The sequence below is a fragment of the Panthera leo genome, chromosome B1, assembly GCF_018350215.1.
Source record: "Panthera leo isolate Ple1 chromosome B1, P.leo_Ple1_pat1.1, whole genome shotgun sequence".
NCBI classification, from domain to species: Eukaryota; Metazoa; Chordata; class Mammalia; order Carnivora; family Felidae; genus Panthera; species Panthera leo.
The window spans coordinates 12816024-13104381 of record NC_056682.1 but is presented as its reverse complement, the minus strand read 5'-3'; the positions used below and the strand labels follow the sequence as shown (position 1 = coordinate 13104381).

General features: G+C 39.4%; 1 pseudogene; it reads left to right on the top strand.

Moving 5' to 3' along the window:
- Positions 1–11321: 11321 nt before the first annotated feature.
- Positions 11322–11436, top strand: LOC122218717 (annotated as a pseudogene).
- The last annotated feature ends 276922 nt before the right edge of the window (positions 11437–288358 follow it).

The window sequence follows — 288358 nt, the reverse complement described above, 5'->3', positions numbered from 1 at the left end:
CCATTTTAATTTTCAAAAAAGAACTGTATGTTTATTTATTTATTTAAAAATTTTTTTAATGTTTATTTATTTTTGAGAGAGAGAGAGAGAAAGAGCGTGAGTGGTGGAGGGGGAGTGAGTGGGAGACACAAAATCAGAAGCTGGCTCCAGGCTCCGAGCTGTCAGCACAGAGCCCAATGTGGGGTTTGAACTCACAAACTGTGAGATCATGACCCGAGCTGAAGTCAGCGGCCCAACTGACCGAGCCACCCAGGAGCCCCAAAAGCTGTACATTAAAAAAAAAATAGTTCACAATCAAAAAGTGAAAACAACAGATAAAACATGAAACATACAAGGAAAATAAAAAATCATAAGCAAGAGCCAGTAGAAGTTAACAGCTGATTCAAACTACAGTGTTCAGATATTGAAATTCTCAGCCTCAGAATTCAAAATAGATATGTTTAAAATGTCTCAAGAAATAAAAAAGAAAACTACGAAGAACTCTCAACATTAAACGTGCAATAACTGAAGTTAAAAAAAATCAGTTGATTAACAACAGTTTAGATGCAGCTAAAGAGAGAAGAGGTGACTTGGAGATAGAAGTGAAGAATAGATACATATGTATGTATCCTGTAGAAATCCCTCTTGAGACATAAGACAGTGAAAATATGAAAAGAGATGTTTAAATATATTGGAAATGGAGTTAGGTCTAACATAACTCTTAGTGAAGTTTCAGAAGAGGAAAAGAGAGCAGGTGGCAGAGGCAATATCTGAAGAAATAATGGCTGAGAATTTTTCAGACCTACTGGAAATATATCGATCCACCGATTCTAGAATTCTGATGAATAACAGGTATTGTTAAGAAGAAATCTATGTGTAGACATGCCATAATGAAACCGCAAGATACCAAAGACAAAAAGAAGATCTTAAATGCAGCCGGAGAGAAAGGACAGACTAACTCCAGAGAAGCAAGAGTTAGAATAACTTGCGAATTTTCATCAGAAACCACACACTGGAGAGGACAGTGATATAATATCTTTACTGTGCATAAAGGAAAACAAATAAAACAAAAACTTCTCCATCTAAAATTCCAGGTTTTAAAAGACAGAGATGAAATAAAGATTTCCAACCAAAGACTGACTTTGTTTACTACCTACATACCTTCAACAAAAGTGATGGTACAAGCATGTGTGTATACACATATGTAATTAGGTATGTAATATATACAAATGCACATATGTCTGTATGTATATGTATATATGTGTATGCGTATATATTTATATTCATAGATATGCCTGGTTATATATTCATACATATGTATGTATGTTTGTATATATACTCACATATATATCTACACACACATATGCATACACAGAGAGAGAGGAAAAGAACAATGCTAACAACTACTAAATCTGGGAAAGATGAAGGAGAGATCTTTGAAGTCTTCAATGTTTATATTGGAAAAAAAGAAAGACTAAGAACTAATGAATCAAGCATGCATTTGAAAGAAATTATAAAAAGAACAACAAAACAAGAAAAACACAAACCAGTAAAGAACAGAAATAATGAAATAAAGAAAAATCAAAAGGGAGAAACATTACTTTTTCTTTAAAAGACTAATAAAATTGTCAAACATTGGGGGATTTTTCAGCATCAAGAATGAAAAAGAAAATAACAAAATAAAAAAAGAATGATAGAAATATTTGATATACATGAATAAATTATGCCAGTAAATCTGACAATTCACGAAATGAAAAAAAAATCTCCTAAAATATAACTTATCCAACTAACCTGAGAAAGAAGAGAAAATCTTAGTAATGTTATTAATCTTGTAAGAAACTTATTCTGTAGTTAAAAATATTCTCACTAGTAAAACTCTAGGTCTCGTTTTTTATATAGATTTCTTCTACCACACATTCAAATAACAGAAAGCACCTATTCTATACAATTTACTCCAGAATGTAGAGAGGGAAAAATACTCACACCCATTTTACAAAGCTCACATATCTTTGATGCCAGAATCTGCCCCCAAAATATCAGATCAGTTTCATTCAGTAATGTAGATACAAAAGGCATCCAGTAATGTACAGAAATGTATGTCTTATGACAAAGCAGAGTTGTTTCATAAATGCAAATATAGCAGAGGCTTCTTTTCTTTTTTTTTTTTAACATGTATTTATTTTTGAGAGAGAGAGCACAAGCAGGGGAGGGGCAAAGAGTGGGAGACACAGAATCTGAAACAGGCTCCAGGCTCTGAGCTGTCAGCACAGAGCGTGATGCAGGGCTTGAACCCACAAACCACAAGATCATGACCTGAGCCAAAGTCGGACATGTAACTGACCGAGCCACCCAGGCGCCCCTGTAGTGGAGGCTTCTAATGGTCACTCGGTCCAGGCTTCCCACTTCTTTTTGGGTACACAGGAGAATTTCATTTCCCCACATTCACGGAAGTAGTTTAGGCAAAACAGGTTGTGTGCAGAAGTGACATGAACTGCTTCTGGGTGAGGGCACTGAATGGCCAAAGAAAGATCTTTTGATGCTCTGTGACTGTGATATGATGATCACTGAAGCATGTGTCAAGATGCCTTGCCCACCAGCTCAGGTCTTAGAACAAGACTGAAATAAACATAGGTCACTTGTTAAAACCTGTTGGACATGTAGCCATTATTGTTTCCATTGAGATTTTGGTGATGCTTATTAATGCAGTGCAGCCTAATCCATAAAAACTGATACAATATGGTTGATTTAACATCAGAAAATCTATAAAAAATGTAATTCACCACATTCACAGACTGAGGAGGAAAATAATAAACCTAATAGATGTACAAAAAAGAAAGAGCCTGTGATAAAATGGAATGGCCGTTCATGATAAAAAAACAAAAACAAAACCAAAAACCAAAAAAATAAAACCTCTTAAAAACTTGGAGAAGTACCTTAAAAAACAGTACCATACAAAAGAGTGAAACACTGAAAATATTATTTTTAAGACTATTCCTTAAGGGTAGCTGCTAATACCCCTTTCATTCAACATTGTATTGGAAGCTATAGACGGTCCAGTAAGACAAGAAAGAAAAACTAGTTTAAAAGTTGGAAAAACAAACAAGCAAGCAAAACCATTCCTGTGAACAAATGACACGATAGTCTATATTTCTTCAAATATAAACTATTAGAATAAACAAGAGGTCTTAGTAAGCTTACTAGAAAGTGAGTTGGTATATAAGATTGTGCGTATTTTTAACACTCCAGCAAATAGAACAGAAATTTAAAATATACCCTTCACAACAGCATCAAACACCTATAAATCTTTTCTTAAAAAGTTTTTTTAACACTTACTCATTTTTGAGAGACAGAGAGAGACAGAGTGCAAGTGGAGGAGGGACAGAGAGAGGGAGACATAGAATCCGAAGGAGGCTCAAGGCTCTCAGTTGTCAGCACAGAGCCCGAGGCAGGGCTTGAACTCACGAGCTGCGAGATCATGATGTGAGCCGAAGTCGGATGCTTAACTGACTGAGCCACCCAGGCGCCCTGAAACACCTATAATTCTTAAGAAAAAGTATAACAAAATACACGCAAAACTGTTGTGGAAAAATATCCAAGAAACAGAGCCCTATATAAACAACTGACAAATGAGACGGTAGGTGGAAATCAATGAGAAAAGGATGAACTTTCAATACATGATATTGTGCTAAGGAATTTCATATGAAAAAGAAATCGGACCCATCCCTCATACACAGCACACACAATCCGATTCCAGATTGATGAAAGATCTAAACGTATTTATGCCATATATTATCACAAAACTTTAAACGCTTGTGGTGTTTTAGACCAGAACTTGAGGAGAAGTTAGGATTCAGGAGTGGTATGTGTACGTAAAATTATAAATGGCTATGATTTCATCTTAAATATAGACAAGTATGTCAACTCATTCAACAAGAATAAGGGTATTGTCGTTAGAATTAGTATTACTCAGGGAATTTCTAAAGGGAAGGTGGAGTATATGTGTAGGAAAGCAGAGTGTAACAAACTCTTTTGTTTGTGATGCTAATGGAAAAGATTCTGGGAAGAAAAGGATGAATGAGAATCAGTCTTGCCCTCAAGCTGTTTACGTAATACTCCTGAAACTTAACTGGCTATTTTTATCATCACCGCCCTCCCACACCCTCCATCCTGCCAGAGGCCATATAGAAAGGGGAGACGGTCAAAGGCAGTTGCAAAAGTTAAAAAGTCCAAGGATTTGGAATCACCTAGAATAGCTCCCTGAAAATGTAACCTCTCAAAGAACCCTTTTTGAAGAAGAAAAAAAAAAAAAATGAATCCATTGTTTTGAATTCTTAATCAGACAATTAACTGAGTGTAATCACTGGCTACTGAATAAGATAACTTGTAGTATTTATAGCAATTACATGCACATCCTTTTAATTCTTTTAATTATGTACCTTAATGGTCTCAGTACTGATAGCCAGAAAACAAGGTTTAGTAAACATGCCAGCCTCACCATGTTCTTCATTAAATAAGTGGAGTATTAGATCCTTAGATCCGTCCAATTTCAGCTGAATGTACAACATACTTTCCTGAATCACAGAAAAACATCTTTAAATGCATACTGAGCACACTGAAACCGATTACGCTGGCCACCAACAGTGGTTGACTTTGCCCATCACCTACAGGAAGTCATCTGTCTTTGATCACTTGAGCCTCATTATTCATATAATTACTGTAATCATTATGACACTAATGACTGTTGAAGTCTAAATGTGTGAAATTAATTCACTAACAAGTGTAAATAAGTGTCCATGAAAGGACAGTATACAAAATGGGAAATGAAACTTTGGTATTCTGTCGAAAATGAGAAATTAGCACCAAGAGGACAACCCCAGTAGGGTATACGCGGGGCCAGGGAACATAACCGTAGTGTGACCATAGTTAGATTTCCAAATAAATTAATTCATAAAGGTGACCTAATACGCTGACGCGTTCTAAAATTTGAGGGTGACCTGGCTGTGACAAGACACCGCACTGATCACCCGTGCTTTTTCAACAGATCTCGCTGGCTTGCTGGGTGTCTCCTTTCTCTTCCACAGTCCAATCTCTGTCCTCCCTGAAGCAGAATGCTCGGTCAAATGAGACACATGTAAAAAAATAAAAAATAAATCACATTATAGAACTCTCTGGGTGGATTTCTATGTTGATTTCTGTTTGGGTAAGTATCGAATTTCTGGCTCCTCTGAATTGAAAAATGGCACTCGGAAATTAAGAGGAAGAATAAGAAATCATTTTCTTAGGATTCTCCTTTACAAAAATCTCTTTCTAAAGCAACCCCCCGAATCTGTCCCCATCAGGCTCACTGAGAGCTGGTCTGCAGCCCTCATTTTCTGATACAAGGAAAACCACCCGCCTGACTCTTAAATCCACCTCATAGAAAGCGTGGGCACCTGACAAGATCGCTTACAGGTTGGCTCAGAGGCCAGCTCTTCCCCCCTCCCCATGTCAAGGCTGAGGGCAGGAACTTGAGTTTGTCCTGGGGAGATGGGATCCCAGGTGCAGGTGTCTGCCTGCCAGCCACATGCTGCTTGTATGCCAGTTGGCATCTCTGAGTCCCACACACACACTTGCTGTGATTCTGAGCCTCCCTGCACCCCACCTCCCCATGCGGTAAGCTCCCCGGAATACTGGTGATTAGGCCCATATTTAAAACGGTTTGTGACTGACAGGACAGAAAAAAACAATGCCTTTCAAATAACAGCACAACGCTTCTTTACAGATTTAGTCGAGTAAGCTGGGCATCTCTCTTTAGTCTAAAACAAACAAACATGACATGGGAATATGTTATTGAAAATGCCATATGTCTGCGCTGGAGAATGAAAAGTTTGCTTCAATAATAAGTAGAGCGACCACCATGAGCGAGGCAATTTGGGTGAACGCAATGGACAACACAACCCCTTCCGTCCTCTGTCGTTTGTTTTGGCATATTTAGTTTTTGCTTTTAAGTTCAGTCTTTCTCCTGCTGCCTACATGAATCCAAAATGCACATCAGGGGGTAATACAGTTGGTCTTTTACTTAAAACATCTAAAGCGGACCTAAAAAAAAAAATCCCATACTTTACCATTCTCCAAGTTGGAGTTGCCTTAACGAATTAGACAGATTTTTAAACCAAGGTTTAATAAGTTCTCAACCAGGTGCCAGGTGCTGTGTGAGGAGTCAGGTAGATAAAGAGAGGAGGGCACCCCTTGCCCTTGAGAAGCAAAGTGCCTGTGGAGGAGACAGATAACCAAGTAATTCCAACCGAATCAAATACACGGGTCAGTGCCAGTTGTTCAGGACGTCAGTGACTGTGTCAGAGAGAGCCAGAAAAAGTTCTGAAAGGAGGAGAAAGGCATAGAAGACCGCGGGGAGAGTGAACAGAAATGCATGGAAGTGTAAAAAGAGGGATTTTTCCCTCCTGTTAGAAGTGTGAATGTGTCATGTTTGCATGTAAAAGAAACGGGAGCTAGGACAGCAGGGGCCATGCTGGAAGCACCGGGAAAACTTGTAAGGGAGTTGGATTTTTATCTGAAAGATACAGTTTGGAACTGATCTGAGGTTGGAAGCATGGGTGGGGCACGGGAAGTTTTGGTTTTTTGTTTGTTTGTTTGTTTTTCTCTTTTACTGAGATAACTCATCATTTTTAGGCTAATGTGAATAAAATGGAGGCAGAGCCCAGTTAGCAAGCCAGTATAATAGCCCGGGTGGATAATAAGTAGAAGCCTGAATTAAACCAGATGAAGAGAACAAGGAAGACAGAAGAAAGGGATTTATCAGCCAGAGCAGCCAGATCTAATAATCACGTGGTTGGAGGCATGAGAGGCAAAGGAGGGTAATGCCAACTCTGAGAATCTCTGATCTACTCTCTCGGAGTCGCCACCTCTAAGGTCAGGGAGTTTATTCCATTTTTTTCTTTTCTTAACATTTTTTAATGTTTGTTTTTTTGTTTATTTATCTAAAGGAAGAGAGACTCTCAAGCAGGCTCCGTGCTATCAGTGCAGAGCCGAACTGTGAGATCATGACCTGAGCTGAAATCAAGAGTCAGGTGGCTTAACCAACTGAGCCACCCAGGTGGCCCACATTGCACTCTCTTTTGACATCATTTAAGTCTTTTGTGAGTTTGCTAGAGAAACAGAAAACAATTACTCAGCATGCTCATGAAGACCAGTTGAATAATCGAAGCCATTTAATGGCATCTGTTTTTAACTTTCTCTTGTGTAGATTATACAATCTCAGTTCTTTCAAACCTAGGGCACAGTGTATTGACTTTGACTTTGTTTTGTTCTTTGTCTCCCAATGCTTTTTGCATATTCACATAGTTTTTCAAATGTCCAGGTCAAATTTGCAATGATTGCCTCTCACCCTAATTTGAAAACATTCTTCCTTTTTCACATCACCGTGCCTTGGAAAAATCTCATGGTTGAGTGAAGGATACTGATTGTCCACTCCATATCTCTGCCTCTCTTCAAGCACCGGCCCACCCTCAGGGCAACCCTGTGCTTCAGATGATGCTACCTGTTTCCTCCGCCCCTCAGCCTGTCCCAGGGTTCTTGCCCATTAATCTAAAAGTAATTCCATCCCAATGGCCAGGGGTTGGTGTCTAACAGCATGAGATATGATTTTCTAGGGGCGAGAAATAGCAAGTCTCTTAGTGTTCTATGGATGATACTTCAGGGTCATGGAGGTAGATACGTCATAGACATAAAGCCTAGAAACAGCCTGCTCACTCCTGCCCCAAGGAGAAGCTGGTTTATGGAGGCAGGGAGAGCTAAGAGGACTGCAGAAAAATGTACCCAGAACTACAAGGCTAACAGAACACTGAAACTCCACCCTTCTGTGCTGCTATTTGGTGAATCAATTGGTTTTCTTATGCTTTAAGCTAGTCAGAGAGGTTCTCTAGCAGGCAGCTAAAAGAAACCATGCTTTTACGTATGAACACATGATGATGTCTGATTTCCTTTTTTTTTTTCTTTTTTAAGAAAATTTTTTTGGTGTTTATTTGTTTTTGAGAGAGACAGACAGAGACAGAGGGCAGGGTGGGGGGTGGGGAGCAGAGAGAGAGGGAGACACAGAATTGGAAGCAGGCTCCCAGGCTCTGAGCTGTCAGCATAGAACCCGACGCAGGGCTTGAACTCACAAACTGTGAGATCATGACCTGAGCTGAAGTCAGATGCTCAATCGACTGAACCACCCAGGTGCCCCTCCTTTTTTTTTCTTAACAAAGACCACATTATAAACCTCCTATTTCATTGCTTCAGCATGTTTACAGATTTTTTTTTAAGTTTACTTATTTATTTCGAGAAAGAGAGACTGAACACAAGTGGGGGAGGGTGGGGGGGGGGAGAAAGAGGGAGAGAGAGAGTGAGAGCGAGAGCGAGAGAGCATGATCAGGGAAGGGACAAAAAGAGGGTTGGGAGAGAGAGAATCCCAAGCAGGCTCCATGCTGTTAGTGCAGAGCCCGATGCAGGGCTTGAACCCACGAACCACCCACGAACCACGAGATCATGACTTGGCTAAAACCAAGAGTCAGACACTTAACTGACTGAGTCACCCAGGCACCCCAGATAGAATAGATATATTTTGATCCAGCACTCTGGCACCTGCCGTGGAGAACACAAATGAAGCAGAAAAGCCATGGGCTCTACTCTGAGGTCATAACGTAGTTTGGAAGACAAGAAACACACCCGTTGTTCACCATACATTTTGCAAACCGCATAGGACGGTTTGTGGCTGCTCAGAGATGGAAGGGATCAGTGTAGGATGATGACTGGGATGGGGGTAGAATTTGCTCAGCTAGGATACTGGACGGTATTTCAGTGAAGGGAGAAAGAAAAACCAAGGCATGTTATGTTTTTGAGGCAGTTGGGAGGTGAACTTGTCTGCAGCAGCATCAACCACCTGGGGAAGCAACAGAAATAAGGCTGAAGGTCTGGAGAGACAGGCGGGGAGGTTAAGGAAGGCGTCATGTAATCAGAGTACAAAAAATACACGAAGTCTCCTTCCCATATCATTGCCAAGTGTTTCGTATTGTTTCTTCAAATTCCTCTGTACCACGAATGACTTGGAAGCAGAAGCCAGGTCTTAATCACCTTTGTATACATACGTGTATATTTGTGTATATGGCCCATGCTCCAAACAGAACCACCCCAGAATGGGCTGGGCTAACTCCGGGATCCCTGTAGACTCTTGGCTACTTGCTCCTGGGAAATAGCTTGTCTCCCTCTGTAATATCATCTTAGTAGCCCCTATTTTATCCTTTGTGTAACGGATTAAATATTGGCTGGTTTCTGGACCAGCAGTACTGCTTGATAAGTTCAACCAGCCTAGCTGAATCTGTTCTCTACAAAGCTTTGTTCTTCCTTACCCAGTGCCCTGGGATTGATGTGCATGAAAGTAGATTTTTATGACATTTCCCTGTATTTTTCAAAATATGGAAATTAACCAGTAATCTTAGAAAAAGACTGGGATATCTTATTTTAATTTTTTTATAGTAGAGATAAGATTCCTTTATGTCTAGTCTTTCATAACTCTCAAAAAAGAGTTTTACTGGCACATTAGGCACATGTTAATTAAAATGGTGGGTTAATGCTTTAAGGGTCATAGAACTGATGGCAAAAATATTAAATAATAACCATTTGGATTTTCGAACTTCTATAGCAGGAAATCAAACTGGGAAAATAAAATTTCTACGACTATCAGCTGGACCCATTAGAATTATACCTACACATAATAAAATCACCTTGTAGTTTTGTAATCTTTATTCTTAAGCTGGGAAAAATAGAGAATTTAATCACAGATTCTTAAAATTTGTGGTGGGCAAGGGGTAAGAATGATACCGTTATCTCTAAGTCATAACAAATTTCTTTTAAATAATATGCAAAATAAAAACAAAGTTTATTTCCTGCTTACCTTTGTGTCATTTATATTTAATCAGAAAAACATTTTTTTAAATTTAAATTCATGTTAGTTAACGTATAGTATAGTATTGGCTTCAGGGGTAGAATTTAGTGATTCATCACATTACATATAACACCCACTGCTCATCCCAACAAGTGTCCTCCTTATGCCGGTCACCCATCTAGCCCTTCCTCCACCCACCTCCCCTCTAGCAATGCTCAGTTTGTTCTCTGTATTTAAGAATCTCTTAAGGTTTTCCTCCCTCTCTGTTTTTGTCTTATTTTATTTTTCCTTTCCTTCCCTTATGTTTATCTGTTTTGTTTCTTAAATTCCAAATATGAGTGAAATCATAAGATATTTGTCTTTCTCTGATTGACTTATTTCACTTAGCATAATATATACTAGTTCCATCCATGTTGTTGCAAATGACAAGATTTTATTCTTTTTGATTGCCAAGTAATATCTCATTGTGTGTGTGTGTGTGTGTGTGTGTGTGTGTGTGTGTGTGTAATGTATATATACATATAATGTGGGTGTGTGTATATATATATATTATATATTATATACCACATCTTCTTTATTCATTCATTTATTCATTCATTAATTCCTTTCATAAGCATTCCATAGTTTTCAGCATACAGATCTTTTACCTCTTTGGTTACATTCATTCCTAGGTATCTTATGGTTTTTGGTGCAATTGTAAAAGGGATCGATTTCTTGATTTTTCTTTCTGTTGTTACATTATTGGTTTATAGAAATACAGCACATTTCTGTATGTTGATTTTATATCCTGCTACTTGCCTGAATTCATGTTATCAGTTCTTTTGGTGGAGTTTCAGGATTTCTGCGTAGAGTATCGCATCTTCTGCAAAAAGTGAACGCTTGCCTTCTTCCTTCCTAATTTGGATGCCTTTTCTTTCTTTTGGTTGTCTGATTGCTGATGCTATGACATCCAGTACGATGTTGAACAACAGTGGTGAGAGTGGACATCCCTGTTGTATTCCTGACCTTAAGGGGAAAACTGTCAGTTTTTCCTCATTGAGGATGATATTAGCTGTGGGTCTTTCATATATGGCCTTTATAATCTTGAGGTATGTTCCTTCTATCCCTACTTTCTTCAGGGTTTTTACCAAGACTGGAGCTTTATTTTGTCAAATCCTTTTTCTGAATCTATGGAGAGGATCATACGGTTCTTATCCTTTCTTTTATTAATGTGGTATATCACGTTGATTGATTTGTGGATATTGAATCACCCCTGCGGCCCAGGTATAAATCCCACTTGATCATGGTGAATAATTCTTTTAATGTATTGTTGCATTTAATTTCCTAGTATCTTGTTGAGAATTTTTGCATCCATGTGCATCAGGGAAATTGATCTATAATTCTCCTTTTTAGTGGGGTCTTTGTCTGGTTTTGGAATCAAGTCTACGGCCATACCACCCTGAATGCGCCCGATCTCGTCTGATCTCGGAAGCTAAGCAGGGTCGGGCCTGGTTAGTACTTGGATGGGAATCAAGGTAACTCTGGTCTCATAGAATGAGTTTGAAAGTTTTCCTTCCATTTCTATTTTTTAGAACAGTTTCAAAAGAATATGTATTAATGAATACTTTAAATGTTTGGTAGAATTCCTCTGGGAAGTCATCCAGCCCTTGACTCTTGTTTGTTGGGAGATTTTTTATTACTGATTCAATTTCTTTACTAGTTATGTTAAAGTCTTCTATTTCTTCCTGTTTCAGTTTTGGTAGTTGACATGTTTTTAGGGATTTATCCACTTCTTCCAGGTTGCCCAACTTGTTGGCATATAATTGCTCATAATATTCTCTTAAAATTGTTCGTATTTCTGTGGTGTTGGTTGTGATGTCTCTTTTTTCAGCTGTGATTTTATTTATTTGGGTCCTTTCCTTTTTCTTTTTGATGAGTCTGGCTCGGGGTTTATCAATTTTGTTAATTCTTTCAAAGATCCGGTGCCTAGTTTCACTGATCACTTCCGTTGTTTTTTTGATTTTGATATCATTGATCAGGAACACATTTTTATAGATTGTGAAAAAACACTTTTTTGGTGGGAGATTTTTAAGAAAAGTTTTTATTCCCGTTAAGCTAATGTCTATTGGAGATTGCATGTGAATGAGAACTAATAGGGGAAAACTCCCCCCCAGAATTTAGCCACAAAGTTGGGAAAATATCCTGAAACTGAAAAGGGTTAAAAAAATAAAGAAAGAAAGAAAGAAAGAAAGAAAGAAAGAAAGAAAGAAAGAAAGAAAGAAAGAAAGAAAGAAAGAAAAGAAAGAAAAGAAAAAATCTAATCAGTGTGGATAAGCTTAATGTCCACAGGAATAGCCTTCTCTGGGGAAACCTAGTTGATGGGACGACCCAAGGAGTCTTTCCAGGACTGCCAAGAATTTAGGTATTTTAGCCCATTTGAGAAAGACCAAGTTATGAAACATTTGTTACATGTTTACTATGTGCCAGGCACTATGCAGGCAATTTACATAACATGATCTCATTCAAACCTTATCTCTTCACTCTGAGGCAATATTATTTTTCCTAATTTACAGATGAGAAAACGGAGATTAGAGAGAGTGAAAGAACAAGGTGTGCACTGCATGCCATGGTTTTTGTAGGAAAAACCTACCATGCTAATGTAGCACCCTTGGAAAGGTTGTCCAGACAGCTTTCTTTGAAGACCAAGATGCTCATCAACATTTTCCCATAGCACCCTCTGCTCACACTTGTGTAAGAATTTGTCCCCAGGGTCTGAATTACCAGCATAATATTCTCTCTTCCACTAGGACACTGAAGGAAAGGGTTGAGTCTTGGTCCCCATGGAGCCAAGATGCACACCTCAAGACAGTGATTCAGTGTAAATCCTTTCCCTGGGAAGTGAAAAAAAACACTGGAAGATAAGGAGGGGGATATAACTAGTACAAGCTGCATTATCTGACTAGCCAGCTATTACTGTGAGGGACTAGAGCTCACTTATGCTGGGGAACTTCTAGGAGTCAATGTCCAACACACAAGTCCATTACCCACCCCCACTTCCACTGGGAATTGATGGAGGGTTGCTCTTATGTGGCAAGGAATACAGCTACTGGCATTTGCAAGGGGGTGGACAGTAATATCAGTGTCTAAAGTGGTAAGGGGGAGGGGTGGGGAGGGCCCAGCAGCATCTGCTAGACGATCCTCCACACTCAGCATGGAACCAGTCGCATCGTAGGTGTGCAGTGAAAGTTGAGTAAAATTGTCATTTTGATTTACCAGTCAATATTTTGTGCATGTGGCTAGAGTGAGTCAGTCCTCCTAAATCTGATCAACTTCAGGCCAACTGCCAAAATCAAGTTTCTAAATATTTAAAGCATAGAACGAAACCCTAAACAATTGTGATTTTTACCTACAAACTATCTGAGGCCAACAGTTGAAATTCCCCTTTAACACATATTTAGCCCCATCAATATATCTCTTTTGCTCCTATCCATGTATCAGTACCTATCCAACACAAGGTTTTAGATAAATGCATAGCGTTTTGCATCCTGACATACTAGAAAAAACAGGTCCACGTCACAAACTCTGTAAGTTGAGAAGGATCCAGTGTGGTTGTTGTGCCAGTGAGAGCTTCAGATGCAAACACAGAAATAATTCACCCTGTAATGGTCTGATTATAGTGAACAATCCAAGGTGAATCAAGAATTTACTATATGAATTCAAAGCCCTATTTAAGATAAAGTGGTTGTTTTGTGTTTGTGTGTGTGTACATACGTGTGTATGTGCATATTTGTGTGTGTGTGTGTGTGTGTGTGTGTGTGTGTGTGTGTTATTTAAGCTGTTATTTCACCTAAGAGTTTATGAGGTGAATAAGGAAGAAAAAATGGATCTAAGTTGTCTTGGCTGTAGAGAAAGACTACACCTCTCTGCGCGTAGAACCAGGTGGTATCGCCACAGCGTGGCCCCCTTGAGGGACAGAGTGGAATTACAGGAAGACCACGGAATTTGAAATTAGGAGTCGCAAGTTCAAACCCTGTTTCGTCAGCTACTAAGTGTGTAACCCTGGACAAGAAACATGAACTCTTGGAGCCTTAATTTCCTCATCAATCAAATAGGATAATAATGGCCACTTCATTGGGATGTTTTGGGAACTTAGGCAAATCTTGGGCTTTGTAAACTCTAAAGTACAATACAAATATCATTAGGATGAGAAGAAGTGAGAAGAAATGCCGTTCAGTGTCTTCCAAATATCAAAGAGAGCCAGAGGAGCTTTCCTGGAACAGGAACCTTTGGTCTGGACCATTCAGAGGGTCCACTCATCCGGAAGGGTTGACAGGACTGTGCTCTTGGCAGTTCCTGAAACTCATCTATGACCATATAATTGCAGGAGCTACTCTGCTTGAGCCTGCTCTCTTGAAACTAAACCATTCACCAGGAGACTGCAAACAATTGCGGTTTAGTCAAGGAAAACAGCTCTGCCCCTTTTCCTATAAAAATAGGTTCAAGCCCTGGGTCTAAGCTCCCAGAAACCAGTTTCCAAGCAAGCAGTCCTCTCTTTCCTTCCAGAAGCCCTACTGGGGTAATCGATACCAAAGCTGATATCCTTTACAGGGAAGACAAAGGAAGGGATCTCTTTGCTCTTTTAATTATTTAGTCATTATTACCATTCCAAACATAAACACTCCTGTCTTCCTGTCTTCCCTTGTGTTCATGCATGGAAATAATCAACGCGCAAACAGCTAGCCTACTTTGCAACAGCTCTCACATTTGCTCTGTCTCCAAAAGACTTAATTGCTTTGTTAGGCCTTGTCCCATTCTCTGATTATTGTATTTGGGTTGCTTCATTCCATGGTTAAGATTTTCCCGTCCCTGGAGTGAGATGCTCTGCCACGGGGCCTCCTCTATCAGCCACAGAGCCAGGGGAGGTGTGGGTCTGTCATCTCATTCTCACTGATCAGCTGACACTCTGTTTACAGTCACCTTTAGAGAGGCAAGAGCTTTAGAAAGCATTGCTCAGACTAGACTATTCTTTACAGAAGAGAGCACACCGACAAAGGATTGGTTGTGCTCAGAGGGCATTTTATGGGGAAAAAGTGCGGTTCCCGTGCAAGTAAAGCTTCTGTGTGAGCTACTTTTAGACCGCCCCCACCCCACCCTCACCCCGTGGTGGCACAGAGGGGAGCACTTCCTTCGGCTCTGCAGAGCGCTCCCAGCTGTTTGCGAGGAGAATGGAGCCAGACTTGAACCCTAAGCACAGTTTATTTCTCCTTTGCAAATATGTGTGCCCTGAATTAATAGAGACAGGGCCAAAAGACCTGACGAAGTACTGTATTTGAAGAATCGCTGGTGCTGATTTTAAAAAGTTATCCTGTGGGGCACCTGGGTGGCTCAGTCGGTTAAGCGTCCGACTTCGGCTCAGGTCACGATCTTGCGGTCCGTGAGTTCGAGCCCCGCGTCGGGCTCTGTGCTGACAGCTCAGAGCCTGGAGCCTGCTTCGGATTCTGTGTCTCCCTCTCTCTTTCTGCTCCTCCCCCATTCATGCTCTGTTTCTCTCTGTCTCAAAAATAAATAAAAATTAAAAAAAAAAAAACAATAAAAAGTTATCCTGGTCTCACAGGGTCCTATTACACCTGTCAATTAGCGCTGGTGATGACTGAAGTGATATCCTGTTTCCCGATTGTGACTTGCTAGTGACTGGTTAGGCAGAAGCTGCGTGGGAGACTAATCACAGCTCTGCCATTTCCACAGGGTTTTCCTATATATGACCTTGTTTGTCTTAATTCTACGCGAAATCTTGGAATGTGAGGGTGAGAGGCATCCCTGTGATTCCTGCTGTACGGGACTCGCCTGTCCAATGTTACCCAGCTGGGAAATGACAGAAATGAGATCAGAGCCAGGCCTCCAGGTTCCAAACTGTATGCCATTTCTACAACTTCATGCTTTTTATCCTGGGAAAGAGAGGAGTGTCTGAGAGTGGTTCAAATCTTCCATTTTCAGTGGAGACGAACAATAGAATCTGCAAATGTTATCTTCCTTTAGAGCGGTGGTTCTTAACCTTGCTTGCACATAAAGCCATCTGGGAGCTTTTAAACAATACCTTTGCTGGGAGTCCACCCCAAGCCAATTAAGTCCAAGTCTCTCGGGGTGGGCCTAGGCATCTGTATTTTTCAAAAGCTCTCCGGGGTGCCACTAATGTGTAGCTAGGGCTAAGATTCTCTGCTTTAGAGTCGTAATCAACAAAACACTGATTGCATTTTTCCAATTTCAAGCCACTCTGGGAGTGTCGTAATGAAAAATCCTAATAGCAACTTTCCTGGCAGCCTCAGGAGATAGGTCGCGGCCTTGGCTCTTAGTAGGGATTCAAATTTACCCAGAGATTGACTGACAGATGAGCTGTTAAAGAAACACTTTTATTGCTTGGATCTGTAACCGCAAAGCTGTCAATCCAGAAACTCGGCGGGATAAATAAATTACATTCTGATCCCTTCGCACCTTTTAATTATGTTACCTTAATAGTTTTACTACTGATGACCAGAAAATGATCATGTATCATTGATAATGCTATCAACATGTAACCATTGTTTCTCTTTGATAAATGAGTGGTTGATTTTTCCCTGCTTACTTTTTTCAAATAATAATAATAGGCACTTTTATTCATTTCAAGGTTAACTTAGTAAATTAGCTTTTGCATACATCCCATTCTTTAAGACTTAAAACTTTGTAAGAATATATATATATATATATATATATATATATATAACCGAAATGCCTTTATATTTCTTTTATAGTTAACCTATTACCAACAAATATGTGCTGGGTATTTACATGAAAAATTCCCTCTCCATGACTTTAATTGCATCTCGTTATGGAATTTGAAAAAATATTCATTAATTGGCAAGGTGATTTCTGTGTCAATCCCTGTCCTAGGTGCTAAGATCCCACATAGACATATGCTATGAATGTCTCCTTACAAGAGGGAAATGCTATCATACAGATATCAGAAAGTACAAGTGAAAAAAGACAGAAAGACATTAATAAGGACTTGATTTTTCACTGAGTCTGTACAAGCCATTTCTTCATTAAAAAGCAAAAAAAAAAAAAAAAAAAAAAAAAAAAAAAAAATACAAAAACAAACAAAAAAAACCCTTTTGGTTTTGAATCTCCAAAACATGACATTCATTGAGTTGTAAGACATATGTTTTCCAATTACATGCAAAAAAAAAGGAAAGTTTATGAATTGTTTTGTTCTTTTGAGAACACTGTGTTAGGTGTATGTTTTATAACTGGGGGTATTTTACTGGCAATAGTATATGATATTACATTTGCTGAATTAGATTTCCTTTCTAAAGCTTACTAAATATCTAAACATCAAGTTAATAATACCTTTTCCAATAGACTCCATTTAGTACTACAACCTGGAATGACTTTCCAAATCTTTGTATGTCAATTTCTATGCCAATAAACTGGTAGATCGATACCTGATATCATTTTCTCACAATAGTTTTGGAGAAAAGAATATTAATATCAGCTACTCTTAATGTTTTATTTAATTAAAAAAAATAATCTTTACACTCAACGTGGGGCTCGAACTCACAACCCCAGGATAGAGAGTTGCAAGTTTAACTGACTGAGACAGCTAGGTGCCCCTGAATGTTTTAAAATAGTAGTTTCATAATGCTCGTCAGACTCTACAGATTCTTATGTTAATCACACATAGGAAAACATACTATTAAGGCCCTTGAAGTCATTGCTGAGAATTGAATTAAAGATGTGACAGGTGGCCCATAATTTTACCTAACTGTCAATTAAATGGACGCTATATGCCCTGTGACTAAGTCTGCCCTCAAACGTCAGTGAGTGCCCAGTGGTCCTAATGCCCTGCAACCTACTGGCCTGAAATAATTAATGTCCCTCCCTAAGCAATCTACTTCCTGTCAGAGCACGGCTAGGGCACTGAGAATAGAGTCCAGTGAGGTAGAGGATCGTTTTTCATTAATTTTGATTTTTTCCCATTGTTACAGGTGCTTTGAATATTAAGTCTTGGCCTGATCGGCCACTCATGCTGTTATGATTTAGCCATTTTTCACTCTTCCCCCTCATGACATATAAAAATGGAAAGAAATGACATTTAAGTGTATATGCTTTTCTGGTTGTAGAATCAAGACACTTGGGATTACTGTTTCACATCGTGCTGTATCTATTCAAAATGTTTGCTGAGGGACCGTTCTCAGCAATGTGCATATTGGGCTAATAGACTTGTGTCATTATTAATGGATGATATTATTAGAAAAATATGAAAAAGTCAAAGACAGAAGCCCTTTGTAAAACCAAGCAGGATGCTCAGCAAAAACTCTGTCTTTAAATGTCTTCATATAGCTGTATCTTTTAAAAATGCAACACTCTTTAAAATGATGTTGTTTCACCTTATATACAAAAGCCTTTGCTTCAAAAGCCTTTGATTAATTTGAGTACAATCAAGGGCATACGAGATAGCTGTCATTTAGTGAGCCAAAGCAGTCCAATGCTAACTGCAATAAACCCATCAAGCTGTCATCGAGTCAAGCTGTGAGAAAGAGGACGATTACAAGCAATGGTTTCCTTCAGTGGTTTCATAATTTCAATTTTTTTTGTTACATTTCCAGATTTCCAATAGTTATAGTAAGAATGCTTGAGTAGAGAAACATTTTCCCCAGGAGTTACTATCAACAACTTAGTGTATTGGTTTTTTTCCCCACCATTGATTCAAGTATCGGAGCTCATCAGGCAAGAAATATTGTGATTACAAGTCATACATAAATTATTTAAAGGGATCCAGCCAATCAAAACAGAGATCTAAGTGACTATTTTTCTCTTGATGCCTTTGTGACTCCTACTCAAAAAGCAAATTTCTGATTGATGGAATAGTTTTGAAGTTACTTCAAAAAGGCCATTCTGTTGGATGGGAGGAGGGTCTCGGTATGAATGGTTCACATACTTCAACAATAACTCTTTTATGACAACTTTACAGAGGAGAGAGAGAAAAAAACACCAAAATAACACCAAGCAGGGGAGTAAGGAGGTGGGGGTTGGTAGGGTGGGTGGGGTGGGGAGACAGTGATGGAAGACAAAGCATGTAATTGAGGCCCATCCCTGTACAAAAGAGACTCAGGTATTTGGTGCTTCCTCACTTATTCTGATTCTGGCTAAAGAAAGTAATCACTGTTGACTAACCTGTTACCCAAACACTCTTATTCAGTAGACAGCTTTGGCTCATGCCTTCCCAATATTTAGCACTACATAGACAAAGTCACCATGTTGCTGGACTTCATACTTTGAAGATCACCTCTAACAGGCAAAATGCTAATTGCTTCTCACCTACCTCAATTAATCCCTCTACTGCTCCTCGAGATTTTTCTTTTCTTTTCTTTTCTCTTTTCTTTCTTTCTTTCTTTCTTTCTTTCTTTCTTTCTTTCTTTCTTTTCTTTCCTTCTTTCCTTCCTTCTGTCTGTCTTTCTTTCTTTCTTTTTTACCTTTTCTTAGATGGTATACGTTCTGCCTCAATATTTACAATATTTACACACAATGCTATGCCCATACTCTAAGGAAACCTAATAATCATAGGACAATTCATTATTGTATATAGAATTAAGGGAAATATATTTTCTTGAAACGCATCGGAGGGCTAGCACTCCCTCTTTTATTTCCCAAATTTAAACACAGAAAATCCGGAAATTCCCAAGAGCTCAAGTTGTCCTCCAAAACTGCCAGCAGTAGATGCCTTACACGTAAAAGTGCATTAAAGAAAATCATTCCCTTCTCCTCAGAGGTCATCCTGCAAATGTCATACTACACAGTTCTCCTATGTTAGGCACTATAACAAGGAGAGAAAGCTGCATCTCCTAAATTAGGGCATCAGTGGAAAAGTGAAAAACTGTGTCAAACTATCAGTCTGAAAAACATGGAGAATGAGTACACTAGCTTGAGGAAGTTTTTATTTGTACGATAGTTTTTGTAAGGGGCCAATTTGACAAATACACTGAGTTTTGAAATTACAAAAATGTGGGGATTACAAATATCAGTGACACTCAGTGTCTTCCTTTAAATCAACCTCTCCCTTTAAAAGCTCATAATAGAGTATAAAATTCCCCATTTTTGTGACTTCAAATATTTCTCACATACATGCGTGCGCGCGCACGCACACACACACACACACACACACACACACACACACACACCAATCAATTATGCAGTCTCTATTGCAAAGTTTGAGGATTTTAAAGTATCAAAAAGAAACAAGAGGTAATAAACTCATGATTAAGGCATTTAGCTTGGCAAGTGATTTATCTCTTTCCCTTTATCTGCTTAGGGCTTTTATTTCACTGTGTGAGCAAATTTTCACTGACAAGTAATTTTTGGAGAACAGCCGGAAGTGGGGGGTAGAGAGAGGGAGAAAGAAAGATTTGCTAAGATATCAAAGGCTTGAAGAAGAAGAAAAAAAAAAAACCTGATAGAGTGACATTTATTGTTTCAAAATAATACACCTTCTCCGGGTTCCTGTTCATTTACCAAAGAAGAGCTCTCCTGATTTTCAGCTCTCATTATACAATGGGACGTGTAGAGTAATTCTGACCAAAATAATTTTCTGTACGAGATGTACAAAAGTAATTCTGAGCAAAAAATTCACCTAAATAGTAGAAACATTATCTATTTTTGCGCTGTGCTATCAAAGATTCTCTTGGGGCGCCTGGGTGGCTCAGTCGGTTAAGCGGCCAACTTCAGCTCAGGTCATGATCTCACAGTCTGTGAGTTCGAGCCCCACGTCGGGCTCTGTGCTGACAGCTCAGAGCCTGGAGCCTGTTTCGGATTCTGTGTCTCCCTCTCTCTGACCCTTCCCTGTTCATGCTCTATCACTCTCTGTCTCAAAAATAAAATAAACGTTAAAAAAATTAAAAAAAAAAAAAAAAAGATTCTCTTGATGACACTACCGTGTAACTACGAATTCAACCAACAAAGGCTTGTATGCCATGGTTTTTTTTATGTGGAAACTCGGAAGTAGTCTACACACGTGAGACACTATCATTATCCATGGGCATTTCACCAAATCTTCTGAGTAATTTACACATAGTAGGCCTTCAAGAGATGAATCTCATTAAACTGATTTATCACAGTAGTCTTCATAAGTGATTTTTGTTTCAACACACACATATGCTACTCCTTTTAAGCTCTTTGTAAAACAGCTGTCTAAACAACTCTCATGTGGAAACCGCTTCTTGGCAAATAGAAGGCTGCCGCAAATCGGTAAATTGTGCCCCAAATTCATTTATTCATTCAATTTATAAATATTTACTCAGTGTTCACGAGTACTAAGCACTCTGCTAGGTGTGGTGGCATTTTAAAGAATAATTAAGACAGAGTTGTGTCTTCAAGGAATCTAATTATAGACGAAGGATGGTAATGTGGGGTATGAGATGAGAACAGTGACAAGATCCCAAAGGGAATTCAAGGGAGAAGAGATGATTTCCTTCTAGCACATTCTTGGAGGACTCTAAGGAGCCAGTGACATTTCAGCTGGGCCTGGAGGGATGGGCAGGGGAAGGGAATTCCTGGATAATACCTGGTTCCGATGTGGTGAGTAAAGCCACTGAGGGAAGAAAACACAGAATTTATTCGAAGAACAGAAGGGTGTCCAGTTTAGCCAGTGTGAGAGATGAAAGAAGGGAAGTGATAGGTGGCAAGCCCACGACCATCGCTCTACACACTGCCATCTATCTGTGGCTGGACTGGACCAATGTGAATTTCCTCAGGGAACAGTCTATAGGACTAACAGGCCTGCCCAACCTGAAACCTGAAACAAAGATGACAATGTTATGGCCATTTGTATTCCATTTTGTCTTTAAGGCTTTTTTTTTTTTTTTTTAAAGTTTATTTATTTTGAGAGATAGAGCACATACTTGAGCTGGGGAGGGGCAGAGAGAGAGGCAGCGTGAGGGGGGTGGGGAGGGGCAGGGAGAGAATCCCAAGCAGGCTTCAGGCTGTCTGCACAAAGCCCAGTGCAAGGCTTGAACCCACCAACTGTGAGATCATGACCGAACCAAAACCAAGAATCGGACACTTAACCGACTGAGCCACCTAAGCACCCCCTTTTTTTCTTCAAGGTTTTAAAATATATGCATTTATATCTATTTTTGGAATCTGGGTTGTGTTGAATAGGGTATAAGATTCTACAGGAAAGAAGAATCTAAAAAAGGCAATGATATAAAATACAGAAAAGAAAAACATGACCCACTTAATTGCATATGCTGACAGTGGCATTCAAGAAAAAGCTAAACCAATAATGATAATGATAATGATAATAATAATAATAATAGCTCAAACACCCTGTTGTCCAGCTCTGGCACATAAGAAAGGGCTATTATTTCATAGGACAACACCCCAAGGTTCCCATTAGAACATAAAAATATTGGGACGCCTGGGTGGCTCAGTCGGTTGGGCGTCCGACTTCGGCTCAGGTCACGATCTCGCGGTCCGTGAGTTCGAGCCCCGTGTTGGGCTCTGGGCTGACGGCTCAGAGCCTGGAGACTGCTTCCGATTCTGTGTCTCCCTCTCTCTCTGCCCCTCCCCCGTTCATGCTCTGTCTCTCTCTGTCTCAAAAATAAATAAAAAACGTTAAAAAAAAATTTATAAAAAAAAAAAAAAGAACATAAAAATATTTATAGCAGTGGTGTTTTTGCCATGGGATTGCATGTTTTCCTGGCAAGTGTTTAACTTATGCTTTGTGAACAATGGCACGTGGTATAATCAAAGCTGATGTTGAGGAGTAAATGCATTTTGTCCCAAACAACTGTTTTTACAACATTTGTAGTTAATAGCGCCTGTTACCACTAATCATGGCAACCAAGGAAATATGAAATGTTTATGTACTTGATCTATTGTGAAAGTTTCTGAAGTAAAAATAGCCCAAATTATTGGTATATTCTACTTCTTAATTTAATAAGACTAACATTTGTTTCCCCCATTAATCAAAAACTAAGTCATATTGTTCCGGGAAATAAATCACTTGACCAGTGGAGGATACAGTTCCTTACCATTCTACATGAAAAGCACCACCAATGTTAGTGATCTCAGAGTTAGGAGTTATAAGCCACTCCAGCCTTCTCTAGAAGCCCCACACTCCTGCTGGACAACCTGTACACCACAAATCCAGATACCCACTAGGTACAAAGACGGATAAAACCCATTTTAATAAGTGTGCTTTATATAAAAAGTAACTTGCTCAAGAACTGCATTCATCAATCGATATTTTTTCAGTATTGCTATTAGTAGAGGCTGGATTAAAAAAAAAAAAAAACACACATTACTCCAAATTGCATTTTTGTTGATGCAAATTCTAGGAATCACAGTTATTTCTAGATGGCATATGTGATTCTCCAGGGAAAATTACAAACTATCTCAATAGAGTATGAATGAAATTATAGCATATCTTTTCTCAATGGTGAGGGAAGTGCATTGGCAAAAAACCGTCTCCTCTTTGTCTGTGTTCCTTCTCCTTTGTGAGGGCTGAAATATATTGCATAAGAAATGGGACTTTGTTTCTATGAACTTCTAGATCAATTTTTTTAATGTATACATGTGAAATTAGTAGCTGGATGTCATTTTGGATGGGACTAGACAGATTTGGAATGGAAATAACTTGAGAATGGACAGACCCATCATTCAGGGGGTGGTTTGGATAGATCTGGAAGGTAGGTCCAGAAGGGAATACTGCCAGGTGTGCAACTGACATCAGAAGGAATCTCACGGTAGGTGACAACAGGTACAACAAGGTAGGAAGGTACTGTGTTGGAGAGGTCCTTCAATGGCTGCCATAATGGGCAAGTGGAAATACAGAGCCAGATGATCATCATTAAAGGTAAATCCTAGTAACAGGTAGAGAAGACCTAACCATGGATAGAGAAGTTTAAGGAACAAGACTTAGGTTCAGCCAGAAGAAGAGAACCAGCAGGAGACATAAACTAAGAGATTTATCACAAGGAACTGTCATATTATGTTACTGTGGGAGCTGGTTACGCAAGTCCAAGTTCTGGAGTCCCATCAGGAAGGGAACAACCGAGCACAAACCGACACAGCAGTCCACCCACAAAGCTTCTCCTGGGAAGTCTCAAGTCTACTTTTAAACCTTTCAACTGATTGACACAGGACCACCCAGGTTATCTAGGATAATCCCCCATACTTAGAGTAGATGATTATGGACTTTAATCACATCTACAAAATCCCTTCACAGTATTGCCTAGATTAGTGTATGAATCAGTAACTGGGGAGCATGATCTAGCCAAAACTCATAGCCACAATTCTTTTCTGGAGAAGTGGGAAAGGCAAGGTGGGCTATCCCAATCCTGAAGAAATAGCCCAGCTAAGCTAAATTAGAAAATAATATAGGACTTTTTACTAAGTCTGTTGAGTTAAGGAGAAAGTTCCTGAAGCTAGAAAATGAAGACAGAAGGTCAACAACCAGATATCAAGACCAAAGAGATCAGCAACAAATCACCAAAAAACCATGAAAGGCATAAAACACCAGCCTATGAGAATCTTTGGTCCCTGAGTATTTCTCTGTAGGTGTGGTTTAAAAAGTACAATCCATAGGGGCAAGGAGACCTTTAGGAGTGGGGCAGTAGATCTGAACCAGGGGCAATTTTGTGCCAACTCTGACATATACCTCCCATGTGAATGTTGGGCAAGATGCTTAACCTCTTGTAGCCTCAATGAACATGTCTATAAAATGAGAAAAATACCATTCTCAGACTGTTATTGAAAGAATTAGGGGTATTACCAGGTTAATGTTACTCTTACTTGAAGAAAACACCTCTGGCAATAACACAGCCGACAGAGGATAAGACTGCAAATTAAACGATGACACTACCAACGTGCAGAAGGGATCCAATTTTAGAAATATTTCTTGCAACCTACAAGACTTGTTGGGTGGAGAAATGGTTGGGAAGAAAGGAGAAGAGAAGCCAAGGATGACCACAGCATATGGATGCTGTTACCAGGAACTGAGATATGAATTCACAATGAGGACAGATGGGGGGAGATGATGAATTCCCTTTCAGACACATAATGTCTCGGGTGCCTTCGGGACAGCTGGATGAAGATACATTGGGATGTTTATGTTTTATAAGCTCTTCCACATGTTTTGTTCGATGTGAACGATCTGGTGACACAACGTGGCTTTATTCCCTATATTACTTAGATGAGGAAACTGAGGCTCAGAGAGAGTAAATGAATTATTCAAGACCATAGAGACTGTAGAGGGTAGCTATTCTCCTTGACTCCAACTCTCAATAACAGATTTTAAAAAGGAGTTTTCCAGGTGTGATAGTGGCAAATAGGTGAGGGATAGGGGTTTGTTTTAGCCACTTTGTTTGTGAGGGGTTTCACCTGCTTCTCCAAGGTTGCAGAGGTTTAGGGAGAGTGGAACATTTAGAGGACTCGGGGGATGAGTCCAGCCAAGATACCTTGAGAGGTCAGTATGAATTGGTGAGGACATTGTAAGTGGAAATGCTTTATAGATCATTAACCCCAGGAACAAAGGGAATAGGAGAAACTTGAATCAAAAATATTAGCACGCACTGCCAATTCAAAAAAAAAAAAAATTTGCAATGAAGATAAGTCATCTGTGAAATGATAATGCAAATCAATGGAAAGATATGAATGAACAAATTTTGATTTACTTGTAACTTTTTAGGAACGCATTTACTGAGATACATTTTAATCTCAGAACATTGATGTTATTTCATTCCAATAGCAGTATAGAGCATGCTGTTCTGAGGAAGAACTTTGAAAAGGCTGGGTATTCACAGGTTTGTTTTTCACAGTTGAAATGTTTAAGACTTATTTTTGGACGTGAGACACATATTCAAAAGTGCACTGAAGAGACAAGTTTGATTTCTAATTTAGAGTTCCTGGATCTGAGTTTCTTAAATTTTCATTTAAGCACCCTCCCCGCCCCCCGCCATCTAGTTCCTGGGAGAATGACCAGCTTTGGTACGGGGATGGGGGTGTGTAGTCAGAGCACCTTTCCCTCCTACAGAGGACATCTTTAAGATTCCAAGTCACAATTCAAAGAAGAGATGAACTACATTTCTAATAATCTTCCATATTCTCCTAACATCTTCACTATTCACGTTGACTGCGTTTTGCGGGGTAAGGTGAGTAATTTTTATTTTGTTGGTATATGTCCGTTAGGCTTTCATGTCACTGCCAGAGTTGAAAGTTGCATTCCCTGAACATTTGATCCCTTCTGGATCTCTGGTTATGCCTCTTTAATTTATACCCATAATTAGATATGTTTTCTTATCTTCCCTAATTAGGTGTTAGTCTTCTTGTGTAGGTCTTTTCAGGATTTAATTACGCTTTCTACTCTTTTTGTTTATTCCATTAGCGTCACTGAGTTTCTCTTAGGTTCTTTTTCTTTGTACTTTTGTCCTTTCTAAATTTTTGTACTTTGCCTGCTTTTAAAATTCCCCCTCCCTCTCTCCCATCTTTCCTTATTCCATCCCTTCCTCCTTCCCTGTCTCTCTTCCTTCCTTCCCTCCTTCCTTCCCTATCTTACTTTTTCTTCTCTTTTCTCTTATGCTTCTCATCTGATTACAAATGTTGCTAGGGACCAAATTTTTCATATGAGAATAATGCCAAGATATTTTGGGGGAGGTCATCTTTCTATAAATTTTTGATAATTTTATCTGATCATGACACAGAAAGTTGCCCATATAAAACCTCTACTTAAAAAAAAATGTGTTAAGGCTAATTTTCGCCAAATAAACAATGGATTTTTGTGATTGTTTCATGTAAATGTACACATATATACATTAAAAACACATATTTAAAGACCTTTTTATTTGAGTTCTGCATATATCTATTTAGTAAAGTTTATTAGTTATCTTGTTCAATTCTTCTATGTCATTACTTTTTTTTTGTCTACTTGATCTTTCAATTCAGAAAGATGTATATTTAAAAATGGTCACAAAGCTTCTGTTTTTATCAAGTTCTCCTTGCATTTCTAATTTTTTTGTCTCCTAAGGATTTTGGTCCATGCTGGCTTACGGCCAGTATTTTAAGTTTTGTCTTAAAAATTTTTTTTAATGTTTATTTATTATTGAGAGACAGAGAGAGAGAGAGACAGAGAATGAGCATGGGAGGGGCAGAGACAGGAGAAGACACAGAATCCGAAACGGGCTCCAGGCTCTGAGCTGTCAGCACAGAGCCTGACATGGGGCTCGAACTCACAAACTGTGAGATCATGACCTGAGCTGAAGTTGGACGCCTGAGCCACCCAGGTGCTCCTAGTTTTGTCTTTTAATTGCATATTATGTTGTATCTTTTCCTAACACCCTCTGTCTTGAAGTCCGTTATTCCCTGTGTATCATTAGTACTGCCGCTCTTGCTTTCTTTTACGTCTAGTGTGCATTGCCTTTTCTTTAATTTCAGATTCTTTTATCACTCTGTTTTAAATGTATTCCCTATAAGCAGATAAAGCTGAATTTTCTTTCTTAACCTGCTCTAAAGCCTCTGCCTTTTAATGGGAGGTGTTCCTCTATGCAGGTCTAGTGTAGTAATTGAAATACTTGACTTTGCTCCTTCCATTTCCCTCTATGCTATTATATATTTTACTTTATAGTTCTTCTTCCTCAGTTTTTCAGGTTTCATCAAGTTACTATTTTTTTCTCCAGTTTTTCCCTTATGAGTTGGAAGTTCTCATTTTCTGTTCCCTTAAAGGTTGCTTTCCCCTCCCCAACACTCGTGTAGACTCGTATTTATCTACTGTTCTTTGAAAACAAGATATTAACTATTCTTCTCGACTCCTACCACTTCCGTGAGATGAAGCTTGTAGAATTTTCTCTCTTTCCTTTCTTCCCACCCTTATATTCCCTCCAGGAGAGAAACCCCAAAATTGTAGGTGTTTTTGAAATTTTTTTTGGTACTTCTTTCTTACATTGATTCCTGTTTCATTTTCTGGAATACCACTTAGAGACATTTTGGTATTGCTGGGTCTCACTTCCTGTTCTCTTATTTCTTCCTTCATGTTTTCATTTGTGCACACTGGATCTGGGTTTAAGATAAAAAAGTACCTTTCTTCAAGCGCACTAATGTGGATGTTAATGCTATCTTTCTCTTCTTCAACCGACCTATTGGATTTTTAAGTCATAACATTCATGTGCGATTTATGTCTTGTTTTGCTATCCGGTTGTTGTGTTTGGTAATGTGTTTGATTTTTAATTGCTAATATTATGACACCCATGTGCCCACAAGCCCAGCATTTGCTGGACATGGGAAAGGCAGAGAAATTAGCATTCAGAGTGAAGAGAGAGTGAAATGTTAAGGCCCAGGCACTGCTTCCCAGAATCTTCTCTATGAGATGCTTTTGAAGGCACACACAAAAGTGATCTTTCAAAAAGACCTTTTGTTAGGGTTGATCTCTCTGTAAATATAAATTACCAGCACAACTAAATTTGACCATGTAGGTGCTGAAGTACCATCAGGTCGATAAAAACAATGAGTTACAGTTTTCCTAGAGTTAAAAGCAGCATTGGAAAAAAAAAAAAAAACTAATATTTTATTCATGTTAGTTTTTTATCCTTAGAACAATAACTAGAAATTCTGTATTTATTCTTTAGGATATTGAAAAAAGCAGTATTTCTATAAGTCTTACTATATCTCAAAGTTAATAAAAGCCACCAGCTTTATGGAAAAATTCTTAGGACACTTTAATTTAGCCAAACTGGTTGGTCTGATTTATGTCATTTTGACCTAGATCTCTTGGTTCCTACTGGCCAGAGTGAACAGACAATAAACAAACAAACAAACAAGCAAACAAACAAAAAGGGGTTCACTCCAGCTTGATGCATTATTTTTAAGGGAAAAGAAATCAACCATCATCAAAAACAGTATTTGTCCTGAGCATTACACATTCATGTTTAATCACCCCCCACCTAGTTTTCTGAGAATCTACAAGTAATTCACAGTCCGCATATTTATCACAATGAAATCCACAGTATTCTGTAGACCAGCTTAACTCATAACTCATTTTCTTGACTTTGAAAGTACTTTCAGAACTTTTGCATACATTTATTCCCAGAGAACTTTTTGGCCAAAACGTTGGAACTAGTGTATCTTGAAAGATATAGCCTTAATTATCACTTCTGTGGGGCATAATTGAGACGAACTATCTGATGCGTTTTTTCAATGCTCTCTGAAACAGGTATAAATAACACATGTAACAGTAGATGTGTGTGAAATATTCACAAGACACATAAATAAGAATAATTAGAAAGAAAGGTATTCAGCTCTCGGGGTTGAAAAATAGCCTGTCAAATGATTCTTTCAATTTTGAAGGCTGTTATCTCTAAAATATTCTGTGGTGCATATTCATATAGTTATAGGAAGGACATTTGGTTTGGCAGACAAATTACTTGAGTGAAAATAATCCAACCTACTCCAAATTCCTAACTGCTTGCTGCATATCCCCATATGGTGCTTTTGCCAGCCTTCCAAAATGAAGTCATCCAAATTTGGATACATTTTCTTCTAACCTCTCTTTCCTCATAACTCATCCTTCCTCTAGCAGTCTCTCTCTATGTTGGTAATACCACCTAGTCACCCAGACTGGAAAAGCTGGAAACCCACCTCATCTTCCTGCATTCTTTAATTCCAACCACACAGGACCACTTGCCTGTCCCTGAACACCCTAAGTTCCCGGCTTTGTGTACATTGTTCATTAACCTGAGATCTATCCAATTTTTTTTTTTTCCTTGAGGAAATGCTGCTCCTTGTTCAGGTCTTACGTCCAATGCCACTGCCCCTGGGTTGGCATTTTTGAGTGTCCTAATCGAAATGAACAATTCTGTCCCCTATATTTCAGGCACCCTTGTCAATGCATTGTAACTCTTTCTGCCCACATCTTCTTCATTTCACATGTCTCTCTCTTATGGGATCATAAGCTGCAGTGCCTAAGAGTTGAGTCTCAATGAGCTTTTGATTCTCAAAGTCTAAGCACACAGCCTTATGTGTGTCACATAAGAATCAGCAGGTGCCAACATGTGCCAGCAGCCGGATTTCTCCTGTCTTTTGCAACAATCTTGCATATAGCTGTCCTTGTTATTCTCGTTTCAGAGTTGCAGATACTGAAGTACACAGTTTAAGTGGCTTGCCAGAAGTCAAGTTACTAGTAAATAAACCAAGTGATTTTGAACTAGCTTCTGTCTGACTTTAAAGGGCACTGCTTCTCTGCCACACTCCACAATCACAGATCCCGTGCTTGTTTCCTTTTATATGAATTATCCTATCTCGCCCACTGCCCCTTCCCCTGAGCAGGGTTATGGAGTCCCTGGAAGTTGTTTACTTTTTCTTGATCCTTCTTTGTATCAGTTTCCTATTGCTGCTGTAACAAATTACTCCAAACTTCATAGCTTAAAACAACAGAAATTTATTATCTTAGAGTTCTGGAGGTTCAAACTCCAAAATGAATTTTAAGAAGCTGATTCCTTCTGGAAGTGCCAGGGGACATTCTGTTCCTTGCCTCCTCTAGCTTCCATAGGATAATGGCCATGTCACTCTAGTCACTGCTTTGTCAAAACGTGGCCTTCTGTTGACTTTGACCTTCCTGCCTCCCTTTTAACAAGAACCCTTCTGATTACACTGTAGCCACTTGCATAATCCAGGATAATCTCTCCATTTTCAGATTCTTACTTTAATCACATCTGCAAAATCCTTTGTGCAAATTCCTGGGATTATTGTATGGACGCCTTTGGGGGTTATTACTCAACCTACCACATCTTTATAATTAAAATATGTGTTAGTAAAATAAGATCTTTCTTCAGTATATTAGTGCAGGAAGCTAATTGGTCAATAATAAGGTTGAATCAGGAATTTCTAGTTCTGTAAGTAGCATGATACAACACACGATTGAAGCAAGTGGCCGCAAACAGAGACACTTGCTTAAACAGACACCTAAACTCTGCATAATTGTGGAATGTTACCTAAGTACTATTGACTCTATAAAATTCGAAATCAACTTGACACTACTCCTGGCTGTAAGTGGTCAAAAAACTCGAGAGCCATTATGTTTTAGAAAATAAATGCATGCTATTTAATCCTTTGTGCTCTGGAGTGGTGCTTTTGGAATTTAAAGAAATGTCCTATGGTCAAAATTCCCCACATAAATGCTCACCTTTCCCGTAAGTACACGTAATGTGTTTCTAACTTTGTCTCTTACTCATCGGAACGGTAAAATGGCTCTCTCTACGTTCTTTCTTTGTTAGCTTCTTCAAGTGAACTAATCATTGGAGCCACTCATGTGATAGACTGGCAGTTAAAAGACTCAAATGTCAAGATGTTTTTATCAGTCACATCAACAGTAACTTTCAGACTGAATAGTTCTCTGGTTTATGTCAAATCTTTGGTGTGGATTTTTTTTTTTTCCTTCCTCAAATAGAAACTGCTTAGATGCTAATATAAACTAGCTCGTCCAAATGCTCACCCATCCCATCTACAATACCTTTTCCCCTGTTGGTGAAAAAGGATGATGGGACACATTATCTTGTTGCTGATGAACGCCCATTAGCCTTGAGAAGCAAATATAACCCTTGTGTGCATCCACCATGTGATGGTAATAGAATTCCATTTTGTGGCTTGTGAAAAAAAGAAGTGTTTTAGAGCCAATCTACGTGTGTTTTCAAATTGCATACCAACACGCGTTCGGTTTCTGGGCTGCTCACTTGCTTGCTGGTGTGAATCCCATTTTCACATGCAATTTCTTTATGAATTAAAGGGAATATGTAGGCAGACTTCTAGCTGTTTAGGAAAATAAATTTCTATATTTTGAGCATGTGCCTTGCTGTGGATGCAGGACAAAATGCGTAGCTAGACCTCTCAGAGCACCCGTGAGGCTTTAGTTTTAAAGTTTGATTATAGAAAGTAATATTCTTCTCCATGCCTTCCAACCTCGATGCTTCCATTAATTTTTTCTTTACTATTTAAATACTGCTCTGCTCTATAATCAGTAATATAATGACCTATCTGAAATGCCATATGTCGTCAAACTATTTGCCAGCACAAACCTACTTGAGGCCCATTATTTACTGACAGCAGCGTGCACTCGAATAAACAGACGCCGTCGCCTATGTGCTCCAATCCATGAACATCTGTGAATGAAGAGCTACAGCGCATTGATTTTGCTATGGTCCCTCACTACAATGTAGGTGGTGTTGCACCAGCTTACAATCTCCATGCCGTGCTGCAGTTTAGAAAGAAAAAAAATCGTTATCTGGAAACCTCTCAAATCAACAGAAATGTAATCAATTTTTTATCTGTGGTTAGGCAGTGGAAGTCAGTGGTGGATTTTCTGTCCTCAATACGCTCGTCCTCTTGTTAAAATATTTAGGGAGCCCCCATGGGAAATACTATACCTAGACTGAACCTGTTTACATTAGGAAGTGAAAAATCTGCTCTTTGTATCCTGTTAACCACAGAAGCATTCTTGTCCTCCTAGAATCACTTTCCCTGGGGGATTCTGGGGTAGAGCTCTCCTCTGGTTACTGAACACCCTTTTACCACACGACTGAAGCCAGAGGAACTTATTACTTCAACCTCGATTACTATTTGAATTCAGCATACAATTTTACACCACGTAACTTCAGCTCCCGATCGAGTGGGGACACGCTGATGTGACATCAAGCAGTATTCTCAATAGTGTTCTTTTGATGATTATGAAAGGAAAACAACACTACACTGAAAAATATGATAAAAGCATCCCCATGATTGGCAACACGTCTTAGGTGAGTAACCATCACATTGAAGAAATATTTGCTTTTGATGTTTGTTTACCCATTTATTCACACGTATTAAGGATACGCAAGTGTTTAAACATAGTCACAGGGATGTGAGGTGATGGAATTACATCTTCTCTTATCCAGGAGCTTACTAGGTGAAACTCTTATCTAGTAAGAGGAAAGGGACATGTTTACCAATAACTATATTGCAGGGCAGGGGATGGCAAATGCCATAATAGAGTTATAAATGAAGAACTATCAGTTTTATGGGATAGGGTATCTTCAGAAGAAGAATGGGAATCACACAAGGTTTTATGAAGGAGGGCTGTTTGTGATAAAGTAAGTAAACACTGACTAATCATTGATGAGTACCTACACTGTGTGGCTGGCAGTGCTGGACAAGAGGGAGTCCAGCAGGGGAGAAAGATCTTAAATAAGATTTGAACCAAAAAGTAATGAATTACAAACAGGATAAGTCTACGAGGAATCATAAGGTTTGATGAGCCGTAGAATCAGAGGCCCTAATTTAAGAATTCTCTGATTATGTGGTAGTTAAGTTGGGTGTGGGGATAGAGGAGATTGATAGTGGAGTGGAAAGAAGGTTGGGTAGAATTAAGACCCACTGTGTCCCAAGACACACGTACAAGATGACTGCCATGATCGCTGTAAACACAGCTCTTCGGGGCTTTAATGGATCATGAAATTCATGACTAGGCATAAGAATTTAGGGTTCTGGAATGCAGGACTGAAAAGAGAGAAGAAAGTAAACTCTTCATTACTAGTTCAGCTATAGGGCAGCACTATATCAGGTTCTGTACATTCATTACCTCATTTAATCTACAATTTTCTTATTTTACAGATGAGGGAAATAAGATTTGAGAAGTTGAATGACTTTCCTAAATGATACTGAAGGTATGCAATGGTTCCACTAAGGAGGGGTGAGGAAAAACTTTCCAGAGGCTTTGTCACAGGCTCCCATTTTTGACTTCCGTTACCCCAAAGTACCTTTAAAGTGGTCTGAATTTGTTGAATACTCTCCAAGTATCTGCCTTTCCTACATTTGTTTCAACCTCCCTGGAATTGCTTTTTCCTCTGTATCTGCATTTCAAAATTGGGTTCATTCTAGAAGTCCCAGATCCACTGTCACCTCCCCCGTGCAATCTGACCTAGTTGGAAGTAATTCCTCCCTTCCGCCGCTCGTCATGTCTGCTTCAGCCTTAATAATCCACATACTTCTGTTGATACATTCTTCACATTTTCCCCTTGGATTATTATCTGTTTGTGTGTCTCCCTCCTCCGTAGAGCCGGATGGCGCAGACCCTGGATTTTATCCATCTATGCCAAAGCTCGCGACCAGGTGCAGATGGACGGCAGCCGCATTTTATTTTGACTCTGCGAAAATTTTTGTATTATTTGCCAGTGATTCCACATAAAAACTCAAGATCTGCAGTTCCTCTGGAGAAGCAAAGCCTCAGCCATCGGCTGGAGTAGCCGGCTGCCCCACGATCCAGCTCCGTCTCCCGCCTCACCATTCCTGAATGTCTGTTAATTTACCTTACTAGCCGGCCTGCAGGCATTCGAATTTGGGATGCTGGCTATAAAATTCCTACCGAATTTAACCAACGATTGTGTGTTGAGTTACTTCATGCAGGACTGACTGTATAGTCAGGTAAAATTTGTCAATGAGCCCTGTGAGGTCATTATCTTGGTGTAATGGCGGTACCTTTAACTAGAGGGAGGGGAGCATGTAGGCAAGGGCTAATAGGACCTCTTTGTCCTCCGCGTAAACCTCAATTTCCAGTGTAAAGAAATATAAATGTATGTTAAGAGGGAAAAGAAGGCTGGATAAACTCTTGATTGCATTAGCATAGCCTGCTTGCTTTGTAACTTCTGGGATGTATGTGGTAAACATTAAGTCAGTGGCGGGGGGTTGGGGGGGGGGGACTGGATTCTGCCTGGTGGAGACTGTGTTGTAGATAGTTTGATACGGTAGAGTTAGCATGGCTTACATGCCTGGTATTTGAGACTCAGAATCTCTTACAAGTGCATGTAATAACTCGTTTTAGTGATGGAGACTTGACAGTTTGGAATTCTTCCTAACACATATTTGTAATGAGGAAATAAGGATATATTAATTCCTTGTGCTCCAACGTTATAAAAAGAACCTTTCTTCTAATGATATGCTCATCCAAACGATTCAGATTTAACGCCATCCATTGGTGGATAAAGAAAGTAAAAATAAACCACCCGAAAATGGAGTCATGGTAGAAGGAATTAAGATGATTTCTTTCACATTCCTGTGTATTTAAAAAAAAAATTAATGTTTGTTTGGTTTTGAGAGACAGAGAGAGAGAGAGTGTGTGTGAGCAGGGGAGGGGCACAACAGAGATGGAGACACAGAATCCCAAGCAGGCTCCGAGCTGTCAGCACAGAGCCTGACCCGGGGCTTGAACTCAAGTACCGTGAGATCATGACCTGAGCTGAAGACAGACGCTTAACCGACTGAGCCACCTAGGCGCCCCAACACTCCTGTGTATTAAGCACACTTTCCTGTCAAAAGATGAACTGAGGCATATTACATTTTTAAGTCTTTAAGAATTTGTCTGAGCAAAAACGGATTTGAATAGGGAAGCACCAAACCAAAAAGTGGTTAATGCTCCACTGATAGGAAGGAGGGGAAGACTCTCATCACAGGGAAGATACAGACGCAAAGTAAGGAAATGATTTGATCAGCGGCAGCTTACGTGTTCGCCGTATTAGGAAAAGCCTATTTGGCTGTTTGTAACGGACTGTCTTTAGGCTTTTATTTCTAAACCTTGAGGCATTTGCAGGCTTAGCTTTTGGTTTGCTTAGGTGAGTCAGAGGTATTAGAACGACCTCAGTCTAATGGCTTCCCTGTTTAATTAATTTAACACCTCCATGCATAAAATGGAATGTAAGGCTTCTACATCATGTTTTTGAATCTTTGGGATCTTAGTGTTTTCTGGAAATATAACTATTAAGAGTTCAACTAATAAAAATAGGTAGCTAGAGCACCTGACTGGTGCTCACAAAGGTAGAAACAGATAATTAAATGTGAAAGATTAAAAAAAAAAAAAAAAAATCAACACAGCATGAGTACCTCACTGACAATGCAGAGACCACGGGGAAAATGCATCAAGTCAGAGGCTCAAAAACAATATCAAAAGGGAAAACATGTTTGTGTTTTTGATCACGGAAAATTTGAAGTTTACTTTCCAACTCAAATCTAGTTATTCACAATAAACCTTTCCAACTTCTGATCCAAAGGCCTTTTTTTTTTTTTTTTCCTTTTCTTCTCTCAGACTATTTCTTGGCTCCGAAAACTGTGATCATGATAAGAAGTATTCTGTTACAAAGGGTCTTCTATGGACACAACAGATTTTATGGGCTGGAGGAGATTCCAGTGAGTGCAAAGTTATGGCGAAATCTTGATATCCTGTGAGGTTACATAATTCTTTCCGTAACGTCCCGGCTGCAGACATTTATATAACTTGTCCAGCTCCAGCACTGTCTCAGAGTTCATCTGGAAGGAACACAATGGCCGGAATAGTACCCATTAGAGCCGCTATTCCTCTCAATTGTAAAGACACAGCGAAACCGTGGGGCTGAAGCTGTGCCTTGATTGGCTGTTAAACTGCCATCAATGAAAAGTATTTGCGCCATAATTTTATGACTGCACAAGAACAGGCCATCCTGGTGGTAAGTCAACATGTACATACCATCAAAACTGAAGTCACTTTAAATTTTCTTTAAAACAATCGGGTGCAATAGACATCATATTAAAAAAAAAAAATCTGGGCGTTTTTCTGCCACCTGGTTAAAAAGAAATAACAGGTGAACAAGGACAAAGCTTAAGTAAGAACAGTGACTTGTCTCTACTGCATCTCGTTATAAAGAAAACCAATGCTATTCTTCCCTTAATAGTAGATGAAAATGGCAAAGGGCCAGATAGTAAATATCTTAGGCTTTATGGGCCACATATGGTCATTGCTGTATATTCTTTTTCTTTTTCTCTTTTTCTTCCCCACAAGTCTTTAAGAAATGTGAAATCTACGCATTCAGAAACAGACCATGGGCTACCCACTTGACTACAGGTTGCCACCCCCTGGTTTATATGAATGCTTACAGTTGTGGATTTTAATAAAAGTCTCTTTTGATCTCCTCTACACCACCTGTCCCCATCCCCCCGGGAGCAATGATCCAGAGGGTATCTCTAGTGTTAGACCAATGCTTGGAAACAGCACTCAAGGTTATCTGCATGAAGCATGGCTGGAAAAGAAACGTAGGCAATAGTACTTTTCTTATTGTGCCTATCTGCAGACTTTCTTGGCTTTGCACAACCCGTCACTGTTTATCTCTCTTAGTCTTGTAAAGCGTCTTAGAGAAGACAAAACAAATAGAAAAAAAAATCTTTCCAAAAGCCCACACAAGAGTTGAGAACACTCTCTTCTAGACACACACATACACATTACTTGATCACTGCTAATGACTGCGTGCCACGCCAGCCGGTCCACTATAATTACCTCGCTGTCGCTCATGTAACCTCGTACTATTTTGTCTCCCTTCTCAGCGGCTTCCCAACTCACCATAACACAATTACTTGGATATCTTGCTGTTATTTTCTCTTTGGAAGCAGTTATATTTAAGAGGCATTTTTTTTCTTTCCCAGTATTGCTACACGGAGTTGCCACACTCTGGATATGCCGTCTCACTTTTAACATTCAAGGAGCAGACCCACATTCTACTCATTACGGTAAAAGCAATGAAAGTAACATTGAGCGCCTAGTATATGCTAGGTACTGTTCTAAGTGCTTGATATAAATAACTCATATAGTCTTCACAACAGCCTGAAGAGGTAGGTACTACTATTATTTCCATTTTACAGAAAAGGGAGTGAGGGGCAGGGAATCAGCGATCGTCAGTTGAACTTTTCCCTCTATACCATACTATAGGTAAGTTATTCCAGTTCAAAGAAATTTCCCCAAAGCCCAATACTTACTCTGGGTGGGTTGGTGTTCTCCATATGATTGTTTCCAAAATGATTTTGGCCAGAAGTTGTTCCACTAATGATCATGGTACAGCCTATACAGAATACATGTATATCCTGGTTCTATTGTTACAGGGCCCTGAGTCTGCAAACAGGTGCCTCCCATCTGAATCTAGTCCACACTGCTATTATTGCTATTGTTTTTATTTTATTTTATTTTATTTTATTTTATTTTATTTTATTTTATTTTATCTTATTTTATCTTATTTTATTATAAGTTTTTATTTATTTTGAGAAAGAGAGAGAATGAGAGGAGGAAGTGCAGGGAGACTGGGGGACCGAGGATTGAAGCAGGTTCCGTGCTGACAGCAGAGTCTCTGATGTGGGGCTTGAACTCATGAAACGTGAGATCATGACCTGAGCCGAAGTCGGATGCTTAACAGACTGAGCCACCCAGGGGCCCCTCTTTATTTTCTTTTTTAAGTGTTTGTTTGTTCATCTATTTAGTTATTTATTTAGAGAGCACAGGAGGAGGAGCAGAGACAGAGGGAGAGAGAGAATCCCAAGCAGGCTCCACACTGTCAGCGCAGAGCCCGACGTGGGGCTCAGTCCCACACACCATGAGATCACGACCTGAGCCGCAAACGAGGGTCGAACGAACGCTCAACTGCCTGAGCCACCCAGGCACCCCCGTTGTTGTTTTTAATAAATACATGGATTCCACAGGATGAATCTTCATTTCTGGCTCTTCTTCAGTATCAGAAGATCTTGCGACCCTGGACTTACATTCTAGCGGAATGAAAATGGGCTCCATCTAATGCCTCTGTGGCAAGTGCTTTCCAGTTTGCCTGTCTCCACGGACCACCCCGCTCACTGGCATTATCTGCCTGGCTTTGGGACTTTTGAATTTGAGGCTAACAGACATGCTGCTGCTGACTTGTTCACCTAAACAGGGCACATTGTCCTGTGATTCTTGGGGAAAATCTACAGACATAGTCAAAGCATGCCATGTCAGAGACTTGCACCCTAGCAGTATAATTTAACACCCCCCCCCCAAGCTTTCTTTTGTACTCATCTATTATTATCCCAGGCATTTACCAGCTAAGGACGCATTTGGCAGTGTCTTAATGTGCTAGGCTCTTTCCATTCCTTTGCTGTTTTGAATAGCTGTGTCAGCTTTTTATTGCTTACATGGCTTAGGTAATACACGTCGGTGGATATTTTCTGGTATATTTTATGAAAGTTTATAAAAGTAATTGTCAGGAATGATCAGGCTTTGATTAAATAAATATGCTATTGAGCAGTTAGGTACACAATTTAAATATGGCATGAATAATTTGTTACCGTATCTGTCAACCTATTTCAATAGCTTTAAATTGTAGATACATTTGTGGGAGCAAACATCCTATTTTGCAAATTTGACAGCAATAGCTGTTTCCTGAATGTATTTGACATTATTTTCTACATTGTTTTATGCCAATCACACTTACTGCAAACCGCTTATTACTTTATTGCTGAAAACGGCAACGTGTATTTATTTAGCTTTTTATTTTAGAATCAGCAGGCTATCACTTGCTTTATTAATCAGATCCAACCTTGAGGATTATAGCTACCAGTTTCGAGATTATATAATTGCTGCTGCTCAAAATCTGAGAAATCAGTAATGTACTTATACTCTCTCTCTTGAGGAATTATCGTTCCTAAGGATGTCGTATTTGGTATTGGGAAAAAGAGAGGCTTCCGATTTTTATATACATTCTATTCTATTCTCTACTCTGTATAATTTATATTCTATTGACAATAGTGCATAAACGACTTTCTAAATTTTGTGTTAGTGGGTTATCCTCACGACAAGAAGCAGGCTAACCTGTCTTTAAGCATCAGATTGTCTTCCTTTGGTTCTTACTATTTAGAAAGGTTTTCTTTTCTTGTATTTCCAGGGATCTCCCTGGCAGGCACTGTTACATTTCTTACAAAATTAAAACTACATTTGTTAACTCACACACCATTGTTTTTATTAGCCCCGCAGAAAAGTCAATATTTCTAATTTGTTGCCTCTGGATTTATGCCAGTCTTGATGTAGAATAACAACCCAACAAGGCAACGTAATATACACTAACCCAAATCTATAAAGAAGGGAAATGAAAGTCAAAATAATAATAAAAAAAGAATTACTTGGGCACCAGGATGTGAAACGATCTGAAACAACAGTTACATCAGCCCGAATTGATTTCTGCTTGTGAAAAAGAATGCACCTTAAAACATTCAGAATTCAGCAGAGAAAGTAAATGTTTATTTAAGTTTTTCCTGTGAACTCTTAAGAGTCTTTTCCCAAGTACCGTGATACTACGCCAGCAGTGCTGGGAGAAGCCAGCTGGGGGCTCCAACTCAGCATCAGCTGTGGTTTGACTCAAACTGCTTCTCATGGCTGTGCCTCAATTTCCTCACTTGTAGACTGAAGGATTGGTTAAAGAACTAGCTTTTGAACAATCAGCTCCTAACTTCTACAATTTTGATACCTAAGAATGAAACAAAGAAAAAAAAAAAACTGTGCACATGTCCTATTTGTTTTCAATGTTTACATATTTTGGAGGGGGGGGAGGAGTGAGGGGAGAGAGAGAGAGAATCTGCAGCAGGCTCCAGGCTCTGAGCTGTCAGCACAGAGCCCGACACCGGGCTCGAACTCATGGACTGAGAGATCATGACCTGAGCCGAGTCAGACACTTAACCGACTGAGCCACCCAGGCGCCCCATACACACATCCTATTTTAATATATGCTTTCACATATTCTTTTTAAGAGAGGAAAGGAAATGGGAAACAAAGAATAGTGGTAAAAGATGGAACAGTGAGAATTGCTAAAAAAAAAAAAAAAAAAATGTAGATTCTATCATCTACTTCTCCTATTTCCTATGTGGACTGTAAAAGTCTCTAAGAGAAAACACACAGAGCAAAGTGGTTCCCAATTTACCCCCAGAGTCACAGAACATAGGCCGGGTTACTGCCTCATGGTTCTGCCTCTTCTCAAAACATCACGAAGGCCACCCTACGGTTGTGCCAGAGAGAAGCCTCCACACTACAGTATAACGTATGGCAATGACAGAACGCTCAGCGGCATCCCAGCTCTTGCTAGTGTTACTTCATTAAAAGTAAACGGGCACTGCAAAGCCTATGGCGATGAGCTGAAAACACATATTCAGACCCTTCAGATACAGCGTGTCTTCTTGCTTGTTCCCAGTCACCCCTGCAAACGTCACTTCTTAGTGCTCAGGAACTAAACACAAGGTTACAATTTGTTGGATATACTGTGAGGGGGGAAACACAGGCAGAGAGAGGCGGAGCGAAACATGCATTTTGATACATATATACATATATGTATCTGTTTAGCTGAAGGACTGAATTAGGCCCATGGAGTCTAACATACTGAACCAGAAATCAAAAGCAACCAGAGGGAAAAGGAGAGGAAGTAGAAGGTGGGTCAGCTTGGATCAAAGGGCAAGGAGTCCAAGACCCCTTCTCTGTTCTCCTGGGGTGCCACTTTCACCATTATGTGCTAGGCACTCTTTTCTTTCCTGCAGTTCAACCCTTTGAAAGGGATGTTGACCATGGTGAGCAATGGGGTCACATCATCAGTAGCAAGGTAAGCTTCATAGAGTTCTTTTAGGACTGGGAGGAAGGGAGCAGGAAAAAAGAGGGAAAAAAGATAAAAACAGACTTACAAAGAAAAGGGGCGGGAACATAGTTTGAGACACGAAAGGCCCGTGGGGCTGTGCACTATGTGGCCCTGGGGGGGGGAGGGCCCACACTCTGGCTCACTCAGCAAGACAGCTGAACACATGGTAGTGCCTCCAACCCCTGCCCAGGATGGAGAAGTGGCCTGTGACACGCCCCCGTCCAACATCATCTCAAATGCAACAAACCCCAAAACTCCAACAGCCTAACTTCTGAAAATTACTTCACAGACATACAAAAGGCAGTTTCCAGACCTGCCCTTACGTGATGGAAAAATTCCTGAAGATTTAAAAGTCAGAGGGGAGGGGAGAGGGGGATGGGCAAAATGGGCAGGGGGAGAGGGAGATACAGGCTTGCAGTTACGGAATGAATGAGTCACAGAATAAAAGGCACAGCATAGGGAATATAACACAGTCCATGACAGGGTGGTAGCACTGTATGTGACAGGCGGGAGCCACACTTGTGGTGAGCACAGCATAATGTACACGCTTGTTGAACAACGACGTTGCATACCCGAAGCTGATGTAACCTTGTGTGTCAACAATGTTGAAATTAAAAGGCAAAGATTTCAAAGCGGATTAATATCTTTGAGTAAAACTAACTAGAGGGGTTCCAGAAGAGTGGCCTTTTAGAAAGAAGAATAACTGTCACAGTTGTGGTCATCGGTTTGTGGTCACAGCTGTGGACATCAACACCCAATGTCTTTGGTCTAGATCGCTTCCGAACTGTTCATATTCTTCACTTTTTCGTTTTAAGTTTATTTATTTATTCTGAGAGAAAGACAGAGAGAGAGAGGGAGAGGGAGAGCGAGAAAGCAGGGGAGGGACAGAGAGAGAGGGAGAGAGAGAATCCCAAGCAGGCTCTGCACTGACAGTGCGTAGTCCGTTGTGGGACTTGAACTTACGAACCTGTGAGATCATGACCTGAGCTGAGATCAAGAGTCAGACGCTTAACTGACTGAGCCACCCAGGCGCCCCCAAACTTCTCATATTCTTGACTTGCTCCTACTGTGAGCAAATTCTTGAATTTGCTCCTACTGTGTGTCCAGGTTGTATCATATTTGTTTTTTTTTGTTTTATTTTTTTTTAATTTTTTTTTTCAACGTTTTTTATTTATTTTTGGGACAGAGAGAGACAGAGCATGAACGGGGGAGGGGCAGAGAGAGAGGGAGACACAGAATCGGAAACAGGCTCCAGGCTCCGAGCCATCAGCCCAGAGCCTGACGCGGGGCTCGAACTCACGGACCGCGAGATCATGAGCTGGCTGAAGTCGGACGCTTAACCGACTGCGCCACCCAGGTGCCCCGGTTGTATCATATTTGAACCACTCCCTTGACTCCTCGTGATCAAGTAATTAGTAACCCTGTTGATGTGTTCCTGTTATCCCACTTTTCTAGTGCAAGAATGGGTTCGTCTCTTTTCTTCTAACCTATTACAACAGACATCAGTGTGATTCCCTCTGCCCAGAAGCTCTTCAGGCCAATGTCTACATGCCTAAGTCCTCTATCAGCTTTAGGGCCTCCCCAATACTATCTCATCCATGATTCTAGCTGAACCTGTAGCTGAAAGTAGCCATTCTTCCACTGAACACCGCCAATTTTCATTTGTGTCTTTCCTGGGTTCTATTTTGCTTGGAGGTATTTACAAATGTGCCCCCTAGTGGAAGGAGGGTACTTGTTTGAGTCATTTGTCAGATCTGCTTTGCTGAGGTCCTGGACATAGTGACCAATATATTTCTGAAACATTCAGAAATGGATGCCTTTCTGTAAGGACTACATCATAGACGATATGGACCTATGGAGCATTTATGACAAGAAGAAATTGGAACTAATTCCTGTTTTAGATGTGTATGTATGTAGGCATGTATGTTTGTAACCTCTACCTCCAAATGAGGCTTGAACTCACAACCCTGAGATCAAGAGTCACACGCTCCACCGACTACGGCGGCCAGGCACCCGGAACTAATTGCTGATTTGATATTAACAGACTCCCAATTCTTGATTCTCTCTGCTGCTGGCATTTGCATCTCCCTTTTGCCCATGGTGACATGGAACCATTTCTGACTACTCCACTTCCTTCACTGCCCAAATCCAGTCAATCGCCAAAGACTCCCGATTCCATCCCAACCCTTTTCCTTCCCATATTCAGGCTTCCATCATCTTTTGTGTGGGTACTACGGGGACCTCCTCCTGGGTCTCCCATCTTCTGTGCTTTGCTCATTAAATCCAAGCTCTGCAGAGGTACCAACTTGACCTATCTAAGGTGCAAACCCAACCCATGTCATGCCGAGGTCAGATTTTTCCACGGTTTCTTCCCATCTAAAGTTATTTTTACATGGCATAAGGTACCCTCTTTGACTGGCACCTTGTCTACCTCTCCAAGTTCACTTCCAAATCCTATTCTTCACCCACGTGCCAAGCCGTTTATTACCTTGACTGTCATCTTACGCTTTCCTCTGTTTTGAGCGCCTGACAACAAATGGTCTACATATGGCTAAGTTCTATTCATTAAGACTCTTACCTTGTACAAAGCTATTCCTGTATACCTCCTATCCTCCATTCCTCAAGACTTCAGACTCCCATGAGGTCCTCTCAATGGCTTTCCTGTACACATATCCATCACTGCATATATCCCATTTATTATAATTACCTGCCTAGAAATCTGTCGCCGGGTTCTTTGATGATATGCTTATGTCTTTGAATAGCTAAGACTCAGGGCTGTGCCTATACATAATAACTTACATAACAGGTGCTCAGTGATGTTTTGCCAAGTGAATGAATGTTAATATGATCTTGTATGAATATAAGCTGTCTAAACAGTGACAATCAAGCATGGCTTTTATTGTTGCGAACCAGCAAACACTGATACAACTAACCGAAAATAACTAGAGAGCAGAGAAAATGAATATGGCTCAAACCAGCCTCACTGGGGGTATTGGACTTTAAGGCAGGTGGACAGGAAGAGCAGAGACTGAAAATGTAGACAGGGGCCAGGTAGTGGTCACCAAAGGATTTCAGACAGGAAGGAACATGGCAGCCTTGCATTTTATTCCCGTGGGTCTGGTATCTGTTGGGAAGATGAATCTAAAAGGGAAAACTGAAAGATGACAGATCCACTGGGAGAGGCCACCGGCATTGAGGCCAGAAGTGAGGAAATACCTTGCAGCAATGGCGATGGTCCAGAAGAGGAAGGGGGTGGGCTTGAGAAATATTTTGGGGTAATGACAGGAGTTGTTGAATTGGGAAATGAAGTATGTGTATATGCATGTATTTATGCATTTTTTTTTTTCTTTTGAGTTATCTCTCAGTTGAGGCAAAACCTGTCTTTACCACGGCCATGACCCTGCGGCACCAAGCACTTGGTGATGGCTCGGTAGCTTAGCAGACGGCACCAATCATCCCTCAAGAGAGTCGTCTGGATGCAACACACAGCTGTCCATTTGGGCCAAAGTGAACACCCAAAGCCAAAGAAGCAACCAATAGGCAGGCACGCAGGGTACTTAACCAGAATAAACCGCCAGGACGACCAATAGTGTAAGGAAGTTCAGGTCACTGTTGCTATCGTTGGTTTAGATTTTAACTGTAGGTTACCTTGCAAACTGGTCAGTGCGTTTCTTCTATTAATCCTTGGACTCATGAAGTTGGGATTTGGGGTGGGGGGCAAGAATCACAGCCTCTGAAAAGTTGTTTCCAAGTACCTTGAACCATCACTTATCAAAATCATTGGGGATGACTTTGGGTTTCATTTCCTCAATGAGATTTCCTTATATCACTTCAATTTCCTTTACCCAACCCAACCTAAACAGAACTAGAACATTCTTCAAAGTACCACATAAACAAGGAAAGAAACTCTCAACTTGGCATTTATTTGGAGAGTAACTAAAATTATTGACTCAAGACCTATAATATATATGGGCGAGGGGTCTGAGGATGTTGCTAGGTTTATTTTGTGATGCTGCCTTTGTACTTATATTAAAATAGATCCAAATGTTTTTGGATGTTGCCAGGTATTATTAGTGTGGAAATACTAAAACGATAGGAGGTATATAAAGTAATAAAAAAGGACTATGGGACCAGCCCTAATCATAAACTAAATAATGGGAAATACAATAAAACAAATGAACTGAAAACACTGAAAATACTCAACAGCATTTCAATTGAAGGAGGCAAGTATTACATTTTCTAAAATGATGTGAGCTTTTTCCCGATTCAGATACTAATGCAAGCACAGCATTTTCTTCTTTGTATGTATGGGAAAAGCCAGCCCTTTCGAGAGTCAGAATAGCTTTCCAGACTCCTGATTTAAATTTCAAACTCTTGATCATAGCTGGGGAGCAAAGGTTTTTATCTTGGAATTGGAAATGGAGTTCTTTAGCTCTATACCAAGTGATGATATTAAGCATTTTGTTGTGTCCACCATGCAAGCCAAGTTCCCCACTGTGCCTTCAAAGCCACAGTGAATGAACCATATTTGGATTTGCTTATCAGGAAGAGACATTTAGAAAGACAATGCACTTGTCCTGCAAGACGGAGACTCCTGATGCTTTTAGATAGGCCTGTGGAGAGCTGCAAAATGGGCCCTAAAATCAGGCTGACATGGTCTCTTAACAAGCTTCAGAATGCTCTGTGGGCTCAGCGAGTTTGTGGGGTCCCCCACAGGGCTGCTGATGGCAGCCATCATAATTAGAACGCATGAATCAAAAACACCAGGTGAAGATTTTGCCTTGGAAGAAAGAAAAGGCAGATGGAGGGAATTACCATGCCCTTTGACTATTAAGCTCTTTCATGCAGCTGGATCGCTGGCCGGCCGGGGCGGCATGAATGAGTCTGGGGGGCAGTTGAGTGAGTCTCACCCTTCCTCCAACCAAGCTTCAAAGTGGCAAAGGGAGCAGAAAATCTCTTCCTTGTCAATTCATTGAAAGAAGTAAAACCTCAGCTTTTCTCTCAACATTTGGTAAAACAGGTAACAGTGTTTGTCTTCTTCTTCTTTTTAATGTGGAAAATGACTTGGCAATCTTTTTACAGGAAGAAAACCTCTATAACTTAGGGATATGACCTTGAAAGAGATTTGCTGAACTTTAATATGACTGGATTTTTTCCGACCTTTATGGGCTCTTGATTTTAAAATCTGCCTAACAAAAGCCCTGCCAGGAAAGCTGTTATTATAAAGATGCTTCTCAATAGGGAGAAGTGGGTTAATTGCACAGTCTCCACTAAAATAAAGAAGGGTTTTGAAAACAAGTATAAAATTGACAAAATGTACCACATTGCTCTTATGGAAAAAAAAAAAAATTAGGAGGGAGAAACATTTGAAATGGCAAAATGTCTAACATGAATAGATGCTATAAAACTTGTTAGAAGAGGCTATCAGGGATTTCAAATTTCTCATAAACAATTGCCCATCTGACCTTGATAGGACTACAGAAATCCATTAGCAATCAAATTTTCAAACATAATTGTATACTACAAAATATTTGTTTTTTTCCTTTATCAATTTATGTTGACAGGATCTAGTTTAACACCAAAACCTAGACTTATTTATGTGTTTATCTTCCTTTCCACGGTAATGCTCTTGAGATTTAGTAAACATAACTCACAATGAAGAGCATAACAGTAAATTGTGAATTTGTGGGGAAGATCTCCTTCTGGCATTCTGTGTGACTTTTATGGCAATTTAAGTTCCTTTTTTTTTTTTTTTTTTTTTTGCCGAAATAAAAGCTCCAAACTACCCCAGGATTTTTTTGTTTCCCTATTTATAAGCAGTTGAGATGTTTTTCTTCTAATAAAGTTAATCTTTAGAGTATTCCCCTGATCTTAACCATTTTAAGAGAAAAATCACACGAGAGTATATCTACAATTTAAATGATAGACAACATCATTGAATCTAATAAAGGGAATGATTTTCAGATTACTTTGATAGTAAAGTTTCATATTTGAATGTGTTTAATGTATACAGGCTAAAAATTCAGTAGGCAACACTGTCCAGAAACAGTTATCCTATAGACTAATAGAGATCTTTACTGAATCCATCAAAGAAATTACATAGAAAATTGCATTTCTGTCCACGTGTCCCAAGAGTGGCTGTCCCTGGAGGACACGTGCCTTAATTTTGCCTATTAAGTAAATGAATATTCTCGAGAATCCACAGAGTCAAGCAAAAACACAACAATGCCCATTGCCTACTTTTATTTCAGTAGTCGTCAGACTAGACATTTCTCTGTCTGATTCGAGCTTCATTTGGAAGCAATTAACTATTTTATATTAGATATAATAAGGGTCTCTAGTGCACGGACCACATTTGCCTACATCAGTTGTTTAAGGCTTAATTGAGTGAAATTGCAGTCACACTCATAGCTCCCAAAGATAACCACGTCCTTAATGCTCAGTGTTGTTTCGAGTCTCATTTCTGATGATGCGTCAGGCAGGTGAAGAGGCAGGGGTAAAATGTTGGCCAAAATCACTAACTGCTCTTATTTTTATTTTACTTTTCTGAGATTGATGTTTGAGCATCAACATGGCCAGAACGTGGGTTGAGTAAAATACTTCGCACGGTATTTACAAATTCCACACCGGATGCCTGGCTTTACCTTCGTGTCTCACTTTTAAAATTCATACTTCTTATTTACGGTTGGCAATTCAAGTTTTGCCGTTACGAACAAGTCGAAGGAAGGTCAGAACCTCAAAAATTATTTTAAATTTCCATTATTTCATTAAGTGGGAAAACTTTGACACATTTAGAAGAATTTATGAAAGGTCTCATGCAGATGTGACAATACAAATAATAAAGACCCAGGAATACAGACAGCAGAAGCTTGAGAACCTGACAGAGGTCCAGGGTGCTTACAAACAACTATGCTAGAGACATGGTTCTTTCATTCCAGGTAAATGCCCACCCTGCAGCTTATCTCACTTATTGAGCTCCTAAGGTTTCATGACTCTGCCTTCTTAGGCTTCTCAGTGTATTCTGTAGATGCCTCCATCAAAGCCTTTATCATGTGGCTACACACTCAGCTTTTACATCATGCCCACAACCAGACTCTTAGTTGCCTAGAGGACAACAGCCAGGTTTTATCCATATGTGGGCCCAGGAACAAGGAAAGGACCCGATACGGAGTAAGTGAGAAAGGGCAACTTGCCTCTAAGTATCACTGGAAATGCCCACTGAGGAACATTCTCAATGACCACTGAAGATGGCTGCCCTTTTCCCACTCCATGAGTGCAGATGAAGGAACATACAGTTCAGCGTAGGACCACTTCCTGATACTGGAAGCCTCGGGACATTTTATTGTCCTTGCCTAAAACATGTGAAGCATCAACTCAGAAAGTCCCGTGTTCCTGAGCCTAGATTGAGATGTCTGGGATGAGATGGATGAGCTTCCTTCCAATAGATTCACTTCTCTATTAAGAAATTCCTCGGTTCTCTCTACTCACAAGTAATCAATTTTCTATTTATATTTCCCTTTGTATCCCTGAAGGCAGGAGTCATACCTTGTAACTTCCATAGTCTTGGCTCCAACTATGGGGGAAACTTAACAAGTAATGCTAACTGATAATATGCATGATGCCATTAATGACTGTCCGAGTTTACTTCTATAAAGCACTACACTGCAGACACTATCTTGGAAATATTTTTGGTAGCAGCTTTCCATTCAATGCTGAGCAAGTCAAACTGTATGTGGAATGAAGTGAGCCATTTCATAGACCACCCAGCCAGCATTCTAACAGTGTTCAGGACTTTCCTGTATCCCTGAAGACCTAAATCAGCAACAGTAGGGAGTGTGCCCCGGGTGGAGCTGGAACCTTCCTTCTGCTAGGGGCTAGGCGGATATGATAGGGTCAGAATTAAAAGATCAGAGATATTTTCTGCATGGTAAGGCAGCCAGCATGGTAAGTGCATGGTAAGAGAGGCAGCGAGAGAACCAGACGGCATCAGTTTTGACCCTGGCACCTCCCCTTACTAAACGGGTTTCCTTCGGCAAAGTTTCCATTCATAAAGTTGGGGTATTAATAGTAACTGATCTCATCAGGTTGTTGAGAAGATTAAATAGGGAGACACGTGTAAAGTGCTTGGATCAGTGCTTGGCAATCCAGCAAGTGCTTTTTAAGTGGTTCCCTTAATAATGAGGAAGAAAATAAAAGATTTACCATTAATTAAGCTCTTATTCTCCAACACGATGCTAAGTATTTAACATACATTATTAATAATAATCACCCAAGATAAGAAGAGAATAAGGGGACAATCAGGATTCAGATTCAGATCTACTTTACTCCCTCATCAGGCCTTTCTTTAATTTAAAGGGGACATGAGAGCATCCTGTGTGGTAAAGGTAATTCTTATTTTTTAGAACAGTCTTCAATACGTAGAAAGCCCCTTTTGGTCAACGGAAAGCTGAAAGGAGATTCATCTCTGTGCAATTTTGTGATAATTTATGGTTGTCAGAAAGAACGCCAGCTACTGATGCCATGTGACCACGAGAAGCAGGCCACGTTTATGTAGGTAACTGTTGAAAGTTTGTAAATACCAGAGTTAATAATAGTTATCAGATTTCTTTCTTTAAGACAGAGGATTCCTCCGAGAATTCAACCGGTATGCCATTCTTCCCCTCATGCTTCTCATGGCTTGGCCTAAGTGTGGAATCACAAAAATGATGCGAGATACAGTTTTTCTTTATAAGTACCATTCCTTATGGTTTATAAGTATGGAGTCACCAAGGTGGGGTAAGGACATCAGTGGTTTTCTTATACTGAGGAGAGCTTCACACCCCTCATGGCATCAGTCTATATTCAGACATTGTTTCATTTATATACGATTACACTTAAGTCATACTTGTTAAGGCCAATTATTCCCTCACTCCTGCAATGAGACATTGTAAGACTATCCCACTTTACTCAGAGGCAGAGCATGTGTGTGATAGGGGCATAGAGCTGCACATATTCATTAAAGAAAGGTTTATGGGTATGCCACAGTCGGCTTACCTCTTGCTGGATCCTGAACGAAGCGCAGTGGAACGTTGGGAGACAGGGACCAGCTGATGCAGGCAGGGGCTGACCTTGACCGCTGGACAGGATTGCCATACCAGGTTTCTGGTATCGTTTATTCAGATTTCTAAAATGCCTCCTCTAGCCTCAGGTAAGCTAGCTTATATATTATCATCTGCCAGAGACTTACTCATTCTTGTTTTCCTGCCTTTTCACATACTATTCAAAATACGGTCTCAGAGCTCCCACTGCATGTGTATCCCCTATTTCAATATTCAGCTCAGAAATCACCTCTCCTCTTAAGTGTTTTCTGACTAATGCCTCTTAACTTTTGTCCCTCACCACTTGGGCACATACTCTCTGCATTTCCATACTCATTTTATGCTTTATCATGAAATATTATGAATACATTTATTTGTACTTTCATTAAATCATTTCAGGAGTGCGTGTCATTTCTCCAAAAACACATTTTAAGTTTCTAAAGGCCAGATGATGTCTTTCAAATCTATCTTAAAGCAATTTATCTCCCACACCTTAAATCCCATTATGATACTGCTTACACAGACTGAGCAATAAGTGTTAGTTGAATAAACTTAGGAATGGTTATGGGGCAATGGGGTAGAGTATATGTATTTTCTAATCATGGATTATCCCCGTAGGGTGATTATTGCTGGCCTGAAATAATAAGACCCCCATGAGAAACTAGCAGGAAATGACTACCTAAAGTAAGGACAGGGAAAAATCCTCCCCATTGAAAAAACAAAACAAAATGGAAAAAAAAGAAAAAACAACTTTTCTGAGAGACTGAAAATTCAAAAAACAAAAAACAAAAAACAAAAACCAGTGAATTTGATGCCTAGGAATCCACAGGAGGAAATCATGGGAAGAGAAAAAACATAAATAATTGGACAGCTTTCCAATTCATTTGACAAGGCTAGAATAACTATAAAACAAAAACACAACAGAGAGAAAAACAAATATGAAAACTATTCACCAATATCACTTGTGAATATAAGGCAGAGAAACTATGAATAAAATATTAACAAATCTGATTTAACAGTATACTGAAGAAAATGTTATGATTAAGGAGGTTTTATTGAGAGAAGGCAGTAAATATGCTTACTGAGATATTATATTAATAACATATTGAGAAGTATAGAGACAGAAATCACCTGATTATTTTCATAGATACTGAAAAAAACCCTTTGGTAAAACTCACCACTCATTTCTTACTAAAATCAAAACAAAAACTCTGTAAACATAAAGAAGCAGCATTCCTTAAGCAATAAAGGGCATGTTTCAGGAAACAACAGTTCACTTAGTGGTAACATAATAGAACCATTCCCATCTGAGTAAAGAACAAAACAAGAATGGCTACTCTGACAGCCATTACTCCTTATTGTTCTGGGTGTCCCGGCCAGAGCAATACAGTAAGAAAAGTAAATTTGAAGTATTAAAACATAATACATAAAAACCACAGTTTTGAAAATGTTATGATTTTGTATTTAAGGAATCATCTAAAAAACCACTAGAAAAATAAGACTTCAATGAGTTACTCAAATTCAGTTTTAACATACTAAAAATAATCGGAAAAACGAGACTCACCACAGTAGCAACAATAACCACCACTAATACAAATGTGGTAATCTAGCAATGATCGTAAAAATTATGCCAGATAAATTTATGCATGGACTTTGAATAGTCTCGGAATATTCTATATTTTAAAGTTTTTTGAGACCGGTGCAGGGAGGGGTAGAGAAAGAGGGAGAGAGAGAGAATCCCAAGCAGGCTCCCTGGTGTTGGCATGCAGCTCAATGCGGTTTTTCAAGTCACAAACCCTGAGATCCTGATCTGGGCCAAAGGCAGATGCTTAATCCATTGAGCCACCCAGGTGCCCCCTGAATATTCTATATTTTAAAGAGATAAATTTTTCCCAATTAACCTACAAAACAGAATGCAATTCCAATAAAATTTAATAGAATACTTGTGGGGTGTATATGAAGATACGATGATTCTGAAATTCATGGAAAAGGAGCTACACGACAATAGCCATAAAGAGAAAGAGTAATTCACACATTGAGAGAAGAAATTCCCTCAGTAGATTTTATTTATTTTTTTAATTTTATTTATTTATTTTTTAATTTTTTTAATGTTTATTCATTATTGAGAGATAGAGAGAAACTGAGCATGAACAGGGGAGGGGCAGAGAGAGGGGAAGACACAGAATCTGAAGCAGGCTCCAGGCTCTGAGCTGTCAGCACAGAGCCCGACTCGGGGCTCAAAGTCACCAACCGTGAGATCATGACCTGAGCCGAAGTCGGCCGCCCAACCGACTGAGCCACCCAGGCGCCCCTCCCTCAGTAGATTTTAAAACGTGTTACAGAGATACAGTAAGTAGAACAGTGTGGTATTGTCACAGGAATTGATAACCAAAGTGCAAAAGAAAACAGAGTAGTTAAGAAGAGACAGATTCAAGCAGAAACTTGGCATATGGTTCTGAGTATATTCTCAATTAGGCAGAATACTCCCTTTCTTGTTTTACAAAATTATATGAATAAAGCGCTGAAGATTTAAATGTATAATATAATAAAATGAAAATTATAATATAAAATTGAGAATGCATGCCAAAGAACCGGAACTGATAGGAAAAAGAGGGTAGAGCTCCATATTCTGAACATGCGTTCCAATATGGTGGCTTTGTACCATGTCAACTTGGCTAAACTGGAACCACACTTCCCAGAATCCACTTCCCTGCATGGTTCTGATTTAGAACAGGCGAAAAGGGAAAACTGATCATGATGTAGAAGGTGGAAGTGAAAAGGCAGCCTTTTGTCTCTAAAGTGCATCCTGGCGAGAGACTGTGAGAAGAGACACAAACTTTCCTTTGGATTCCAGCTTGTCCTTATTCTACCAGCTCCCTGTCTGGTTCCTCTTCCCCCCCCCGGGGGGGCCCTGAGGACCACCAGCGATGCCGCGCCCACCACCAGCGGCACAAATAAAGCCTCCATAGGTCTGTCCATTATTCTCCTCTGTAGAGTAGACCCAATCCTGCAGCTGGATATGCCTGCTTCGGGGCTGGCTGATCCTCCAACTGCCCCCTGCTTCTCCTGTTAAGAAAGGCCTAATTCTAGAACAACCCTTGATTGAGTCCATAATACAGTAGTTGCGCTTCCCTGATTGAACCCTGACTCAGTAAAAACGTCCGCCAACCTAAGGGCAGACTTCCTGGGAGAAGTTTTTGGATAAAAAAGAAAAGGTTAAGGAACAGAGGTAATTTTATTCAGAGAAATGGATATTGCGTACATGAACTGGATTTCTTTTTACATTTCTTTTTACAGCGAGAGTAGTGAGCTAAACTTTACGATCCAGCTCAGAGCAAAGGTTCTGACGATGTTTTTCTTGCCGTGCTGAGCATGTCTCGGCAGAGGAAGAAAAAAACTTTCTGGATCAAATTGTGACCTCCAACTCAAAACTGCCTGGAGAAGTGGAGGCGATGGAATCCCAGGAAAAAGTGGCTATCCCGTTAGGAAAGCACAGAAACCAGCCAAGGAAACAGGGCAGGATCAGACATGTGGCTGAAATGACAGAGCACCGTTTTATTTTTGCTGAGATAAAAGGTTAATAAGCTTTCCTAATCTGAGTCTCTGAAAGGGTAGACAGACCAAAGGAAGGAAAACTTTCAAGAATGGAATTCTTACAATAAAATTACCAACAGTACACATTTCTTCCAGCAAAAGCACAAGTAATAACGTTAAGTAAGCCTATACATAAATAACTGTGGATTTAAACTAAGAATAAGAAATACTCGTTATATATAAGGCTGTGTTAGATTGGAGGCTATTCTTTTCCTGCATCGAGGCACTGTGATTTTTAGCAATTCACTAAATTTCTTGGAAACTCACATTCTGCATAAGTAAGTAAGGAGAGTGATGTCTGTGTAGTAGAAATTTTGTCAGCATTGAGTTAGGTAGTTTATGTGAAAATACTTTAAAACTGTACTATAACCTTTATAAATAGGTGCTATTAAAAAAAACAGTATGCAAATAGGGCCTGCAAGTTTTAAGAAGCTAGATTTCCCCCCGCATGGGTTTATTATCCGTTTCAATGAAAAAAATGAAATTCACTTCTCAGAATAGAACCTGATATAAAAGTTTATTATATGTTGTTGAGAAAATGCCCTTTTTCCCCCTCTGCTTTCTCTCTCTATTTTGGTTTGGCTCCTGTGCAGAAAAGGATTGCTTTAGGGAGAGCTTAGGCCCAGCATAAGGGAACAGCAAGTAAAAGGACGTTTAATTGTATGATCTTCTAAGCCAATTGTCCGGTCCCAAATGAGGTGTGTTGTAGGGCATGTAGATAATTTGCCAGGGAGATTATGAATGAACTACTCAGGAACCATGGGTAACCAGATAGATGCTAGATGGGGTAGAATGGAACCACTGTCATGATTTTCAAAGTGGGAAAAATAAGGATTTCAGAAATTATAGACATCAACTTGACATAAATCATCCAATAATTTCCATATGGTATTATTAAAATATATTCAGTGATTTCTTGGAAACAAATCAATTAGTACTAGGAATCAGTGTGTTTACCCAAAATAACTATGGACTTACTAAGGATAGAAACTAGGCAATTTTTAAAAATCAAGATATCTGGGGTAGTCCTGCAAAACAATCTTGGTGACAACGTGGAGGAAATGTCAATGTAGACTAGGTAACAAAATGGCGAAGGTGAACTTGTAATTGTAATTGCGCAAATGACCAAACTCCAAAACAGGATTGAAATATGGTTCTGTATACACTTGAGGAGTGGAATCCGTAGCAGATTTATAGCCTTTGTCTTCAGCCCTTTCTGTCTGATGGTTTACCAATAACTTGGTTGAAAACATAGTTGGTATGCCTGTTCAATTTCCCCATATTGTTAAGTCAAATTACTATATTACATGACCGATTCACAAATTATAGAAAAATACACCAGCCATTTGAGCTTTGGGGGCTGTAACCAATGAGATAAAATCTGATTGGAATACATATAAAATCCTCTGCTTAAATACAAGGGACCCACTCCAACACAAAAAACTAGACCCACTCTCTATAAAGATACAGAAATCAATCACAGAAGCAACTGTATAGAGTAAGGCAGGGGGAATTGTTCCTAAAAATAATTTGAAAAGAGTTTTTGTGGAGAAAAATTCATAAAGAGTTGTAATCTCAATATCCCAAAACCTTGTGATCTAGAACAGAAGGTAATTTAAATTTGTGAGGCCTCTTGTATAGCATGTATAAATGAAAAACTTGGACCAGATGGCCTTTAAGGTACATTTCAAGTCTCCGTTCTATGAATTTATAAACAGGTCTGTCCTAAATGATAGCTGAGATCCTCGATATCAACTGTTGCAATTACTGATAGGATTATGGGTTGTAGAAATAGGAGCATATTTTATAAAGCAACAGCTCTCACTGTACTGTTATTGATTATATCCTTGAGAGTTCCACGACTCTAAGTAAAGTGAAATGGATAATTTTGAGTCTACCTGATGTTGAAGCGTAAAGGGAAATAAAATACTCCTTAGGCTAAGGAGGTTTTGAAGGAAGGCTGAGGAGCTGTGGTCTAACCCGAAGAAGCAAAGTCTGGGTCCCACTTTACAAAGATAATCAGGTACTCACAGGAAATCACGTGGCTGCTGATAAGGAGATATGTTTTTGTGTTAGATGAGAGCAGAACAGGAGAAATGAATTTAGAGTAATGCAGAAGCAATTTTTTTTTTTTTTTTTTTTGATGCCCTATGTCCCTAAGCGTCTTTGAGATAATGAAATATGTTACCAGGGAATGTTGACTAATCTACTTATCTGAAGGTTTTAAGAAAAGTTGCAGGGCATTCTCTGCCAGATGTAAGTGAGAGTCCTAGATGACCTAGTGATATTTTCTACTGTCTTAACATAGAATAAGGTGAGAATTTGGATAACTTATGGAATCCAAAGTAGGTCCATCTTGAAAAATAAGCAAGATTTGTGGTATAGGTGCGGATGATGCTGTGATTTCATTTGGTTTCTCCAAATACATTTTACAGGACACTGATTGTCTAGTTCTAGTATCTGAGAAATGGTCTGCTCCTCTAAAAGTCAGAACTGAGTATATTTTGAAAAAACAGAGATTACAATGATAACATGTTCCTCAATGGATACTACATGGCATTGCTTCTACATTTTAATTCATGTAACACATTGAAAATTTTCTACAAATCGAAGTATTATATGAGGCACTCTCCTCACATATTTGAAAAAGAAACTCGAGAGACCCCACTTATTTTTTTCCTAGTAGTTCGCACAGTTGAAAATGTTTTCTATTTTTACAATTATTATCTGGTACAGCTATATCACAAATCACTTCCATAGCATACATAATACCTGTTACATAGCACGTGTTATGCCATTTCCATAATTAATGTGATATTAAAAGAAAATCTCAGTGCCTGTGTAAAAATGTCCATCACATTTGAATGTTTGCTATGCTCTCCTGCCTTAAAGAATTTAGAGACATCATTTCAGCATATTAGTCTAAATGTCTTGGGTAGGAACCGGTTCTGACCTTGAGATAATAGTTGGGTAAGGGATCCTTCCTGGTGTACTTGAACCTTGCTTTGCAAATAGGTCCCTTGGAATTGGAAGCATGAGGGTCACCAGAAGCTTGTTAGAAATTCAGAATCTCAGGGGCCCCTGGGTGGCTCAGTTGGTTAAGCATCCAGCTTTGGCTCAGGCCATGGACTCACCATTCATGGCTTCGAGCCCACCTCCGGCTCTGTGTCTGGAGCCTGCTTTGGATTCTGTGTCTCCCTCTCTCTCTGCGCCTCCCCCACTTGCACTGTGTGTGTGTGTGTGCATGTGTCTCTCAAAAATAAACATTAAAAAATTAAAAAAAAATAAATGAAGAATCTCTACTAAAAAGAATCTGCATTTATTTTTTTGATTGGTATGCACACGGAAGTTTTAGAAGCATTATGAGTAGAGGAGAGTTGGTTCTCAGTCAAAGAAGGGCTGAGACGCCCAATGTGCTTGCTGGGCATCTGAGAAGGCAGGACTATAGCTGTCCACAGGAGGGAGGGAGCCACACTTTCCTATCAGAGACACTGGTCCCCTGTGAGAATGAATCTTACACGGAAGCTTCTCACACACTTGGGATCCACTTTTACCAAGCGTGCTTGTCTTTACCCCTTGGGAATCATTGGCAAAATTACATATAACATATATTATAACATGCAATATTTAATAGTTACATTTCCAGAAGCATCACCTATTACCTTTTGACTAACAGATCTTCCGGCAAGATCTTCCGTTCTTGCAAGATCACTCAAAATACTCCGCATTTCCTTTCTATGTGCCTAGCTCTCGTCTTTTCTCATTTTGGAATTCCTTTCTGCCTCTCTACTTCTGTGGAAGTTCCTCACAACTTTAAAGTGACACATTAAAGTGTATTGACACCACAAAACCTCTCCTAATCAGAATTAGTCACATCCCACCAGACATTCCCATAACATGTTCTCTATTTTTGCAGTGTTTAAGAGCTTTGACGTTCCAGGTGCAGACTCTTAAATATTAAACAGAGTTGGCATGTTTTCCCTTAAGTTTATACTCCGTAATTTTTTTTTTTTTTTTTTGAGAGAGAGAGAATGCGAGCAGGGGAGAGGGACAGAGGGGAAAAGAGAGAGAGAATCCTAAGCAGGCTCCAGGGCAGATCCCACAACCCTGGGATCACAACCTGAGCTGAAATCCAGAGTCGGATGCTTAACCGACTGAGCCACCCTGGTGCCCCTATGCTCTGCCAATTTAATAGATGTTTATTAACTCAATAATTATGATTATACTCTTCTAGAATGGGGTATAGTAGATGATTAGACAAGTAACAGTAATATCTGATTGCTGCTGGGGAAGAAAATCTAATGAATTAGATATTAGAGGTTATTCAGGAATGATTTGAGCAATTCAACTGTTTATCTACGAATATGTATATACCTAGTAGGTTCATGTAGACATTTAACATTTTAACCCACTAATGAATGATCAGATTTTAGACTCGAGATGCTTTAATAATAATTACAAATAATTTTTATTAAATGCCAACTGTAGCCTCAATACTTAACAGGCTTCCATGATTTAACTCCATGAGGGAGAAACTATTTATTATTTCCATTGTGCAGACAATGACATGAAGGTTTAAAGAGATGATGTGCCCAGGGTCGCACAGCAATGCAAGTGGCTTAGCCAGGATAAAACCTAGACTGCGTGATTCTAATGTCTAAATTTTAAACAACACCATCTTTTTGTGTATGTGTAAACCAACACCCGGGGAGTGTCTAATGTCTAAAGTCATATAATTTGTTAGTGAAGGACTAAGGTTTAATATATGGTATGAGACTGCAATCCCTATGCTCTTTCCAGGAGATCCTTTGTAAGAGTTGAGCTAGATTCTTTGCATTACTATCTTTTAAAGATAATGAGTAAGGCAGACTTAAATGAGCTCCTTAAAATGGTGGCTACTCTATACAATCCAATCAAACTGTTATCAATTTAATAATGAAATGCACATATCAAAAAGCTTAGATAAGCACCCCTTGCTAAAAGCGGAGAAAGCACTCGAAAATATGAACTAAGTTATAATGAAGGTCATTTTCTTGAAAGCTTTGAAACATTCACAACAAAACAAAATTTCTAAGTCATGATTCAAAAAAAAAAAAAAAGGAAAGAAATGGAAGTAAATGAGAGAGATGGCAAGATGGTCTCATCTTCTCTACACATTTTATGTTTTCATGTTGTTCTTATGTTTTAATTGCCCATAAGATTGTGAAAACATCTATGCCCATACATATTTTATGTCTCCTGCCATCACATGATAATAAATCATTTGACGATTGTGTCTTTGATAGGAAGGTTACCAATGTAATAAAAGCATTCTTATGAATAACTTTTGGTTTGATGGGGGGAAAAGGAATAATATTTTCTACTACAAATTGTTAGCGATATTGCAACACAATACAATACCAATGAGGTAAAAAAAAAAAAAATCCACTAGAAATTCTATAGTAAATATGGCATTTAATTTATCCAGAGTTTGGTTCATCCAGGAAGTCCTTTTACTACTAAATTATTACATTTTTGCCTTTAAAGAATCAGAAATATTTTTCTATAAAAACTAATGAGTAAAGAATCTGAATACTTTGGATAGGATTGTTTTAATATACAATAATTGAAAATGTAAAGCAGAGTTTCTCAACTTCACTATTGATGTTTTGGACAGATAATTTCATGTGAGGAAATGTTTGCTAATTGTAGGACATTTAACATCATCTCTGGTCCCTACTCTCTAAAACTGGTGGCCCACAGAAAATCGTTACCCCACTTGTGACAACTAAAAATGTCTCCAGACATTGGGAGGGTCCCCTGGGGCACAAAATTGTCCCTTGTTAAGAGCCGCTTTAAAGTGTTAGCCTAAAAGATCAAATACTTGCACTTTATGTTCTCTGTCCAAAACTTTGTTAAATGATCTTCAAATTGACTAGTTTTTGATACTCAAGTCTGCCGTCAAGTGACCAAAGTTTAAATGACCTTTTCCAGAGTTTCTAACTGAATGAGCATTTGTTGCCTACATTTAGGATGAAGCTGTTATTTGTCAATATGTATTAATTTAAGTTTATAATCCATTACACACAGAAATGTTTCTAAAATCTGAAGATGCCTCACCATCTTCGTGAATATCCTTCATATGTATGTACATCTTTCTCTTAATCTTTCTGATTCGACCAATATGATTTTTCTCTTTTTCATCTAAATTGATAGACTACATGTAAGTATGCCTTGAGATAAGCAGGTGTGAATTAGTCCTCCCCCCCCCCCCAAAAAAAAATCACAATTTCCTTGAAAAACAAATGCCTGTCTTAGTGTTTCTCAAAAGTATAGTTTACGGACCACCTGTCTGGGGATTTCCTGAGATGACTGTTAATGTTATGGATTATTGGTCCCCTCCTCAGATCTACTAAGTGACACTCTCTGGAAGAGAATCCAGTGTTCCACAGCTTAATGAGACCCACACGTTCAATAGTCATGGACATCGGCCGTTGAAACAAGAAAAGCAATGTTTTTCTGAAATTATTCATTCAATGGAAATGATTATGTATCTCATCTTTTTTAACCCAATTTGAGTCTAACTACTTTATTTCAACTACTTTATGTTGATTAATAATAAGCACTTGAGGTCTTTCACTAGAATTCACCAAATTTTAAGGTAGGTGTCCCTTAGTAAGTGAAGCTGGCATCTACCCTGTCAGTTCAGATCAACCCCAGGCATGATTTGACTGGCCAAGGAACAGAAAGGCCCAGGCTCAAAGGATAGGAATATTTGCTTCTCATTCAAAGAAACCTGTAGGACAAAGAGTTAATTAGCACTGCCCTGGAAATATAATCACCAGTTGTACCTAATAAAATCCCCAACATAAATAATAAAAATATATATTTTTTTAGATTCCAAGTCTCTTGAGATGGAAAAGACCTCCAAGGGACCAGATGATGCTGTATCAGAACACCTGCTCGTGTCACCTCCTGGGCCTTCAGTTAATGGCATCCACCTTCTCAGAAGACCCATACCCCAAATTCTGCCCTTAAGAACCCTCACTTGCAAATCATCAGGGAATTTGGGATTTTCTAGCATTAGCTTTCTGTTCTCCTGGATGGCACCACACCAGTAAATAGCCTGTCTTTGCTCACTGCAAAAGTTTGGTGCTAGTTTTTACTGGGCTGCTGCATGAGGGGTAGGTGAACTCTCATTTGGTTCACTTACATAAGGCTGCTCCTTGGTCAGGTAACATTTGAACTAAAAGTCTTTATTGATCGGCTTAAGGTCACCAATGGACAACAACAGAATTGCTTGTCAATGAGAATTTATGCAATTGATTTATATTGAACTAATAATTACCTTTTCTTTAAAAATATTCATTTGAAAATTCGAAGAAACTAAGAATGCCAAGTTGCAATGTCTGTAGTTTCTATTTTCATGTCACATTTCCAATTTTAAGTTATTTCAGATAATCATACAACAAACTTGATTTTGCTAACTATAATTATGTAAAAATTTTTAAGTGCATAATATTTAAAGCATGGGTGGTTCCATTTATCTTTTTCTTTTTTAATTTTAGGGAGAGAGAGACGAGAGGGAGGGAGAGGGAGAGAGGGAGGGAGGGAGGGAGAGAGAGAGAGAGAGAGAGACAGAGCGAATGCATGAGGAGGGGAAAGGGGCAGAGGGAGAGGAAGAATCTCAAGGAGGCTCCACACTCGTCATGGAGCCCTATGTGGGGCTTGATCCCATGATCCTGGGATCATGACTTGAGCTGAAATCGAGTCAGATGCTCAACTGAGTAAGCCACCCAGGTGCCTTTGATAGGAATGCCCCCCCCGCCCCCCGCCATTTATCTCTTTTAAGTAAAAGAGCAAGACCACATTTACTGCCTCACATTCCAACCCAACAACTTCTAGGTAGCTGTGAGGAAAAGTAAGAGGGTGAGATTTTGCACTTTTTCCTCTTTAATTCCAGTTTACAAAAATGTATGCTTACATACCATAGTAACTTTAGAAACTCAGATAGTTTCAAGTCTTTTTGCTAAAGCTGGTGAGAATAATAAGGGGAGACAATAAACTTTAATCCAGTAAAGGAAGGCACAAACTAAAGTCAATAATACGTACAGGCTATATAATACATCAGAATATAGTATTTCAATACTATTTCCCACATGGGACACCATACTTATTTTGGTTTTTGTTCTACAGTTAAATATATTAAATGTCCGTCATCGATTTTTTATTCATGTTTCCTCAGTTACTTCTTGGTTGTAGGAAAGTTATCTTCAAGTAGTTAGTAAGGAAGGGTTTATGAGTATATCATTCTCTGAGTTCTTATACATTTAAAATTGCTTTGCTATAGTCTAGAAAATCCATAGAAATTAGTATTCTTGAAATTTTGTCTTGATAGTATTTTTTTATACTTTTCTTTGAATTATTTGAAAATGTTGCTCTTCAGAAGTATGGTACTATCTGAATATTTGTACTCCTATTAATGTGATTTTTTTTTTTTTTTTTTTTTGGCCTGGATGGTCTGGGGATTTTCTTTTTAACTTTAAAGTCTAGAATGCTAGAATATGTTTTAGAGTTGATTAATTCATGGAAATTTTCCCAGGTATATATGGTGAGGACTTTCAATTTAGTTGGGTTCAGTCTTCTTTATTTTCCAGGGATATTTTCTTAGATTATAGTTTTGAGTATTATCTCTGTCCCACTATTATATTTTTTCTTATTCAGTTCCTTCAATTATATGTATATTGGATTCCTTTTGTACCTTCCATTTCAGTTACTTTCTCTCTGATTATTTTTTGTTTTTTCATTATTTCAACTTCATTCTATTGGTTATTTTCCTGCCTACCTTAGATATCCTTCATTAGATTTTCATTGGAATATATTCTCCCTGAGGCACCTAATAAGTTAGTCTTTATTTCTAAGATTTTTTTTTTCGATATATTTCCTGAATTTAATCAACCTTCATTGCATTTTTTTTTCCATTTCTAGTTTCAATTTCTGAATTTCTGATTCTAGTTTTAAAAATATCTCCAAAATCTTGTGTGAGGAGCTTACATTCTAATTGAACAGTATTGTATAATCAACACTCCTCTGCTTTGTGGTTGTCTCTCATCAGCTGTAATATTTTGATTCACATCATCTATTTTCTCCTGTAAGTATCTTGCATGGGGTTTTACTTTTCTTTTTCTTTTTTTCTCTTCTTTGAAGCTATGTATCTCATGGCAGGGTTCCTAGTTCAAGGGCACCCTCTTCTGCCAGTTTAGTGTGTGTTTGCTTTTAATTTATGTTTCTGAGGAATCCTTAGTTCTCCTCTAAATTCTGTCATTCCCATTCTTTTGAGGGGCAATACTCCTATTCCCATTCATCTCCTTTTCTTTCAGAAGAAATACATTTTTTAAGGTTGCCATTCCTGCTCTGCTGACTCTTGATCCCCTTCTCTATTAACTGCTGCTGCTGTGAACTACTAAGTTCCAGACCTGTGTTTACTATTTTGGCAACTAGTATTGGACTTTCTGGAGGCTGCTTTTGCCTGTGCTGTTTCTCTTCCAGTTGACTCACTTAAGCCCTGCCCCACTGTCTGCATCCACCAGCTTGTAGCAATGGTAGGAGCTCTGTTAGAATTTGGCATTTACTGTCTGGCTCCCACTAGTGCAAAAAGCATAAATAAAATATAGTTTTCTTCTCTTCTCTTCTCTTCTCTTCTCTTCTCTTCTCTTCTCTTCTCTGTTTTAAAAGACGATTTTTGGAGATCCAGGCAGCTGCTCATATCCTTATGGGGGTCAGCATTTCATAATGAGGAAGGAGTATAATCTCCCTAAAATCCAGGCATGGTGGGACCTCTGGTAGTAACATAAGGAGGGGTCCCTGACACAAGGAGAAGCATAAGAGCACCAACTTATTAATCACATTGGCCCTTTCTGCTAGGATCATATTTTCCAAGCTTCTTTCTGATAATAAACTAGATGGATCAGTTTTTTTTAAGTTTATTTATTTTGAGAAAGAGAGAGCATGAGTGGGGGAGAGGCAGAGAGATAGAGAGAGCGGAGAATTCCAAGCAGGTTCCACACTGTCAGAGTGGGATCCGGCATGGGGCTCAAACTCATGAAACCCATGATCAGGGATCATGACCTGAGCCAGAGTCAAGAGTCAGGTGCTTAACTGACTAAGCCACCCAGACACCCCTAGGTGGATCAGTCTTATTTCAGAAGGAAAACTATCTTTTTAACCAAGTCTTCTGTCCTCCTCTTTCCCTGCAGATCCACTTTTTTCCCATTGTCCACTTGATTTAACATCTTATAAATCCCAAACCCACATACATACCCTAACTACATTAGTCTGTCTTCTACCCTGTACCATGGCACATAGTAACAAAAAGAGCAGTGTATATTCTCCTTTCTAAACCTTTTGCCTCCAAGATTGCTGCCATACTTTATTTTGGCACTGATGTATGGGGGGTTAATCTGAACATAATTTCACAACCTCTGCAGTATGTGTATCTATTGTGTCTCATTATTTATGTGTTTCTCAATCCTTACTGATGAGGGAAGGAAAGCTTTTAACAGTATATTATGATGACTCAACTTGAGAAGAGATAGCTATTTACCCCCCAAAGTTACTGAAAACAGTTTGCTTCTTCTTGAATCAACATTTGTTAAGACGTCTTCAATAATGTGATTCTATGAGGAGCAACCTACTGAGTTTCTCTTTTTTTGTCATTCACGAGTCAGAGATTCATGAAAGATTGCTCTAGTAATCATTAATATCAATGTAGTAATTTTATGAATGCTCATTCCCTTTCAAACAAGCAACAAAGAAATGATTGCATCAAGTAAGAAATAATCCCATGTTTTTCATTATCATATTTAAAGGACTTTGCATCACAGACCCTGCTTTTTGTGTTTATATGTGTGTCAACTCTACACATAAATAAATACTAAACATTTCGCAAGAGATCAATCCGCATAATCAAATAAAAAAGGAAAAGTAAAGAAAAAGCAAAGAGCAGTATTATACACCAAAATAAAAATTTGTGGGGCGGGGGTGGGGGAGACAACGTTCAGACACATCTTTCTGAATCAAACAGAACAGGATAAATTTAAAAATTGCTCATTCTGTCTTTCCTTAAAAAGAATGACCTAAGTAAACTGAACTTGGCAAATCATTCTTAAGAAGTGTGATGATTCTGGGTCATGTGCAAAGTCACATATTTATACTTATTCTCTAATAACAATTTTAGATAAATATGAAATAACCATCTGCTCATAGTTTAGTTGTTATAATTCTTATAATTATGTAGAGAATGTAAATACATTACAGCCACATGCCCATAGAATGACCAGATAAAGTATCAACTCCAAAATAATCACTCAAAGCTTAGACATTCAGAAATTAATGGTCTTTGGTTGTTGTTGTTGTTGTTGTTAAATGAAACCACTGAGAATTGCTTGCAATTCGATGATAGAATATTTTGTGTCCCTACGTCATACTTTTTGAAAGGAAGTAACATGCAATTAAGTATAAGCAGCTAAGTCAAGGGAATGAATGAATAGGACTTCAGAAATTACTCATTTTACTATGTTTGCCATCCATTAAGAGACAGAGTCCTCTCTACGGTTTCTTTTTCTTAGTGTATGTTTTGTAATTCTTAAGACATTTTTAAGTCATTAATATAATATGATTTTTTTCTTTTGTAATAAAAATCTATGACACATGAAACCTTAATTTGAATTTTCCACCTGAAAAATCTTTCTTTTAGAGAAGCAGAATGTTCTAATATAGCCCCGAGTCAAATAAAAATTGTTCCACTACATGTACACTGTTCTATAAGCAAGGAAAAAGAACAATAACAATTATTCATTTATATTTTTCAGTTGGACAAATCAGCTCTAGGCAACAAATGCTAGCTCTAGAGAAAGTCACAATCCAAATGATCTGCAACAGTTCTGCCAGTGTGCATGTCCACATACTGTGTTCCTGGAAGCTTCCACAATTTGATATGAACCCCAATTAAAGTCCCCAAGTAAAAATTCCCAGAATAAACAATAACCTGACTTTACCAAACAATTTTTACTCTGGTTTTGTCTTCACTTGAGCCAATGCTAAAAGGCATAAGACTCATCTAAGACAGAGGTTGTCAATCTTTCTCTGTAAAGGGCCAGACTGTAAAGATAGGCTCTGCAGGGCACATGGTATCTGTTTTAAGCACTCAACTCTGAAGGTGTAGCAAACAAAGCAGCCATAGGCAAAACAAGTGATAGGTATGACTGTCTTCTAATAAACTTTGTCTAGGGAGAATGATATTTGAACTTCATATGACTTTCACGTCACAAGGTATTATTCTTCCTTTAATTCTTTTCAATCATATAAAAATTTAAAAACAATTCTTTAAAAAATATTTTAAATGTGGGGCGCCTGGGTGGCTCAGTCGGTTAAGCGTCCGACTTCGCTCAGGTCATGATCTCGCAGTCCGTGGGTCCGAGCCCCGCGTCAGGCTCTGGGCTGACCGCTCAGAGCCTGGAGCCTGCTTCAGATTCTGTGTCTCCCTCTCTCTCTGACCCTCCCCTGTTCATGCTCTGTCTCTCTCTGTCTCAAAAATAAATAGGGGCGCCTGGGTGGCTCAGTCGGTTGAGCGTCCGACTTCGGCTCAGGTCACGATCTCGCGGTCCGTGGGTTCGAGCCCCGCGTCGGGCTCTGGGCTGATGGCTCAGAGCCTGGAGCCTGCTTCCAATTCTGTGTCTCCCTCTCTCTGACCCTCCCCCGTTCATGCTCTGTCTCTCCCTGTCTCAAAAATAAATAAGCGTTAAAAAAAAAAAAAAAATTAAAAAAATAAATAAATAAATAAATAAACATTGGGGCGCCTGGGTGGCTTGGTCGGTTAAGTGTCCGACTTCAGCTCAGGTCACGATCTTGTGGTCCATGAGTTCGAGCCCTGCGTCAGGCTCTGGGCTGATGGCTCAGAGCCTGGAGCCTGCTTCCGATTGTGTCTCCCTCTCTCTCTGCCCCTCCCCCGTTCATGCTCTGTCTCTCTCTGTCCCAAAAATAAATAAAAAATGTTAAAAAAATAAAAAAATAAACATTAAAAAAATTAAAAATAAAATAAAATAAAATAAAAATATTTTAAATGTTTATTAATTTTTGAGAGAGAGAGAGACAGAGACAGAGACAGAGACAGAGAAGGGGAGGAGCAGAGAGAGAGAGAGACATAGAATCTGAAGCAGGATCCAGGCTCTGAGGTGTCAGCACAGGGCTGACGCGGGGCTTGAACTCACGAACCATGAGATCATGCCCTGAGGTGAAGCTGGACGCTTAGCCGACTGAGCCACCCAGGCATCCACCCCACAAAAAGCAGGCGATGGCCAGATTTGGCCCAAAGACTGTAGTTTGTTGACCCCTTAGCTAGGAAATTATATTCATTATTTTATGAGCATATGAGAGATATTATGCTGATGATTATGATGGTAACAGCAATGATTAACTGATAATGACAACTAAGAAAGCAGTTGGTTTGAACACCAGAAATAATCCAATGCATTCACCATTCATAATAAGAAAGTTAAATTTCTTGAGTTCACGCTACAATTCCCTTGATAGAAATTTCTTATCTTTTTGTTATGGTACCCACTCCTATTTTCATATCAAATATAAACAGATGCCATCATTCATAATTTCATCAACCACTCGCCAAGATACTGTAACAGAAAATATAGTTGTCAAATTTGTTCCACTAATTGTCGGCTATATTCTTTCCATTTGATGAATTCTTTTCCACTAAAAGTTGAATACAATTTGCTAATACACATAATTAATTTGATTTTCTAAGCTCCTTTTGTCTCTAATATAAATATTTTCAGGCAGAACTATTGACATCTGTGAATGTACTTGAAATCTCCCCAAGTACTAATACTTTCCCCACTTTAATTCAAATGCAACCAGAGAACTAAAAACTAAGCAAGAACTTGGTACTGTATCTAGCTAGACCATTTCCCAGATGCAGTAGTCTATTTGTAGTTGGTGTGAGTTGCTAAAGTCACTGGTTAGGAAGAGATCTTCTTTTTTTCAAGGTTATTTAGTTATTTTTGAGAGTGAGTGAAAGAGCAGACGAGAGGCAGAGGGAGAGAGAGAATCCCAAGCAGGCTCTGCACTGTCAGCACAGAGCCTGACACAGTGGGGCTCGAACTCATGAACCCTGAGATCATGACCTGGGCTGAAATCAAGAGTTGGATGCTTAACCAGCTGAGCCAACCAGACACCCTGGTAGGGAAGAGGTCTTCATGATGGGGTGAACATTCAGATCATTTTGCTATAGTGGCCTGATCAGTTTTGATGCTGTGAAGAAAGACACAGAACTCTTTGTCCCTCCCGACTCCTCACCCCAGAATTGGGGAAGCTGGACTTCAGCTAAAGTGAAACTCTTAGCCGTGTCTTTAGTTGGCATAAAAAAAGCTGACCTGGTTGCTTAGGGCAAAACAGTCATCCCGAATCAACTGCCACTATGTTGGAGTCTCAGACCATCCAGTTTCACCCCTTGCTGACCTTCTCTGAGGAAGAGAAGCATTAATAAAGTTAGTTGCATGAAACACCATCACCCCAAAAAAGAGTTTGCAGTGTGGAGGGGAGAAGTGGGAGGAAGTCCAGGTAATATTTAAATGAATATATGTACACTCTAGACCCTCTGCGTGATTCATACATTCATTTGTTTATGTATGCTGTGCTATTGCCTGCTTGGCAGTGAGAAAGAGATTGTCTAGGGTCATGAAATCTAGTTCTACTACTAACCACTTGAACTCCATCTGTAGGAAATTCTATCCATTGGACCAGAAGGTTTTCACTTTTCACCATCACTACAACATGACCTAGGAGGCATTTTCAAACGATGTGCTCTCACGGGATTGTGAGAAAAAAATGCATACTGAGCCCTGATACTAACTGGAGAAGACTGTGTTCCTCAGGTGTTCTGGTAAACAAGATTTTGTTTTTAAAATTTTTTCATGTTTATTTATTTTTGAGATACAGAGAGAGACAGAGCATGAGCGAGGGAGGGGCAGAGAGAGAGAGGGAGACAGAATTTGAAGCAGGTTCCAGGCTCTTAGCTGTCAGCACAGAGCCCGATGTGGGCTTTGAACACACGATCTGTGAGATCAAGACCTGAGCCGAAGTTGGATGCTTAACTGACTGAGCCCCCCAGGCTCCCATGTAAACAAGACTTTCTTATGAGAGTTTATCATCCAGTGATTCCCAAAAGTGGCCACTAAGACTTGTCTATTAACAATTAAAAGGAAGATGTTACAGTAACGGGTCATGATATCCTAGAAATATTTTCTTGAATTGATATTTAACATGATGTGTGACTTATATTCCAAATATCACTAATATATTGGACAATTGCATCCTTGCTTTAAATTTAAACCCTAATGGGGTAGAGAATCTCCTATTCATTTTAGAATAGATTATCTCTAATCTTTCACAAATATAGACATACAGCGTATATACCCAATGCTTTGGAATACCTGACAGGGAAGCAGTGTGTAATTGAACACTTTTTAGGAAACCATATATAGGCTGTGAGGAGTTTTTCAAATATAATTGTGAGTGAGGGGTATTAAAGTCATTAGAGTATGATTTTGGTATTAAAAACAGTTTTTAGAAGTGATCTTAGAATGACATATATTTGTAGATATATACATTGAGTGGAGTACGTTTGTGGAAAGAAGACTTTCAAAATCAAGCTTCAAAACAATGATTTGTTCCCTTAGTCTCTTATTAGCAACAAAGACCTTAGAAAATATGAGATATCTCTCCAATTGGTTTCAATAATGGACTGAGGCGCACAAACTGCGAGTGCTTACCCCACGGTGCACAGAGAAGTGACCTAACAGCAGATGCGACACTGCACATTTGTTTACGTTGGACCTCATTCCTAAACGTCACTCCTCCAACTTGCTATTTCCTTTATATGGCAGTTATGAGAGATGATTCCTCTCCCCTGTACGAACACATTTTTTATTTTAGCCATCAATAACCATGACAATAATAATACACTGTAAGACTGATAATGATGAGTTTTTTTTCCCCAACCAGTTTAGTATAATTGATAGTAAAAATAAAAAGATCAATAAAACTGAACTCTTGCCTTGACTAAGCAATTGATGATACAGAGATGTTTAGAGTGATTTGGTTAAAATATGGACAAGTAAATTAATTATGAATGATTCTTCAAAGACCAGACTTATCAGAAAAGTTATTTATCGTGGGCATACATACATGTGCACACATTCATGCCATATATACATGGCATATATGTGTATATATATATATATATATATATATATATATAATTTACATACATATGAATCTCTATACTTAGATACATAATGAAAAAACATAGTGGAAGGAAAAAATAAAAGAAAGTATAACAATCCACATGGGTCACAGCTAGGAAAATGTGAGAAATGGTGATCATCAGGCATATAATGGACAATCATAGGCTGGCAAATCATAAGAACTAAAAGCTAATTGGCCAAATTTGCCATATCTTACTATCATCAAACTTCTTGGTAGTAACTGAAAAGCCCCATCTCCTCCCTTGACACTGTGAAAAGACTTCTGGAATTGGACTGATTAAAATTTTTAGGTCACACATCCCACTATCATAACTATAATGGATCCAACTTAGGGGAAATTAAATTACAAATAATATATACTTACAAAGGTATAAAATTAATTCTGTGTTAACAGTGGGAAATTATCCAATCGTGGTCTATTAAATTCAACAGAGATATACCTAAGTGACTAGATTAGTACAAATAAAGGGAATTAGGGAGAATATTTAGAAATTTTATTAGCAATTTAAAAACAATAGAATGGTGAGTGAAAAGTGTCATGTATTAAGAGGTATAATTATGGCATATTTAATTGCTAAGTTATCTTTAATCTTAGTTTTGGGATAATTTTTTGATCCTGGAATTAATTACAATAGGTTTTTATACCTATAGGTGGAGAGTTCGTTGTTGTTGTTGGAGGGAGACGTCTTCTGTTGGTGACTTTTGGTTTTACTGGGCTATGGTTAGAAAATATTACCTGTAGGGGCAACTGGGTTTCTCCATCAGTTGAGCATCTGACTCTTGATTTCAGCTCAGGTCATGATCTCAGGGTCATGGGATTAAGCCCTGAGTTGGGCTCCACACTGAGTATGAAGCCTGCTTGGGATTCTCTATCTCTCTGCCCTCTACGCCAAGCGTGCTCTCTCTCCCTCTCTCAATTAAATTAAAAAAAATTGTTTTTAAAGACAATATTAGCTGTAAATTTCTATGTTTTGAAATTTGTTAAAGTTTGTTTTGATCAGTTCATGAGTAGTTTCGCATTGTTTCACCAACTAAGGAAAAACAACAACACACATACATTCTCTGTAGGCAGGATGCTGTGTAGGCCCATAGAGGCCCCAGAGACAGACCAGCTGAGTTAAATCCTGTTCTACTACTCTCTGCCAGGGAACCCTGAAAAGTTGACCTGTCCAGCTGGTGCCTCAGTTTCCTCATCCGTAAAAGGTTGTTATGAGAATTACATGAATTAATATGTCAAACTCTGGAACAGTGGTTGGCATGTAGGAAGCATGATGTAATTGTTTATTAAACATCTATCATTGTATCCACCTACAGCCTATTCATACGCACACACACACACACACAAATTTCTGCTGATTGTATCATTCAGATCCTTGTTTTTCCACTTTACTTAATTATAATTCTTTCAGAATTTTGCAAACCAAATCTCCTTCATCATTTGATTTTACCCTAATGTATCTCTGGGAGTTTTTGTGTTATGTATTCCACAGCGACGTTGGTGGGTACAAAAAAGTTTATAATGCTTCATCTTCCTGTAAATACAAAGCGTTATACTTCCTTCCACAATTACTATTTTGTTCTGTTTAATGGGTATAGCCTGAAATTCCACATTAGGTGATATTGATGAAGCAACCTCAATTTTGTTTTTCTCCTACATTTACCAGACATATCTCATTTATGATTATATTTTCAAATATTGAAAAAAAATATTAGATGTGTCTTTTTAAGCAGTTGGATTTTGCCAAGCTGAAAGTCTGGCTCCTGTTGCAACATTAACACTCACATTTATTGTCATGGGCTGATTTAATTCCATTCCTTCCTTGAACAAGTTATTAACTAATATTATATACATTGCTTAGTTTTTTCATTTTCCTCCCTCATCCATACCTCTGTTTAACCAACCTCTTTTTAAAAAAATTTTTTTAATGTTTATTTATTTTTTAGAGAGACAGAGCGCGAGCGCGGAAGGAGCAAAGAGAGAGGGAGACACAGAATCTGAAGCAGGTTCCAGGCTCTGAGCTGTCAGCACAGAGCCCGACACAGGGCTTAAAGTCACTAACTGTGAGATCATGACCTGAGCCGAAGTCGGCCGCTTAACCGACTGAGCCACCCAGGCGCCCCTTAATCAACTTTCTTCGAGGTCATTTTGTATTCTCCATTCATCTAACCCAGTTCTGCCCGGTGACTCTATCTGCAGCATTAAATACTCAAACTGTATTTCAGATGTTTAAGACCTGCTGCTACAAAATTTTATTTCAAACAGTGAAAACAAGATAAAACATTTAAACATTTTTTGCAAGTTGTGAGCCGCTTTTTAACAATGGAATTGTCACTGATTTTTTAATGTTTTCTCCTAAAATAGAAGTTTGGTAGAAAACACAGTTGGTTTAGGAAAAAGAAATTTAAAAAAAATTTTAATGTTTATTTTGGAGAGAGAGAGACAGAGTGTGAATGGGGGAAGGGGTAGAGAAAGAGGGAGACACAGAACCCGAAGCAGGCTCCAGGCTCTGAGCTGTCAGCACAGAGCCTGACATGGGGCTCGAACCCACAGACCGTGAGATCATAACCTGAGCCAAAGTCAGACCTTTAGCTGACTGAGCCACCCAGGGGCCCCAAGTCACCCAAGTATTTCTTAATACTTTTTTTTTTTAATGTTTATTTATTTCTGAGGCAGAGAGAGACAGAGCATGAGTGGGGGAGGGTCAGAGAGAGAGGGAGACACAGAATCAGAAGCAGGCTCCAGGCTCTGAGCTGGCAGCACAGAGCCTGACGCGGGGCTCGAACTCACGGACCGTGAGATCATGACCTGAACTGAAGTCGGACGCTCAACCGACTGAGCCACCCAGGCGCCCCAAGAAATACTTTTTTAAGAGTGAAATTCCAGAGGGTGGTGATTTTTTTTTTTTTTTACAAACCACTAGAAACAAGAGGAAACAGAACAGCATGCCCCTAAACGCAACCTCTCGGAGACCATAGCTAGGTGCTGTCTTTCAGTCATCCTCTCTGACTAATGACATCATCGGTGAAAGGCAGGCTGGCTGGCGATTATTTACAACCCTGTGCTAGGCTCAAAGTTGGGAGTACAAAAACTGTAGTGACTCTTTCCCTATTAATCTTTTCTGTTTCGTAAAGCGCAATCATCCCGTAAACATATCGTGTTAACACAGCTTCGAAAGCTAATTAGTACAGCCCCATTGGAAATCTTCCAGCATGTTGGTCCTTCCGATCGTTCTGTGTGTCTGCTGCTCCACCGCAAGTTCCCAGGCTGAGGAAATGGAAATCGTTCCAAAAATTCATAAGCGACTCTGATCTGCATTCCCTCTTTGCATTATCTGTAGGCTGTGTGATTTTAAAATGAAATGCATTTAAAAAGTTAAGGACATTAGTGGTTAGAGATCTTTGTTACACTAGAAAGGCTCCTTCTTCCCTCCCTCAAAAGATGTACAAAATCTTTAAAATGTCCTCATCCGGCTGGGCCTTCTGTTCTTTATCCACTCTATGTCCCCACAGGAGCTCATTGGGAGGTAAATGAATGCAAAAGATTCTCACCAGGCATTTTTATTCAAGTCCATCTATGCCACGTTCTGGAGGACACTTGAGAGGTAAGCTGGGGAGCAGTAGTAAATACAGGAGCAAGCTGTCAGTGGCTTACTTTGTCATTGTTCCGCAGACAAAAGGCAGACTGTCACAATAAACAACATTTATTCCTTTCATATTTGTGGCTTAGGGCTGGAGAAGGGGGGTGTCACTGGTGGTAATTGTAGAACACATAAATAATAATAGTGGCTTGCAAATCATACATCAAAGAAAACAGAGGGAGTTGGCAGGGATGAAGGCAAGAAAATAGATGCTTCCAGCACAAGCTAATTTACTACCCTTTTTAAAAAAATATGCTCTCCTTCCTAACAGTAAAAGTGGAATGATTTTGTTTGCCTCTTCAGCTGCAGGTGAGGAAGATGTAACTTCGAAATCATAGGTCTCGTGAATTCTTTCAGGTACATAAGTATGTGTAGATGGTTTTTCATTCGAGAGGTGTTTTATAAATTCGTAGTCATTACTTGTACTAACAAGATATACGTGGTAAGCTTTTTGCTTACCCTAACCATTATTGTGCTGAGTGCCCCGGCTTGTTAAAGCTTATGGCAACAGCCAGGTGAGGTCTTTCAGATTATATTTCTCAGAGAGAAACACGCATCTTCGGATCTGGGAATTCCTAGCTGATATTAACACCTGGACAATCTGACCTCATCAGAGGTAGACACCTCGCACCCTGCAGACCGCTGCCTTAAATCACACCTTCTCCATTGGACTCCCCCAAACGTGAAAAATATGACAGAGCGCCATGCTAAAATTGAGCCCGTGTATGAGAGAGAGAAGGTGGGTAACCTTCTCAGTCCCTTCAACCTATGGAAACTCAATGGGAGAATTCCCATAGGATGACAGAGGCTGAGAAACTCTCCCCATGTTATTACAATGTTGAAAGGTTTCTCATTTACTGCTGGTGAAAAGTGTCTATTGTGGCTTCTAATAAAAACCTGTGAAACCACATGGGTGTAAAGCGATTCTTTTTTCAACTTATCAAGAAACTGGTGAATGCTAAGTTCACTGTGGTAGCTTTGGGTGTGAAGTATTTCACCCTATTTGTGATGGCAGGTTTACATCTGTGCTGTGACCTATTCTTACGCGACGTAATTGGAACTAGATCTCACACGCTGACGGGCTTTCTCTTTGTGGATTGCATACGATGGCTCCAAACGCAAAACACAATAAATTGCACGTGGATTACATATTCGTGGAGGAGTATTAGCACTCCGCGTGGGTTTTGTGATGGTTGCTTAACACTTTTCCAAAGGAAGGTAGGCTCTGTGATCCCATGGAGGGTCGACGATACCCAGAGCACAGACAGAGTCGGCAGTCGTGACGATAAAAACGGAATGCCCTAGACAGGGGCAACAACCTGGAGCTTCCTGTGAAGACATCTTGGCCGCCAGCATCTGAGGGGCCAGGCTGCAAACTTTGCTAGTTGTTATCCCCCAACATTTGCTTCCGTACAGCCGTTTTGACAGTTGCATTGCTCACAGCAAACTGCCACTATACTTTGTTCTGCTTCGGTGCCACTTGACTGTCACAGCCTGTCATGAGGCAAGAAGGCTCTAAACCTAACCCTGTCCGACAGGGTTTAATCATTCCCGTTACTCCTGTCGCCTGCACAGGCCACCTTGAAGCGCACACCATGCAATGTCACCCGCGCGACAACACTTGTTTTCTAGGAGCCCCCTGGGTTTTTAAAAATGGAGGGATAAACTACATTATTTTGAAGAAATTAAAAAAAAAATCAGAGAAACGTATTTCTTTGCTAAAGAAGTAATACGGAAATTGATCAGTTATGAAGCAAAATGAAACGGGGCTGCCTTTTCCTCTCTGTTCAAGTTGTAGCTGCTGTTGTCCTTTCTCGTGCCTCTAAGAAGAAGGGCGGTAAGTAACACTTCTATTCCACCAGGACAACTCGTCAGACGAGAATCGGTTATTTCTTGCTCAGAGAAAGCATTTGGGAAAAGACCTTAGCAGTCTTGCCCCCACTCACCCTTTGTTTGGGAGAGCTTTACATCCATGTGCTTGCTTCTCTGATCTGTGAAATGAGGAGAGTCCCACACCTTGGCCAGGGACCAACTCCTTCGGCACAGAGGAGCTCACTGAGAAGTACTTAGATATTTGGTATGTCATCACATATTTCCCAGGACAGGTCTCTCCACCACAGCCGATGAGGCGACAGACACCGGAGATCACAACTGGCCTGCTTTTCGCTCGTTAAGAGACTGCGATCAGGGGCAATATTCTTCCTCCACAAGGAAGAGAAATCCAAACAGTCTTGACTACACTACCGGTGTTGAACTCATCAAGATCCGACAAACCTTGCTTGATACTTATTATCACATGGACTTCAGCCTATCCTCACCATGATCCACAAAGAACGAGTAGGGCAGAGGGCAACATCACTCAGGGTAACGTGACAGAATTTTACCCATTGATGTCACTTGGCCATGTGGTAGGATCCCTTTTGGACTGCTTGTTTGGGTTAAAATTTGCTCGATTTTGACCAACTAGGCTGATTTAAGGCCATCAATGTAAATAATTGGTCTGATTTCTGAATGGCCACTTCAACCTCTTATTTTTTAGACTCAGCACAGTTTATGTACTCAATTTTTTTAATGGGCTGACCCAAACTTCTTAGCATCCAAGGCTATGATTGATTTATGGCTAAAACAAACTGAGTTTTTTTCCTACAATCATGTTCTCCTGGAAAAATTATTTTTCATTTATATTTGATTGAGTAAAAAAAGAGTGAGACTATAAGAAAGGAAACCATTTTCATGAAGCTAATACTTTCAAAGGTTTAAAAGGCACACAATTCAAAAAACAATGACCTGAACACTCTGCAAATAATTGAACTGTGAAGAACTAGGTACAAGATTAGGGGGAATTCCCCCCCCCCCCCTTTTAAATAGCATCAGTATACACAGCAGTAAACAATGGTGTCTGAGATAAGACCAAGGACATCATTACCCTAATTTACTGGCCTCTTAGTGAGACAATTGTCCAAACAACTGTCACTGAGCTGAACCTGAAATCTGAAGGAGAGAAGCTGGGAAGCACTCACTGGCAACCAAGAGATACCCTGGTTTGCACTTGAGAGCTGACTTCCTAAAATCTTAACAAAGCCCATGACCTTGATAATGCCTTTGAAAAGGTAACAAAGAATGAAGGAAGAGAGTAGCCCCTCGTCCCGTACAATTAGCATTTTAGTTTTCTCGAGGTTTCAGGTGAGTTTTGGAATAGAAATGTCAGACATGGATCGCAATGGGACAATTAGAAACTCCTTCACATCGTACACTGCTTAAATAAAAATTATGACTGTAGTCCTGTTTTCCTGCCATCCACAGCCCTCTGGGACTTGCTCCTGCCTACCTTTCCAGCTTTGCTCTAACCACCTCTCAGCCACAATCCTCCTGTTTCCCCAGATTGGTTTAGCCATTACTTACTAAATAAGTCTGGTGAATTTCCATGGTTATTCCTTTGTTAATGACATTTTCTGTTGGAATGCCCTTCCCTTCTTCACCACGTGAAATGTTATCCATCTTTTGAAGGGAGATTTCACAATTTTTTTTTATCCATGAAAAATTTTCTCAGGGCGCCTGGGTGGCTCAGTCGGTTGAGCGTCCCGCTTCGGCTCAGGTCATGATCTCATGGTTCATGAGTTCGAGCCCCATGTCGGGCTCTGGGCTGACAGCTCAGAGCCTGGAGCCTGCTCCGGATTCTGTGTCCCCCTCTCTCTCCTCACCACCCCTGCTTGTGCTCTGTCTCTCTCTGTCTTTCAAAAATGAAGAAACATAAAAAAAAATTAAAAGAAATTTTCTCATTTCTCCACCCAAATATGTTTTCTCCCTCTTGAACTTTTAATGCATGCTTTTTGCACTTTTCTTACAAAACTAGGTTACTTTGCATCAGTTCATCTATTGTATTATAAGCAAGTTGAGAAAGCACGATTGTGTGACTTTATATATATGTTTGTGTGTAATTATATATATAATATGTAATACATGTGATAATTATATGTACACACATATGCATATGCAAATCACTAGAGATATACTACACAATACAGTAAGTAATAGGCATCAATAAATGACAAAGTGTTATCTTTTTGTTTTTTGTTAAAACTAGCAACAGATAACCGTAATGTCGCTTTTGTCAAACATGCTATTGTGATTGTTGGTCTTGTAAAAAATTCTTCAATCTAGATTGAAGATTTGTGATTAGCAAGCTGATTTATAGCTTGAAAGATAGCTTAATATCTGCCAGTATAACTTCACCTGTAAAAAAGTGTTTTACAAGGAAGGTACCTGTCAATATACGGTTGTTTGCTTTCCCCACACGGCTTCCCTACATAAATGAACCAAGCCTCATTAACCCCCCAAATTCCATTCACTGCAGAACGTTCCCCAATATTGCCTGCTAGCTGAGGAATCCCGGTCAGCACCGTGACGAACACGTACTTAACATAGTGCCTCCTTTGTACCTGTGTGAGGATGATTTGCCAGGAAGTCTCAGAGCCTCTCTGCCATCTGCTTCTTTGAAGTCAAAAACAAACAAAATCACACGCAAGTAAAAATCGGTGCCTAAAACATTTCTTCTGGGACCTAAAATTTTGTCACAGGCCACTAATACAGCCCACAGTATCGTATCATTTCAACAGAGTCTCCTTGCTGTCGATGGCAAAGGAAGTCAGTTTGGGTAATCAGCGAGCGGTCTAAACGTGAGGAAAATGGCGCAGGCCCAAGCACCAACCTGTACAAATATTTTTATATACGGAACTCAGGATAAATCCATCTTTTTTTTTTTCACTTTGGTAAAACAACTGTGGGTATTATCCAAAAATAGCTGACTGTTAACTAGACAACTAGCCAGATCTGTAATGCTCCATGCGGACTCTGGCTGTTCTATTTCCATCTGTACAGCCTGCTGCCTGCCTGTTTTGAATTATGGAGAGCTGGGAGGGGAATCCACGAGACAGGGATTCGATGGCATAGGTTGTCTCTGCTCTCGCTTTCATGGGGGAGATATTTTTCTCTTTTATGCTTTGACAGTGGCTGATTATATAAGATTCCAACCAACCTCCTCTCTTTCAAAGTATTTCTGTGTGAAGAACCTAGAGTTCGCTGAGTACCAGGTGCAGATCTGATTACCGTCAGGTGTCCTAATGCTATTTGTACCCCAGTATTTCCATGCTTTCCTTTCCTTTGTGTCTTATTTTTTTTTTAGACTTGACAACTTGGGGGTTTTTACTTCCTTTACACAAATAGTGTAACACTTATTAAGCAGAGAAATGCATCTGCAGATGAATCCTGATCACATACTTCCATATCAGATGTTAGCTTTCAGCCGTGAACTCTAAATCTCTATCACGTGACTGGCGGCAGGTAAAGGTGTTAAATTCTTTCCGGCAGATGGAATCAGCCTTGTCAGTTATTAAACTGCCACTGAGCTATTTTTAGTTTCTTCATTTTTTTCGGTACTTTTTCTTCTTGGTTATATTATATGCCATGATTTTAAAAGTTATGATTTTTTTTGCCATGATTTTAAAAGATATGATTTTTTTTTTCCTGTTTTCGAAGCCAAAAATAGAAATTTCTAGCAACTGTTGACTTGAGCTTTTCACAGCTTTGCTTTCTGTTCCATGCTGTCTATGCAGCAGGGGCTTGAGAGAATAAAGCTGGGATATGTCATTAATAATTCTCATTCTAAACGATAAGATGATACCATTGTAGTGCAAGATAATAAGCATTCCTTTCTCTACTTTGGTCTTGACTGATACACACATTCCACTTTAAATCCAAATGTAGTCACAAGGAACTCGACAACTTATATGATGAACGACCTTGTCAGAAACAAGGACTCATGTCCTATCCACTGAGTGCCTATGTTGGAGTGAATCAAAGATGGATATAGCCCGAGGTTGTCAATATTAAAATAAATAAATAAATAAATAAATAAATAAATAACTGCCTATAACAGGAGCAAAATTAGGAATATGAGTCCAGGCTGCTGCTTTTAAGTCAAAGACCTCGGAAAGAGCAACTCTGGTGAAGAAAATTGAAACAAAAAGCAGGGAAGTCATGTTGGGCATCAAGACAGGAGTCAAGTTGATGAATTACAAAAAAACATTAGGTAGGTATACCTAACGGGAAGGGACGGGCTCAGGCGCGCGCAAAAACGCTTTGATATGGCCTCTGTCTCTTCTTTTGTATCTGTCCTTACCATACACGTCAGTGTTATTTTTTTCACCAAAAGATTATGACAGGAATAATGAAAACCCCACCCACCCCCATGCACGATGTGTGACACCAGTTCATCCCAATGGACTAAAGCTAAACATGGGTGAAGGTAAGGGATGCTTCTGGTCTGTGGCTGTAGCCGCAGGGCCCTTTCTGTTGAACTGACACTTGGTTCCGGATGTGATGAGGTCAGTACTCATGCCTGTAACTTCATGACTTACTTCTGCCACTGCACTTCTGAAAACGTATTAGGGTCCCGGAGCAGAAAGGAGGTATGAACAACATGTGAGGAGAAAGGTCCTAAAACAGTTACCGGAAGGAATTTAATAGCCCTGGTTTGCTGACTGGTAAAATGGGTTTCTCTGATTCTTTAGAAGGTGTTAATAACGGCTAAATTCAATTAGAAAAATAAATCTGACTCTAACTTCAGCTGGAGACAATACGGTTCACTGGAAATAATTTTGCCTTTCAGATCATGGTCTTGGGTTAAAACACTGGATCCATTGCTCACTTGCTGAGGAACTCTATGAACCTGCGTCTCAGTCTCTAAATGAACACTTAGTCCTGCAATGTTATTGTAAACTTTAGTGGGACAATGATGCAGAGACCCTAACATTGAGACCCAGAAAGTACTAATAATTTATCCCAATAAATGCAAACCTATAGGAAGCAGTTTTGATCATCCTACCGAGTGGTATGGCCACCTGAAATGTAGATGTGGTACGTGTTTGAATAAGCTTGGAGCCCCATATGACAACCAAGTGGCGAGATGATTATATTCACAAATTATTACATCCTAGAATATCTTAAGAAAATTAAGTCTATGTAGCAGTAGATATAGCCTAACTCAATGACAGGACAGTATAAAAATTAAAACATGGTAATTGATGAACTTTTTCTAAAAATTCATAGGTATTCTTCATTTACCCTTGTTGTAAGCTGATGGCATAATTTTCCAATATTGTCCTCTAAAGATAGTTCTATGAATGGCTATTATGCATTTTAAAAGCCACCCATTCATTATACGAGTTGCCCCAAACTGACCCAACTAACCCTGGAGAGGGACTGAAAGTCATGGTCTCCCGTAGCAAGATTTTAAAAGTAAAGTCCTACTGAGATATATTTTCAGAAAAGGATCAATTGAAGCCATTTAGAAGAAAAGTCACTCTTGCCTAATTCAGTTAAAACAGGAACAAACAAACAAAAATGGGCAAAAATGGTTTCATTTAACTATTGTGATAGATCTATGGACCTAATATAAGTTATAAAGTGGGTAAGAATGTTAAGTACTGAAGGTAAAATTTTCTTTGGCTTTGTCCACCTTTTAAATTATTTAATACACAAACTAGCCACCAAATAAGACACGGTCCATCTTTGCCTGAAGAATTCATCCTAGAATATCTTAGGATAGAATATCTATCCCTGACCATGTAAAAAATTTGCTTTCAAGCCACCTTCCAGTACCTAAGGGCCTGTCCCGCCAATATCTTGCCCACGTTTCACACTGGACATTTTCTTGTCTCATATTTATTAAAACATTCCTTTCTTGTGTCTCATTTCCTCTCTGCTTTCTGTCATGGACTGAAGCAAATATAGAGAAATCATCTACCAGTTTATCAAATGGATAAATTAAGGGATTAATGACTGAAAACTGGATTCTCTATCATTAACTTAGAAGAGGTTTAAGTTTAATAAGGGGCTGAGACACAAACACTAATCCAGAGGAATAAATATTAATGGTCCTGTGATAAGATATTAAGGGATATACTTTGGACAGGTGGATGTTTCTTGAACTCTTCAAAGATACTTTCTATATCTTCTATCTATTAAGCTATCTCTGGTTACCACACTTACAGAAAGAGATCAAATTTGCCGATAAACTGTATTAATGTAAAGAACCTGAGACACAATTAACGGTCCCAAGTTGTAATATATAACATCTATCTTGCGATAGTCACAAAAGAAGTCAGAACTTGTTAATCCCTCAACCATCATAAAAGTAGACAATATTAGCATTAGGAGCACAAAATATAAAAGGAGTAGTCTTTTGAAACTCTGCTACCCAGAGTGCTCTACAGATGAAAAGCAAGTAGACTTTCTCTTTATTACAATCACATCCTCACCCTCAAACATTTTTCTTTTGAATGGGCAGAAATGAGTTTTCTTCTTTTTTTTTTTTTTAAAGCAGTTTTTCAAACAATGTGTTTTCTTGTGATAAGAGATCTGTTTTAATGTCTTGACAAAAGAGGCCCTTCAAAAATGGTATGTTAAAGGGAGAAGTGTGAGGATTACAAATCACACTGATTTTAAAGGGACCCAAAATTCTGTAAAATTACTCCATCCCTCGCCAAGTTCTTTCAGGGAGACGCATTTTTTTTTTTTTCTGGAACGTTTATGTTAGACTTATGTGTCAGTTATCATTGTTTTGTAAAGGACAAAGAAAAGCCAGAAAGGACCCCTGTTAACATTTCTTAAAACTTGGCTCCCGTTACTTGTTTTCTAATCATAGGGGTAAATGTCCAATTAACGTATCCTTTTCCTAGAAATCTTCTCTGTAAAAATATTGCTTGGAGGGTAACAAATTATGAGGCTGACTTTACTATATTGTCTTGTTATATTCCCCCCACTGAAATAAATGTTTTCCTCTAGCTTCTTGATTTTACCACATTATAGTAGTCTCTAACACAGAATTTAATAACTTCAATATATTTCTTGTTTTGCAAAATTACTTGAAAAATAATTTAGAATGATTCTATAGAGTTCTAGATCTCAATTACAGTGTAATAATTTATGCATGGCGTATGCAGGGACACCTGCCCCTTGGCCTCTTGTCTAACAATACACTAGACAAGAATTATTACTCCATAATTCACACCCTGTCATGTCTTATTGCTTAATTAAAGCACAACCTTCCTCTACATGACAAGCAATTGGACCGTTAACATTATAGATGATTATCCAACCTAGCATATTTTATTTTTACAACTTATTCTTTTTATGTACACACGATGCTCATTTCAGGTACACCTACCTCTGAAAATATGAAAAAATCTGTTTCTTTACTTACTTTCTGGCGACTGTACAAATTGCCACTTGCGAAAACATGGGCAAAATATTGTATGTTATAAATTAGTAGTTTAGGTACTGAAATAACAGTGCAATGTCTATAAAGCAAATTAATGTATGAATTTGAAGGCCTCCGAGTATACATAGCTTCTTTACTCTGTTCTATTATTGATCAAGTAAACGGTGATGCTTATGTACCTGCACTTGTAAAACAAACTTAATATTTAAATAAATAAATGTGTAGGGTCTATAGAGGAAAACCTTAAAACTCTTCTGAAGGACTCAGAAGAGAATGACCAAATGATAAAACCTAGTATGCACATGAAGTACAAAGCACAAAGGTATTGCTTTTTTTCCAAATGTATCTATGAAAACAATAATAATTCAATAAAAAATTAAAAAGCAACAGTATTTTTTAATATGACAAAATGAGACTACAGTTTTTGGGTTAAAAAACTTCTGCCTATAGGTACCATCTAATTTTTATTTTTGGTTTCTATTTATAGCAAAATTCCTTTTGGGGCACCTGGGTGGCTCAGTCAGTTAAGCGTCCAACTCTTGGTTTCGGTTCAGGTCAAGATCTCTCGGTTCATGAATCTGAACCTCGTGTCTTGGCACTCTCAGTGTGGAGCCTCTCTCTCTGCTCCTTCCCTGCTTTCTCTCTCAAAATAAATAAATAAACTTAAAAAAAAATCCTTCAGAGTGCTCTGGACAGATTACTTCCATTTTTTTCCTCTCATTTTCTTGAGCCAACTTCAAATAGATTTTCTCTTCTACCACACTACCGATGATTCAACATTGCTAATCCCTTCCAATCTTCATGTTCCTTGATGTGAGGACAGCGTTTTACAAATGGCTCCCACTTGGCTTTCAGGAAACCACTCTTTTCTGGTTCCCTCCCCCTTCACTGACCACGCCTCACAACCTTGACTTCTACACATAGGGGTGCCCATGTCTAAGCCTTTGGTGCTCTTTCTGCTCTACCCACAACTGCTCCCTTAGTGATTTCACCCAGTCTGGTTACCTAAACCAGACCTAACACCTTCTTTATTCTGGCAATTTCTAAAGTCCTATTTCTAACCAAGACCTGAATGCCAGATTCTTATATTAATGCTGTTTACTTAGCATTTCCAATTGGACACTTAATAGGCATCTCAGGGTAAATGAGCCCAAAACAGAACTCTACCAAATTTTTCCTGCTACTCTTGCCCATCTTAATAAACTACAATTCCATCCTCCTTTGGAGTCATCTCTGGCTCTTCTTGACCTCTCATCTCATAGGCGACCCATCTGAAAATTTTGTATTACCTCCAGAATATATTTATAATGTGAAACCACATATCGCCACTGCCTTCTCTCTCATCCTGGTCCAAGACACCATTATCTTTGCCTGGACTATTGCAATAGTCTCCTAACCAGTACACCTGCTTCCGCCCTTTCTCCTCTTCCATGTATTCTCAGCATAGCATCTGGGACTGTTGTTTTAAAACACACATCAGGTCATGTCATCTTCCTGCCAAAATCCTCCAATGTTCCACATCCAGAAAAAGAAATAACAACACACATATAAGCACAGAGAACAAAAAACAATCCGTTAAAGGCTTCGCATCTTACATAGATTAAAAGCTAAAATTGATCAGTAGCCTCTAGCTATCCATCTCTGATTCTCCTGTGCTGTTCCTCTCCTACCCACACTCCTGCTTTCCCGCTGTTCACCCCTTTGTGCCATTTTCCTCCAGTAGGTGTGTCCTTTCCCAAAGCTATGCACCTGCTCTTGTTTCTACCTGGACTCTTTCCCCAGCTACCTCCAGATGCCTTCTCTCACCCCTTTGCTCAAATATCACTTCCTCAATAAAACTTTCCTTATTCACAAAAGCACTTTCAAGCATTCTTCCCTGTTTTATTTTTCCTCATAGTACTTCTATTTCTCTGTCTCTGTCTCCCTGTCTCTCTCTCTCTCTCTCACACACACACACACACTTATTTATTCCATCTATAGTGTGTTTTTCCACACAAGAATGCATGACCTATGAAAGCCAGGATTTTTTTTCTTTAATCTATTTTGCTTACTGTTACAACCTTTCCGCCAAAATTAGTTCTTGGCACATAAAAATCCATGGGTAAATACTTGCTGAGTGAATGCATAAATGGTATGCAGATAATTAAAGGTATATGCATTTCTATGGAAGAAATATTGAGAAACTGTAACTAGGAATTATTTTAGAGGTAAGAGGCTTTTTATAAATGTCTGTGTTTTTTCTATCATTAGTTTTTGTTGTTTAAAATTATAACCAAAATGATATCGACACTGATATCACAGGACTTCACAGGCTGTTTGTTGTATTTTTCTTCATACTACTGTCTTAAAAAAAGTAACAGATTTTATTTTAAATAAGTCCACACGACCTTTAAAATTGTTATTAAACTTACAAGCAAGAAATTTAACCAGAGACCAAACACTCGTAGAATAATGAGTTGTCCAGAGACCTGAATAGTCCCACATCTAAAGAATTACATGCATTGTGAATGAAGAAAGAGTATAAGATACCTGTCAAATGATGAAAGCAGTAAGTATATGTAAGTGTTCTGTTTTGAAGACAAGAGAAGAGTTTACTGAGGTTTCCATAAACACCTTTCTCTGGATGTGGAATATTGGAGGATTTTGACGAGGAAAATGGTAACCAACATGCCTCTTGGTAAGTTCATTCATGTATCAAATAATAATAGCATGATTGTGATACAATATAGCAACTGGAACCTTGCATCTGATAGTTCGTGTTCGGCAACAGAAGAGAGTGAGCGCTGATCATATTAGCTTGAGTGATAGGCTATTATATTAATGGTTCCATTCCAGGCAGGGTGGTCCTGGCCCATCACAGTGCTGACTGTGCTCCATTTCGTAATGACTTACGGTTTTCTGTCGGGCATCAGCACTTTGATTACCCAACATATATGAGGAAAAAACAAAACAAAACAAAACAAAACAAAACAAAACACCTTGGTACTAATTCAGGCACATTTTACCAATTTAAATCCAAACGTATCGTTAACATAGTATCATCAAAGTACGTTGGGTTTTTGTGTTAACTGCATTAAAAATATGTGAATTCAACTAGAACTATCTGCCAACTGATGAACATATGGTTACTTTTTCTACTAATAAATATTTCTACAGATATGAGACTAATGAAGCACAGTGATACTGCCTTTTCATGATTATTAAATACATAAATTCTCAAGAGATACGAATAGATTTAGGTCATTCCAAGCACAACTTCATAGAAAACCACTGTATGTACTGTAACTTGCTTAGCACATATCACATGATGAGAGAATGTGACATAAACACATAATTACAGAAAATCAAAATATATGCTCAGGTTTTTTGAGGCACAGGTTTCACGTTCACTATACCTCAATAATTTTTTCAAGCAGAGAATGTTACATTACTTATTGTGCAATGGTCTTGACACATTATATTTGGGGGCTGTTAGCCACCAAATAATAAAAAGATCTTACTAAATAAGATAAATAAATAGATAATAAATAAATAGATAAATAAATAATTTATCTATTAAATAATAGATATATTATTTATTTATATAATAAATAAATAAATAAATAGATAAAAAGATAAATAAATAAATAAATAAAAAGATCTTAATAAAGTCAAGAAGCTGTTCCATCTTTATTCCATTTCAGTCTTAGCGAGATAGTCTTGATGTTAAAAGCATTTTATATTTTTTTTTTACGAGATTATAAGCTCAGGATTCTCTGATCTCTCTCAATTTTTCTCCACTTCAGGTTTTCTCCCAGGTAATAATACAGCTATTTTGATAGAAATGTAGCCATCTTATGATTTTCTTTTTAAGTGGGTCTCCACATTTTTCACAATTTGAAACAGTAGGCACAGCAAAGAGCACTGGAGTGGAAAGAGAAAGTGTGGGGGTAACATGTTCCCCTGAATGTATTAGGAGACCCAAAATCTTAAAAGAACTCCTTTTGAGCTTTGGTGCTAGGACAATATGGTTCCCCTAAATATTTTCCGATCTGTCAGATTTCCTTTGACTGTGCATCGCCTCTGCTTTTGCCAGTACTAATTTTTTGGTGCGTTTAGGTTTGGTACTTTAGTTATTATTTTCAAAACCTACTGCAGTGTTTCTATTGTTTGGGTTTTCTTTCCCTTTTGTTCTGTTTGCTTTCCCACTTCTCATTTTGCTGGATCTGCTTTATGCTTAATAACGTCTCAATCTAGTTTCTTGTGGTCTTTATTCTTTTATACTTGCCTTTGAAAACTGCACAGTGAGTGAAGCTCAGTCCCTATTTATATTTTGTCTGAATCACACATAATATTTTAATGACATATTTTAAGTAAATAATTCAATATCCCAAATTTCCCATATTATTCATATTTCCTTGAAAATAATTGAAATGGTGGGCTTTTCATAACTGTTGAGACAGCTTTAAAAATCTGTGAATAAAACTCTGGAACAGAAATGAAGGAATTTAGTATGGCATAATTGTCTTCATTTTTATCAAGTTGCTCTGTCTCTGAATTTTATTTTAGACTAATAAGACTCTAGATTATACCAAGTGCTTTATTTGATTTCATGAAAGTCAGAGCCCCAGAATACCTATAATAGTGTAAAAGAAATGGAGGAACAGAGAGCCTCAGAATGAAATTAACATAAAAGAAACATTTCGGTATGTTCCCCGGTGAGGCTGGGGGTTAGGTGTACCTACAGTTAGGTCCATTCCTGAAAAACCAAACTCAAGCACTAAGACTGGGTTTGATTTCAAACAATCCCTCCATAACATATGCATCGGTTGCTATGCAACAAAATTTAATATCAACAAATGATGCCAAGTGGTTTTTGCATACTGTAATTGGCTTGCAAGTTTTGCTGCTTGAAAATTGCAAAGAGAGTGCGGTTATTTGAATTTAAATGGCTACGTTAAAAATGCTAATTTTTATAATTAAAAAAAAAAAACCTACAACACCAAACCTACTTCTTAAAACTGAAGAAAAGAACTGCCTTCTGTGATAATAAATGTGCAACAGTCTGGAAAGTTTCTCTTCCACCCTTTGGGAAAGCATAGAACATATTGAAATAACTCTTTATGCTGGTCTACTCACCTAGCTTCTCTGATGAGTTGGCTGTGGAAAGCCTGTATAGAGACGGAGCTCAATTAGTGTAATTTATGTATCCTTGGACGTCAATCATTCCTGTTGAGAGGTGGGACTCCTAAGCTCTCAGTGCATTAATTAAGAGCTCATCTCAACAGAGCCATCTTTCTACCTAAGGACCAAAAAGAAAGTTTTAATTAGATTTTTAAAAGCAAGTATGTCATATATGAAAGCAAGTTTAGTTCTTTAGTTGGTATGCGAAGCAACAACTGGAAAGGGATATTCCAAACAATACAAAGGGCACGCGTTTTCAATCATCTGTGCTGGTGTAAGTAAAGGGGGGAGGGGGAGGCATCCACCTCAAACCTTGGTTTCGGCCCTTGGAAATCCCTTCGTGGAAATAACTAAAGTTTTGACTTGTTGTTTCATTGCCGACGCAATTATCGGACCCCTGTCTAATTATTGATGCAGAGCTGGTGCTGTTGAGGACAGACTATGTTTTTCTCTGATGGCTGGCTTTTTGTTCCAGGCTGGCTTCAGACTGAATATGCAGTGGGCAATACAATGCAAGTTCAGCAAAACAGAGTGAGGGAACTTGCACAACACATCAATTTCATTGGTTCGGTGATGGAGCGAGCATGCCGTTGCTCACTAACCTAAAAATACAAGGACTCGAGAGGGGGAAAAACTAGCGAGGCTCACTGATGTCAGCTGCTTGAGAGAGGCTGTTCTCCTGGAATGGCTTGTGTGAGGCCATCAAACATACTCCTTAGGGCACACTTGGGAAATAATAGATACATTATTGATTAAAATATTTATAAATTAAGGGAGGGAAACAAATTTTAAAAGCCAGTTCAGAATCTAGAAGGGAAATATATCTACTAATAGCTATTAACCCCTCCCTCTTCATAATTAAGGTGGGGAGGTCAGGATGCATGCTTGGGAGAACGAAACCAAATGAGTTTGCCAATATCAAGAAAAAAAAAAAAAAAACTAAATAGAACACAAGGCAGAAAAACAATACTGAGCAACAGAAACACCGTCATAAGTCACAGATCTAATGAATACGTTGCCCAAGCTCAAACATTCCAAAATATCAGTCCCAGAAAAAGTAGGAATGCAAATTCTCTGCTTTCAGAAAGGTTGCAGACAATGGGGAAATATAAAGCCAAGCATAAGCAGCACAAAATAAATGATGTAATAATTATAAGGGGGGTTCTAACCAGGATGACCGGCACCCTGGGCAGATGACTCAGGACACGAGGGAAGCTGAGCTCACGGGCTCCACATTAACACAACGCGTGTTCCAGTGTTTCTCATGGCTAGTATATTTCATTTTGGTTTTCTAAGGGAGGGTGTTTAGGAAATCCAGTTACCGTATATGTTATCAATTTACCACCTAACTAGCATACTCGATGCGTACTGAATAACAGCTACAAACCTGACAGAAGAAACTATAGGTTTTATAGGTATGTGGTGTGTGCAGTGTGTTTCTAAATGATAGCCTAGGAGGAAAACATTCCTATGCAGACAATTTGTCAAAAGAACAAAGCTGGAAAACTGTAACTCATCATTTATGTTAATGTTCATAAAGATATTTTATAATCCTTTCTCGACTCTTTCCCCTCACATATTTTCCCAGCTATTTTGCCTCGTTTATTGTGCTGCATAATGTTTATTGCACAATACATAGAGTAGTACTCCCCAGATACAACTTGGCAATTGTGCTGGTTACACCAATCTCGGGTGCCTGAAAAATTTATGTAATACAATATCCTGTCTTTGAGTACCATTTTTGTGTCCTTCAATGCATCTTTTTATTTGCATTTAAGCCAGGGTAGATTACAAAGCCAAATTACCTCTTTCCTATACTCAAGGATGTCTACATAATATTTATATACATAGTTATTTATGTTTTATGATTGTGTTTTATGATTGTGACCAATTTGTATACCTCAGGAATCTCTTTGTTTTCTAAGCAATGTTTAAATTATCTTTATAACAGACTCAGGGCAGAACATGTTAAAATTAAAGAACATTTAGTACAATTGTTTTCAAAGAAGAGATACGGCAGGATGTGTTTTCCCATGGGGTGTCAGCTTTTTTCATTCCCCACCTCCCCCGAAATTAGGTACAATTAGTTTTGTGAACTGAAGGCAACACTTTTAGCACTGACCATGGCTACTCTGTTATACATTCCCCGCCCGTTCCTATGGGCCGTGTTTCTTAAGAGCATGGAGGAGGAAACAGGCTTCAGAGCAGGTGGTAAATTTTTATGCTTTTAGCCAAAAATATGAATTTTCTCACTACTTAATTTGCAGCTTCACAAGAACCCAACTTTATGATACTTGGAGTAGAAGGCAGCCCTTTCCTAAATGAAACTCCAATGTTTTGATTTAAGATATTTTCTCAACTTAATGGCACCTTTTGAATGTGCTAAAACAGAAGCCCAGCTCACATTGTAACTGGAACAATGTACCCGTACGAGGCTCTGTGATCTGTTCCCTTATTGGTTGCAATGGCGTGATGGCATTCCAAAGAAGAAACCTTGGTCTATGTTTGGAGAATGGCAGCTGACGGAGACCGGGCTTCACCCTCTGCCCCACCCTGATGATGGGAAATCACATCATTTTTCAAAGATTCTGAGTTTGTGTCTCCACCAGGCCATTGACCAAGACTCTCATCTCCTCAGAGAATGATTCTGTGTTACCAACTACCTGCTTCTAATCTGTCCTCTGTTAGCAGCCACCATGACAGCTGCAGGACAAGAAAGTTCATGGCCTTGTCTTTTCTCTAAAGATTTTGTGAGGCTACTCCCCTAGGTTCCTGGCCTTCTGGCAGGGGTCATTGATATGTACCAATTTGATGAAATGGGGGTTGATTAAAAAAAAAAAAAGTGAGCCCCTGTAGTGACATCATAAAGGCTCAATCTGTTGCCATTCAAATTTTAATTCATTTGCTCTTTAAGAATAGCGTAACTGGAGTTGGTATTATTGTTTTGTTAATACTATTTGAGGGAATACCTTCCGCATGAAGCCCTGTGGCCCAGAAAATAAAGACTTAGAGTACATTTACTCATAGAATACTTTCTACCAGGTGGGCCAGTAAATTCTTTTGAATATTTAGCTAATTTATTCAGTGAAATCCGTCAAGCTAGTATATACTAATTTGCCACATTTTTTATACTCATGGGACTCGTATCCAAAGGCAATCTATAATGAAGCTGTCGATAAAATGACCCAGTTCTATGTTGTCTTATCACTGGTGATTAAGTGTGAAACAACAGGTTTATTGTCTGACCTCCTCTACCCTTTTTGAGAAATGATATTAGAAGTGATATAAATTCCTTTTTATATTGTATAGTGAGAAAAAATATGGACATTAAAATACAACATTGGGGTCAAAAATATGTGTATCATTAAATTATAAACGGGGACTTCCAGTAGCCTTTAAATGATGAAAACACCAATTCTGAGTTTATTTTATAATTCAGATTATCAGTTGTGAAGCTCATTACCAGAGATTTTCATATTTCTATTAACGAGATTCCATATAAAAAACTTTACAGATAGTAGTTCAGCCGAGGAATGTGAAGGAAGGACAAACCAAGTCTAGAGTCGTAGACTGTGTGGCTTTGGAGATTAAGACTGGGCTAGTGTTCTGCAAAATCTACTTGTTTAGATAGATTTTTCCCTAAGCCATAGAGGAGAGATGTCTGAGTGGGTTATCAGTCTTTTATCTTTGACGTTTTATTATTTAGTTTTAATGCTGAAATATTTTATTGTACATGAGCCTAGAGGTTTTCTGCTTTGATATGTTTATAAGACAGAATAATAAATAAATGATGATTTAGTCCACTATTGATGTCAGGATTGTAGTAAGCTTCATATTTTTTAAACCTTTTCCCAATTCTGACTTAGGAAAATGATTAGTTTCTAGTTACTTTCTTGACATCTAAATCGTTGGGGGAAAACAGTCCCCTCCAAAAGTTTCCTGGGCATTAGGTTATGTAAGTGGTGTCGACTAATAGGAACTTGTATTGAATGTTTCATGTACCAGATTGTGTCCTTGTAACTTTTCCACAAGTTTAATAATAAAGGGGAGCAGTTATTAATGTACTGTCTTAAGAACATATTCAGATGTGAATTGTGAATGAAAGATCGGTCCCTCAAAATAACAAGCTCGGCAGTTAGTGAAACTATTCAAACACTTCACAGGTAAAGCCACACTGGCAAAAAAACAGTAAGGCAAATCCGTATTCATTTATATTCTTTTTTTTTCATGTTTATGTATATTCTTAAACAGTATATTTTTTCATAGACTCTCTTCTTTCTGTGTTCATGTAGATTCCATACATAGAGGCATAGTAATGTACACTACCCACACATATTAATTGCATTTTTATTAATTTAAATGATTTCGTTTTAAAGAAGATTGAGAGTGGAGAACTTTTTAATATTCCCCAAATAGTCAATATTTCCAAATAAGCTTATAAATGCCATGACATTTGAAAAGTTTCACTCTTTCATTGTGGTATACAATTGATATATAACATTATATTAGAATCAGGTGTACAATATAACGATTCGGTGTTTGTATACAGAAAGTTTCACTGTTATTAGGCCATTGCCTTAAAATCCCTATAGAAACTATACGCAGGACATCACGGGATATTTTTAAAAGAACTTTCTCGTTATTCTATGGTCCATTTCTACTATCAACAGTAACAGTTTCTATCCACTGTTTTCATATTCTCAATAACCCAAATCAAGGAGAAAAACAAACAAGATTTTTTTTCCAGCGATCTAGAAAATCTTGAGACGGAGGGTCATATTTAAGCAGTTACACTTTCACATAAAATACGAATCACTTTGAAAAGTCATCTCCTGCGTCAACATCATCCAAACAATAAGTCTGTAATTGGCTATAGATATGCATATATGTCTGTCTATTTGCATGTATGTGTTCAATGCCAAGTAAAACTCTTTGACATCTTCCTTTGTTGGTCTAAGAAATGTGTGTGAGTGGTGATGATGTGGGGGCGTGTAAATGAGACTTAACCGGTTCCTTCACACATGTATTTACATGATGAATTTTTATTTAGCCCCCATGTAAGTGCCCAGCACTATGCACTGTTCTAGGAATGAAGTAATGAGCAAGACAGGTGAAAGCCTTGCCCTCACTGAGCTTCCCTTTCAGTAGAAGTGTAGATGCAACGATTCCCTAAGACCCCGATACATTTATCCAGTCTCCTCATTTGTCTTTTTTATGAGCCTTGGCAACCTGATACTATCATCAATTTGGTGATTTTCACTTTCCAAAAACATTTGAAAACATACTTTGTGTTGAAGTCTGATTTGCCACATAAGATGATTGAAAAAGCAATTCTAAATTACTTCTAGGCATTCAGTATAAAAGGAAATTTTCAAAGATACGTTTATGGCTTAATAATTAAATCTGGGTGAATATGCCTGCTGGGAACTTCTGCAATAATAAAATAGAATGGCAGGTTCCAAGCCGCAAACAAAGAACTTTTTCGTTCAAAGATCTGAGACACAGCATATTAGTATTTAATAGATTCTACATTTTTTTAAATGCATAATGCCAGAATTTCATGGTAAGGAGTCTTGAATAATTATTCAAGCACAATCCAAAAGATTTTGAAAAACAAAGAATGGGATGAAAATATTCAACAACATAACTATTTTAGAGATTCTAAGTGCCTGAAACAGTAAGATAACGATTGTTTTGATCTCAGTTCTGGAGCTTCCTCTTTACTCCTCCCTCTGCCCCATAAGATATTCAGAGATTCAGTCTCTTTCCGCCTTTTACAAACTAGTTCATACCTGGTCACAACATCCCAATAACTACACGTGATGCCCACAAAATGAAATGGCCCTCTGGGACAGCAGTGATGTTGACCCATGGACCTCAAAGTGCTTAAGTGTATGTATGTAAAGCTAAAAACAAAACCATACAAGCATGCATGAATTAGCGACTTCTCTTGAGACTCTGAATTCAGTCACCCTTTCTTGACAAAATGATCACAGAAAACATGACGCTAGTCTCCAGAGAGAAGCAACAGCTCCTATTATAAAGATAGGTAAACTTTCCAAGGGTTCCAAAGATACACCTAAATTCACTATAAAGAAGACTCGGTAAAAGAACTCCATCTTAAGGTCATATTTTAACATAAATAGACTTCAGAAGATTAGACTTAATTATGCCTTTATATCGATTTCCATCTATCAATATTTAGCTATTTATCTATCTTTAGAAGTCAAAGAAAAATAAAGTTCTACCTTCCCTCCATGGCAATAACTGAAGCAGGAAGAAACTGCTTGCATAATGAGTTTCATTCCAGAGGTCCAAGGACAGAAATGCAAGCCCCAATCATCCTCTGTATTTTCAGGCCATATAAAATCACAACACTTTAGGGTACTCTCAGAACAGTTAGGCGATTCTAATTTGTGTCCATTCTCCTCCTTCACATCCGTCTCCATCAATAATTGATAAAGCAACAACGGGTCTTAGCTGACTTTTTAATTCTAATATACAAAAATTATCTCCTGGAAATAAATTAACACCTATACAATAGTCTGCAAATGGATTGAAAGTAATTTGGTGGTTCTTAAGACGCTCCATGGGTTCTGTTTTATTTTTGAGTCAAGTTTTCACTACACGTATCTGCTCACTTCACCCCCATGCTGTCCCCACCCTGCTCCCACCTCAAAATACAAGTTCCTGTCACACTGAGGCACAGACTCATTCCATTATTTTTGCCCCTTCTCTTGGTTTGCTCTCCAATTTTCTCTTAATTGGTACTGACATATCAACAGTGCCCGTGCAAATGTTATGCAAATATCAAACGGAAAGCTTTTTTTTTTTAATGAGAAACACAATTGATAACTGTGTAAATATAATAACTGTGCTAGTTACAGTTCACCTGATTTATGCAAAGAGTATGTGGGGTAGGTGGATTTTCAAAACAATGGCTACTTAGCACTTTATGAATCATGATGCTTTTATTTCATCTCTTTTTTTGGTTTAGAATCTTAGAAAGAAATGAAGACTTCGCACACTCCTGCACTTAAGAAACTGTCATAGGAAATAAAACCAAAATAACCCGAATTAAGTGAATAGAGGGATGCCGTCAGATGTGTTGACACGGGTGAAACTTTCCTTTTACTACATGGCTTCAAAATCCTGTTTTGGTGTGCTCTTACTCTGTGTGTGTGTGTGGGGGGGGGGGGGGGGTAATTTCCAAGTTCAAGGTCATTTCTTGCCAAGGTGGCTGGGTGTGCTTCTTTTCCTCCATATATCTCATCTACTCTTCTAGCCCCTTCTCCCACCACCCACCCATCCAATCAACTCTCAGTCCATTGCTATTGCTGTTAGGTTTCCTGCCTCAGGCTGTAATTAAAGCAAATTGGAAGAGGAAGTAGGGAAATCTGACAGCTAATTTTGTGTCTGATAAGTAAAAGATATGCAGAGAATTTTTTTTCTTGGACTCATATTCTTCTTCCTTTCCCATTTAATTTTAGATTCCTTCTGCCTTTGAGGTTTTTATGTAAGTTAGAGATTGATATATAAATAAAATACAGTCTGGCCATATCCCATTCATCTTATATACTCCCTTAAGTCACAGAACTGACTCTAGTGCCCAGGGAGGTTAGATCACCAGAACAATCTTGCTCAGTGCAAAGTTTATTGATAATAATGCTCATTTGTCTCTTTACTTTGTTGATATATAGTACAGTGGACTGTAATAATTTTACTTTATTTTATATACGTCTGCCCAGGAAAGAGAACTGGACATTCAGTTCTTTTCATCAACCACCCTCGGAAAAATCAAGCCCATGTGACTGACATCATCCTAGTTCAACATGTTAAAACCACACACTATCTCGCACAGGGTAGGTATTCAATAAATACTTGTTACATTGAACTGAACTTTATAAAATACACCCTTATTAAACAATATTGAAATAATATTTTTAATAATGACTTACTCAGATATTTACTTACTAAAAGGAATCTTCATTAATATTAAAACTTAGCAGAGATTCCTATAAATAGAATATTTGTCCATTTCATGAAAGAATAGAGGACTTTAAAAAAATTAATGTTTATTTCTTTTTGAGAGAGAGGGAGACAGACAGACAGACAGGGACAGAGCGTAAGTGGGAGAGGGGCAGAGAAAGAGGGAGACACAGAATCGGAAGCTGGCTCCAGGCTCTGAGCTGTCAGCACAGAGCCTGACGTGGGGCTTGAACTCATGAGCTGTGAGATCACGATGTGAGCCAAAGTCTGACACTTAACAGGTTTTTTTTTTTAACATGTCTGATACGGTTTTATGTCCTTATCACAAAATGGACACAATCTGAGTTAAAGACTCCGTGCACTCTAAGTTATAATTCTCTCAGATCATTTGTACAGAAGTAATTTAAGTAATCAGAACATGGGGGCGCCTGGATGGCTCAGTCGGTTAAGTGTCCGACTTCGGCTCAGGTCACGATGGCGCAGTCCGTGAGTTTGAGCCCTGTGTCGAGCTCTGTGCTGACAGCTTGGAGCCTGGAGTCTGCTTTGCATTCTTTGTCTCCTTCTCTCTCTGTCCCTCCCCTGCTCTCACTCTGTTTTTCTCTCTCTCTCAAAAATAAACATTAAAAAATTAAAAAAAAACATTTTAAATAATCATAACATGCATGAAGTTCATGCTTTTATCTGGGTCATCTACAACTGATAAACTAGAACAGATTTTTTATAATCTTTATGCCATCTTCAGAAATTTCCATTTTGCACACTGAAAACTGTTGTTTGGGAACAGTCAAAAAAATGCAAGTATCACGGATCTTGCACAACTAGGTATTTATTTACCCAAAAGATACCAAAATGCTTTTGGTATCGAAGGGGCACATGCACCCCAATGTTTAGAGTAGCGCTATCAACAATAGCCAAAGTGTGGAAAGAGCCCGAATGTCCATCGACTGACGAATGGATAAAGAAGATGTGGTATATACACACAATGGAATATTACTCAGTGATCAAAAAGAATAAAATTTTGCCATTTGCAACAAAGTGGATGCAACTAGAGTGTATCAGGCTAAGCGAAATAAGTCAGAGAAAGATAAATATCAAGTGAGTTCACTCATGTGGAATTTAAGAAACGAAATAGATGAACATACAGGAAGAGAAGGAAAACTAAGGAGACAAACCATAAAAGACTCTTAAATACAGAGAACAAACTGGGGGTTGTTGGAAGGGAGGTGGCTGGGGGGATGGGTTAAATGGGTGATGGGCATAAAGGAGGGCAGTTGTTGGGATGAGCACTGGGTGTTATCGTTAAGTGATAAATCACTAAATTCTACTCCTGAAACCATTATTACACTATATCGTAACTAGCTCGTATTTAAATAAAATTAAAACAAAATCAGAGATCTTATTTTGTTAAACATATAAAAAGAGCATGAGTCACATTTTTACTTCGCTGTCTGAAGAGCTTCCATCTCACAGCTTAATTTCGGAAGTTGCGTTAGCCACATGGACAAGTTACACTAGAAGCCTGTTCATAATTACCATGTAATTACAGAATGTGGCCTGCTGTATTGTTCATAAGATTTCGATTATATTAAATGATGAAGGCATAAAAACTGTGTAACAAGTCAATTTTCTACAAATCCTGAGAAATTATCAAAACAAAAGAAAGCAACAAAAACCTGTGGCAGACTGCTTGTTTCCTACTATGTCCCATTCGATTTCCCCCTTCTTCCTGGGGACATGACTGTCTGTCCAGAAAACAACGTTCCAGCCTCTCGAAGGTAGTGTGGCCATGTATTTAAAATCAGGTTAATGGAATGTGAACAGTCACCTTTCTCTAGACACTGGCTTTTCCACTCTTGTCACTGGCTGGAAGACGGACATAGCAATGACCCTGAACTAGCTCCAAGAACGAAAATAACCCCCCTGTGGGCTTGCACATCAACATGGAGGCACATGCTTCCTGAATGACCCAGTGGAGAACAGGCACCCTGCCAGCCTAGACCAGCTGACTGCTGCATGAAAGAAGAATACATCTTATATTACTTACGATGTGGTGCCTAGGAGGTTCCTTTCTAATTTAACGTAAACTTCACCCTACTATATCTGTTAGTGATATGGTCACAAAAGTTTCCTTTATAACATAAAGCTAGTAAAAACCACCCGATGGCATTTTCACAGTCCTCTGAAGAATACATTATGGACTTCCATTTTTTAGACTGCCTCCATTAACAGAAGCTTCTCTTCAGCTATAATCTTGCATTTGTTCTTTGCAGGAAGGAGAGGATGGCTGAGATCCTAGAGGCACCGTGAGAAGCACAGGTAAATCATGTCACTCTCCACTCATCGTTCAGATAACGTCGATGGCTCCTGACTACCTTTTGAGGCCACCTCCTCCAGAGATGCTATTTTTACTTTTCCAACTAGGTTAATAAATTTTCATTTTTCTGAATGCCCACACAATTGTATCTGTGTTCAGGGACTTTCCTGCATTTATTGCAATTACATGTATGTAAATTTTGTTTTCTATGAAAAGGCAAGGTTCCTCAATGAAGAATATATACCCAATCCATATCACTGTAGAATTCAGTGTTTTGCAGGTACTTGAGGCAACTTAAGTATATGTTGATTCTAACGGTGAATAAACAAATTCTCATGTAGTAAGTTATAAAACATCTATTAAGCTTAAGGAAATAATATAATAATGTATCCTGGTAAAAAGACATTCTACTCTAACCGAGAAGCCATATAAATTGACAAGGATAATAATAATAATAATAATAATAATAATAATAATGTATTTTCTGCCATTCCATTAGACACAATTAATTGAATTGACTATCATATGGGAACCGTGATTGTCTTTTAAACCGAACACCATAATTTCTTTTCAACTGTACTAGATAAAATTTTTAAAAGGCAAGAACATGACTCCACTACAAACTCTCGCTACATTATATAGTTAATCACACAAAGACCAGACTGATCTGATTTTGGTGGGAAAATCTATAAGTCATTTTAAAAATCATGTCTGATATTTACTCACTGGCTATCTTATTTACTAGGCTTTATAAGATCAAATCAGGTGTCACCTACCAAATTAAGGCACAGTAGATTCTTGATTGATTCTGAAGTTAACATTAGGGCTAGCCATCAAAACTGTGAGTTTTCAGGTGGTTCTTATTAGCTGACTCCCAGTCTAATTAGAACCTGGAAATGCAGAAAACATTTTCGACTTGTTCCTATTACTTAAAAGTCTGGGATCTGGAAAGAAAAGATCTCAAATAGGCTTAGCAAGGCACTTATAGATTTTTTTCTACTCAGTTCTCAAATGCTCTTACTTGAATGTAACCTAATGTGAAATGTGACTTCAGTAATAAATATGGTAAATATCTTCTCTCTCTAATATTTTAAACGCTACCTTTCACTGAGGCAAAAGAAAACCATGCTTTTAAATAGATTATGTAGATTAGATAGTATTACATCACACAATCATCAAACTTTTTTCTCAAAAACTTTTCCTATCCTTGGGAGACTAGAAGAACATAAAATAGAAATTCAGTACTAATATTTCATGGCTGTATGAATTTCGGCAAGTTATTTAACCCCTCTGAGCCACAGTTTCTATGTATTTAAAGACTGGGATGAGAAATACCTACACACTGTATTAATATACAGAGTAGATTATAAAATTGCATGTAAAATACTCATGATATGACCTAGAACAGAAGACAATCATCGCACATAAAGCCCTGTGATACTTGTACACAGTGGGGAAGAAAACTGGTATTATTCTACTCACTTCACCCTCCCAGAAACCTTATTTTGCATATAGTGGATGGTTAAAAATATCTATTTCTTATTTTTCCAATAAATAATTATATTCTGTAATTTTTCACAAAACTTGGTAATTTTGTAAAACATTTATTTGTCTACACTATATAATTTAGGTAAATAATTTTAGATTTGAATGACTAAATACATTTCTAAAATATTAAGCTCTCATTCTCTATTATCATTTCTTTCTTTCTTGATCCTTTCCTGTTAGTGTTTAAACACTATTAAGAATCTATATATTTTTGAAAGGCAATTGAGAACAATGGCATCCTTCACTTGAGACTTGGAATTCAAGATACAAAGTTTTTTGCTAGAAGCATCGTCGTTAAAATCCTATGGCACTAATATCAGAATTGAGTGAAATGATGAATGAAATGCAATAGGTAGTCTTGAACTAGATCTTAGCTTTTATTTTATTTTTACTTTATTTTAATTTTTGCGCAAGTGCGAGTGGAAGAGGGGCAGAGGGGGGGAAAGAGGATCCAAAGTGGGCTTGAGAGACCCATGCAGGGCTTGAACTCTCGAACTGTGAGGACATAACTCGAGCTGAAGTTGTATGCTTAACTGACTGAGCAATCCAGGGACCCCAATACAATTTCAAATGTATTAAAAAAGTAAATGTTAAAAATCCAAATAAAGAAGTAAACCTGGTTTCAGAGACATACAGCAATTTATATGCATCCATTTAATACTTTCCCTTCCTAAGATCCCCTGAAACAGCAATGAAAAAAAATGTATTCACAAACCCAGAAGAACAGGACGCATGAGAAAGAAGAGAATAGCAAAGGAGGAGTGGTAATGCATTTAGTGGATTAAGGAAGCTAGAACCTAAGCTGACGGCTGAGAAAGCTGTAAAGCGGTCTGTTCTGTCCCGCACTGTGCACGAGGGCCTGAGTCTGGAGATTTACCCTCCTGAGAATAAAACACAGGGTTTCTAGACCGGGGGACAGTGACACAGTTGATGGAGTTACTATTTGCCAAATGAGAATTTAAAAAAATGTGTATTTACTGAAAGCTGAGACTCTCTCTCCCCTTCCCATCCCTTTCTCTATTCCCTGAAAACTGGCAATTTGGACTTTAGCCTCAGGACAGAACACTAATAGAGGATTTTCTGGGGATTCTGACTGGCTCAAGAAGAAATCGGAAAAATGCCTGACAGCACATAGCAATACAAAGCAGTGACATCTCCCTAACATCAAGGCCAAAGTCAACACATTCTACCTAAATTAGTAGAATCTTCACTTAATATTGAATCCCCAGCTTTTAAATATAAACAATCAACCAAAGGTGACCAGAAATCTAAAGAAGGTTTTAATATAGAAGATGCAGATCGAAACAAATTAAAAACAACAACAACAACAACAAATCGAATAGTCACTATCCAGGAAGAAGAAAGCTTTGAAATACATACATTGTCTCAAAGAGATAAGAAAAATTACCGTGCCTGTGAAACAAAACAGGATGTTATTAAAAATAAAGTACGTCTGGAAAACAACAAGCTTTTGGAAAGTAAAAACATGGCAGAAGAAATGAAAAATTTGACAAAGCATTGGAAAACAAAGTTGAGGTGGCCTACGATGGAAAATAGACAATACAATAATAGAGAACCAGTCCAGGAGGTATAATTGCTAAAAGGAAAAAAAAAATGAAGAAAATGGACAATACAATACATAACCATCAAGTCAGAAATAGTGAAGAGGTCAAGATTTTACTCTACTTGAAAGTTAACAAGTTAGTCTATCACAAATTTATAAACATATGTGGATAGAAGACACAATAGCCCCCCATCAGAAATACAAATTATTTATTACTCCAAGCAAAAACAGCAGCAGGAACAGCATTTTGGGTTGGTTCCCTATGCCCCAATCCCCACCGCCCAACACAATGAGGGCTGGATTTTAACTTGTGTGCACCAGCCATGTGGTGTGGCATTGAGGAGGCATCCCAAATTTTAGAACACTAAGCTTTTAGAGGCTGCTGACCTACCTTGCCATTCTCCTCCCAGGAAGAAAGAGATCATGCACTATCCTGGAATGTAAGCAAACACTTCGAGGGAAAAGCAGAAGGCTTTAATCTTTACTAGTCTAGAACATCTCTGGGGAAGCGTACTCCTAAATCTTTCTAGCGTGATACACTCTCTCTACTTTCTAAAACCGCTTATTAAAAATGTCCTCTGCTTAGAATGCTCACACTGTACAGGTCCAAACTCTGAGAAATCGTGGAGAATCGTCTTTCAACAATCATCAATAAAATAATTTAATAAAATTTCCAGAGCCCAATGAGTCCTTAGTCCACTTGATGAATATAGACCCTCACCAGAGCACATCACTGTGAAACTTCCGAACTTGCGGCTATGCCAAATTCTTTAAAAAGTTTTCAGAGAGACAAAAAGTTAATATACAAAGGTATAATAGCCTTTGACTTCTTACATGCAACATTGGAAACTAGAAGACAATGGAACGATGCCTTCAAACTTCTGAAGGAAAATTACTTCATGTTCGACTTCTATCCCCAGCTAATTAAACTATCAACTGAGGATGCAATCAAGATATTTCCAGATATGTAAAGTAAATAAGAACTTTACTTCTCATGTTCCTTTCTGATTTAGCTACTGGAGAATATATTCTACCGAAATAAGAGAGAAAAAAAAAATCTAGAAAATGAAGAAATGGGTTCCAAGAAACCGAAAATCCAACACAGAAGAAAGGCATCAAGGGTTCAAAGCATAACAAATGGAGCTCCTAACAGCTCCATAGTAGGTAACGGGTCTGGATTGCCAAGGTTTAAAAGAAAATGTCGAGGGCTGGTTTCACTAACAAGCCCATGTCACTGTACAATTTTTTTTTTTTAAACATTTTTTTTTTACGTTTATTTATTTTTGAGACAGAGAGAGACAGAGCATGAACGGGGGAGGGGCAGAGAGAGAGGGAGACACAGAATCGGAAGCAGGCTCCGGGCTCCGAGCCATCAGCCCAGAGCCCGACGTGGGGCTCGAACTCACGGACCGCGAGATCGTGACCTGAGCTGAAGTCGGACGCTTAACCGACTGAGCCACCCAGGCGCCCCTGTACAATTTTTTTTTAATTAAGAATGCGATGCCTGGCTGAGTCTGCCCCACGTTATTATCTATACTTTGTCTTGACCATTTGCTGGTGACATTCCTGTTCTCTTCTCCATGTCCCTGCTTTAAGTTAGTTGAATATGCACATTTTACCAAGGCAGTATTCTGTTCTAGTCACATCTGAGGTAGTGGTTGGCCATAGTGAGTTCACCAAAAAATAAAAATAAAAAATTACAGAAAAACTCTCTCACCTGATGGCATTCTCACTGAACAGCTAGTAGCCTGGCCCATGGTGGCCCTTCTGAATGCCCTTCATGTCATGAGTCTTATGCTTATCAGAACTCACCTATTGGGCTTTGCCCAATGAATTTGCCAGTGTGTCCTCGAATATTCTTTACTATTAAATATCATATTTTAAGGAATATTTTTAAAAGCTTGAGATTTTGAGGAAAATTGAGGAAAAACAATCAAATGAAATATAAATAGTAAAAGAAGAAAGGGATGGAAAATTGTGTATATGCTATCATCACTACTTTTTTAAAAAATGTACCATATGGATAAAATACGTATACAACAAAATATGTTAGTATATTATAAATACTTTTAATTTTATTAATTGTATCCTTCCATATTTTCCCATGTGCTACTAAAAACAAGCATTAATTTCAAAATCAGAAAGTATATTAAATACATCTACTCAAGAAATAAATCTCCTCTGATCCTAATGATAACTTCTAGTGACAGCCTTCCTTCGCATTCCCTTTATGATTATGTTTACTTGAAAGAGTGGTCTACAATCAATGTCTCCAATTCCAACCCTCCCATCACTCTCAAATGTCATCGCACTATAGCTTCTGCCCATACAATCCACAGAATATACTCTGGAAATGTCACCAGTGGATATTCTTCAGTCTTCTTATTTCATCTAGGAGTTTCATCCAGCCAGTGTGCATTGAGTGCTTACTATGTGCCATGCTTTGACCTAGGCTTCACACCACTGACCACTTCCTCCTTCATAAAACACTCATTTACCTTGGATTCCATGACACCCTGGTCTCCAGTTCTCCTTTCATTTGTTCATCCCTTCTTGTTTTTTCCCTTTCATTCTTCTGTGTGTCCTCTGAGAGTCGCCACAAAAGCCTGAAAATCTGTGGCTCCCTAGAGACTTTTCATCATCTTCTTCTCCATTTCATTTTACAAATTCTTGAAGTCACAGATTGTGCTCACCACGCAGCTTCCTTCACTGTCTATTGTTGACTCCAAATTTATGGGGCACCTGGATGGCTCAGTCGGTCGAGGGTCCGACTTCAGCTCAGGTCATGATCTCACAGTCCGTGAGTTCGAGCCCCGCGTTGGGCTGTGTGCTGGCAGCTCAGAGCCTGGAGCCTGTTTCAGATTCTGTGTCTCCCTCTCTCTGCCCCTTCCCTGCTCATGCTCTGTCTCTCTCTGTCTCTCAAAAATGAATAAACGTTAAAAAATTTTTTAAATATCCTGTCACATTGCTCCCCAGATCTCCAGACCAAATACTGATCATCCTTAGTGACAATTGCACATGTACGGCCCATAGGTACCATGGATATAACACATTCCAAATTTCATTCATTATTTAACCAAAACAAATCTTATTTTTTCCTACCCTATATTTTCTAACTCGGTGACAGACACACCATCTAACTTGTATTTCAAACTAAGAGGCTGAAGACTACCTTGCACTTTTCACTTTTACTTTTACTTATCACTCACATTTAGCTACCAAGTGTACTGATTTTGCCTTCTTGATTTCTTTGCAATTGTTCCTTTTTCTCCATCCCTACCTCGGTTGGACCTCCATCTTCCTTGCCTACATCACTACCCCTAATGTTACCACTCCCCAAATCTTACTCTATTCATTCCATTTCTACAGGACTGTTAGACTGATTTTTCTGTCATGCAAATTTGATTCTATTAAATGAATGACCTTTCTTACCTTCAAAATAAGGTCTAAATTTCCCACCAGGGCATTCATAATTCTTTTTCACCTTGACTCTGCCTCTTTCCTCAATATTACCTCCTACTAACTTCATGCTCCAGCCTTAAAGAAATAGATTTTACATATTCTCTTGCCTTTCTGCCTTTGTACATAATGCTCCACCCTTCTGGAACGATCTTTCTCTCTCACCCTACTCTACGTATCTAACTGCTATTCATCTGACTGAATTCAAGAGTTACTCCATCAGAGAAGTCTTTCCTGACTCCCCTTTATCCTAGGCTACATTAGGTGTCAAACCTATGTCTTGCATCACGCCTTGTTTTAATACCCCTCTCTTAGAGCCTTATCAAACTCATTGCAAGGCAATCCCACTGGAAATCCCACCTTGTTTCAATGATGTATCCCTCGTCAGAACTCCTCTGGAGAGATTTCCTTCAGAATTAGCTTTATGAGTCACCCAAGAAAACTTATCTTTATGGCTCAACTTTGTTTTTGCTCAAAGTGGTATTGCCCAGTGTGATCACCAAAATTATTGAACAGACTTGACATTGAATAACTTTTGGCTATTTCAAAAAATTCAAATATGCTTTCAAAGGACAAAGACTTCTTCCCACTGAGAATATTTAAAAGACTGTTATCAGATGTAAGAACTCTTGAATGTTTGCTAAAAAAAATAGCCAAGGTACTTGTAGAATTATAGTTTTAAAGGTACGCATATTTTCCAATACATTTTCCACCAAAAAAATCACCAAATCAATAAAAATGCATACTTTAAATGAAAAAATTAAACTATTTCTCAATTTTAGAAGACTGATATCATATATAAATGCTGCAAATCAGTGGGTAAGAAAAAATGATTAAAAAATGCAGCATGCAAAGTCATACACAGAATATAGCACTGTAACACATCAAAATAAGCACATTAAGAAATGCAATGAATAAAAAATGATATCAGATAGAAATATCTTGGGAGAACATTATAATATAGGCTTAAATTATTAATGGGAAGAACATAACAATACTAATATGGATGTCTAATCCATGTTTTATATGTTGATTCTTATACAAATGTCAGAATTATCTTGCCATGAAAGCTATTATTTGTCATTAGTATTTTCTCTCAATGAATAGCATTACGTTTGAAAGAAGAAAAAATAAATAATTTAGAAATATTGCTTTAGAAGTTTTATTGCTCAATGCTGGAATATTTGAAAATAAAATTATATGGCAAATATTAAAATGGATAGACTCCCTAGCCTGATGAAGAGCTGTCCTTAGGAAGTATTCACCTAACACATTAAAGTATCAAGATCTTTTGAGAATGTCACACAGTAAAAGCACCATATGGATATAAAACAAATGACACAATGCATGCAGTAGGCGCTTAATGAGGATTTATGAAATTGAATACCAAATATGAATCAAGGGAGGTAGCAGTGAATCAGTAAAGTGACCCCAAGTTACTTTGATGGTCATTGGTTTCATGATCTCAGACTTAATTTTATTAAAAAAATTTTTTTTTAATGTTTATTTGTGAGAGAGAGAGAGAGAGAGAGAGACAGATAGACAGACAAAGTACGAGTGGGGGAGGGGCAGAGAGAGAGGGAGACACAGAATTCAAAGCAGGCCCCAGGTTCTGAGCTGTCAGCACAGAGCCCGACACAGGGCTCAAACCCACAAACCACAAGATCATGACCTGAACCAAGGTCCGACACTTAACCAGCTGAAACACTTAGGTGCCCCTGAGACTTCATTTCAATGAACATTAAGAAATCACTGAGGGGGGCTCCCGGGTGGCTCAGTCGTTAAGCATTTGACTCTTGATTTCAGCTCAGGTCATGATCTCACAGTCATGAGATTAAGGCCCACATAGGGCTTTGTGCTGAGCATGAAGCCTGCTTGCGATTCTCTCTGCTTCTCTCTCTGCCTCTCCCCTGCTTGCACGCACGCACACACACACACACTCTCTCTCTCAAAATAAATAAATAAACATTAAAAAAAATCATTGAAATTCGAAGTTGAATTTATTATACAGACTATGGTTTAAAATAGTGGGTTGTTTTTTAACACTTGGATATATTTGGTGTCTGAGTCTTTTCAGGGTGACTTTGGGCTTTTTCTTTGTTTTTGGTATAGGTGTACTCTTTTCTCAAGGAGAATTCTGATACCTGAGATATACTTATATGAAATAAAGGAGAAACTATGGTCATATCATAAGAAGTATATATTTCACCAAACTTTTACTGAACACTTAGCTAAGGGCTACAGTTTCTTACAGCTGAGTATAAAAAGATGAAAAGTAAGATCCAATCCTTGCCTTCAGGCATGTCCAGTGGGGCAGCTAAGAATATTCTGTTATAATGTAATGCAGCAAAACAAAGATAAACAACATGGGATCAGATGAGTGGCTGGCTCAATGAAGCCTGAAATTCTGAAATAACTGACTGCATCACACATTTTGGACATTTGCACATTTGTGGACGTAAATGTGCAATTTCCATTGGGAACTAACCCTAGATAAGCTTTGGGTTCATTCTGAATTCAAATCCTGGCTTTACCCCTTATTAGCTGCGTGACTTGGGTATACAGTAGGTGATTTTCAAATAAGTCTGAAACACTGTAAGAAGCAAAAGGAGGTGTAGTTGAGAGAGAGCCATGAGGGTTTGGGAAAACTTAGTAGGTGAGACAGGACCCCAGGTGAACCTCGGGTGCCCTGTAAGAACTAGGTAGACAGTGTTGGTGATGGGAGGAGGCCGTTTGGGCTGTGAGGATTGAAGGAAGTTTCGGAGAAGGGAGTCTACATGGCATGTGATCTAAAGGCAAACAAGTATGGAGGTTGCCCGCTAGGAAGGAAAATAGACCAAATTCCAAGATCATATAAAGGCTTCAAATGCTGTTTCATAGAAGATCCATACCGTCTTCCCAAGCTTATATATGCTTCCATGATCTTATGCTCTCACTAATTTCTTTCAAATACACATTTAGAAATACTTAATTGAATGTAATATTTTGCCGGTATTTATGGTAATTACTTCCTGTTAGTTCTTTTATTAAGAAACAACACAGTTTCATGTAGAATGCATGGCGCCAATTTTCTCAGTTTGTAGTAAGTTATCTGACATACTTTGCAATAAACCAACATCCGTGCGAGTTATTCAGCTCTAACAAGAGGACGCTAGATTTTTACACGTACAACCTTGTACGTGTCTCGCATGGTGAAGGTAGAGCAAGAACTTAATTCATCTTATTCAAATACATTATCTCCAGTCTCTTCCCGCACGGGGTTTTACTTTTTATTTTTATTTTTGCCTACCATTGAATCGGCTTCTGTGCTACACAGTTCAGCGAGAAGGAGTAGGTGCACGTAGCCACATTCTAGACAGAGATATACCAGACGCAAACAATACCTCCCTGCAAAGTTCACAGGAGATTTATCACAATAAAAGGGGCCAGAAGAATCTGGACATTTCTGGGTTACTGTGCTATTCCCCACCGCTATTCTCTAACCATCTCAGACAGGCTGACAGAAACTATTGTTATAACTTCTGCTGGAGCTGTATTTAGACACCATGTTGGTTAGGCTGTGAGACCTCAGTAAAGGCAGGCATATCATGTGCTCTTGCAATTTGCACACAGAGACTTGAAGGGTCTGGTTTACTTACGGTGTCTATCACCACTGCTAAAAAATAAAATAGAATAACGGAAAATGGCACCATCAGGTTGAAAACAGAAGAACGTTGTGTCGAGAATAAAAGGGAAATATTAACAACGGTCTACTGGAACATTTTACACCCCATGACTGTCTTCTGCAATTCTGTCTCTGACATGAAAAAGTTGGTCATGAGCACAATATAAGAACTCCTGTTATAGGGGCGCCTGGGAGGCTTTGTCAGTTAAGCGCCCAACTTCGGCTCAGGTCATGATCTCATGGATCGTGAGTTCGAGCCCCGCATGGGGCTCTGTGCTGACAGCTTGGAGCCTGGAGCCTGCTTCAAATTATGTGTCTCTCTCTTTCCCTCTCTGCCCCTCTCCCACTCACGTGCTTTCACTCTCTCCCTCTCTTTCTCTCTCAAAAAATAAACATTAAAAAAAGAACTCCTATTACATTGTGACTTGTCTATAATTGTGCATCCACATTCAAACACTAGATCATTCACATGCTTCCAGTGTATGATTCAGCAAGGGGTCCAACAATGAAATAATTATGTGAGTCATCTTGCCTGCATAAATTCCTGTTTACTTAGAAGTCAGCAGGCAACCTCAAGATTCAAATCTACACATCCTTAACACATGATATATGTAAGGGATCAAAATCAAATCAAAGCTCTAAGACTCAGTATCAGGAGTGGCTAAAAGACTAGTACATTCTGTGCTTCTGTTTATCCACCAAATTTGGCAAGAATATGTGCTAATAATCCCAAACCGAAAGAAATAGTATGAGAAACAGTTTCTGTTTGTGAGGGGTAGGGGTGTGTGTGTGTGTGTGTGTGTGTGTGTGTGTGTGTGTGCGTGCGCGTTGAGGGTGGGGGGTGAGGAGGAGAAAAGAGATTCCATATGTGTTACAATATCTACCGACGAAGGTATTTTTTGTTGTTTCTCCCCCAGCTTTTGACATTTTTCTACTTTTTTCCACTATTAAAAAAAAAATAAAAACCTAAATCTATAGGATATTATTAACCTTTACTGAGAACTTACTTTGTGTCTGTTCTTGGTACTTTACATACACTAACTCATCTCATTCCCACGAAGCCTTTTGACAGAGACTTTATTTTTATGATCTGGATATTATAGATGATGAAACTGGAGTACATAGAGGGTAGGAAAATAGCCCAAGATCACATAGCTGGCAAGTGCTAGGTCCGGGATTCAAATCCAGGAAGACTGGCTTATGTGTGACTAGAGTTGTACTAACCAGTATGGTTGCCATGGCCACAGAGGGCTGTTGAGCAAAGACAGGGTGGCTGATTTGACCCCAGATGCACTATAGGTGTAAAATATACACAGTACTTCACTTAGTAAGGAAAGGAATATAATAATATTTTTCCTGATTAACATCCCATCAAAAACTTTTCTGTGGATTACAGGCTGAAATGATAATACTTTGGATATATTCGGTTAAATACAAGATACTCTTAAAATTAATTTCACATATTTCATTTTACTTTTTACTCTATGTGGACACCAGAATATTTACAATTACATATGTGACTAACATTATATATATATTTTTTAACTTTTGTAATGTTTATATGTTTTTTGAGAGGGAGACAGAGACAGAGCGCGAGCAGGGGAGAGGCAGAGAGAGAGACACACACAGAATCCGAAGCAGGATCCAGGCTCTGAGCTGTCAGTACAGAGCCCGATGTGGGGCTCAAACCCACAAACAGTGAGATCATGACCTGAGCCGAAGTCGGATGGATGCTCAGCCGACTGAGCCTCCTAAGTGCTCCTCGACTAACATCGTATTTTTCAAGTTGGCTCTAGTCTGGACTCTTAACCAGTCTGCAATATTGGTTTCAAAATCAGGGGCACCTGGGGGGTGCAGTTAGTTAAGCTTCCAATTCTTTTTTTTTTTTTTTAATTTTTTTTAACGTTTATTTATTTTTGAGACCGAGAGAGACAGAGCATGAACAGGGGAGGGGCAGAGAGAGAGGGAGACACAGAATCTGAAACAGGCTCCAGACTCTGAGCTGTCAGCACAGAGCCCGATGCGGGGCTCGAACTCACAGACCGTGAGATCATGACCTGAGCCGAAGTCAGACGCTTAACCGACCAAGCCACCCAGGCGCCCCTCAGCTTCCAATTCTTGATCTCAGCTCAGGTCATGATCTCACAGTTCGTGAGTTGGAGCCCTCCGTTGGTCTCTGCACTGATGGGGAGGAGTCTATTTGGGGATTCTGTCTCTCCTTCTCTCTGCCCCTCCCCTACTTATTCTCTCTTTCTCTCTCTCAAAATAAATAAACTTACAAATAATTTTTAAAAATCAGAATGAATGTTAGCTCAAACAGACACTTTCTTCATTTTACTTTTTGTTTTATTAATTTATTACATATTTAGAGTAATATAATCTCTTTAAGCTTAAAAACATAAACTCAACCTATGTAAAACCACCCTGTAAACTAACTATAAGGACATTAGTTATTTTCATAGGTTTTTGGTGACCCGATGACTGAGGAACAGAGGAGTAGAGCAAGGCCATCAGCACAAGGAATAAATATGATCCAACTGTTACCTGCAGAGCCGTTATTAAAAACAATAATCATGGGGCACCTGGGTGGCTCAGTCAGTTAAGCGTCTGACTTTGGGTCATGTCATGATCTTATGGTTTATGAGTTTGAGCCCCATATCAGGCTCTGTGCTGGCAGCTCAGAGCCTGGAGCCTGCTTCAAAATTTGGGTCTCCCTCTCTCTCTCTGCCCCCTACCCCACACACATGCTCTCTCTGTCTCTCAAAGATAAATAAATATTGAAAAAAAAGAAATAAAAATAATAATATGACTGACATCTGTTAAGAACTTACAATACACTACAATAGTCATTGGGTAAAGTCGGTGTCATTGGGTAAAGTCGGTGTCCCTAATAGGGTTGATGCTGCTCACGAGGGGGCATTTTGGAAATTTGTGGGTCCCTTTTTGACTGTCCCAAAGGACACCGGTGGGACAAGAAGCCTTGGGTCAATCCCGCCCAATGAAGAACGCCACTGGATATTCTCATAGATGAAATATTATTTCAAAGTTAGCTCAGCCCAATCAGCTCAGCCTAAAACCTTACATAAAACACTAAATATTTGTCACACAGTTTTAATATGCACTGAGTTTTCCAGAAATTCAGCTGCCATGAAAATCAAGGAAAGGCTGTACTTTGATCAGAACTTTACAAAAGATGTTTAACACTTCAGAAAATTCCATCACTGGTGTCAACACTGCTCTTGGTATTAGAGTTCAGCACACCTTGGTGTAAATTCAGCACACCTGTATTTATATTACTGTACCTGCCATATTAAAGATGGTGAACCACAAGCATCTGATTATTTCGTATGCTATTTAGATTGGTCATGGGTAGTCATTTACACCTTGAATAAATATTCCTTTATTATAAACCGCTTTCCTTTTATTTTGTCCTTTAAATTAGAGTTAGGGGATTAATTCATTTTAAAAATTTTATATGTAATAGGTTATATTAGGCATAAATTATTTTTCAGAGAGTAAGGGGGGCATTATAATAAATTAATTTAATAAAGGGGATATGGTTCTAGTAAGGATGAGAACTGCTAGGCTAAATTCTTTATATGGATTAACTACTTTTATCTTTAAAAATCACAAGCTTTAGAAAGTGGGTACCTTTTTTTTTTCATCTCTATTTCACAGGTAAACAATCTGAGGCTTAAGTAACATAATGTATTTTAAGTGTTCAAGGTCAACATCTGTGATTCAAAAATTTAAAAAAAATCTGTTAATCTATGTACTAACAAATATCTTATTTTTCATATAAATTATATAAATTTTATATTATAACATATATGACATATTATATAAATGCATTTTAAAATATCCAATCTCAATATATTTTTAAATGCTACATATTGACAACTTGTTGTTGTTTTTAAAGGATTTCTATTCCCAATTAGTGTCTTCGGTATTGTCCACTGAAAGCATAGGAAAGCATTCATTTTGTCATTTGGGGTAGGATCTCATTATCTTAAAGTTTTGAATGCTTATCATTAGGGAAAAGTAAATTGAGGAATAGTGGATTTTTTTCAAAGATATATAACGGATGGAATATTTAAAATTTCCAGCTAATAGGAAGTTACAACATTTACATATGCGTTTACCCTACATCCTGGAATTCCCATGTCTAGGAGTCTGTCCTAATGACTGATTAGAAAGACTGGACAAAAATATTAAAAGAAGTATCCCCAAGACTATTCATCGCACTGCTATTTGTAGTACCGACTATCGGAGACAATTCAAATGTTCCCATTAGGAAACCAGAATTCACTACGGTATCTCCTCCCAATGGAATGCTAAGCAGCCGCCAAAAAAAAAAACAAGTACAATTCTCTTTCTACTGCCGGAGTGACCTCCAGAATATAATCTGAAGTGGAGAAATGAAGTAGAGCGTACTACCCATCGCACTGGTTCTCAAAGTGTGGCCTCCAGATCACCTCCAGCAGCATCACCTGGGGACTTGTTAGAAATGCAAATAATTGGGGGCTGTCCCAAGCCTACTGAAACAGAAACTCTGGGGGTAGGAATCAGAAATCGGTGTTTTAACAAGCACCCCCCTTCCGCCCCCAGTGATTTATTTGCAGCTGAGTTTGAAAAGTATTGCTATTCACTGTCCTAGTGTTTTTCATAGGAAGAGAATATAATAAAGATACAAACATATATAATTACATTACACATATATATTTATGTGTTTTTTTAAAGAGAGAAGATTAAACCAGTCCATAAATAACAGGTAATAAAACTGTACAGAACGGTTAACTGTGAAAGAATCGAGGGGAAGGAGGCAGGCACAGAAGCCAGACCTCTCTGAAGATACTTTGAGTCGTAGATTTGACTTTGGCATCATATTACATACATAAAAATTTTTAATACAAAATGAAACAAATAAGACTATATTTAGTCGGTGGATTAATAAAATAGAATTATTCCTAGTGATTTTAGAGCATAGTAACTTGTACTCTATTAGGGTATAACTAAGTAGAACAAAAACAATGGCAAAGACATCCTACATTATTTACAGTAATAATTTTGTTACCAATAATACTGATGTCAGTATTCTCAAACTATGTAATATTGCATTGATATTACTAGGGGATCAAGGAAATAAGTAACTGAGTATGTCACTAGGAATTTAGAATTTCATTAAAAGAGATACAAATACAAAATCAAGCAACTTAGATTAAAACAGTGTAATTCTAAATTTAAACTGACAATATTACTATGAACTAGATATATGTCTTCCTGAAAAAAAAAAAAACAAAACTTCTTAACTGCTGTCCACAAAAAGGCCCAGAAACAAATGGCCAACCATATAGATCCATGGAACACAGTTGTGATCTCAAAATACCATTTCCCACTAAAAGAAACTTGAGTTCTTGAGTTCCCTGAGAAGTAACTGAATTCAGGGGTGGGGCAGGAAATGCACTAGGTTAAGTCCAGCCTTCCAGAAGCAAGGAAAGACTATCAAAGACCACTGTGATAATGTCCAAGGGACTCAGCCAAACCAAACAGGTTTCTACTGACCAAAGATGAAACAATCTGAACATCAATAAGTATAATAATGGCAATGAATTAAAATATATTATATATGTTAAAAGCCCAATGTCATTTCACAATGATACCAAACTAACACACAGAAAAACTTTGTCTTTGCAGTTGCTCAAAATTCATCTAAAACATCCTGAAAACTGTAAAGGGAAAGAGCCAAAAACTTAATCTTTCTTGCGCTAATTGTTATTTTGGGGCAACCAAATAATTAAGGAGAGAAAGTTTCTCTTAATGGAGTATTTTAGTCAATAAAGAGCATCACCATTTGGCAAAACCTTGATAAAAGAATGAATTCAGGTGATGATCATCATGGTTGCGGCCTTAATGAAAATAGATATGACCTGATAGAATTACACATTGTCTATATATTATCCTTAAATAAAAATAAATAAAATAAGAGAATTCAAAGCAAATTAAACTACAAGTTTACATAATTTAGAGGAGCATAAACTCTACAGAATCCCTTTCAATAGTCTCTCTACTTTTGTAGAGATACAGAATTCTTTAAAAGAGTAAAAAAAAAAAAAACAATGGGGGCAAAATGGATATCTATAAGGACTCAAAAAATGATTTGGATATAAATTATAGTGAGTTATTTTGAGCAGATAAAAATTCATATGACCAAATTCCCTCCAGGTCCTAACACTGTGCTTAAGCTCATACTAGGTACTTAATAAATTATTATATAATAATTACTCTTTTTTTCCACAGCTACTAATGCTCTAAATAATTAAATAGAACATAGAATAAGCATGACATAAATTATTGACAAATACCTTAACTAATATAACTCTCACTGGCACATTTAATTTTTTTAAATTTTATATAACATAACAATATGTTCTGAAAAGACAACAATTGATAAATCTGGTTTAGACTAAGAATTATGTTTTCAAAAAATGTAAATAAAGATTATAAAAATAGTTTTGATACCCAAGACATTTAGTAAGAATTTTTTTTTCTTAACAGCAGATGTTTTTAACTCTGTTCTGAATGTCCCAAATAAATATATCTTTAGAGAAAAACATTAGAAAAAAATCTAGTTCTACTTATGGCGTCTCTTTATGTCATTTCAAAAATACATAGTAAAAACTCTGTGGGAAAGAAATAATCTTTTGAAGCATTTTATTAAAGATGGTTTTTAGTTTTCCTTGGTCACATCATGTTTTCCTTCTTATTATAAATAATAACCATATTAATTTTTAACAAGAATAATGTTGGTGATGCCTATTGCAAAACCTAGTTTGATACCTTATTTTACAGAAATCAGTGTTAACCAAATTGAATTCTGAATATAAACTGGAATGCTCTTAGAAAAACAAACAAACCAACAGAACCTTTCATGGTCAAATGCATTTGAGAGATACCATATACTACCTTCTCTGCACAAACTCAGAGTACAAAGTTATATATATAGTAAAAGGCTCTGAGAACTCGACTAGCAGAGATATCCCCCACAAACTTTGTAACAACACTTTCCCAAAGCTTCCTTGGGATGGAACTCTCTTGTATAACATGTTTCCATGTTCTATAGAACAACTGTAGAGAAAGCTGGCCAAAGTCCAACTGCCATTTTCTAAGCAATTTTTAATTGTAGTATGCAGATCATTTAAAGAAGAGCTTTCCTGTCATTTTATACACATGAAAAAGTTTTAAAAAAACACAAGAAATCAGCAAGCTATTAAAAATCAGAAGCACATTGGGGCGCCTGGGTGGCTCAGTCGGTTAAGTGTCCGACTTCAGCTCAGGTCACGATCTCACGGTCTGTGAGTTCGAGCCCCGTGTCGGGCTCTGGGCTGACAGCTCGGAGCCTGGAGCCTGCTTCCGATTCTGTGTCTCCCTCTCTCTCACCCTCCCCCGTTCATGCTCTGTCTCTCTCTGTCTCAAAAATAAAATAAATGTTAAAAAAAAAATTAAAAAAAAAATCAGAAGCACATTATCACTGACTTTCAGGAAAAGAAATAATACCCCTTAATATACCCCTTAATTCACACACTGGCATGCATGCTTTCCCAGCTTACAAACTGAACTACATTTCTGCTATTTCAAAATGTGATTGAGTGACTATAAAAGTTAACATAGTTAATTTTCACTATGATAGGAAATATGTACTGTATCACTTGGAATAGTTACTCCTACTTTACTATATTTGTTTTCCTTACAGGTAGAATACCGATGCAGTACTAGTCTCAAATTGCTTTCATGTTCCACTGTTTAGCTCCTACGAAAATTTACAATCAAATAATTTTCTATTAAAACATCAAGTGGAACCAAAACAATCCCACACTTCAAAAATCAGACATATCAGGAAATTCTAGGCTATTTATGTGCAAGCTGTGGTTCTCTGTTCTTACGGATGCTATTAAAGTGCCAAGGCCCTCAGTCCCCAAGGAGGTACAGAGAGCTTCTTTCTGTGGTTGGTGTTTGAACCTCAATTTGCGAGGTAAACTATAACTCCCCACCTAGCCATCATGGAGGTTAAAACAGAGAGGGCAATATGATACTGGAAACATGCACATTTAACAAGGGTGCATGACCTAAAAGTACATACAGAGACCAGAACAGAATGAAATAAAGCAAAAAGAGTTATGTAAGAACTTAGAAAAACTTTAATTTCAGACTATATTATCTTTATAGGTAATAATTATTACTTTTTTCAAAAACTCTAAAGCTCCTTTAGAGACAAGAGGGGATAAAGGGAAAAGAAGAAAGAAAAACTAAACTGGAGAGAAACAATAATTTCTTCTTCCTCCTTAACCTCAATTTATCTGCATTGTCCATAAATAAATAAATAAATACATAAATACATAAATACATAAATACATAAATAAATAAATAAATAAATAAATAAATAAATAAAGGGAATGGTGCCTGGGTGGCTCAGTGAGTTAAGGGTCTGACTCTTGGTTTCAGCTAAGGTTATGGTCTCACAGTTCCTGAATTCCAGTCCTGCATCGGTCTCTGGGCTGACGGCATGGAGCCTACTTGGGATTCTCTCTCCCTCTCTCTCCGTCCTCCCCTGCTTGTTCATGCTCTCTCTCTCTCTCTCTCAAAATAAAATAAAAAGAAAATTGTAAACTTATCTGCCTTGTCCATATTATGTTTCCCAAAAAATAATTCAATACTACAAAATGTCTATCAAAGAATGTGTAAAAAGACTCTGGTAGCTTCTTACAAGAGAGTTAGCACAGGCTCTGAAGTTAAAGATACGGGTGCTAGACCCTGCTTTACCTTGTCTCAGCAAAGAAATTAGGCAAATCTTCTAAGGCTTGGTTCTTTTTTCATCTAGAATATGCTAGTGATACTTTAAACAATTACGTATGAATGTATTTTTTAAAGTGCTGTAGATCTGTTGCTTGCTATTGAGTTCATCACCTCTAAGAATGGCAACAGAAATTAACATTTATCATTTTAGAGAGTTTTTTTAAACACTTTGTGAAGTTTCTTAGAATAGAATCTCCTTACGGGTCATAAATATATTTTATTGTCTTTGTTCTACATTTTTTAAAGCACAGATAGTTCTCAATAAATATTCATTAAAAATGAAAGAAATAAAAACAACATAATGGACAGGAGGTGGATCATCAAGAACAAAGACAGTGAAATATATTTACCACCTATAAGGAGAATCTAGTCCAAGAAACTCCATAAAGTGTTTAAAAATCTCTAAGAAGATAAATGTTAATGTCTACTGCTTAAATCATGGCAGACCACATTCCTGTTTACAGTGGAATCTAAGCAGAGATGTCAGTCAGAGGCTCTGCCCGTGTGAAGGGCTGAGCAGGTGGCCGTGTCTGGCCAGAAAGCTCAGTTGGCGGTTCTACTTGATTTGGGTCCCCATTCTGGCCATACGGCCTGTCTAGCACCCTGCCTAGACAGGGAAGCAAATTTGCAACCCCTCCCAATTGTTGAGGAAGCCTCTAGTCCCGTGCTTTCAAAGAGCCTGGATAGAGAACTCGGGCCCTCATGGAGCCCATTTGATAGCCCTACTCAGACAGGGAGTCAAGCCAGCAGCCCTACCCAGCAGTTGGGCATAGCTTTTGGCCCTGTATAGCCCAAAAGCCAGAACAGTGAACCTGGGTAGTCCAGGAGCCCAGCCTATAGTACCATCCAGCTGCAGAGCCCAACCCATGGTCCTGCCCAATTACTGATCACAGCCTGTGGCCTCGCCCAAGCAGGAAGCCCAGGTAGTGACCTTGCCCAATCTTGGTGCATAGGCTTCGACTCCACTCAACCCGGGCATCAACCACATCTGAGCACAAAGATCAGTCTCCAGCCCCACCAAATCGCACCCAACGAAGAATCTACAAAATAGTCAGAAAACAATGAATACAATGGCAGTAGCAGTCCTTATCTATCAACAATTACTTTAAATGTATATGCATTAATTCTCTAATCAAAATATATAGAAGGCTGCATAGGTAAAAAGGGAGTAAAAAAACACAAAATCTAATGATATGCTGCACACAGTAAACTCACTTAAGGTGTAAGAATGCACATAGACTGAGAGAAAAACGGGTAGAAAAAGATATTTCAAGCAAATGGTAACCAGAAGAAATCGGGTGTAGCTATATTTGCATCAGACAAAATAGACCTTAAAATAAAAATAGCCAAAAGAGAAAAGAAGATCATTATATAATGACAAAGGGTCACTTAATCAATAAAAGATAACAAGTGAAGATATTTATTCACCCAACATCAGCACACCTAAATGAATAAAGTAAATGCTACCAGAACTAAAAGAAGAAATAAACGGCAATATAATAATAGTTTAGACTCTAATACCCCACTCTCGACAATGAATAGATGGTCCAGACAGAGAATCAATATGGAAATGGCATATTTGTATCTAACAAATGTATCTAGCAAATATATATAGAACATTCTATCCACAAACAGCAGAATACACATTCTGCTCAAGCATACAAAGAACATTTTCTAGGATAAATTATATGTTAGGCTACAAAATAAGTTTCAACAAATTCAAGAAGAAAGAAATGATGCCAAGCATCTTTCCTGACCATAGTGGTATAAAGCTTGAAATCAAGAGCAAGAAGAAATCTGGGAAATTCACAAACACAAGAAAATTAAACAACACATCCCTGGACAACAAATGGATCAAAGAAGAAATAAAAAAGGAAATAAAAAAAAATAATCTTCAGTCAGTGAAAATGAAAACACAACATACATAAGCATATAAGATGCAGCCAAATCAGTTCTAAGAGAGTTTATGGTGATAAATGCATACATTAAGACCAAAGAAAAATCTAGGGGCGCCTGGGTGGCTCGGTGTGTTAAGCATCTGACTTCGGCTCAGGTCATGATCTCGAAGTTCGTGGGTTCGAGCCCCAGGTCAGGCTCTGTGCTGACAGCTCAGAGCCTGGAGCCTGCTTTGGATTCTGGGTCTCCCTCTCTCTCTCTCTATCCCTTCCCCACGCGCACTCTCTCTCTCTCTCTCAAATATAAATAAACATTAAAAATTTTACTTAAAAAATTAAAAAAAATAAAATGTTAAAAAAAAGAATAAAGAAAAATCTCAAATAAACAACTTAACTTTATACCTCAAGACATTAGAGGGACAAACTGACCTCAAAAATAGCATTAGGAAGGAAACAATAAATATTAATGTTGAAGTAAATGAAATAGAAAATAGGGGAAAAATAGAAAAAGTAACAAAATCCAGAACTGTTTCTTTATTTTTTTCTTAAATGTTTACTTATTTACTTTCTAGAGAGAGAGAGCACAAGTTGGGGAGAGACGAGAGAAAGAGGGAGACACAGAACCCGCAGCAGGCTCCAGGCTCCGAGCTGTCGTCAGAGAGCCTGACATGGGGCTCGAACTCACAAACTGTGAGATCATGACCTGAGCCAAAGTCAGACACTTAACCAACTGAACCGCCCAGGCACCCCTAGAACTGTTTCTTTAAAAAGAAAACAAAATTGACAAACTTTTAGTTAGACTCACCAAGAAAAAAAAAAAGAGAAAATAAAATAAATGAAATTATAAATAAAAGAGGAAAGAATACAACTAATGCCATAGAAATATAAAGAATCATAAGAAACTAACATGAAAAGTTACACATTAACAAGTTAGACAATCTAAAATAAATGGATATATTGCTAGAAACATGAAACATACCAAGACTGAATGAATCATGAAGAAATAGAAAATCTGAACAGACCACTAACAAGTAAGGGGACTGAATCAAAAACCTACCAAGAAAGAAAAGTCTGGAACTAGATGGCTTTACTGGTGAATCCTACCAAACATTTAAATAAGAATTAATGCTAAATCTTCTCACACTTCCAAAAAACTGAAGAGGAGAGAACATGCCCAAACTCATTTTGTGAGTCAGACCAGCATTATCCTGATATCAAAGCCAAAGAGAGATCACAAGAAAAGAAAATTACAGACCAATAACCTTCATGAATATAGATGGCAAAAGTTCTTAACGAAATACTAGTAAACCAAGTTCAACAGTACATTAAAAGGATCAGACATGATCCCTGGGAGATTTATCCTTGGGAAGCCGGGATGGCTCAAACATATGTACATCAATAAATGTAATATACCACATTGATGTGTGAAATATAAAAATCATAGAGTCATCTCAATAGATGCAGAAAAACAACATCAGACAAAGTTCAACACCCATTCGTGACAAAACTTCTAAACAGGGGTGCCTGGGTGGCTCAGTCGGTTAAGCGCCCGACTCGATTTCAGCTCAAGTCACAATCTCATGGCTCGTGAGGTCGAATCCCATGTCAGGCTCTGTGCTGGCAGCATGGACCCTATTTGGAATTCTCTCTCTCTTTCTGTGTCTCTCTCCTTGTGCCACTCCTCCACTTGCTCTCTCTCTCTCTCAATAAACAAACAAACTTCAAAAAAAAAAATCTCTAAAGAAACTGGATATGGAAAGAATGTACCACAACATAATATAGGCCATTTATAACAAGCCCAGAGGTAGCGTACATAGTCGTGAAAGGTGAAAGCTTTTCCTCTAAGATAAAAAACAAACAACAACAACAAACAGTATGATCACTCTCACCTGTCCTATTCAAATTACTGGAAGTCTTGGTCACATCAATAAGGGGGGGGGGGGGGGGAGGAAGACATCCAAACCTTAAAGAAGTAAAATTTCCCCATTTGTGGATGATGCAATCTCATACACAGAAAATCTTGGGGTGCCTGGGTGGCTCAGTCAGTTAGGTGTCCAACTCTTGATTCCAGCTCAGGTCATGATCTCACAATTTTTGAGAATGAGCCCTGCATCGGGCTCTGTGCTGACAGAGTGGAGCCTGCTTGGGTCGGTCTCTCTCTCTCTCTCTCTCTCTCTCTCTCTCTCTCCGCCCCTTCCCTGCTCTCTCTCAAAATAACTAAATTAATTTAAAAAAAATAAAAGAAAATCCTAAAAACTGCACACACACACACACACACACACACACACACACACACACACAGACATGAACTGTTAGAACTATTTAATGAATTCAGTAAAGTTACAGAATACAAACTCAACATACAAAAATCAGTTGCATTGCTATATGCTAATAAGAAACCATCTGAAAAACAAAGAAAACAATCCCATTTACATCTGCATCAAAAGCAAAAAAAAAATACTTAGGCATAAATTTAATAAAGGATGTGAAAAATCTGTACACTGAAAATTAAAAGTTATGAAAGAAATTGGGGAAGACACAAATAAATGGAAAAGTGTCCAGTGTTCATGGGCTAGAGGAATTAATTTTGATAAATGCGAATAGTAGCCAAGACATCTATAGATTCAACATAATAACTATCAAGATTTCAATGACATTTTTTATGAATATTTTTGCAAGAGCCCTAAATGTCTATGCAACCTCAGAAGACCCCAAATTGCCAAAGCAATCCTGAGAAAGCTATAGTAACCGAAATAACATGTTACTGATATAAAAACAGGCACATAGAACAATGGGACAGAATCAAGAGCTCAGAAATGAATCCACCCATATAGTTAACAAGGCAGTCAAAAATGCTTAAGAAGAAAATGCATTTTTTTTCAATAAGTGGTGTTGGGAACACTGATATTTGTATACAAAAGAATGAGATTGGACCCCTATCTTCCACCACATACAAAAATTAATTTTAAATGAATTAAAGACTTCAGTGTAAGACTGAAAGCCATAAAACCCCTAGAAGAAAACATAGGGGAAATGCCCTTAACATTGGTTTTAGCATTGATTTTATGGCGGCCACAAAATGTCATAAAATGAAATCCAAAAGCGTAAGCAACAAAAGCTGAAAAAATATGTGGGGGGACTACCTCAACCCAAAAGGCTTCTGCACAGCAAAAGAAGCCGTCGGCAACCAAAAAGGCAACCTGCAGAATGGGATCAAGTATTTGTAAACCGCATATCTGCGGGGGGTTAATATCCAAAACATATAACAAACTCATACAGGTCAACAGAAAAACAAAAACAAAAGCAAATATTTTGTTTAAAAAATGGGCAAAGACCTAAGTAGACATTTTCCAAAGAAGATCTACAGGTAGCTAACTGGTACATGGAAAGGTACTCGGCCTTAGTAGCCATCAGGAAACGCAAATCAAAATCACAGTGAGATACCACCTCCCACCTGTCAGAATGATTACTGTGCAAAAACACAAGAAAGAAGTGTTAGCTAGGATGTGGAGGAAAAGGAACCCTTGTGCAATGTTGCTGGGTAACAACATTACCTGCACCAAAGGTAAACTGGTGCAGCCACTGTGGAAAACAGTATCGAGGTTCCTCAAAAAAGTTAAAAATAGGCATACACCGTATGAAATAATAATAATTCATTTTTTCTACCTCTGAATGTTCATAGTGATGATGAGATCCCGGGTGCTGAATGGAAAGAACTTGCTTCCTGTATGATGTTATTAGTAAATGAATCATCTCTGAAGTTCCCCTACATTCAGGCTTCTCGTCACATGAGAAAAATAAAACCTCTCTTTTTAATCCACATGGCACTTTTAGTCGAAGCTCCTGTTACTTGCCAAAATCATTCTCACTGACAATGGCATAATTCTTTAAGAGAGATTTTTGCAATTTCTGATTATTGGGGTTTTTTTTTTGCATTAGAGATATAGTTATAATGACGAGAAAGATAAACTAAGATATTTGCATAATATACTTTGGTGTAACAAACCACCGTCTTACTATACTTACGTGCTTTCTAAGGAAGAGAACAAATCAATGTGGGTTAGAGAGTAACCAGGGGCCTTAAAATCTACACGAGCAATGAAAATTACGGGCCTCAGACAATGCTCCTCTCTTTGGTTTTAATTCTGAAATGATGGGAAGTCTGAGGGTGAGTGGTAGTAATGAAATATTTTCTCCTTTGACTTGTTAATACAAAACAAAGACGCATAATACTTTAGCTGGTGATTGTTTATTCAGCGGCACCAAAACCAAAAATAATGGCGATGCCGTAAACATTTATGCAGGGCTTCCCAAGTACCGGGCTCTGTTCTAACTAAGCAGTGTGTGTTATTCATGCATACAATCCCCAAATGGCCCTGTGAGACAGGTGCCATTTGCACCCACCGCATACAGCCAATCAACAAAGGCTATTTGGCCATCCAGCCAAGGTGGAACTTGAACCTGGGGAAATGGCTCTAGCTCATACATGCAGCTGTGGCACCGCAATGCCTTTAATGAGAAGAGGATTGGGGGCGTCTGGGTGGCTTAGTTGGTTAAGGGTCTGACTTCGGCTCAGGTCATGATTCCATGGTTCCCGGGGTTCCTGAGGTCAAGCCCTGTATTGGGCACTCAGCTGTCAGTGCAGAGCCCCCTTCAGATCCTCTGTCTCTCTCTCTGTCCATCCCCTGCTTGTGTGCACTCTTTCGCTTTCTCTCTGTCTCTCAAAAATAATAAACATTAAAAAAAAATGAGAGGGGTGCCTGGGTGGCTCAGTTGTTTAAGTGTCCGATTCTTGGTTTTGGCTCAGGTCATGATCTCACCATTCGTGAGTTCCAGTCCTGCCTCTGGCTCCACACTGACAGTGCAGAGCCTGCTTAGGATTCTCTCTTTCTCCCCACCTCTCTGGCCCTCCCCCACTCTCTCTCTCTCTCTCTTTGTCTCTCAAAATAAATAAATAAACTTAAAAAAAAATTAAAACTGAGAACAGGAACGGATGGAGGGTGTTTGCCAAGTTAGGTTTCCTTTAACTTTGACAGTTAAAAAAAAAAAAAACACATTTATTTTTGAGAGAGAGAGAGAGAGAGAGAGCACGAGTGGGGAAAGGGCAGAGAGAGAGGGAGACACAGAATCCAAAGCAGGCTCTAGGCTCCGAGCTGTCAGCACAGAGCCTGACACAGGGCTCGAACTCGTGAACCATGAGATCGCGGCCTGAGCCAAAGTTGGTTGCTTAACCTACTGAGCCACCCAGGCACCCCTACTTTGATAGTTTGTATACCAGCAAGTAGAGGTCTTAAATACTTCATTTACTTTCTGGATGATATTGTTGAATTTTTATTTTTGGACTGCGACCTCTCATTTCATATTAATTTTCAGAAAAAATGTCAAATAGGATTGTATTGTTTCTATTTAATTCAGATTCAGAGGATCTAAGAAATGAGACAGATCTTGTCGCTCCTCAAATAGTTGGGACTAAGAATAATATTCTTGGCTTCATGAGGTCTGACTCAAACCCAACAGAATTTTAGACAGAGTCTTTCTATGTCCTTGTACACAGTTCTCACGAAGGCACTTAGTGCGTTGAAACTAACATGTGACTTATTGGCTTAAGGATGGCATTTCCGTATTTCCCCCTTTTCTAGGAGATTCTAATTATTTGTAATACTTTCAAAACCATTTATATTAGTTCTTATGGCATGTCACTTGTCAGACAGACCAACCCACGGTAGCCACCACTTTGGTCGGATAGAATATGTAAACCATAGCACGTGGGTTGCTAGTTGTTTCCACCCAAGGAGATTTTTCTAGCACAGATAAGGTAGTGTATACTGTTCCATCCTATCCCAGTTCTACACATTTTTCTTTTTCTTTTTTTATTTATTTTGAGAGAGAGAGAGCGAGTGAGCACATACACATGTGCATCCAAGCAGGGAAGGGGGAGAGAGAGAGAGAGAGAGAGAGAGAATGAATGAATACTAAGCATACTCCTCACTGTCAGATCGGAGCCCGGACACCGGAACTCTAGCTCACAAACTGTGAGATCACGACCTGAGCTGAGATCAAAAGTCAGACACCTAACCAACTGAGCCACGCAGGTGCCCTTACATATTTTTCAATGGATGTTGTCTTCAGACACTGAATAACTTTGGAGCAATTTTGATATTCAAACATTTAACTATTTATAAAGTGAAAAACCATTCTTTGTGTCAATGACGTTAAAACATTTAAGCATGGTTCCTATTATTCTTCAATCATTTTATAAACCTCATTGTCTATCTCTCTTTAGCTGGTGTTGAGGTATCTCTATCCCGACATAATCATTTATTCGAATATACACAAAGGGATCCTTACTATCTGTGGATTTCATATTTATGAATTCACCTACTTGCTAAGATTTATCTGTAAGAAATGTGATCACAGGTTTCCATAACTTTAACCCTGTTTCCTCTAGGTACAATGGTTCAGTAGTCATTAATTCAGTGTCTGTGGCAACTTTATAGAACATAATTTCTGAGAACAGTGAGAGTTGACTGTATTTACTTAAATTTAGTAGACAATATACATTATATTTACAAGCACCCTTGTCTGATTGCCACCTTAGATGGCCCTCCCTGACATCTCATATTGCCCTTCAGCTATGACCCCCTTCAGCTGTAGATCAAGTGTATAAAAGAAAACTTTTATGTGACCAAATCCAGTGTTTTTCAGTCCACATCTTATTAGACCCTTGGCAGTATTTATGAAGTTTACCACTCTCTCCTTGCAATTGTGATTTGACTTCTAGAGAACGCATTTATGGTTTTCTTTGTGCATTACTGGTTCCCTGATCTCATGTTCTTTTGTTTTGTTTAGTTTTCTATGACTCCTCTTGACCTCTAAGTAATAATACCTCAGGGTTCCATTCTCAAACAATTTCAATGATTTCTCTCTAGCTTCTTATTGGGCACCATGACATCAAATACTATCTATGTGCTGACAGTTCCCTAATTCTGTTATGAGGATCAATGTGTCTCTGAGCTTGACAACCAAATGTTAAACTGACCCCCTCAAGATGGGATATTTAATATTCCTTTTAAGCTTAATATATCTAGAGTAAATGACTGATTCTTCCTTTCCCACCCTAAATATACTTCTTTGGGCTCCACATGTCAATAAATGGCACTGCTCTTGATCCTAATGCTGAAGGAAAAAAAAACTAGATTCATCCTTGATTCTTTCTCTTCTCCCAAATCTATTCCCAGTTAGTCAAAAACTCTTTTTGGCTCTATTTAAAAGAAGAAGGAGGAGAAAGAGGAGGAGGAGAAGGAGGAGGAGGAGGAGGAGGAGGAGGAGGAGGAGGAGGAGGAGGGGGACAAGGAGGACGAGGACAAGGAGGAAGACGAGGAGGAGGAGGGGGAGGAGGGGGAGGAGGGGGAGGAGGAGGAGGAGGGGGAGGAGGGGGAGGAGGAGGAGGAGGAGGGGGAGGAGGAGGAGGAGGGGGAGGAGGAGGAGGAGGGGGAGGGGGAGGAGGAGGGGGAGGAGGAGGGGGAGGAGGAGGAGGAGGAGGAGAAGGAGAAGGAGAAGGAGAAGGAGAAGGAGAAGGAGAAGAAGAAGAAGAAGAAGAAGAAGAAGAAGAAGAAGAAGAATCATCTTAAATCTAATCACTTTCCACCTATTCATTGCCAAGCCTTAGATTCTCATCTGCTCTCCCAACTGGCATCCTGCTTCGAGGGCTCCCCCCTTCAATCCACATGCACAAAGCAGCAGACCATCTCCGTCTCATGCTCAAGTCCTAAGTGATCTGGCCTCTGGTTGCCCCTCTGGCTTCAAATTCTTGCTTCAGTCGGGCTGGCATTTTTGCTGAAATGGCATTCCCACATCAGGAGCTTTGCACTTCCTGTGCCTCAGCATGGAATGCTGTCCCTCATGAGCCTTTAGCTCACTCCCTCACTTTGTTCAGATCTCTATTCCAACATTACCATTTTAGAAACTTTCCCAACATGAATCTCTACAGTGGTCCCATTCTGCCCCCTCTCTCTATCCCCTTACCCTGAATTACTTTTCTTCATAGCATTTACTAATGTGTTCTTATGTGTTCCCCCAATCTCTCCCAAATAGAATTTAATCTCCTCGGTGTCAAGGACTTTATTGACATTAACAACATAACTCTAGATGGGTGCCTAGTACACTAACATCTAGTGCCTAGAACATTATCTGGCATATCACAGATATTCAAATACTTGAGGAATAAAGAAAGTAGAAAATGTTGAATAAAAAATTTGGGTTAATGTACCTATAGTAGTTTCTATAAATATCATTCTAAATATATCTTTCTTTTTAGAGGTTTTACATTTATGACCATCCTGTGCATACATTGGTATTATTATGGTCTTCGTGCTTTTCATAGATTCTATTTATTCCAATCGACTATTTGTTTTCTATTTGATACTCAAATTGTATCAGTTTTGGAAATTCCTATACGTTGAATTATTTCTACATTTTCGCCAGGTCCTAGGTAGTTTGGATAATATCCCTGCTTTTGTAACAACACGAGATGTTCTAGGTCAATCCTGATGTTGCTAGCTGCAAACCTGGAATCAGCCATTCTCTAAGAACGCTCATTGCTCTCAGGTAGTGACTCTTAGGCATGTCTCTGCCTTAAAATTATCGGGGGTGGGGGGGGAGAGCTTTGAAAAATCCCAATGCTCAGGCTCCACACCCCAGACCAAATTAGAATCAAATTAGAATCTTGGTGATAGGATCCAGGTATCAGCCTTTTTCAGAGGTGCAGCCAAACTGAAAACAAATCAGGAGACTAAACAGATTTTCCTAAGAGTACTGATTTATTTATTTATTATTATTTTTTTAACCTTTATTTATTTTTGAGACAGAGAGAGACAGAGCATGAACGGGGAGGGTCAGAGACAGAGGGAGACACAGAATCTGAAACAGGCTCCAGGCTCTGAGCGGTCAGCACAGAGCCCGATGCGGGGCTCGAACTCACGGACCGCGAGATCGTGACCTGAGCCGAAGTCGGAGGCTCAACCGACTGAGCCACCCAGGCGCCCCCTAAGAGTACTGATTTAAAATGGGTGATGTAAGGAGCTTCTTTGGTTACTTCAGAGAGAGAAAAAAAATAAACAAAAAACAAAACAGCTTTTAAACTAAAAACTTTTTGTTTTTTGTTTTTAACTGAAGGTTGAATTCATGTTCATGTTTTCAATAGAACTTATTCAACTAAGTTCTTTCTTATCTGGTTCTGATGGAAAACTGACAATTTATGCACACTTCCAAAAGCGCCAGCTTTTCTTATCTGACATAGGCAATAACATGCTACTTATTGTCATACCAAATTAGATCTGTAAGTTACAATATTATTTAAAATATTGAAAGCCTCCCATTTTCTTAAACACAATTGTATCTTACCTGGGTCTATTGAAAATCTATCCACAATTCATTCATTTTACCATTCCATTTAGGGCTGAAGAACAAATAATATATGCTATAATTAGACGAGGATATTTAGGCAAAATATACATGAGGATTACTACATGGTATATAATGCTGTGTTAGATTCTTAACCCAATGTCTTAGAAATAGTTTCACAGTATAAAGGCCCTAATACCACTGTTTTTCACTCACTGTAATATACTTTCAAGAATGAAAAGAAAAGTAAAATCACAGTTAACATGTTGGGAATTTTAAATAGCTCTGAAGACACCAATGGACACATGTCCTGCTAATGAATTTTTTGTCAGAGACAAAAAAAAAAAAAAAAAAAAAAAAAAAAAAGGACTATGTATATGCCCACTGCTTCTGTATCCCATAAATTTTTCTATAATATATCTTTTCATTATCTTTTTATGTACCAGCTATTAGATCCATTAAACTCCAGGGGAGACCAAAGCAAATTATGCATACTAACTTTGAATTTGTACTTAACAATATTTAGACTAATGAATCCTTATAACAATGGCTTAGAGGAAGGTTCAAAGCAGGTAAATCATATAGAACGTACAATTGTTGACTGTTAGTTAAAAGGCATCTAGTCCGGATATTTCTTAGATTTTTTTTTTTTTTTTTTTTTTTTTTTTGATTACTGACACTTTTGATGACCATGGGGGAAGTATCAGCTGTCTCCATAGAAAAACTAGTAATGCATAGAGGACCACAGACAAATTTTTATACTTTTAGATTTAGCCATGGACTTTCAAAAGCCCATCTTATAGATAAGAAAACTCCAATCTACAAAGGGACAGTAACTTTACCAAGAACTCTAGATTCATTATTCTAGTGTTTTACTTATTATTACATCTATATAGGAATTTCAAACTAGCCTCCAAAGATTGTGTTTTTCTGCCTTATCAACAACATGTTGAGCTCATTTGTCTCTGAAATGTCAGATTCTTTCAACCTCCAATGAAAAGATGGGTCTAGCAGAAAATAATGATTCAAACATAGTAAAACAGGAACGAAAAAGTAGCCGTCTGCTTCCAGATTTATGATAGCGCATCCATTTTGTTTTGCTTTTTAATTTCTCCACACATTGTTACTTCTACAAGTGATTCAATGTGGGGTCAAACAAAGCTAACAGCCAGAACAGTAGAAAAAGGCAGGTTCCTTTTCCTGCATCCTAAGCACCTACCCATTCGGCTGCAAAGCACTTTCTAATGTATCTCCTGGAGAACATATTGATACGGTCTGCAATCTATCACTTCAATCAGATTCTCACTTGTGGGAGATGAAGAAGTAAAACCCATTGAACATCCTTATCTGGAAACTCCCAGGACAAGGAGGCTGGCAGTCTCACCGAGAGGGAAGTCTGCTGGTATTTGCACCCTGGAGATCAGTAGCCAGATGAAATGGCCATCAATGGAAGAATAGCCTAACAAATATTAGAGCACCTAAGATGGCCTCAAGATGGGGAAGATCAAGTCAGAAACCTAAGCCTACTCATTTCTCTCTCTATTTCTTCTTAGAATTCGGGTCTTATTTATGATGCTGCCAGACCTTAGAAACTCAAAAATAGAGACACCTACCTTTTTTCTCAGAGTGCAGTGAGGTTAATGAACACAGAATCAATTCTAGTTTATCACATTTACTAAAGATAATATTATTAAAAACACTTTAATGTTCATCTTATTTAAATATAGAGGAGTACTTACCTAGGGAATACTACCCATGAATGGGACAGAATTCTAATCTCACGATTATGTATTTTCTGTATTTATCTAGATAACATTGCTGTGTGTGACTTTCATTTTCTGCAAAGAGGGTCTGTGCTGCGCCACTTGCCCCAGACTGTGGGGGCACCTCAGGAAGATGGCTGCTATGGACTGAACTGTGCCCTCTCTCAATGCATAACTGAGATCCCAACACCAAGTATCTCAGAATGAGCTCCTATTTGCAGACAGGGTCATTACGGAGGTAAATGAATTAAAATGAGCTCATTAGATAGAGCTGTAACACAGTATTAGCAGTGTCCTTATAAGAAGAGGAAATTTGGACACAGGCAGGGAGGGAGGGAAGGCGATGTAAAGTTACGAAGAGAAGATGGCCGTCTACAAGCCAAAGGAGAGCCCAGCCACAGACCCCTGCCACTCAGCCTCGGAAAGAACCCACTCTGTGAATAGCTTGATCTCGAACCTCCGGCCTCCAGAATTGCGAGAAAATAAATGTCTGCTGTTTTAGCCACTCAGACGGTAGTAGTTCATTACGGCAGCCCTAAGAAACCAATACAATGATTTCGAGTTATATTCAACAAGACCAGTAAAGGCTGGTGTGGGGTTGGAGCACAGGGTGGCTCTACTCTGTAAATGGGGCCATGCTGTTTACTTTTTTGCTTCGTTCTCTCAGAGGGTGAGATAGTTTAACATGACTATTGGTAGGCATGCATAAAAAAGCTTGAAAAACAGAGACAACAAAGTTTCAAAGATCTTAATGTTTAATTGCATTGGCTTTGCTTATCAACCAAAGTGAAAGACAGGGATGAAACAGCAATCAGCCGTTTCTTGTCAATGAAAATGATGGTTCAAACAGCAGTGAGCTCAAATTTAAATAACATTTGTCCTGCTATCGACTTCCAAGCTTTATCTTTGGAGTGTTCTACACTGTAAATAATGGCTCAAAAAGAGAACACAAAAAAGATAATGCAGATTTTCCAATAAATTAAAATTTTCCAAATGTATATGTGCATACATTTGTATAATGTGTATATTTGCGTGTGTTTAGTTCACTTGTTCAGTAAATGTTAGTAAATGCTGACCCCCTCCCTAGTTTTAGGTGAAGCTTCACCTCGTAGCTATAATTGCAAACCACACTTTTTCTTAGGGTTCTTATAATAACTTGAATAAAATTATTATGGCGATGTTAATTTATGTGATGATCATTCTCCCTCCATCCACCCACCTCAAATCCAAAGAGGACAGAGACGGAGCTGTCTCTTTTTTTTCGTTAAAATCCCACCACCTGGTGTGGCACATTGTAGAAACATATAGAAAGAAATCAAATCAGTTTCCGAGTAAATATTATACGGTGGGAAACTTTCAGGAAACAATTACCAAAGTGGGGGAATTCTTATATGGCTAGAAGTTATTATTTCAGTTTCAGTTTGTAAGTTTACATGTCTACCAGGAGGGAAAAAATGATTATTATCTCTCACATTTGATCTCTACAAGATTGGCTGGGGGTTGTAGTGAGGATGGGGGGAAGGAAGAGAAAAGAGGTGACCTACTTGTGAGAAATAAAATGTATTAACATGAGAGTTACCAACTTTTCCCTTTCCCCAACCTGCTGAAGAGTATTCTTGTTTTTCTCTTCATCTACCCATCTGTACCACTGACAACATTTCTCCTGGGCCAGATTTAGTTCTCGGACTTTGTATAGCGGGATCAGGAAGAAGAGGAAATTTAGACTTGCAGCCTGCAGCTGGGAAAAGCTTGCTTCTTGGACCAGAGGAGGCTAAGGGGAGTGAGTGGGAGAGTAATAAATGGGCCAGTGAACGGAAGATTATAAAAGGAGTTGCCACTGGGGTGGCTGATGTGCCAACGTACAGCCTCAGGCGGTAAGAGGGAAGGATCTGAATCATTTTGATGTTCTTATTGTTGCCTGGGTTCTCTGCAGGGCTGAATGGCCACATCCGTCCACCATATAGCAGAAGATGGTACATCCAGAGAAGACCAAGAAGAGTGTTGTCTTTCTGTCTTTCTGTGTGATTCCGACTCTGGACAAGGATGCCTGAGACAAGACTTTGTACGCATGTGAGTACTCTGTCATTTTCACACCCAAGCAATCAGTGAACCACTGGGTCGTTTTTCAACGGTGAAATGCAATTTAATAAAGTTGAAGAAAACATTAGGCTGCTTTTCTTTATACTTACACAAGGAAGGAAAAAAAAAACCCAAACAACTCCCCAAAGAATGTCTCTCCATTAAAGAGGAAGGAAGCTAAGTCCTGGATGCCGTGAGGAAAAGGAAAATTAGCTTAGCTAGGCAGACAGACATCGCTTCCACCTGCTTCACTCAGGAAACGTGAAGTTCGCCAGCTCAGCTGTTATAAGGACGAAACCACCCCACAAGGGCGTCTGCACTTTGCTCTGCTGCAGAGATCAGGAAACAGGGTGGCCCTGATAGGGTTTGAGTCTGGGGAGAAAAGTCACAGGGGGGAGAGGAAAAAAGAACGTTCTAATGCATCAACATCACACCTTGTTAAGGACAACATCTATCACCCAGTTACTAGGTCTTCTCTGTTTCCCCTTTCTGATCTCCATGCATCCATTTTATGTTAAAACTAAGCAACTTTACCTTACGGATATTAGGAATAATATTTTACACTGTAAGAAAGCAAGCCTGAGGGTAAATTATTCAAGTCCCTGAGCACTTAGCAGAGAACAGAAGGTTCTCTCACAGTAGACAGGCACAGTCTGTGATATGTATGACTACCACATCTGAAATCAAGGGAGACCTGGCGGGTCTATGGCGTGTCAGCTTGGAATGTGTAAAAGTGCTTGGGGGCGGTGTCATTTAGTGACTGACTGTGCGGCCTTTGGCTGCTCTGCTTGGGCTTGAATGCAGCTCCAATGCGTGACCCTGGTCAAGATACCGAAGCCCTCGGCAACCTTCATTTCCTCGTCTGTAAATGGTGATAGTATCTCCTACCTCATGCAGTGCTGCAAGGATAAAGTTAACACAGGTCGAATAATTAGAATACGCTTAGGTCTTAGTAAGCACTAGCCATTTTTTTCATATTGGTTAGGGGTAATTCACACTTTGCATCATAGAGAGTTAGGTTCATTACATGCTAAATGCCCTCAAGTAACCAATGGCTAAAGCACTAAGATAAAGATTAACGATCATAGAAGTTATCGTAAGAAAAAATGTGAACCCATGATAGGATTCATAAAAACAGAACACTACACCTGCTTATGCCATGGGGACGCTAACTCATTTTAGCAGTAAGTGTAATGTGTTTTTATAAGATTTACTATGCATTACTGGTTGGATTTTGTGAAAACACTTGCTCTGACTCAAACTGTTTGCAAAATAGATTTTATGTAAGAAAATAACTTTTCTATAAATAAGAAATCTGTATATATCTGATCAAATCACTTTTTCTTTTCTATAAAAATATGATTTTTTCTCTTTTCTACTGAGTATCACGGTTTTGTTGGACAAACATATTATCTGCTGAGAAAATTTTGGGAAGTTCAGTTCGATAGCAGCATTTCCTTTACTTTTTCTTTTAACAGCAACAACAAAATCCTATTGTAATTCACCTTCTAGAAATTCTTTTTTTTTTTTTTTTTTTCTGGAGTGGACGAGTTGGGGAGAGGGGTAGAGGGACAGAATCTCAAATCGTAAGCAGGCTCCACGCTCAGCACAGAGCCCCCACATGGGGCTGGATCCCACCAATTCTGAGATCTTGACCTGAGCCCAAATCAAAAGTCTGAGTCTCAACCCACTGAGCCACCCAGGTGTCCCTAGAAACGCTCTTCGTAGGTAATGCATATGGCTAGTATTCAGTTCTGGAACTTTATGTGTTTGAACATCAAGTAAGGCAAAGTCACGCATATTTGAACTTCTGTGAAATCTCAGTAACAGAGAGAGAGAGACAGAGGGAGGGAGAGAGAGAGAGAAAGACCAAGAAGGCCAATGGCAGAGAGGAGTAGCCTGAAAACACTGGCAGAGTCTGGGTTCTGCGCCCCTGCTATGTGGATCTCCACATCAAAGCCTCCCTCTTCTTGCCATCGTAGCTTCCAGACAGGCTGGAGTTAGTAACACCAGACAGCGCGGAGAAAATGCTGCTCTATTGACTTGCCTCATCCTGTGCCTGGCAACAGCCACAGCATACAGTCGGGGTGCGCTGTGCACATACGTTCTGCACAGGGGACCATCGCTGTGGCAGGACCACGCAGAACCACACTGCTTGCTGTAGTGGGTTCAGGGCTGGGAGAACTGTGAGCTGTCCCGTGCCAAACCCACCAGCACGTTTAAAAGCGACTGACGGAACTTTGGGTCACTTTGGAGGAGTTAAAAATTGGGAAGCCCCGATGGGAAAAGTAAAAAAAAAAAAAAAAAAAAAAAAAAAAAAAAAAAAAAAAATCTGTTCATCGTGCATAAATGCAACCCATTTATTAAAGAAAGTTGAAAATCTACATTGATTTAAATAAACGCTTAGCTTCCACATTACGTGCAGCAGCTTGGACTTAATGAAATATTTATTCAAAATCAACAAACCGCCCTCTAGGAGTCTTTCACTATAAAGGCAAACATTTTACTTAGTGCACTTGATTCTCACCTATGGCAATCTTGCAGCCGGTCTAACATTAGGGAAACTGATTTATTTCAGATCAGGCCATTTAAATAGAATGTAACCTTGCCATACAGGTAAAAGCGCTTGCCCTTGGCTATTACTTAGCCTGACCACAGGGCTTTCTGGAAACAGCAAAAGCTTTATAAGTGTCAGCTCATGGCTAAATCAATGTTTATGCATGATGTACCTCTGAATAGCAGACACTTGCTGCCTGGAAGCTAAACAATGTTTTTATCTGTTTCCGATTTCGGGTTCTTCCACAACTGCATGGAGTGTTACAAATCGCATTTAGTAACAATTATCTGCCGGTAGTTCATGAAAAGGAAAGTGGTGTGATTAATGAAAAGTGACACACACCGATGACTTTGTCATGCCAGCCTCCTTGGCGAGAGTGCGTTCGCTGAACCCAAGTCTGGGCCCCTTTACCTTTATCAAGGTCAAGGGGAAAGCTAAGCGCCTGCCAGATGAGCTCCTACCAAGGCTCCGGTCAGACTTCACCATGCTCCTCTGTCTCAATGAACTGCAGGTAGGCAGTTAAATGGGATGACGCTGCCTTCACCTCGGCACAAAAGATGGAGTTAAAAAACAAAAGATGATACGGTTTCTACTTCAATGTGTAAAGTATACAAGTTGGAAATTTGACACGGGCGTTATTCCCTATGTGACGAAATACACAAATAAAGAGTTCAAAATTAAAGTTTGTGGTCCACACTGATCAGGTGATTCGCTCAACTTTCCTCCTGCAGAATGACAAACCGAACAAAAGATAGTAATTGCTACCATGAAGTGAACTTTTCCTGCAAAATTATATTTCTTGTGACCAAAATAGTTCATCTTTTTTTTTGAGGCTGTAGAAATACATCACAAAGAATACAGGTAGTGGGGGGAAGGTGATCATCTTGGATGACATTAAATATTTCATCAAGATTTCTAGGTTTCTCCCAAGTACTCAGTTTCAGTTGGCACACAGGCAAGAGCAAGTAAGTAACAATGGAATGAGATGAGAACTGAATGTATTGTATTAACTAAGAAGAAATGTCAAAGTCAAGGCTTAATGAGATCACATACAAAATATATTTCCTCCTCCCCTCATATCCCACCAATTTTAGCAGACTGAATCTTTCTTTGCATCAGGAATATTTACAGCTTCATTTAAGATGCAATTGATTCTTTTTAACTTGATTAAAATTAGGAAATAAATGTATTTCTGAGAAGCAAAAGATTACACTTCTTTTTGTCACTAACTTCTATTAGGAATGCTTTCTTGCAGAAAAAAAAAAAATGACTCTGAAATAAAATAAAAGTCAGACCTAGAACTGCTGACATTCATTTCAAGGAGGGCAATTTTCATGAGCATTTTTATTTTCCCACATGCATTCGGCCCAGTGTAGCAACATTGTTCTACCCGGTCAATGCCGACTTGATTGGAAATCCTCACCGATTCGGAGTGTGAATGACAGAAGTCACCCTGGAGGGTCACTTTTAAACTTTTCAGGAGGGTTTGTGTATGAGGCTAGAGAAGTCTGTAGGAAGATTGAAACAAAACCAAACCAACAGACATACCTCATTAAGATACTACACTCTCATTTGTCAATGATCATTTTTGTTCCAAGAAAAAAAAAACTCCTCTTCAGAAGACTTGACTGTTAATGCTCCCCTGAATTTAAGTACATATTAGTTAAGCAGCCATTCATTAATTGTGGAGGTTAAACGACAAGGTGCTAATTGTCTCATAGGGCATATCCAATTTTCTTTCTGCAATTATTCAACTTCAAATAGTTTCTATAAGGAGTTGCTTTATTATAAAAAGGAAACAAAAGTTTGTCTGTGTGAGATGATGGTAGGAGATGTAGCTCTAATTCAAAGTCTTAAAAATGAAACGGCATAACTAAATACACTTTGAGCGCTTGGCCTAAATTCCCTTCTCAATTTAAAGGAAATTATATTTTGCATCTATCTCAGCTATGAAAAGTCCTCAGCTAATTATTTTCCGTAAGTTGTATAACGATGTGTTAATAATATAGCTTCAGTATTTTCTTATCATTCTTGCCCACAGGCCTGAAGCTTGATGGAGACTGGGGCCGACACACTGATCCACTCAGGCCCTCACATGACATTTTAAAGTTCTAACTCAACAGTCTTTATTCTTCTACCTAAAGGCAAATTTATTTTCCCATCACTTAATCTGCAGCAAATGAGTTTTACCTAAGCTCCGTTTCTCAACAAAACAAGTTAAATACAAGTACGGTATTTAGGATACATACAAGGATATGTATGTATAATATATACAAGGATAAATACAAGGAAGGTACAGTTAATTGTGTATGGAATAAATAGTTGGAAATGACTTTTCCCTTATGACAGCTCATTAAGATGTACAGATAACTCCTAGGACTGGAAGCCACTGTCAAGATCGTCTTGATTATACTGGAAGGAAAATGGAGGTGCGAAGAAGTTAGGTGATGTGCCAAGATCTTACTGCCAGTTTTTGGCAGATTTGAGATCAGAATCTTGATCCGCTAGCTTCCATTACAGGGTCATACTCTGTCTCTGTCCCATACTGCCTTTCAGTGCAGAATCTTGAAAGCAAAAATATAATTTTATTAAGGTCATAGGGCTGCTGAATGAGATGGCTACTATAATGCAGTGCAGTTCCATATGTGGAGTATGCCAGGGGGGTTTCCTAAAATAAAGCTTCTCAGTACATGACTTATGGGCAATTTAAGTATGGGTAAGTTCCTTAGAAATATCTTTAAGACCTGGAAAAGAGGGGCTCCTGGGTGGCTCAGTCGGTTGGGCGTCCGACTTCGGCTCAGGTCATGATCTCGCGGTCCGTGAGTTCGAGCCCCGCATCGGGCTCTGTGCTGACCGCTCAGAGCCTGGAGCCTGTTTCAGATTCTGTGTCTCCCTCTCTCTCTGACCCTCCCCCGTTCATGCTCTGTCTCTCTCTGTCTCAAAAATAATTAAACATTAAAAAAAATTAAAAAAAATTTAAGACCTGGAATAGACCATGGAGAGGATCAAGGATGTCTGGAATTAGATCTCGACAGTCCTTTGCTATATTTTGGCCTTGGACACCCTATTTATATCCTTGAGCCCTTGTGTCCTTATTCCCAAAGGAAGACGTATGAAGTTCTATCTTAAGGCTTTTATTGTCTTTTTTTTTTTTTTTTTTTTATGATTAGGACAAATAGTACCTTGCAGAGTAGACATTCAATAGTTGTTAGTTTCTTTCTCTTCCCTCTTAGAAATTAGCATTACAGTGAACATAATCTAGTGGGAAATCTCATTATACTGCACATCTCACTTAACTATGTTTGATAATACAGATGCAAGGAAAAGAGGACTTTGCAGTAATGGACTTCACGCATCTCATAGCTGTGAAGGGAACCCCAAACCTGGTTCCGTCAGCCAGGTATGACAGGAAAACCCACGTCCTCACCTGCAGACCTCCCTTACAACTCCACAGGCCGGAACGAAAGACCAGGCCTATCCAAGGTCTACACAGAGCTCTGTTTGAAGATGCCTGACGTCATGATCCAGGCTTAGAAAATGTTCAGTAACAGGACACAGATAATGATTAGTAACGAGGGATCTTAATCAGTGGGAGAGGAGAGTCAGGAAGGTGAGCCACAAAGAGAGAAGTTAGTGGATCCCCCAAAATTTGTGAAAGAGAGAGAGAAAAAAAAGATGAAATCTGGCTTCTGATACTGCCCTTGTTTCAGACACTGTTCCCTGTTCTCCGGCCTCCTGAGGATGCCACTCTGACTCCTACTTTTCCCTCTGTGCCTCAATGGAGTCGCGGTGCTGACGTACAAAGAGACCTGAGGGCTGGAGCCAAACATTCTGAGTTCCGTCTCTGCCCCTGCAACTCACTAGCTGTCATCCTGGGCATCTAGGTTCTTGAGCCTCCATCCCTCGAACCATAAAATGAAACTCATAATAACTCGGTTTGGTCTGCCATTTACTGAGTGTGGTCCAGCACTACGAGCCAGGCTCCGTGCTAGGCATTGAGGTTATAAAAATGCATCAGATTTGGCCTTTTACTTCAGGAGTGTACCTAGCCAAGTTTTTCTCAGGAACACATGAAAAGAGGTAAGTGCTCCATATGAGCTACTGTGGCATATAACGATAGGCATCTGAATCTGTAGTGTTATTAGCACACAATGTTTCAGGTTAATATGCTTCTTGATAAGATTAGAGGGCATTCCTCTTTTCAAATTTTTGTAATGTTTATGTATTTTTGAGAGGGAAAGAGCGCAAGCAGGGAAAGGGCAGAGAGAGAGAGGGACAGAGAATCCGAAGCAGGCTCCGGGCTCTGAGCGTCAGCACAGAGCCCAATGTGGGGCTTGAACTCACGAACTGTGAGATCGTGACCTGAGCTGAAGTCGGACGCTTAACCGACTGAGCCACCCAGGCACCTCAGGGCATTCCTAATACATTCTTCATGTGCGCAGTTTATTACTACGGCCTTTGGGAGACAACTTCCCCTTTGTTCAATACGCTGGTGAATAAATGTCAGGTAGTAAAGGAAGTATTGATGAGGAAGCAAGGGAGGGGCCGGTGAGGCAGCAGTGTTAAGAGCTGTTGCTTTCTCCACTGTGTGCTATGACCCTACTAGTGACATGTTTTATCTGTAGAAGATTGCTACCACACACGCTATAAAACTATGACTCTGTCAGCTAAAATGCCTCACTGTATTAGTTCTTAATGCACACTGATACCTGTAAGGTAAGCCCACCAGTCATCACTCACCATGTCGCATTGTCATGAAATGCCAAGATGATAGTCTTAGGAAAGGCAAATACATGTCCGGCTTCAGGGAGCTCGTTTACACATGGCTTTTCTTTCCATTATTGTTCTAAACAAAATCTTCAGAATACAAAAAATATTATTCAGACTTGCATCTAAGTGCCGTTTTAACCCCCTACATTAAAAAAAAAATCATCTTTCCTTAAGAAAGTGCTTAGCTTGTAAAAACAACACAATCAGTGTTACTGACTTCTACCTGGCGTAAACTGTCTGTTCTCTTGATCAAGCTCGCAGGTGGCTGTGGCCAAGTCTCCATTACATGCCTGGTAAACAGTTTTCAAAAATAGATAAATTTTATTAACCTACAAAATTACCTACTCTGCTTACCGAATTACTATATTAACATAAAAGGATTTTTGCCTATTCTGGCTCAGAACCCACAAGTCTTTCCAATGAAAGCAATTATCCCCCTGTCCCAAAGAAGATACGGGGAAGCAAATGTATAAGGCAGCTCTATCTTCAGCATCAGTATGGGAAGTAAAATCATCCTCTCTGAACATATAATAGGGAGTGGGAGGGGATATGTCAGCGGGAGGAAAGAAAGCAAAGTTGAGTAATCAACTAAAATCTCAAGATTTCATTATTTTGCTTGCTCTTCTGTGAAATCCCAAAATATTAGAAATACTTTGTTTAAATATACAGTAACTAATAAAAACACATTTGAATGCTACATTTAATTGATTTGGGGATTACCCGAGGTTTTGAATTGTTCACATCACTGCTCCCATCCCTTGGGTCTATTACTCAAGAGTTGAATCTATTTGCTAAATTGTCTTCAAATAAATTCTGGATTATAAGATGATGTTGGAGTCTGAGGGAGAGAGAGACCATCTTTAGCTATGTGTTTTTCCCAGACATTTTGGGGATCAGATTATTCTAATAATTACATAATTAATAGAACAAATAATTTACTGGCAAAATTGCTTATTAAGCAAATGTCATTTCCCAGCAGGTTGAAAATAACTGGCTATTTACCATAAATAGAATGATATGAAATGATCATTTCACTGATTTTTGTATTTTCCATGTTTTCCGAAGTGAGCAAAGTGCTGACAACAGAAACAACATCAAGTTAATTGACCGACATCTTACTGATGGGTTGGGTTCAAGAGTATGGAGAGCGTATCATCGACTTTGCAGTAGTTTGGTTTTGAAGTTAAGGCAACAGAGAGGCAGTTAGAATAATACTAAAGGTGAGGGTAATTTTCTTCTTTCTAGAATGGCAAACTCTTTAAATCACAAACCAGCTAGTGATAAACATTGTATTTTCTCTAAACAGATAACAAGAAATGAGTAAGAGAGAAGGTTGGGTTGAGCAAACTGGTAGTCCATAAAGCAAAGCTGTGTCTATTTCATTCCCAAGGTCATCTTTCCCCTTTGGTGGGGTGACATGAATGCTTCTACTACACCCCAAGTTTTCCTCTACTTCAACACTGTATCTTCATTATTTATTTACTTGTGGATATCCCCAACTCCTTAAAAGTAAGGATTATATCTCATTCACCTTGTTTTCTTAGATCTAACACAGGAGTGGGTGCTCAGTAATTGTCTGTGTTGTTATACATAGTTAGGCACTAAACTTGAATAAAGTTTTTAAAACTTTAATTGATAAATGTATTTGCTATTTTATAGCGACACCTGGAGTCTATAGCTGATCTGATGGACCTGATGATCAAATCTCTGTTTATTCTGATACAAGCTGAGTGTGTGTGTGTGTGTGTGTGTGTGTGTGTGTGTGTGTGTGTGTGTGCATGCGTACACACGCATGCAGAGGTCAGAAACTAACTTATTTTTACTTTATTTCCCCCTGATAACAACAGCTAATCTCTACTGAAATCTTACCACATTGTAGGCACTGTCATAAGGGTTTGGCACAATAGAATAATCACATGTAATACTCTAAATAATCTTTACAGATAGGTATTATTATTATCCTATTTTTAGATAAAGAAGTGAAAGCTTAGAAAGATTAAATAATTTATTCAAGATGCCCAGGCACTCTGACTATAGGCTTTGTGCTCTTAATTACTATACTTGGATCACCCTAGAATATCATCACGTTCCGAAAATAGAATACAAATTAATAAAATAGCACTGTCCAGCGTAGGTTTGCTCAAGAAGATCTAATCAGCCAATCAGATTTCCACGGGTGCCTATTACATGTGAAAAATTCTCATTCTATTCCATGTGGGGGGAAGCAAATCTAAGTCCCTCTGCCTAAAGATAGGATTTCCAGGGGAACCATGCTGATGCCGAACGAGGCACCGTGGTGAGCTCTCAGAGGGAGTGCTGAGTAATTCTGCCCAGACTCCCACGACAGGACTGTACTCAAGCTCCCGAACTCTGAGCTCCCGGAGCTGCAAAATGAGGACTCCTGAAGATTCCTTTTGTTTCCCTGAGAACAAAAGTAATTCAGCTCTCCGCTTCTTTTCCAAAGTCAAAGTCAGGAGACCACTTAACAGCACTCTTCCTGGTTGGCTACACGTTTCAGTCATGTGTGATGAGCATACATCAGGCGCTCTGGGCCATCTCCTCTGGGTGGCTAAGGAACGAACTGTCAGTGGTAGTTAGCACACAAAAGAAATAAAAATTATGGATGATGGATCTGATTAGAAACAAATAAACGTGACAGGTCACCTCTGAAGGCTTGACAAGCCTCTCAGACAAGTCACAGAACAATGAATATTTTGGCTTTTAATCCAGTGAGCACAACTGTACACATCTGACATAGGATATTTCAAATGACGAGCTCACCCTTAACTATAGTGCAGTTTACATATTGTGTTCAGTTAACATAGTTACATACGGTAGTTTGTTTGGGGTATGCCTGGGTAGCATAGTCAGTTAAGCGTCTGACTCTTGATCTTGGCTCAGGTCACCATCTCACAGTTTGTGAGTTTGACCCCACCTCGGCGGGGAGCATGAACTGATGGTGTGGAGCCTACTTGGGATTCTCTTTCTCTCCCTCTTTCTGACCCCTTCCCCCCACAAAAAAACAAATTAAAAACAGAAAAAAAAAACCTTGTAGTTTGTTTGAAACGGAAGGGTTTGGTACATTTGATCTGCCAGCAAAACAGCAGGTGTGGGGTGGGGACAAGGAGAATGATGCTTTAGGACTCCTCTGTCTGCCCACCTCTCCCTTGGCCCTGGAAGGAATTGCTAACTACCCAGAGCTCTCCTCTGCAGTTTCTCTTCGAGAACTCAAGTCCTCAAGTAGTTTCCATGTCCTACCCTCTCCAGCTTCTATGGCAAATTGGCACAGCTGATCTCAGCCAGCTGATGGGAAGCTAAATCTTACCTCAGGGGCTTAATAATATTATTAAGTAAAAAGAAGAGAGGTGAAAAAAAAGAAGAGAGGCAAATTACTAATAATAGCATTTCAGTAGCAGCAAAGACCCCCTGATGCCCCTGACATCATGTTGCACATGCTTGCCTACCTGGTCCAGCCACGGATCCGAACCTGTCTAATATCTCTGATACTACCATGACAGTATATTAATATTTCCCACGTAAATTGCCTGTGGTAATGGACACAAGGGCACACATTTTCACAAGGGTTGTAATACCAAGCTAAATGCATGGATTATATGTCGTAAGAGCAGTAAAGTAAAATCCATATGCCGACGGCCTCCATCAGGGCACGGTTCTGTGATGAACCTTTTGTTTTCAGGTGCAATGCTCAGTTAACAAGCAATCTTACTAGAACTTTGATCTGGTAATTACCTTGAACATGAGACTACACCCTTAAACCTTAAAACATGACACGGTGTGGTGTTCCGCAAGGATCGCAGAGCCTCTGACATCGTACACATTAGACTTTCAGACTTATAAACGATAGAGTGTAAGACCGCATAGCAAAAATTAATTGTGTATGCCAAACACTTATTCAACAGTGACTCTTTTGCGGAATGCTTGAATATCTTTACTTGAGAAAAATTTGCCAAGTTGATTATAAATGTGATATCTTACCTCTTAATACATTTTACAATTTGCACATAATGGTTCCAAGGGAACTTGTAAACCATAGTAAATCATAAAATTCATTTTGCTTTGCATCAATTCATTCATCCATGCACCAACTAATCACCTCATTTCAAAATTCAATAAACCTAAATACCTGGATTTATGATGCTTTGTCAGAATTAACAAGGGAATATCAACAATGTGGAATTAGAAGTCTATTGCAACTTAAAGACAAGCACCTAGTTGAAAACAATTAAAAAGACTCAGCAGCAATAATTATATCCACAGTGTTAGCAAATAAAATAAATTAAAACTGATTTAATTTCTGCTCTGGGAGATGGGGGAAGCACAGAAAAGCCTTAATTTAGTCAGTTACAACACTGAAGTTGTTTGAAGCAAAACTTTAAAGTGATGATGAACTGGAGTTGTGGTATTAACAGTTCTTAACGGTGAGTGAAATGTACACACCGGTATATTTTTAAGGACGTTTTGGATGGGCACATTGTATAATGGTCACAATAGCTCTTGAAATTCTCGTTTCCCTTAAAAGAATTTTGATGGTGAATGTTTTATTGTGGGATTTATTTGTATAAAGACACTTGACATGCTATTAAAATACATAGTAGGAAAACACACACACGCACACACACACACCTTCCACTTAAGATGCATTAAAGTACAGTTCATGGAGAGGGCCCCTCTTTGCTAAAACTGCGTTTTGACACACACTTGTAAAAGATGTCATTTACCTTCTATCTTAAACAATAGCTTTTGATTTATAGTTCTGTTAGAGAAAAATGTCTGTAATGTTGATATGAAATGTGTGGTCTTGTGCATGTGTGTGTGTGTGTGTGTGTGGCATGCACACACACACATGCATATGGGCACGCACACACACACACACACACACAGCTCATATTCATTCCTTTGAGTTGAGGAGACAGAGAGGAAAAGTATAATTATGTTTGATTTTTCGTTCAAAAATAAAATCTGGAGGCATCAGATAAGCAGCTGCTCTTAATCATTGTCCCTCGGAGCATATTTAAGTTAAAATAATTTCTCTGTTAATAACAGTGGATGCTTTTGCCTTTCATTTTCAGTGTTTCCTTAATAATTTTTTTGCAAACCTAAAATTATAAACAAAAGAAAAAAATAACATGCATGAAGATGCATGGAGTATTTACTAAAGACAAAGCAAAAGGATAGAGCGGTCATATATTTTTCTATAAAAAGGCCTAAAGAGGTATCCAATTGTTAGAGTCACAAAAGGTCTATATGGTCCTCTTGCCCCTTTAATTAAATTCTTAGGAGTAATCAGATGCAAAATGACAAATGGCAAGAAGAGAACATACCACTGCTGAATAATTTTATCATTTATACCTATAACTGTCAATCCACGGAGGGCTATTTTTTATATGTCACCTAAATCATACAAGCTGGTACCTTTTTCTGTGATTCATGTTAGCCCTGCTCTATGATTTACTGCTAAATTATTTCCCTTCTCTTTCAGGGAATTTTTTTATCTCCTTTCTGTGATTAATCTCTCTGGTTTGAATGAGCAAAGCTTTTTAGATGAGTGAGTGTCACAATTTCGTTGAGTATAAATTTTTTCAGTATGATTTTTTATACATATTTTTTTTAATGTGCTCAGAAAAGACAATTATTTATTTAAAGGCTTATATTTCCATTAAAAAAAAATCCCTGTCTACCTCTGTTATGCATTCCAAGCTTTTCTTCCAGAAACAAATGGTCTTTGCTTTGACAAGATGTGGTGACAATGGTCATTGCCAGTGATATCACACAATCACAGAGCGTTTTCACAAAGTAGATGGTCCTGGTATGAGTGATGTAAGACCACAAGATATCTTGAGGTCTTCTTTCCTCATGTGAGAGAGTGCTAAATTGTGTGTGTGTGTGTGTGTGTGTGTGTGTGTGTGTGTGTGTGTGTGTGTGTGTGTGTGAGTGAGTATTTGGGTGAATGCACTCACGTGTGTGGGCTTTCCTGCTGGTTCTTAAATGCTAACAGGCCTGCCCTCTGTGTGAATGACTAACACATTAGTCCCTGAATTTTGGTCTTTTGAAGAGGGGAAGCAGATGTGTTAAACTGCTTTAATGAGCCCCATCAACTAGACTCTGTTGCCATATTAGATGCCTGGGAATCACATTTTATTTTGGATTGCCATGTCCAATATGTACATGGCAATCTTTCTGAAGGCAGTTGACAATGCTTCTCTACCACACACCTTCCACATTTTTTCTCCCTTCATTTACTAAAAATTTTTACCTCAACTTTTCACATTTATGTACCTAATGCTTATGTTTCTTATGGAATCAGTCAACTTGCCTTAGTTGTGGGATGTGTACCACCAACAAAACACATTTAGCCAGCTTCTTTTTTTTTTTCTTTTAGTCCATCAAGCCTTCCCCATGAAAGCTCCTTATGGATTATTGCGTGACTTTCATTCACCTTCTCTGACTTTGTCCTTTCTCTAGTGAAAGGCTGAAAGGAGGATGTCCTCAAGGAGTCCATTTTTAAATAGAGTAGAGGAAGACCATGCCTTAATTTTATCAAAAACTGGATTATCCACCACTGAGTAATCTGACTGTGATCATTACTCCACCTGCCTCCCCTGGCACCACGTCGCTAGAATCATAAATATTGTCAAGAGAACCCTGGATATAGGGGAAATACCTAGGTATGGAGTCTGGGCTCAATAAAAGCTGATTATCTTTCCTTTCTTGTGCCTTTGGATCTGAAGACCCAAAAGAGAAATGATCTTTCCATATGTGGCTTTTCCAAGTTGGATAAAAATTCTAGTTGGGTCACATAAGTGCTAGATATCCACCAATCAATCAATTGATCAATCAAATATCAAATTTAGTTAGATAAAAGCAATCACCTCTAGAAATCAGATTTTGTAAAAAAAAAACAAAACAAAAAACAAAAACAAAACAGCTATGTGCTCTAATTTTTGATGACTTTTGCTCTATCAAAAGTAGTGACATATAACCCCGAGATTCTTTACAGAAAATACTGGAAAGTGGAATTTTAAAAACAAGTACTAGTCACCCATAGAAAGAATAATGTATGGGGGCAGCACTATGTCCTGCAGTATTCATGTGCATTCATTCATTCGCTCTTCAACACAGCCTTACGGTTCTCTGCATTGGGCTATACATGTGGATTTAAAGGTAAATAAAATTTATGTGGTGAGGAGAGCGAAGAGAAAGCAGCGAAGTGAAGGTGGAAGACAGAATTTGATATATCCACACTTTGGGGCCAAGTGTTAAGCTAGAGACCAAGGGTAAGCGCAGTGAATGCAATCCTGTGAAAGGGAGAAGCGAATTGGAAACAGAAACGACAATCTGGTATTTTTCAGAAACTCTGTTGTCTTGCATCATCTTGCTCAATAGTTGAAGACATGCACTTAGACCCTGAGTATTGCAGTTTTTCCTGTCTGGGCTACACTTACTCACGGACATATACACACACTTTGTCACAGGATGCCTTTTCAAGAAAAAAAAAAAAAGTTTCCCATTGTCCATTTTACAACAGGAAATGTTGAAGTCAGATGCCCAGTGGACCACAGTGACATTTATGGGTCAAGATGCACATTCAGATGCAAGTTGATTTTCACAGTAGGGGACATGAGACACAATGACACCTACTGGCAAAACCCTTAGGGCCCAACTCTGAACAAGATCAAAACCAGTTTTTTAACAACAGACTATAGCACAGGAATCGGTTTCTATCTAGAGAAAAACCTAACTTGGTTGAGCGTGCTGACGTGGGTTGCACCCAAAGCACTGATTTTTCTTCCCCCCTCACCCCAGTGATTATCTACGTACAAAAAAATCAAATTTCTTTTGTGAAATAAGTGGAATGAGATGGAAATTTTAAGGAAGAATTAGAATTAGGTGAAGAAGCTTCCCCAGTGAACAGATTTACAATCATGTTCAACTGTGGGTTAATGAGTACATTTATTCGGGTTGTTAAGACTGTGACGATTTTGCAAGAATTGTATGAAAGTGATTACAGTGATGATTGCAACGGTCCCTGTACGCCAGCACACTCATATGTCAAAAATTTATGGAGTTCATTCACAGCTACTGAAGAATGACCAGAAGATGATTATTTTGCTTTCTTGAGTGTGGGTTAACCTATGTAAATCACTCACAAGAGCTCAATTTACAGTAGTACATCGTAAGTGTTCAGTGTATGTTTGTTAGTTTTATTTATAGAAGATGTCTAATGGTTCTGTGGGACATTGAAAGACTGTATTAGTCAAAATATTATGAACAGTTAAGTCAAATGAAACACAAAGGGTAGGTCTCAGAGTGGCCTACTGTTTGACGATAGCCTCCGATGATCAGATATTAGCGGTAACTCAGGAATTAGGTAGAGGAAAGTCCTAACTCCATCCCAAGTAGGTGATGGCTTCATGGGAATTTCTGACATGAAATAATTCAGGGTCGAGTCTCTGAACACCACTCCGAGCAAGACATGCCTCCTGACCTTCACCTAGGCTGGGAGAGTCTACAATGGTTTGCATAAGCTAGCGGTCAACAGTCATCACCAATGTGCACACGCTGGTGACATCCTTGTGGCATGGACAAATACATAAAAACAAGCCTTGAGGAAACTTCTGCAATTTTTTATTGAAGTTATTTAGGAAAATAATAGAAAGGCTAGCTTCTATTACGAATATGCAGCTGTGAAGGGGAGAACAAAGGAGACCAGCTACTTTGAGTTTCTAAAAAAGTTTATGTGATCTTCACGGCAAAGCTAATTTTGATGAAATGGAAATCACTATATACCCCACAGATTAGTCATTAGAGAGTGGGATTAAATAGTTTCATTACAAGGCAAAAAAGGAACAAAATAACCACTAAATAATAGTCATTTTCAGTAACAGCTAGCCCTAATGTCTTTCTACTAACACATGTAATGGTCAGCCTTATTTAAATTGGTATTCTTCTTCCATTATATGACTATTAAGTGGTTTAATAAAATTTTATTTTGAAGCTCTATAAAATCACTAATTTGGCATGACAGGGCATATTTCTAAAACTCATTCCATATGTAAACGCTATGCTTCTCTTTCTTTTAATAAGAAGGACCAGAGTAGCAGCATATAAGTGATTAGTGAAGCAGAGATCACTTTTTTATAGAAAACAATTATTCATTTAGTGAATGGAAAAAATGAAGTTCAAAAGAGGTAGAAAAAATAAATCTAGTTTGTTCTAGATGAGGAAGCATTTTCAGTAGAGTATTTTGTAGGCTATCCTTGCTCAGACTATAGAGACAACTATGTGAATTTTCTAACTTAAAAAATTACAGCAGTTATCAAAATAAAAAAGGGACTTACTAAATGGTTTCCATAAAAGATAATAAGTGGACGAAATAATAAGAGGACACAACTACTTCACAAATGTAGGTGCATTAATTTTATAAAATCACCTCTTTCTTTCTCTAATGTGTCCGCACACACATTGCCTCTTCTGCTAAACTGTAAAATCTTTTAAGACCAGGAGCCATGCCTTACTTATCTGCGAATTTCCATAATCTAGCATAGAGCTTTCCACATAATTGTGCTCAATAAATGTTTATTGAAGAAGTGAAGAAGGCTATGGGGAACTTTTGTCCTTTAAATTATGTTAAAACCAGACAGCCTGAAATATCAAGTTCTATCGTAGGAAAAGCAATTTTAGTTTTTCTCACTGAGGGAAAGAAGAAAAATATTTCTCGCTCAACGAAAGTTAAGTGGCACTGCTTGAAAAACAGACTAAAAGAGATCTCCATAGTATCCTTCTGAAATAAGGCATGATCTCAAGGAAAATGTTCTGCTGAGAAGTTGAGGATGATCCTAAAACATTTAGCAGGGAGATCTTGTTCCCTGGTATTTATGCCGTCAGGGTGGTGGGTACCACACACTGGTATTTGAATCACTCTACTATGTGCAGCTGCGGACTTCCAAGCCATCGGTGCTAGAGTCATTGTTTATTGTGCTTCGCCTACAAAGATGAGTAAAACTAGTTTGCCAGAGCTCAGCAAAGGGCATGGTGACTCAGAAGAATATGCATATGGGTTCAACTTGGTTGATTTTCATTTGCCAGCCTGCATTTTGTCTCCCATACCAAAACTCCTTCTACGGCTAAAATGTCAGAGCAATACAGACAAATACTAACCAATACCCTGAGAACAATATTTTAAAAGTTACGGTTAAATCTGTTTCCTAGTAACACCCACTAGTGAATGAGAAAACGCGCAGGGATTTCATAGAGCGATTCCGACACTGGCAATCTCTGAAAAACTTCTATATATTTTAGGAAACAATTTGACTTACCATTAATTACATGCTGCCTCTCCAGCAACAGAGGGCACTCAATCACATTTGCCAAGTCAGAAACTCATTTGTGGGGTGAGTGGGGGGGGGGGCAGGGTGGGAATTCATCATTTGACATGATTCTGGTTTGCTCTTCACATGTTATTCAGTTTGGATTAGTCTTGTACTTTTGGAGATCTTCTCACACGATGATCTGTGAGTGTGAATGTGAAAACTTCTAACCACCTTGTTGAGATATCACTTCTGAAATGTGTCTGGGAACATTGAAAAAAAAATCAATGATGCGCCTAGAGTAATTGGATGTGGATTTTTTTGAACGTTTATTCATTTTTGAGAGACAGAGTGTAAGCGGGAGAGGGACAGGGAGAGAGGGAGACACAGAATCCGAAGCAGGCTCCAGGCTCTGAGCTGTCGGCCCAGAGCCCGACGTGGGGCTCGAACTGAGGAGCCGTGAGGTCGAGACCTGAGCCGAAGTTGGAAGCCCACCTGACTGAGCCACCCAGATGCCCCCTGGATGCAGATGTAATCAAACTTTACAAATGCAGTGAAATTAATGAAGTGACATCAACCTCTTGTTTGTACTTACAGCAGTCCCAACCAACTCGCATAGGTATCTGCGATAATGTATTGTGCACCTGTGGGCATGAATTTTAGCTGTGAATCTCTGAAACCTGAAGTTTCACCTCTACTTTTGCTCTGGAAATATACCATTAATGGGACATAATTATGTAATGTTAGATCTAGATGACCAACACATGCTATTTCGACAAATAAAAATCTTCACCAAAAGAGGAATACTGCATACTGAAACATTGAAAACTAGAAATGATTTGAATCACATTTCACACATTTAATGGTCTCCTAGCATCTTCTTAGCTGACTATTTTTAAAAAAAATAAGCATTTGTTTATATCCTTTATTCCCCAAAGAGGAATGGAGGATTGCCTACACCACTTTTTCTTTTCCTTCATCTTAAAACATCACTGAAATCAGTCCATTCCTATAGAACAGTGACTCCGCTGGTAGAGTTAGATTACCCATGATGCATAGCTCTGGATGCACAGTGTATGTTTTCATGCATTTAGGGATTGCCGAAGATGTCACTGACATCACCGCTTTCATTTTCTTTAAAAACATATTCCTGGGGCTCCTGGGTGGCTCAGTTGGTTAAGAGTCTGACTTCGGCTAGGTCATGATCTCTAGGTTCATGGGTTCGACCCAGGCATCGGGCTCTGTCTGCGCTGATAGCTCAGAGCCTGGAGTCTGCTTCAGACGCTGTGTCTCCCTCTCTCTCTGCCTCTCCCCTTCTCGCACTCTGCCTCTCTCTCTCTCTCTCTCGAAAATAAATACACATTTTAAAAATTAAATAAAATAAATAACACATATTCCTTACATTTTCACACAGATTCTCAAGCAACCCTGCAAATGAGTAAGATGTGAAAACATCAGATTAAAAGTCACAGGATTTATTTTCTTTTTACGTTGAGAAGAGGGTGGGGGTGGAAGAATAGGAAGGCAGCAAGAAGGAAGAGGCTTGTGTATTTCTCTAAAAACGGTGGATTCTTAAGCCTAACTTCTTTATCTCTACTATGTTTATGAAAGAATTGGGCTCTGGCTCCCGATCTGGTTTTCACTCAGCCATCCTCACTTCCCCTCCCACAGACATCCTTGCAAAATCTTGAAAGGAATTGGGGGTGTACTCGTGGAAGGCAGGGGTTAGCATAAACAAAGACCCAGAAATAGAAGCCTGCACGGAGTACACGAGGAACTCTGAGCAAAGTAGTCTACCTGGGCTTCTAAGCCAGAAACTGCCTAGACTTACCCCAGACTCGTTTCTCCTATAATAATAACCAATATCTGCTAAGTGCTTTCACGTGCTAGGCATTATGATAATTTCTTTATGGGTTTAACCTATTTGATTTCACATAAGGAACTTTATGAAGAAGGCATTAGGCTTAAATTCTGCCTGTGGAAGGAAGGAATCGATCAAGTTGTGTGCTCAAGGTCTACCCAGGCGGGGGAGAACCTACCTCAGTCATGACACGGGCACTTAACGCCCATGTTGTATTGTGTGTCACAGCCAGAGTGGGGTCTGTCACCAGGCAGACTCTTCTTCCGTTCCTACTTTTAAGGCCTGGGATCACACGTCCTTCCGTTCTGCCGGACTATTGCCTTGGACACATAACTGGATCTTTCATCCGACCACAGCACATCTCCTGATTCAATCACTCTACCTGCTCCCTGCTTTCTAAGGTGGAGGGACTCAAAGTGTGGTCTGACCATCCGGCAGCATCAGCGTCACCTGGGAACTGGGAGAAACACAAATTCTTGGCCCCAACCCCCAAGAGAAGCAATTAAAACATTGGGGGATGGAGCCAGCAATTGGCATTTTAGTAACACTTCCAGGCGATTCTGACACACACTGAAGTCTGAGAGCCGCTGGTGTGTAGCAAGAGATTCGAGGAATATTACAACCTAGGAGTGTGCATAGGACAGTGGATAGAAGTGCTAGATTCGGAGTCAGACTGCTTGATGTGCATCTTCGTGCCAACAATGACTGAGACCCTGGTCGGGTCACGACCGATTTTCAGTTTTCTTGTCTGTAAAATGGGGATGAGTTATTTAACAGATTCTACGTGACGATCAATTAACCACAGTTTTATGCCTGGCATATGATGAGTGCTCAATAAATAGTAGGGATTATTATGGTATTTGTGATTATTGATTCTCTAACTTTATTTCCGGCAGGAAATTCCCTACATCCAACTTTCAATGTCATCCTCATCCAATTCCCTGTATTGGCTCAAACGTACCCCGACCTGCAGCTCCTGTCTCTGGGCTGCTGCCTCTTTATCTGAAATGTTTTTCCTTCTTTCACTAGTCTTGTCCCTGCACCAGAGACATTTCTGTTTGTCATTCCAAACCAAAGCAGAGAAATCACTTCTTTTGGGAAAACTTGTGGAACTTTTTTCTCTTAATAGATTCAGCCCATCACTCCCTTCTTTCTGCCACTTCCAACCCCTTTACTTTTATTGTTATGTTCCTGACGCTGTCTTATAATTCGCTTCGTATCTACATCTGCTCTAGACCTCGAGCTTTCCCCGGTTGTATATCTTCTCATTAGAGTATCTGTCCTCTCTAACTCTGCCTGGTCAATACTTGATGAATTTTTAAAAATCTGATTGCATTTACAAAGACCTTAATAACCGTAAGCGGCATAGTGTCTTTACTAAAAGCAAAAACAAACAAAATAAATTGTGCCTAGTTCACGCAACACTTGTCACATGGGATCACTTGGCTTCTCATTTCAGGTTTGATACTTTTCCCGCACCATCTGCCATAACTTCATTCTACTCCGGCAGAGCTTTGATTTTAGCCCCTGCGGTAGGTGTGGAGGATCCTCAAGGACTCCCTCAGCAGCCCGCTGTGTCGGCCGTGAGGCTCCCAGCTGCCCCATTCTTGGGACAGTCGCCCTCTTCTGAGGTGGGTCACCTTGACCATCCAGGGGCTGACCGTGACCAGGGATGCAAAAGGCTGGCCCTACAGACTGGAGGAGGGGAAGACCATGGTGCAGAGGTTTGGTTTACACTCTAGATACACCTGCGGGTCTGGCTAAGACTAGATTTGCCTGAGCCCACATCTTTGCTCAGCTCTTTCTCCTTCCCCATCCTGTTGACAGGTTTTTCTGGAAGAACATCCCCCAATGAACCATGAACTCTTGACTTCTGTCCCGGCTCCTGTTTCCAGGGAGCCCCGCCTCCGACGATTTCGCTTTTCTGGCTGAGGAGCTGAAGCTCAGTGAGTGTTTGTTAGGAGACCACACAGATGCCGGAGACAAAGCCCGGACACAAGGGGGTAAGGATCACATCTCATCTCTGCACTCTCCTGCACCCCCATAGGGGGAAAGTCACCTAAGCTCTCTAAACCACACTTGCTCCATTTACAAAAAGGGAATAAGTGATTATACCCGTCCTATCTACCTAGAGAACAGACATGAGGTTCAAGTAAAATAATGATGGTGAAGACCATTATAAAATATAAAGCCTTAAAACTTGAAGGGGCCTCTTCTGTTCTCTAATAAGCAACCATTATCTGACTTTTCCTCTGACTTTCTATTGTAAGAATCTCTGAAAGTCACCCTCGGTATCTCAGGATTGCCCACTCCCCTGCAGCTGGGAGTCCGTGCTGGGTGCCCGCTACAACACGAAGGGCAGGGAATCCTGCCCTTCGTCCACCTGAGCTCCAACACTTAATCACGTCTGGTTAGAGTTTGTGCTCACTCTTCCCCTGTCACACACCCCAAGTGAACTTCCCTATGGAGTTTTTTTTTTTCTTATGTAATTTTACTGTACTTATTTCTGACTACTCTTCCCATCTACCAAGGTCATTTAAAAGCCCGGTCATATTAGATGCGGTACAAGTTGATCTCACGTGTGCGTGCATGTATGTACGTGTATATATATTTCTTTCTTTCCCCATCGGGGCAATGATATTTTGAATCCAACCCAAAAGCAAGTCCAGTTACTTTTATTTTAAATAACAGAGGTCATGTCCGAGGTTCACACAAAACGTCAGTGTCTATATGTAGGAAGGTCACGGGATCGACTGTGTTAACAATCAACCAGTCAACTGGGTGAAACAACGGCTTTTTCATACTTTTCACTGAATGACTGGTAAGCTGCCTACAGATGCAAACTTAAAGGGGAAAACAAAGGGAAAATGTCTTGGAAAACACTGGCTGTCGCTGAACAGAAGATCTCCACAAAAAGGGAAATTCAAAGTAAAGGCTCTGGCCGGTTTAATGAGGTTTCTAGTTCAACGATAGAAACAAGCCTCTGTGGCTGTGACAGAACACTTGCTTACAAGGACTTCTTGTTGGACCATTTATTGAATTCTCTTTCTGTTAATCGTCGATTTGAATGATATTGTGTTCCACGTTAGGGCCCTCAGTACCAGTCATTGTGAAGTGTGTGATATTCCATGTCCAGGAGGTTTCAAGACTGGTGCAATATTGTTACAATATATTTTTCTTAAATTCAATTAAAATGGACGGTTGATCCTCTCTAGATGACATGTTGTGTAAATGGCATCCAGCTTTCACTTGAACATGATTAACTGAGTTAGAATACAACAAGCCATTCAAACTACATCTCACATGTGCAGATAATTTTGGAAATAATGATTAATGTATGTGTAGTGTTTCATCATGAAATTAAAATATTAAAAATTAACATTAATTTTAATACTAATATTTTAAGATGTTTAGAAAAATAACCCACTTTGGGGGCACATGGGTGGCTCAGTCAGTTAAGCTGAAGTCTGACTTCAGCTCAGGTCATGATCTTGTAGTTTGCGAGATCAAGCCCCACATCGGGCTCTGCAATGACAGTGCAGAGCCTGCTTGGGACTCTCTCTCTCTCCCTTTCTTTCCCTCTCTCTCTGCCCTTGTCCCACTCACGCTTTCTCTGTCTCAAAAGAAATAAATAACCTTGAAAAAAAAGAAAGAAAAGAACCTGCTTTATGTTGTATTTCATCTGTACCAAAGGGGTGGGAACTATGCCCCAACCCAACTTTTACATGCGTATTTCCTTGTCACAGAAATGGAGAGCATTTACTTGATAGATAGTCATGAGTTAGTAATTTCTTGAATCATGATTATCCTAAAGCTGAAGTAATATTTTTGGTAGAGTGAAGAAAATTTCTGGACTAGACAAAGTGAGCACTGGCTGACTTTATTGTAAAGTTACTTATGAAGAAAGGAGATCTCATCTAGGCAATAAAGAAAAAATACCTGCTAGTTGTGGATAGTAAAAACAGTACTCACACAGTAATGGCCAACTGGAACCCTAAGGCTTTCCGGAATTGAGCAATTTTAGTGATAAATGCCTTGAGAACAAGGGAGAAAAAGTCTCTGGTGTTCTTTACACCTGCATATGATCACTCGAGTCGTTTTTTCCAGAGAGATGGAAATCTCAAGGTCCAGTTAAATGTTAAAAATAGAACTGCTCTTTCTATTATTTTTTAAAAGCCAAAATGCAATAATCTCTTTACTCATTTCAATCAGGCCACTTCTCAATCTTGGCAGACTATAGGATTTGACTGGCAAAGTATTTTTCAAATGCATCGTCCTCTTTCTCTCTTCTTATCTCTGTCCCATCAGGGGTTGGAAATTTTGCACATGAACTCTTTCCCCTTAACCAGAATGAGTTTATCTTGGACACAGTCTATACTACTTCTCCCATAAGCTAACGGAATGTGTTAAGTTTACTTATACGCCTACAAGTTTCCATGGAAAACAAATAAAAGGGACAGAGAGATAATAATCCAGTTTGCCTTACAGGTTAGCTTTTAGGATGCCCCAGTTTCCATAGACCCTCTGCACGTTATTTAGTATTTCTCTTTGTGGAAAATTGACATAATCATTTGAATAACTAAGGTGAAAGCGCTTTTTTGGAAAACAAAGTCTATGATCATTTTAGATTGTGTGGGATTAAGGATGCCTCTGTAAAAGTGAACAATTTAGGTTGAACTGAGTAATAACAATATCTCATACCCATCTAGTACTTTACACAGAACTGAACACCTTGGTTCCTCATGACAAAACTTTGTAGTCAGAAAGAAAAAACTAGAATAACTTATGGTATCTTTACAATCTGCAGTTATTCTATTTTTATGATTCCCTGGCTGGTTATTTGAACTACAAAGTCATTCTACAAGGTAGAGCACATCATAGTAAAGATCTCAAAGATAGAGGCAAGACAGAGAAACAACCTGACAGATTAAAAACACACAAACAATAGACCAAGTTTACAGGGTGGTTGGTGGCAGTAACACTTGCCTCCACATTTTTTATTATCATCATTTGAAAAGCTTTGTAATCGCTCTTTTATAAGAAACAATTCTCATCAACGTATCCTGATGAGTTGTCAAGGAATGACTTCCGGTCAAATCCATCAGCATGAATTGTAGCTATTAATACTTTATGTGCCATCTGAATTATCTTTAATGCTCTTCAAAAAGAAAAAAAAAGTCACTACTCGCCTGTGGCTACGTGGAGATGTATTTTTTCTTTTTTTGTTTTTGGAAAAAAAGTGTCATGAGGAAACCAACAAATGTCATGGACCTCTGGTAGGTAAGGGCTATGACCGACCTAGGTCTGCCATGTTGCTTTGGCAACGACATCCCTAGTGGAGATTTCCCTCTATCGACCTGTAGTATGACTGGTGTGTTCTAGCCTATTTACAGAAGCAATTAAATTTCAGTTTAAAACATGTTTTTGAGCAATTAAAAGTGATTAAAAGAATCGTATGTTTTTAGAAAGATGAGTTAAATATTGGATACTCTTTGGAACAATTTTTATAAAAACATAACAGAAAATACCATAGGAATTATTGTATTAGAAGTATTTATTATTTATAGCCTACATTCTTGAGAGAGAGAGAGAGAGAGAGAGAGAGAGAGAGAGAGAGAGAGGTAAAGCAGTTAATTTACAGATCATAGGGTTGAGATATATCTCTGGAGGATATTAGCCCAGAAATAAGGTTTTAGGAGGAAACAGGTTTAATTTTACAGGTATCAAACAGAATGTCTGAATCTATGATATAGTGTGCCAGTAAGCTGTAGGTAGGTGTACCTGAGAGCTACAACTGGCACTTTTTATAGATTTAGGTACTTACAACAATGAGATACAATTTTGGAAAGGAAATTGATTAGACATGATCATGATATACCTGAGCAATTTGCCAGGTAAAACTGTCTTCTCAGTCAAACAAGCTGGGAGATTCAGACAATGATTTGTATCTCTAGTCTCATCCTGCCTGAACCCTACTTTGAACTAACTGCATAAATAATGCAGAAGTGAATGTTTAAATTATCTGGACAAACTCCCATTTTGTTTTCTACATAGAGACTTAGTCTGATGTATTATTTATATTACTCTAACATATATGCGGTTTAGTATAATTCAGCCCCAATAATATACTTAATCCAATGTTTTAATTTGTGATACTTTAGGAAGTTACACCACTTTTAAAGTGAATTAAATCAGTATCTCACATATTTATATACATTTCTAGAGGAGGAAGATGAGTTGTTTCCAGAATGATTTAGCCTAGATAAAAACAGCTTGAAAAACTATCAGTTTAATGGAATTTCCATCTAGAACAGTAATTCAAACCATATAAATATTTCAGATGCTATCAAACATATATTTTATTTGTTTGTACTCATTTGATTTTTGAAATTTGCCATTTTAAGGATCTTTAGGTAAGACTCAACATAAATTTTATTTTAAACTGATTGTGTTAGAAGGAAGGTTTATAATTTACTACTGAGAAGTGTTGTGATACAAAAGAGATTATTGGTGTTATCACCGTATTGCTGTGATTTGCAGCCATTGTTGGTAGAAAATGATAACCCAAATTGTATCTTCTCTTTTTCATATTATTTAAAACATTCCTGGGAAAATTTCCATCCAAATAGCGTAAGAGAGATCATTTGGATGGACACAGACATAGGTATCATAAAGAAAATAAGCAGATATATTCTTTAGTACAAGTACATATAAAACAATCTAACAAAGTATTTTGGTAAGTAACATGCTTTCTTAATGAATTGTTAAATAATTATCAAATGACACTTTCATTTGAAATCCAAATCATGCATTTTGTTTTAGGGCCAAGTCATTTTGTAAGATGAATTATATCTGGGTATCTATTTTCTTTCAGTAACTATATGCCAGTCACTGAGTTTGGCACTCTAATTTCAGTAAAGAGCAAAACAGACACTCTGCCTCCTTCTCAGAACTTATGTTCAATAGGGAGAGACAGACATAAAAAGGCCCCCTTTATGGTATTTAGCTATACCAAATTCTTTTCTGCCTGGATACCTTCTCACTACTCTCACCTCTGCTATGAATGTGTTTTCCCTTTAACACATACCCCCTTACCCAGTCCTTCATATTTTTTTAAATCTCAACATTAACCCTACTTTCTCAGAAAGGTCTTTCCTAATTCCTTAAAGCCGGCCTCCCCACAAATCTCTTCTTCCCTTTCGCTGAACTTTGTTTGCTTTAAAAAAAAGTTGTCACAGGGGCACCTGGGTGGCTCAGTCGGTTAAGCTTCTGACTTCAGCTCGGGTCGTGATCTCCCAGTTTGTGGGTTCAAGCCCCACATCAGGCTCTGTGCTGACGGGTCAGAGCCTGGAGCCTGCTTCGGATTCTGTGTCTCCCTCTCTCTCTGCCCCCCGCCCCCCCCCCCCACTCATGCTCTCTCTCTCTCTCAAAATAAATAAACATTTAAAAAATTAAAACAAATAAAAATAAATTTTAAAAAGTCATTACAATTCAAAATTTACATTATTTGTGGTATAGTTGTCCATTTTTTGTGGACAAATGGGCGTGGAATTGTAAGGGCATAGAATTTGTCTGTTTTGTTCACTAACGTTTACTATCATCTTACAGTGTGCCTAGCACATATAGGTGCTCAATAAATGTGTGCACACAATAATGCCTAAAATAATAACTATATGACTGGGATAAATTCTCCCAAAGAAATGTCATGAGGCCATGTGAAAGGGAAGTTGACCAAGGGGATCAGAAACATTGAGTGGGAGGGGTGCCTGGGTGGCTCAGTCAGTTAAGTGTCCAACTTCAGCTCAGGTCATGATCTCATAGTTCGTGAGTTCGAGCCCCGCGTCAGGCTCTGTGCTGACAGCTCAGAGCCTGGAGCCTGCTTTGGATTCTGTGTCTGCCTCTCTCTCTCCCCCTCCCCCGCTTGTGCTCTGGGCCTCTCTCTCTCAAAAATAAAGAAACATTAAAAAAGAAAAAGAAAAGATAAAGTGAGTGGGCGGAGAAAGAAATGCAGAAGGAATCATAGGTGCAAACTCCTATGTGGGAAGAAGTACAGTTTATTCAAGGAGCCAGAATAAGACTAATGAGTCTGCATCTCAGAAAAAGGAGGTTAGAGATGTGAAATGTGTTCGAGGGCTAGGCAGGGGCCAGGTCACAAAAGGTCTCATTGATCATTTAAGCATCTTCAATGTTCAAAGAAAAGTGACCCTGGCTTTAAACAGGGGAGAAACTTAAACAACATTTGAACTTTTAAAGAAGCACTCCACCCACAGGATGAAAATTGATAATTTGGGGAGAACATGATAGAAGAAAATAGAACAATTAGAAGACGACGTTGTCAGGGCACCTGGGTGGCTCAGTCGGTTAAGCATCTGACTCTTGATTTCCGCTCAGGAAATGAGTTCAGGTTCCATGCTGTGCATGGAGCCTGTTTAAGATTCTCTCTCTCCCTCACGCATGCCCCTGTGTGCTCTCTATTTCTCAAAAAAAAAAAAAAAAAAAGAAAGAAAAAGAAAAAAAATAAATCTAGGTTGTCACTTAGCTAACAGAAAGGGGTATCTGAGACAATGGAAGAGGCATTAGAAATGTGACAGGAGATGCATTTAAGATAAGAAGACTTGTGACCAGATTGGATAATGTGAGGCGAGGGAGGAAACACTTCAAAGAACAGTCTCTCTTTCTCAACAGCTTGATGATGACTATGCCATCCCCTGGACGTTAAGTCTGGAAGAAGATTAGGGTTGGAGAAGACCAGCTGTAAGGGTTTGTTTGAAATGTGGTGAATTTTAGGTGCGTGTGGAGTTATGCAAATAGAGAAAGACAGGGGGTTGTTGCATACATGAGTCAGAAAGTGAGAAGTGAGAACTGGAGATAAAGTGTGTGAATCATGGATAGTAGGTGGTAAAGAAAGCAATGGACATAGATTGGTTCCCTTGTGAAGGGAATATAGGATAAGGAAAGAATGCTAATACCAAGCTTAAAGCATTGAGAAAGAACAGTCAGAGGTGTGTGCATGCGTGTGTGTGTGTGTGTGTGTGTGTGTGTGTGTGTGTGTATGTGTGTGTATATATATATATATATACAGTAAAACCAGGAGAGCAAGTTGTGTTACTGAGGCCAAGGTAAAACAAAACAAAACAAAACAAAACAAGCAAAAAAGCACTTCAGGAAGAAAGGAGTGGTCGATAAGATTAAAACGTGCCTCCCAGATTTAATGGTTTGGAAGGCATTGGTCACTTTAGGGAGAGCTATTACAGTGACTATTTGGGGCACACGTCAGATACGGTGTGTTGAGAAGTGTTTGGCTTTGTTACCAGTGACTAGTACGGCACAGTTTAAACACGTAACCAAATGAAAATTTGTATCTCCATTTTAACATATCTGTGATCTCTAAAGTTGATGGGAATCTCTGGCTTGCACTGAGACAAAGATTCATCAAATTTCGTAATGAAAGAGATGATCTATCCTAGTCCAAACCCTACTTTAAAGATGAGGAAAACAAGAGGAAGAAGGAGTCCAGTCACATTTCCATGGTTACATTCATCCAGAGTCTAAAATAGAGGCCAGGTTTTCCAGCCATGAGTTATTTTCCCCCTTCACCACTGTTTCTCTCTCCTGTTATGTATTGTTTGTGAATTTGTCTTTAAACAGATTTGACAGGACACTTTGAAGCTCAAAAGTGCCCCGGAAAGATGGTGTCTATCACCTAAACTATAGAAAAAGAAGATCCTCCCCCTCCCCCCAAGGCCCCATAGCGCTTGAAAAGAGCTCATTAGTAATGGTTTCGTTGGAAAACACATTGAAAATGGGTCAGTGGATGAGGAAGAAACTTGATTTATGATGCAACATTTCTGTTGTTTTTATACTCTCTTCTAAGATATTTTTCTGCAGAAGACCTCTCCCTGTTTCCCTAAGGGACTTTTATTATCAGACCTACCAATTTAACCCAACTCAAACTGGAGCAGTTAATGTGGAATCTGAAGTCACTGAGCTGGAGAAGTCCAACGGTATTTCGTCGCCAATTCTGTCCTCATTTTGCATGCAAAAAAATTATTTTCAGAGAAAGATGTGTACCTGTTTCGCTGCAACTGTAAACAATGATAACAATTTTCACGTGGCACATGAAAATCAGGCTTGCTACTCTATGGCCACACATCAGAGCAATATTATCCTGATGGCCTTTTGAAGACATGGAACGTGCAAGCCACGACCTTTTTCGCAGTGCCCATCAGAATGACCGGCACGGTGCACACTGAATGCACATCTGTTAAAAAGATAATAAAATATACTGCCCCACTTTGAAATTCTACACTTCCTTTAATTCCATCTCGCCTTATATTTAATGAATGTTTATTGTCCAAATTGTGACAGATAGGGCTAATCATAAGAAAAGTTTGTAAATCATATTAGCGAAAAAAAATTTAAGTATATTGCCAAGTTCTGAAACAATAGAAAGGGCCATATAAAACATTCATATTTATTACCACCTAGAAGCCACAATTCTTCCAATATAACTCATTTTCCAAACTGCAAGGAAATGGTTCACAATATAAAATATGAATGATGACTTTAAAAAAAGCTCTGTCTTCCACATAAAATATAAGCCTTATATGTTTCCAAAAGGGCATTCTATCTGCTCTTTGATTTGATAATATTTCTGGGAAATAAGTCCTATTCAAACAAACCTAGATTCAGGCGAGTGTATCAGGATAGGCAGACCCAGACCTGCTTTTTAGCAAGTAGTTCACATGAGAAGTCTTTTAGGACCATAAGTCATTATCATCAAATAGCTTTGATTTGAGCACCTTCTGTGTCTAAATCACTGAACCAGGTGCTGGAGGTGATTTATGGGGCAGTGTTAAAGACACAGAATCTGTTCCTAATTCAATTTTGGAGTAAAAAAAAAATATGTGATAGTAATTTGGGAAAATGTGATGACTACGCAGTATATATAAAGGGTCCCTATTGTACATTTCAATATGATTTCTGGTAATCAGATTTTAACAAAAGCAAGAAAGTTTGGAAACACAGAGTGCTCTTCTAAACGTGGTCCAAAACACTAATAGGTTATGCATAATGACGTGCTGAATATCATACTGTTTGCTCACAATAACTCTGGTCCAAGAAATTCATCAGTGGCCTTAACTGTCTACGTTTCCAAATCAGCATTTGCATTTGTAACGTAATGTTCTGGGGGACACTTGAAAGAAGGCTTGTGGAACAAAAAGTTACATGTTCATGTAATTTTATGAAATGCTGCCTGTTGAACTATCTTCTTGGAATTTCAGTATGAGGCTTAATAAGGTTTCTGAGAAGTCCTGCACAAAAGGAACCCGTTTGTGCCTAACTCAGCATTTCCCAAACTTAATGAAACACGGAACAGTTCTTTTCATCAGCCATTTACCAACATCCTGATAGACTCCAGTCTTGAAAACGTGAGCTAGAGGGGCGCCTGGGTGGCTCAGTCAGTTAAGCGGCCAACTTCGGCTCAGGTCATGATCTCGCTGTCCGTGAGTTCGAGCCCCGCGTCGGGCTCTGTGCTGACAGCTCAGAGCCTGGACCCTGTTTCAGATTCTGTGTCTCCCTCTCTCTGACCCTCCCCCATTCATGCTCTGTCTCTCTCTGTCTCAAAAATAAATAAACATTAAAAAAAAAAAAAGAAAATGTGAGCTAGATACACTGATACAATTATTACTTTTATTGTGAAATCTCTATTTTGTGCTGGGTAGAAACTGCAGTATTCGAGTTGCAGCTGTTGATTTACAGGGCTCCAATCATGTGGCTCCTTTGCTGTGATTCTAACACACACACACACACACACACACACACACACACACACACACTCACGTGTCTCTTCCAAGATGGCCACCACCTCTTTGGTCAAAATTTCCCTGTGGAAAGTTGTGTAAACCAGGAGATTTTGAAGCAACAGTGAACTTGAATGACAACACCTTTACATGTTAAGAAACAATAATATCAAGGAACAATACATTTATTTTATTCTTCCTCCCATTTAAAAGCCATTGTTAGTAGTAAATTGCTTCTTTGAAATAGTACATTCTGGAGGTCTTTCTTGTAAAATGAGATCATTCCTAGTTCTTTGCAGGCACCTTCTTTGAAACCACTCTTTCCCCCACCTCTCAGTACTATGTTATGTACACGGCAGATGTCCAATATATTATGATGACATTGATGAGACTGTATAAAATTTCCATAATTCTTGTCAACAACCATTAATACTTATTGAACTTCTTGCTTTCCTGTGACCTTTTATTCTACTCTTAGATATATAGGTTTTTAAAAAATAGACTATTTTCTAGAGAACTTCTAGGCTCACGGCAAAATTGAGCAGGAAGTTCAGGGATGGCCCACATTCCCTCTGCCTTACACGTGGGTAGCCTTCTCCATTATCAAGATCTCCCACCAAAACGGTACCTTTGCTAGCACCGACAAACCTACACTGACCACCCAAAGTTCACAGTTCATGTCAGAATTCACTCTTCGTGTTGTACATTCTACGCATCTGGACAAATGTCTAATAACACGTATCCACCATTTCAGCACCATCCAGAGTGGTTTCACTGTCTCAAAAATCCTCTGTGCTCATCCTTTCCTTCCCACTAGCCTCCGGCGACCACTGACTTTTTTACTGTCTCCATAGTTTTGTCTTCCCCAGAATGTCACAGAGTTGGAATCATACGGCATGCAGTCTTTTCAGATTGGTCTCCTTCAACTTAGTAATAGGTATTTGACATCCCTCCACCTCTTTTCATGGCTTGACAGCTCACTTATTTTTAGCACTGAATGGCATCCCCCGTCTCTATGTACTACTATCTATGTATCCACTCAACTTAGAGAAGAACTTCTTTGTTGCTTCTGAGGGTTGGCAATGTAAATACAGCGTCTATAAGTATCTGCGTGCATCTTTTTGTGGAGACATAAATTTTCAACCCCTTTGGGTGAACAGTAAGGAGCACTGCTGCCCCATGTAAGAGCACGTTTAGTTTTGTAAGAAACTGCCCAACTGTCCTCCAACGTGGCTGCGGCCATTTTGCATTTCTACCAGGAATGAGCGAGCATTCCAGTTGCTCCATAGTCTTACCAGCCATTTGGTGCTGTCAGTGTTCTAGATTTTGGCCATTTTAATTGGTGCATACTAGATCACTGCTGTTTGCATGTCTCTGCTGTCACATAATATAGAACACATATATGTTGTTTTTTTTTTTAACATTTATTTATTTTTGAGACAGAGAGAGACAGAGCATGAACAGGGGAGGAGCAGAGAGAGAGGGAGACACAGAATCTGAAACAGGCTCCAGGCTCTGAGCTGCCAGCACAGAGCCCGAGGCGGGGCTCGAACTCACTGACCATGAGATCATGACCTGAGCCGAAGTCGGATGCCTAACCGACCAAGCCACCCAGGCGCCCCCACATATATGTTTTTTAAATTTTTTTAATGTTTATTTTTGAGACAGAGAGAGAGAGACGAGTGTGAGCAAGGAAGGGGCAGAGAGCGAGGGAGACACAGAATCCGAAGCAGGCTCCAGGCTCTGAACCATCAGCACAGACCCCGACATGGGGCCCGAACTCCCGAACTGTGAGACCGTGACCTGAGCCGAAGTCAGATGCTCAACTGGCTGAACCCCCCCGGCACCCCAGATATATGGGTTTTAAAATCAATGGCAGGCCTTATATGACATATATGCTGAGGTAGCCATTTTAGTGCAGACATGAGTGTAAAAAAAAAAAAAAAAAGTTAACAGACTGAAAGACTATAGACACATCTATAGTATATGGAAAGACTCACATGCCCTCTGGAAACACATTTGTGGCACTATAGAAAACAGATTTGGTCTTTTATGCTGAGAGAAGAGGCACGCGGCTTAAGCAAGGGAATTTATGAGCTTGTCATATATGCCGGATTTCTACAACGAAGGGTTTAGTGCTCATTTTGTGTCATCTAAGACTGTCCTAGGTTCTAGTTCTAGCTTTTATTTTTTTCCACTTTTAGGATATTTCTCTGAGTTTTGATGTCATCCTTGTCTGTGGTATGGAGACTATGTCATCTACCCTTTGGCTTATTGTGTTGCTCAGAATAAGCTGACACAGCTAATGTAGATGTCAGAGGCAGCTGCAGAAAGAGTGGTCATCAGACCCGACCAGGAGTGCCAGCCCATCGCTTATGAGCCCACGACAACGGCAAAGAACCCAGCTATTTCTGCCTCACTTTCTATTTCCATAAAATGAGCCTCACAGTCAACGTGTCATTTATTTTGAAGACTGATTACATCATAAACAAAATACTAGCACAGTTCCTGGCACATAAAAGAGGAAATTATCGCTAGGACCTATGATACATGTGATGGCACTTTTGTTAACTGACACAGAAATAAAATAAAGTTAGCAATAATCATTATGATAACACACCATAATGTTAGAGAATTCCCCCCTTCACTTGGAGGGGCATTTATTTATTTATTTATTTAGTGAAAGCAGGGGAGGGGTAGAGACAGAGGGAGGGAGAGAGAATTCCAAGCAGGCTCTGCACTGTCAGCACAGAGCCCAACACAGGACTTGAATTCATGAACCGTGAGATCATGACCTGTGCCAAAATCAAGAGCTGGATGCTTAACTGACTGAGCCCCCCAGGCGCCCCGAAGTAGCCTTTTATACAATGTGACAGGTGAGAAGACAGTTGCATTTGAAACCTGCCTAGTTGCTTACACATTATATTATCTTGGTTAATTATCTAGGTAATTTCTCTATAATCTAGGTAATTTCACCTAGCAGTTTCCTTGGATAATAAAGGGAGTTAACATCATTTCACTTACAGAAGTTCTTACAGGTTTAAATGAGATAATATTGAAAAAATCCTTAGCTGGCTGGCAGAAGGTGCCTAATCAGTGTTAATTTTCCTCTTTTTTTCTTGGAAACTGGTGTTAGTACCATCTAAGGAAATAACAAAGCCGACCTTGCATTTTTAGAGTGCCTGTCCTGTACTCAATCTCACTTAAAGGTTAGAGTGGATTTTGTATTTTCTCTACTTCACAGGAAAAAGAAATAAAGCTCAGGGAGGTTAAAAGACATGGTTAAGAAAGGGGGTCTGGAAACTTGCATGATAGTTTTATCATATTACAGGGTCCCCTGGATAGACTCTCGTTGCATTTTTACTACCAAAGTGCACACAATGTTTGCAGGATGTTCCGCATATGCAAATATGATGACTGATTCTCAGGCGGGGGCGGGGGGGGGGGTGCGAATATTGCAAGGTATTATCAAAATAAGCTATTTTGGAATTCTGCAACTTAAGTAAAAACCTAAGAAGTTTCAAGGGATATCTTTCTTAGTAAATAATCTTCTTAACAGAAGAACAAGAGGAAGAAGATAAAACGCACTCCATCTTAGGGTGCAATCCTTCACATGAGCCAGAGATATGCCAGAACTGCTTTCCTGGGCCAGACCAAAGACTGAATCTCTCTCCAAGACACCAGAGGACACCAGAGAGAATTGTATTAATGTGTGAACCATAACTACCCGGTGCCGGGCGCTTTGCAGGGAATGCAAGGATGAAGGAGGTAAAATTTCCTTTCTAAGAATAACCCGCTTGCTGAGAAAGATGAATGGACAGTCAGGTACTAAACTGCTGGTCAATAAGTACCTTTCCTCCATGCAAAGGGCCATTGCAGGATATAGAACCGCATTTGCTGAGCACTGGGCAGTCAGTTTCGCATAGTGTCCCTTATTGCATTCCCCCGATGACTCTGTGAGGTGGGTATGATTGTTCAGATAGGAGATGGAAAGTGGATCCATTTATCCATGGCAAACTCCAATAATAACTGTCTTTGTGTTTATCATTGAAGGCAAGTTGATTATAATTTTTGGAAAATATGAAGTAACACGTTAAGGAGTCTAATTTATGCCAGCTAATATCAGGCACCTCTTAGAGCTCCTCATTTACTTTCTAGTTCCAACCATTTACTTTCATGGAGAACATTACCCACCCGTGTTGGTAGATCATTTCCTATAAATTATGTACAACACAAGTAGCAGTGTATAATAGCGCTACTTAAATAAATATGTATTATTTATAGTGTCACAGGTGAAGTATTGAAAGAAATGATATAATTTGCCAGGAATCCTATTTTGAAAATAACTTGTCCAGAATGCTGAACCTGGGCAACAGTGGCTTTTTTCTGCTGTTTAGATATTTTTAGTAATAAATGTGTGTTATAATAAAATATTTCAAATAAACACTGCATTATTAATGTACCTTGTACTTGCCCTAGGGCAGCAGAGGCATAAATGGTTCATTTAAATTCTGGGCTCTTCCTGCAACATACACACTACTTCTAATACCTCTCTACGCGAAGGCTGTACCTTTATTGTTTCTTTTTCTACAGGAAGGCAACACAGTGATGTTCTACCTGAAGTATTTAATGCTTTGCTACCAAGTATAAATCTTTCTCCTCCTACTTTGGTGCCATGTATAGCTGGCAAAACTAATATTATGTAGTCTTGCTGGTGTTTTCAAAAGAAAACCCAAGAGGTGAATTTCTTCTCTAGTTCCATAAGCTTGTCTTTTTTTTTCTTTCTTTCGTTGAGTTAAAAACAATCCATTTTAGATGGCGACAAAATGCATGGGTCTTAAACTGTGTGATAGATCACATCAAGGCCAAGAGAATTAATACAGCAGCATCGCTTGGTGCTTTGGGACATTAATAATCTAGAATTATCAGAGAAGAAAACACAATAACAAACTGGTCACTCCTGGCAATTACTTTTTACCACAATGGGACTAAGGGACAGAACGCTTTTACCTTCCCATTTTTCAAGTTCATATATATTACATTATGTAGTTTCCATTAAATATTATCTTGTGGTTAATTAAAAATTATGAAATGGTATTCATTCCAAAGTATTAATCAATACTTGTGATCCATTTACCTTGAGTGTGGAGATCAATTTCCAGAAGTAATATTATAAGCTGTTTATCGTCTACATTTTTCTTGGCTAAGAGATACATTTGGATAATCTATGAAAAGCAAACTTCATATCTAAAATGAGAAAGTTTAAACTGCTTTTTCACAGAATAATCATAAAATGATTCTTATTAATGGCTTTCTAATAAAGCCATCTTTTACATTCTCTTTAATGCAGGTTTCGGCTTGATGTGGCTGTGTTGAGATATTTCAGCAGGTGGATGTAGACTCAGCTTTTCTCTAGAGTTCCTATCAAAAAAGAATGTCAACACAGTTGTAACATTCTCAGATGGACTGGGCTTTATCTGTGGTCTCCAAACTCAAGGTGACATTGACCCACTGAAAGAGGCATCCTGGTGTGCCAGGCACCGAATAGACATGCCTCCAGGTTTGCGAGTCAGAAAGGAAGCATAAGCCATCAGTCCTCTTAGGTTCCTCATGTGCTCATCTGCTTGTGAGCTGCCTGACTCAGCCTGAGGGATTCTCAGATCTGAATGGGAGGTGCGGGGAAATATGGAGCCGGGAAGCAGATGATGGGAGAGAAGTGGCAAAAATGAATGAAAAAGATTTACTTCACCTCCCCCATGATTCCTGAGTAGACTCTATCCAAATATTACCCCTTAAAGGGTTTGTGAATTAGAGGTATGTTTTTTTTGTTATTTTTAAAATTTATTTTATTTTATTTTTTTATCTTCTTAAAAGTAGGGAATTTAGAATAGTGATTTGGAATACATGGTCTCTGGGGCCAAACAGCTTTGGTACAACTCCCAAGAAATCATTAAGTAGCATAGGACCTTGCACAAGTTACTTAACCTCTCTGGGAATCCCTTCATCAAATAAAGGTGGATGATAATTATATTAACTTTCAGGCTTATGGTGAAGATTGAGTGCATTAGTATGTGAAGAGTTTAGAGCAATGTCCAGCATTTCATGGGTCTCCAGTAAATCTTGGCTATTATCATTATCAAATATCCTTGGCAATGTGAAGGATTTAAGCCTTTGCTGCCTAAACAGGGCTAGATTTTTACTGGCCAAATGTTTCTCAGACATCCTCTTCATTCTTGACAGTGCTTTAAATTCTGAGAAAGCATTGATTACTCAACACTTAGCTGTTATTTGTGGTATTTTGAGCAGAACACTTTCCTAGGCAATGAGTTTCCTTCCTTCCTTCCTTCCTTCCTTCCTTCCTTCTTTCCTTCTGCCTGTCCATCTATTCTCTGTCTGTCTAGGATTATGTTCTCAAGGGACTTGCTATCAAGAAGAGACCAAAAAAAAAAAAAAAGATATCAAGGTATTAAAGTGTAAGTCAAATTTAACTTTCTGATTATTATGAGAGTTGAAGTCTTTGAGTGACAGATAGGGGGGACGGGAAGGGGGGGCAGTGGTGAACAGGGCATTCCAGGGAGAAGAAACAGAGATAGCAAAGGCAAGGAGTAGTAATTGTTATGGGTTGGTATCTACTCCCCAAAAATCCATATGTTAAAGTTCTAATACCATATACCTCAGAATGTAACCTTATGTGCAAAAGAGTTGTGAAGTTATAATTAGTTAAGAGGAGGTGAGCCCCTAGGGTGATGTAGGGTGGGCCCCTAGTCCAATATGACTGATGTCATTTTAAAAAGAGAAAATTTGGACACAGATACACTGCCACATAGAGATTGGAATTCTGGCTTCCATAGTCCTGGGAAGTAGCAGAAGCTAGAAAATAGGCCTGGAACAGAACCTTCTTGTGCATGGCCTGATGACACCTTGTTCTTGAACTTCTCACCTCCAGACTACGAAACAATAAATTTATGGTTTAACACACTCAGTTTGTGATACTTGGCAAGGCAGCCCGAGCAAACTAACACTGGAATAAAGATGGAACGTACCAGATTTTAAAAAGTAAGACGTCTAAGCCTGGAAACAACTGTGTAGGCATGCAAAAGCCAGACAGAAGTGTATGTGTGTGTGTGCGTGCATGTGTGTGCATGTGCACGTGTATTCAACAAATATTTGAGCATCTACTGTCTATATGCCAGGCATGACTGTACATGGTACAATGAGATACATTTGGTCCAAACTGAAGTTATCATACACATCAAAACTGTCTTTGTGGTGCTTGTAATCTAGCACACACACATGCACACACAGAGTAAAAATTAGTTCTTCATATGAAATATTAAGTAGAATATATAGACATTGTGTAAGAAATATAAGACGAACAAAAGTAAAATTGTTCCACAGAAGAGGTGGGTGGGGAGTGTGGACAGAGGGTGAGTGGTTACTATTTAACTGCCGGTCTTATGCCTCAGTGCCCCAGTGACAGGTCCTCAGCTTCTTCCCAGATTTGTAGAGCTTTCTCTGAAAAGGACTGTTTGTGAGTGAATGTCATAAACCAATGGCAGTGGCGATGGATTCTCGAACAGAGGAGTCATGTGATGAAAAGACTAGAAGAACTATCTGGTGTTGACATGCAGGACAGAAGAGGATGAGAAGAAATGAAGAAAAGGACAAAACGAGAGTCTGAAAGCAAAAATTATTAGGCGGACACAGCCACAGTGATTTCCTGATGGAGCATTTGGGTGGTAAGCAATTTGGGTAGTAGAAGAATATGGGATTTAGGGAGAAACAACCTTCCAAAAATTTTCTACAGATGTGTGCAAATATGCCTGTGTATGAATGTACATTACTTCGCTCCTTTGTACTAATCAACATTTTAGTGGTCACTAAAACATGACAGTATGACTGTGTCTACACAGTGGGATAATACGAGGTCATGAAACAAAACAAAACAAAACAAAACAACAACAACAAAACAAGGTAGATCTTTATGTACCCATCTGGAAAGGTCTCTCTATTGCTTCATGAAATGGGACTAGTGTGGAAGCAGAGGATGTGGGGAGCAGGTCCCCTCCACTGTGGGCAATAGTGAAAAGCATTCTCTATAGAGAATTTAAAACAATCAGAGGGTGCCTGGGTGGCTCAATCAGTTGTGTCTGACTCTTGATTTCGGCTGATCTCAAAGTTCATGGGATCGAGCCCACCACTGGGCTCTGAGCGGACAGTGTGGAGCCTGCTTGGTATTCTCTCTGCCTCCCTCTCTCTATTCCCCTCCCCTGCTCTGTCTCTCTGTCTCTCTGTCTCTCTGTCTCTCTCCCCCTCTCTCCAAATAAGTAAACTTAAAAACTTTTTAAAAAATCATGAAAGAAATTATATCCAATATGCATTTCATTATCACTGTGCAGTGACATTTCTTAAATGGTTTTTTCTCTGAAAAAAAAAAAAAAAAAACAAACAAACAGTTGGTTGGTCAAAGTCTGAAACAATGGCTGTAGTTACAGTGGAGTTTTGACAATACATATGTGAACTTAAGAACAGTACATTTTTATTACTTATCCTGTAATAAATCTTATGTTCTCTTTAGAAGTTAATTCAGAGAACTTCCAGTGTTAGAGGTGACCCCTGACTCAGCAACGTGTGTCCAATTGGAGACTAAGAGTTCAAGTTCTGTTTTTTCATCTTTTCAGTCACTGTGCTATCATGGTATATTTTGAATCTCCTCCTTAAATGTTGGGGCACAAACTGCTTTCGAAGAGAACTTGAACAATTCTGAACCATTATGACTTTTGGAAATTCTTACAGAATGCAGTAGAAACTTAGAACGAATTTTCTGGGGAGGATATTTTAGTGGATAATTTTGACTGCATATATATTTGAAAGATGCTAAAATCTATCCCTAAGGGGGAAAAAAAAAGACATGTAAACGATTGTACATTCTGGAATTTTTGTGAAATGGGATTTTATAGATCTCTGCCAGACCCCCTACATATAAGACTTTCTTTAATTTGAGTATATATTGTCTTATATGAGGGATACTTTTCAAGATTAAAATTAATAAAAAGTGTACTTCAATCAACAACCAGTGAAGATAGTTTAAGTCTGGCTATAGTTTCAATTAAACCTGACAGTACAGGATCATTGATAATTTCCCAAAAGTTAATGCTGGAAATGGAGTTATTCCCTACTGTGACAGACCAGTAAGTAGGGATAAGGTGGGGTTTTTTTTCTTCTTTGTTCTTTTTTTTTTTAAGAACATATATGCAGTTAAAACGTTAATTAATTATTTTTCTTTTATGTACCACAATATTTATTGTACTTATGTTTAATTTTTTATAGGCATGGTTTACATGTGTGTATATATATATACATACATACACATTTTATACATATGTATGTGTATATATATACATATACATACACATGAAGTTTATATAGAGAGAGTTTAATATGCATCTTCACATCTTGTATTTCTTGACCATTGTTATTCTTTTATATCTTATGATTATTACCCAAAATAAAGGTGGATATTTAAAAATTATCTTCTGGTGTTAAATGTGTTAGCTTTTTATGTCTCTTTGCTGAAGAGTGTGTGTGTGTGTGTGTGTGTGTGTGTGTGTGTGTGTGTGTGTTTATTACTTCACCCATTAACAAATGTAGACGCACATAATATAAACATTCATATTACAGGCATAAATGCACACCTATTTGTTTTAATGCTCAAATACGTGTATCACATTTTGGAAGGAAGCATCAGAGTATCTTTCTCTTAGGGAATGGAATTAGGAGAAAAAGAAAAGGAAATTCAGTTTTCACTGTCATTGTTTTGCTCTGTTTGCATCTTAAACAATGTTTATATATTCTTTTGGTAACATTTTAAAGACTAGTTTAATTTGTAAGAGGAAATGAGCTAACGTTTAAGGGCTGTGAAGTCCCAGGTACTTGCTCAGAAGGTTACAAAGGAGACGACGTTGTAGTCATGAGGAGTGTAGGTGATGGGCTCTCTCCAGTGGAGTCTGGAACCCGACTCGGCCACCTGTTGCGATGTGGGCTGGAGGCAGCCTCCCCTACCTGAGCTGTACTGTCTGTCCAGTGAAATAGGAATAAGAGTAGCACCTACCTAACAGAACTGACCGGAATACAAAATGAGTCAGGCTCGGGGTGCCTGGGTGGCTCAGTCGGTTAAGCGTCTGACTTTGGCTCAGGTCATAATCTCACCGTCTTGAGTTCGAGCCCTGCGTCAGGCTCTGTGCTGACAGCTCAGCGCCTGGAACCTGCTTCACATTCTGTGTCTTCCTCTCTCTCTGCCCCTCCCCCACTTGTGCTCTGTCTCTATCAAAAATAAATAAATGTAAAAAATAAAAATAAAAAAAATGAGTTAACTTCCATCAAATACTTGGAACAGGACTGGCACTCTTAATGGTACCTACTAGTAGGATTATCTCACTTCAAAAAAAGAAAAAAAATATATAATTAAGGTCCTTGGGAGAATGTAAGAATTATGAGTTGCCCAACTGTATAGAGGACAAGCCGCTTACATCACCTAGGGGTTCTTCTGGTGTCTCCAGCAGCCGTGGGGAAAGCAGGTGGGGAAAGACGTGGGGAATGTGGGGGCAGCATGGTGAAAAGAGAAGTACCCTGAGGAACTGCTGAGGTATAGAGGGTACCACTGACATGATGGGCAGCGGAGTCTCGTAAGGAGGCTGAAAATGAGGGGGCGTATGCTGGCTTTCAGACCTTTAGCTGTTGAAGCACTGTGTGGGCAAGGCATGGCCAAGCACAGAAGCTGAATAGTGAACTTGGGAACCTGCAGAGACATCTATCATGCTAATAGTATCAGCTAGTACAAGTTCTCATTCTATGCACTTTTCATGTTTTAATTCATTTAAACCTCGCAATAGTCTATAGTAGGTGCTAATTATTATCCTTAAAAAAATACGAAGAAACCGAGGTAAAGAAAAAGCAAGAAGCTTGCCCAAGTGGTCCAACTGCAGACATCAGTCTCTTCACCAGGATTCTAAATTATCTGAGTGACACCAAGGAATTACATGTTCAAAAAATCAGAAATACCATCTACCTGACAATGGAAATCATTGAGGAGAATGGCGGAGGAAAAGAGTAAAACACTGAACTTATCAGGAAAGACAGACAGCATTACTAGGGAGGCAGAAGATGCCATTGATAACTGAAAATGGGTTGCAGGGAAATTAAACACTAGAAGCTGAGGCAGGCAGGCGGGTCTGTCAATGACTGGGGCAGTCATAAGTCATGTGGATCAAGAAAGAGCTTACGCTCCCTTGTGCATTTCTTTCCATCCTGCATTTCCTGCCACGAGAGGAATGCTGGAATTAAACTTCACTCTGCAAATGTGGTCCCTTAATTTTGAAGGATGTTCTCCCCATCTTTGCTTGCTGAAATCATATGGGACTTTAAAGCTAAGATACAAATCAATGGTCCATAAGCCTTTTTCCAATATCCCCATTTGGAATTAACTTCCTCAACTTTGTGTTCCCCAAACTCTATTTTATAGTATCTCTCCCCTAAAAACTGTAAGCTCATTGATGAGACTGGACATAAGGGCCATGAGATGTCTAGGAGAGATCAAGGATCAACAAGTGGAGAGAAGGAAAGAAAAACAAATTTGAAGAAAACACTGCATCGTCTTCTATTGTTTATGCCATAATTTCGATGAATTTTTAACACCATTACATTAGAATGCACGATTGGCCCCAATCCATGTGCATTTGGAGAAATTCAAGCAGTTGCTGCTGTGGTCCTTGGGTAAGGGAACATGCAGAACCCAGGAGAGAGCCAACCTCCATTTCTACCAACCAGTGGCCTATGGACCGAGTTGGACTAGGAAGAATACCAAACAACTTGAAGGTGCTTCAGGGACTGAGAGATGAAGCTTTCCACGTGGAATATTGTCCAACCCCCTGGAAAATGTCCACGAAGCAGAACGTTCGTTTGACTAGGTCATCAAAGCTAGTAATAATTTTTTCAGATCTAGTTGGAAACAAAGTTTTAAATAATTTTACTAATTAAAACCTGATCTGGTATAACATAGAAAACATAAAAACAGAAAACATAAAATAGAAACATAAAAATAAAAATAATTTAAAAAAATTTTTAAAAATTAAAAAAAATAGAAACATAAAAATAGAAAACAGGAAAACAAATTGTTCAGAAGCCTGCTGGCCAGTTTGTGAGTATGGGCTGGGTTCTAGGGTTAGGATCTATGTGCCTTCCAAGACTATTCTAGGTTTCAATCTTGATCTTTTATCTTTAATTGGTCTATGGCCATTTACTACCAATACTGTGTGTCAGCAGCTGAGCATTTCATCCTTTTCCTACCCTATCTGTGTTAATAGAAAATAGGAGAGTTTGGTAAAAGAGTAATTCTAAGGGGGCAACAAGGCCTCTTAGACTAAATTGGGCAGAATCAATGTGTAAAACCCTTCAAGGAGAAAAATATAAAGCATTTAGTTGTTTATTGTTCTGTGACTTAGCCCTTTCATTATGTGGCTGACACGAGACACATATGGTTCAATTGTCTTGGGTCTTCACAAGACTAAAATTATTCAGTAGAAAGCATACATTAAATTCATGACATGATGCCCTAATGGGAGAATAGAGTCTTGGGTCTATGCCCAGGCCAAGGTCAGAAAGAAAGTCCCACGCTCAGATTCCTGAGATGTCAATATCCAAGAGAAAAGGGACAAGGATGTTAGTTCAAAAGCTGTACAAAGAAGTAATGAAATAATGCAATGATTGCAGAACATATATGGTATTAATTACAGTAATAAGCACAGTCCATGGTCTACATACATTCGAGTACGAAGGCCTGTGGATTTTTTTCAGGTTTTCAAAATCACATGAAAATAACTCAGACATTTTAGCCCACTTATGCGATATATCATGCGAAGCCAGCATTAAATAAAAATGTTGGGGAAAAATCACAACTTTATTTAGCTTTGTATCGATATCGAAAGTAAAATAATTCAGCACAGATAAGCCAGACTGGATAAAAAGCTCCATTTGAATGTGGAAATAAACATATCGTATCATGAATAAATTTAAGGTAACAAACATAACATTAGGAGAATTGCAATCCTGTCACACTCTTTGCTTTTCTGGCCACTAGCCTTTCAGAACACCTAGGAAACTCGTGGTAACGTCTGTTTAAAAAGAAGTGATGTTAGTATATGAAACATTCTGAAACAATTAGAGTTCATTATCTTAAACACTGTCAATCAGATAAAGCCATGCCCAAAAGCAGAACAAGTGTTTTTGCAAACTGCTAAATGTGTACCTTTCGAACTTTCCAAAGGGCCCTCTTGGGAGAAGACAGTGACAGAAGAAAGAGGGAAAAATCTACTTAATGTTTTATGGACTTATTAAAACAAAGTCTCTCCTTTTATTAACTGTGGGGGAAAAACAAAAACAAAACCAAACAACAACATCAACAACAACAACAACCCTTCATTAATATAGAAACTATAGCAACCAACCGGAGGAGACCCTGGTAACTATACCTCCCAAGATGACAATATCAGCATATCAGTAATCGGTTTTCTGAATTTTAATGATAGTTTTCAAACATGATTTGAGGGCTCATGATTCAGTAGGGGCCAGTAAAATGGTACGTTCTCCGTGTAAGAATTTCTCTCTCTCTCAGTACACGTCTTTCATTAGAGTTTTGTTCCAGATATTAGTCTGAGACCCTGAGTCACACCAAACTTTTAACCAAGCAGGCTTTAAGAAATAGGGAGGGAGTGGGGCGCCTGGGTGGCTCAGTCAGTTAAGCCTCCGACTTCAGCTCAGGTCACGATCTCACGGTCCGTGGGTTCGAGCCCCACGTCGGGCTCTGGGCTAATGGCTCAGAGCCTGGAGCCTGCTTCAGATTCTGTGTCTCCCTCTCTCTCTGCCCCTCCCCCGTTCATGCTCTGTCTCTCTCTGTCTCAAAAATAAATAAACGTTAAAAAAAATTAAAAAAAAGAAATAGGGAGGGAGGCATTTCTGTGCAGAAATTAAAGTGGGATTTTGTCAAGTGTTGTCTTATGGAATTTCTCAACTTAGTATGGAACGATTACATGCAAAGGCAATTGTCCAAATATTGTCATCCTGTAAGTTTGCTTCTCCATGAGCCATTTGGATCATGAAATGAGAAGTTACAGATTTCATTTTTGCTCATTCTAAAGAGCCAACTCACGAGAATGTGCTGATTTTAAAGTGTAAAGTAAGATCAAGAAAGAAAGAATTGTCACCATGGATGTTAAAATCCATGTTAGGTCATTAAATATTGTGATCACTACATAATTAATATAGTGCTTTGCTCATAGAATTTAAAAGTTACCATGTTCCCCCATTTATATACTTAAACATGGGGTCCACGCTTGATTTCTTACTTCTATTGAGAAGGACATACATCTGTGGTGCTTTCAGAAGCTTGTTGCCTTCTGAGTTGATGAAAATAGAATCATTTGTGTCAATGTTCGAATACAAAGCCAGATAAAGCAGGGATACTAGTTAATCTTGAGAAATAGAGACTTTTAAAACATTTGATATACTATGGCATACACTGAATATCAGCTTTTATATTAGTTGCTATAAATTAATCCATCCATAATGCCTCAACAGGTACAAAACATATTGAATGAGGGATTTTTCCAGTAATGTAAGAGGCACTGAGCAGATGTGCTTTGTACCAAACGATTTCATATTTCAATGTGACAAAATAGATGAGCCACATAAAGCCTAATTTCAGTTGCAAATTGCAAGCTGGAATAAGTTCCAGAATAGTAAACAATTAGCTGCTTTATTTTCTTTTTAATAAGACTAAATTACCAGATAATATCTACTGGCATCAACTTGGCTAATAAAAATCTGTTTAATAGGATTTGCCATTTTTCCAATTGCTATCATGATCAGCTTTGCATTTTGATTATCTCTAAACTTTGCCTCAATTTTCTCATAGAAAAGCTCTCAGTGGTAATTGCTTTAACATTTATTCCAGGTCAAGTGGTTAAGTATGAATAATGATCTGTCAAAAATGTACAGTAATGCCGTCAATAGAGCAATTACCATTTAGCTGGAGATTATTATGGCAAAAGAGCACATTAACTGGGCACAATAAACAGAACAACAGAGAAGAAGGGGGCAAAGGGACTGACTGTTTGAAAAACCTGTGTGTGTTGTATGTGTTCTTGACGGATATTAATTGTCTTTGAAGACCAATTAACCATACCCCCACAATGGTCTTCCCCGTGTAGAATGAATTAAGAACTTTTCACTGCTGTTAAAAGGAAAACAAATATTTATACAGCCTACGTTTCACATTCCCAAAAAGGTTGTCTCCCTACGTTTTCCGCGATGGTGTTTACTTCTGTTATTCCTCATTTCTCCTAGGAAGGCCCACCACAGGGCGGTATTCGATGTCTATTTTAGTGAATCACCGATTAAATTAATGCTAATGGGAGGTGACAGCACCTGTTTTTGTTGTCAATATTACTACAAAGGCCCAATTTTTCAAAATGTCTTTCTGTAGAAGAAGCGAGGAATAAGGCTGTAACTCAATACGGTACTACTTGGGGGGAAAAGGTGATAAAAAGGAAATATGTTTTACCCAGTCAACACAGCATTGTTTAGTTGCGACTCCCTTAATATCTGAGACTAAGGGGAAACCTTCAAACCGATACTCAAGAGCAGATGAAAAACGGCTCTTTGCTTAGAGCTAACTCCGTAGCTGGTAACTCTGTAACTCTCTAACCATTTCGGCGTCCTTCCTGAACAGGCTTCGTGTAATTCAGGCACTGGCTGCTGTCTTTCCACCTTACACTCCCGCCGATGGATGTTTAGTTAGAAGGGCTATGCTCTGTTTTAACTCGAGTTTTCACCACTGTGCCACTTAGTCCTGGACTCTACCCATCTCCTGAAATATTTGTCAACACATGGTACCTTGGGGCGCCTGAGTGTCTCAGTCGGGTAAGCATCCGACTGGCTCAGGTCATGATCTCGTGGTTGAGGAGTTTGAGCCCCGTGTCGGGCTCTGTGCTGACAGCCAAAACCTGCTTCGGATTCTGTGTCTCCCTCGCTCTCTGCCCCTCCCCTGCTCATGCTCTCTCTTTCTCTCAAAAATAAACATTAAAAAAAAAAGTTTTTTTAATCATGTGATATCTTATTCTAAGAGGTAGTATGAAAGTAGTTCTATGACCAAATAAATCAGGAAAACACTGGGGTATATGAACTTAATTTTTCTCCTGAATTTCTCATGTATTTTTTTAATTTTGTTTGAATTATTTTTTAAAATTTTTTTTTAAATTTTTTTTTAACGTTTTATTTATTTTTGAGACAGAGAGAGACAGAGCATGAACGGGGGAGGGGCAGAGAGAGAGGGAGACACAGGATCTGAAGCAGGCTCCAGGCTCTGAGAAGTCAGCACAGAGCCCGACGCGGGGCTCGAACTCACGGACCGCCAGATCATGACCTGAGCCGAAGTCGGACACTTAACCGACTGAGCCACTCAGGCGCCCCATGAATTGTTAAGTTTATTTGAGAGCGAGAGAGAGAGAAAGACAGAGTGTGAGTGGGGGAGGGGCAGAGAGACAGAGGAAGACAAAGAATCTAGAGCAGGCTCCAGGCTCTGAGCTGTCAGCACAGAGCCTGACGCGGGGCTCGAACTCACAGACAGTGAGATAATGACCCGACCCAATGTGGGACACTCAACCGACTGAGCCACCCAGGAGCCACTGAAGGATCTTGTTGAAAGTGAAGTCTGTTAAGTCCCAATGACTCAGAGTCAGGGGGAGTTAGTCAGCCAAGGAATCTGCATTGTGACAAACATGAGTGAACGATCTGAGGATCACTGAGAAATGATGGTTTGGCCAAAACAAACCTCTTGATGCAACCCAAATGAATCCATCATGCCATTTCACACCAATGAACACACACCGTTTTCATTTCCTGGAAATGCTCTTTTCCTCCAATCAAGCTCAAATGTCTCAAAACTCTGTGGAGTTTTACTCATTCCAGCAGAGTAATTATGGAGGCCAGATCACTGAAGCCTGAAATGTCTCGGGTCATGAATTCAGAGGTTTTTTCCTGAAGGCAAGATAGAATCAGAAAAGGATTTGGGGTAGAGAGTTGACATATTTTGAACTTGTTTTAGGAATATTAATCTGGAAGCAGCATGTAGGAAAAAATGCAAAAGAAACAGACTAGCTAGAAAGATTTCATATTATTCCCAGAAAGAGATTTCAAAAAGGGGGCGGGGGTGGCAGGGAGAAAGTAAAAGGAATAAGGGATATTCTTCAGTTTTCCAGGCTGAATTATTCAACAAAAGAGAGACAGGTGGTAAGACCGTGACAACAATGAAAATAATAGACTAGACCAGTGATTGTCAAAGAGTGATTCCTGAACCCTTGTCACCAGCAGCTCCTCTTGACTTGTTAGAAATGCAAATTATAACAGGTTAGAAAAAGTAACTGCTTGAGAGTGAAACTGTCAATCCACTTAATACACAACCTTAGGTAAAAATTATCCTTCGGTTGCCTGAATCTTTCTTTGCGCTGTGTTATGTTGGGGACGGGGAGGGACGTGTTGTACAGGTCTTGGCAGGAGGATGTTAAGTTCCAGTAGAGGGCAACAGAGAGCCCGTCAAATGTCAATGGTTCCTCAGGGCACATCGAAAAGATCAGTAAGTCTCAGGGCATCAGCCTTGACACTCAAAGTCCTCAGTCTTCCCATGCACCTCCCTCTCTGTTATTCCAAGTCCTCAGAATGAGTCCTCAGTTTTAACTTTTTCCATCATGCCATGCTTATCCTAAAATCTCCCGTTTGCTCAGATGCCTTCTGCTACATTAAGATCAGCAGCCCGTCTACCTACCCACTCTGCCTCTCATCTTTCTTCTACCATCACTGTTGTCATAGATACTATTTGTTGATTTTTTTTTTTACCCTGTTTGAGATGCTGTGGGAAGACTTCAAATTCATTAGCCCACTTAGTATTTGCAAGGAAACTATGAGGTGGCTACTATCGTTCATAGCTCATTTCTAATAGGTTCCCTTCCAGCCGTTCTTCTTTAACCAACTGAATCCCAGTAATGCCCCCTTTTCTGAATTAAAAATAAAAGGAACAGAAAAAGAAAAAAGAACAGAACAGAACAGAAAAGAAAAAAGAAAAAATGCAAGTTCTTGGGTCCTACCCTAGACCTACTGAATTAGAAACTCTGGATGTAGACCCCAACAATCCGTGTTTTAACACATGCTCCCGGTGATACTGAAACATACTGACATTTGAAAACCAGTGGCCAAGACTAAATGCTCCACGAAAGCAGGACGCCAGTCAGTGCCATCCATCACTGCATCCGTACTGTCCAGTACAGTGCCTGGCCTGGAATAGGCACTTGATAAATAACTGCAGAGGGAATTAGTAATATCAGCTACCAATTTCTGGTAGCTAAGTCCGCTAAACTGTATGTGTATGAAACAGCAATCGTCACAACAACCTACTGAAGTAAGCTCTCTTTCTTCAAAGTTTTTTTAATGGTTTTATTTATTTATTTTGAGAGAGTGTGTGTGTGTGTCAGTGGGGGAGGGCAGAGGAAGAGAGAGGGAATCCCAAGCAGGCTCCATACTCGGCACGGAACCTGACACAGGGTTTGATCTCCTGACTGTGAGATCATGACCTGAGCCCAAATTAAGAGTCAGATGCTTAACTGACTGAGCCACCCAGGCACCACTCTTTCTTTCTTTTCTTTTTTTAAGTTTATTTATTTATTTTGAGATAGAGACAGAGAGAGAGCAGCAGGATGGGGCAAAGATAGAGGGAGAGACAGAATCCCAAGCAGGCTCCATGCTATCAGCATGGAGCTGGATGGGGAGTTTGAACCCATGAATGTGAGATCATGACCTGAGCTAAAACCAAGGGTCAGATACTTAATTGGCTGAGCCACCCAGACACCCCCCTCTTTTTTTTTTTCACAAAAGAGAAAAATTTTAGACAGGTTAAAAATCTTGGTGAAGATCCCATAGCTGATAGAGAGGTGAACGCAAGGCTTCAGACTTTAGAAACTGTGGAATTATTCAATCCGTTGTTTGTCTGGGGATGGAAGGGAATTGGTTTGCTTTTGGAAATGTTGATTGTTTTTCAATTTTAGCAGAGTGCAAAGTAATTTTTTGTTGCTGTTTTGGGTTTGCTTCTGAGTTTTAAGGATTGGGAGGTTTACCATATGTTTCTAAGCCCAGGGGACTGAACAAAGCCACAGAAATCGCTGGACATACTGAAGATGCATGAGAAAGAAGAAGTAATTCATAAGACAATGCTGGAATGGCAGGAGTCCAACATGGGAACCATGCTGTTCAGTTAATATGAAATATCTTCTATCTGCCTAAGCATTGTGCTAGACATTGGAAATGCAATATAAATAAGATATGGGGAAATTTGGGGGTAAAACTGAAGAATGATACCATCAGTCACATCATTTGGCTTTGGTCTTCCTAAAGCAGGAGACATGTTCCTTTGTGGAGAGAGTGCAGGGGATGGAGATGAGAAGATGTGGATGAAAAGGGTCAAAATGTTTAGAGCAGTCTGTGTATCTTCGTGTGGCCTCACTGACTTCTGCAAAGTGCAGTGTTGTTACTGGTCCAATAATGATGACTTTGAAAACCTTCCCCTTTGAAGAAATGTCAGAATGAATTATGGGCTTCCTTCAACCATATCCCATAGAAGACCACAACATCCTGAGGTTCTTGTTTTCATTTTTCCTCAAAGTGCTTATAATTTGCCAAAAGGGGGAAACATGGGATTGAAAGAAGGGCAACAATTTAATGCTATGCACAAGAGAACCAAAGGAATGCTAAATAATGATTTTATAGCCTATGATATAAACTATTATGGCAAACAACTACGGTACTCAAATGAAAAAATGGACATTGAAAACTCATCTCTACATAAAAGTTACAAAAATATTTAAGGCGAAAACCTTAATCAAAATGACTTGGGCTCATTTGTGTAAGAGTTTGTTGGCTTTTTCTTTCTTTCTTTCTTTCTTTCTTTCTTTCTTTCTTTCTTTCTTTCTTTCTCCAATTAAAGTACAGTATAGGCAGATTGGTCTGATTTGTATGAAAATTATATTTGGAATAGATCTTCAAACTTTCTGTAATGTAAGCTATTGCAGAACAAACCCAGATAACACGAGACACAACACTAGCTTAATCCCATTATTTCTGCAAATTCTAAAAGCTCAAAGTTACTTGGTGACAGCTGTGATGTCAGTTTGTTCTTTGTATCTACTCACAGGACTAATAGAGTCCTCTATATCTAGGATGAGTCACAAAAATTTTGACATCAGGTTGAAACTATACATCGCTGCTCTTTATTACATTGGATTATTATTCAAAATGGGGTCCTTACGTAGGTTAGTTTTGGACAACAATTCTCATGAATTTCCACTTAAATTCTGACATCCATGTTCCTTTTTGCAATCTTTAAATAATACCACCAATAGGAGTTTCAGATTTTATTCTGCACTCATTAACCAGAGATTAGTATTTTCTTTCACTTTGATCTTTTCTATTCCTAAAATTTCAGTAACGTTTTCAGCATTCTGGACAGGAAGGCACACATCAGCCTCGTTAGAAGGCAGGAGAAATCCCCCATATGCTGAGGAATTGCAAGTGAGAACAAAGAACTGAAACATTGACTCTTACATGGTTGTTTATGAAACAATAAATTGTCCTTTTGTAGGCTTGCAAAATATATGTTTGAATTCAAATATAAATCAAAGTAAATATAAGGATGCTATGCTTCCAAATACTATATAACATTTTGATTTAAAACTAGGAATTTGACATTTGCCCCATGAACACCATTAAATGTGCCATCATTCTCTCCAGCATTTGTCTTACCCCTCATTCTATTGTTGTATTTCTTAAAGAAAGTTCTAGATTTCTGTTATTCACTTAATGGCATTAAATGACATCCAGGGTTCACAAACTCTACTCAGTCACTATATATTTTCCTATACATGTTAAGCCAGAATGATATATTACAACTACTGGTAATGGAGAGCTGTAGTATTACAGGTGATAAGGAAGCAAAGTGACTGTAACCATGACAACGGGGACAGTAAGGATGAAAATGGATAATGAACATCCAGTTTTCACAGGATAAGGATGGGGTAAGGAGTGCTCCAAAGTAGAAGTTTCTAGGCTCGTGGAAAAGGCTTAACAAGACCTGAACTGTTCCTGTGTCACAGAAGAACACAATAAATGACGAAACACACAATATGAGCATGTGCACTGGTTTCCTACATGCTTTCTTTACATTTCTTTCCATAATTTGAGTTCTGAATACACCATCTGGAGTGGATTCTAGGAGGTTCGAATGGGTGGCATTACAATGGAGACTTTGTTGACTCATGTACGTGTCAGATTTAACTTTTAGTAAATCTGTTGTAGGAAATGCAATGTCCTGGGAATTTAAAACCAGCCAGAGTGATATGCCTGTTTGAGGCTATCATGCATAATCTTTGAGTGACAGGTATTCCTTTCCTGTTATCAAACCTGCTCGGATTTTTATAATCAGAAGCCCACATGCTTGGAAAAGTCTACCTGACTTGTCTGATGAGCGACTTCCCCAAAACAAAGTTTGTCTCTGCTCTCAAAATCCCTCACCCAATGATAATCACTCCTACCAGAACTCCATCAATTTCAGCTATTATTTCCTCCCAGGTACAACTTTTTAAGAACCCCAAACCCACTCTACATCCAAGTTGATTGAGATGACACATTATCTCTGTACCACAACAGCTGTACTTAACAGGGACTGTAGACAATGATATTATAAAATATCACCCGGTTTCTGCACTGTCAAACATTATTTATCCCCAGGTGATCGGAAATGAATGAAATTTACCAAGTGGTACTGAAATACATTTTTCACGTTCAACTAAAGTTGTGCTAGTATCAAACAAACACATCGTTACTCTTCGATCTTTTCCCCTACTTTCTGCAAGGAAAAACGTATCCGCCCCTTTCAACTGGCTCCCCAAAATGGTATCCAAATGACCTTTACTCTTGTGCAGCCATTCCCTAAAGATATATCTGGCCAAGGATTCAAGATATACGAACACTTACACAAATCTGTCAATCCACAAGGCCTCATGCTATGTTATATCTCCAGTCTGGACCAACATCGAAGTAGCCATTTAGAAGATAACTCAGAGAAACAAAAAAAAAGAAGCTTCCATCAAATATGACTTATTGCCTTTTCCCACCTGATCCCATTTATATGTCTCATGCCTGCACTGATGGACGCGTAGGGGAGAATGGCTGTAGGCTTCGCATTAGTCACTGTAATCACCAGCCTCAATAATTGACAGGAAAAAGGCTCAGCTCTGGCAACAGGGAGCCAATGAAAACTGTTTTCACACAGCAGTTAACCATTTATTCAAATACTCAGCCTGATGCATTTTCAAAGATTGAAAAATTCTTCTCTGCTAGAAATGGAGGCGGAGATGGCTAAAAATAATACTTAAATGCAAAGGCCTTGGACTGCCCACAGTAACCATCAGATTCCCATCCAAAAACAGGGAGGGAGAGAGAGACAGAGAAAGAGAACTGTTGAAGTGGACAGGATGTAAAAGAAAGGTTGATGAAAGACGAAGTGTTTTAGGAATGTGAATAAAGTTTCCCAGTTGTTTATAATCACTGTATCGTTCTTGATCTTGTCCTCCCGAACTGTCCATGTTTGTGCACCAACTTCTAGGCTTGCAATGTCGCAGGGTCTGGATTTACCCTCGTTGGGTGATCTTGCCTCAGGCCCTTTTCCTGGTAACACAGCCAGCGGTTAATCAGAATGGGCACCAACACTCCTATTACTGTCAGAAGGACACGGGCATAGAATTAGTTCCCTTAGGTGTGTCACTGGTAGAGAGGGCCACGGTCAGGGGAGTTTGGCATTGAAGGCATAACACAATCTATAAGGGATCAGAAGGTTGTTTCCATGAGATGTTTTGCAGGTACCCAAGTCAGAAGAGCCACATGAAAAGTTAAACCACCACCAAAACCCCTCTTAGAGTCAAGTAGCATTCAGGTGCAGATACCAAAGCTAACACAGAACTAGTTTGAGCCAGATCGGGGCTGAGGACCTGCACAGAAGCCTCCCAGCATTGCCCTACCTTTAGTGTAGTATACGAAAGTCTCGTTCCCAGGGCAGGGCATTCCACCATTTTCCACGTATGACATAATGCACCTTTTTTTTAAGTTGATGCATTCATTTTGAGAAACAGAGCGCGAGTGGGAAAGGGGCAGAGAGAGGGGGAGAGGGAGAGAATCCCAAGCAGGCTCCACACTGCCTGCACAGAGCCCAACATGGGGTTCAGACCCACAAAACTGTGAGATCATGACCTGAGTCAAAACCAAGAGTTGGATGCTTAGCCCCCTGAGCCACCCAGGTGCCCCTGAGCATGCACACTTAACCTAGATGCCTAAGTAATAGAATAAGGGTCAATTCTCTAACGCAATTCAAGCTTCCTGCCCCTGCCTCCTTGGCACGCTGAATAAAAGCTTCCCGCACTAACCCCAAGGGGAGACACTGCTTTAGGAAATATCCCTGGTGTTTCTTTACTTATTGCAATTCAAACCCTTTCTTTTCCTGGTCTTGGGCCTGGTGGTGGCTTTCGGTTGAACACTCACCAAGCGGTGTACCTGGTTTGGGTAACAGGTGGAGAGTGAAGATTTTCCCTTGAGAGTCCAATGCCCTCAACCAGACAGAAGGAGAACTAAGAACATCCAGCTTCCTGCCGCATCCCCTGGTAAATCAGAATCCTTTGGGCAATAAGAATGGGGACTCCCCAAATGAACTATAGGAGCTCATTCAAGGAAACTAACAGAATTTGGGTAGCGATTTTACAGTGTATAAAAGCCAGTAGTGTTTTTTGTTTGTTTTCTGTCTGACAACACTAGGCATTGGTCCGTCAAAGGACTTTGCTAAGGCAAGTGGCAGTGCAGGAGAGTTAGTGTGTCAAACGTGAATCCGTTTAGTGGCTCAGAGGAGGAGGCAGTGAATGAAACAGGCAACCTTACCCCAGGACAGGGGAAACCCCTTTAAGGAAACCCAACTTTTCTTTGCAGGTTATGCAAACTTTGTAGCACTAATGGGATGAGAGCCATATCTCCACTGGAGCGCTTAGCAGCACTCTTGTGAATTAAAAACTTGTAAAACCTGAAAGATTGGCGTGCAGACATTATAATTACCATACCAGAACAGACCAATGAAGCAGGGAGTCTGGTACCCTCTCTCCGGTGCTGCATAGTCCTGAAGATGTAAAACCCCCTGTAATACACCTAATTGTGCAACACAAGACTACAGGGGGCCATTTCTCCCAGTCCCCAGCTGGTGATCAGCAGCGTGTGCCCTGAAGCAGTGGAGTTGAGCGTCCTTGTAATTTTGTCCTTGGCAATAAACTGCCAGCGCTATTCTTACTCACAGCAATGCAGAATCCTTTTCTCAACTCCCCCCCCCCCCTGCAAAGTCTGAATCCAGTGGAAACTGAAAAAGCACCTCAACATATACACTATGATGAGAATCTGGTGCCCTCTCCCTCTTCAGATTTGACGCCATTTGGTTTTCCTGAGCTCTTTCCTTGCTTCTTTGCTACTGAGAAAAGAAAATAAGGGCATCTAGCGTTTTTTCTTAACACCACTCCTTATTTCCCACAGCACACCCTACAGCGGTCGTTTTGCCTGCCCCCGTTTCTATATTCATGGCTCTTGTCTTTCTTCTTGGAGGAGATACTCCTGGCTCACAGTACTTGCAAATTTCACAACACATTCCTGAATTGTTGTGTTGTTGTTTTCTCCTGCTGCTGCTTCATTAGTGAAATGAGTGACAAAAGTAAACCTAAGCTCAAAATGTGAGCACACAACAGGTTTAGAAACCCGCCCATGACACTATGATGCACATTGTAACACTTTGGTACACTTCTTAACGGGTCTGGTCTAATCCTAGCTAACACGTTGTATGTACACATCTCCCCTCCAGTTGCTGCTTGTGAAATAGATATTTTTACTCAATTCTTAAAACTGAATCCTGTGTCTTTGTCTTGAGAGGCTGATAGATAATTTGGAATTCAGCACGGATAAAGAACTATTAAATGTTCCATCAAACCAAATAAATGCATATGTGCACGTAAATATATTCAATGTACATGTTGCTTTGCGCTTGTCTGTACAAAATTTAATTTATCTGTCAAGTTGCTGCTTGGTCTTAGGCTGGCGTTTCGTGTCCGTTGGAGACTTTCATCATATTTCCTTTTCCTAACTCACCCTAAAAATGTATCATCAGCAAATATTGATACTTAATATTCCCCTTGTCTTCTGAGTCATCAATATAGGCAGGGTATACAACTATGTATGCTTAATCTACATTTGGGGGCCCCTTCACTCTCGATCTTTCCTTGATGAAAACTTGCCACTGAAAAATAATGAGGTTCTCCCCTGTCCATTTAATCCACAACAGAATTTCTGAATACCCTCTGTGACTCAGTTTCCTTGACAAGTTCTACTGAGAGGACATATCATCAGACTTTCCAGTGTTTAAATAAATTATATTCAGGGAGTTCTTTTCCACTGCTGCTGCAGCTCTCAGAAAGTTTGTCAAGTGTTATAGAAACTGTCATTCTGCTCATTAGGTACTTAGAGTGTGCAGTTTGATGTAGTGTAAAAGGCATGAGCCCATCTGGGTATATATCCTAGCTATTGTCTATGATGATCTTAGGCTAGCCACTTAATTGCCACCTCAATTCCATCATCTTTAAAATAGAGATGATGCCCTCTCTCCTAGGATCTTTAGGTGAATTAATGGGACAACAGCTGAAGCTCAATAAATACGAAGTCTCTCCCCTGCTTAGATTTCGGCTTGAGTAAAATTAATGACAGTGGAATGAAAAAGAACGCTTCTTGCCTCATGGTCTGGACATCATTTTAATGGCTCCCATTCCCCTTTTTTCACATAATAGAGTTCAAAGGTCTTCCTTCCCTCTCACCTTTTGCTTCTTCAGATCACCACACCCTGTGAGGCAGCAATTGTCTCTAGATTACTATAGTGCCAGGCCCAGGTCATGCTGTATTTCATTCGTCAGATAAAATTTCCTTATCCTCCATGCAGGATGAAAGAAGGAAGTGCGAAACTCGAAATAGATTCAAGACCTAAATGTGAGACCTGAAACCATAAAACTCCTAAAAGAAAACAGGCAGTAATCTCTGGGACATCGGCCTTAGCAGTATATTTATGGATATGTCTCCTCAGGCAAGGGAAACAAAAACAAAAACAAAGTATTGGAACTACACTAAGATAAAAAGCTTTTGCACAGCAAAGGAAACCATCGACAAAACAAAAAGACAACCTAATAAATGGGAGAAAATATTTGCAAATGATATATTCGATAAGGGGTTAATATCCAAAATACATTATACAACCCAACACCAAAAAAAAAAAAAAAAGTAGAAATGATGATGATAATAATCTGATATAAAAAATGGGCAGAGGACCTGAACAGACATTTTTCCAAAGAAGACATACAGATGGCCAACAGACACATGAAAATATGTTCAATGTCACTCATCATCAGGGAAATGCAAATCAAAAGCACAGTGAGATATCACCTCATACCAATCAGAATGGGGAGTATAAAAAGACTCGAGGGGTGCCTGGGCGGTTCAGTCAGATCATCTGACTCTTGATTTCAGCTCAGAAATCATGATCCCAGGATCACGGGATCAAGCCTCACGTCAGGCTCCACACTTGGCATGGAATCTACTTGGAATTCTCTCTTTGTCTCTCACTTTCTCCCTCTGCCCTCCTCCCCTTCTCTCTCTCTCTCTCTCTCTCTCTCTCTCTCTGAAAAGAAAAGAAAAGAAAAGAAAAGAAAAGAAAAGAAAAGAAAAGAAAAGAAAAGAAAAGTATTGGTTGGGATGTGGAGAAAGGGAATCCTCATGCACTGTTGGTGGGAATGTAAGTTGGTGCAACCACTCTGGAAAAGAGTAAGGAGGCTCCTCAGAAAGTTAAAAATATAAATGCCATATGATCCAGTCATTCCGCTACTAGGTGTTTGCCCAGAGGAAATGAAAACACTAATTCGAAAAGATATATGGACCCCTCTGTTTAATGTGACATAATTTACAACAGCCAAGACATAGAAGATCTAAGTGTTCATCCATAGATGAATGGACAAAGACGATATGGTATATATATGCAATGAAATACTCCTCAGCCGTGAAGAGGAACGAGATCCTCCCAATTGCAACGACGTGGATGGAACCAGGCCGAATGATGCTGAGTGAAGTAAGTCGGAGAAAGACACATAGCGCATCTATGCGGAATCTAAAAACACAACACGAAACAAATGAACAAACAAACAGAAACAGACTCCTAAACAGAACAAACTCGTGGCTGCCAGAGGGGCGGGGGCGGGGGCAAAATAGGTAAAGGTGAGTAAGAGGTACAAATTTCCAGTTATAAAACACCTAAGACACCAAGATGACAAGTATAGCATGGCAGGGTGGGAAGAGAAGGAAATGCTAATAATGGCACAGATGAGCAGGGGAAAAAGCAGAGGGGGCACAGACGAGCATACCTACAAAACTGCTCATGTATCTTTTTGTGTTTGTGTATATGATTCATAACAACACAGCAGCAACACCACACACCTTTACACGTCATCTTTGTGCCAGGCCACGCTCCGCTACGCCCGGGACTTAACCTGTGCCGGCCTGTTTAACTCACAAATGTGTGTGCCCATAGGTTGTCTATACCTGGGGGGATCTCGGCCTCTATTGGACGTGTGCATGGAAGTGGATTCTGTGAGAGATAACGTGGGTGGCGCAAAGGCACATTTTCCAGCCCTAATGACAATTTTGTCGCCCAAGTGATTTTTATAAACTATGTGCAAGGCTCTATGGGAGATCATTTTAATTGTAAAGGCATTTTTCTTTGAGTCAATATGCAGCCCGCAGATGTATAATTTCTGAGATCACCTTTAGTCCTATTAAAAAGATGGGTATCACCTTGGCAGCCTTCCAGTCTTCCAGCTCAGCGGCTGCTTTCAATGATAAATGACATATTTCTGTGAGTAGCACGGCCACTTCATTCCATAGTTCCTTCATGTTGCTTGGACGAGTTCCACCTAGCTGATGATTTATTACAAGGTAATGTTTTTGAGCTCGTCCATCATGCCCTCACCTTTATAATGTAAAGCATTTCACCTTCAACGATAGCAAAGGGTAACCCAAGCTTGGCACTAATTTTAAGAATAAATGAGAAATTGGAATAGTGTCGAACCAAAAAGGTGGGAAGACCCAGGACCGAATGTTCCCCAGCCAAGTGCTCAGGAGGGTAGAAAGTGGAGCCCCAGTGGAGCCCCTGCCCAGTTCCCTCCTCGTGAGCCCACAGGCAACCTGCCATTGACTCTTTGCAGTAGCCACCTTCCTGGAATACTGGGGATCATGCCAGGAGCTGACTATGAGGAGGGGAAGGATCAAGGTAGATGAATCAGGCCTAAGGTCAGGATTGTGTAGAGAAGGTTTCCAAAAGCTTCCAGAGTTCTTTACCTTCTGGAGATTCTTGGTTGAAGAAATATTTTTTGCCCTGGAAAAATGTGATGATCTGTGAATCTTCAACTCTGGGCTGACCATTTGTAATCTTTTTACTAACAAAATTGTCCTAGTTTACAGAGGTGTCTACAACATTAACTACTCAAATGTCTGTTTGTTATCCATAATGTATACTTTCAGGGGCAACACCCATTAAATTTCTGAGTCCTCACAGACTTCTTCTCCTCTCCCAAATTTTCCACAAGGAGGAATCCTTTTTGTTAAGTTTATTTATTTATTTTTTGGGGGGGGGAGGGGCAGAGAGAGAGAAGGAGATTGAGAATCCCAAGCAGACTTTGTGCCGTCAGCACGGATCCCGATGTGGGGCTCAATCTCATGAACCGTGAGATGATGACCTGAGCTGAAACCGAGTTGGAAGCTTAACCAACTGAGCCACCCAGGTGCCCCCACAAGGAGGAATATTGACTTGTCTGTTCAAGGGCTTTTCTCAGTGACCCTTCAGGTGGACATCTCCTTCCTTTTTAGCCATATTCCAGGGCTTATAAAATCAGAGATCAGATATAGACAGATTGGACTACAAGGAGACTTTCTTGCTGAGTCCATTCCTGAATCACCTTTGTGGGTGAGAATCTGGGTAAGAAGTTAAAGAGAGAAAAAAAAAGGAAAGGAGGAAAGGAGGAAGGGAGGAAAGGAGGAAGGGAAGAAAGGAAAGACAAGGAAGGGAGCTTGAAGGAAGGAAGGAAAGAAGGAAGGAAAGAAAGAAGGAAAGAATAATTAAAAAGACTAGATCAACTACTCATTAAAGATCTGAGGAAGAGTAGACAGAGAAGCCACTTGATATCTAGATTCCTTACATTTGGTGGGAGAGTGGGGGCATAAGTGAGACACTCAGAGAAAGACAGAAGAGGTTGCTGAAGTGTAAGCTAGGAATACCATTATCTTTTATCTTCACAAGATTAAAAAAAAAGATAAAAGATAAAAGAGGTTTGAAATGCCCTTGTAATTACTTTTTTTGATAAGGGACTCGTTTTTTTTGAATGCTGTTCTATTTAGACAGGAGGCAATGTGGGGCCCTTGAATATTTCCAGTTATCCTGAACTGTGGACAATCACAGTTTCCTTCTCTATCTTCCCTTCCTCAAGACCTGACATGTCATGACCTGATATGATTTGAGATATTCATCCTTCTACCCATACTCAAAAATAATCAAGAGCTCTACTTTGCAAATAACAAGCATTAGCTATCTGCTGTGCAGAATAGGAAACCCCCTTTTATGGGCAGTAGGGACTGACCAAAATCAGCTGTTGAATTCTAGCCTCTGTCCTTTTTTTTCCATGTCAATCTCTACCCAGCATGCCCTACCCACCCTGGACATCTCTGCAATGCACTTACAGAACTTTAAACTCATGGAAGGAAGCCTCCTTTCATGTACACTCTCTTACAAGGCACTCAGTTAAATGACCTAATTATCCCAATAATATTTTGTTGATTTAACCCTGACTCTGGCTCTACTCTGGTATACACCTCTGTGCAGTTCTGCTCTATTTTGATGAGTCTGGTCCTTAGACCACTCAGGAATTTCTACTCAGGTCCATCAACTACCACAACCAATCGGTCTCTCTGTCCACATAACTGGACACTATCCCGCATCTCAAAGACCACATCCCATATACATTGGATACTTTTTGAAACTGTGGAAAGTGAGAAGGCTCAGCCAAGCCTAGTCCTGCAGGGATCATGGGATTTGGCCCTAACTTGGCTTTTCTTGGGGAGCTGTGGTAGCCTGAATTTATCTTAAGTTGTAACTGAGAAGAGAGTTATAATAAAGGAAGTCAAGTCAGCCAAGCATTCACAATTCTCCAAATGTATCATCTTAAAAGAACTTTTCACAAAGATATTGTAAGCACTATTACTCATGATAGCAGTAATTTGAGGTGGCATATAATTGTGGCTATGAGCTTAGGTTCAGGGGTCAAACATAAGTAAATTCTAAACACTGCTCCTCTATTTACCAACTGTGTGAATTTGGGAGAATTTTCTAACCTTTCTTAAGACTCAATTTTTTCTCCTTTAAAGTGGGATAAAAATAACAGCTATCTACGCTGCATGTTTGTTAAGAAAATTAAAGACAATGCAGACACAGGGTTAGCATGAGGCCTGGCATACTATAAGCCATCAATGGATGTCCGTGATGATGAAGATGATGACAGTCATAGTGACTAATCCAAAATAATTCAGTAACCAATAAAAGATAACCCAAGTAAACAAAATATGATAGAATAAGATGGGGAGATGCCAATTATGTTCGTTATTATGATGAGCGCTTGGTTTATGGAAAGTAATTTTGAACATTGATGGAACCTTCTTTTTCCTTGCTGGACCTGAGACCTAGCTTGCTTGATACCTGATCTCTACCTTATAATTTCCATCATTTCTTTTTTATTACTTCTACTCCGTACAGCTGATAAATACGGTAAGTGTCTTCTATAATTAAAATACAATCCTTTGATCCTGTGTCACTCTCTGTATTTTGCTACACCTTTTGCTTCCCATTACAGACTAGATCCTTGAAAGAACAGTCCATACTTCCTTATTACCTACACTTAATTCACCTCTGATTGCTGACTTCTGTCCCCGCCAAGTACTATACCTTCTCAAAAAGAAATCTCTTGAATGATTTTCAGAGTTTTTTTTTTATACCATCGACTACTTTTCCACATTCGCTTTGATATGGCTTGTTTTTCTTGTTCTTCTAATTTTCTGACTTTCTTTAGAGTGTCTTTTATGGGTACTTCTTCTTCTACTATCATCTTCTTACATGTTGGTGGGACCCAAGTCTTGGTCCAGAGGATAATGACCGCGATATGAACGGGAGAACATTTAATATTTAGATATCAATGGAAGCCATAGGTGTGCGTGAGGTTATATAGGCAGAGGTTGTAACGTGAGAAAAAAAAAAAAAGTCTTCAGACAAACCTTGGAGGCTATGGAGGAAGCAGGAGAAATCAGAAAAGAAGAAATGAACACAATAACTAGGAGATAGTGTCAACGTAGTCAAGGGAAAATCTGCTTCTAGAAGAAGAAAGTGACAAACACTGCCACAAATCTGGTGATAAAATGTTAACAGAGATGAGGCCTGGAAGTGTCCAGTAGAGTTGGCCCCATGAGGTTTATTGAACTCTGTTGAGAGCAGTTTCATTGAAGTGGTGAGGACCAAAGACAATCCAGAATGGATTAATGAAAAAATGAAAGAAAAGGAAATACAGAAAACATACATAAATCTCTTGGGATGGGAGTATTTCAAGAGAAGCACCCTAATACAGGAGTGCTGATGCATAGGGGCACTTGTACCCCAATGTTTATAGCAGCACTCTCAACAATAGCCAAATTATGGAAAGAGCCTAAATGTCCATCAACTGATGAATGGATAAAGAAATTGTGGTTTATATACACAATGGAGTATTACGTGGCAGTGAGAAAGAACGAAATATGGCCCTTTGTAGCAACGTGGATGGAACTGGAGAGTGTGATGCTAAGTGAAATAAGCCGTACAGAGAAAGACAGATAGCATATGTTTTCACTCTTATGTGGATCCTGTTAAATTACAGAAACCCATGGGGGAGGGGAGGGGAAAAAAAAAAAAAAAAAGAGGTTAGAGTGGGAGGGAGCCAAAGCATAAGAGACTCTTAAAAACTGAGAACAAACTGAGGGTGGATAGGGGGTGGGAGGGAGGGGAGGGTGGGTGATGGGTACTGAGGAGGGCACCTTTTGGGATGAGCACTGGGTGTTGTAGGGAAACCAATTTGACAGTAAATTTCATATATTAAAAAAAAAATAAATAAATAAATTAAAAAAATAAAATAAAAAAAAAAAGAGAAGCACCCTATTGGTGACAGAGGGAACTTACTGGTTGTCGCCAACACCAAAAACTATGCTAAAGACTATAGTTTCTTTTTTATTTTCAGTAAGAATTACTTTACTTCTGTGTATTCAGAAATTCCCAACAATCTTTTCTCTGCACCCACAAATTCAAAAAAGGCAATATTCTTCTCACGGGCAAACCTGTTTCTTTTTGGCAGTTAACAATACCAAATGAAAACAGAGAATCTTTCACAGCAGTTCAAGGAACGTTAGGTAAAGAAAGCCTTGTTTCAATATTTTGATAAAACAAAGACTCTCTTAGTGATGCATATAATCACTTGTGTACTTATTGTCACACCCGTCTTAATTTTTTTCTGACGCCGTCCACCCCTGCAAAAGAAAGTAAGTTGGTGCTATACAAAGGCTTCATATCGCAGCTTCTATGGGATTCTCGACAAGCCTCTCACCATAGCTTTTTCCAACTTTGACTCACAGAACTGACAGTCATCCCTCCTAGGCTGTGGTGATTTTGCTCCGATGCTTGTCCACAGGCCTCCACTTAATTACTTGCTTGGCTTTTCCTCATATCTCCTCTACCACTTCCCCGAAGCGGCCTCAACTGAAATAAAACTTCCATTTTAACACCCTAGATAAAATTTTGTCAGTATTTTCAGTAGGTCAGCATTACCACTTGCTGCTTGCCCCTTGAGATCGTTTTCCACCCTGATGTGTGCTCCCTGCATTGCCTAGGCTCCGTGGCTCCTTTCTGATTGGGTTGAGCCAATGGGGAACGCCAGCAGGTGAGTGGAGAACAGCATAAGAAGGAGGCCTGGCTTCCTCTGTGCCAGGCCACAGGTTGGCCGTCCTCCACCAAAAGCCACAGCTGGAGTCTGTAGTCTTTTCCCTCAATTCCATTTCTTGCTGGATTGCTTTCAGCATGTTTTTTTTTTTTTCATTCTGCTTTTGCACCTTCTAATTATATCTGGGCCCAGAATGCTTCATTATCCTTTATGGCAGTGGTTCTTCAACTTGAGGGTGCCCCATAATCACCTGGAGAACTTGTCAACGCACAGATTGCTGGGTTCCAATCCCAAGTTTTCAGACTCGGCCCTTCCGGAGTAGGGACTGAGAATTTGCATTTCCAACAAGTTCCCAAGTGACGTTGATACTATTGGGGCGGGGACCTCAAAATAATCACTGACACCTTTACTGGCTTCTCTCAACTCTGCCCACCCTCTTCTACCTGCTGCTACCTTTGGTGTGTACCATCTGTGTGCTGCTGGGGCCTGACACACCTGGAGACCCTATAAAAAACATCCAGTGCAACATAAAATAAATGGCAAGAAGCACCGTAAAACACAGGACACTAAACTCGTACAACCCATGATGACAGGCTTGACCTGCAAACCCAGGATGGGTTTGCAACCTTAAGCCTCATTGGCATGGTTGCCCTCATTGACTGAGAGGCAGAATGCAAATCAGGAGTGGTTAGCATCATGGCGGCCAAGGAAAGGGGAGCACTCAGAGCATGGGAGAAATAGTCCTTACAAGACAAGGTCCCAGAAAGGTAAGGACATAATGCACCGGTGCTACACTTGGATGGTCACCAGCAGACTGACCATTTGCATAAGTAGGGTTCACTGAGCCTAATTTTCCCTATGAAAGAAATTCTCAGTGAATCAATAAAATGCCTCTAAATGCAATATGCCATGATGATGTTTACCATTTCATTTGGATTATTATGCTTGGTTACCCTTTCGCTGGGCCTATTTTGTTTTCCAGTACGTCATTTTCCTTTGCTTACTGCTCCCAATGTCTAGTAGAGTGTTCAAAAGGGCTTTCTGCTATCTCAGTACAAACACAAGTGATGACAGAAATATAGTTGAAGTATTTTCAAACAATCAGAAAAATATAAAACAAAACAGATTCTAAGCCACTCTTGTATTTAATGATGTGGCCAGTCTGATGATACGTGAATACATGAGGTACAGTGTGATGAGAGTAAGTTCTGCAGTTTTATTGGAGAGTATCTTTCAATATGACCTTTGGGCTACTACAAAATGTCAGTGATTAATACATGGATTAATTCAGAAGCTGATTGCCCTCTTCTTGTATACGAGATCAAAATTTGCAGGTGCACCTCTGCTGATTTCAAGGCACTCTGGAACATGAATCTTTGAATGTTTTATACTTGGTGATTCTCAGTAAAGCAACAATACAAACTATACTGTCTTAAACCATGACGATAATTGCAATTGAGTCATTTTGTTTTCCAGGAAAGTTTGCATTTTTACCAAAAGGGACATGGAGCATGATAGCAAAAACAGAAAATATCCTTATTCCCATGCCGGATTTTTGACGTTCTAAAACTGCAAAAAGATACAGATACACCAATGATCTTTGAATTTCAGGATGTCAACCTCTGGCTTGGGTTTGTTCTACCAGTGGGATACGCTATAATGGTGACAGCAAGAATATGTACGGGTGGGGCACCTGGGTGGCTGGGTCCATTAAGTGTCTGACTGGCTCAGGTCATGATCTCGGGGTCTGTGAGTTTGAGCCCCGTGTCAGGCTCTGTGCTGACAGTTCAGACCCTGGAGCCTACGTCGTTTCTGTGTCTCCCTCTCTCTCTTCCCCTTCCCCACTCACACTCTGTCTCTCCCTCTCTCTCGAAAATAAATAAACATTAAAAAAAAATTTTTTAAAGAACATGGAAACAATGGCACTGATGATTTTTATAATTCTAAGAGAAATACTTGGTGATCCCCAAACACTGAGCGACGTTAAGTATTCTTCTACATAACAGCAGCTTCAAAACATTAACAGCCCTATTTGTACGTAACTGCTAAGGAACAAAAGAGAAGTGTGTATGCTGAAGGAAACCTAACATGATGCCCCACTATCCATGATTTCATTACTTATGCAACCGATATCTATTGTGGGTCTCTCAATCAGGGCACTGTGTAGGCTACATGCCACGAGCAGATTCTATTATCAACCATCAGCCTACCCAGAATGATATCCATGTCCTAGATTTGAGTAAGTCAATTTTTAAAGAAGTTACGTAATAACAGAACTCAAAGGCTAGGTAATGGGAGTAGGATAAAGTCAACAAGTATAAGCTTGTCCCTTAGGCTGTCTTCCACCTCACTTCTACCTTTGCTGCCCCAGACGACTGCTTGTGGCCCAGAGACCTCATAGTGAGCCAGCCACAGCTGGAGCAAGCAGAAGAGACTGGCCAGGAATAGCCAGAGAGATGGGAAGGAGACCAAGAGAGTCTGACATCCCAGAAGCCGAGTGAAGGAAGTACATTTAGGAGAAGGGAATGATCAACGCTTCAAATAACGTTGGTAGGTCAAGTAAGGACTGAGAACTGAAAATCAAAAATTGGATTCAGGTCCTTCGTGCCTGACAAAAACATTAGGGACAGGAATGATGGAGGTGAAATCTTGATTCTCGGGAGTTCAAGAGGGAATAGGCGGAGAATTTGAAAAGCAAATATCGACAATTCGTTCAACAGAGTTTTGCTTTAAAAGGAAGGGGACAAGAATAGGGGAGGGAGCCAGTGGAAGAAAAAGCAGTCTGTCAATGAGCTAATGGTAAGATAAAGAAGGGCAAATTCACGAAGCAGGAGAGGAGGGAAAATCTGATGAAGAACCGTCCTTGAGGCAGCGGTAGGAGGGATGAGACCCTGAGCAGGTGCAGGGGGTGGCCTTGCTACAGAATTGCCACAGTTCTCCCTATGAGACAGGAAAGTCTGGCGCAGGCACAGACAGCTGGTGGATGTTGTGATAGGAGCCGGAATTCTCTTCTGGTTGTGTCAGAAATGGTCACACCTCTCCAACCTCACTTGATTGTCATGGCAACCTCCTCTTCCTCCTCCTCCTCCTCCCTCTCCCTCTCCCTTCCCTTCCTCTGTCCTCCACTCCATTCTTTTCTCTTCTCCTCTCCTCTCTACATTTTCTTCTGATAATTTTACCCATTTCCAAAGCTTCAAATATCATCGCTATGAATGGACTCCCCAAATGTGATTTTCATTTCTGAATACTCTGCTCCAATCCAGACATCTCCCACTTCAAGCTCATGCCCCCAAATAAATGTCATGATATTCTCCCCGCCCCCCCCCCCCCCCCCGCCAGGTGCTGTCTTCTTCTCCTCCCATCACACACAAAAACATTTATCTCTGCCTGGCTGCCCTTCTTCTGAAACTGGGCTCACCAACTTTAAAACCTCAGGACCAGTATTCATAGGTGAAATTCCACTGAAAAGTAGAAGCATGAATAGTAACAAAATTGGCAAATCGTTGACGATGATTAAATTTGGGATGCATACGTACAGGTTCATTATACCATTCTCTCTACTTTAACAGATGTCTGAAATTTTCCACACTGAACTTAAAACGCACAAGCTCAGAACTATTCTGATTCCTTCCAATCTTTGCTCCATGATCCAGTGAGACCCCAAGTCTTGTAAGGCCATCCTTCACAATTGCTTTTTTTCCCGTGTATCTTGCTGTTCACGGAGTTCAGTTCGTTGTAGTTTGTTCTGTTTTTTTTTTTTTTTCATTTTTTGAAAGTCAGAGATGGCTACTGAACTGAGGATTGGATACTTATTCCCTGATCATGCATTGTAGACTTATTCCCCAGAAATGGTGGAAAGACTCGGGAAACAAGCCCTAGATGAGATCAGAGAACATCTAGACTTAATTCTGCCATTCGCTGCATGTCTGTACCCAAGGAAGCCACTCAATCTCTTTGTACTTTTCTTACTTGTTGGAAAATAAGAAAAGGGGGTAAGCAACTAATTTGTTGAACACATTAGTGTGAACTTAAGTTCCATAACCTGAAGATACTTCTCCCCGTGTTGATCGTTTTATTAGTTGGCAACAATAAAAAGGAGGGACTTTTACAGGGACACTTGGATTTCTAGCTCCTTCTCAATCCTAGCTTCTGGCAACAGTGTTCCTGAGTTCCCATGTAGTGAGGACCCACTGTGTGCTTAGAAAGGGCGTGATCTCTCTGGCTATCCTGCTCCATACCCTGGCCGGCTTCTTCATCTTACACCGGCCCCGTATATGGGGACACTTAGTTTGCGACTCCTACCTGCCCAAATGATCTCTTAACACTGGTCTTCAGACTGATATCTGAACCATTGACTTTGACCAGAAATGCTAAGGATATAAGGAAACTTCAACATTTGTGTCTCTGCAGATACTATCCCAGCCCTTAGCAAAGTCATAATTTCATTTTTTTTTCCTCAGGTGCTTAAAGAAGACTTCTCTGCCCACATTAGTTAGATCTACTTAGACGAGTTCATACAGTGCAGACCACCCCGAACTCTGTCCCTCCTCATGTCACTCAACATACTTTTGCTGCCCGGACCACACTGGGCTAGGATTAGAACTAAAGACTTCAGACTGGCACTTGTCTCTGGTTCTTCAAGGGACATGCTCCTTTCTATCCTCCACTATCTAACCCGTCCCTCTGTCTCTGTGATTCTCCACCCATCTCTCTGTTCATTTACACCAGCACTCAACATCCATCATTGTTCAATTCATTTGTTTACTGTTGACTCGCTTCCTGTTCGTCTTTCTGTGAGGGCAGGGATGTTCCTTGTCTTTCTGGTTCTTTTAGGTAGGTCCAGTGTTTAGCACAGTCCCTGGAATATAATACATGTTCAGCAATATGTGTTGCCAGATTTCTCTCTCCCTATACATATGCACACACATGCACAGACACACACGTATACATATGAATGTGTATGTGTGATTTTTATATTATGTATACACTCCCTACACATTTATATGTATAGTCACATATATACACATATAGAATCTATGATCACACATGCATATACCTATTAATCCATATGTACAAATATATGTGTATATGTGTGTATATATACTATATATATGTATCTACATGTTGTCAGGGAAGAGAGAGCACATGTAATGTGATTTAATCCCAATTCCCATATGAATGGGACCATTATGTTCTTTCCTGACTGTGACCCTTCTCTCACGATTTTATCATTTTTAGAATACCTTGACTTCATCGACATACTATGTTATGACAGTGTTTTGCAATAGTTTTCTTAATGCTCAGGAGTCCTTTCTTCAGAGGAAAGTCTATGAAGAAGACTGATATATAAAACAGGTAAAAGAAGATCTGTGCTTCAGGAAAGCAGAAGTGCTAGGCTTAGTCTGGTCTGTTCGTACCCACTCCACCTGCAGCCCCTAGAATCTCCCCGGGTAGTGACCCAGTGGCTCCTTGAACCCAGTTTAGAAACCACCGTACATGGAAGGCATCCCGTTAACAGGCTCGGTGGGGAGTCGGTACACTGAGGCTCAGCTGTGTGTGCCCACTCTTCTGATGTAAACAAGGCCTTTGGTCACCCAAGGTCACCTCTGCTGCATAGCAGTGGATCTATTTTTCCACCTCAATATCGATACATATGGGGATATTCTTATATGCAATGTGATCATTTGATATAGATGGAGTCCAATGTCTCCTGTGAAAAACGATTAGTTTTCAAACCCATGGTGAGTTATGATTAGTAATTCAGTGTTTATTTTCACCATGGAGTAAACACACACCAGATGTTTATATCCATAGTTGGCTGAACTAGTATTAAGGTGCAATAGTCATTATGCAACAATTACAATAAAAAATTATGTCACAGGCATTCATTTTTCAACTTTCTCCTTTGCTATGCCTAATACATCCCTTCTAGAATCTGATGCAGAGAAAATTTTGACTCCTAAATCACAACAGAATCATTGTGACTTATTCTTATATCTCTTATGGGCTCTGACAAGAAAAAAAAAACCCAAAACAAATAAACAAACAAAAACCCAAACATAAAAACCTTTTTTTTTTTTTTCAGAGACAAGTCTCACAATGTTTATGTCTGTTAATAGAACATACGTATATGTGTGTGTGTGTATATATATGTATATATTATATATATATATATTATATATATATTATATATATATATATTATATATATATTATATATATATATATTATATATATATATTATATATATATATATATTATATATATATATTATAATATATATATATATTATATATATATATATATCTTTCGTTCTTATGAAATCCCAAAGAAGATGAAAAGGGAGTGAGGATAATAGAACATATTTTTCACAAAAGGTGCATGGAAGATACTTACTATCAACACAAGTAATTTAATAACTATTTTCAAAAACTAAAATGGAAAATACTCTGAATACTCAGATTTTATGCTAAACAAAAAATGGTAAACAGCCATGACTGGATTGTTTTGTGAAAATCTGAGATTCTAGTAACAAGATTCATTAAGGAAATGGCTGTATTAATTTAAAGTGATTGAAATTTTGATGTAAATTATGGATCAGCCATTAGACACGAGCAGAGGCTTTTAGCACATTAATCTGAAAGAGCAATAGAGGAACATCTTACTTACTACAAGAGAGACTTAAGATATATGTATCTTTAGCTTCCTCACAACGGTAAGATCAATCACTTGGGGCATATGGTACTAGCAATACAAAATACATAGGAAAACAGATAACATATGGTTTGCATTTGCAAGGTAGGCTGTGTGAACAAAGTATTTCACACCTTTCCCCTCAATTATAAATGGCTATAAAGGAAATAAGGACTCCTACAAAAAAAAGTGAATAAAAAAACATTAGACATCTTTACGTTGAAAATGGATCCTTTGTAGAAGACCAAAATTTTTGTCAAAGGGTTGAAGAAACAAAGGCACATTTGTTACTTCAATATTTCTTATCCAGGCTGAACTTTCAAAGAGCAAATGGCAAATGTTTACAGCCCCCTGAGGCCGAAAACGATAAAAGGGAAATTTACAGTTGGCAAAGGCAAATATGTAAATAAGGTTTATGGCTCCTCCAAACATCAGGCCTTCCAAATTGTGACAAGATAGAATATCTGTTAACTGAATGTGATCACCGCCAAATGCCACCTACCATCACTGTGTCAGACTGAGGCTATCAACGTGGCTGAAACGAGGAAGAAAGTGCTTCAGAGCAAACCATAAATATGGAAGGAAGCAAACGATGTGTTTTCCTCAATGTCTCCGAATAAAATGGCAGCACGACCTTAAATATAAACTAGCACGCTGCACAAAGGAATCGATAAAGACCACTGGTTTGGTGTCCTACAGAGGTTGACGTGAATCCACGTAGCGTCCCGAAGTGTACAACTGAATGGTTTGCTAAGCCCAGTTGTGGGCGGAAACAAAAGTCACTGAGCCAAATTTATGTGTCATGTGTTACTGTGTCCCTGGTATAAATTTCCAAAACCCGTTCCAGAGCATCTTTGGGATCCCTTAAGAAAACGGAGGTATTACTAGTACTTTTAGACATTGACTCTGAGTCTGTAGAATCCCCCTTTCCCTCAAATATCTCCAAATAGTTGTAACTTCAGGCTCTGGACGAAATCAGATGAAGAGACATTTTGGATTAGCGCTGGGCTATGGTAAGTTCACAACTATGACTTCGGGTTTAGGCTTGTTTAGTTTATCCCTTGGCTATCCTCAGAAATGTGCCCTTGAATTTTTAAATATTGATCAATGAATCGACAATATTTGCTGTGAGCTATTGTGTCTGCTGCTGAGGCAAATTGATAGACAGATAACTGCCCTATCTTTGCTTTCTGCAACTTCACAATAGTAATAACCATACAGTGGGATCAGCATGAATTTACTTGGAGGTCCTACCTGCCATGGGAAAAGGGATTGGTCTAGTTCTTGGGGGATAAAGGAGTTCCCGATGAGACTCTGAGAGCACTTTTTTATGATAGAGAGAACCTCACCTAAAGTTGTTATTTATCATTGGAGTTAACTTTTAAATCAGAAAAAGAAAATAATCTTAAGATGACGCTTAGTCCAATGAGCTGCAGGAATATTACTAAAGATTTATATTACTAAGATTGTCTGCTGTGGTTTAAGATTTCTGTCTCCAAAGGGTGCCTGCCATGGCAACATGAAGCCATGGCCTGAGTCACTTCCATTTATGTATGTATGTATGTATGTATTTATAAAATTTTTCTTATATTAGAGAGAGAGCACATAAGCAGAGGAGAGGGGCGGGGGGGGGGGGAAGGGATGGAGGGGGGGAAGAAAGAGAGAGAGAGAGAAAGAGAGAGAGAATGAATCTTAAGCAGGCTCCATGCTCAGTGCAGAACCCATGACCCTGGAATCATTCATTCATCCTGAGCTGAAATCAGGAGTCAGACCCTCAATACCACTGAGCCCCCTGGTGCCCCTGAATCACTTCTTTTTAAATGGAGGAGGCCTCAGTAAGGCATCATTCAGGGAATGTGGGAGGTCAAATCCAAGAATGAGGCAACACAAGGATAGTATACTACCCTAGATAAACATCAGTCAAAGTAGAGATAACGCATGATTTCTACTGGGGCAAAATCCCCAATCCCACGAGAAGATCAGTTAAAAATCATGTTACTCACATAATTTTAAGACAGATTCTGAATTTTCATTTAATATAGAGCTCATTCCATTTTCCCATATTTCTGTACACTCAAATTGGAGTATTGAAAAATATTTCACTTAATATGCTCAAAGATCATTTGGAAGCCTCAAGCAATTGTGTAGAATGCAACAGTCTATATTGATGATGTAAAATATACCCAGGTGGTAGCACCCTGGATCTGGGTAATTCTGAGAGATTTCACTTATTCTACAAAACTCTATGTTTTTATTCTGACCTGATTATTTTCTTTTTTTAAGTTTATTTATTTATTTTTGAGAGAGAGAGAGAGAGAGAGAGAGAGAGAGAGAGAGAGAGAGAGAGAGAGAAAGTGAGCATGAGTGGGGAAGGGGCAGAGAGAGAGGGAGACAGAAAATCCCAAGCAGGCTCCAAAGAGTCAGTGCAGAGCCCAACGTGGGCTGGAAGTCACCAAATGTCAAATCATGACCTGAGCCAAAATCAAGAGTCGGTCGCTTAACCCACTGAGCCATCCAGGCACCCCAATGGCACACTCTTGAAAACCATTATAAAGTTTATACGTGGAGAATTTAGAAATGTCTACAGTAAAAGTCTTCGAGATATGTGGCACTGATCTCCATATCGGTGGTGATTTTCTTCACACTCTACTTTAACAAAATTTTCAAGGAGGTTTTACCCTAAGAAATAAATACAAAAGCAAAACAGAATGGGAAATGGCCAAGGACAGATCACGGAGGGCAGACCGAACTGCTGTAACAGCATCTTCCTCACTGGCAGGACACATGACAACAATCAACTGAAAAGCTTCTCACTTCCCATGAATGGAAACTGCATCTTTCAGTTATTTTCCAGACCGCCGTTCGCTTGTAACCGAAACAAACCCACCAAGAAATCTATGGAAAATCGCAGTATCTTTTCCAGGCTCTGTGCATATTTTCCGGGCAGCCCGTAAAGCCACTGGTCACCCTCATGTGCTGCTGTGTGGTTAGACTGTTCATAAAGATGGACACGATGATTCTCCCATCCCTGGGTCATGTTCCTTTGTCACACGATTCTGCCACCAAGCCCCCCCTCCCCGCCCCAGTCAAGAGTCTCCCAGCTCCCCTTGAATGGAACAGCCCTCCCATCAAGAACCTCTCTGCTCCCCTTGAATGGGGCTGTCCCCTGGACATAGTCTGGTGAACAGATGGCGACGAAATTGATGTTGCTGTAGGACATCCTAGCTTCTCCTCAAGATGGCTTCCAGCTTTCCCTCTTGCTCTCTTAGTATCCTGAGATTACATATGAAGTATAGCATACTGTGTCAGACTCCTTGAGGAAGGAAAGATCTTGGAGAAAGAGGTCAAGCTACCAGCTGAGACCTTTGGTCAGAAATGAGTGAGGCCACCTTATACCTGAGCCCAGCCCAAACGGTAGAATTGTGAATAAATCACTGGTACTTGTTTTCATTACCACATTTTGGGGTGGCGTATGAGGCAGCAATAGATGCCTGGGGAAAAAGTATACAGAAAGGCACAAATGAATGCCATCTGATATTACCAAGACTTAGAAGCCTTTGAATCCTGAATGCGATATTACCCTTAATTTCATGGAGTCGCTTTACTGGGTGTCCTATGCTTCTTTTGTTACAAAGATCCTGGATGTGATGTTACAGGTCTTTGGCCCAATCAGAGAAAATGAGCTCATAAGCAAAGCACAAGGAGTGAAAAGGGGAGAAAGCAGTTAGGATTGCAGTCACGAGGCTGTTCCTTACTGTTTCCAGCTCTCGCTCTCTCTCTCTCTCTGTCTCTTCTAGGACATGGTTGAACATCCCTTCCCTGCTTCTTCTAAGTGAGGTGTGCCATGGGGCTCACTTTGGCTGCTGGAAGTCAAGAGGAAGCCCTAAGAGCCAGGGAGTGACCAGACACGTTTGACCTTTCTCTTTTCGTATACGACCGGGGCCATACTCTGGATGGTGGTTTTTCCATCAGCCTGTACCCTGTAGTGAAGACAAGCCAGAGTCTCCAGCTGGATTGAGATGAACACATAGCTGGAGAGTTGGGGGTTGTTACCGAGGTGTTAACTCACCTATCTTGCCAGATAGAGATGCTCAAGTAGTAGATTCTAGGCTTGTTATGTGGCAGATACTTACTTTGCCAAAAAAACTGCCGCCACCACCCACCCCCCCACACACACAAAAAAGGAAAATCACTCAGAATATTTAAGAGACAAATTTATTCCTCTTTGAACACTATTCTCAAAAGAGACCAAGTGCAATTCCTTTGTTGAAAAGAATAAAAGACCAACACTGAACTACAGGCATTCTATCACTCTGTCCTATAAAATACTGTGCAAATATTAAGACTGTAGACATTTTCCTATGCATCATGTTTCACTTTTAAGCTAACTTTCTATCTCAAATATAAAATTGCTTAACATCTAAATGAATATTTCTACATCCCGGAGTCATCAAAATTACTGCTTGTACATGAAATCTTCTTGCTGGTACCTTTATATTTAACCTCCAAGGAATATAACAAATAACTGTTTACAAAGCATAAGAAAGCTCATAGCACTGAATAATTTTAGCAATGGCTCCCGAACAGGAGAGTTGGTGATTTTAAACCGTGATTCTGCAGATCGTTAAGAATGACTTGCACATCAGGGGTCTTAATAAAGAGGCTGAGTGTCAGAAGTCATTACCCTTATGGGCCCTGTGAACCACTGCCTGTTTCAGAAACTGATAACAGAATAGCTTTGTCAAATAGGGGGAAAAACTACTCCATTTTCACATAAGCAACATTTAGCCTAACCATCTTGTTTGCTCCTTTAGCTTCTGTCCCTCCACCTACTAGGGAAGTACTCACATCGCTCTGTGAAATAAACCTGTTCCTCCATTTGACTATGGGACCTTTCCGGGGTATCAACACAGCCTTTATGGCTGAGGATACCATTTTTTTTTTATTTTTTTTTATTTTTTAATATATGAAATTTACTGTCAAATTGGTTTCCATGCAACACCCAGTGCTCATCCCAAAAGTTGCCCTCCTCAATACCCATCACCTACCCTCCCCTCCCTCCCACCCCCCATCAACCCTCAGTTTGTTCTCAGTTTTTAGCAGTCTCTTATGCTTTGGCTCTCTCCCACTCTAACCTCTTTTTTTTTTTTTTTCCTTCCCCTGAGGATACCATTTAATTATACCATGAACCTATGAGGCAGGTATTATTTTCACCATCTTTCAGAAGACACACAGAGAGGTTAAGTGATTTGTCTAACATCACACAGCTTGTGAAGAACAGAGTTAATACTTAAGCCCAGGTCTGGTGCATTCCAGAACTTGAATTTTTTTTAATCAAGCTTGTATGATTTATATGGCATCAAAAAGTTTTCTTTTCATCCAAACATAGAACTACGATGATTTATGTACTACAGGGCCTGCAATTTTACCACTGGGGTTTATCACTGTCCTTTCTATTAGTTCTTCTGAAGAAATGTTATGCTACCAGGGCACCTGGGGGTCTCAGTCAGCTAAGTGTCCGACTTCGGCTCAGGTCTCGATCTCACAGTTCGTGAATTCGAGCCCTGTGTCGGGCTCTATGCCGACAGCTCAGAGCTTGGAGCCTGCTTTGGATTCTGTGTTTCCTTCTCCCTCTGCCTCTCCCCTGCTTGTATTCTCTCTCTCAAAAATAAATAAATAAACATTAAAAAACTACTACTGCAAGGGGTAACTCATTGAGTTACTAATGCATATTAAATTATTAAAATTATTAAGGAGTGATAACATACAAATTAATCCTGGGAGAGTTAAAGGCAAAATGAGGTCACAAGGTAGCTAAAAGCCAGGGATTCAACAAAAATGGAAAAGTATCAAAGAATGGGAGTGTGAAAGGGTGGGCACCAAAGGCAAACCTAGTTTATATGTCCTGGCCCCGGGGCCTGTTCTGTATTGAAAGAAAATATCTCTTCCCATATCCTATGAAGCTCTTGCAATCGACAGCATTTATTATAAGAAGAAGGATTCAAGGAACATGTTTTGATGCCTGACATTTCACAGCTTGACTGATCGCTCGTGTTTTATTTGGCAAGTGCAATCCAAGAGCGGCCAGAGTGAGGGAACGGGAAATGAGGTAGAAAGGGGAGAAGGTGTGCACACACAGGGAGGCACTGCTGGTCTTTACAGCCGGTCTCCACACAGATGGTTGACCACACAGGACATCTCTGGACAGGCTACTGTGCAAAAATCACTGTCTTGGAAAAGCCCATCAGGGGCAGGAACGGAGACATAATTGATGCCATGTCTTTTTTTTTTTTTTTTTTAAGTTTCTTTATTTTTGAGAGACAGAGAGAGAGAGAGAGAGAGAGAGTGAGTGAGCGAGCAGGGAAGGGGCAGAGAGAGAGGGAGACAGAATCCCAAGAAGGTCTGTGCTGTCAGCACAGAGCCCGATGTGGGGCTCAAACTCAGAACTGTGAGATCATGACCGGAGCTGAAGCCAAGAGCCAGATGCTTAACTGAATGAGCCACCCAGCGCCCCGAATTGATCCCATGTCTAGCACTGATCCAAGTTCACCTTAGACGGGATATAATTCCCAGCATGGGATAGTTTTCATCTCGCTATACGGATTGTTCACACTTTATGTCAATTAATGTCTGCATACGCTGGCTGACTTAACATGGAAGGTACTGCGTGTTTGATGTGAAATAGGAGAACCGGAGAAGAACCCACTTGGCCTTCAGGGCTCTCAGCTGCCTGAGCTTCATAAGCCTGACCAACAGAACCTCTTACCTTCGACTGTTCCCTTAAGTACAGGCTGAGGAGTTGCTGGAACGCACGGTTCCTTGCATGGGCAACGAGGGTTCATTTTATTGTTGTTGGATCTGTTCCATTCTTGACTTCGAGTCTATCTTTAATATCCAGTTATAAATGGTAAGATTCTGACTTTTGAGAATATTGGAGAAATGAGACAACATACAGAATATATTAAATGATTTTTTTTGTGAGACCCCGGACAGAAATTGTAGAACAAGTTATAGACCTTGAGAGGTTTTCACTGCCAGGAGGCTATTCATAAAGCACACTGCTTACAATGGCAGGTATCTGAGGAAGCAAGCCAGAGGGCAATTAAAGTTAATTGATATGTTATTGTTCTCTGCGTTGTAGCATTAAAATATAGAAAAAAAATGAGTGTTAACTTGTCAAATTGCTCTTCTATGTACCAAAACTGAAAACAAATGAAGATACATTTATGACAGAGGTATTAAACAAATATTTTCCCTGACCTTGACCTTATCCTCCTTCCTAAACAGGGTGGTAACCCATAATAAACAGTGGCCCATTCATTTAATAAGCACTTTGAAGGATGGAAATTTACCTGACAATGGTGGTTTCTGATTATGGAAGAATTCATTGCACATAAAAGACATTAAGTCTTTTGTTAATAATTTCATCCACATTACAGTTCAACCATAGTTTCTTGGCTCTATTGGCAATTTGACCTCTTTGATTACCATAAACTAGGTCCATTTTTTTTCCTTCTCTCCTATTCCTTCCGTCTCTTTAATATTCACATAGATAAACAACCTGGTTAAAAAGATTCAAGATTAGTCTATGCCCAATAAGTTAACTAGTTCTAGAAATCAGGAGGACACCTGACCTCTATTTATTTCACAGGTACAATAGCCATCCATAAGTTACTAAGGCATCCTCAAATATTTTCTGTTTTCCCATAAATGGTAATATAAAAATTTCTATTTGACAAATTAGGAAAATAACCAACTGGGATAAGTAACAACTAACATTTGTTAGCGTCATATGTGTCCCAGGCATACACTGCTTGTTTTTAATTCTCACGATTGTATAAGTTAAGTATTATCATTACTCATATTTAAAAAAAAAAAAAAGCTTATTTATTTATTTTGTGAGAGAAATAGAGAGAGAGAGAGAGCGCTGAAGGAGCAGAGAGAGAAGGAAGGAGAGAGAATCCCAAGCAGGCTCCACACCACCAGCACAGAGCCCAGCGTGGGACTCGAACTCACAAACCATGTGATCATGACCTGGGCTGCAATCAAGAGTCGGATGCTTACCCAACTAAGCCACCCAGGTGCCAGTATCATTACTCATATTTTAATGATGAAACTGAGTCTTAGAGGTTCAGTTGCTATAAACTATTTCTTTCCTCTTCATGTAGGTATTACCTGCATGATGTCAGGAATCTCTCCCTGAAAAACAGACTTTCTGCACAGAAACATTAAGAGCCCATTTCTACCTATTTTAAGTGATAAAAATTATAATGTGTTATATATCAAATAAAAATTGCAAATCAACTTCCTAAAAGGTCACTGAAACAAGTAAAATGCTGACATAGGTAAGAAACTATCAGGTTAGGATGCGAAATGCCTAAAGCTGTATCTCCTGACCAACACACAAGGAATATGGCTGTTGACAGAGAGTGAATGAGCACAATGTCCAGGGTGGACGTGCCTTGGGCTGGGATTCCTCTCACTGTTCAAAGGACTCTGACAGTCTACCAATTGTATTTGGCATGTAATTTAAGGTGTCCATGCAGAGCAACCTGTTTAAAATGAACATTGAGTTCTGAGGTCTTGAATCTAATTTTTTTTTTCCTTTGCGAATATCAGCCATAGTTTATTTTAGCGAGAATAACCTACATGTATGTGATATGCAAATAGACAACAGCACAATTGAGAAATCTGAGAAAGGATTCTTCAGAAAGGTATGAGCAGGGTCAAGAGAAACCCATCCTGGGCCTGAAAGGTTGAGGGGGTCCTTAGTGACATCTGGAAAAAGTAGCTGAAAGTATAGAAGAGGCCACTCAAAAGTAGCTGTGGCCTTAGCAGAGGGCTGGTGTTACCCCATAGCCCACTTGGGAGGAGTCTGGGGAATAATGATCTCAACCCTCTGATCTCCTGCTGGTTTCTCAATGGCTAAACCCAACTGGAAGCCAGGGATCAAGGGAACCTGCTGATGGAATCTATAAAGGTCGGCCTTCCAGGACACCAAATTGGGTACAGAAAGGAAGAGAGTAGATCAGAAAACATCCATCACAACAAGTAGTTGTTTGCCTTGCTTTGAATTCTCTGCTCTGACTCTCTGTGTTGAGTTGGTTTCCATAAACGATATCAATTCTCTTGTCGTTGTCTTCTATCTTCCAGAAGTAAAACACTGAAGGGGGAACCAGGCTCACCCCAAAACTCCTAACCAATTTCATATTGCTGAGATCGCTCATGTAAAAATTGTATTCACAAACACTAGTCAGACCAATGAAAAACTTGTTACATGTTCCAGACAAGAAAAGCCCTGTTGAAATGGGTTTTAAGTCTTCCCTTTGCAATGAAAATATTTGTAGGGTGAGTTCTATCTATAGAACTTTGTTCAATTCAAATCCCCTGAATTTTCCAAATTGGCTTAGAAGCCTTAGGCATTTCAAAACTACCATTGCCTCCAAAATGTTTGGCCAAAAATAGATTCCTATAGCAGCTGCAGACATCAGCAAACTTGTAGGCAGTTAAAACTGACACTGTCCGAGAAATAAATCACCCTCTGGTCAGCTGCTGATAGGCTAACACTCGCTAACCTCCTTCCCAGAAGCAATCAAGCGATAGGATGGTTATGTCTGCTGATGAGTCCTATCTCCATGGAACTCTCAGTCTTGGAAGGTTTTTGTTGCTTTACCTGAATGCCACTGTCTGCTGAGGGGATATGGCTAATTGCTTGCTAGCTGTTGAGGCACCCAAAAGAGCCATGAGAGGCCCCAAATCAGAGTAAGTCATCCAAGTTGATAAATTGGCTCCCAACTCACTCTATACCGCCTGCGGGAACTCATAAGGGCCGTGGTCTGTCACAAGCGTAGACTCCTTAGATAAGGGGCCTGCTACACTCAGGGGAAGTAGATGTCAACACCTAAGCCGGTGACTGCAAGCTTTATATTGTTGTACTTCGTTTTCAAAGATGACACCACTCATGGTGATTATGCTGTGCATGGGTAGGGAAGCTGCAAATCCTGATACAGGACGTCAGGTTCGATCACACGGTGCACTCAAAGAGGCTGCCCTTTGGCTTGTGGCTGTTGCCACTATTTACAGAACCACAGAATCTTTATTTCCCAGTCCACCAAATGAGCTCTCATTTGCTGATGTAAATATTTTTGTAGGAATCCTTTTCAATGGTGTTATTGGCTTTACGAGTGGAAGTTGGTAGAGGATGTCATTTACTCATGATGGTTCCACAGGCCCACAGACAAGCTGCGGGGTAGGGAAGGAGAGATTCTTCTGTAGGGTAATTAGTGCAACTGTTACCAGGTGTTTCCTATGTGTAAGCATTGCTCCCTCCCTCAGCGACAATCATGTCACTCCCAGCTTAAACCTTTCAAAGGCTTTCTGTCGTAAAGAGAAGAAATCGCCAACACCATAATCATGGCGGACAAAGTGTGTGTTTTGTGTCTGATTCCTCTCACACCCTGTCTGCCCTCCATCTACAGTGCTGCCCAGGCGGGACCATCGTGCTTCCTATTCTCACTGCAGGAAAACTTCCTCCCCGACTCATTCTCCAGGCCCAGGGTCTCTGAAGTTCTACCTCTTCAGAGTTAATCTAGGGGTTAATAGGGGTGCCCCCCCCCCCGCCATTACATTGCTCTCTATATACATTCGCATCATAGTAGAAATTACCTAATCCCCAAACCAAGTTGGAAAAAACTTGTCACCATGGATGTCTATTCATGTTGTTATTTATGTTTAGTTGCCAAAGGAAGAAGGAAACAAAAAACAGAAGTCCTCATTTTCTCTCTCATTCTCTCTTTCTTAGCCAAAATCAAGAAGACCTGCCCTAATAACCATGAAACTAACACAGGAAATGGGACTCTTAGTTACCATTGGTTACTAGAAAACTACTTACAATTTTCCTGCCTCAATTTTCTCACAGTAAACTTCCCTCTTTATGTGGGTAATAAAATGACTTTCTCAAAATAAGAAGTATTAGTCCCTGGTAGATGGTAAAATATTTTCCCTACGGGCAGATTTTTGAAAGGTTTTACATTCTTATGTCTTTTTCATTGCCACAATCACTATGAACACAATCAACTAACATATTTTGTTCATGAGGTACCCTCTGACCTTGTAGAATTAATAGTATATTTTAAACCAGGAGAAAAATTCTCTCTAAGCCTTAGTAGGAGCACGGCTGGTATATAAAGCCCTTAGAATGTATTTTGAGCTGCTGGGAGTTACTTATATTGGATGTTTGATGTACGCATTCTGTTTTGCTTTCCTCTGAAATAATTCATTTGCCTTCTAAATGGAATCATGAAAATACTTAATAAAAATGGTAATACGTCCAAGGGCACATGGTTATAACTGAAGGATTGATGCAGAGAAAATTTTAGCGAGTGAAGGTTGGGGGTCGTGCATGGAGGCTGGAGAAGAGGCTGGGGTGTTCATTAAGTGATAGTTGGCTTTATGACATTTTTCTTTTGAAAGGTACTGAGTTGTGGTCAGGATTCTTTTTGTAAGTTTTATCTGGGGTTAATGCATCTTTCTCTAGCGAATCTTTCACGACCAGTAACAAATCAGAGTATTGTAGAGAGCTGCTAGTTAGAAAATTGGACTGGAGAACGGGTTTGAAGTCCCAGGCTCTCACGCCCCAGTTCTGGGAAGCTGAAAACATATGCATTGCAGATAATGCCTCTCTGATCACAGAGAAGCGATGGGAGAAACATAAAGATAAATTTCCACAAGCAATCAACAGTTACAAACCGGGACACCTAACATCCAGCGGTGAGCTGTGGGCTGTGCGCTCCCTTCTCCATGCTTTCTTCAAAAGATAAACAAAAGCCTGACTGTGAAAACCTCAGGCCAGCTGCATGGTTCAAGGCCATCCACCAGCTCAGTCCCCACCCACCCTTACCTGCCCTTTCACCACAGCCTGTCCCTCCCCATAGCATCTCTGTCATAATCCTCAATTTAATTAGCTGCTGGAAAGTCCCAAGTGAAGGAGCTACTTGCCCCTTCCCCCGCCAAGGTTAGTTACTGCTGAGCTATGCAGAGGCCCTGAAAACTGGCACATAGCGTTGTTTTATTGTTTCCATCTTCAGAGTTACAAACCAGCCACAGACGTCTGTGAATCACCTGTTGCTCACAATGACTCCATCTTTCTGCGGAGAAGACCACAGGTCTGGCTGACCTTCACTGAGAAAAGGTGAGAAGCCCCAAGCACAAGGGCAAAAGCTGAACACAGACACTGTGTCAAATCTGACGGAATGAAAACAGAGTTCCATGGGCAATACTGCTCTTTAAAAAAATGTGGTAACATTTCAAAATTACTTAGACATCCAGATTTGGGGGTCTCACCTAAACTTGGGAATCAGAACTCTTGGAGGGGGAGCCCAGGAATCAGCACTGTAAACAAATTTGGTTCCTTGTGTTTGCTAATTAAAAAAAAAAAAAGAGAACTGCTCCCTCCCCCAAAGGATCAGCTCCTCTTTTAAAGGGAAAGCAGTGAAGACACTACTCCACTGGTCCCAGCAGGTTTGCAGGGTAAAAGCCGAAATAGGAAGGATGGGAGAAGCTGACAGTAATAGTTCATTTTGGTGGTTCTTAATCACTTTGGACTTAGACCTCCTTTACATTTAAAAAATAAAACAAACAAAAGTTTCTTTAATGTGGGTTTTATCAATATTTATCATGTTAGAAATTCAAAATATATTTATGAATACATTTAAAATAACAATAGACCAGGGGCCCCTGGGTGGCTCAGTCAGTTAATCCTCTAACTTCAGCTCAGGTCATGATCTTGTGTTCCGTGAGTTCAAACCCCGTGTCGGGCTCTGTGCTGACAGCTCAGAGCCTGGAGCCTTCTTCAGATTCTGTGTCTCCCTCTCTCTCTGCCCTTCCCCCACTCATGCTCTGTCTCTCTTTCTCTCTCAAAAACAAATAAACATAAAAAATTAATATAACAATAGATCCATTATATGTTAAAAATAACAGATTTTAATGAAAAATAACGATATTTTTCAAACCAAACCTATAGTGAGAAGAATTGCATCATCCTACAGTTTGGCAAATCTCTACTGTCTGGTATAACAGAAGGAGCTGGATTCTCCTACCTGCTTCTACATTCGATCTATCGTGAAACCATAGGTCACGTGGCTTCTGTACCCTCAAAGCCCACTCATGAGAAAATAAGAGTGAAAATGCAAATAACATCTCAGCATTTTTATGAAAAGAGTTTTGATCTTATTGGACCCACAGGTAGGATCTCAAGGACCCTCCCAGAGGCCCCCCGACTCCACCACAGTGTGAGAACAGATGGCTTCTATTAATAAGACACCACAGTTCTGAGCTCCTTATACTATTTAACCCCCACAACAAACCTGTGAGCAACATACTATTTTCATTATCCCTATTCTACAATTGTGGGAACTGGGACAGAGAGGCATCATAGAAGTCACAGTTGGACTTACAGCCAACAGTCTAATGTCAGCACCCTAGACCTTGACCCTGATGTTATACTGCCTCTAGGTTGGGAAAGCCGAGGACAGGCGTATTCCCAGGACATCCAGAGTAAGCGTTTAGCTCGCAGTCACTGGCTGAGGTTTTGACATCTACTTCTCCTGAGTGTGGCTGGCTCCTCATCGAAGGAGTCTCTGTTCATGATGGACCGAGGCCCTTACGAGTTCCCGCAGGCAGAACAGGGTGAGTCTGGAGCCAATTTATCAACAAGGATGACTTTTACCCTGATTTGGGGATCTTTGGCTGCTTCATACAAGCAGCAAGCAACCAGCCATGTCGTCTCAACAGACAATTCCATTCACATCCAGCAGCAGAAACTTTCCAACACTGAGACAGTTCCCATGATGATGACACTCATTAGCAAGGGCTTGCGTGGTGACGGTGGCAGGGGGCGGGGGGGAGACAGAGCAGCCGGGTTCCCCCACCCCCTCCACACTCCTCCAGGGGGCTCCTGGGCTTCCACTGGACCAACTCAGCTTTACCAGTGTGGCTTCAGCTCCTGAGGGTGAAGGAATCCTTTGGTAGGAGGCACACCATGAATACTTAAAGCGCCGAGTTGTAGATCTGGGAACAAGGAGAGGAAGAGGTCCCTCCTTCGGGGCAGGAGCGTTTTCCACATTTCATTTCTCTGTCTGTTTTGTAAAGTTTATTTATGTATTTTGCGAGAGACAGAGAGAACAAGCAGAGAGGGGGCAGAGGGAAGAGGACAGAGGATCTGTAGCAGGCTCCATGCAGACAGCACAGAGCCGATATGGGGCTCGGACTCACAAACTACGAGATCGTGACCTGAGCCGATGTTAAACGCTTAACTGAATGAGCCACCCAGGTACCCCTCATTTCTCTCTTTTCCATATTGATCCTTTCGAGAAAACAAAGGCCCTCAGGAGACCACCCTACGTGAATACATGGATTCCTTTAGTGGTCTGTGTGTATGTATGCATGTATTTGAAAGAGAAAGAGGGAGAGAGGGAGAAAGCATAAGCAGGGGAGGGGCAGAGAGAGAGGAGAGAGTGAGAATTCCAAGCAGGCTCCACACTGTCAGCGCGGAGCCCAGTGTGGGGCTCGAACTCACAAACCATCTGATCATGACCAGTGCCAAAGACACTTAACCGACTGAGCCACCCAGGCCCCCCACCTTCAGCGGTTTTTAATGTACCAAATAGCAGGGTAGAAATTAGAATGGCTATACGTTTATAAAGGATGGGACAAACTTTTTAAAAGATGTCCTGTAGCAAAACGTAAAATCTATTAAAAATGTAATAAAGATACGCAGCTGTAATGCTTTTAGAAATAAATATTTACTTCATCTTGACAAAATATGATTATAACTTCCCTAAAATGGGTGTCTTTTTTTCTTTTTTGCCAAGTAATATGCCTCCTGTCACACAATATTAAAAGAACAAAGGAACAGACCAAAAAAACCACTTTATCTTTAGGTTATGTAGGTCTGAATTGAAGGAATATTATGACTTTCAGTTAAGGAAAAATCAATGAGGATGTTGGGCCTTTGGGCAAAATCTTCTTGCTATTCAGTATTTCAACGGAGTGCTTATTCTATCAAAAAGAAAAGAAAAGAAAAGAAAAGAAAAGAAAAGAAAAGAAAAGAAAAGAAAAGAAAAAGAAAAGAAAAGAAAAGAAAAGAAAAGAAAACACACACACACACAAACTCCCTCTTCAAGTCAGAAAGGAGACAATGAGGCACCGCCTGGCCATGGGTGATAAAGACCACACTGGCAGTGAAGAAGTTAAATACTGTCTGATCTCTCTTGTTCTCCCTCACATCTTAACCAAAGACTCATTTCGATCTCTAAGCTGTTTCTAATTAGGTGTTAATGACCTCAGAGTTGTGTGAGTTTACCATGTTCTATACCTCATTTGATTTTCCCCCTGGGCTAAAACAATACCAAGGGGACGGAAATGAAGACAAAATACACCTCTATGGTCCCGACGGTTATTGCATCAGAGATATATAAATACAGAGAAGTCCAGAGGGAAAGATTATTATTAACACTACTTCTATGACCTATGCTAACCAAGAAATGAAAGTAATTATAGCGCTTTCGTGTGCTGGGCGAGGGGGTCCTCACACACAGAAATCATGAATGAAACGATGGCACAGAGCTCCACTGGTGCTTGAGAGGCTAGAGGTTTGGGGACTAATGAGCGCTCCGTCCAGAAGGAATGGAAAAACAATGCACGGTCCGTGAGAAGCGTCAGGAAAAGAGTGTGTTTTTTTTCCTTGAGGTACAGGAGCCACTTATCATTTAACCTTCATGACAATAAGTAAATAATAACTGAATAAGACAAAAAAAAAAAGATGCATGATATATGGTGCCTGAGAGCAACACGCAGCACCACAGTGAGAGATTTTCAGAGTGATGTCACACAGCCTTTACAGTGCATTTCAAATGTTAACATGTCTCTTTTAATTGGTCACATGACTATTATATGCATATGGGTCTGCTTTCTACATCTCCCAGCCTCCTATTTGTGAATGAATGAGGGTGAAGTAAATATTTAGTCACTAGTAATCCTGAGTGCAATGTCTTATTTATTTGCATATTTGCATTTTGAAGTTTGCACTCATTATAACTCTATAATTGGCAATGCCTCTTAACTAAGGACTCATTCGGTTGTTTCAAAAAAAAAAAAAAAAAAAAAAAAAACCAACCAAACAAAAAACCTCAACAGATTTTAGCCAAGGATTAGGAGGAAAAAGAGTTACCAAACAAGACTTCAAATGTTGTAACACAAGATGAGTCATTTGGAAGTGCTGTTAAGTCCATAAATCTTGAACAGACTCAACAATATGCCTGAGAATAAAGTGACCTGGGTATCATTTAAAGAGGAGAAAGGAAAAAGAAAAAGAAAAAAAAAAAAAAAAAGAAGAAGAAGGAGGTGAAAAGAAAAGCTTGACAATATGCCATTACAGCATATTGACTGAGCTGGTAAAGTCACCATGATTAAAATGAAGTAATTCACTTTGAACTAACTCTAGTTGACTCCTCTAATGTGCCTGAGGATTGTCTGTGGCAAGCCCAGAGGAAATCTTTTGTGCTTCAGTTAGCAATAAAGCTTGGAAATCATTATTCTTTCTAAGATGAACATAGATAACAGAGGAAACCAGAAATGTCCACGCTCTTGTATTAAACTGGCAGCCTGCAGGTAGCCTAGCTATGTGCTCCCTAAAAATGGGTGAGGTTTTTATAGACGTACTAGTTTAAATGTCATAAAACCTTCGTCACATGAAGACGCCATCAGCCAAGGAGTTTAGCTTCCTAGGGGACAAAGCAGATTGTTCAGGATGTGTTCAAAACACCATCAAGGGTGATAATGATCACTCCCTAACTCATGAAACCTACACATTTCAGATGATTGTCATTAAACAAAACATGAGATGGGCCTTTTGGTCTTTTCAAATGAGCTGTCCACATGACAGCATGTCCCATTTTGTTCTGTTTTGTAGAAAAAAGCAAACGATCTTTAAGGAACGGATGTTTTGCAGTTTTGGGATGGGGGGACGGTGACAGCATTGAGAAGTCCTTCAGAGTTTTGCCTTTTTTGCTCTGCCCTGCTAAACGTGTGGCTTCCGTTTTAGGAGTGCTGCTCCGTCTGTGTATCTGAGTACCTACTGTGTGTTAAAACCTCCACAACAAAACAACAACACAAAAAAAATCTGCTAAACCCCCTGTGTTCCCTTCCCTGCGGTTAATTACGAGGCGATTTCACAATATATTGTTACAGGTGAGTCAGAGTGTCCATCATTCATTTCTACAATTTTGGAAGCAGAAATGAACTGTCTGTCTGTTCTTCCGCAGGATAAATGCCTTCTCTCCGATGCTTTTATGCCAGTGCGTAAAACACAGCAAAGTCAGGTACATGAAACTGGGTTAAAAAGCTTAATACAACTATACTAGGTTGACAAAGCTGAGGATTAAAATTCAGTCACGCATGCAAAAAATGTAATAAATGAATGAAAATGTATGTTATGGGTCATTTCTGCTTTAATAGCACCTTTGTGCTATAGAATCCAAATAGCAACAGTCATCTTATACACGCCTCACAAATGAAAGAACATTAGGTTTCTAGGAACCTAATGACACACAGCTAGCACGGAATGAGGCTTGTGCCCACGGATTTATTTCATGCAAACATACAGGGCGTGTAGAGATAACTTATCAGTCAAAGATAGGACTCCATTTAAAGCTGCTGCAACATTGATGTTGTGGTTCCTCTCCATTTTTCAGCAAAATAGAGGTTTTCTTTTTCGCTTCACATAAAGTCTTCAACTAGCTCAAGCCTTGTAATAAATTGCAAAGTCTGTAACAATATATCTTCTATTATGCCGCTTGTTACTTTACTAAGACAGGAAATTAAAGCAATAAAACACTTTCAAAATGATAGGGCACACTCAGGCAGTCATTTTTCTTATGTTCCAGTATTATTCTTCAAAAGACCTTTTATGATACTAATATTAAATTCTTTGAAGTCAAAAGAATCTGTTGAAAGTGTTGAATTTCTAAGATAAAGAGCTCAAATATTGCATCTACTCATGCATTTATTAAAATTGAATATGGGGTAGAAAATTTTAAAACACAACATACAGTACGGCTAAATAATATATGACCAGATACATTTCAAGTCCACATTAGAGCATCCATTGTGTGGAAATTTGATTGAACGCTCAGGAAAATCTATTTTGCTTTTTCTCACCTTACGTGGCCAAATGCACAACATATGTGGTCATTCGTATGAAAGGCTGGTCACTGCAAGACAAAGCTTGGCGGACCAGACAAGCACCATCATGATCACTTATGCAGCATGTTCACATAAAGGAAATTGAATCAGCCTTATGAGGCTGTGCATTCTTGATTAACCTCCTGGAAAAAAGGTCAGACAACTGTTCTTTTAAAGGGCTAAAAGAGAAATGTAAAAAACTGCAATATATCCTAGGCAGTGCATTAGGCGATGGCATTAAACAGCTCGTGGAGCCATGTGGAAAAAAGCCCTCTTCATTGACTGTTACGAAAAAAAAACACGTGTCTTATTTTCTTTTCAGCACAAGCATTTCCATCCGACCTTAAGGAAAAAGAAGTAGATGGAAAATAAATGGATAGGCGGAAAACAGTTGAAAGTGTAAATTTAGAAGAAACGAGAGCTCATAAAAAAGCTCCCCTCCTTCCACTACCTCCTCTTAAGCACTTCATTCACACTACCTCCTTAGCCCCCACCCACCTGCCCCCTGCCCTCCCTTCCTTCCTTCCTTTCTTCCTTCCCTCCCTCCCTCTTCCTTCCTTCCTTCCTTCCCTCCCTCCCCCTTCCCTCCCCCTTCCTTCCTTCCTTCCCTCCTCCCTTCCTTCCCTCCCTTCCTTCCTTTCCTTCCTTCCTTCCTTCCTTCCTTCCTTCCTTCCCTCCCCCTTCCTTCCTTCCTTCCCTGTCTCCCTCCCTCTTCCTTTCTTCCTTCCTTCCTTCCTTCCCTCTCTCCCTCCCTCTTCCTTCCTTCCTTTCTTCCTTCCTTCCTTCCCTCTCTCCCTCCCTCTTCCTTCCTTCCTTCCTTCCTTCCTTCCTTCCTTCCTTCCTTCCTTCCTTCCCTCCTTCCCACCCTCTTTTTTGCAAAAGTTTGCAAAAACACATAAAACCCCAGCAGGCTGAAGCATGAGCATTCCTTCCCCTAAGACGAAACAAAACCCTGACTTCCCATTAGGTAAAATTACAGAGTTGCGTGAGCTGGTGCAGGAATTTTCCTCTTCTTTGGAAACCCCAAAACGGTTGATCTCTTTCTCAATGTGTCATTTTAAACAACTGCTATTTAGCAGGTGTGAATGTTCCAATTAAATAGCAAATGCTTTTCCAAGGCACTACTAAGAGCCTTTGCAATGTCAGGCTCCGTCCCGTCCACTCCCTTTCCGCTCAGCTGATTAGGGTCAGCACTTTAAAATTAGAAAACGGAGCCCTTGAACCCCTTGTCACAGCTCTATACACACTTGCTCACACCAAAGGGAAGTCAAACTGGGCCTGCATGCTGCTAATTTACTTCAGTTCTTTACCAATTCCTATTCCTGTCCAGAAATATCTTTTTGATTTTTTTTTTTTTTTTTTTTTGAAACATTGTCCTGAATTCCCAGTGATAAAATTAGCCGGTCCAATCTGAGGCATTAGTCCTCAATAACTTATGTTTCCCTTCTCATCTGACACAGTTCGTCTCTGCTGGATTTCCAAAGCAATCAACTACCTGGGGATACTTTTCCCCAGAGACCTTTCTTTGCACACTGTATCAATTAACACAAAAGCAATTTTGGACCCCCTCCAATACGCTACACTACCATCTGGTCTCCCTGGAACTTCATGGAGAGGGGCAGATTTCAATTTGTCAAAACAATGCAAATTCCCCAAATTATTTTCAAATTATGCATGTTTACTTTAACGCTGTGCCCATTCATCTCGTAAAGGGTCCTTTGCACAGCCCGCTAAAGGGACTCTCTAGCTTGCATGCTTACCCTCTCTCTCTTAAGAAGTAGAAATTGGGGTTATCAAGGCTAAATTTTAACTCTAAAGGAATAAGAGTTTATAAAATCGAAAGAGCTTGCTAATCAGGGTCAATAACCAGTTAGATGTGTCCCCACCCTACACACCCGGTTGCAATTGCGCAGTCATTGATCTGGGAATATTTAATTTTTAGGCAGCAACACATCTGATATTATTTGAGAGGTCCTTAGAAGACTCTTGCATCAAAGACAAATGTTCCAAATGTGACCATGTGTCACTCTTTCCCTGTAAGGCTTTGAAAATTCCTGAAAGAATATAAGCAATTAATTTGGAAGTATTACTAAATTAAGTCATTTTTCACTCATTATAAAGAATTGATTTGGCAGATGAGTTTGGCCATTACCTTGAAAAGTTCTGCTGTGAGGATAGATGGCAGGAAAGATCTGGAGCCCGCCAAGTCAGGAGCCATTGGCCACAATGAAGATTCCTTAACACTAAACACAATTTGAGAAACTCATCTCTTTGGTCACATTAGTCACATTTTTAGTGCTCGGTGCCCTCGGTAGGCACATGTGGCTGGTGCCTACCATCCCAGACCGCACAGACACAGAACATCCCCATCACCAAAGAAAGTTCTTTTGGGCAGCACTGATGTTCAAGAACAGTGGATGTTCCAGATGAAGGTGGCTGGCAGTATTTGCACAGGGATTTTCTTGCTAGAAAAGATGGGAAATGGCCCCCAAAGCAGGCAGGACAAAATGCAAAAGATCAAGTTGTGACTTTTCCTAGCCGAACGTGGGCCCTTTCCATCGGAGTGAAGAGTTGAGGAAAGATGAGAACATCTTACTTAGCTCATCTGGTTGTATGTACCTGGGCAGATTTATTTCATTTTACTCGTGCTTTGGGAGGCCTAGTACCCACCTTCGCCTTTGCCAGCTGCAATTATCTTTCTTTTGTGCTCAGCCAAGTGTTATATGTCGAGTGGATTCTACCCCGGGATCCAGGGAATGGCCCTGGTCTTGCCTACAGGACTGTTGCAACTCCTAAGCCACAGTACTAGATTAAAATTGTTCTGCCCATCAGATCTCATTAGAGGTCTTCAGGCCTCTTGCCTTAGTGACTAGGGGGGAAGTGCTCCCCCCACCCCATGACTGGAGATGCCGAGAAGACACATCAAACTGGCAACCATCTTACTACACGCAATGAGGACTGTGTGTGACTGGTGGCTACAGAGAGGACAGCAGAAGCAGTGGAGATGAGAGATCAGGTTCTGGGGACTACATGTGAGGCACTGGGTCCACTCGTGCTCAGAAGCAGACTTTTACCAGATCGATACAATTCTCTCCATGTCCATTTGGACCACAGTATTCCCTCTCATCTGTGGGTATATATACACGCACACAGACACACACCCAATATATAACTGAGACCTACGAGTTGTACAGAATGGATTTAGAAAGAGCATTCCCAGCAGAGGGAAGCACATATGCAAAAGTCCTGGGGCAGAAAGAGCCTGACGAATTGAAAGAACAAACAAAGCGTGGCTGAAGAGTCACAGGCTGGGTTGGTTGGAGTGGCACAGCAAAAGGCAGAGACGTGGTGTGGAGCGTAGGGTTGATTTCACAAGAAATGAGACGGCATTAAGTGACTGTTCAGACAGTTACACCCCTTTGGTTGCTCCAACAGATAGAGGGAGACAAGACTGGCCCCATGGTGCCCCGTTAGGAAACCCAAGTGGAAGACTATGGTGGACTGGACTGAGATAATGGCAGAGGGATGAGGGATGTCATTGGAGGTTAGAATCAAAAGGACTTGAAATCAAGAGTATTGGCTGGAGCGCCTGGGTGGGTGGTCATAGCATTTACCAAGATGAGGGACGGAGGAAGGAAGAGAAAAGGGTGAATGGGACTCAGAGCGGTAACTCCCCAACCCCAAGTCATTTGATGAAAAAAGATAATGTGGAATGTCCAAGCTAAATACAATCTTAAAATGAATTCTACATTCCTAGAGTTAAAAATTGCCCCGAGGAAACATTGAGTCAAAAATTCAACTTATGTTCAAGTCCCACAGGCCCAATACTATCAAAAGATTTTAACTGCTAACTTGTTTTTGGACAATTAGGCTACCACTTATTAGATTATAATAATGTTCCAAAAATACCATTTCTAGGATGAGTTTGATTCTGTTCTAGTACTCTCTGGTACTCTTGCTTTATATTCTTTCTATTATGCTTAAGAAGAAGAGTTGATTTTACAATAATTATATTATACAGGTTTACTTGTTTTCTTATTTGTGTATTTCTCTGCTTATCATATACTTTTGTAGATGCATGTACCATTGTATCCTAGTCTTGTTTTTTTTTTTTTTCCCCAATATTTATTTATTTATTTATTTTGAGAGTGAGAGAGAGCAAACGTGAGCAGGGGAGGGGCAGAGAGAGAAAGAATCGGAAGGAGGCTCCTAGTCGTCAGCATATAGTCCTACATGGGGCTCAATTCCAAGTACCATGAGATCATGACTTGAGCCGAAATCAAGAATCGGATGCTTAACTGACTGGGCCACCCAGGTGCCCCCACCATGAGTCCTGTATTCTTAATCTCAAGTGATCCCAGGACACATGGTGAATCTAAGATTACATGACTATATTATACCATGGTAATAAGTCATGACTTAATAGACACTTTGTACAATAACATGTATTAAATCAACTTCCACAATAACAATATGAGGTAGTCTTATTGTCCCATTTTACAAAGTACTGGGGTACACACACATAAAGTAACTCTCTAAGGTCACAGAGAACTGAAATTGGACCCAGGAAGTTTGTATCCAGAAGTCACAGGCTAATTCTATACTACCTCCTGGGTCATGAGACGAGAACTTAGTCCACATTATTGTGACCAGAATTTTTATTAAAATGTAGGGTGATGAAATGTTATGCACGAATCATTCTTACTTTTTCATTATATAGATATATAGATAGATAGATAGATAGATAGATAGCAGAATTTCAAATTCTAGAATAAAATCTTAATATGCCATATATTCCAAGACATTGTTTAAAAAATCCTTCAGGAAATATTTCCTTTCAACAACATTAGCCAGGGCCAGAGTAGGGTCACAAGGTCCTCTGTGTTTCCATTTCATGTTTCGTGGGAAGGATGGGGCAGCTGAGGAGGCCATGGCACCGGTCAGGTTGACCATATGTTGCTTGGACTCTTAGGAGTGGGGGTACTCTTTGGACTTGCCACTGTATGTGATCTGTGGGGGCCCGAATGAAATCCCATGTGGGGCTCAAAGCAGGAAAAGTACTCTGTGAAGTGAGATGGTGGGGATTTACTGAGGTGCCCTCCCAAGGAATGATAAGGAGACAATTTTTATATTTTGAAAGATAGTATAATGCTTCCTAATTTTTTTCTCTATATGCCATGAAATTTCTGATGAGTTGTTTCCCCCCCACCTTTAAAAAATTTTAATATTTATTTTTGAGAGAGGGAGAGAGAATGCGAGCAGGGAGGGGCAGAAAGAGAGGGAGACACAGAATCTGAAGCAGGCTTCGAGCTGTCAGCACAGAGCCCCGAGGTGGGCTCAACCTCATGAACCACACAAGATCATGACCTGAACCGAAGTCGGCGCTTAGCCAACCAAGCCACCCAGGCGCCCCTGTTTTTCTCCCCTTTGTGAATGCTTGTTTGGGAGCAGAGGAGTCAGTCTGTTTGATTAAAGATCATTCCAGTATCAACGCAGACCTTCCCATCTTTTAATGAAGACCACCATGTTACTGCACCCTGATAGGTGCAGACAAGTCAAAGCTCGAACCACAAGAGAACTTTCTTGAGGAAAGTTGAAGTCATCTTTATTTCTAGCCTTCTTTCATGCAATTTATGAGTGATGGCGGATTCTCTTCTGAAGCTACTACTGAAGCATATTTTCTCTATGATTTTATTTCCAATGGGTTTTAAGATTTTTGAAGGCGGGGATTATGTCTTTATGTTCCTTTATACTTATCAAAGCACCTTCTCTAGTTCCTTGCATGCAGTAGGTGCTAGCTGGATGGGAAGTCCTTTAATATTTCATTATTTCTATGGTATTTCCTATCGTTTTTACCGAGACCTGAGAGGAAACATTTAGGGACTCATTTTCCACGCTCCGGGGAGCTGTGTTCGCTCTTCTTCTTGAACGTAATCACCGCTCAGGCTAAGGACAGACTAGAGCGTGCCGAAGGTATTCTTGCCTTTCTTCTTCCTACGTGAGTATCGATTTCTCTGGCACCAGCATACCAGTGCTAACTGAAACGGCTGATAAAATATTAAATATTTAAATCACGCTTTAAGGTTTACAATTCTCTTTTATATCCGTCACTTCACTAGACCCTCCAACAATACAATTATTGAGGTATCAGGATGTTCAAGTGGAGTTTTTCGCTCTCAACTATCCCATCATGACATCTGAAAGATCAGCTGATTGTCTGCACCGAAAATCAGAAAGTTTTACTGCTTCATATAGAGTCAGTAAATGAATATTGCTATCATTTCAACAACGATGGCATTTTGTCATTAAGAGCCTCTTCATTTCCTAGGAGTTTCATGTTGACTCATCCAGATAGCCCGGTTATATCCCTAATAAACGTTTGGAGAGGAGGAGGAAATAGCCATTTCAGCAGGTGGCACTGCTCATATTTGCAGTTTCGGATACTCCTTTAGGCAACACAGTTGAAGGCTGCATGATGAATGAGCAGCCACTGATTGGTCCTATTGTGAACTTGCGATTCTTCTTCTTCTTTTTTTTTTTTGTATTTCTAACTTTAGTATGCAGAAGACGCTGCTGGTGATCCAGAGCATGTGCACCATGGGGCACAGGCACTAAGCTGAAATATAACAATGATATGTGGACACATGAGTCTTCTTCAGACGGGTCTTTCTTCAGGGCTGGTAGCAAGCTCTTGGGGTGGGTAGCTATGTGTCGAAAGCTGACCAGAGAGGCTGAAGCGCACGCTTTAAAAACCGGAACCCTTAACCGTAGAAGTGCCATGCAAGGAATGCCTAGTACAATCCTGCTGCTTCGTACCTCCACCTTTCTCCCTCTCCCTCTCTCTCCTTGTTCCTTTTTTAAACTCTGAGAGGAACAGTACTTGAGAGTAGATGACTTGTGGGGCATCTCACATGATGGTTTTGGCATATATTAAGGATATTTCAATGGCTGATGATGTAGAATTTTCATGTCAAGGTTACACTTGATATAAAACTTGTCACTAATGACTGAAAAAAAATCTTGGCATAAATTGTGTACAAATGATGATTGGAAATACTAACTACAATGAAAATAAAAATCTCTTCAAAAGCAATCACCTCAGCAGGAACCAGAAAAAATGCAAATCAAGACAACAATAAAATGCCATTTACCTCCATTTGATTAGCAAAAGTACTCAATGAGGAACACTTCTTAACAAGTGATAGAATGTAGATCAACAGAATCTTATGTTGCTTTGGGAGTATAAATTGGTACATCTACTTTGGAAAACACTTTATCTTGTAGAGTATTGATGAATCTTTTGACTTAGCGATTCCATTTTTAAAATACTGATTGATTTTTGTTATTTTTCACTTTATATAAAGGGTATGATGGTGGATTGAATTTTGGCCCCCAAAGATATGTCTACTGGGAACCTAACTAATGTGACCTTTTTTGGACAAAGGGTCTGTATAGATGCAGTTAAGTTCAGACCTTGAGATAAGGTCATCCTGGATTAGGGTGGGCCCTAAATCCAACAACAAGGGTCTTCAGAAAAGAAGTCACATGGAAAAGAAGGTGATGGGAGACAAGGTGATGGGAAACATTGAAATGATTGAATGTCTACAAGCTAACAAATGCCAAGTGTTATGGATTGCATTGGTTTCCCTCAAAATGAATAGAAATTTTGACCCTCAGTACCTCAGAATGTGAATGTATTTGGAGAGGGTGCCATTAAAGAGGTAATGAAGTTAAACTGACGCCTTTAGGGTGAGTTCTAATCCAATCTGAATTGTAGCCTTACAAGAAGAGGTTAAGACACAAAGAAAGACACTAGTGGCCTGTGTGCATAGAGGTATGGTCTAATGGATCTAATGGAGAAGCAGAAAGGCCTACATCTAAGTGAGGGAGAGAGGCCTTAGAAGACCCCAATCCCACTGGCCCCTTGATCTTGGAATTCTAGCCTCCACAACTGTGAGAAAATAAATTTCTACTGTCTCAGCTACCATGTTGTTAAGTCTGTGGTATTTTGTTGTGGTAGCCCAGAGTAGATGATCACACCAAAGATTGCTAGAGCCAACAGAAGCTAGAAGAAAAAGTATGAAAGGGTATTCCTCCTCGAGCCTCCAGAAACAGTACGGCCCTGCCGACTCGTAGGTTTCAGACATCTGGCCTCCAGAGCTGGAAGAGAATGGATTTCTCTTGTTTTGAGTCACCCGGTTTGTGGTAATTTGTTACGGCAAAGCCTAGGAAGTTATTCAGGTGTCATGCCCAAGGGAAATTCTCACACATGTGCTCCAGAAGTCCTGTTCTTAGAACAAGGCCACAGGGACCCCTGCCTGGGCTCCAACCTTGAGAGGATCCCACAAACCACAAACATGGAAACACAAGCTGTGTTTTGTGTGTTTCTGTTTGTTTGTTTTCTTTTCTTTTTGTTTTTGTTTTGCTTTCTCTTTTGGATAGCATAACACATTTTCTTGAAAATTCGACAACTGAGCTGATGAGAAGTGTAGATGAGGGACCCACCATTCCACCGGGGTCCCCACCCCAAGTCAAGGATGCATGTCAGAGAGAAAGTATGCGTGTGTAGATGTGAGGGCAGTGAGAGGATCACAGCCACAGCCCTGGAAGACCAGAGAAAGAATGTCTGCCTCCCCAGACCCCAGCACCTGGGTCTGCCCATCAAGTTCTGTATACTGCCTTCTTCCTGCTGGGAAGGTAGAGTTTTGGGAGATGATTAGAACCACCTGGAAATCTCAAGTCAGAAAAGCCAGGAGCTCGAGGAAAGAATTCTTGCCTTTGCTGCTAGGGAAACTGTACTTTCTCTCAAGTTGGGCTCAGTCTGGCCCTGTCACCTCCCAGATATGGGGCACAGGTGTAGCTTCTGTTTATTCTGCCCCCTCAGGTCACAGATGCATGGTGGCTTAGGGGACAGTACAGCTCCTTTAGCCTTTGGGGTGCAGGTTCATTCCTGAGGAACAGGCTCTGGGCCTTTGAATGGGGACATGACTCAGGCAGGGGGTATGGCTGGATTTATAGCATTCCATTTGTACTGTTACTCTGGAGACCCCAAATTTTAGAGGCAGACCCGGTCAATAAGATTGTTCATCACAGCATTACATGCAATAGCAAAAACTTGGAAACCCAGGTGCCCATAGTAGAAAAATGGACGAATTTGCAGAGGGTATATTCACACAGCAGAATATTATACAACAGGCAAAATGATTACATCATGGCAACAAGGAGTTATGTGAGTTAATTTTGGCAATGAAATCATTAATGAAAAAAGTCGTGAGAGATTACGTTCAGCCTAACTATGCAATACCTTTAACAACAACCCAAACTAAAAATTATGATTTTTAATACACACTTTTCTCGAAAGGAAAAAGAGGAAAGAGGAAGATAATATAAGATTCAGGAGAGGCGTCCCTCTGGTCTGGAGGACAGAGGATTCTGGATGGGGAAGGAATTCCTGGGTAGACACAAGTTACTTTGAATGGTATAGGCCTGGAGTTGCGCGATGTGTTCAGGACAGTTAATACCTTTTTACAATAGATAAACATACAAAATAATAAATAACAAATTCCTAGGTAGATAAATGTTAGGAAATTATAATAAACCATTGTCTAATTTTGTACACATATGCTCAACTAATTCAAATTCTTCCTTCACAAAGATGATCTTGTGTCAAAAACAGACTCTTAACTAGAGAGAACAAATTTATGGTTACTAGAGGGGAGTTTGGGGGGGGGTGGTGGGGGAAAGAGGGAATGGGGATTAAAGAATATACTTATGATGGAAAAAAAAAAGAAGAAGAAAAAGATGATCTTATTCTAACACAGATATTTCTTGCCAAACCTTACAAAGAAGCTTGCCCAAATGGAACGAACATGGAGGTAAAAAATGGGGGCTCTACTGGTTACATGACACAAGGACAAACTATGCGTCAAGCAACCAACAGTCTTGTTGTGTGTACAAATCCAGTAGCACAGGAAACAGGACGATTTCGACGGTAGGAGGATGTGTGCAAATTATGTTACTCGTGACCAGTTGTGCCCCAGCACCTCTTTTTTGCTTAATAATTTGCCTGTGACAAAGGACCGGATCTTGCAATTTGTTGTGGCCTTTGAACAAGTTTCTCTGTTCGCCATCCTTAACCATTGAGTTTACAGTGTCCCGCTGTTGCTTTTGTCCTGTTTTTGAATGTGGCACTTATAATTACAGCGTGAACCCCTGGAACCTTCTCTCTTTGTGTGCTATCTCTGTTGTTTGCTCATAATGAAGGGAATAGCAGTATGCTCATTCAATTGGGGTGCCTTGAGATAATGAGGCCTTTGACTAAGGCATCTCCGCTCAATGTGATGCCTTCGTTCTCTCGTAACGTGGCAGAAATAGTCCTCTCATGTGCTTGTTAGGGTCGGGGGGATAACTAGCTGTTTTTGCCCCTGCCTGGATGTTTACATAACCTTTTACCTTGTGCCTTTCAACCCTGGTCACTGAGAGAACAGAGATTAATGAAAGGCTTCAGGTAGTTAAATTGTCCACTGGTTTGTGTGTGTGTGTATGTGTGTGTGTTTAAGAAAGGGCAGTGAATGTAAAACAAAACAGAAAAAACGTGTTTTCATCTGAATTTGCACCACAGGTATAATGAGATTACTGTATATATATTTGAAAAACCCACATAGTTAAAAAACAGAGTCCTGTAATCTCTTATTTTCATAATACATGGAAAATGGCAAATTGTTCCTTGAATTAATAAGCAAATGATTCCTCCCTTTATACTCATATTTTTATTCTGGTCAGAATTTCATGGCTGTGTGATTGCAAGATATAATCTCTTCTATTTTGATGGCTTCTTATTTTTTCTCCTTTATGCTTCTTTAATAATAAAAGCAAGATATGTTAAATATTGGCCTTTTGATGATAGAATAAATGTAACTTAGGCAATACCCAAAATTTTTTGCCTAAAATTCATATGTTCACTTTTGTCTAATTGTCTTTACATGGTGTCCTCTAAAATGATCAACAATTTGTCCTTTTAAAAATGTTCCTAACAAAAAGCAATCTTTAAAGAGGAATACCATTAACATCTCTTCTATTGAATGACAGAGGGAGAATCACTGGGATTTCCTTAGCACAACACTTTGGTGGCACCCACAATGTCCAAGAAGTGCCTACAAGAGAAGGACCCTTAGCTGTGAACAACCAATAGAAAGATATCAAAGTCACTCCTTGGATCTATCACTGGAGATAATATAATTCTTTTTTTTTAAGTTTATTTTATTTATTTGAGAGAGAGTGAGAGAGAGAGAGCAGGGGAGAGGCAGAGAAAGAAGGAGAGAGAGAATCCCAAGCAGGCTCCACACCGTCAGCGTGGAGCCCGACACAGGGCTCGATCCCATGAACTGTGAGGCTGTGACAGGAGCTGAAATCTCGGGTCGGCCACTCAACCGACTGAGCCACCCAGGTGCCCCCAGCAGTGTCATTCTTAAGGTGATAAAAATTAGAAGCAGGTTGGCAAAAATATGACCTTCCAGAAGGGCCAACTATCTGGAACTGAGAAAGCAAGAGGATTTTGCTGTAACCTTCTCTGACAACTCTGGAGCTGAATTAGTGATTAACGGAAACATTCAAAACTGAGAAACATTTTGGATTTCTCTATGTTAATCAAAACTGCAGCTTTCCCTCTTCCCAGTGTGTCTCAACACAACAGGAACACTGATTTATCGAGGAAACCAATGGCAAGCTATTTCACAATGCTCTTTCTCCAGGGAGACTCAGTGGTATATCAATTAGGCAATATGCGACCAACTAAAATATTTTATCGGCAACTGTTAAGGAATATTTAAATAGGATTAAAATATAGTCCTAGATATGCTAATACTTAAAAAAAAAAAGGAAAAACTTTCCCTCAACAGGCAGAAATGTAATAAAAGATAATATATAGATCTGTTAGCAGATAAAAGATAAAGAGGAATATGATATAAAAAGGAGGGCTGATGTCTTTTACTCCCAAAGGGAGAAGCCCAGAGTTGCCCGGCATTCTTAAGATTAAATCTAGCATCATGCTTAGGTCCATTGCAAATACAGTTTAGGAAAGACTTAACATGAGTAAATTGAATTTACAGTTAAGGGACTTCCATCACTAAATAGTAAGACTAGATCTAATTTTTTTTTCCTAAAGAATGAGTGCTTTTTTTTTTTTTTTTTTTTGGTAAGAATTTGCCATTCTTTAGCAGAAAGATCAATGTATGTTGAATCATAGGCAGGTCACCCCGGTAATATTTAAACAAAAGTTTCATAGCGCAGTGTTCCATAACTATGCACATATCACATCTGCGTGGCTCTGATTAAAAAAAAAAAAGGTACAAATGGAAGGTTACTCATTGTCTGTGATCAGGGGTCATAGATTTAATAGGTCCTAGGAATGAATGGAAGTCGGGTTTAGTGTAGGCTGAATACAAGGAACGTATGAACAGTTACTAGACTCGTCTGTATTGTGGCTCTGAGGAAAGGCAGACTGAATGCTGCCAGATGTCCAAGATTTTTAAAGAAGCCTAAAACCTGGATTTTTAGGTAAAATCTTCCTATTTTAAGCATTGACTCATTAACAAAATAATTGAGCTTTCTAAAACACATCTACAAACCAGATATCAACTATTTCTTAAATCTTTTTTTTAAATGTTTGTTCATTTATTTTGAGAGAGAGAGAGAGAGAGAGAGAGAGAGAAAAGAGCACACTTTAGCACGCATATGGGGGATGGGCAGAGAGAGAGGGGGAGAATCCCAAGCAAGCTCCGTGCTGTCATTACAGAGCCCCACGTGGGGCTTGATCTCACAAACTGTGAGATCGTGACCTGAGCTGAAATGAAGAGCTGGACGCTTAACCAACTGAGCCACCTAGGTGCCCCAAATATCAGCTACTTCTACATCAGATTTGGAGAATATTTATCCCATGTTAAAGGTCTAGAGATAAATAGGTATTTATATTATTTTCTTTAAAACAATACATGTATCTATTTTTCATAGTCTACAAAAATAGTCAAAATAAAAACTAAAAAAAAAAAGATTAAAAATTAAAAAAAAAGAAAAACAGCCAGCCACTTATAAATTTTAATTGAGCATCTACTTTTTTCTCAGGAACTCTTCTAGGCACTGAGGATAAATTGCTAAATGAGTTAAACAAAACCCATGTCTTTAAGGTGCTTATAATCTAGTGATAATGAAAGTCATGAAGCCAAACAAGTAAGTGAGAAATTTCCAAATACTTTGTAAGTCTAGGAAGAGATAGGCAATGTGATCAGACAACTTGGTGGGAGCATTCTGGCCTGAGTAGCCAGGAATGACTGAGCAATGATATCTTAACTGAGACCTGAATGACAGGTGGATTCAGTCGTGTTGAGACTGGGGAGAACAGAGTTGTAAGCAGAAGGATGAGCAAAGAAAGATTCTTCAAGATAGAATGCACCTGTTGTGTTGGACTCAAAGAAGAAGGTTGCTGTGGCTGAGGACAGTGGGAGAAGACAAAAGAGGAAAGAATATCAGTTTGGAGAGGAAGTCTAGGACTGTATCTTATAGGGCCTTTTAAACTCATGTTTTTCAAATTTTAATACACACACCAATCCCTTGGGGGGGAATCTTAAGAAAACGATGCTTGACTCATTATGCCTGAGATTCTGAATTCCTAAAAAGCTTCCAGGTGAAGCCCACGCGGGTGGTCGGTCCTCGTACCACCCTCTGAATAGCAAAGCTTAGACAATGGTGAGGTGTTAGATTGAATTCTACTTTTAGTAGAAAATCATGCAGACTAAAGAGGTAGGTGGAGTGAGCCTATAAATGGGCAGAGAAAACAGTGAGGCATTTAGGTAGCTCAGAAGATAGATCATGGTGGCCTGGACTTCAAGAGGAGACTCAATGTAGATAGTCTGAACACAGAGAAATGGGCCTTTCTACTAAATTGGAAGATGAAGGAGAGAGGAATCAAGTTTGGTGAGGGACATTTATAGCCTAAGCAAGCTTCCCCGATGGGGGAAAACTTTGGGAGAAGCATCTTTTGTAAGTCTGGTGGGGAGGGTGGGGGGGAATACTTTGGTTCAGCCACATTAAGTTTTAGATGTCTAATGGTTACCTACATGGAAATATCTAAAAGGCAGTTTCATATGTGAGTCTAGTTGAGGAGAGAGATCAACACTAAGAAAGAGACTTGAGAATCACCCATATATCAATGGCGTTGAAAGTCATGGACTGCATAAGGCTGCTTAAATAGAGACACAGATAATGAACGGAAAATGACCAAGTCAGGAATTCAGGGGCTCCCCACCACTGAGAGATCTGGGAGACAGAAATGATCCAGCCAAGGGCTGCAAGAAAGAGTGACCACAGAGGCAGAAAGAAAACAAGGGGGGTGTTTTGTATGCAACACCAAGAAAAGAAAACATTTCGAGACGAAAAAGGGAGGGCTAATCCTGAGGAACGGTCAGATGATGTGAAACTCAAGAACTGACCATTGATTTGATGACATCGGCTCAACAATTCAACAATTCAAGCATAACTTAAATTTTTTTTCAACAATTCAAGCATAATTTTTTGAAAGTGTTAGCTTTAATTGTTAAATACACATGGCAGTTTCTTTTTTGGAAAAGAATTAAAACTAAATAGAAAATTTTAGCCAAGTGACTACAAAAAACTTAAATTATTGGGTCATGTAGATAATTCACACTTTATCTCATTCTTCATGCTTATTCACAGGTTGCAAAAAGAGTAAGTTTTCCTATTTTCAGCTGTGGCATGGTTTCTTGGACTAGAATGAAGGAACCAAAAGGATTCCTCTGACACCTGGAAACCGCTGCCTTATTAGGTGGATTATCACTTCTGAATTCACCAATAAATGGAAGCATCAAAGCAGCTACTATCAATTTCAGTACATAAAAACGAAAACTTCCTGCAGAGCTATCCATAACCCTTATATTTATTTTAATGACCACGGTGTCAAGATTCCTAGAAGTTGACTCTATCATAATTAATTCTAGTTTGGAACCTAAGGATTTAATGTGACATCAATAAGAAAACTGGAAAGAAATTATTAGTTACTGTTAATACTTCCCATGGTGTCAATAAGGGCATCAGTCGATATATACTGCCAGATCTTTATCCCCAGGGCCAATCCCTTTCCCCATTTTCACGTGATCACTCGATGGCCTAGTGGGAGAGCCGCATTAAGAAAAGTGTATGGTCCCCTTCCCATCAGTGTCATTCAAAGTAAAACATCCAAATAAACAGTAGCAAGAGAGGTCTGTTTTTTTTCTTATTTTCAACATTTCTTAGAATATATCAAATATTATGTTCTTTAAACATTTTTTTTGTAGTAATGTTAATTTTTTTTTCTCATATGGTGATATGTACCACACGTTTCCATTTGAGGATCTAGTCATCACTTCAAGTGAAAATTTTGCACCATGCACTCATCAGTTTTTCCTAACAAAGCAACGTTGCTTTCAGGCCAATGATTCTTAAACTATTTGGGGTTGAGTGTCTCTTTGAAAAGCTGATGAAGCCTATAGACCTCTGAAAAAAATACACATAGATGCATGTGCAAGTATTTCTGACGGCTCATTCCCCTTCACTCCCTGCTCATTTCCACTACACAGCTAGATTGGAAAATCCTCTGAGGCATCAGGTCACGTCCACTCTTGATTTTCATAATGATCACTTACTAATCGTAAAATGGAAATGGCTCCAAACTGTGCGACTAAAACAAAACACGCTGCAATTCTGCCCAGAACAACTTTGGATGAAGAGGCTCATTGTTTGGTTCTGTATAAGAAGTGATTGTGTCATAACCGGAAACGTGCACATAATCTCTGAAAGCTGACTGATTGAGGATTCTGGCTTTGAGAGAATGGAAGACAACGGGTACTCACAAAACGAACGCAGGGGCAGAACGAGTCCCAACTCCTGTGGCGAACTTTGTCGGATGGGGGCTGGGTTTGTGAAGCGGTGTAAGAATCCGTGGCCTATCGTTCCGTTTGGACCCAAGTCAAAGCAGACCTTGTGGTCAGGGCTGAAGCATGGAGACCACCTGCGTTAACGGCAAAAGGATTACAGTTCTGCGTTTCAATTTAAAGCCTTCTGAGCAGAGGAAACCTTCAGAAATGTTCTGCAGACTTCTGCCCGCTGAGAAATTGAAAGACTAGGTTACTTTTGACACCAGCCTCCAGAAATGCTTCCTCCACACTGAAAAGTTTACATTCTTCTCCACTTCCAATCTCTCCTTCCAGAGAGGCAGCTGGGACAAAAGACAGTAGATTTTCAGCAGTATCCAAAATAGTAGCTTCAGAGACTTGAGTCAAAAGTTTCACTTCATTCTTATAGCTGAAAATATCAGCCAAATACCCAAGTCAGGAACAAACTCCTTCCTGTCAGACTGTTCTACGCAGGGCCTCTTTTTCTCTAAAGCAAACAGAACTGATGCCTGTTCTTTAAGATTTGGCCTTTGGGATGCAACCCTGTACAGTATTTCAAGACTAGGCTTTTGAAATCAGACCAATTACATTTTGAGTGAGTTCCAGCCTTTTTAAAAACATGTCTCCTGGAAAGAAGGAAGGGAGGGAGAGAGGAAGGAAGGGAGCACTACGGTCCGTTGTATTTAACGAGGACCACATATAAGGGTCTTCTTGACTTTTGTTATCTGTGTGTGTAAACAACTTTATTGGGTTATAATTGACATCCATTTGAGATTCACCCATATTGTACGTATCAGTAAGTGATATCTTTTTATTGCTGAGTAGTATTTTATGGCATATAGACCACAATTTCTATATGCATTCATTTATTGATGGGTGCTTGAGTTGTTTCCAGTTTTTCACTATTACCAATAGGGCTGCTGTGAACTTTGCTCTCTAAGACTTTATATGGACACCTGCTTCCATTCGTCCAAAGTAAATTCCTCAGAGTAGAAGGGCTAGGTTATAACATAGGTATATTTTTTCAACTTTCATTTAACTGCCCAATTGTTTCCAAAGTGCATTTGCTGTTTTACATTTCCATGAGCCATGTATTAGAGTTTCCGTTATTCTGCATTCTCTCTAACACTTGGTATGGTGACTCTTTCTGATTGTAGACACTATACTACGTGTGTAATAGAAATACTGTAGTTTTCTCTTTGGTTTGATGTTTCGATGAGCAAGAAACTTTTTACATAAGCTACATGGAGGCTTGGGTGTTACAACACGTTTGTCCACGCAGATTAACGAAAGATGCGTAAGATTCATTGCGTTTGTTTTTCTTTACAATCGCATTAGATAATCCAGACTTAGTGTAAACTAAAGAGAAATGTCAATAATAATAATAAGGGTGGATTATTTCCATCAAAATATTTTCGACAACACAGCATTGTGATCACATGCATATCATGTCCATACCTATACTTATTTGGAGAACAATAATTTCTTACAAGCAAAATGGAACAAAGTTAATTTTTACTTTTGGTATTCTTTTGTGGTTTCCCCACATGTAGCAAAACTTCACAGTATTAGAGAGAAGTAAATGGAAATATTTTCCTGAAAATCCAGCTTGGCGTACGAAATTCTTCCGTGGATTCTCTGCCAATGAACCCTTGTTCTAGACCTCCATGTTCTCGTCTGTGAGAAAGGGAATCCCACTGTTTTCCCCAAAGGAGGAGGAATTGTTAATCTGGTAGGCCAGAGACCAAGACATTTAAAAAATAATAATAATATTTATATATTTTTGAGAGAGAGAGAGAGAAACAGAGCATGAACAGGGGAGGAGCAGAGAGAGAGAGGGAGACACAGAATCTCAAGCCGGCTTCAGGCTCTGAGCTGTCAGCACAGAGCCCAAAGTGGGGCTCAAACTCACAGACTGTGAGATCATGACGTGAGCCGAAGTCAGACTCTTAACCGACTGAACCACCCAGGCACCCCGAGACCAAGACATATATTGGCTCACATTTTGAGTGGGAAGGGTCACTGTGTGTTAAAGGCCAGGGTCTATGTCCAGTGCACCCTGCCTGTCCTTTCTTACTTTTTTCAAAGAATTTCCCCAAGGTGGGAAGGGTCTGGCCCCCCAGTGCAGACCTGCCAAAGACTTTCTGTCATGAAACAAGCATTGGTAACTGGGAGGTAAATCCGACAAGTTTGTTCTCTTCCGCTAAGATAGCGGGAGCTGTGGGTTCTTGGAAGGTAGCTCTTCGGCTGAAGCTATAGTTTTCACTGATGTTTCTTCCACGGAGCCCTCTTTTGGGTGGCATCAGGCCCCTGGAGAGTTATTCGTGAATTGGTACTTCTTTCCCATTTTGTTTGGCACTGTTTTTATGTACATGGTTTCTTGGTCAAGAGCCCTGGGGGGGGGAAAGGGTTGGCTAAAGAGATTTGGGGGTACAAATGAAAATGGTCTATTCCAGTTATACATCAAGGTTAGAATTATATTTGATTCAATAACTTTTTTTTAGGCATAACATTTTATCCATTGCTTCCTTTTCATTTTTTAGTTTTGTCTCCCCAATCCAGGTGCTTATCCTACCACGCTTTGATTATCACAATTATTGAAAAAACCCATTCACTTCCCTAAAGTCTATGTATTGTATGCAGCACGTAATGTTCTCTAAGAAAAATTCAGGTATTGGGAACTAATACGAAACATGAAACATAGGAGATGTAGCAATTTCTACTAAGACTAGTCCTAAAGTAGTGTGTAATCTAAAGTTGTAAACAATGATATAGAGTTATTTGTCAGAATGGTTCACGATAAAAAACAAACAAATATAAAATACATGTATCTATAAGGCCATCAAATTAGGAAAAAAAATGTCCAGGAAATTATTTACTTAATATTCCCCTATCAAGTTTATTCTGTCCAGTCTCCTTTTCCAAGACGGATTACCGCCCAAATCACTGAAGACAGATGGCTGCCTCTATTTTTAAAATGTTCTAGAGTCGATAATTTCACAAGCTCCTTTGGTAGTCTGTTTCAGTGTTTAATCACTCTTACACTCAAGACGTTCTTCCTTATGTCTAATATATGATGTCTAAATAATGAAATACACTGAGTGGAATAAGGAGGATAATTTTAACTCTCACAGCTGCTAGAACTAGAGACCTAAACAATTTTTCAACGAGACACATGGTTCAATTATGCTCTCTATGGGGTTGACATCTCCATCCCTGACCTCTTACCCTCCTTATAAGTCTATAATTCTTACTTTCCACAGGATATTGTCCACTGAATATCTTACAGACCTTTGGAAATTAAACTAATGAAAGTAGACTCATTTCACTTCTTAAAAATGCAATTTCCTTCAATTTATAGTTTTATGGTCTACTTTTTCTTCCAAATTTATTTTTCTCCCTGTCTTCTATCTTAACAACAGAAAACGCAGCCAATTGCTAAATCGATTAATCATCCCATAGATTTTCTTAATTAGTCATAGTGATGGTTAAGGATATATGGATTTCATTCCTAACCAGTTAGTGCTAGAGGTCCCAGGTGGACTTTCCAGCCTTCCCATCACCAGCAGATCCTCCATGTAGGACGTGGGGTAACAAAGACAACAAGAACAAGTCCCCCTTTTTTTTTTCTTGCAGTCCATAGTGATGTTTCCTCCAGCCAGGGACGTCTCCCGAGGAGCTATGATTAAGCATAAGTTTTTATTCCTAAATTCCTTTTAGGTGTCAGAGAACTCAAAAGGATTTAGAGATGATTAAATGTTAGGATATGCAGCTTAAGGAGTATCCCTTCCTAGGGTATGTGAACGTTAAATGTATTTGATGTGAGGAAAGGGATTGCCTTCCTGGAGCGTTGAGTTCACATTACACCACGGTGCATTCTCTCAGGATAGTGACTAAAGGCAGAGGCCACATTCCTGCTGGCTGCAGATGAGTGGCCGCAGGGCTACTGGGCGCGTCTCATCTAGCAAGTGAGATGCCTGGATCTTGCCTGGATGACCCCTGCTTTCATCCCACCCAGCCAGACGATCGTTCTCATCCCCCCACCCCTGCAGTGCACCTACCCTCCCCTAACAATGAATTGGCTGAATTCTTCCTTCTGTCTCAGGACTGCCCACAAAGGCTGCTGCGTCCCCTCATTGAAAGTCACTGCACTGGGCCCCAAAATGATCCCTTCTAACTTTCCCCAGAACTCAAGAGTTCAAACACCTATGGTAAAGCAAAGACAAAGGTAGGTGTCTTAAGAACATTAATTAGGGTCTGTCTACTCTGAGATTAGGAAGCTGTGTTGAAGTTACTGATGATATTCAAACAAGGTGGGCACAAAGCTAGGTACAAGAATTTAAGAAATTCTTGGGACACATGGGTGGCTCAGATGGTTAAGCATCTGACTCTTGATTTCAGCTCAGGTCATGGTCTCATGGTTCGTGAGACTGAGTCCCGGGGTGGGCCCAGTGCTGACAGTGCAGAGCCTGCTTGGGATTCTCTCTCTCCCTCTCTCTCTTTGGCCCTCCCCCACTCATGCTGTCTCTCTTAAAAAAAAAACAAAAACAAAAACAACAAAAAAAACTTAGACAAGAATTTAAGAAATTCCCAGCATTCACATTAGTAATTGAGGGGCACCATGTATAGCTTCTGGTTAATGAAAGGATCTCAGGGCCAGAATGACTGAGTTTGAAACCCCATTCTTTCACTTACTGGTCGTTAGACTTGGGCATGCCAGTCAACTGCTCTGCCTCAGTTGTTTCATCTGAAAAATGAGCACAGGGCTAACTTCATGTATGGCTGTTAAGCTTAAACGTCAGGCACAAAGTTTGCCTAGGAATTATTAGTTGTGCTCATTTATCAGGGGTAAGTGGTAGCAAATCGAGGCTACCTTTTCTAGACTTTTGGCACCAAGGAGAAATAGAGGATGGAGTTGGTCTTCTTCCAGGATGGGAGTGGCTTCAGCATGTACAGAGCCTATGGGAGGGCCGCCCGGGTAAGGTGAATTGAGACAATGGAATCAACGGGAGAAGTGGCTAGCTCCAAGCATAGTGTCTAGAGCTCAATAAATGGTGGGTGAATTTGGTAAATTGGTAAGGGTCTGTTTCTGTTTGTTTGGTTTTCTTTTTTCCCCCCAGATATAGCAATAGGGAGAGGGTACTTCTTCTTTGTAAAGAAAGACATTAGGAAAAGAGAGATTTTGATGCTGATTTTGTTGGCTTAGAAATCTATTTTTAAGTCAAAAGGTGTAGTTTGTGGGATGGGCAGGGTGGAGGGTAAAGAGCAAAGAAAACAAATACACTGGGAGAGAGCAGGGGAAGGTGGTTTCCATTTAATAAATGCAGATAAGAAGAATAGGGGAAGTGTGGTTGGGTTGAATTAATTAGTGTGTTATTGGCCAATAACAGCATGACATCGCATACTTTGTGAAGATGCTTAAGGAATTCCTTCTAAGGAAAAATAATACTTTTTCTTGGTTTGGTTTTGCCTTTTTTTTTGTTAAGGAAACGCCATGGTTCGGTGTTGGATATGAACAGAGGCAGTTCCAGAGGGGTCCCCATTTTCTTGACTTAACACTTGCAAATTGCCGAGAGCTGGGACCTTACTGTGGTTCTCTAGCTGGCCTCTGATTTTTTGTCTAGTTTGGTCCTCACGACAATTAGGTGAAGTAGATATTATTATTTCTCTTTACAGATGAGGACATGGTCACAACCAGAATCGGAAGGAATCTGGGGATCACCTGAGGTCTCTGGATGCACCCCTTTAAGCCCGAAAGGACTTTCTGTCTCTTTTGTGATCTTTGGCTGTGGGCGAAGGGACACTTACCACAGGTGTTTGCCAATTAGGGAAATCTTTTAACAATCCGTTCATCTTCAGGGATAATACACCGGCTTGACACTTTGGCCCCGGGAATGAGTTTAAGTTCCCTCTATCTAACACAGTTCAAAGCTAAGAAATAATTACTTTTCAGTTTCTTTTGATAAGATCTTCAGCCGAGACCTACATTCTCATGATGAAGGAAAAAGTGGGAGCCAACAGTTTCCTTTGTTCTAATTCTTCACCCAGCCCCCAACTCCTAGGATGCCTGAAGCTAGTCAGTCACTTAACCTCTCTGGGCCACTGCCAATCCAGTGCGAAAACCAGGCAAAAAATAGAAACACACACACACACACACACACACACACACACACACACACACCTAAGCCAGTTTCTCTCTTGTATACATTAATAGAACAAAAGTACACAGAAGCAACAGAATCCCTAAGAGAAGTAAAATAAACGTTCCTAAGGGGCCAAGGGTAGTTTCTAGACGCCAGATAGCACTGGCCTGCTAATAATAAATACTTGATTAAAAGAATCCTAGGCATTTGATTGAAATGGGCTCATTGGCTATTTAGTTTTCTGGAGTTAATGCCGTTTGTTCTGCACTACATTATTTTTGCCCTATTTAAATAATAATTTAAGAAAGGAAAGAAATGGAAACACAGGACCAAGTGCCCTTTTGCCTTGCTGGAGGGAAAATACAATGCTAAACAGTCTCATTTTTTAGTATGCCATCACATTTAAAATAGAGTTTTTTCCCTGCATTAAATTAACCTACAAGTCTCAGTAGTTGAATGAGTTTTCTTATGGGTCTTTGTGATTCCTTTCTCCCAAACATTCTGCCTGATAGATGAATATACAAACAACGTCGAAGCTTCAGGCTGTGACATACAAATAAGAACAACAAGAGATAATGCAACTAGAATTAAATTCAGAGACTGTATTTGTTTTCCTTGCGTACTTAACGTCCTCTCTGAGGGTTGAAAACTGTAAATAATAAGAATTTTATTTTTTTAAATGTGGTCCATCTGTGAATCAAATACAAGGTTCTTTGTGTTTTCTAAAGCAATAGGTTTTTTTTTAATTGAAATATACATGTTTAATTACTAGGTTCTACCTCTTTCCCCCCACAAGGAAAAGGTGCTGAGGTAGGTAGGCACCAAATCATATATAATGGAGATCCTTGCATAGGTAAATAGTTGGATGATTGAAAAGGAAGAAGGAGTTTTAGCCACTGGATGTATTTGTTTCATATCACTCCCTTAATTGAACTGCAGGAGAATTCTGACTCCGTAGCTTTAAAGCATCCCTACGGATTAATCAAATCTAATAACAATGTCACGAACCACCCATGCTTTATGTCCTTGTTTTCTGCCTTTAAATATAAAACCAGCTAATTCAAACAAAAATGTTTCATTAGGCACATACCTTTGTGCACAGCGGTGTCATTACCGATAAAAAAGTGAGGTGTAGTTGTAATTTAAAAAATTCAGATTTGTAAAGTTTAAAAATTGTAAGTTTTGAAAAACATTCCATTTTGTTTTCTTTTTTTTTTTTTGTAATTTTTATTTATTTAGAGAGAGAAAGCGCGAGCAGGGGAGGACCAGAGGGAGAGAGTCTCAAGCATGCTCTATGCCCAGCATGGAGCCCGACACAGGTCTCCATCCCACAACCCTGGAATCATGTCCTGATCTGAAATCAAGAGTCAGATGCTCACCCGACTGTGTCGCCCAGGAGCCCCCCAAAACACCCTATTTTAAAAACTGTTAAGTCTAAGGGCGCCTGGGTGTCTCAGTTGGTTGAGCGGCCGACTTCGGGTCAGGTCATGATCTCGCGGTCCGTGAGTTCGAGCCCCGCGTCGGGCTCTGTGCTGACAGCTCAGAACCTGGAGCCTGTTTCGGATTCTGTGTCTCCCTCTCTCTGACCCTCCCCCACTCATGCTCTGTCTCTCTCTGTCTCAAAAATAAATAAATGTTAAAAAATAAAAAAAAATAATAAAATAAAAACCGTTAAGTCTAATGTTGTTAGAGGAAAAAAAAAATTGGGTGGAATTTTGGTCCTGGGCAATAATCATCTACACCTCCCTCATATAGGGTCAGGATTGAAATAGAAATATTAGGTTTCTGTATTAACTTAAAACATTTCCTTAGGTAGTTGGCTATTTCAAAGGAGAGGAAAACTCTAACCACTGAGGGTATTTACTTTATGTCATTCCCTTTATTTCAATATGAGATGATTTATACAGCTACAAAATGGGAATAAGAAGAACACCACTTAAAATCATGCCACTATGGACATTAAAAAGGGCTATTGGGGGTGGGGACATTTTGCTACTTCATGATGGCTCTCCATCACGCCCGCCCCTACCCCACTATTCAATATGAATAACTGCTCTCTCAAAGGAGTTTTAAGTGTGTGTGTGTGTGTGTGTGTGTGTGTGTGTGTGTGTGTTTATGGTTGACATTCATAAGCCCCACAGTGATAAAACTATTACAATCATTATGATATGAGAAAATCACTGCTAATAAGACTAAACTTTGGTGCTGTGGCTAAGCAATGAGAAGGGACTTCAGCGGGGGCCCAGCTCCACAGAAGGTTAGGTGGACCAAAACGAAATGATAGAATGAGGACTTTTTCAGGAGTGATACCTGCAGTCGACCTAAAGCAGGAGTTTACACCCGCCTCCAAAAATGAGAGGCATTTTGGCTCTGTGAGTGCAGGTTTGACCCTCTGAAGAAAACAAGGCACCCTCCCGTTTCTTCAGCATTCTTCAAAATAAATGGGGGGATGCCGGTGCCCCTCCGCTGGCTGTTCTAGTAAGATCTCGCCAATGAGTCTTCCAGCAACACTTATGGAGTGGATATTAACGTGACAGTGCTATGAATGCAATCAGCTTGGGGGAGAAATAATTGTAAGGCAAAATAAAGTGTTGTCCACCTGCAAGGAGCTTAGGATACTTGGGATAGAGGCCTTCATCAAGAAAGATCTTTAGAAACCGATAACTCCTTTGAAAGGGGCTTTGAGAGTGCAGTAAGTATGCAATAAGCAAAAGTGATCTAGGCTAAGGGGACAAGGAAACTTCCCAAAGACAACAGATTTTGAATTGAAAACAAAGATGAGGCCTATTTCTGAAATCTGCACTAACTTTACTAGCCGTAGTAGGATATTATTAGAAGAGGCTAGGAGTAAGTGGGACGGATTACACGGACTTTAGGAGTTTGTGTGTATCTGAATGTTTTTAAAGGCCAGACATAATCAATGACAGGGTATGACTGAGTTCGTGAAATCGGTGGGTGAGATGATCAACATGATAATGTTTCAAACAAAATCATGGGCACGTTCCCGACCCATTTCTTCATCATTAAAAAATTCCATCTGTCTCAAAAATCTATTTGAGATTAAAATTAAATAGTGCCTATAAAGAAGCCACCATAGTGACTTTTTAAACTGAAATTATGGTTTTCAAGAGTGGATGACAGGCCCACCGAACGGCCCAAAAGGCTGTCCGTAACTAGAGTGATCGCAAAATTTGCTGTCCAGATCGGGACACTTTTTAACATGAGAGCTTTGGAACAAGGGTGTATATTGCAAAGTGTGGTCTCCCTGTCTATTCTTGACTAACTAGCAGACAGGATGTTCAAAAGCAATCAGCAAACATTCTGCTCTGCGCACACAAGGCACGGCCAAGCCCCTCAAAACTCTGCCTCATAGTATGACTCAGTAGAACCCTGCCTGGAATATTCTGACAAAATATAACTCTGATAATGTGAATCATTTTGAAGTATATAGATATTAGCAGGGGATTCTCATGGCTGTTACCGTTTTCCTTTTATTACAAAAGTAATACCTGCACAGAGTAAAACACTTAAGCAATACAGATGGGTAGAAAACAGAAAGTAAAAACCTCCATCGTTTCCCTGGTCTCACCGCTCAGTATTTCTTGAATATCCCATCCAAGGCTGTGTGTGTGTGTGTGTGTGTGTGTGTGTGTGTGTGTGTGTGGTGTAGGTCTGTGTTTCTATAGTTAATGCTTCATACGTAATAATGTAGTCTATATCTTCTAAGAAATAAGAATATTTAGAACGAATGGTTAATGCTGAGAATATAAAACCTTCTTCAAAGCCAAATTAATAAAATGCTTCCAACTTTAAGGCCAATGGCAGCACCAAAGAGCTGTTGGTTTTCCTTTGCACACCATGAGGCCCTTGGCCCCCCGGGCGGGGACGTCCCTGAGCACGAGGTTCAATGTCCCTGGGCTGCGACTTTCAGTCCCTTCTCACCACTGACAGCAAAAGCGTTTTCGTCTTCTCCCCTGAATGTGGGATACTCTTTTTGTAGTTTAAAGTCACAGACACTTTGTCTTGATTAGCCCAGCTCACCTGCACCTGCATGGCCTCCATCGTCTTTGCGAAGTGCCTCAAGATCAATCAAGGATCATTCTCATTCCAGAGACAGAGTAGGAGACGCTAAGCCAGCTCCTGTTCACACAGCAATCACAAACGATTTTTTCCCTCTCCACTCCCTTTTCTTTTTCTAAATGCAAAGCGTGTACAACAGCTGTGAATGTGAGAGACAGGCCAGTGCCCCGTGCAAAGAGAAACAGTCACCAGTACTTGGAAAACATTATGGTGCCTGCCATCCTGAGCTTGTGAAACCAGGGACAATGAATACATTTAGCCATTAACAACTTTATTTCAAAAGCAAACATATGTGCTTGCAATATGAGCCTGTGCTCCTTGAGAATTAATTGCGTGACAAAAGTAAATTTAAGGCACAGCATCGTTTACGAGGTGGAGACACCAAGAAGCTCACAACAGCCAAAGCAGGTGATTTTTCCACAGACCCTACTAAGGAAGCCCATGATTTGTTTTGTAACATTTTTAACAAATGCGGTGGTATTTTGAGGGGTTGAGAAGGGGAAAGTCTGGTCTTCTGTGGTGTTTCTTACAAAAGCCTGCTCGAAGCAAGGCGGCAGTCCAACTGGCCTATCTCAAGAACCCACCGCGGCCTTTCTTCCCGGTGGCTCATCATTCCTTTAATGATTTTCTTGGAGCTACGCTTTCCTTTCTCTGCTGTGCCTACTATTTCTCCTAGTTGCCTTGAGCTGAGAAGCACGGCAGAAGCGGTAGCATGTCTCTGTTGGCATGCCCTGGCTTTTTAAGAAAAACAGAATAAATACAAGGCCACTAGGCTCCTTGGATAGTTCTCCCTGTTGTATAAAACCAAACCATATGCACCCTTTTTGCCCTCTGATAGATGACATGGCCAAACCTCTTAATTCCTTGACTGGGAGAAATTCTGAACCTGCAGGACCACCAGATTCAGTCTAAAATCCAGGGGTTATAAAGAGGAAGTATCAAGGTGGGGTCATTTCCTACTTGGGGGAATTCTGAGCCTTCTTTTATATTCTGGCACCGTATGGGCAAATGATGAAAGCAAAGCTCCTCCTCCCCCCCTCCTCCCCCCTTCTTCTCCTTCCTCACATAACCCTAATATTCTCTTCTGGGGGCTTGGGTTCCCACGTTTCCTCTTTCTCTTGTCCCCTAGAGAAAACATTCTGATACTCCTTACCATGGTCAGAGACTGGGGGCCCTTGAACCCCACCCAAGCTGTTTACAGCGATTATTTTATTTTGAAGACAATCGATGTAATTACAGCTCTCTCCATCAGAGATGATACTTTACACAGACACTCTCACTCTCAAGGTGCATGTAGAGTAGCGCTCTTTGGGCTTCCACAGAAGAGGCTGGGGCCAGTGAAGGGCGGAGCGCCGGCTGTACTATGTGCCTCTACAGAGGGACTGGCCCCCACCATGCACTCTCTCTAAGCTTATGGGTGTTTCTCCTGAGGAACCATTGTGCAGCTTTACAAAAATTTTCTTCATCCTGCGGCAAAGTCCCCCAGTCATGGGAATGTTTGTGAGCACTGTTAGTATAACCCAAGTGGGCAGAAGACTGACCTAGAGACAAGAAAATCCTCTCTCCCATTCTTGACAGACCGAGGCTCCTGTTCATGGTGACCCAGAGCTACAAGCTACTCAGAAATTTTGGTTTAGGAATTCCCCTCAGCTTCGAACATTTCTTAAATCTGAAGTCTACTATTATTCTGGCCATCTGCGTGTTTCTGTAAAAAGATGCTGAGTTGAAAGTTTCTGCAAAGATGTAGAGATAATTTACATTTCAAAATTCAAAGTGACCAATTTGGTATAATAATAAGGATTCACTGAAAGACCCGTATCCTATCATAGTTTCTCTAGAAGTCAAGAAGGAATATGTTCAACCTTCCCAGCTTACTGCCTGCCCACTTCACTCCACAAAGACAATTATCTAGTTTTAGAAGCAAGTGGGAGTATTCTAGGGGTAAGAACAGACGTGAGGAGGGCATCTAGAAGGCTCTTCAGACATGCGCCCTGTTTCCAGGTGGGGAATCCCCTCCCGCATGGGTCATGGTGGGCACGCTCAGTACTAACACTCACTGACAGCAAAGGGGAAATCAGATGATCAGGATGTAAATAAAGGGAAGAGAACCCGCTTCCTTCTGTGAATAAAAATATCTCACACTCACGTAGAGCTTATTACGTGCGGAGACTTTCCCGGTGGCTTACGCGTGTTATGGACCAAACCATATCCTGTATCCTCCCCAAATCTCTATGTTGAAGCCCTAACCCTAGTACCTCAGAAAGTAACTGTATTTGGTGATAGGGTTTAAAAAAAAGGTAATCAAGGTAAAGGGAGGTCACACGGGTGAGTCCTAATCCAACATGCCAGGTTTCCTTATAAGAAGAGGAGACTGGGATGCAGATCCTGGGACACAGGCACAACCGTGTGAGGACACGACAAGAAGACTGTTATCTGCAAGCCAAGGAGAAAGGGCTCAGAAGAACGTAACCCTGTTGACACCTTAATCTTGGACATCTGTTCTCCAGAACTGTAAGACGATACAATTCTATTGTTTAAGGTGCCCTGTCTGTGGTATTTTGTTATGGCCGTCCCAGCAAGCCACTACAACATTTATAAAGTAGTGCACTCCTTACCGTGATCCTTTGATGTAGATGCTAGGATTAATTCACTTGCCACATGCAAAGTCTGAAGCCCACAGAAACAAGTCACTTGGGAAGGTTTCACCCCTGGTAAGGGGCAGAGTCCAGTCTGGGAATTGGCAGGCTGGCCCGAGGGAGCCAGGCCCTTCTCCCCTGTGGGACAGGTGTCTCTCCACGCCTGACTGTAAACACCAAAGGAGAAAGCAGACGCTACCTGGGACATCATGGACTCACATCAGTGGAGCCAGGCCCTTGCCACTCCTGTTTCTCTCTCTTGCTCAGATATGGGAGAGAAAGCTGCTCTTTCTACAGTCAGTGAAGCCCGAAGATGGTTCTCTCAGAGATGTAGGTGAGCCACTTAGCAAAGGAGCCTCATCAGAGGGTTTGGACTTTAGCGAGAAGCAGTGTGAACTTCAAGGTAGATAGACTTCCACACAGGCCAAGAGGGAAGAAGACGGAAAAGAAAAGGCAGGTGTCCCCAAGTAAATAGATATAGATATAGATATAGATATAGATATAGATATAGATATAGATGATATAGATATAGATATAGATATAGATGATATAGATATAGATATAGATATAGATATAGATATAGATATAGATATATAGATATATAGATATATAGACTATCCCCAGAGAAAGGCTCTCCTATTCCTAGCTATTGACAGGGTCCTTGGCCCTCTTGCTTATTTCCTGTCCACCTTCCCAACAGGAAGCCTGCTCGGTTCACACCACTGACCCACCCAATTATCTAGAACTCTGTCCCTGCCTTTCCGTGTACAGAAAAACTTGCGGGGAAAACAGGCCTCGAGACTCCAGAAAACTCCAGCCTATTGCTTCATCAATAACCATGAAAGAGCAATGGAGGCTTGTCCGACTTCTCAGTAAAACCAAAAGGGTGGAGGATGAAAAAAAGAGAAAAAATTCCATTAGAGAAAAACAGATATTTCTCAGAACTGAAGATAATTTTTTTACAATTAGAATTCTTAAACAGATCGGAGAAGAGAGTATATTCATTAACAATACATAAAAGTAGATCCAATTGCTATAAAAACAGAGTGGTCAGAGTAGAAACAAAGAGCTCTGGATATTAAAAATGTGCTCACACTCTCTCCCTCTCACCAAATGGACAGGGCACCTAATAGAACACAAAAGTTAAACTGTGTTGGCGATCTTGGAGCCAGAGTTGCGATATCCGTCTACCTTTGGTACAAGAAGACAAAGGGGTGAAGGATAGTAGAGAAAAGTATATGGCGGTGGAGGCAAGTTTTAACAAGCCCTACATCTATGCCATAGAAGTTCTGGAAGGGGAGAATAGAGATAATATTGGCAAAGAAAACGTAGAGAAAGAATAACAGAAATGTTCTTTCCAAGTTTTTACATTGAAATGACCCACCATGTCCTCATCAGAAGGCGGGAAATACTCTCAAGCCTACATACCTCCCGGTGAGGTTTCAGAACTCCAAGGACAAAGAGGAAATTCTGAAAAAAATCCAGAGAGGAAAAGAAGAATGATAGCTCCTATAAAAATACACTTAAATCTTATAATTAAATGCTTATTTCTCATGTGCTTGATAGCTCACAGTAGCATTCTGGGGGGCTTTCCTTCACACAGCAATTCAGGAAACCAGGCTCCTTCCACCCAGTGGCTCTGTCAACAACTGCCCAGACATGGAAAGGAAAGAATGTGGACACACCATAGTCGCTTCATAAAACCCTCGGCCCCTAAAAGGAACGGATCATTTCCACTGTTGATACCTGGCCTAAAGTAAGGGAGGCTGGGAAATGCAATCTATCTGTGTGTCCTTGGAGAAGGAAAGCAGATCCCACTGAATAACTAGAAGTTTCTGTTACAAGGTGAGAGTCGGTCTAGCCCAAGTAGGACAACCAGCAGCAGAAGGGAACAGCGTTGTTAGGAGGTAACAGTCATATTTTCAAGTTCTGAAGAAAAACGCATTTGAACCCAAAATTTTCTGGATAGCTCAATTATCAAATTAAGTATTAGAGCAACAATTGAAACAGTTGACTCACCACTCAACCTATGTGAAAAAAAATTACTTTTCAAATTCACCAATTAATAAAATCATACATAATTTCAAGAAAGGGAGCAACATGGTTTGTAAGAAATGGTAGAGACTAGGACTGAGAGGAAGCTAGAAAGAAAGTAATAGCAGATATGATATATTGGGATGCATGGTAACATCTTTTTAAATTGGCATTACTTGAAAGGCAGGATCACACTTTACATTTTATGAGTCATTATTTGATTTAGTTTTAGAACCCCCCCAAAAAAATCACATTATCACAGAATTGTAAATGCTATTAATTCTATTTTAGATCAAACTGTAGCTAGAACATAAAATACTCGATGATGATGTAAATATAAGTAATAATATAATACATCAGAAAGTAGATTTGCTAATGTAAATTCTTGAAATTTTTATTGGAGGCCAATAGAGTCTTTCTAAATTTCATAAATTAAGACACATACAAATAAATGTGGTAAAATATTATAATGATAACCACAAGAATAACTAGAAATTTACATTCCTAATGGTCTGTGGAGAATGAAATTGGGATATTGGGGAATTGGGAGTGATCAAGAATTTCACTATATATTTCATATACCCCGCATTGCTAGCATTTAAAACAAGGCTCTCTGCATGGATTACTTCTATAATAAAAATTATTTTTAAAAGTCCATTCAATTCAAAAGTAATAATAACATTCCAAACGGTTGAAAAACAAAGCTGGGTGTAGAATCCTCTGGAAACTTTTATGATATATTGGCTTCTCCATAATTAGTTACCTAATCTCTCAATTCTGTTGCTACTAGGCACCTAGTCTGGTAATTTATCTTCTCCAGCTCATTGTCACTTTTGTAGAATGAAGGTCTGATGTCAATGATCCCTAAGTCCCTCCTCTCCAATACTAGGTCCCAGTGACTTCCATATAATGATGCTGTATTTAAAAATAAAATAATTCTCACTTCAATAAAGGGAAGTAATTAATATGATTTCTGTGTTGGTGTAATAGCTCTTTCTCCTTTTATCTTTTCAGGTGAAGTTTGTCTACTGTGACCTTTATTGAACTCATTTACTTCCGAGTCAATCATCATATGCAAATAAACGAGAGACTATTTCTGTGGAGGAAAAGAGAATTTGTTGCCTTGATAGCCAAGGCCCTGGGAAGAGTGATTCTATGAGAACTTTGGAAGACTTTTCCCTCAGCTGAACAGAAGCATAAAAGCAGGTATCAGAGACAGCTGTAGAATCACTCACTGTGTATAATGTTCAATCTTTGGGGAATTTCAATTTTATTAATGGCCTCTTCTGAGTCTTCATTTTCTGTAGGATTTGTGAACACATCTCTGAGTCTCTTAGTGTGCAAACTACACCCATATGATACCTTGAAGGGTTTTTTTCTGCTTCTGAAAGCATATTTCTTTGAATTCTACCCATTTCTAATTTGAGATATTTGAGACAGGTTCATTGTGAACAATATATTTGTTCTAGGAAGCGGTCTTGCTCAGCAAGATGAGGGTCTGAATAAGAATATAATTTTAATGCTTGTCCATTTTAATAGAACAAAATATTTTTTAAGCAGTCAATAAATGTCTACCACAAATTATTTATTTTTCTAACATTGGCTAGGTGCAAATTTTGGCAGTAAATCTTTTATGCCTTACGATAAGAAAGAGAGAGAGAGAATGGAAGGGAAGGGAAGGGAAGGGAAGGGAAGGGAAGGGAAGGGAAGGGAAGGGAAGGGAAGGGAAGAAATCTGCCAGGTGGCACTTAGTTTGCCTTGGTCCAATTCCTTAAGGAATAATTTTTTACATTTCATGTTTTTACCAATTCATATCTTAGTAGCAAGGATTGGCAGTTTTATATTATCAGGATATAATTATTGTCTACTAAAAATGGTAATGATTAATCCTCTGACTGTATAAATTAACATAAAGACTTCTATTTCTTTAATAAAAGGTATTTAAGGAATATATTGCTTCTATCAGAGTAGTAAGGCAGTCACATTTTCATAATATTTTCCTTTTCCTAACTGAATATAGACAGACTCTTGTTTTGTAATCTTTGTTTATCATATGTTACATACCTTCTTATTTTAACTCTGTTACCAAAAAAAAAGGGGGGAAAAACACAGGAATACATTAAAAACAAAAATCCTATCCTGTTGGGATTGTCTCCTTGAGCTACTATAGGAAGTACTGAAAACTTTGACAGCTTACTTTTCATGAGACTCTCAGGCCATTTGTTCAGTACTTTGGTTTTTAGGAACTTTTTACTCAAACATTCAAACTTTGGGAATTGCTAAACCAAATCCCTGAAACTGACAGAAGTTTCTAAGTAGAAAAATGCTTGTAAACTTGTTTAAATTTCATAGTTTATCAGAATGATGTTTTATCTATGGTTTACGGATTCTTGCAGGATCTCTACAGATAAAATATAAAAGTGCCTGCTTCTTATTTGAGCCAATAAGTACTATAAAGACTCGTATCATGGTGGGCAAATATATGCGTCTATTCTTTTTCTCCTCCTTTTCTCTGAAAGAAACATAACAATAAAATGTACATAACATAACAATAAAATGTACAATAAGAAACTGGAATTATTGTCATGTCTTTGAGGTCAAAATCTTGTTAAGGTTTCATATGATGCAAAGGATGGAACAAAAAGACTTTATAACTTATGTCCAATAAAATAGAGATTGGTATTAGAAAGAACAGATGCTTTGTTTTACTATGTTATTTATTTACTATTCAAGAATACATAGCTCTATTCCCTGAGGATAAATAACAAAAAGTATAAAGAAGGAAATAATTTAAAAATTCAATAGCATTTAATGAATTCCTGGGTGGCTCAGTCAGTTAAGCATCTGACTCTTGAGTTTGGCTCAGGTTATGGCCTCACAGTTCGTGGGATTGAGTCCCACATTGGGCTCTGTGCCGATGTGCAGAGCCTGCTTGGGATTCTCTCCCTCCCTCCCTCTCTGCCCCACCTCTGCTCATGCTTGCTTTCTCTCTAGCTCTCTCTCTCTCTCAAAATAAATAAAAACAGTAAAAAAATAAAAATAAATGAGTGCCTACTATGTGCTATCCACTAATTCAGTAATGGCTTATCCAGTAAATTTTTTCTCTCTGGTTCCTTCTGTTCTGCTTTCCCACCTATAGCTTTCTTGAATTCTGAGGCCACAATGAAAATGGCATCACTTGGGTACCCTGTGGTAAACTTCATTGACCAGCACCAACCACTGCCTCTTTCTAGCTGCTGTCCTTTGTATAAGAGCACATAAATCTCAAGGATGCCCTCAGCCAGCACAGCAGGATTACCAACGTAGGGGATTCCTGAAAGACTCAAGTCTTCGGCTTAGCAGCTTAGGCTCAGTGTCCCCCAACAGTCTGGCCATCAGAGGTGCACTACAAAGTAAGGCACTCCTTCCCCAGAACTCCTGCCTTCCTCTCTACTTAGAAATTCATGGCAGGTAAAAGGCTCTCCCCACCTTCTTTGACTGTCTCCCCCCACTCTTTTTTTTTTTTTTTTTTTTTTTTTTTTTGCCATTCGTGCTTCCCCTGGTTAATCTCTTGCAGACCACATCCCTTTCTGGCTGTCTGCTTCTGGGAAGACCCCAGCAAACCTTAACCCTTTTGATTGATATATACCTTACGGACCTGCCTACCCTTCTCTGCTTTACTCACCACTACCTACCAGAAGCTTCCTTGTGATTATTTCTCATCCTCTTTCTGGTTTTCAATCCCATGCTATCTGTCTGTGCCACCTAGCTCTATCATGTCTCTCTTTGCTATTCAGGTCTGTAACAGGTTTTGTTTCCTGATGTTTCCCAAATGCCTAAAAGTGCGGCTGACACATAGTAGGTGCTCAGTAAGTATTTTTCTGAACAACCAAATGTCAGTTTTGCAAAAGACTAAAAAACATAGTTCTGGAATATGGTTCCTTTCTGATAATGTAGTTACAAGCTGACTCTTATTGTTCCTGACATCTAGTGGCAGGATGGAAAAACTATCGTCAGACCGGAAGTAATTTCACTGGCTGGCTAAAGTCCAAACAATAGAAAATGTCAAAGGCTTACTCTTCAGGGTATATAAATTTTTTATAGGTTTAGTACACCTTTTAGATACTTAACAGGTTATGTATTCACCAGTTAGAGCTCCAGTAAATTCTAGCAGGCGGTAGTGAAATCCAGCGAGAAAAAAACTAAGTAACCCTAGATTCTCACGTTGAGTTAGAGAACAGGCTGAATGTTATCAACACAGAGACTACATCCTGACCTCCTATGCTGTCCACCCATAAAAATTAAAATGTACACACTAAATCATAAAAAAAAAAAGTTTTGGTAAGTTATAGTGTAGCAACAATAGAACTTAGAACATGGATAATGAGTCAGGTTTTAATTCTCAGATTCACAATGGCCAAATAGTGCACTTGAACTCCCCAAGAAGCTTCACCAAGGACCTGGTGATCTATATCCACACCATATTCCTACCCTGGAAAATCAGACAGCAAATGAGAAAGAGCCGAACAGCAGGGAAACTCACTCGTATTACTTTTCTCCCTTTTGTTACTATGCATCCCATAAATGTGTTTTTAAGTGCCAAATATGTTCCAGGCTCTGTTCTAGGCTCTTGGGGCACATCAAGGAGCCGAAGAGACAAAAATCCCTGCCCTTGGGGAGCTGATCTCATGTTTCTCTTATTCTCCAAAGGACTACAATTCTACAGATGCTTTAGCATGACAAAGATATGCTGTCTCTGTAACAGGGGAAAAAGTCTGCTCTTGGAAATAGTAAGATGTGTGGTAGCTATGAAAGGAGCAGGGAATCAGGATCTGTTTTCCTATGAGGGACACTTTATTAAGCCAGCTAGTCCAAAGAATTGAATAAAGTATCAGACTTTCCGTGAGGGCTCTACTGTCTGAGAAGTAGGTCAGAATAAAAGATAGTTGCAGAGGGTAGAAAAAGAATCTACAGTTCCAGAATTCCCTGAGGAGTTGGGTGGGGAGGGGAGGGCCACACTGGCCCTGAGATGACAGAGGACGATTGGAGCTTGAGATGACAAAAAGTGAAAATAGTAGTAGGCACAAATGACCACCCTTCATCTTTACGTGGGTCAAACATATGCTTGGAAATCTATCAGTTGTAAAAAGGGATGAGAAAGACTGTACATGCTTGATAATTCCTTCACTCAAATTTTAAGAAATCCAATGAATTTCCCAGTTTCTGATGTGGGATATAGATATTAGAGATAGAGATCTAGATAGATAGATAGATAGATAGATAGATAGATAGATAGATAGATAGATAGAGATCTATTTCCTCCTTTTCGTTTCTTGGGGAATACACATCTCTACTAACATCATGAAGGTTCATCATGAGTTTTGTCAACAGATGAAGATATTAAGCTCCGCCTTAAAAGCTGACAGTTTTATGGCCCTGGACAAGTTATTTCATTTCCCTTATTCTCTGTCTCTTCATCCATAAAATAAGGAATAATAGTACCCGCCTAAACTCACTATTATGTGTGGAAACACCTGGTACATAGCAGGCACCCTAACAAGTTAGTTTACTTTTATTGTCCGTGTTGCTTTCGAGTAACTCATAAAGATACACATTCTGTGATTTTTCTGTTTTATTCTCAATCCTAACTAAAGACATGTAATTTGAGAGACAGCCTTGAGGCTTGCTCTGCATTAAGATCAGTTTTTTAAATTTATTTATTTTTTTTAAGATCAGATTTTTTAAAAAAATCATGTTCAGCGTTTAGGGAAACTTATGTTGCTTATTCACAAGGTTATCCATTTGGTGGTGTCTGCCTAATGTGGTGGTTGAATAATTTATGCTGGTGTTAATTAGGCTCCTCCTCTTTGCTAAAAGTATCTAAGTCAAGATAAAGTTACTACATTTGCAAGAGACATTTAACAGAATAAATGCCAGTATATTTTTGAAAAGCTGTTTTATAAGCTATCAGTTAAATCTTTAGACTGTACCGAAGGCACAAAGCTTACAGGACACTGATTTTTACCACTCATTTTAATGGGGATACAGTAAAAATGCCCTTTTAGATACATTCTACCCTGCCGGCAGGGTCTGACAATATTTCAGCTGAAAATCACTGGATATGTTGCCAGTCTTATTGATCAGAGTATGGAGTTGAAGTGGGATCGTCTGCAATAACCCTTCACACCCCAGCTCCCAACACCCAGGCTTCTTTTAAGAGGGCACAAAGTCTTAACGTTCAGGTAAGTTTCAGGACGCTGGGATGGAGACTTCCTATTTTGGCGCCTTGGGAGGCAGCATCTTCACAGGCAGTACCTTGTTCTTATCGATATGGGAGCAATTTTAGGGCCAGACACGGTCTCACACAGCCTCACCAAATTTCCCAAGAACACAGAATGGTATGGTAGAGCAGTCTAATTTTTCCTTGATTTTAGAAAAGCCCAGAGAGAGCTGGCTAACAGGAAGGGGTCTTTCAGTCAAGAGGAGGTGACACTGTAGTGGATGTCATACAGACGCGCGGTTGGGGAACCAGATGTGAAGACAGACATTTCAGAGACGAATAACAACAACTGAGAACCAGACGGGACTGTGTAAACCACAGCTGGCTTCTGTGTGGACAGCCACCAGACGAGAACCAGATGTCAGATCCCAACGCTAAGATCTTCCATAAGCTCACCAGCACTCTGATGTGACCTGAGCAAGGGTGGGGAAGGGAAAATCTCAAACCGATGGTCTTATAACCTGAAAATGAGTTTACCCGGACTTGACCTAAATAAAAATTCCGTCAATCAAGTGGAACTGAAGCCCAGGATACAGATTCCATTTAATACCAAAAAAAGACTCTCTCTTTTTTTTTTTTTTTTCCAAATGTGTGTCTAGAAGAGTTTGAGGACATTGCCAAGAGTCAATTTGGACTTTCCTTTTCCAAAATTTCTCTTGCACTCTTCGTGTTATTATTTCTCAAACAGTGTTTTGTGAAACATGAGTTCTGCGGCATATTCACAGATGTTCTAGAGAAGGCAGGAATTCCCCTGGTTGTTAATTTCAGAGAAATGCCACAAGATATGAAAGTTCTAAAAACTCTTGCAAAAAGAAAACCTTTCCACTTTTATTTCAACCAATTTTCTCCAAATCGCCCCAATACAACATGATTTTTGTTGTTTGTTTGTTTTGTTTTCGTTTTGCCAAACATCAATAAACCTCTTTGAGAGAAGTATTGTTCTGTAGAGAAGTTCGGCAATGCTGTTCTGCCAGTCATAACATATAATTTCCATCTCTGTCTCTTCAATGTAAAACACTGTGTTTGTGGGGGCACCTGGATGGCTCAGTCAGTTAAGCATCCAACTCTGGCCGGGTCATGATCTCACGGTCCGGGAGTTCGAGCCCTGCATTTGGCTCTGTGCTGACAGCTCAGAGCCTGGAGCCTATTTCTGATTCTGTGTCTCTCCCTCTCTCTGCACCTCCTCTGCTCATGCTCTGTCTCTCTTTCTCTCTCTCTCTCAAAAATAATAATCATTTAAAAAGTTAAAAAAAAACCCATTGTGTTTGTGATTTGTGTCTCATTTTATTTATTTTATTTTTTTAGTTTGTTATTTATTTTTTTATTTTTTTCAATATATGAAATTTATTGTCAGATTGGTTTCCATACAACACCCAGTGCTCATCCCAAAAGGTGCCCTCCTCAATACCCATCACCCTCCCTCCCCTCCCTCCCACCCCCCATCAACCCTCAGTTGGTTTTCAGTTTTTAAGAGTCTCTTATGCTTTAGCTCTCTCCCACCCTAACCTCTTTTTTTTTTTCCTTCCCCTCCCCAATGGGTTTCTGTTAAGTTTCTCAGGATCCACATAAGAGTGAAAACATATGGTATCTGTCTTTCTCTGTATGGCTTATTTCACTTAGCATAACACCCTCCAGTTCCATCCACGTTGCTACAAAGGGCCATATTTCATCCTTTCTCATTGCCACGTAGTACTCCATTGTGTATATAAACCACGATTTCTTTATCCATTCATCAGTTGATGGACATTTAGGCTCTTTCCACAATTTGGCTATTGTTGACAGTGATTTGTGTCTCATTTTAAATGAACTGATTCAACAAGCATCTTGTGGTCTCCTACTATGCACTATACTTTACTACAGAATTTTAGAATTCCTGGAGCACTGCTTCCCAGTCTTAATGAGATGACCGACATCTAACGCAGGGTGAGTTTAAGTTGTATCCCTTTATGATTTGATACCTTGCATGTTGTGAAATGACTACCACGTGCTCACTCGACCATGTACCCGCTCACCTTCTAGCGTCTACCAAAGCTCTCTCTCACCACCATCAGGAGTGTGCATAGGAAGGTGCCTACAGGATGGGAGTAGCTATGGCTGAAGCACACAGGGCACTGGGGGTGCTGGTGGGCCAGGTGGGGGCTTCCTGGGCAAGGTGTCCCAGCAGCTCACGGGCAGACTCCCCATGGTGAACACGATGAAGCGAGCAGGATCCATGCCCCTTTGATACATTCACATCCCCCCGGTCTCTCCCCCAGCCTCTCTTCCCCCACCCCATTCCCTGAGTCATGCAGCTCATGACTCAGTACTCCAGATGGGAGAGAAGGAAAGGGGCATGTTTGGTAGTCAGGATGGGCTCCCTTGGCACTGAGCGGTGCTGACTTGGGGGAGGGGTAATTGTGGAAAAAGTGAAACTGTTCCTTCTGCCCTTCCCAGTAAGTCCAAAATAGGATTATTATTATTATTTTTTTTCTCTAACAGTATATGCTGGAACTGTTCTTTTGGACTCCTGGATTTCCACACAGGCTTTCTCATCCATGAGTGGTTGTCCAAGGCAGTGTTCTCAGAGGTTCTGGACCACAACCCAGAGGGGCTGCAGCCCATTCATAAGTCACCTCAGATTCATTCCACAGCTGGGACTGAGGTCTGTATACCTATTTCCCAAAACAGGGGTGGGTGAGGCTGCTCCAGTCTGTGGTGCTGGGTCCCACAGATCCCATCAAGGTACTTCTGTCCATGGATGGATATCAGGTTGCTGTTATTGTTGAAGCAGGTATAGGATGAGGGACAACTTATTTGGCTGTCTTGATCTCAGCATCTTTTAATGGTTTCAATAATTCTATTTACTAAAAAATACATTAATATTTCCTTTTCAGTATAAGTCAAAATCATGGACTTTTGTGTATAAGGAAATAAACTAACAAATCTACTCCTCAGTCTCATTCTCTAGTAAGACATTGTCCTAGATAATGTAGAAATAGACAAAGGAATATGATAATATTCAATATATAAAAATGATAATATCTAAAATAAAATATTATGTAAAGGGTATACAGAGCAAGCACATTCTTTAAGATCTGGTTCAGCTATTTGTTTCTATAGGAGGTCACTCTAATACGTATTCTGTACCCTATGACTTTGCTATTTGCCTTTCTTTCTGTCCCTATATCTTGTGTACGCTTCTATCATATTTCCTGTATTGTACCTATCACCTTACATAGCTGTTTCCCACATTACAAAGTTTGCTTTTTGCTTGCCAGAATTGTCATGCTTTTTAGTGTATCACTAAAGCTTAGTATGCTACCTGATATACAGTAACCATGTAGTAAAATTTCTTCTCTAAATATGTTTCTTCTTTGCAACGCCTGAGTTTATGAATATGAACATGTAACTTTGCTCAATAATAGATTGAAATTACTATGCACACTGTCCCGGACTGATGGGGAAAGAACGAGAGTCCTAGTTTCCCATATTCTCTTCTGCACAGTTTCCGTTTTAGTGAAGATCACAGGGAAATTTTAGGAGAAAGAACAATATACGCAAATCAGGGAATCATTTGACTAGCAACAAAAATCCCTCTTTACTTTTTGTACTATAGTGTGAATAGCATAATCAGGCTGTTAATTCTCTTGTTACATCAAGTGACATAGTCACAAATAAGTAAGCTGAAATATTACCTTGATATATATAGTCATGGTAATACCTGAGGATTTGGAGGTTCTTGGATAAAAGGATATAGTATTAGACTAGACATATATTGATGAATTCCACTGATAGTTCCTTCACTGAGAGAACAGTTTGATCAAAAAGCCACAAAGCTGCCCACTGAGATATTAAAGAGGAAAAAGTGAAGATTCATTAATACTTTAAAGGTGAACCTGCCTAATGCTGATCACTGGCACGGCAGGAGACTCTGGCTTATGTAAATCGATGCCTTCATTAAGGATACAAAAATATTTTGCAAATTATGGGAGGTCAGAAGTAGTGATTGACTGGGTTTACCTATGAACTCTTTCATTAACATTCTATTCTTTCATACCAGAGAACCGATCTGACCACTGAGAAGGACAGAGGAGAGAAGGGTGATGCTTTCATTCAGATTCCTATACATGCAAGATACTGGGTGACAATTTATATATACATCGCTTAATGAAAAACCTTTAAATACATACTGTTGGTCCCATGTTATTCTTGAACCCACTAGACATGACACGTATCGTGTGGTGTTTAAGAGACTGGGTCCTGAAATGACATGCCCCTGGATTTCAATCCATCCTCCACAACTGGCTTAACAACTCTGTGACTTTCGGGAAGTTACTTAAACTCTCTAAGCCTCATTATCCTCATCCTTTAAATAGGGATAACATAGTGCCTACTTTGTTAATTGTGAGTTTAGTAAACCCTCATCGGTATGTTATTAATATTATAATGAAAGATTCAGTCCATTCTGAACTATTTAAAATAGTTTTCTCAATTGTAAAGTTTCAATATACATAAATGATGTGGTTCCAATGACTATTAGCTCCCAGTTCTATATTCTCCTAACCTTCCCTTGGCCAAGGTTAAGACTATATTTTCAAGTGTTATAGGTTGAATTGTGAACCCCTCAAATTCATAGGTGGAAGTCCTGACCCCAGCACTTCAGAGTATTTGGAAATAGATAACTACAGATAAAATCAGATAAGTTGAGATAAGGTCCTTAGGGTGGGCCCTAATTCAAATATCAGGTGCCCTTATTAAATTTAAAAAAAAAAAAAGGGGGGTATAGAGACAGGTCCACAGGGAGAGCACTTGTAAAGATAAAGGTAGAGGTCAGGTTGATGTTCTATAAGCCAAAGATCGATCACCAAAGATTGCCAGCAACCGTCAGGAGCTAGAGGAAAGCTTGGGCCAGATTCTTCCTCACAATCCTCAGGAGAAACTAAACCTAAAACATCTTGATCTCAGACTTCCAGCCTCCAAAACTGTGAGGCAACACATTTCTGGCATTTAAGCCACCCAGTTTGTGGTACTTCCTTTAAGGGAGCAGGCCTGGCAAACCAATAAACCCAGGATCCAGTGCTGCTAGCTGTGGTCATGAAAATAAGTCCCAGTCCCAATTTTATGAGCAAAAGTATTATGTGCAAATTCCAGGTGGCCTCTTTTTTTTACTGTTTTTTTTTTAAACGTTTATTTATTTTGGGGAGACAGAGAGAGACAGAGTACAAGCAGGGGAGGGGCAGAGAGAGAGGGAGACACAGAATCCGAAGCAGGCTCCAGGCTCTGAGCTGTCAGCACAGAGCCCAACACGGGGCTCAAACTCACGAACTGTGAGATCATGACCTGAGCCGAAGTCAGATGCTTAACTGACTGAGCCACCCAGGCATCCCTCTTTTTTTTCCTGTTTAAAGAAGGTATTTGTTCTTTAAAGCTAAAAGCCTATGAATAGTAAGAACTTTTACATATAAAAACAAAGTAAAAAGAGTAAAAAAAAATATACAGGGTTTCGCTATTTGGTTATAAATGAATTTAAATATTTTGTATGTCAAAGCAAAGAAACTAAGTAACATAAAACTGGGGAAACATTTTCAATATATAAATAAATGTAAGCATATATACAATATAAAATATTCTTGACCAACAGCAACTAGAAAAGACACATACATTACACTTGGCCACAAAATATAAAAATGACCAACATCACTGAAGTTAAAACCGCATTTCAAGTAAGTAACGTTAAGGAAGAAAACAAGATACTCACAATTAGCAAAGGAAAACATACATTTTCTTCAACTCTGGTAGTGAGTGGGAGGCTAAATTGTTATCTCCCTAGGTGGTTGACATTATGTATGAAAAAGTTTAACAGTGTTGTTTATATGTCTAAAACCAGAAAATCTACTTTTAGAGTATAAAGAATTTATCTGATGGGCGCCTGGGTGGCTCAGTCTGCTAAGCATCCGACTCTTGGTTTTGGCTTTGTCTTGTGGTTCCTGGGTTTGAGCCCTGCATAGGGCTCTCCACTGACAGCTCAGAGCCTGCTTGGGATTCTTTTTCTCCCTCTCTCTCTCTTCCCCTCCCCTGCTTGGGAACACATACTGTCTCTCAATATAAATAAACTTAAACAACAACAACAACAACAAAAAGAATTTATCTGAGAGTAATTAAAAATACCCTCATATCAACGTCATTAATAATAGCAAAAATTGGAAATAAAAAGTACAATGGTAGGTGTTAAAGTTGGTTATGTGTAAAACGCGTAAGTAAATCACAGCACACTTCTAGAGTATAAAATTCATGTTGCTAAAACACACACACACACACACACACACACAATGCCATAGAGAGTGTTTATGATATTCTACTAACTGAAACCGCAATTTACAAATAATAATGTACAAAACATTCTGGAAGGTTAATATTGGTTATCCCTGCTCCAACAGTACTATTCTTAAATCATTTTTTTCTTTTGATTTTCGTATGTTCCAATTTTTTAATCAGAAAAGTAAAATCTCACTGCTCACCCAATAGAATGCCACAACCACTCAGTTGTGAGGTTTAACGTCACACTCAAGAAAGCTTTTGCTTCCCATAGCATATAGCAAAATTCTCTTTGAACTGTACATTTACAAATCACATAAAAACAAATCACTTGAATGTTTTCATTATTGAGGGATAAAAATTATTAATTTAGGAGTTGAAAGCCTTCGTCCTCCCTCTCATTACTGTTCTTACCAAGCCTTAGAGCAATGCCCCCTCCCTTTTATCATGTATCCTTCGTCTGACACCCTGTAGCAAAAGAGCTGATATCTACATGGATGTCCCTGAGCAAAGCAGTCAAGCTGGAAGAGGCACTGGCTTCCCCAGGGGCTCTATAGCAGGGAAACTTCACTCTGTGGAATGCATCTTCATATAATAGAATATTATACATCTGCTAAAAAATCTAAGCAAATCTACTGCGCTCCTGATATTCAAAAATTCCAATCTACTTCCATTAAACACCAAAACATGGCACAACAGAATATGTCCTCTGTGTCTTCATTTGTATAAAAAAGTATGTATATACGCGTGCTTGAATATGGCGGGCATATCTTTGGGAAGGGGGGTTGGGGGCTGGTACCCAGAGGAAGAAGCAGTTTACAGTCACTCTATATCCGTCTATAGTATTTACATTTCCCTTATATAAATATGTAACATTAACACTAAAAATACATTTTAAAAAGCAAACGATGACCCAATACCCATTAAAAAAAGAAAGATGTATCATTGCTACCTTTAAAAATGAAGGCACAACATTTACAAATTATATAATTGAATCTTATGTTTTAAGGTTCAAAATCTTGAAGTTAACTCAATCAGAGGGCACACCATCCGCCCATTCCTTCTTTCAGAAGCAAGGAAGCATTTGGTTATTAATGCCTCCTATATGTGACACAAGGCTCAGCGTCCACAAGAAGGTCGCTGCCCAGTGGGACGGATGGATATGCGCATAAATATTTCAAACACCAAGTCACTTTGACAATAGTAGAGAATTATATGACGCAGAATACAGGCACAAAGGAGATAGGAAATAACACTCGGTACGGTTAAAAATAGCTCAACCAGCACCTGACAGAATGGGATCTTGAGATGTAGTAGTAGGCTGACAGGGATGCCTTTGCAAAGGAGCTCCCGGGGCGGGGGGGAGGAGACAGTAGGAGCAGATGCACAGAGGCATGAAACAGAAGGGCACAGGTGTGGGGCTGCCACTGAAGAATCAAAGTCATGATAACCATAATCATAGTAGCAATACCTAACATTTATTGAACACTTAGTACATGCCAAGCACTGGTTTACCTGTGCTAAGCACATGGTATGAACTCATTTCATCAACACAATAAGAAAGGATGGTTATTACAATTTTTTTGAATGAAGAAGAGACTGGAAGAGCTTTAATCACATTGCCCAAGTCACAAAAATAATAATCGGTAGGAGTGGGATTGGAACCCAGGTTTTCTGAATCTAGAAACACTCTTAATCACTACTCTGCTGATACCTGTGTAAAATCTCATAGAAAAATACAGGCCACGATTTGAAATAGGTCAGAAGACACATTAGATCAATGTGCCATTTTGGGTCCCTATATACACACTTTCTTTGTTGGACTATTTAAGAAAATAACATAAATTTCCCTGCCTCAGGATTAAATCTTTGAATGTTTGGTATATTACCAGAAAGAATTAGTAATAATCCTTATGGTTTTCCCTTCATCATTTGTGAAAAATGACTCCGATTATTCTTTAGGAAGTACTTGGCTTATCTGTATTCTCTGGAATTGTGGATTACTGCTTAATTTGTAAAAGTAAGCAAATCCTTAGTAGAGTTTTCACTTCCACCTTCTGAATTATCAATGACAGAAGGTGAACCAGGTCTGGATAGCCCAGTGTGCCATCCCCCAGGAAACTCTGGTAACTGGCGCTTTAACATATTTACAGTAAAATAATAATCCAGATTCATAGTTATATTCCTGAGGCTTGTAAGTTTCCAAAATTTTTGCTTTTGAAGGTATCAATCATTAAGCCATGGTTAGAATATTTTTGGCAGACATCAGATTTATTGTATTTTGATACCTTCAAAATTATCCATGCATGCGAGGTATCTTCTAACCATAAAAGATGATTAACCCAAATGTCTTCTGCCTGACTCACATCATGCTGCAGTTGGCCGTATAGACCTGCTCTCCTGTGCGGTTGGAGAACTGCCAGGTGTTCCCATGTTCTTTGCAGAACAATGGTTATTGATAAATGTTATATCCTCAACATAGGCATTGCTGCCACCGTTAATGATCTAGAGGGGGCCTCCCGGGCAGACTTATTATACCCTAAATGCATCCATTTAGACTGACAGAGAACTGTCTGCTTGGATTATAGAATGGTTTACGAAAGAGAGTATACATAAGTGCTTGGCTAATAGTGTATAATACTATATTGAATAGTTCATATACTGATCTATAACCCATGTCAGGATCCAAATTCATATCTTGGCAGAGCTGTGGACAAACTGTTTATTCATGTTCAGGAATCATCTAAGTTGTGGGTTATACAAGCCTCTTGGAATTTATTGTTGAAATCAGTTGTGGAGTGATCCGTGCTTTGACAGGACATCATCCTCTGTAACTTCAAATCTATATTTTTGTCCACAAGATCAAGCGTGTTGACAAATTTTTGGCATAGAATGTCTATATTCTGTGTCAAGTGAGACTCTTGTCTGGTGCTTTTACAAAGTACTTATGAAATTGATCTCCCATATAGATTTTCTCATACACTCTCTCAATACCTGAACTTTCTCAACAGTACTCAGGCATCAAAAATCAAATCCCTTCAAAGTCTCTGGAGGGTCACATCTCCCGACTGCTTTGGAAACCATTAAACAGAACAAATTCACGGACTCTCACTTTAAAGGACAGTGGTAGCTTCAGCAATCACCGAAGGAATATACAAACCACCACTTAAGCTTCAGTAGACTGAAAGCTCCCCACTCTCTTACAATGTCTTTACTTCTGCAAAACCTGTGAGAATCTTTGTTTTGATTTGAGTTTCCAAACTTTAATTTTAATTTAAATATATAGAGGGTTATATGTTTTGCCCATCACATTCAATTTGTAGGCAGTAACTTCAAACATTTTAGCTTACTTAAAAAATTCTAATACATTTTCAGTTGTTCCTCTTACATTTAGCATAATCTGATGTGTAAAAGCTGCAAAGGGGTCTATTACTTTCAACCTGATGGCATACATAATATAGCCATAAAGAAGAAATTGGCCTTAGGTGGCTATGCAAAGGCTATAGCTATTATCTTCCAAAAACTGACATTGTGGCCCATTGACTTTGTTTCCTGAACGCAAAGTGGAAATGACAATACACACACAGTAACACCTCCTCATTCTTATTCATAAAGCAAATGATAGCACCTGCCTATTAGGTTCTGTGCAGGACATAACACTGTTTTTGTCCAATATTATTCTTTTGGCCACATATATTTTAAACTTCCACTAAGAGGGTTAATGGAAAAAGAGTCCAGAATGTAGAATTTTTAACACTAGAGCCAAATTTTCAGAGATATGTCTATGACTAAACCATCATTAGTAACGAGAATTTTTACATGAAGGCTGTAGGGGAAAGAGGTAATATCATATGAAATCAAAGAGTTTTGGAGAGCTTTTGTAGGGTAAGAAAGGTCACATCTTCTCATTATACTAAATTTGGTATACTATGCACTTGAGATGTTGCAAGTTATAAAGTCTCAACTTAATAAATGAAGACAATGCAAAATTTCAAAGAAGAACAAATGAAAAATGTTATGAAGTCTCATGATAATGACCCAGTGAGAAAAGAATAACAAATTAATTTTATCAAAAATGCATCAACACTGCAGAATAAATAATCCATGAGAATAGAGTAAGGATACTGAGAGAGGGTGGAAAAAAATAAAGAAAGCAGCCAGTGCATTCACACTGGCTATCTTCATATTCTAAGAATGTCTTTTAGGAATGCATTATTAAAAGTCAGTTGTGATAGAAAAGAATCTGCAATATACAATAAAAATAGTCTAAGTCTTGAAACAATGAAAAAAAAAAACACTGGATTCTTACATCTAGTTTCTTAACTCCCTGTTAGAACAACATATGTTTACGTATGTTAACGTTAATTCAAGTTTATTAGTTACTATCAGGTCTTTGTAAAGCTATGTTGTAAAACTGATATACCAAACATTACTCAGTTTGGAAAAATATCACACATCAGAACTACTGAACACTCAGTTCATAAGCCACCAGGTATGCAATCCATTTCAACTGCATACATCAGCCTCTCACAAAATACACACACACACACACACACACACACACACACACACACACACACATATATATGTATGTATGTATATATATATATAACAAAAGATAAAAAAAATTCTGTCAGGTATTGAAGATACATGTAAGGATAAATGACATGGAGAGTTCTATAATTTTAAGAAGAAAACACAAATTTATACAATGTTCTTTGATTCTTAGCAGCCAAGCTTCTGGCAATGCAAATTGTAACGTCTACAGACTCATTGCTGAGAGAAAACACGGTAAGCACAAATCATCTCTAAAGTAATAGTAAACACATGAAAATCTAAAAAGGTTTTTTAGATCTGCATACTTTTTGAACCTGTCATTCAGTATACCTTAAAGTCTATAAAGGCATGGTAGATAGTGCCTACTTAGTTATTCACCAATATTCACGGACTTTCTTCTAGATTCCCTGTCAAACCACATTACTCATTCTCCCTTGCAGTTAGGTGTGGTCTTATAACTGACTTCTGGCCAGTAGCGTGTGTGCAGAAGTTATACATGCCAATTCCCGATCTTTCTAGCCTGATCTTCCAAATTCTTTCTTTTCGTCCAATGTCTGACCAAACACACAGGATACAGGGGAGAATTCCAAGGACTCAGGACATGGTGGGGGCACAAAACGGAGGGAGCAAGTGTCCGTTAATACATGCAACAGAAAGTGGACCAATTTGCATCGGACTTTAACCAGAACTTGAACTAGTCTTTGTTATGTTTAGCCATTTGAGGTGTTAGGGATGTGTGTTACAAAGTTAGATTAATCTGATTCTACGTTAAAAAAAAATCTTAGTTTAAAACTAGAGGCCACTTTTTAGATGAAACTGCAAACAAACTAGATTGCTTACATTGGATAATTTTATTTGTTTTCTTAATTAAATAATGGTTTCCTGTTGAGTTATTCCAATTTGATTTCAAATTTCTGTGTACTGATTACACCTTAAATAAACCAAGCATAGGAATCATAGCTGAAGCCCAAATAGTAAGAAGAGTACTTTTCTGCCACTTAGAATGAGAAGCAACTACTTTTTAGTGGCTAAGATAATGATTTCTAGAATGAGACATAACTCAGTTTGAATCCCAGAGCTCAAGCAGTAAACAGCCATGTGACCTTGGACCCGTACAAATCCTAATTTTCTCATCTGTAAAGTGAGGAAGCATAGTACCTACTCCATGGTTATGAGGATTAAAAGTGCCAATGCATTTAAAATATTCGGTCGGCCTGCCACATAGGAATGACTCATTATGTGTTAATGCTTATTACCATTATTGCTAATAAAAGCTAACATGCTTCAGAGGCACATACTCTAAGAAACCTTCTACCATGGAAAGTGATAAAAACGTTACTCGTTGATTTCTGAATTCTGTCTTAGCTGTTTTAACTGATGACCTTTAATCTGGCTAAGGTAAACAACAAATGCAGTGCTGATTCAAAATAAATGGACTTTGTAACAGATAAAAATGCAAAGGTATCAAGTCCTTAGAGCTAGCTTAGACATGAAGGTCTTTTTCTTTTTTTTTTTTTTTTTAAACACGACTTGGTTCCATACAGGCTAATGCTTCAAAGTGACTATTCAACAGGTTGTTAACTTCAGTAAAAACACATTCCACTCTAAAAGTCTGAGATTCATTATTGTGCCTCAAGCTCTTTCCTCTCATTGACAACCATTTTTCAAAGACAATTCAGAAGGTTAGATTAACAAGGGATTTAAAGTATTCACTGATAGAAATGGAAAGTAGGCAGTGGAACTGGATAGAAAGTGTGGTGTGAAAGTACATTCCTACTGTATTTTTGCATTATTGTACAGACTATATATGTATATAATGCTGTATTATATAAAATATTATATACATTATATTATACATTTTATTTTCCATATACACACATACAATATAATACGCATAAAGTTCTAGGCAGAACATTTTTCAGGTTCAGAGATGGACTAGATTCTCCTGATACTTTTTAGGTTCAGAGATGGAATAGATTCTCCTGGCTCTTCTCAATTTGTACTCTCATCATATATAACTACAACATTATAATTATTCTCCTCCTCATCAAAGTATCATTATGCATGTAATTGTTCATGGTAAGTTAACCAAGGAATAGAAGAAGCTCAACTAAGTTACAGGTAGAAAGCAAGTTTATTCTTCCTCCCCATGAAACTTATTCTGCCCATTTTTTTCTTTCCCCCTCCATGACTGACATATCAGACAGACACCCAGGGCTCTTCAAGTGACCCTTAGATAATGATATTCCAGATCAAAGTGATTTAGATTTCACTCTAATAATTAGGTAAGTCCCAATATCTATCCAATTGAAACCTTCTTCTTATCTGGGCTGTCTTCAGTCTGTTATTCCACTCTGCTCTACTAGTCATCTCTTTCTCCTCCTCCTCTCCCAAATACCCAATCACTAGACTGTTTCCAGTTCCTATGTAGTTGGAGCAGCATGAAGGACAAAGGTGAAACAAGCAAGGTCATTAGCTGAAGGAGAGAAAGGGGGAGGCAGGAAGAGATGGATGTATGTATTCCATCACCATCTATGAGAGGTGGGGATATTGTATGATGCTGGGCTGCACTTAAGGGAGAAGCCATACATTTAAGGCCAGCCAGGGGGGTTAGGAGTTTTTCTCCAATTTCATTTAGTTCTTCTTTCACTAATTATTTGACACTATGTCTCACTAAATTTTAAACTTATGGAGATAAGAACCACATCTATCTCATTTACCATTAAATTGCTAGTACCCTGCACGGACATAGTGTTCATTATTATATATAGAGAGAGAGAATGACTAAAATAGCAACCAGACTTAACAGAATGAGGTGCCTTAAATGTGCTCTAAAAGTCCCTAGATCTTTAGGATCTAGAATAGAGAGACCAGGGTGTTGTCACAAGACCACTCATTAAGAAAGAAAGAAAGAAAGAAAGAAAGGAAGAAAGAGGAAGTCTATTATTGCAGGTTGAAAAAAACAAAGCAACAAACCAAAAGGTTAAAGCCCTAAATCAAGCAAGTTTCAGTAACACAAAGATCAAACATAATTTGCATGGCAATCATTCTATTCATCAGAGAGACAGAGAAGGGAAGTGAGGGACAGCAACATCAACATTCTGCAGCCTCCCCAAGGATGATGGGAGAGACCAAGAGGGGAAGGGGGAGGGTGCACACGTGCACATGCGCGCATGCACATGGCACAGGTGGATCCTCCAAATTGCAAAATCCAATGAAGCAGCAAATTGGTTGTAAACAAACCAGTTTGGGGAAGCCGGAATTTGAATATGAAAATACTTCAGTATCTTCGACATTCGCTCAAAGGAAGTGATTTTGCTGCCTTTTTCTCTCCTGCTCCAATTTCTCTCCCTTAATCCTACAGTAAATCTTTCTCTTCTCAACCATTGAGAAGAAAGCATTAATAAAGTCCATTTTTCCCCCAGTGACAAAGAATTCAGAAAACATACCCAGCTAAAGCTACAGCCTGTGATATGGCACATTCTCAAAATAATAAGTCATAGAAGCCTTTGTTTTATAGAAAATCATTAAGAGCTCTGACAGGACTTTAGTGAGAGCTTTGAGGAGGCTCTGATGGGAGGAACTAATGAGGACTCTGAATCAGGGATTAGGGCCGTTGCATTCATGAGTAAATCAGCTTTCTAATGCACCATTGTTTTCAAACAATGAAGAAAAGATATTGAAAAGATACTGTTAGCAATATTGACTCAGGAAATGCTCACAAGATGGGGTGCCCTAGTATATTTTAATCACGCCAGTCTCAACCAGGGCAACATTGAGTGTAGTTTTCTGTCAAAGGACAAGTTTATCAATTTGATTATTTGAAAGATCTAATATGACTAACGTCATAAGCGTTCTTGGATAAATTTAGGAAAACTTTATTCTCTCCCATAGTTGCTGGAATATATTTGCTACTGCCCACTATTTGACAAAAGGAAGTAAAGCACTGGTTTTATACTGTAAAGTATGTATTAAAGTTCTTCACATTCAAGTACATTCTCTCTCTCTCTCTCACACACACTCATCCACACAAACATCCACGTATGCATACAAATAATTTATGGCTTAAGCATTTGAACCAAGAATCAGGAAATGTATCTTAAATCTTTGAAAAAAACACAAAACTGCCCTTTAGGGGCACCTGGGTGGCTCCGATGGTGAAGCATGTGACTCTTGTCTTCAGCTCAGGTCACAATCTCACAGTTGTGAGATCGAGCCACACATTAGGCTCCATCCTGACAGCATGGAATCCACTTGGGGTTCTCTCTCTCCCTCTCTCTCTGCCCCTCCCCCCCTCGAAATAAATAAATAACCATTACAAAAAAATTACTCTTTAATAACGTTTGCTGGAAATATTATGGATAAAAACATGCATTAACAGCCTAATTTGCACACCTACATACACAAAACAAGCAAGCAAGCAAACAAAAAACCAAAAAACCCCCAGCAACTCCAGCTCTTGGCAAGTTGAGACATTTACCACTAAATCTCTTTATTCATCACTTCCCAGCACAGCATATTGACTATTTAGGCCATCTCTTTTCAAATACTATTTGTGACAGCAATTGCCTTATATCACCGACAGAGACTATTCTCCATGAAGTTTTCTGGACTGAATGAGATAAAAATAAAAATGTTCTGATATTTCCCCCCAGGAAAGTGCCAGTGGTTTCCGAAGCTCAAAGAAGCTTTAACTATATCCCACAGAGCAACACCTCATAGTGTATTATTAGTGTGATCAAAACGGATCAGAACATGTTTCCAGGAAGGCCTGCGTACCAGGCCACGTTAAACATGATCATGTGACCTTGTCGAATGGAGTTTTCAGTTTCTGAGTGCGCATGCACTGTAGGCCGTATAACATTTATTGCAGGTCAGACTTTTAGTAATTATAGCTATTAAAACAAATGCTCATTCTCAAGATGTGTTTTTACCTCCTTGGGAGTTTGTTAGGCTTTCAAGACAGAGTGGAAACAAACTACAGGCTTACTCAATCCAGTGATAATTGAGTTGAAGTAATTCAATACCTACTGTTAAGAATTTGTTTCTGTCTTGCCGAGAGGGAAGAGGAACATGCCATCCTAACTGGCTTCCCAGAAAAAAAGAAAAAAAATCCTCATTCCTGTTCAGTAACCTTGTAAAATCAGCCAAGCCTGTTCGTATCACCAATATATAGACAGTTACTCTGCTTACAAATCTATGCTTTTCTTCCTTCCTTCTGCAACCTTGTGGTAATAATATTCAAGTGTGCTTTTCACGTTCATTTTTTTTTCAGGTTCTCTACCCTGTATGTTCCCAGCAGGTATCAGTGTGCCAGTGTGAGTGTGCACAGAACATTAGCAATAAAGAGTAGAGATAGAGTCAGTAATTCACCATCATCAATGTAGAGTATTCAATAACAAAAAAAAAATATAGTTGCAGAGCACTTTCTCACTTAGTTCTTTAGGGAGAGGATTTTCAATAATTCCCATACAGAGGAATTGAATCCAGAGATGTCAGAAGTTGGTTTCCAATTCAATGCTACCTTTAGCTGAGGCTTATTATTAATATTTTGCTTCACGTAAGTGCTACTACTCATTTACTGTGATCAAATTACAAAACCTTCAGAAACTAGAACCTCGATACCTTAAGAGAAACTTATTTAAATTCAGAGGATTAGTATTGTTATTATCCAAATCACAGGTCAGGGGGGTGGAGGGGAAGTCTGTTTTTTTTTGTTTTTTGTTTTTTGTTTTTTTTTTAATGAGCATTACCATAGCCCTTCAATGGACTTTATAAGATATTTTGTGACTTCACTTAAAACACACTGCACTCTTTTGTTTAGGCTATCACATTTCTTAGTCAATTGAAAGTGCTACCTAACACGTTATTGGAAAACCAGAAGTGCAAAATGAACCCCAAGCACTCTTGTCACCATGGGAAATGCTGACGAGACACATTATACGCATTATATCTTTAAGTTGTTAAAAGAAAAAAAAAAGCGTGTGATTTTTAAAAACCACATTTGGGTATTAGGTGTACCAGAATCAGAGAAATTCAGTGCTGAAAAGATATTTATAGAGCACTGAATCCAGTTCCATTATTTCACAGACTGAGAAAACCAGGACAAGATTATTTTGCCCAAGATTACACCGATAAACTTGTGAATCTGCCCACCCAGCATCAGGAGTAATTTCAATGGACTAATCAAAGAATGGTTTCCGAGAACCTAGTAGAGGAAATGAGGTGAGCTAGACCCTAGCGTGTGTTTTCCAAAAATAAGTCAGGCCATGTTGCAAGAATTTTAGGCATGGAGAAAAAAAATGAAATAACTTAAAAGATGAATATACCATATGATCCATAGTTAGGAAAAAAGTACATACACACACAGAAGCAAACATATCCATATCCCCGTGCCTTGAAGGGCAGAGCCCAGAACCTGGTGAGTATTCAAAGAATCAGGTACAGAGAGAGGGTCATTCCTGTGTGGCAGTTCTGATGCATCCCGCCCAGCCCCCAAAGGTTGTCTTGATTTTAGAAGCACGTGCGAGCAAGCCCAAGTATTAATAATAATATGCATGATTAAAAACAGCCCCGTTCTATGTTCATTTCTCGAAGTCGGAGAATCAAGAGGATTGGAGTCACCCCTGGCCACAGGTCCAGCATGGCTCTGTCTCCAGTTTTTCTGCCGTTCATGTGATTTATCTCAGGTACCAGCTCTCACTGCTCAAGGCCCTCTGGGAGAGCAGCCTCTCAAGGGGTAGCAGTGTGGGGTAAGGGAGTGGGGGCCGGAATGGAGGAGAAGATTTAGGCTGAAGTTGCAGGCTGTTTGGTGTCACTGCGGGAAGAATGGAACTTTGTAAACATTCTCCTGTTTCCTCTGTGCACAAGGGGAAGCGCTTAGTGGCTGGCAGGCTTCTGTGCAGACTGATGGGTCAGAGAGCCAGTTTTAGTTGGGGGAATAGATACTGGTGTCTGTAAGTTTGCCTTGAGCCCGCCCATCCCTCGACAAGGCTCACACAAGCTCTTCCTCCAGAGTTGGAAGACTGGCTGCAAGTGTCTGGGCCAGCCAGGGGAGAGAGCAGAGCACTTCTCATGCAGGGCGCAGTCTGGAACATCACTCCACCTCCCCAGTTTTCAGCCCAGGAGTTCAACCCTGCCTCCTCCCGGGCTTTGCGTCTCCTGGTCAGAGAACCTCTTGTCCACATTTTCTTTCTCTCTGGCAGTGAGAAAGGATAAGCACTCAGCTATGCAGGAAGCAGAGGGGACCGGGGGATCTAACTGATGTTTGCATAGACTTTCAAACCACAAAACTTGGTGTTTTGGATTGCTAGGTATTTGTGACTTATACGGGCTTAACTGGCTTGCTTCTCATGGTATCCCCCTCTCCAATGCCTTTTGTTCTGATTTCTGTCATTCTATTACCATCTTTCCATCTGCTTTCCACCTTAAAACCATTTCTCTTTGATTATTAGTCCCATTTTTACTCATGCAAATTTGTGCCTGTTTGGGGATCGATAGGGGTGATGGTTCAGATATTTAAAGATTCCCGTTGAGAAATCATGCCTGACCTTTTTCTGAGGGCAGGTGTTTCCAAAAAATAATATTATATGCATCATATTTAGGTTTTTGTTCAGACTCACACATGGCAAGAGGAATCCACAGAAAAAGAGAATTTCTCAGAGAGAATCTGGCAAGAGATAAGAGTGCAATGAATCAAATATGTCAGATACATAAATATAGATACACAAATGTATCTAAAAATATACATCAGTGAATATTATATATATATGTAACCCTGTGAAATTACAATTTCATATATATATATGTAATTTCATATACATACATTTCATATACATATATATATATATATATATATATATATGTAATTTCACAGGGTTACCATCAGAGCATATGTCTCTGCGAAAGAATTTTTAAATGATAAGATTACCATTTATTAAGCAATTTCTATGTGTTTGGCACTTTGTTAGTGTTTACTTCTTCATTTTTTTTTATAGTTTATTTATCTATTTTGAAAGAAATAGAGACAGCACAAGTGGGGAAGGGACAGAAAGAGAGGAAGACAGAGAATCTCAAGGAGGCTCCGTGCTGCCAGCACAGAGCCCAATGTGTGGCTTGAACTCACAAAAAAACCGTGAGATCATAACCTGTGCCAAAACCCAGAGTTGGATGTTTAACTGACCGAGCCACCCAGGTGCCTCATGTTAGTGTTTAATATACATATGATTCTATTTAATGATCACAACAATTTAAAGGATCGTTTTGAACAACTCATTCAACATCTTTACAGATAAATATAATTTGGTCAAGGAAGTTGGCGGTTTGAGCTAAAGCACACAGATAAGGTCAGAACTACATTCCAGATCATTTTGCTCTCAGTGACTGTACTTTTCTACTCTTCAATGTTTGATATAAGGCAAAACAAAACAAAAAACACATCCCCTCTTGTTAGTATGCTTAAGATTTAAAAAGGAGGAGCACATGATTGCAAATACACTTGTTTTTGTAATCTACTGAAATTGAGAATGGAAATCTCACACATCGAGTATGATGTCTTGAAGTAAGGCATTCTATTGGCGATGAAAGAAAACAATGATGTAAAACAGGATTTTGAGGAAAGAATGGACAGCATTTGGTGCATCAATAAAGTTGGCCAAGGAAAGGGAGGACAGAGAGATTATTAAGATTTTGGGTCTGGATGGCTCAAAGAATATTGCTGCCACAAAGAACGGTCAGGAAAAATGCAATGAGAGATGACAAGAGCAGCAGAACACTCTCTCATCCCTACCACCCCCCGCCCCCCAATAAAACCTGCTAGAAGACAGACTAAAGATATTTGGGGAAAAAAGTGTAGAATCTAACCTCTGTCCATAATGATCTAAGGTATAATGTCTGAGGTATCATTTCACTGGAATAGCTCTTTATGAAAATAATCAAAGGCCTAAGTGCCTTTGATACTAAATGAATTACAAGGATGCTAGTTTTTAAGGATGGCCATGCAACTCGTGCTGTGTGCACATATTTCTTTGATAGTTTAGTACATCTGAGCTGATCAAAGGGCATGAGGAAGGAAAAGGAAGCTGCAACAGTTTTATGAAGAGAGAAGATATGAGTGTCCCGCAAGGGCCATTGGAGCAGAGAAGCCTCATGGGGCCATTCACACACACGCCATCATGCTCTGAGAGGTGGAGCTGTGCTCAGGGCATGAGAACACGAGAACACTGCGGTGGCCACTAGACAGAAAATGTCAGATGGGCAAACCATGGCAATAACAGGCCATGTGTGAAGGCTTCTGTGTACACTCTGAGGACCAGGTGAAAAGAAATGTCCCATCCCCAGAGCTATGCATTGCGCCTATGTGCACCTTTCCTGAAGAATAATGTTGCTTCTCAGTGGGTCTTCTTATGCAAAAGAATGGCTAATGATGCATGAAAAATAACAGAGGTACACATACTTATGCTTTTTCAAAGCAATACAATAAAAAATAGCAGAATTAAGATTTAAAAATATTTCATAAAATAGATTTATATACCCTGAAATTCTTTTTCATTTGAAGTTAGCTGTCGTGTAAAAGATGATTTACATTTTCTTTAACGTAAATTAAATTTGGTATATGTAACATTCAGGAAGTTCTGAAAATAAAAGATGGCCCAAAGAACCCTTTCTTAAAAAATTGGATTTAGACTTTGTTTCATAATACTTTAGCATTTCCTCTTGATTTGTCATTTACAGCCTCGAGAAAGCTCATCAGAACACTACATTTTCTAAAATCTACTATTATCCTCAACTTAAAAAAGAAGTACTAGGATTTCATAAATTCTGAGAGAGATGATCCTTTAATTTCCTAATTAAGGACAAATAATTGAATTTTCCCAGTTCCTTCTTGATGAAATCCCAGCTTAAGATGCTTCCTTTTATCTGTCCTGTTTTTCAAGAAACACGGTGGCCCCAAACCACTGAGTAGTGGCAAGTTTCAAATAGGAAACCCCCCTTAGGTGGGTGCTGCTTGGTTATAAAGGAGATACATCTACATTACAGTTTTCCATATTTGTTTATCAGCAAAATAAGATGAGATAAACAGAATACACAGCAAGGAATCTAGGATTAAACAAAATAAATCTCTCCTGACTCAAACCTAATAACTTGCTCCAAAAGCTCTCATAAATTATTAGCTTCAAAATCATTCAATGTGTCTGAAACGTAGTGCGTGTCACTGATGTACTTGAAGTTCACGTAAGAAACCGTATCGTCAAAATGTGCCGACAAAAACTGCCAGCAGCGAAGCCACCTTGCAATCAATCACGTATCTGTTTCAGAATTATAAAGTGTCTGAGAGCTATAATTTCATCTGCTTGTGGCTGTGTATCATTTAAAACTTCATATTCTCACAGAAAAGAAAAAGTAAAAACATTTGTCAGCTCTAGCTCCCTCTTTATGAAGACCCACTGTTTCTACCACGCACTTTTTGGTTTCCTTATTTAAATTTTTATGTTTTTTTTTTAAATTTTATTGTTGAGAAGGGGGGAGGGGCAGAGAGAGGGAGACACAGAATCCGAAGCAGGCTCCAGGCTCTGAGCCGTCAGCACAGAGCCTGACATGGGGCTCGAACTCACGAACCGTGAGATCGTGACCTGAGCCGAAGTCGAACACTGAACCGACTGAGCCGCCCAGGTACCCCTGCTTCCTTATTTTAATTTGTGTTTCAGAGATCTGTTTTGTTTTTTTTTTTTCTTTTTTCCCATGGACTATGCGTGGTGCGTAGCTTATGAACACAGTACTGTGGTCAATTCTCAATTATATGTCCGAATGGAAACGTAGGGTGGTACTGATAATCCAAAACCATTTTATATTTGACTTTCAAATACACTATGTGGGTTTTCCCTGGGAGGTTTACCTTCCTGCTGATGCTTTGCTAGAACTAATATTAAAATATGTTTGTATTCCCTGAGCACATGCCAAATGACAGCAGTAGGGAGCAATTGACAAGTGGGTGGCAGGGGTAAGTTAGACTGGGATTAAACGTTTCTACGAAGACTGTCAATATGAGTTTTCCAAATGTGGGTAATTGAGAGGTAGTTACATAAAATATTAGTTTTTTTTTTTTAATCCTGAAGGAAAAAAATCCCTTTGAAGTATTATAATGCAAAAGACCATATTTTAAAATATTAAGTAAAAGTCAGATTTTCATTTTTAACTTAACTATTCAGCTATGGATCAGAAATTCATATATTTTCAAATGAAAGAAAACATGAAATGCTCCTGGGAAGTGGTTATTTGTAAATAACTACAAATACCTATAGTTACAAATTTATTACTAGAGAATAGATAACTCTCTATCTTTTATCTCCATATGATGTTACAAAATAATTCACCATGTTTGGTTAGTAGCAAATTTCTTTAAATTTTGTTTAATGTTTATTTCGTTTCAAGAGAGTGAGAGAGCACAACAAGCAGGGGAGGGGCAGAGAGAGAGAAAGAGAGAGAGAGGGAGACATAGAATCCGAAGCAGGCTCCAGGCTCTGAGCCGTCAGTACAGAGCCCGACGTGGGGCTCAAACTCAGGAACCACAAGATCATGACCTGAGCCAAAGTCAGATGCTTAACCAAAAGAAACACCCACACGCGCCCTGCCGATTTCTTTACCGGGATACCAATTTGGTATCCCAGTGTAACAGGATTAGAACTAAAGGCGATAATAAAACTAAGTTGCTCAATCTATTTTAAAATACTAAGTTATCTTATTGACTATGCCCTTTCTTCATTTCTGTTCTCACCACACTTTTAAAAAGGTGTAAATATTCAGTTGACTGTGATAGACTGATACTCTTTCATGCCACCCTAAGACTGAAACTTCAGGAAGATTTTTTTTTTTTATTATTATTTAAGCAGAAGGTATAACTATGGTAAATACTTTAAGATATTATGTTGTTCACATCTTTGTTGACATGCTTTGCTGAAGAAAGAACATATATAAGTTACAGTCATAAAACTATGGTGAACATTATTATCACTTGTGCTTTGCCAGCATACTCTTAAGACACTAACAACTAGTTTATGAACAACTTCTCTGTTTCTCCGGAAACCGGACTGGGAAAACTGGGGTGTCAGTGCTTATTTTTATAATCAATTTCCACCCATGCGTGGAATTTATAAGATCCAGCAGTAGGCAAGTTCAGATCAGACCTGACCTACAGCAGGTGGCTGGCACAGAGGTTAGCTGGAAAAAGGCAGGTTGTGGATTAGCATCGCTGAAGTCCAAAAAGCACAGTCTGAAGCAAATTGGGAGAGCTCGTGGTCATACAGAAAGGAATCCTTCAGACATTAAGTCAGAAAGAGCTTTGGGCTCAGAAATCAAATCTTTCGATAGTACCTTAAACGAAAATGTGTTCAGACAATGCCTAAATCTACATCTTATGACCTTTTTTCTCTCCTTGCACCTTCTGACGCTTCTCTCCCTCCATTTTGGCCCTCCCACCTCTTCTCTGCATTCTCTAACACCTTCAGACTTATCCAGAAAACAGCATTCCCCGTGACCCAATATGCCCAACCTCAAGCCCAATGCCGACCAGAAACTGAGTGGTTACTAATGAAGAAGTTTCTGGAAAAACATGCGGAGAAAGAGACAGAAAGAAAACAGAGAATGGACATATAATTTCTGTGATAGGATCTAGGAAAAAAATATTTGGGATTCTGGCTCTCCAGGTATATCAAATCTTGCAGTTGCCTTGTTCAAATTCGATAGTAGACAGTCTTCTGAAGTTTGTACTCACGATCACTCAAATGGATTTGAGTGTAGTTGAGTGCTGGCAGGGATGAAAGGGGATGGGGACTAGACAGTATAGTCTATGGATGACCTAGTTTGACAGATAGGTGGAGGTAGGGAATGGTAGCACCCTTGATGTACCTCAACAATGAAAAGCTTCTGGTATTTTTGAATCATGGATTACACAAAATAATACACACTAATAATGGTGTCATCCTACTCTAACATGCAGAGATATCTGAAATTTGCTATGGGAAGAGAATATACTTTTAGTAGGAGATCAAAGGCTGAAGACCTTAGACATGCTCTTAAATGAATCAATTCTTCTGCTATTATGGAGTTCAGTCATCTAAATCTAGGCAAAGCTAGTTAATTAAATTTTTCTGGGTAAAATTAAAACCTAGGAGTTATTCTTCATTCCATCATTTACCACACCTAATCCATCTGCAATCCTGTTATTTTTAAATATATCCACTTTTCTCAATCCCCACTCCCACTTTCCTAATCTAACTTACCACTGTCTCTTTCCAGAGCAAATTCAATAGCTTCTTAAGTGCGGTCCTTTCTTCCCCGACAACTTCTTCATAGAGTTGCCAGTGTTCCTTCAAATGACAAATCAGGTTTACTACTCAAACCCTTTACTGGCTTTGTTCTGTTCCTAGGGCAAAACCAAAATGCACCACTATGGCCTAAGAGACCCTCTATTTAGGATTTAGATGATACTTCTGCAATCTGACCAGTTATTTCCCTGAATCCCAGATCTCCATATCAAGTGAGTCCCCATCTCTGGGATGTTGCCCTTCTTTTGCCTTTTGTCTGGAATGCTCTTCAGCCAGTTCTTTGTTTGAATGCCTCCTTGTCATCCTGCAGGCCTCCACTCACAGTTACTTTCCATTTTATTTCCTTCAAAGCATCCATGATGCTATGAAATATCTTATCACTTTAGATTATTATTGTCTTTCCACACCAAAACTTAAGGGAAGGGTTGACAACTTCCCTTTGTCCAGCTCCTAGAGGAATGCCTGCCATCTAGTTGATACTCAACAAATGACTGAAAGGTGGCACCTTTCCGTGAGGACCCACCTTTTGACACTAAGTATCAGACTTCTACTTTGTGAAACAATGTGAATTTTGCCAAACAGTGTGAAACTGAGGCAAACAGGAAGTAGTTATGGGATCTAGATATTCTCCTAGAACTAGAGGCCTAAAATTATTTCTTCTGGTAAAGTTAACCTCAGCCAAAGTAAAGCAAGTATGTTGCATGGTGGAAGAAGCTGGGATTCTGAAAGCTTTGGAGTAACTGTGTTCTGATGATGCATCCAGTAGTTACCAGCCCAGACGCTGGGGTTCCTGGAAAGGGAGTAGCTAAGAAAATAGGCCGGTTGTTGGAGGGACATCCTTGCCGTCTGACATTTGTTCCTTCTCTCAGGTACTACAGCAAAAGGATGCAATGGGCTGATTATTACTATTAATTATTCTTAAGAGTGGGGTTGGGTTTGCCAAACCATCTACCAAAGCAGAGTTCAATGACTCATCATGGACCCAATCAATCAGCAATGAACATAAACTCAAAAGTAGGTTTCTCATTCCATCTGTATTTGACTAGTGAATTTTGAGAAGCTGCTCAATTGTTTCAGAATTTCAACATTAAATCCAAACGTATTAAATGGAATCCTCTCTTATAAGCAGGATCAAACACGCATTTTTTAAATAAACATGTTTTTAGGACAGTTTCAGAATTCCAGAATTCTTGTAAAAATAGGACAGAGCGCTCCTCTATACTCTGTATGCAGTTTGCCACATTGTAGGGTGTATTTGTCACAACTAATGAATCAATAATGATGCCTTCCCATTAAGTTAAGTCCACGCTTTATTTAGGTTTCTTCAGTTTTTCCCCATGTCCTTTTTCGGTTCCAGAATCCTATTTGGGATAACAAATTACATTTAGTCATTCTGTCTCCTTAGGCTTCTCTTGGTCATAACAGTTTCTCAGTCTTTCATTATTTTTGATTACTTTGACAATTTTGAGGAATACTAGTCAGGTGTTTTGCAGAATGTCCCTCATTTGGGATTTGTCTCTTGTTTTTCTCATCACTGGACTGGGATAATGTGTTTTGGAAGGAAGAGCACAGAGGTCAAATTCCATTCTCATTACGTCATATCAAGGGTACATACTACCGACACGGCTTATCACTGACTGCCTGGCTTGTTTTCCTAACAGAGCTTCTCCCAACACAGAAACTGTTAGGTTTCTCCATTGCAAAGTTACTCTTTTTCTTTTGAAAGAAGTCTCTACACAGCCCATATGTAAGGAGTGGACATTATGTTCTAACTCCTCAAAAGGGGAGTAATACATAAAGTATTTACAAATTTCTCCACAGGAGATTTATGTTTTCTATCTATCTATTTATGTATCATCTATCTATCTATTCACCCATCCATCCATCCATCCATCCATCCAGTCATTTCTCAGATCCCTACAACTCATGGATAGGTACTTGATACTGTTGGCTATAATCCAATATTACTTTATTTACTGCTGTATTTTGTTGCTCAAATTCTTCCAGTTTTGTCCACCGGGAACACTTTTAGTTGGCTCCTAGAAGCCTTCACCATATCCTCATGATAGGGTTTGTTTTGTTTTTACTATCTCCTTACTTTCTGGAACCATAAAATTCTCCAGGTTCTTCGTGTAGATTACTTCACACTACACTGTGATTGCTTTCACTTTATTCACCACTGCATCCTGTCCTGTTTACAGTGAACTCCAATATTTGTCTCATTCATGTTTTTATTCAAGTGCCTCCTGGTGCATTGATTAGATGGATGTTTGATTAAATACATAAATGACTGAATGAAAGAATGAAAAGTTTGAGCTTATTCATCTCAGGCTTGCCATAAGCCAGGCACCAGTCTTGTATAAATAGACCAATTTAATCTAGTAATTAAAACAAACGTGGCAGACTTAGAGTTAGAGAACATTTTTAACTTTTCAAATAGTATCTTTCATGATATCAGTACTCTTTCCCTTTTGCATTCTTGCCCACTTCTAAGAAGATCCAGCAAATATAAAATTGAAAATATTATTCCTTGGGGCACTCGGGTGACTCAGTCGGTTAAGCGCTAGACTTCGGCTCAGGTCATGATCTCACGGTTCATGGGTTCGAGCCCTGCATCAGGCTCTGTGCTCAGAGCCTGGAGCCTGCTTCAGTTTCTGTGTCTCCCTGTGTCTCTTCCCCTCCCCTGCTCGTTCTCAAAAATAAACTTTAAAAAAAATTTAAAAATAAAAGAAAATATGATGCCCTATAATTCTGATTCTTCTAATTTTGACACAGCCTGGGATGAAAAAAATAAATTAACCAGGTACATCAATGCCAGAGCCTCTCCTGCCTCCAACCCTTTAAACATACAAGGAGCATATTTCCAATTCCTAGAGTAAAGCATGTTTCAAGCAGTTTTACATTAAGCATTTATGTATAAAAACATAATCATAAATGGGCTACTGTTGGCAAATCAATGTAGACAAGGGTTGGGTTTTGTCTTGACCGCATTGTTTAACTTCAGTTGTTGTGTTACCAGAAATAGGAAGTCTGCGGTATGGGGTAGCAGAAGACAGATTTTCCTAGCCACCACCTCTCATTAGCTGTGTGACCTTAGGGGAATCATTTAGCGTCTCTGGTCCTTTGTTTCCTAAACTTTAAAACGAAGGTAATGGCATCTCCATCATGTGGATGCTGAATGTTACTAAATCTTACAGACAAAGCTGCTAAAGTGCTTGGAATATAAAATATGTTTAAGGACTCAGGCAATTCCTACATTCTTTTCTCTTGGTGTACTTTGAAGTAATAACCCAATTTGCTTAGAAGATCTTAGAATTCAGTCTTTTTATTAATTCAGACTGGACCTTTCTTCGGTGGGCTTCAATTAGTGAGATTTACCGACTTGTTCACATTTTTACAAGGATCTGAATTCTCAGCCAATTTCTTCTCTTCCAGCTTACTTTACATTCATAAGTTATAACACCTATGCAGTGGCAGTAGGAGCTCTCAGAACATCCTTGGTCAGATTCCCGAGGCAAACTGTTGTCATAATGGAAACATAAAATCTGACTTGACCGTTGAACCGCGAGTCGAGAAAGTTGAAAGTAACTTCTAACTTTTCTGTAGACTCTCTTTCGTAACCTAGGCCCAACCTTGCTGTGCCTTGGTATTTTGGAAAAAAGCTCACCTTTCTCTGCCTCTCTTACAGGACAGTGAGGTTTATAAAGGACTTTGAATTCACTTAAGAAAGACAAATATAAACATATAAAGTTTTATTACCTTGAAAAGCATTTCTCTCTACTTGCTAAAGGGAAGTTTTACTTTATCAGCATGAGTTGACCAATGTGGAGTAAGTTGATGAAGGTCTGATTAAGGTTTTATAAGGCAATCTGTAACACAGAGCAGAGTTCACCAGGGACCTTCCTATTTCCTCATTCCATATTTCTTCTCACAAATTAATTCAGTACTCTCATGAAACACTGCCCTTTTTTAATCCATTGGAAAAAAAGTCGTGTGCCTACTCTGTAAAGATATGCTTTATCGAATAATTCTATGACTAGAACCTACCAGTGGTACAGCATAATGAAAGCTATTTCAAAGACGTATTAACTACTAATGCTAGGGAGTGTCCCAGACGAATCAAATTATTCAATGGCCCAAGTGTCCAAAGAACTAATGGCATGGCAAAAATAAAGAAACTGACCACTTCCTCATAGGAAAGATGAAGATTTATTTCTAGTTTAATAGTTTCTTTTCAGAACTGCCTATCACTCAAAGGGCAGTTGATGGTGCCATAGGATGAAATGCCTTTTTTCATTTGATGTGACAATATCTCCGACTCTCATGCATATATATTTTGAAAATGTAAATTTTGAGATGAGATTCTAGAATGCTCTTCTCTTAGAGGCACTGTAGTAATTTCATCTCAGAGAGCTTAGGTAGAATTTGTCACTTAAGATGAGGAGTGGGGGAGAAGCTTGCTCAGGATACATAAATCATTTCTGACCTTCATAATGGCTGAGCACCACAATTACCCACCCCCCCTCCCCCACCAAGCAGGAACAAGAAGTGAAAAGGCCATCTGACAGGCAGCAGTGACTTTAAAATGGAAACCAAGCAAACAAATGAACACAAAACA